Source organism: Magnolia sinica, chromosome 6, assembly GCF_029962835.1.
Source record: "Magnolia sinica isolate HGM2019 chromosome 6, MsV1, whole genome shotgun sequence".
In the NCBI taxonomy this organism is placed as follows: Eukaryota; Viridiplantae; Streptophyta; class Magnoliopsida; order Magnoliales; family Magnoliaceae; genus Magnolia; species Magnolia sinica.
The window spans coordinates 36,212,976-36,501,333 of record NC_080578.1 but is presented as its reverse complement, the minus strand read 5'-3'; the positions used below and the strand labels follow the sequence as shown (position 1 = coordinate 36,501,333).

At 39.5% G+C, this 288,358-nt stretch overlaps 1 protein-coding gene across 6 annotated transcripts; it reads left to right on the top strand.

Moving 5' to 3' along the window:
• The first annotated feature begins 71,439 nt into the window (after positions 1–71,439).
• Positions 71,440–271,033, top strand: LOC131248653 (intermembrane lipid transfer protein VPS13). 6 transcript variants are annotated; one of them, XM_058249031.1, is made up of 47 exons: positions 71,440–71,702; positions 72,788–72,865; positions 85,636–85,748; positions 85,918–86,011; positions 89,451–89,494; positions 89,724–89,792; positions 98,129–98,205; positions 108,837–109,044; positions 129,577–129,645; positions 129,757–129,836; positions 145,809–145,958; positions 148,351–148,414; positions 157,218–157,319; positions 158,662–158,853; positions 158,925–159,052; positions 161,748–161,898; positions 161,999–162,097; positions 162,245–162,346; positions 162,472–162,530; positions 162,642–162,744; positions 166,852–167,040; positions 167,129–167,245; positions 205,295–205,578; positions 205,677–207,283; positions 207,420–208,618; positions 214,784–214,912; positions 214,985–215,140; positions 215,423–216,040; positions 216,115–216,186; positions 216,255–216,671; positions 216,791–216,977; positions 217,062–217,851; positions 229,651–229,767; positions 230,004–230,277; positions 230,928–231,041; positions 231,139–231,222; positions 237,600–237,650; positions 237,752–237,931; positions 238,039–238,313; positions 238,396–238,761; positions 239,702–239,786; positions 248,134–248,280; positions 263,735–263,839; positions 263,933–264,043; positions 264,127–264,231; positions 269,803–269,872; positions 269,997–271,033. In XM_058249031.1, exons 1-47 carry the CDS (start codon positions 71,606–71,608, stop codon positions 270,671–270,673), a joined length of 10,605 nt encoding a protein of 3,534 aa, XP_058105014.1. In that variant the 5' UTR covers positions 71,440–71,605; the 3' UTR covers positions 270,674–271,033. The 6 variants fall into 6 exon arrangements, with proteins under 6 accessions (XP_058105014.1, XP_058105015.1, XP_058105017.1 ...); XM_058249032.1 differs by lacking the exons at positions 166,852–167,040; positions 167,129–167,245; XM_058249036.1 differs by lacking the exons at positions 205,295–205,578; positions 205,677–207,283; positions 207,420–208,618 and having other exon boundaries at positions 71,442–71,702.
• The last annotated feature ends 17,325 nt before the right edge of the window (positions 271,034–288,358 follow it).

Here is a 288,358-nt window from a genome sequence, read left to right as displayed (position 1 = left end):
ATTATAGAATTTCATGTAGCTAGGAATGGGCGACTAAGGATGACGAGAATCTGAGTACTTGTCTCAAGGATGGGTTGAGTGTCTAGAACAATAAAATCTACCGGGTAGTGGAATTTAATAACCTGGATAAGGACATCCTCAATCATTCCTCACGGTACACGAACAGAACGATCGGCAAGTTGAAGTGTGGTCCTGGTGAGTTTTAATTCACCAAGGCCAAGTCATTCATACACCCAGTATAAGAGTAAGTTTACGATAGCTCCTAACTCGTGCGTGCTCGATCCAGTGGTCCCCGATAACACATGAACAAGTTAGGCTACTCGGATCCTTGTACTTTTGCTGCACATCTTATTTAGGATTGCGCTCACTTTCTTAGTCAGGAAAATTTTACTTTAAATATTTTGCCATCTTTTGGTAGTGCGTAGATCTTTTAGGAACTTGGCATATGAGGGAATCTATTTGATAGCATACAACAGAGGTATATTGACTTTCACCTATTTAAGCACCTCTAAAATATCATAAGTGTTACTCAGAGGTTTAGGTGAAATCAACCGTGGTGGAAACGGTGCAACTAGCTTGTATTGTCCCCCCGGTTCCTTCTCTTGTGGGACATTGCTAATTTCATCATCCTTCTTAGATTCTTCTAAGTCGTTAGGCTTCTCAACCTTTGTCGTGATGGTTTTGTTTATTGTTTTCCCACTTCTAAGAGTGGTGATGGATTTATCTTGTTCCACGTTTTGGTCCGAAGAGCTCGGGTCACTTATCTCACATAACGGTTTTGGACTAGGGAGAGGTTGGGTTAGAAAAGTCTCCTTCTCTCTAATCGCCAAGTGTGACTCAATCCCTTGTTTAGACTTACTAAGGTCCTGGAATGCCTGTAAGGTATTTTGATTGAAGAGTTCTTGGTGTTGGATATGTTTAAGAATCGAATCCTCTTGAGATCTTTGCTGATTTGTGTTAGCCGATTGACCACTCCTCCAACTGAAGTTGGGATGATTCTTCCAACTTGAATTGTATGTATTTGAGATGGGAGTACTAAAAGGCTTTAGTAGTTGTTCATGGAATTCGATTGTTCATGTAATAACCCTTGAAAATTAGGAATTATGGGACAATCATGTGTCAAGTGTATGTTACTAGCGTAAATGCCACATACAACTTCAACAGTCTCTTTGGGCTTGGCCGTCTCTACCTTCTTTGGTTCCATGGCCTCGATTTTTCTTATAAGGTTGGCCACCTATGCACTTATGTCGTCCTCCTCTCATAGGATGTAAATTCCTCCCTTTTCTTTTGTTTGAGAAGGCTTAGAAGTCGAGATTTTTGAGGAGGTATCCCATGACTGCGCATTCTCAGCTAGTAAATCGAAATAATCTCACGCGTCATTGGCCTCTTTGTTCATGAACTTGCCATTGCACATCATCTCTATGAATTGGTGCATGGGTGAAGTCAGTCCATCATAGAAAAAGCTTATGACCCACTAAATTTTGTGGCCATGATGTGGACAAAATTTTAGAAGATCCTTAAATCTTTCCCAGCATTGGAAGAAGGTCTCTTCCACTTTCTGGGAGAAATTCATGATCGCTCTCCTCAAAGTATTGGTCTTATGAATCAAGAAGAACTTTTTAAAGAACTCCTGTGTCATCTCAACCCATGTACCTAGAAATAGTGCTCATAGGACATGTAACCATGACTTAGCCTTCTCTTTCAACGAGAAAGGAAATAATTTAAGTCGAACGATGTCGTTAGACATATTCGGATAGTGCAACGTTGTTATAATCTCATTAAATTCCTTGAGATGTAGGTATGGACTTTTAGAATTAAGCCCATAGAACTTGGGAAGGAATTGGATCACTCCCAGTTTGAAGTCCATGTTTCCTATGTTGTGTGGAAACACAATACAGGAAGGTGTACTTTCCCTCACAGGTTGGAGATATTCTCTCAATGCTCTATGTGCAGGGGTAATATGCACCTCGTTCTCATCTTTGTGTTCCTCAATTGGTTGGTGTGGTTGATTCACAACCATAGCTCCTGACAAGTCAGGAGATCTTGGATGATGTCTAAACCAGTGAGGGATAGGCAATCCTTCAATCAAACCTCCTTCACTTAAGAGACGTTTAGTGTTGTCACAAACTCACTTGGGCATAAAACACTCAAAACTCTCAAATTCTAAAAGTATGAACTAAGAAACTACAGAAATTAAGAAATCTAAAAGAGATGAGTTCGGAAGAAGTTACCAGAGTAGGAGAACTATGTTGATTGCTACAAAACAGAAAAATAAATTAGTCCTAAAAACGTAGCAGAAAAACAAATCTTAATCCTAAACTAATTCCAAATCTAATCACTTTCAGAAAACACAACCGAAGTCCTCGGCAACGGCGCCAAAAACCTGTTCACAACCTCAAGTGCAGGGCTTTGTTGTAGTAATAACTCGGTGAGACCAAGGTCGTATCCGCTGGGACTTCACTTGTACGTATTCTAAAAACAACTAGAACTAGTACTAATATCTAAAATCTAGAATAAAGTGAGAATAATTATGTAATTGAGGAAATCAAAATAAGAGAAACTATAGCGATAAGGATCCACTTGTAGATATTAAGATGCTACTTTATTCAATAAGATCACAACTGGAATCGAAGTCCTATTCTATCCAGATGGAAGATAAAATAGTTATATCAAAGTGGTGTTGAAATTCATTGAACTAGTTCACACCTTTTTTTTTAACACATGCACACACACCCCCACACACTCACGCCGTAGTGGGATTTCACTACCGATGGATACTCGAACCCTTGACCAGGTGTTGAAACTCCTGAGAGTCTACCACCGGAGCAAGAGTAAGGATCCAACTAGTTCACACCTGAAACACCAATCTCATGATCGCTGGGAGTTCATGCATCAATCATACCCATAGGCAATGGTGGATCATGAATTCTACAGATTACTTGATTCTAAAAAGAGATGAAGATATCAACAGCTCTCATAAAGCATCTACTGTAATTTCAGTAACAATAGATCATAGAAAACTAAAAATATTCCTTTATTAAAACTAGAAATCAATGAAAGTTTAGCATTAACTTGAATCAAAGTAAAATAAACATCAAAATAAACTACAAGTTTCACCTCTTAGCTCTAGCTAAGAGATTAGTTTACCATGGACATGATTAAACTAAAACTCTTTAAAAAAACATGAAAAACTATTAAGGAAGAGGGAAAGAACTCCATGGCAACAACTCCACCCTTTGCTCTACTCCTTGAACCCTAATTCATGTATTGAATCTCTTAAATAACTCGTATATATAGCCTTTGATCGACCGACTTTGAAAACTGACTCAATTTACGCAATCTGTGTTTCTGTCGATGCCATCGAACAGGTCTTCGAAGTCATCGAAGGTACCTTTCCGAATTGAATTCGAATTCTGCACGTTCGTACTGCATATCCTATCGATGGCATTAGTAAGCTTTCAATACGATCGAGCTATCCTCGATGCTATCAAACAGATCTTCGATGTAATAAAAAGTGCTCAGAATTGTCCAACGTGTTGAGTCCAAATTTCAAAAATTATCGATGGAATCGACACTAATCTTTCGATGGGATCGAAGGGTCTTCGATGAGATCGATATTTTCCCTCCTTTATCCAGTAAGAAATTTGATTTTCCATTTAATCTCAATGTAATTGATCATCCGCTGATGGCATCAACACTTACTTTGATGGAATCGAAGTGTGCTCGCTGGCATCGACAATCTCTTTTCAGCACTTCTGGATTTCTGCACTTTACAACTTGGACTTTCTTCTTTCTCCACTTGGTTTTCTTGGATCTTGGGCCCTTGAGATCTTCAATCTTGGTCTCTAATCATTCATCCTTGCCTTGGTAATCTTCGAGCATCTAATTGTACACTTTTAGCATCCTTTTCGATTTAAGCTCTCGAAATCACCTTGCAAGAGAAACATGCATAAAATTCATCGATTAAGTATTATCATATTCATAAAACCAAGGTATAATGAGGGGTAAATATGAAATATTTAAGTCTCAACACCTACAACCTAAGGGCTGGTTTGGTTTTCTAATTACAATGGTAAATACTTATAAATGGGTAATGATTATTTACTCTTGCAATTATGTGGTGACATCATTTACATTTGACTGTAATGATGATTTTACTACATTATTTGTTTTGCCCACAAATCACTTGTAAAAATGATAGTTTTATAATGTGCAATGTAATGATTACAATTTACTTTACCTACTTTCTTTACAAGTGCATTTATGTCTCGATTTACTATCCATAATACCTACTTAAACAAATACTTGGAAATGATAATTCTAATTCATTTACTTTGCATTTCATAGAAAATTGAAATACCAAACAAGCCTTAATCCTATTTATCAAGTACAACCATATCATGCTATCTTCAAAACCCCATCACAACCTCAAGTTTACCCCAACACACTTAACACCAACATTATCACATCCTCTAATAAAATCCCACCACAAGTCTAACCCTATCACATTCCTCTGTGTGACTATATCACAAGCCCACAACCATAATCACAATTTCAAATAACCAATTCACTCACTCTAACAATCCCATCATACTTCTTAGTGAAACCTCATCACACCGCCTCACAACCCATCACATCCTATTGTGCAACCATATCACACTCTCACACAACCATATTACATCCTCAAGTGCAACCTTATCACATAGTCTACTAACCCCTTCATATCCTCAATTATAACCCTTCGCATCCTCAAGCGAAATCACATCCTACACTTTCAATCCCATATTGTTCTCAAGAGTAACCCCATTACACTAACATGAAACACCATTATATTGTTAAGTGTAATCCAATCACACTATCATCTAACCCCATCACTTGCTCAAGTGTAACCACATCCCAACACTACCGATCATTGAATCTTATAACTCTCATCACACTTGAGATGGTTTGTGAAAAGACGAGCTATAGATGTCCTAGAGGGGGGGGGGGGGGGGGGGGGGGGGGAATAGGACAATACAAAATATTTTGATATAATGCGGAATAATAAAACAAATATACTCAATTGCTTAGACTATTGAATTCTTAATTTCAAATAGTTCGTAGGACAACCTTCACCTAAAAGATTTAGGGATGAAAACATTAATTTACGACGTCTTTGAAATCAAAATATCAAATTTAGCAAGAGAATCAATCACAAGAATAGCATATAAAGGATAAATCAATCACCACAATGCACAAGGAGTTATAGTGGTTCGGTGCTTAAACATCACACCTACTCCACTCCCAAAATTACTACCCTCATAATTTTGGCTTTCACTATTCAAGGTTTTCACAGGTTCACCTTAACAACCTTATACAGTCATTATGATTTTCACGGGCTATCACAGCAAAATCCACTGTGTGATTTTCACAAGTTCACCACAACAAAACCCACTGTGTGATTTTCACGGGCTCACCACAACAAAACCCACTTTATGATTTTCATGGGATCACCACAAAACAACCTTGCTGAGATTTATAGGCTATCTCAGAAAAACTCAAACTGAAATCGAAGTAAAACAGAACTTATGTTCAATTGGTGAGTCAAAGACGTAACTGTAGCTTGAATGCAGCGATCTTCTTTCTTGGGATATAGATGAAGTCGTATGTGTTCAACCTAAAAAGAATGTAGGGATCTAATATATTTTCAATGTAATGAACGATACCCTAATTGTAACGTCCCAACTTTTCAGGACCCGAGTATATGGCTCGTGTCCCAAAAACCCGAGTGTTAACCTTAAAGGATGATCAAATTCGAGTGTATATTTTTTTCTTTCATCAGAGTAAGCAAATGAGCATAGCGTAGACAAATCGACATAAAGAAAAATTTCATTATTATTCAAATATACAAGAAGCTGCCCATAATGACTTATATAAACCAATGTCTCTGAATTTAACATGTACAAGATTTACAAGAATTTAATACATGAAGAATAGCAGAAAGCATATAAATATAAGCCGCAAGATCACGCAGCTCCTCCAGGCAAATACAGCCATGCATCCCTGTGATCATACCCTGCTCCTCATCAAGTCTGAACATACATATTACTAAAGCCACCTGTACAGTTGTATATTTGATGGATGAGTGGCTAACTCAGTGTGAATTCCCCTCAAGATTACACACCACCGCATTAGGTTAGCATAATTATAAAATAAAGCATACAAAACAATATATGATGCAGGTCTTGTTAGATGCATAGATGCGTGAATGCAATCATCGCCCTGGGGATGCTCATCCGTGCAGACAGTGGGCCGTCACCCATTCAATCATCGAACCTGGGAAACATCATCCAATCGGAACAATACATGCCATGTATGTATGATTAGCCAAGTCATTATTAGTTCATTTACAACTAGCTAATTTAAATAAGCTCAAAGGTCACTACGGGGAGCACGTGGCCCAGCGTAGGCCGACGACTCGAGCATAGTGTCCCATTACCACCATCCCCGGCCCATGAGGCTATCATCTTAGAATGTTTAATGGAAACTTGTTGACTAGTGGCCAATCATATTACAGTATATAGGGCTTACCATCACATGTTTGCACGATATAAAACATCGAACCCACATAGGAAAAATACTAGAACAAAGCCATATAGGGCGATATCAAAATAGCTATGTAGGGCAATTATCAAAATAGGTCACATAGGGCGAGTGTCAAAACCATGCGATAAAAGACCATTCTTGAAAACCATTGGACACAACAACCCTGGATGGTAGGCCCACATCAATGGTCAATTTAAGCCACCCTTTAATAACCTCTAAGCCGAAGGTCCATTTCAATCACAACCAGCCGGGTTACATCCCAAGTATGGGTGTACATTTATAGGTGGGGGTTTCCCACTAATGTACCAGTTTGAAGTCCATAAGCAATCCACCAATAATCCACAAGCATGAATAAATATACAGGATGAACGTTAGGCATGAAATATAGCAATTCAATTTCAACAATTAACACATGTGCTTATAGAATAGAGATATCATTCATAAATTAAGACAAAACTAAAACTTAAGCTAATGAGAAGATGGAAAGCTCAAGGGGAAGAATCATCACCTGACTAGTCGAATCGCCAATGCCAGCTAAGGCTGCTAGGAAATGCATGCACCCTTAGAATCGGATCCTATCATGAATTATGAAGTTGTACATGAGATCAATGTTCTACAAAGTGTCCAAGGTCAAGGTTTAAATAACCTGGGGTTTGGATTCGTTATTCTTAGGGTTTCATCCTAGGGTTTAGTTCTAGGAGTTGTACTATGATGTGCGTGTGGTTTAAACACAATATAATGATATGGTTAGTTGCAATTTAACGTTAATGATGTATTTTGACTTTTTGCGACCCTGGTAATGATAAGTGTTACAGTGGTAGTAAAATAGTGAAATCTATTATTATGGATAATATTTTCAAGTGATGGATACCATACTAATAACATTAATAATTTAATATTAGTTAATAGGACACTAATAATCATTATAATGAGAGCAAATAGTGTGCTTTACTACTAAGGATGATTTTTAAGAATGAGGAATAAAACACTTTTATTTAACCATTGCAATCTGTATGTAATAACCGATATTAGTATAGGTAATTCACTAATGGCTATTAATAGTCCTAGTAAATGCTAATTTAATAGTTATAAGATATTTATTAACCTCAATGTTATGATTAATGTTAGCTAATGTAGCAATAATAATCATCATGATGAGTACAATCTACTATCCAAAATAATTATTTAGGATGATAAATAAAATACTATCGTTTAATAATTGAAATTTGTTTATAATAACTAATTCTAGCATAATGATCTACTAATGGCTAATTACCTTAAATAATTGAATGTTTATAGGAACAAAAACGATAATACTAAATCAAACCATTTGTTTTGGGAGAGAAAACTTACTCACCTAGTTGACTCGGTTTGAAACCGAGTTGACTCGGCAGTGATTCAGGGCTCAACTCTCTCTCTTCTTCTTTCTTTCTCTTCCCTTCCTTGTTTTCTCCTACTCTCCTGCTGGAATCTCAGCAATAGTAGGACCAAACCCATCAACTCTTTGACTTAGTAGTGAGTCGAGACAGTCCAACTCAACAGTGAGTTGGCTCACTTCCTTACCCTTTCCTTTTTCCTCTCTATTCTTCCTCTCCCTGGTTCCTCTTCTATTTATTTTCTTCTCCTTTCTCAGCTGTTGCTTGGGGTCCATGATGACAGCTGAATGTTCAGGGACAGTCCAACTAGCACAACTCGACTCGGCAGCGAGTCGCGATGTGGGGTGGCATCAGCTCCATTCCACCTCCTTCATTTTCACTTCTCCCTTCTCCCATTTCTTTTCTTTCACTCCTTTTCCCGTTTTCTCTCTCTGTCTGCTAGAAACATCCAGCAATGGGTGTTGAGTTTGGCCTGACTCAGCCCAACTCGGCTCAGTTGAGCACAACCCGGCAGCCACTCTCTCTCTCTCTCTCTGTCAGCTTCTTCCCTTCCTTTCTTCCCTTTGCTGCTGCTGGAAGCACCCAGCAACACCCGAACCAGGCCCATCCCGGCTGGAACAGGCTCAGCTCGAACCGAACTCGGCGGTTCGAGTGGGGTGACTCAGCTCGACTCGGCACTAGTGCCAGCTCGGTCACCATCTCTGGCTGCTTCTCCCTTTCTTTCTCCTTTCATTTTCCTTCTCTCCACTGAAATTCCAGCAGCGGTAACCGACCTAGGGTCGATCCGACCCGCACTGCTCGACTCGGTGCAGCAGCAGGTAGCCGCACCAGCCTGCCTCTCTTTTTCTCCCTCATTTCTCCTCCTCCTCCACCATCCTCTCCTTTCTCTACATTTCTCCTGTCATCTACAGCACCAAGAACAACTCCTACACGTCCAAACCTCACCCCCACTGAGTCTGACACAGCTTTGAGCGGTCGGGAAGATGATCGCTGTTAATGGCGGATTTGGAAACACCACTCCTCCCTTCAATCTGCTCCATTCAGACACCACATATGGGTCCTAAGAAGCTTGTGGAAGGGTTCTTTCGAAACTTGGGAGAGACTTGGGTGGCAGGTTTGGAAGGAGAAGGAAACGGTCGGTTTCCACTCGAGCTACAGTAAGAGGTGGAGAGCAGCTGCGGCTACTCGATCCTCCTTATTTATGAAAAATCCCAAACTCTCTAAGGCCGTTGGATGAGAACTGGATGGGCCAGATTGAATACAGTCGTTCGGTTTTCTTAAAACCGTGGGAGGGAACCAAAACCAGATGTGGTTTTGTTTGGAGAGCCCTAAGCAACTGGACGGCTGAGATATTCTCTATATGGACGATCCAGATCACGCCAAACGCACCTCACGCGGATCGCCAGCGTGGCGCAGGGAGACAGTTTCTGTTTTTGGGAAGAATGTGCTACTAGGACCTGTTTGCACCGGCATTTGTGTACGCCCGCCTTCACGTCTTCCTGCGAGGCCTCTGTTGTGCATCAGATGGACGGCTCGGATTATCCACGGAATCATCCAGGTGGGCCACGGATCAAACTCACGGACGGTGTCCGTTTCAAACAAAACCGAGCGGGAGAGAGAGATTTCTCCCTATATATGGAAACCACGGGTCAGCGTTGGTCAAACCAGCTACCCGGTTCTGTGCACTTCGTGCACAGCGCATTCAGTGCACTCGCACTTCATGTGGGGGCCCACTGTGATGTTTGTGGTTTGTGATAAATCCAGTCCGTTCATCCCATAAGGTGGGCCCTGCTATAGCTTCTGACCAAAGATGGGGCGGATCTAAATCTTAAGTGGGCCATACCTTAAACTTCTAATCCCAACGGTGAATTTCTGTCAATCTAATGGTTGGATCATTTTGAAATTGGACGTCAATGGTTAAAAGAGTCTTACTGGGTCACGTGTACATTCGAGACCTTCATAGTATACCACTATACCAATTACTAATATTAATATAAAATTTATTACTATGGTTATTATCATAAATTATTTCACTTTATTATTTATTATTATTATTTTCACATATACATGAATCTTCTGTCGTGGGTCCCGCTCTGTAGGTTATTAGGACTATCTATCTCATGATTTTATGTTATTATTATTATCATTGTTACCACCTATACACATGGTTATTTATTTATTTATTTTTTATTTAATTATTTATTTTTGTGGGACTTGTCTTTAAATCAGAGTCATCAATGGTTTGACTCTGTTGGTCCGATTTAGGTTAATACCATCAGATCGAGTTAGATTCATATTCATATTAATCTAGGTCTTTGTAATAACACCCGAGTACTAGAAAATACGAGGTGTTACACTAATACTGCAAATTCGATTCTCTAATTCTCAAGTAGTGTATGAATTACTCTATTAAAACAGTTTAAATTAACTTAAGAAAGAGAAAAGAATTAGCTAAATTAAATATAAGAATTACCGCACAAATAGCTTAAGGAGGCTTGGACTTTCACTCTTTTCTTGAGAAGATGGATCTGTATTTTTTCGTGTCTTGAATGAGTGAGAGAAAGCATGTATTTATAGCCAAAGCTATTGGAAATTCGGCTGGCCTGATTTTAGGTTCGACTGATCGAATTCTAATGATTACGTTCCAATGGATCTTCAGATTTCGCGTGATGAAATCTTTTAAAAATTCAGTTGGCTGAACCTCCAGTTCGGTTGGCCGAATCTCTATGAGATATGAAATCTTATCTTGGTGGAAACTTGACCGAACATCCTTTGGGCTAGCCGAGGGGATAGGTTCGGCTGGCCGAACCCAAGGTTAGGCTCACCAAACTTGCTCCCAAAAAAATCTACCATATTGTATACTTGCCCGAATAATGTTGGGTTGGCCAAAGGTAGTTAGGCTGGCCGAACTTGAGGTCGGGCTAGCCTAACTCTAGTGTATCTTACTTAGAATTATATGTTATCGTGATATTATGTGAAATACACGTAACCTAGAGTCAATCTAAGGTAATACTACCTGATGGTTGATACATACGAAGTGTTCCGATCTTCGAACCATGTAGCGCTTTAAAGGCTTGAGATGTTGAGTCTTCCTTGAGATGTTGATCGAGTCTTTACAAGTTTTTCCTGAGTTGTCAAAGCGTGTCTTCATGAGTGCTTGTGCTCTTTTCAGGACTACGAAATTTGACAATTTTAATTGTGCTTAAGTATAAGCACTTACAGTTTGATACTCACCTTACACACAACATTCTAGGGTAAGAACCCAATTTTTAACAAGTAATTCACTATGACAACCTCAACACATTTCTTAGTGAAACCCTATCCCATCCTTTTGTGCAAACATATCACATTATCCCACAACCCTATCATGTCCTTTAGTCCAACCTCATTATCACACCATCCATCAATACCATCACATTCTCAAGTATTATCCCAATTATACTACCTATCAACTCCATTACATTCTCTTATATAACTTCATCATACAATTCATCAACCCCATTACGTCCACAAGTGTAACCACATCCCACACACCAACATCACCCATCGCTACATCTTGTAGCTCTCATCACGCTTGAGATTTTATGATACGCATCTTACTCTAATACATTATAATTTGAAACCTCATCACAAATTTGAACAACCAATTCACCCTAACAAATCTATCACACTTTTTAGTGCAACCACATCACAAGGTGCCACGACCCTGTGACATCCTATTATGAAATCACATCACACCGTGGGAGGAACCTATTATATCCTAAAGTGCAACCTCATTACAAAGTCCATCAATCCCTTTATATCCTTAAGCGTATCCCTTTACACACTTTCAAACTCATTATATTCTCACGTGCAACCCCATCTTAATATCTTAAAACCGCATCACATCCTCAAATATAACCCAATCATATTATCATCCAAGCCCATCATCACATACACAAGTGTAACCCCATCACACACTATTTCACCCACATCACGTACTATGGCCCTGACACAATTCACACCAGCACCATCACAAGCTCTAATCAAACCCCATCACAAGCCCAACCCCATCACATTCCTCAATGCCACCTTATCACGAGTCCATTAACATTATCACAATTTCAAACAACCAATTCACTCACCCTAACAACCCCACCACATATCTCAGTGCAACCTCATCACACTGGCTTGCAAACCCACATCATAGCATGTAACCACGTTACACTATCCCATAACTCTATCACATTTCCAATGCAACCTCATCATCACATTGTCCATCAAACCTATCAACTATCTAAGTGCAACCACATCACATCATCCCACATATAATAATGAAACCCCATCACACTCTCCACAACCCCACCACACTACCAAGCAAACCCATCACATTTCTTAATGTTATCCGATCACCCTACCCACCAACCTAAAGCACATTCCTTATGTATCACCATCACACTCAACATGAACCTAGCGTTTGGCACTCCACCAAACCAATTTACATTCTCAAGTGTGACCCCAACATGCATTCCATCATCCCCATCACACTCTCCAATACAACCCAAATAAGCCATTCACCAAAAACATCACATTCTCAAGTGTAATCCCAACAAACACTCAATCATCCCCCCATTCTCAACTAGTATAGTAGCCCATCACTCTTTTTTTAAACCACTTCACTTTTAACCAACTACATCACATTCTCAATTGCAAACACATCACATATTCCATAATTCACATCACACTCGCAAATAAACCACATTACATAGTCTTAAAACCCCCTCACATTCTCAAGTGTAAGTTACACTTTTTACCAACCAATTCACATTCTCATGTGTAACCCCATCACACAAGTGGTCCAAAGATTTTAAACAAAATCACCTATTGCATTCTATGTAAGCCATAAGTTTAGAGAGTAAAGCTTTAAAAAAATCAATTCTTCATTAAAAATCCAAATTGAGAATTTAATTTTATTTTTTTTAAAGATTTTTTCAAACAATCTGAACGAGAAAAAATAACTAAAAATGGTATGTATCAATGATAAGTGCTAAAAATAGTTTTACCAAATAGGCCCTTATTATTTATCAGCTTATTGATGTTGAAAGAAACCATTTATCGATCATCATAAGTAAGATTATTTTTTTTTAATGGTGGGTGCATACCATTTGTAACTTTGTTGATCATTGAATATAAAATTTACATGCAATTCATGCGAACGCCACAAAAAAAAAAAAATGCCTTACCTATAAGATACACATCTAATGGCCCCCACGAAATAAAATCACAAAAAGAAGTCATGTGGCAACATAAAAATTTTCCACGCTGATATTCAAAGTGGCTCAGCATTGCACCACAAACCTACTGTGTTAGAAATCATTTATACCATGGTAGACAAGTGGATTAAAATGCATAAAGACATTATGCTATTACATCTGTAAGTGAAATTTCAATATGTAATTTCATTGATTTTGTAAAATTGTTATACATGAATTCAGACAGACCCCACAAAAAGAAACAGGCCTCACCTATCATCTAATACACGTAAACAACACAAAATGTACATGTATTACGGTAGGTCCCACAAAAAATGGACCTCACCTAATATATAAAGCACTTTTATAATACAAAATGTATATTTGATATAAATAGATAAAAAAATATCCATTCTAAGCTCTTAAGCAAGGCAAAAATCTAAGCACCATTCGACTTGAACAATAATCCTCATTGTATGGTCCAACCATCCAGCAACAGTCAAAGCAGATCAATAGCTCATTCCAATATCCAACTAGCAGCCTCATTTCCACACCAATTAGCTCCAACTGTTAGCCTCATTCCAAACCCCAACTACCAACAACACATACTTGAAAATAGGGTTGGAGACAAGCTCAATTGTTGCAACTTCAAGCAAACAACGCCTATCTTAAGAGGAATATTATAACACCCCAAACTTTGTAATACTAGAGTATTAAAAGTTCTCAAGTGTTACCATGAAATTTAATTTAGTATTTACATGTGTATATCACCAATTTAGCCTATTCTAACCTTACATCTATTCTCCAACCGTTGCAAATAATCTTCATCTTTAGATCAAGTCATCCGACCATTAATTTTTAGGACAAGATCATCATATATCTAAATATTTCCACTTGTTCATCATAACCAACCGTTCAATTAACTATCTATCACTAAAAAAAGATATCTGACCATCAACTTTGAGTTTGCACCACCCGATCAGAGTAAACTAACTACCTAATATCTACATCCGCTTGTACACATATCGAATCGAGATGTTGATCCATTCATCTTGTTCACCACTTATGAATATACTTAACCAACCATCAGAACTACAATCTGAGGAACTTACACATGTGAACATGTCATGCCCCAAACCCGGTAATCGGATTCACAGGAATCACGATCACCGAGTCCGGTGCCGATAGCCTCCGTAGTACCCCATTCTCGACTCCTAACGTCCATACGCCAGATTCCAATCTTGGGATGCTACAAGGATGATTTTTTTTTATTTATTTAACTCATAATAAGCATAACCACAAGATTACCCAATTCACAAAGGCAACATCATCATCACATATCCACTAATATAATCATTTGAGTACAATGCTAAAAGGAAAATACATATATCGAAATCAAAGCTCCAGAAGACAACTGCACGCTCCAAGCTCAACGCTGCTGCAACCTAATAACACCTGCACACATCTATCGTGCATAAGCTTATAGAAAGCTTAGAGGGTAGTGAAAGTGTGTGTACAATGTAAGTGTCAAGTATGAATACAATGCCATGAATCAGACAATGGAATAAATAGAAATACTGACAAGATACGATATTAGAGTAATGCGAAAACCTACTGATAGGGCCATAAATACCATCAGCCTTATCCAGACTATACGATACAGAAATATAATCAAAACAATATCATATACTGATGAAACAATGCAGATCAGCTATGCAATGCGGAGATAGCAAGCCAAATATCAGATGCCGATGATGCAAATGCAATATACAAATCCTGATGAGTCCACGAATACTGTCAGTCGTATCTAGGCCGTATAAATGCATAAACATAGTAACCCCAGTTACCATATGTTGCGAATGTAATGTGATATGCGGTGCGAATGGAATGACCATGCTGGAGTGTGAAGTCGGGATGATAGTACGTAGTATCGCAGACTACGGGGTCCACCACAAGGGACTTCTATCCAAACCAGTCCCATACCTAAATTTGGATAGTCAGACTCAATGTGATAAACTCCTAATCTCAGGTTAGTCGCGCGCCCAACCGAAATCCTGGTCATGCGAAGGTACACGTAACAAATAGTTATGCACCACCAGCCCAAATGGATAGTGAAGGAATGAATAAATGAATATGCAATTCCTGCTCAATAAGTCCACATATCAGTATGGTTACTCTCTGAAAAATTACCGGGGTCTATTACACTCCAAACCAGATTGTCGCCCCATCGCGCGCAACAAGGTGAGTGGAAGAGACCTCACTATCCGCCTGCGAATATCGGGCTCAGCTCATCGATAGCGGACCCATTCCTCGAGCTGGTCAGACTCAGCCTAGCATTACCCCCTCCTCTCGGGCAGGTAAGGCCGTACCCCTTTCCAACCGACCACGACATAGTGGGAGACGCGGCCTAACGGTATGCGGCCCTCATGCGCTCATGCATCTACTCGGTCTAGACGTTGGAGCAACCTCTGGAACCAAGAGGGTTTAGGGACTTTCACCCAGGGATATCTATAGCACCCCATGTAGAACAGATTTTCGGTGTCCCATCTGGCCATCCAAGAAGTACCTGTGGAGGCTACGACCCTGATGCCGCTAGGGTGTACAGTAATCACAACATGCAATGCAAGATGCATGAGTCATACAATCCAGTCATGCATCAATCCTATGCAAACCGTGTACTCATGTGGGACAATCTCTGCCTATCAAGGAGTCTCATAACACATGTCCAATAACATATACAATGGTTAACCACATCTCATAACAAACATGCAGATGATGCGTATGGGCATGTATCGTGATGCTATGCTGTCACATACTCATAATCGGTATCAACAATCAGCCTTGACAATGTGGGCATTTAACCAACATTGCCCCCATGGAATGGCTTGCATAGAGCCTACCATATAGTGGACTCATGGCCTCACACAAGGGCCTAATATATAACATCATAGGCCTCACTTAATAGCTTAATACATCATAATGGGCCTTTCACATGGGCCTCGCATATATTACATAGGTCTCAAATGCATCAGGCCGAAGCCGAATGCTCATTAGAATGGGCCTCAATAGTAGGAATCGGCGATCGGAATCAGCCTCGGTGATTGACCTCAATAATCGACCATAACAATTGGAATTGATCAATAATCGGCCTCGATGATCAGAATCGGCAATCGGCCATAACAATCAGAGTTGGTCGATAATCAGAATCGGCAAATCGGTCATGTCAATCAGATCGATCGACAATCAGAATCGGTAAATCGGTCATGTCAATCAGATCGATCGATAATCAGAATCGACAAATCAGTCACGAGAATCGGATCGATCGATAATCAGAATCGACAAATCGGTCACGAGAGTCGAATCGATCGATAGTCAGAGTCGGCAAATCGGTCACATCAATCATATTGATCGGTAATTAGAATCGGTAAATCGGTCACAAGAATCGGATCGATCGATAATCAGAATCGACAAATCGGTCACGAGAGTCGAATAATCGATAGTCAGAGTCGACAAATCGGTCACGTCAATCAGATTGATCGGCAATCAAAATCGGTAAATCAGTCACGAGAATCGGATCGATCGATAATCAGAATCGACAAATCGGTCACGAGAGTCGAATCGATCGATAGTCAGAGTCGGCAAATCGGTCACGTCAATCAGATCGATCAGCAATCAGAATCGGTAAATCGGTCACGAGAATCGGATCGATCGATAATCAGAATCGACAAATCGGTCACGAGAGTCGAATCGATCGATAGTCAGAGTCGGCAAATCGGTCACGTCAATCAGATCGATCGGCAATCAGAATCGGTAAATCGGTCACGACAATCAAAATCGGTAATCAGCGTCGATAATCGGCACCGATAATCAGGGTTGATAATCGGCGTCGGCCTCGATAACTGGCACCGGTAATCAGTAGATAAATAAAGCAGGGTCCATAAATAATCAGCCGATCAACCATAGTATAAAGATCGACACTCAACCGTGGTTATATCAAATCCGATAGCACGGAGTCATCCGTCTATGGTGAATGGGGCCCACTGATTAGGGTTAACACACTAAAAGAATGATGAGAATGGACCTAAGAAAACCTAAGGAAATGTCACAATGTGGACATCCAACCATCATTGCTCATCAATGTGGATATCTAACCAACATTGCTCCCAAGGAGTGGCCCACATAGAGCCATACGCATAGTGGCCCTTGGCATTACGTACAATCACGATGGGCCTCATTTACGTCACATAGGCCTCGTCATATGGGCCAACATACATCTCATCGGGCCTCGAATACACAACAGGTGGACCTCGCACCTGGGCCTCAAATATATCATAACGGGCCTCGCACCTGGGCCTCATATGTTAAGTGGGCCACCTCACATGGGCCGCATTATATGGGTCACACCATCGGCTTCATGTATATCAAATAGGTCACATCGGTGGGCCTCATATATATCAAGTCGGGCCCGCCCTTATGTATTTTAAGACCCGACCTATTCATAAGATAACATAGGGATAAATGGAGTGAAAACAATATCAGCTTAATTGGAAACTACCATGGCCCTTAAAAGTTTGATGTCACTATCTACTATTTAAATGGTAGGGTCCACTTGAACTTTAGATCTGACTCACCACTATCTTCCCATGCTGTAAAATGATCTCACAATTGGTTGGACAGCATGGATACAACACTTACATCATGGTGGGCCCCACCGTTTAAATAGTAGGCAGTGTCGATATACATAATGTTGGGCTTGCTGCCAATAAAGGAGCAGCTAGATGGCTGCTACGCCACAACTAGCTGCACTAGGAGGGCAAAGGTGGGTCCGACGTAGGGCCCACCACCGTATACATATTATAAAATATATAATATAAAATATATATGGTATATAATATATAATATATACTATAATATATATAGTGGTGGGACCCACAGAATTCGCTGTAGCCAGATGACAGTGGCCCCCACCAACGAAACAGATGGACGGCGTGCCAAAACACATACATCATGTGCGGCCTACAGCCCAGTAAAGTTCAAAGAGAGAGAAAGAGAGAGAGAGAGAGAGCAGCACGTGGCTGCCTCTCCTCTTTTCTTTCCTTGTTGTTTTCTTTTTCTTTTTTTTTTCTTTTTTTTTTCCTTCTCTGACACAGCCAGAGACACAACAGAGGTGGGTTCCATGCAGGGCCCACCATATATATATATATGGGAAAAGGTGCAGCGTGCTCGTCGAGCTGTATGGGCCCCACCGTTGATGTTTGCCAAACATCTAACCCATCGGTCAGATGCACCATTCTAGCATGGGCCTAGGTCTCAAAAATCAAGTCAGTCTGTGACTTGTGTGGGCCGCACCAGATATAACAGTTAAGAGGGCTACCCTCCATTGAAAACATTCATAATCATTATTAGGCCCACCGAGATGGGGTTTACAAATCCAGCCCACCCATTGCGGGTGTCCCACTTGAATGAAGGGTCCAGACCAAGTTTCAGCCATATCCAAATTTCAGGTAGGCCCCCACCAGGTGTTTTTATATGTTTTAGGCTTGTCTTCACATGATTTTAGATTCTGTGGCCCACCTGAGTTCCGTATACGGCTGATTTTTGGGTTATCCCATAATTTAAAGGGGACGTGCCAAATGCACGGTGTTGATGTCCGAAACGCTTCACAGTGGGGCCCACAGCTGGGCCATGAGGTCCAACCTGTTCTTCACGCCAGCGCAGCAGTGCCTGCGTACGCTGCTGACAGCAGCCTCCCTTCTTTTCTTTTTTTTTCTTTTTGATCGTTTTCTTAAGGTTTTTCACATCCGGGACCCACGTTAGGGAAATCCGTCCCAGCTGTTAGATCCCATGGATCAAGACAGACCCATCAAGCCCAATATTCATGATATTTTGGTGTATAAGAACATCAGATTAGTTTTTAATGGTAAAACCACTGTTTTTCCTATGGCATGGCCCGCCCAATAATCGGATTGGCCTCATATTTTGGCTCAACGTCTAAATTGAGCTAGGGAACGGAATGGACAGTGTGGATTAGACCGATACATCAAGGTGGGGCCTACATGAGGGGTCCACCCAATTTATTTTTTTATCAAACTGATATCCTTGCTTTGACGGACAGGACACCAAACTGTCCGTTCACCCTTCACTGAAGACGCTGGATGGGTTTTGAATACAACATATATCTAGGTGGGCCTTGCTCAAGTGGGCCACCAAATGTATGGGATGGTGTGAATAAGACATACATCAAGGTGGGGTCCATCCAAGTGGGCCACACGGCCACACCATTACAAAGAAATAAGGAAAGAGAGAGAGGGAGAAAGAAGCACCTACCTCAAGGCTCTAGATCTCCTTCTCCTTCCACCTTCAGTCTTCTCAGCTTCAAGGGAGGGATTTTAACGGTGGAGATGGGGTTTGGAGGGTTGGATTAGGAGGGGCTAAAGTTAGAAGTTGTTGGATTTGGGAGCTTTCATGGCCGGTTGGAGATTGCAAGGAATAGAAATGGAGAAGGAGAGAGAGGGATAAGAGAGAGATATGTAATGATGGCTTTGTAAGGCCATCATTAATTGTAAGGAGGCATGTCATAATGAGATGTAAGACAATCAATGCTTGACTAAAAAGTAATGATGACTTTGGGTGATGTCACCCCAGTTGAGAATGGTGCCATATGATAAGTGGGTCCCGCAACATGCGGTCCATGACCTTTATAGTGCGCGGGCCACAACTTATGATCTAGACGTCGGATTGGCGCACGAGACGCGACGTCGGAATCACGGCGACGACGCGGTCGCAATGGCGTAGGTTTAGGGCTAAATCGCTTCAGGTTTACAGGATGAAACTCAAGGTCGTGCGCAAATGAAATTTAAGGGTCGCAAGTTGCTGAGATTTGATCGGAAGGACCGCAGGATCCTACGGAACGAAATGGACACTAGAACACAGGCTTGACAGAACAGGTCACTTGAATCTAACAGTATACATGTTCTATGTCTTGACTACTCTAAAAACCCACTTGTGTTCATCCATTTATAAAACTGATCGTAGGCCACCTACATACATGATTACAGTACTAACTATCAAGCTTTTATATTTTTAACATGTTATCTAACCATCCATTATATTTGGGTCCGCCAAACGGGCCAACCTAATATCGGAACAAACTGCTTAGTTAGAAGATTGTAAGGTATATGTCACAACTACCAACTAACTTCTCTATTAGATGTATGAAAGAATTGATTTAAACCTTGAGGGGTATAGCTCATTAAAAAGTCATTTTGGTCATTTATAAGCAATCAAGGTCCAAACTGGGGTGATGGAAAGAGTATAAAAATAAAGAATGTCTGTCAAATTTTGATGCATTCAGATGGTGTAGTTCGATGTTATAGATGACAAAAGTTAGAGAAATAAAATATGACAAAATTATAAATACTTAATACCATTAACATATACCATTGAATTCTATATCACATGGTTCACATGATCAATTTCATGTGAAATTTTATACCATGCTATTTATCACAAATTAACCATCCACGTGGAATTTCAACCCTTAGATCATTGTAAAAGTGACCCAATTGAAAAATCAGCCACCTAACCGTTGATTTTAGTGTCCATCGAGTGAAGAAAGCTCGTGGGAAGTCATAGTATGATATTTCACTTCATATGAATGATTTGGATTTTTCATCATCTAGACCAAGTGTGAAATATAAGAACCCCACCTAAGCTTTTCCTCAGGTACGAAGTTATCCATTTTATGCCTACCAACTCTTTCTAAATCTGAAACTTTTCAATTGACCCACTTTACACCATCAATCACAATTCAAATTTGGACCACACTTTGGCTCATATGATTACGATATTATACAAAATTTATGTCACGCCCCAAACTCGGAAAACGGGCTCACAAAATTCTCAATCATCGAATCTAGCGCCAACAGCCTCCGTAGTGCCCCATTCTCGGATCTCGACACCACACGCCAGATTCCTATCCTGGGATCCTACAAGGAGGATTTTCAGTATGAATTTTTTTTTGTAATGGAGCATAACCACAAGCATAACCAAGTCACAAAACAATATCACCACATATCCACTATATTAAAACTTTTAAGTACAATGCGGAAAGGGAAAAACAGGATGATCAAAAAGCTCCAAAATAGACTGATACGCGCTCTTACCTCAGCGCTGCTGTGGTCCAATGCCACCTGCACGCAACGGTCATGCATAGGCTTATAAAAGCTTAGAGGGTGGTGTAAGTGTGTGCGCAAGGCAAGCGCCAAGTGTACAATATTAGAGTAATATGAAAATATACTGTAAGTCCATGAATGTTATCAACTGTACCAAAGCTATGTAATGCAAGGCATGAATGTCATCAACCATACCAAGGTCATGCAATGCGAGGCCTATGTAGCCAAATGTCATATGCGAGATGCAAAGCAAGCATGCCAGTCCTCATCAAGTACACATATCAGTACAGTTCCACTCTAGATATCACCCAGGTCTAATACACTTCACACTAATTGCCTCCTCCCTAGCTGCACAGCCAAGCAAGCGGAATAGACCTCACTATCCGCCTGATCAATAGTCTGCTAATACCTACCCGGCTCGTAGATAGCGGACTCATTTATGAGCTGGTCAAACTCAGGCTAGCTTATAGCTCCCTCACTTGGGCGGATAAGGCCACACCCCCTTCCAACTGACCACGACATAGTGGGAGACGTAGCCTACTAATATTCGGTACTCGGGAGCTCATGTATCCACTCGGTCTAGACGTTGGAGCATCTTTTGTTACTAAAAAGGTTCCGAGACTCTCACCCAAGGACATCTTAAGTGCCCACAGTGCTAGAACCAAGTATTTTCGATATCCAATACGGCCATCCACGATGTACCTATAGAGCCACGGCCCTGATGTCGCTATGGCGTACAATGATCATGTCACGCAAATGCGAGATGCGTGAATCATACCGTCAAATCATGCAGCAATCCAGCGTGTACCGCACGATCATGTGGGGCATTCCATCTCATAAGGAGTACCGTAAATGTCTCAGCCCAACTGGCTTATGCTATGGTCAAACATTCCTCATATTAAATATACATATGATGCATAGGGGCATGAGTCATGAAACTATACTAAGCATGTTATAAAGTAATGAACTATCCATACAACGCCGATGGGCCTAAACAGCCTACACACAACAAGTACGGGCCTATCAGCGGGCCCTAGGGAGAGTTATAATGCGGACATTTAACCAACATTAATCTTACAATGTGAACATCAAACCAGCATTGCTCCCAAGGCATGGCTCGCCATAAACTAGGAAGGAACCACACATTGCAATGGACCCTAAGGACATCTCGTTGGGCCTCGACCCATGGGCCTTAGATACGTCAAATGGGCTGCATCATATGGGCCTTATTTAAATCAAGTGGGCCACATCAATGGGCCTTATGTACATTGCAATAGGTCATAACCCTTGGCCTTTGAATACATCACAATGGGCCTCGTAACATGGGCCCCATATATATCAAAGTGGGCCTCAACAACGGGCCACGAATACATCAAGATGGGCTAATCACATGGGCCTTATATATATCAGATGGGCCACACCAATTGGGCCCCATATGTACATCAAATGGGCCACAACTAAATAAGAGTGGTGATAATGATTTCCACCATTTAAAGTTCCTAAGGCCCACCATAACATATGTTTCCCATCCAACCTGTTCATAGATTATCATAGTGATAGATGAAGTGGAAACAAATATCAGCTTAATAGGGAACTAATATGGCCCTTAGAAATTTTAAATGGTAGACATCATTGTCCATTACATTAAATGCTGGGGTCCACTTGAACTTTAGATCTGACTTTAGTCTCAAGCCTATTTAAGACAAGCCCGCCAAGTGGTTGGACGGTTTGGATGCAACACATGCATCAAGGGTGGGGTCCACTAAACTATGGATCTGACTCATTCTTTAGCTCATGCCATAAAATGAGCTTTCAAGTGGCTGGACAGTTTGGATGCAGCACATGCATCATGGTGGGTCCCACCATCCAGGTGTGGACGGTGTGGATAAAACACATAAATCACGGTGGTTTCCACCATCCACTGCTGTGGACGATGTAATTAAAACACATATATCATAATGGGTTCCACCGTCCACTGCTATGGATGATGAGGATAGAACACATACATCTTGGGGTCCCACGTGTGGCCCACCATAATGTTTACTTGCCGTCCAACCTGTTGATAAGGTCACGCTGACCTGGATGGAAGGAAAAACAAATTTCATATTGACCCAAAACTTTTATGAACCCAAAAATGGGTTCCAATGGCAGACGGTTCAACCCCTATGACGTGGGCCACCTGAACTTTGGATGTGGCTGATTTTTGGGTGGGGCCTGCTTTAGGAAGGGACCCACCTAATGAACGGGTTGGATGATGAACAAACATCATGGTGGGGCCCACGGCTGGGACCGTGGGTCCCTGCCCATTTTACAATAACGCCAGCAGCGTCCTGTTGCACAGCAGCAGCAGGCACTGCACCTATATATATATATATATATTTATTTATTTATTGAGGTTTTTCATGCGTGGGGCCCGCATCGGAAGAATCCACCCTGGCCATTGGATTCTATGGCTCGAGACCAACCAAATGAGTCCAATATTTAATGTGTTATGGTGTGTGGAAACCACAGGTGGCTTTCAATGGTAGAAAACATCATTTGCCATGCTATGGCCCACCAGAAATTCAGATCAGCTTCATGTTTCGTCTCAACGCCTAAAATGACCTGGAGAATGGAATGGATGGCGTGGATTAAACACATACATCAAGGTGGGGCCTACGGGGACAGAACCATTTTTTTCTTGCTGCTGCCATAGTACACCCACTGTCAGCTCACCCTTCCTTGTTTGGCAACATCCAGCGTCCCTGGATGCTGGACGGTTGGGTCACACATATATTTAAGGTGGGCCCCACCCATAGACATGCTATCAACGTGGGCCATCAAATGGTTGGATGGCGTGGGTAATCCATACATCAAGATGGGGTTCATCGGGGGGGCACGCAACTTCATCATCACAAAAAAAGAAGGGAAAGAGAGAGGGAGAGAGAGAGAGAGAGAGAGAGATGGGACACGTGTGATGGAGGGCTCCGCCACTATGAGCCCTCCCTTGCATTCAATCATACATCAAGTGGGTCCCAATACATGTGGGCCCATCAAACTGAAAATCGGAGATCCTTTCTCCACTAAATGTAAGGTCTAGATGACCCTATCTATACAAGGAAAATAAACATCATGATGGGGTCCATGGAGAATGGCCCCATCATGGAAAGATCATGAGGATCAAGGTGGACTATCGGCCACATTTTAGGGTCCAAAGTGAGATCCATACCATCGATCGGTAGGCCTCACTTGGCCCATCATAAAAACATGAAACTAGCCTATAGAAGCACCCACCATTTGATCTTCTTGGTCCGTTGGAAAGCCGGTCTCCTTGTGCTCCACTTTGATGGAGGGTGATGAGAGATGAACGGTTAGGATGAAGGATTTTGGGATGGGAAGATGGGCCACACAACTCACACTTTTTCTCTCATGGAAGAGCTTGGTCATGTGATGCTTTTTGCTTGAGAATGAGAGAGATGAGAAATGTAAGAGAGATGAGAAAGATGAGAGATGTGTGATGCATGTGAGTGATGGGTGAGGTGATGGTGTACTTGACATGTATGGGTATGTAAGAGAGAGAGTGAGAGAGAGTTGACTTGGTGGTTGCTTGACTTGGGGAGAAAGAAAGCATGGGTTGTATTTACTTGACATGAGGTGATTGACTTGGGGAGAGAGTGAGAGAGAGTTGACTTGGTGGTTGCTTGACTTGGGGAGAAAGAAAGCATGGGTTGTATTTACTTGACATGAGGTGATTGATTGATTGATTGATGAGACATGTTGTAAAAATTCTCTTGGGATTGTAAATGCACAATGTTTTTCTTCGAAATAAACGCCGGCTCACAACTCTTAGCTAGGGTATCGGATCAGTGCGCGAGACGCAGTATCGGACCCGCGATGACGGTGCAGTCGCAATGGTACAAGTCTCGGATTAAGCTGACTCAAATTTATAGGTTACGACTTAGGGTCGCATGCAAACATCAATTATAGGTCACGGATTGTCAGACTTCGACAGAAAAGATCGCGGGAGTCGACGGAACAGTACAGACTAGGATACGAGCCTTACAATTTAAACCCTGGTCTATGATCCTATACCATGGAATTATGATTACCTTGACTCCAATTCCTTCATTTTGGTGCAAAAGGTGAAATTTCATACTTAGGCTTTTTCCACCATTGATCAACCACCATATTTTGTCCGATCATTTATCTATGCTGATTACACATTTTATCCAAATTTGGGCCCTGATCAATGGGCATGAACCATTAATTAAGATCAAGACCGTTTTAGCACCCGCCAAGAGAATTTTCAAGATAGGCCAATCTAAATTTCGAATCACCAAGAAAATCATATACATCGGATCTATTCGATGACTCCGACACAATGGATGAATTAGATTTAAAGAAAGGTAGTCAGAAAAGGTCAAATTAGAGAAACCCGATCCAAGTGAGTACACCCCCTCTCACACGCCCACTCCTTTATAAAAGGGGTGTGTGTCCCCTTCTCCACTCACATGCCCATACTCCCACGACCAAGAGAGAGAGAGAGAGAGAGAGAGAGAGCATAGACGTCATCATCCTCTTCCTTCTCCACATGTATGGTGTTTCCCTCTTACTTAAGTGATGTTGTGGTTCATGTAGAAGTTTTTCTACATGAATATCTACCTAGGGTTTAGATCTAAGGCTAAGATGAGGAATTCCTTTAAGCTTACACTAATTTAAGTTGATATGATTTATCTTATTTTTGCATACTTTCATATTACTGTGATTTTTCATGCAATTGATTGATTTATTATCATCAATTATTTATCATTTTGGGAATTATAGTTATGGTAAAATTTTAATTATACGTGATTTTTATTAATTTATGTGGGATGATGGATATAAGCCTTGCCCTTTGCCAATTTTGAGAGCGACGCGTGCTTCCACTCTATATTGAGTTGGCCTTTTGCCTCCTCTCCTCTTATTTTTATTGAGTTAACCTATTTGTTACTCTTCTCTTTTATTGAATTAATTTATTACTACTCTTCTCTTTTATTAAGTTAGCCTTGTGCTACTTCCCTTTATGGCTTAGGCACATGTTGTGAAATTTCAAAACCCTCATGGTTCGACTTATTTCAATATTGATGCAAGTGATGTGTTATCGGCCTCATATATAGTGGTTCATATTATTGTGGACGTAATGCGTTTTGGGTAGCGGCCCTCTTGGTCAGCACGTAATCTCGTGGGTTAGGTAGTGGTGTACAATCGACGTAAATAAACCACCATGCATTTTACATCACCTCCAGGTGGATGTTGCAAATAGTCATTACATGAACAAATCGTGTCACGTAAATCTTTCAATCACGTGTTGTGTCACCTTGAGATGTTCGCATAAATCCACGTTAACATTGGACACGCTGACGAATCGCTGTAGTGTGAGAATAAGGGGCAAGCCGAGTTTTCTATGAACTATATTCCACATTATGATTACCACTACGTATGATGGACCGCACACACAATGCTAGGTATGCATTCATGTAGATTGGTTATGCATACCGATACCACTTGTAGTGGTGGAGTACGAGATGTATCGGAACCCTCACATTATTCTTATGAATCTCTTGAGTTATTACTAATCTTAAAGGATAACCATCACTATAACTAGGTGTAACACCCCGAATTTTTCATGGCCCGAGTATATACTCATGCCCGAGAATTCTGGGAGTTGATATCGTAAAAATTGAATGCTTCAAAATCGTACCTAGTTTTTTCTTTCTTTTTTCTTAGATAAATCACATCCAATTACATTCATGAAGGTAAACCGTTTATGAGAATAAAATCGACTGTATTTATTATTTCATTAAAATAAAAAGCATATAAATAATTCTTTAATGTCATCTCAATGGAAGCTTATTACATTATCAAAGTTTGCAACGGAAAATAAATAAAACAATTCATGGTGTTATCCTTCTTCTTTTCTTTTCGAAAGAATCTTCCATATAGTGATTATCGGCTTTATCATCAACCTGTAATTCACTTGCAATATCTGTATGGTTGGAGAAGATAAATTTCCTACTCATAGTGATGTTTATCCTATAAGATTAACATTAATTCAAGAGATTCATAGGAATAATGCGAGAGTTCTGATACGTCTCGTACTCCACCACTACGAGTGGTATCAGTATGCGTAACCAATATATATGAATGCATGCCTAGCAAAGTGTGTGTGGTCCATCATACGTAGTGATAATCACAATGTGGAATATAATTCATAAAAAATTCGGCTCGCCCCACATTCTCACACTACGGAGATTTGCCGGCGTGTCCAACGTTAACGTGGATTTATGCGAACATTTCAAGGCGACACAACAACGTGATTGAGGGATTTACATGACACGATGTGTTCATAGCATGACTACTTACAACATCCAATCCCGAGAAATGATGTAACATGCATGGCGATTTACTTACATCGATTATGCATCACTCACTAACCCACGGGATTACGTGCCGACCAAGAGGACCGCTACCTGAAACGCATTATGTCCACGATAATATACATGAACCACTATATATAAGGCCTATAACACATCACTTGCATCAATAGAGAAATAAGTCAAACCATAAGTGTTTAGAATTCCAAGACACATACTCAAGCTATAAAGGGAGGAAGCACAGGGCTTACCTAATAAAGGAGAAGAGTAGTAATAAGCTAACTCAATAAAAGAGAAGAGTAGCAAATAAGCTAACTCAACAAAAATAAGGAGAGATGAACAAAAGGCCATCTCAATATAGAGTGAAAGCATGCATCGCTTTTAAAATTGGCAAAGGGTAGGGCTTGTATTCATCACCCCACATAAATTAATAAAAATCACGCATAATTAAAATTTTACCTTAACCATAATTCTCAAAAGGATAAATAATTTATTATAGTAAATCAGTCAATTGCATGAAAAATCATAGTAATATGAAAGTATGCAAAAACAAGATAAATCAGATCAACTCAAATTAGTGTAAGCTTAAATGAATCCATCACGTTAACCTTAGATTTAAACCCTAGGTAGATATCCATGTATGAAAGCTACTATATGAATCACGACATTGCTTAAGCAAGAGAGAGACACCACACATATGGAGAAGGAATGAGATGATGGTGCCTACGTTTTCTCTTTCTCTTTCTCTCTCTCTCTCTGTCTCTTTCTCTCTCTCTCTCTCTCTCTCTCTCTCTCTCTCTCTCTCTCTCTCTCTCTCTCTCTCTCTCTCTCTCTCTCTCTCTCTCTCTCTTCCTTGGGCATTGGGAAGATTGGGCGTGTAAGTGGAGAAGGGACGCACACCCCTTTTAAAAAGGAGTGGGCATGTGAGAGGGGTGTGTTTCACATCCCACTTGGATTGGGTTTCTCCAATTTTTCTTTTCTGATGATTTTTTTTTAAATCTAATTTATCTATTATGTTAGGGCTGTCGAATAGAGCCAGGGGTGTATTATTTTCTTGGTGATCTGAAATTTAGATTGGCCTATCTTAAAAATTCTCCTAACAGGTATCAAAACAAACTTGATCTCAATTAACGGTCCACACTTAATGATCAGCGCTCAATTTTAGGAGAAATTTGTATTCAGGATAGGTAAACAGTTGGACAAAATTTGGTGGTTGATTGATGGTGAAAAAAGCCTAAATCTAAAATTTCACCTTTTGTACCAAAAGGAATGAACTAGCTTCAACATTCAACGGTGTAGGATCATAGTTGGAGGTATAAATTTTGTATAATCTTGTAGTCATATGAGACCAAAGTTTAGTCTAAATTTAAGTTGAGATGGATGACAGAAAGTGGTTAAATCGGAAGATCCAGATTTATAAGAAGTTAGTAAGCCTTGAAAGGATAACTTCACGCCTAAGAAAAAGTCTACCAAAGTGGGGTCTTCATATTTCACAATTGGTACATATGATGGGCAATCTAAGTCATATATATGAAGAAAAATATCCTACTACGACTACTCACGAAATTTCTTCACTCGATGGACACCAAAATTAACGGTTAAGGGGATGATTTGTCAATTAGGTCACTTTTACAACAATCTAAGGGCCGAAATTTAACATGTATGGTTAATTTATGATACATAGATATAGTATAAAATTTCACATCAAACAGAACATGGGAACCATGTGATCTAGAATTCAGGGGTCTAGGTTAATGGCATTTTCATAATTATTTCTAATATGAGAGTTTTGGGAAATTTAATAGTTTTACATGGTTATAGGCACATTTCTAAGTAATTCTTACGAAATAACTTATATCTAAATCATTATGAATAAGGAATTATTCACTAAACTAATTAAGGAAATATACATATATCAACCAACATAATGGATGGTCAGATGCATGTTAAAAATAGAAAAACTTGATGGTTAGTACTCTGATCATGTATGTAAGTAGGTGTGCGGTCAATTTTGTAAACGGATGATCACAAGTGAGTTTTTGGAGTGATCAAGAGGTAGAACATGTATACCGTTAGATTCAAGTGACTTATTCACATGTGTAAGTTTCTCGGATTGTAGTTTTGATGGTGGGTTGAGCATATTCATAGGTGGTGAACAAGATGAATAGATCAGAATCTCAATTCGATATGTGTACGAGTGGATGTTGAGACCAAGTAGCTAGTTTACTATGATTATGTGGTCCAAACTCAGAGTGGACGGTCAGATATCTTTACCTAGCGGTGAATAGTTGATTAAATGGTTGGTTATGATGGACAAGTGAAAATACTTGGGTATATGATGATCCTATCTCAAAATCAATGGTCAGATGGCTTGATCTATGAATGGAGATTATTCCCAACAATAAGATTCGTATTGGAGAATAGAAGTAAGGTTAGGATAGCTAGATTGGTATCGTGCACATGTACATTTCATGGTAACACTCGAGAACTTTCAATACTCGAGTATTGAAAAGTTTGGGATGTTATAGTTGGGCATTAACTATCTCTAACCATACAGATCTTGCAGGTGAATTGTAGGTTGACGATACGAATGACGATCATTTTGTGGAAGATACATTTGAATAAAGAAGAAGAATGACACTGAAATTTATTTGTTTATTTGTTTTCTGTTGCTTACTTTAAGATGATGTAATAAGCTCCCATTGAGAGGGTATTTGAAGATTAGTTGGATGCTTTTTACTCTAATAATAAATATAGTTGCTTTTACTCTAGTGAATTTTTACCTTTGTGAATGTAACTGGATGTGATCTAATTTTTTTTAAAAAAAAAAAAATAAACAAACAAACAAGGTGTGATTTTGAAGCATCCAATTTTTTACATTATTAAAACCCGAAATTCTCGGGCATGAGTATATACTCAGGCCACGAAAATTTGGGGCATTACAAATATAGATAAAAAGAAACCAAGCAAGTAAGCCTTACGAAGCTAGATCGATCCCAACACAACTCACCAATCCTACTTAAAAGCAATCCTAACAAAAAAATAATAATAAATAAAAAAAAAAAAATTAAAGCAACCTACATTTAAATTCAATCACACATTTAATTCATATTTAATCCACACATTCAATCCACATCCAACACACATCTAACTACGAAGACACAAAATCCACATCATGTTCACAATTAATGTATATAACATTTAAATCAAACAAGAATGTTAGATTATAGTTTCTATAAATAATTTGAATTGAATTATCTTCTCCCAATCAGGTGCTATATATAGATACAATTACATCTCACATAAAAGAAAAAAATCATATTCTAAACGAAACTAAATATTCTTATATTTACAAGGACTAATTATAGAATCAATCACACCCCATAGAATCAATCACACCTCATAGAATCAATCACACCACATATACAACTCATGCAGACACTCCCCCTCAAGTTGGAGCATAAATATCTATCATGCCTAACTTGTCAATTATACCATGGAACACCTTTCCAGAAACTGCTTTCGTGAGTATATCCGCTAACTGGCTTTCAGACTAAACAAATGGAAACTGTATAATCTTTTGATCGAGTATCTCTTTGATGAAATGACGATCAACTTCAACATGTTTGGTGCAGTCATGTTGTATAAGATTCTGTGAAATCTTAATGGCTACCTTATTATTACAATGGAGATTCATAGGTTTTGCATATTCAATTCACAAATCTTTTAGTACACTTTTAATCCACAATAATTCGCATACACCATGAGCCATACCTCGAAATTCGGCTTCTACAATTGATCTTGCCACAACCTTCTGCTTCTTGCTTCTCTAAGTGACAAGATTACCTTCCACAAAGGTAAAATAGCTAGACGTGGACCTTCTGTTGGTTTAATCACCTGCCCAATTAGAATCCATGTATCCTTTAATGTTAGAGACACTATTTTTAGAGAACAACAAACCTTTGCCTGGTACACTCTTCAAATATCTTAAGATTCAATATACCGCATTCATATGCTCTTCACTTGGTGCATGCATGAACTGGCTTATGACACTCACTGCATAAGCTATATCCGGCCTCGTGTGAGACAAATAGATTAATTTTCCAACCAACCTCTGATAACGACCCTTGTCGGTTGGAGCTTGATCTGAAAAAACTCTGAGTTTATGATTCATTTCTATGGGCGTTTCTGCTGGTTTGCAAGCAAGCATTCCAGTTTCGGTTAAAAGATCTAGCACATATTTCCGTTGTGAAAGAAAAATCCCGTGTTTCGATCTTACAACCTCAATCCCCAAGAAATATTTAAGTTGCCGGAGATCCTTCATTTCGAATTTAGCAGCCAAATACTCCTGTAATGCTTTCATTTCACATGGGTCATTTCCTGTCAAGACCATATCATCGACATACACGATTAAAACTGTTACCTTTCCTTCTTTGTGTTTTATAAACAAAGTATGGTCTGAATTACTTTGTTTATAACCGAATGCCTTCATTGTAGAAGAGAACCTCCCAAACTAAGCTCTAGGTGACTGTTTCAGCCCGTACAATGACTTCTTCAATTTACAAACTTCACTTCTACACGAGGAACTACGTTTGACTCCGGGTGGCAACTCCATGTATACCTCTTCCTCTAAATCTCCATTGAGGAAAGCATTTTTAATATAAAATTGTTGCAAGGGCCAATCCCGATTTACTGTTATAGGTATGAGAATGCGAATTGTATTGATCTTGGCTACCGATGCAAAAGTCTCTTGGTAATCCACCCCATACCTTTGTGTATACCCCTTTGCAACTAACCTTGCTTTATATCTATCAATGCTGCCATCCACTTTGAGTTTCACCGTGAACACCCATCTACATCCAATTGTCTTCTTTCTTTTGGGTAACGGAATAAGTTCCCAAGTTGCATTCTTTTGTAGAGCCTCCATCTCTTCGTTCATCACCTTTGTCCATTTCGGATCAGTCAATGCATCCTGCACACTACTAGGAATAGATACAATGGATAATTGATTAACAGTAAATGCATATGATGTAGACAATTTATGAGAGGACACATGGTTACTAATTGGGTATTTGGTCTTGGCTTTAGGATTAGGTTCATATTATTTCTTTGGAACTCCCTTAATTGATCTTTGTGGATATTTAGGAGCTATATCTTCTGCAGGAACATGTGTTTCATTAGACTTATCAAATATGGGATTCGAGATTACCTGAGGAAGAACATTCTGGGTTGATTCTTCAGTTAATGGTGTGGACATGGGCAACTCTGAGGGCATCGGTGATTCTGACATGTCGAGAATACCTGAATTATTTTGGGGAAGAACTATCAACTCACTCTCAACTTCAGGAATACTATCACAACTTTGATGAACACTTTTCTTAAAAATTTCATTCACTTTTTCTAACTCCATAAACTCATCTCCATTGCCAACTTCCACATTCTCTTCACTAGAGCTCTCCCCCTGAAGAGAAGGGCCAGAGACTTCCCCTGTGTAATAAGGTTCTACTTCACGAAAAAAAGCATCCAAAGTCACATGTAATTTTTGAGTTTGAGGGTCATAACACCTGTATCCTTTCTGAAACTCAGAATAGCCAACAAAGACACACCGTTTTGCACATGGATCAAGTTTGTTTCGTAAACTTTTGGAGATATGAACATATACCATATAACCAAAGACTCGTGATTCAAGATTTGGGAGATGAGGAACTGAAAGTAAGGATTACATCTTTTGTTAGAGAGTTTGAAAATCTATGACTCGAGAAGGTGTTCGATTAATGAGGTAAGTAGCGGATTTTACAGCCTCTCCCCAATAGAACTGAGGCATGTTCATGCCAAAGAGAGAGGCAGGAACCACCTCCAATAGTTGTCTATTCTTCCTCTCTGCCAATCCATTTTGCTGCGGAGTATAGGTGCAAGAAGTCTAATGACAAATCCCATGTTGGCTCAGAAGCTCACCGAAGGATGTATTTATATACTCAGTACCATTGTCGAATTACAAAACACGAATCCGTTTTTGGTATTGAATGCCTACCATATTATGAAATTCCTGAAATGTTGTACATACATCACTCTTTTTGTTAAGCAGAGACACCCAAGTCATTCTAGTGCATTCATCAATAAATGTAACAAAGTAGCAAGCTTTTGAAATAGAAGGGATTTTTGCAGGACCCCAAACATCAAGTGAATAACCACAAAAGGTTCTGAACTTTTATTCAAACTTGGCAAATAAGAAACAAGATGACTCTTAGCCAATTCACAAATGTCACAATGAAAATTCAAATCATTCAAAGCTGAAAAAAGATGTGGGTGTAATTTTCTAAGATAACTAAAGGACAGATGTCCTAGTCTCCGATGCCATAACCATATAGTTGCTCGAGATTTTTCTTCGCTACTAGTTTGATTTTCCTAACTGAATTTTGGTCCCCCATTTTCTATCAACTCCAAGTAGTAGAGTTTGCCCCGTCTAATACTATAATCAAGAATCTTCCGAGTTAGAATGTCCTGAAAAACACAAAATGAGGGCCAAAAAGTCATAATGCAAGCAAGAGTGGAGGTAATTTAGCTAACAGACAAGATTATACTCAAGGGATGGAACAACAAGGACAGTATCTAATGGAGAGTATTGGATAAGATGACAGATCCCTCTCCAGTAATAAGAGAGGTACTACCATTAGCTGTGGAGATAACAGATTGAGAAGAAGGGAGAACGGAATGCAATTGACCGTAGTCCCTTGTCATATGATCGGATGCACCTGTATCAATAATCCGAGTACTGTTCTTAGCAGTTGTAGAGAATACAGATGTCTTACCGACAATACCTGGATGGATAACGTTTGCTGTAGGCTGCAATTGGTCTTCTTCCGTAGATGTCACCATAGCTTTCCCACAATCTTCTTTTGAGGTTTCTTTGTGAAGTCCCACCACTCAGGATAGGCAATGACTTCATAACATCGTTGTTTCGAATGACCTGTTTCACCATAATGAGTACATACCAGGCCACCAGACTTCTCAGTTGATTGATTGTTTCGGTTTTTCGATGAGCCAGACGACGATCCTTGTCGAGTTTGGTTAGCCAGCATAGCCGAATGCTCAGAGATTGGACGAGAGCCTCTCATTGTCTGTCTCTGTTGATATTCTCTCCTGACATATGCATACGAGCTCTCCAAATCGAGTTTTGGGTCATTTCATAAGATTTCTCCACGGACCTGATCAAATTCGGAGTCGAGTCCACTTAGAAAAATATGAACTCGAAGCCTAGCCATCGCAGAATGCAACTGGACCACCCCTTCAACTGTTCCTTCCTGAGAAATAGTCCCGTGATCGATTTCCTGAAAAATAGCAATAAGTTCATTATAGTACGTTGATAATGGTTGACCATTTTGCGTGGTAGAAAAGGATCTCTAATTTAATTCAAAGATACAAGTTTCGTCCGATCCATCATAGAAGGTTTTCGATACGGCCTCCCATATTTCCTTGGCTGTGGGGAGACAAATAAATCACTGCATCAGCGACGGACTCATTGAGTCAATAAGCTAACTCTTCACTTTGTGATTTTCGGTAATCCATGTTCTAAGATTGGGATCTCCGGGTGTAGGTTTTTTCACTTCTCTGGTGAGATATCCTGCTTTGTTACGAGCGCCAATACGCATTTCCATGAGTTGAGACCATAATGAGTAATTAATCTCATCTAGTGTAATGCCGGTAGGAAACACAGAATTGTCTTGGTGGACAATAATCTGTGGTGCTGGTGTTGGAGCTGGTTCAGTTGCTGCGCCTGTGGTGATTGCCATCGCACTCACAATAGATTTACGGTGGTGACTCCGGTGTCGTACGCTCCCGATGTCACAGCCTTCGTCGAGTACCGTCAGATGAAGAAGATGATCAGCGTAAAGAGTAAGGAGAGCTTGATCGTCTTGTTGATGGAGAAAGCAACGGATACAACGTCCTTAGAGTGGCCAACAAAGCGACCAGAATACGAGCTCCTTAGAATCGAACCCGCTTTGATACCATGTCAGATTATAGTTTCTATAAATAATTTGAATTGAATTATCTTCTCCCAATCGAGTGCTATATATAGATACAATTACATCTCATATAAAAGAAAAAAATCCTATTCTAAAGGAAACTTAATATTCTTATATTTACAAGGACTAATTATAAAATCAATCACACCTCATAGAATCAATCACACCCCATAGAATCAATCACACCACATATACAACTCATGCAGACAAAGAACAATGTATTATTCTCACACACTTGTCAAGACCTTCCTATCATAGCACAAATTTCAAGGGCCTATTTGGTTTTCAAGCTTCCTATGAAATGCAAAGCAAATAAGACATATTATCATTTAAAAGTGCTTGTTTAAACAGAATTATGGCACGTATATCAAAATTTATATACACTTGTAAATAAAGTAAATTGTAATCATTGCATTTTTGAATTATAAAACTACCATCTTTATACCTTGCATCCATCTTTGTAAGATGTGAAGGGGTTTCAAGATATATTGTTGGGGTTACACTTGATAGTGTGATGAGGAAGATGGCATGTGTTGGGGGTTCAACTTTATAATGTGATGTGGACTGTGGTGAGTGTATTTATTTATACTTGAAAATGTGATATGCATTTTAAGAAAGTGTAATGCAGTTACACTTAAGGGTTGATGAATATGAAGGCATGTGTGATTTGATTACACTTAAGAATGTGATGTGGTTAGAAGAGTGTATATTTGGGTTAGAATTAAGAATGTGAATGTGTTTAAAGAAAGAGTGATGGGATTGCATTTGAAGGTATGATTGAGATGTTGGAGTGCGTGATGTGGTTACACTTGAGAATGTAAATTGATTGGTGAAGAGTGTAATTGGATTACACTTTAAGATGTGAATGGGTTCTAGGCAGAGTACAGGGTTACAATTGAGGGTGTGTGGGATGATGGAGTATGTGATGTTATTACACTTAAGAATGTGAATTGGTTGGTGAAGAGTGTAATTGGATTACCTTAAAGATGTTTAGGGGTTTCAAAGCAAAGTGACATGGTTACGCTTTAAGGTGTGGTAGGGATGATGAAGTGTAATTAGGTTACACTTGAGAATGTGAATTGGTTGGTGGAGAGTGTAAGTTGGTTAACTTTAGAATGTGAGTGGGTTTCAAGATTGAATGATGGGGTTACACATAAAGATGTCACAGGGATGATGGAGTGTCTAATGGGGTTACCTTTGAGATTTTGATATGATGGTTGAGAGTGTAATTTAATGATACTTGAGTATGTGTATAGGTTCAAGGTAGCAGGATGGTATTACACTCAAGATTATTATTGGAAATGATGGAGTGTGTGATGTGGTCACACATAAGAATTGGATTAAATTGGTCGGTGCAGATTGTAACTTGGTTACACTTGAGGATGTGAGGGGGTTTCAAGACCGAGTATGGCATTTACTTGAGGGTGTGATAGGGATGATAGAATATGTGATAGGATTACCCTTAAGACTGTGATGCAGTTGATTAAGAGTATAACTTAGTTTCACTTTATAATGTGAATGGGTTTTAAGATGGAGTGATGGGGTTATAGTAAACAGTATGATGTGTATTGTCTATTTAATTGTCCATTATATGATGCCCGCTAATTAGCCAATTACCATCATCTTTTTAGTAGATATTTGAATTACAACAAATGATAAGGCCAAGATTTATGGTTTAGTTTATGTTAATTTACATTAGGGATTCTTCTTCTTAAAAAAAAAAAAAAAACTATTGCATCGGGGGAATTTGTATTCTTTTCCATGTTAATTTAAGGTTTTCTCTCTAAATAAGCATGCCCTTATGGAAATATGAATATTAACAGGTCTTGTGGTTCATCATCATAAGTAGATCTTGCATGTTGAGAAGTAGTTTCTTGTTATATGCTGAAGTAAATAAGATTGCTAGGTGAAGTTTAATTTTTACAAGAGAGTCTCTAGAAACATTACAAATACTATGTAAGCCTTTACCCGAGGAAGAAGAGGGGATGGTGAGGGATGAACAGGAAACGGCTTTCTCTTTCTTTCTCTGTTCCTTTTTTTTCTTTTTCTTTTATTTTTATTTTTTATTTTTATTTTTTTAATAGTTGACTTTTTATTTTTTTTTATATTTTTTAATGCAGCAATGCCCATGTCATTACAGATAACATGGCCCAATAAAGTTATCACAAACAGAAAGCCCTTGTTTGCTATAAATAGAGGATCCAGATTCAATTGCAGATAACATTTTACCTTCGCCATGACTAAGGATCCAGTATATGTTGTAACCCAATGAGGCTTCGTGCTTACATGTTTAGGTGAACGAAACCGTCCATCCTTTGGACACTATGATATACGAGTATCCGTGAGAAACTTAAACTGGATGGATGGCTGTGACCATCACAATATGAAGATAGATTTAGAACAATGTAACAAAACCTTACAATGGCTCACATAAAACTCTTTAAAATTTAAGTTTAGGATTATCAATGAAGAGTTTTCCAAACATATGAACAGTTCAAGTCATCGAACCATCTCCAACCATGGGCCCCTAGTAGGTGACTACTCACCCTATTTTCTAAGTCCCGATGACAAATGAATGTTAAATCAGTTCCATTGGGAGCGGATTAGGAGCAGCCCCAAGATGGTGCATGGGGATCACCTTGATACATGTATTCTATATACATGTCGTCCATCCATTTTTCAGATCACTTTAAGGCATGAGCCCTGTGATTGCTCCCACTTGTAAGTGGTTGCTCTCACTCCTGCTTTCGATAACATGAATAGAGTATGGAATTAACTCGAATATAAAATGATGCTGTTAATTTTTAGAGTCGCCAAACTTAGAATTTATGGCTGGGTAGAAACTGTAGAATTGTTTATAGGTTAGAGAATTGCAAAATTCTCAAACTCAAGTAACTCTTGCAGTTGATATGCGATTGTCAATTCTGAGTAAAGGTATTGGTGAAAAAAGAGGAAAGGTTAGGCACCCTCTTCTACCCGCATAATATGTGGTCTCTGCTCTATAAGATTTTATGATTTTTATGAGGATTCAGTATAATGTTGGCATTATATATCTAGCTATACTTTGCATAACCCAAACAGGTTGAGCAAGTAAAAATTAAAGAGCATAGCCTTACTTCGCAAAGTCAAATGACTACGAGTGAGCGATGTAATAAAGAAAAAGAGTTGCAAAAAAATAGAAATAGAAGTGTGAGTTGATGATGCATATATATTAGGAATATGTGAACTGAAATGCGGTTTGGACTTGATTGAGATGTGAGAAAGAAAAGGGGAGATCAAACACCTTTTTTGTTTAAAAATGATGGTCAGATGTCCCCAATTCCAACCCTATTCTTAGCTTTACTATTTATTTTAGTGGATTGTTTCCCCTATAACTGGCCTTCTGAATCAGTCAAAGCCTCGGTGTTGATCAGGAATCTTTGAAGTCTTCGGAGAAGATGACCCATCCCAGCATTCCTCTCAACCTCTCACTCTCCATATCTTTCTCCCCTCGACCACTGGAATGACAGTTGTGGCGATGGATTTATAGATTGAGACTATGAGTTGTGGTGGGCCGACGGTGTGACACTTGTCCTCTCCTTGTGATTTTAACACATGGGAGAGGGGAGTGAGATCTTAGTTAGGTAAAAAAAAAACATACCAGGTGATCATCGACTTGAAGCAGGTATATGATTCACTTGACACCATTTTGTTCAATAAAATAGGTTCCTTGACAAATGTGGGAACGAAAATCGAAAGTAGGAATGATAATGTTATGATCGTCTCATTACAAGTCTGCTATTTTATTTTGTTAGTCAAGTACGTTGGTTTCTTCTAGGAGATGGCAGTGGGCCTTAATATGTGACCCGTTTGGATTCGTGATTCTTTACGAGTCGTATTGAGACAACTTTTATCAAAATAAGACATAAACAGGATTTTTAGAGAGTCTGGATGATCAACTAGGATCTGATTTGTCAGGTTCTGAATGTGTCAATCAGGTCTATCGGTTGTTCCTTAGATGTGTTAAGGGTCCTACCCTTTTAATTGAGTAGATTTTCAATTGTTCTTGAGTTGCCCAGGGATGATTTTTTTACGCTTAGTCAAAGTCTAAAAAGTAGTTTAGTCTCATCGAGTTAGGGTGTCTATAAGCCCCAAGATGAAACATATTCAAATCTTATGTAGACCATGCCATAGGAAAAAGTGGCGATTAAATGCCCCACCATTAAAAACTTTATAGGGTTCACCATAATGTTTCCATAATGTTATTTCTCATCCAACCAGTTAATAAGGTCATCAAAACTTAGATGAGGTGAAAATGTAAATATCAACTTGATCCAAAACTTTGTGGCCCATAAAAAGTATTTAATGGTCAATCATCATTGTTTCCTATAGCATGGTCCACTTGAGATTTAGATATATTTTAGTTTTAGGGCACATGACCTAAAATGATATGGAGAAACATATAAATGACATGGATATAAAATACATACATTAAGTGGGTCCTATAGTAAGGATTGCACTGCCTTCGGTGAGGTTGGGGCCAGCCCACTCACGATATGACTCAGTATCTTAAACCATTGTACATATCTGCTCATCTCGAGGGCTACCCAATCATTAGGATTTTGGTTGACAATGGGGTCATCATTAATCTTCTCCCAGTAAGATTGATGCCAAATTTGGGAAAAACTATGGTCGATCTGATTCCATCTGATGTAATTGTCAGTAACTTCGTCGAACCTGTCACAAATACCTATGGTGTGCAACTGATCGACTTAACCATAGGAAGTAAAAGAGTATTGGCCCCTTTCTTTGTGGTCGATACCTCATCCAGTTAGAACACGTTGCTCGGGAGGGACTGGATCCATTCCTTTGCATGCATCCCATTGTCCCTCTATCAGTTCATAATATTTTAGAATCAAGATAAAGTTGAATTGGTCTTGAGTGATAACAAGCCATTCTAGGCTACCTAAAATGCGAATGATGCTTATTACTATGGAGACGAAGTGGGATTGATTCACTTTACTGGAAGAAACAATCATGGACGACCAACTTGGATATTTGTCAAAGAGAACCCAGATAGCGTCGTGCAGGATATTGTCGCTATGATTCGCTCATGCGATAACCTGCCAAGGGAGATTGTACCTTCTTGGCCAGTTCCACATTTTACCATCAAAGAGGTCTCATGACCAATACACCGATAGATAGGGAGCAAATGGCATATTTCATGATTACAATAAAAAGGCTTAGAGAGAGCCTGCAAAATGTCGACGATGGTTGCTTTGTGAATTTGGCCGACATGGTTGTTTCAATATATGAGGATGAGATAGACATGGAATTAAAGGAAGCGCTTGATAAACTGAAAGGTTCTCAGGCTTTGATTCAGGATCCCTTCGTTGAGGTAAATCTAGGAACTAAGCAGGACCTGAAGCCAACTTTTATTAGTGAATTGTTGAAGCCACATGATAGAGTTGAGCTCACTGGTTTACTTAGAGAGTTTGTTGATTGCTTCGCATGGGATTATCATGAGATGCCAGGACTAGATCAAAGTTTGGTCGAGCACAGATTAGCAATAAAGGATGGTATTGACCGCATAAGTAACCACCTAGGCGGATAACAATAGAGGTCACGTAGAAAATAAAGGAAGAGATCAAATAGCTACTGAAGGCTGGTTTCATAAGGCCTATTAAGTATGTTGAGTGGATCTCAAATGTGGTCCCAGTCGTCAAGAAGGAAGTTGTGGCTGTGTATTGATTTTAGAAAATTAAATTTGGCAAAACCCAAGGACAAATACCCGATGCCTATAGGTGATCAGCTGATCGACCGAGCAGTCGGGCATCAGATGGTTTCTATTATGGATGGCCATTTTGGTTATAATCAGATATTTATCGCAATAGAAAAGTTTTGTTTATCTCTATACTTTGCAACCACCAAACTGAGACATTATTTGTTAGCCGAAAGAGTTAATATAATAAAGTTGACTGATCTAGTAAAATATATGTTGAACCAGCAGATTTTGAGCCGTCGAATTAGTAAATGGGTTTTACCCCTATCTGAATTCGATCTTAGGTACTTTCCCCAGAAGTTAGTAAAGGGTCAAGCTATCACTAACTTCCTGAGCGATCATCCGTCTGAATTAGAGAGCCAACTTTCCTCGGAAGTTTTAAAAATGCATCATGTGTCTTTGAATCTCTGAAAGCTTATTTTTTATGGTTTAAAGACCCATAAAGCCTTGGGGGCTAGGATCGTTCTAATTACATTGAATGGGAACGGGCAATAATTCACATTCTAGTTGGAATTTGAATGCACCAATAATCAGGCCATGTATGAAGCTATGATAATTAGTCTGGAATTACTAATGGAATTAGCCACACCAAATGTGATAGTGATGGATAATTACAATTAGTGATAAATCAAATAGCAGGATTGTTCAAATGCACCAGCCCAATACTATTTCCTTACTATGCCTGGCTTACACTTAAATGCTACGAATATTTTCCTGTAGACAATGATGGTTGATTGTATTCAGTATGCCAAAGGATGTGAAGCATGCCAGAAAAATTAGTTGATACAGCACGTGACCATGGCCGATATTCACCCAATTATCAAGTCATGGCCTTTCCGGGGATGGCCGATTGATTTGATAGGCCATATCTATCTCCCCTCATTGTGCATGGACTCTTTCATCATTATGGCCACAGATTATTTCACCAAAAGGGTATAGGCAAGACCTATGAAAGGAGTCGGCCATAAGGAGATTATCGATTTCATTGAGACTCATATCATCCATAGGTTTGAGATTCTTGAATCGATTATCATGGATCAAGGCGCAATATTCTCAGTGAAAGAGGTTAAAGTCATGGTCGACCTATAAAAAATTAAGATTATGCATTCAACACCATGATAGGTGAAAGCAAATGGCCAGGTCGAGGCCAACAACAAAGTTATAAAGAATATATTGAGAAAAATGATTGAAGAAAATTTCTAAGATGACATACAATATTGTCCGAGGCACTTTGGGCATATAGGAATTCACCCCATGTCAGTACATAAATGAGTCTATTTCCATTAACATACGGACACGATGTAATGGTGCCTTCGAAAATTATTGTGCCATCATTAAGGATCGCACATTAAGTCGAGTTAACCCCTTCCGAGTTCTATAAGCCATGATGGTTGAGTTCGAAAGGTTGGATGAAACTCGAATGAAGGCCTTAAATTCTATAATCACCAACAAGCCTATTGTCACTTGGGCATAAAATAAGAAGGTGAAAGGAAAATCCTTCAGAGATGGAGATAGGGTTTGGAAGGTATTATTGCCGATAAGACGCAGGGACCAAGCCTTGGGTAAGAAATGGTAGCTTAATTGGGATGGGCCCTATGTTATCATCCAAGTCCTTAAAATTGAACCTATCTCTTATGCGATAAGGATGGAAAAGTTACAAAAACTCCAATCAACGCCCAATTCTTAAAGGCCCATCATCCCTCATATATAGGAAATAATGCAAGGGCGGACCGAGTAATACAAAGGGAACCGATGAGCTCCTTACCACTGATTTTTTTAAAAATGAATTTTATTACTATGGGAAGGGACATAGGCCATTAGTTAGTACAAAATACATAAGAATAAAAAAAATGTGTGCAATAAAGAGGCGCAACCGGCCAATCAAGCAATTCAGATATAAGTCACCAGGAACTCTTGGAACTCCTTGACTGTTAACGCTTTAGCCTCCTTAGTCAGTGCCTGCTTACTCCTCCATGATGATCTCTCGACCATAAGCGGGTTGAGGAAGCTTATTACTTCATCGATGTGGCAACCGATTTTGGCAACCTCATTATCAGCTTCTTCCATATGAGTGTCACTTTCTTGCAGTTGAGCCTGATGAAGGTCGATATGAGAATCGAATAAGGCTAGGAACTCGTCAAAGTCAGGATGATCCATGTTCGGATGGAGACATGCAGTCTCAAAGAGGTTGTTGGACAGCTCATGAGCTGGGCTTTAAGCATGTAACATCTCAAATTTTTGCTATTTGGATTTCCAAAAACCCTTAAAAATTTTCGTTATAATTAGCTTATGTTATCATTTACTAACCCTTAATGCTCGAGGTGAGCCTATATGCGAGTGTTACCTGTAAAGAACCACACAAATCATATTAATTAACCATAGGAAGTTAACAAATCCGACCGATCACTTAAACATCGAGTCTATCCTCGTGATGTACTCATATGGGGCCCCAAATCTATCCGACCTATCACTGACTAATTGAAACAGCCGTATGTAAATAAATACCTACCTAAAATCGAGACAATTAGAGGTCGGATCTTAATTAGCAAATCAAACTGATCCAGTTACTCTTTTAGCCTAAGAACCAATAGTTTAGGATGATTAGGATCAGATCACCACTTCTGCTAGTTGCGAATAGGCCACACTATAAACTTAGTTAATCCAAATCCTAGTCATTACACATAAAAAATCTTGCCACCCAATTCATTCTAGAAATGCCTTGATTATCAAAACAAGCTCTAAATTGCTTGTTAGTGGGCCACTAAACCCGAGACTATAGAAAGACATTCGTCTTAATGGGCTTAACGTCCATCGCAAGACATTGAGCTAAGATTGTGTCTTGAATTGCTCAACTTGAACTCACAAGGCTAATGCATGAGATGTGTGAATATTTTTGAAATTAATCAGAAACTTAAGTTAATTGTCTGTATTTGATCTTTTTCAAAGTTATGACTTTTAGACCGTTAGATGAAGACAAATTTTAAGGCACCGATCGAGATCATTACCCTGCTCACATCCATATAGTTATAGACCTAATCGACGCTTAGTGACTGTCGATCTGAGTTAGGACCTTTTCGGATGATTGGCACATCTGATCATCATATAGTTGTGTCCAAACATAGATCGCCTATTGGGACACTTAATGGTTTAGATTGACCTACACACCTCTTGGTGGGTCCTATTGGTTGGAAATAACCCCCTTTAGGGTTAGTATAATGAAGAAAGGGTCTTTGGGGCCATTTACACATCATCTAGCACTTAAATACTATTTCACTTCACACCCCCTCTCTCTATACGAATTTACCCTATAAATTGGTGAGAAAGAGAGAAAGGAAGGGAGAGAGAGAGACGAAGAGAGAGGGGAAGAGATAAAGAGAGTGGGGTCCTTGGCATTTGCTTATAACGAAATTTCTTCAATGAAATCCAAGCTATTATCGTTTTCCTCAATCGAATCCACTACATGCGATCGAAGGTAAGAAATGATTCCTACCTCCCGATTAAACTATCTTATGTTCGATTTCATGAATCTTACCTAAGTTTCCTTTGATTTGATTAGAAATTGGTATTTTTCTTCTAAAACCCTAACCTTATAGGCGCTAAGTCGGGTGAATCATTGCAAAGGTATGGACTATTATTCATAGGTTGTCATTTATCGACCCTTGAGGGTCTTTATTAATGATTTATTATTTGTAAATAGCTTGGTGTATGCTAATATGTTTACATTTCGATTTGATCACAACATGTGTTATTGATTGTTTATGGATGCTCACATGTTTGATAAAATGCCTAAGTGATTGAATGTGTTGTTCTATTAATGCTCACATATTTGATGGAATGCCTAAGTGAATGTGTGGTTTTATTAATGCTCACATGTTTGATAAAATGCTCAAGTGAGTGTGTTGTTTCTATTGATGATCACATGTTTGATGAAATGCCTAAGTAGTAGTATCATTGAATTTATACTTCATATGAAACCTCGTTATGACTGCATAATGAATGACTAGCCCATAGTGATGTTTATAATTACTTACAATGTTGGGACAAGTCGGCTAACCACCTGAAATAAAGGGTGGCCCGAGTTAGGTCGGCCACCATAGGCTTGTTCGATTGACATAGGTCGAACACGGATGACTGACAGTAATTGGACTATGCGAGATGCTTGCACCCAATGCCGGTTGAGCCGTGATTCTCCCAAGTCAATCAAATTAGTCTGACAACCAACTGATCATGTATGTCCACAATGTATAACATGACCAAATGGAATCTAAGATACCTCATTCTCATTGAATTAGTCTACTTATAAGCATTAATGGTACAATCCACAAGACTCATGATCAAGGCATGGTGGTATGGGACACCGTGTCTAAGCTATCAACTTATGCTGGGGTGACAAGCCTCCCCGTAGTGACCAATGGGCACTCATAAAGGTTACGAGCCTACTATATCATAAATAGAATGGATGTTGGGACTACACTACAATTGCATTTGAGTGAAGACTCTTGCATCAATTGTGATCGTCCTCTACCATGTCGATGAGGTGACTAACCTTATGTCATCCCGGCTGTGTTATTCGGGTCCTTTGAGATCGGTCGAGCCGGTGTTAGTCTTGCATTGGCTGGTGAGTCATTACTTGGGTGATGAATTAAAAAATGAATCAAGGGACATATGTGAGGAGCCGCTACAGCCGCCCCGAGGCTTGTGATCCGATTAAGATCATGATTAAATGATAGTACCCTAGTTTCCCCAATATGCTCGATGAATGAGATTTAATAACTATTCGGCTAACATGCACATCAATTGCATTGCATTAGTTAGGTTGCTATGATTTTGTATTGGAGGTGATTGTGAGGGAATGTTGACATTTGCAAAATAAGCATTGGAGTCGCTTATGAGGGAGTGCTGGATTGTAAAGGCATGCATTGTATCATAATTTCGTACCTGCATTTAACAAAAGTATCTAGGAAGTTATTGTCTACTTGCTTTATCATTAGCTACGATGGTTGAATAGATAACATGTGCAACTTAGAACTAATGGAACCATTGAGTTATCTACTCACTGCCACCTGGGACAGTGTTTTAAAACACCAACCAAGCAATGTTGTTGATACAGGTGTTAATGAAATCTCTAGCGGATAGGCTTGGATCGGCTTGCACTTTCATCGTGAAGTCATAGGAGTGTCGGGCAAAAATAGAAAATCTTATATTTATTTCAATTTTGTGCATGTATATGTTGGAGTCCCCGACTGGGTGTACTCTATGTGTTGATTTTGAGTGTGTATATGTAACTTGTATAATCTTCATTTGTGTAGACACCACTCTTAGAATTGTACATTTTAAATATTAGCCATCAATTTTTTAGCTTAGTCATCACTGATTAACTTTTAATGCCACTGATTTAAAACTACTTTGATTAGTGAATGCTAACCGAACTGTGCGGGCATGTGGGAACTCGCCCACGAGCATTTTTGCTATGTTCAGACCCAAGAACTCGGGATCAGAGTCTTCATGCTCAAGTGCCGATTTTCAGGGCGTGATAGAGCATTGTAGCATGGCCTCATTGAAATAGTGATGACAAGTCCAGTGCAAGCGACAGATCTATGAAGCATCGTATCGGTCTGAGAGAGCTTTGGATTATGCGTAAATGTTAGAACAGTTCCTCATCAGACCTACATAATTTTGCATCTCTATATCTGCTTTGAAATTAGCATTCATGAGGCATTATAGTTTCATTGGAACCTTTAAAAGTTCTTTGAGAGGTTCATCATATCTAGATGCTTTTGCAGAATCTCTAATAAAAAGGTAAACATTATGAAGGATGGAAGATTGGGAGAAATGCTCAATCCCCGCAGTGAGGATTTCCTTCAGAAGGACCAACAATTACGATTGAAAGATTGAAGAAGACATGAAGGCTCGAGGTTTGTTAGTAGAAGAGGAGGAGGAGGTGTATGTGGCAAAATAAAGAAGAACGGTGATTTTATAAGTATCGTCAGAGACAATTAATGACTGAGAGTAACGAGATGAGGCAGTTGGGATAATCGAAAGGGTGCGGCGCTGATTGGTATTCCAAGGAAAGTGGAACGAGCGGTCGCAATAAATGTCGATTCCTTGGAAAACGGTGCACACGTCTCCCTACTTTCACATGCCCCGTCAGCTAGGAAATTATTACAAAAAAAAAAACACTAAGTGTTGGCTGCAACTAAACTTAGAAGGTGGCATCCATCAATATGACTGAGTGAGGAGGGCCAATGCCGTGATCAACAACATTTCTTTACATACAGTTGGCTAGTGAGGAGTTAAGTATCGATAAATTCAATGATCTGAGTCCTTTACCTTTTCATTTAATGATGCATGTAGCCAAATTTTTCTCATCGGCCAAGTATCCCGGGTTGGATACGGCCGATCGCAATAATAATGCCATTATTTGATGCCTTATATTTTAAATGTTGATATCCCGAGGAATATAATGTCGTTCTATGTGAGTGGTGTGAGAAGAATAATGAAAATTAGGTTTATTGAAAGTAAAAGCGGGCCATCAGCCGATTACAAGAAATGAGAAAAGAAGAAAAAAATGACCATAGGCCGAGAAAGGCAGTTTAGACATATGATGCTTTTATCTCCTCAATTTCTTGAATGATTTGCAGCTTCCTGGCCTCCACAGCTTCCTTATGCAATTTTCATTTAAACCTTTCCTTCATAAAGATGGGTAGGACTTCTAGAAGTTGGTCAATGTGAATGTTGGTCCAGGAGACTGCCTTCGGTTTCTCTCTTGCCAGCGAAGCTCACCCCCGACGAATTCTTATAGTCAACGATCTACGAGTCTATGAAAGAGAGAAGATCCTATGAAATAGCAAGATCTTTCGCAATGTAAGCACATTCCTTCTCATTGATGTCCTTCATGAGCTCAATACATTGTGTTTGAAGGACTCAGAGTAAGGTGCGGTTGAATTGATGCACCATGTTTCATCAGAGATGGTCGTTCCACGCCCTCTCATAAGCATCGTCCACAGGATGAGACTCTTCATGAGCAGCAGATTGTTGTCTCGGCTATTCTTCAATTCTTTAGGACTTGAATTTGAGTTGAAAATATCGGTCCCCGATATAGTGAAGCTTCTCTAGTACTTTCATAATCTCCCCTAGAGGAGCATCATTTTCAACAACATCAAAATTCTAGTTGATGAAGAAGCTGGTGTCAAACAGGAGGGACCATTGGCCATAATCGACAAAGCCATAGTCGAAGGTCCCCTTCTATAAGACCCGTATCCTAAACCGTACCGTTCTTTAGGTCTCCGCGATCATCTCGGTTGAATTTCGACGACTTGCGATTTGTTATCAGCCGTTGCGCGCGACTCTGAGTCGTATCTTGTAGATCTGAGTCAGCTTGACCTGAGACTTGTACCCTAGCGACCGCACCGTCGCCGCAATTCCGATGCCGCGTCTCGGGCGTTGAGGCAACACCCGGGCCAGGAGATGTGGGTCCGTGTTCAGTTCGAGGAAAAGCACTGCGTATTTGTAAACCCAAGAAAGATTTGAAATCATGTCTCATCAATCTCATCAATCACACTTCATATCAAATGCACATCACCCCATCCCCAAGCAACCCCTAAAGTCAACACTCTCTTACACAAAGTACACCCACCACTTACTTGACCCATCACCCCATCACTCACCCATCCCTCTCTCTCTTACAATCACTCTCTCTCATCTCTCTCTCCCTCATTCTCCAAGCAACCCACATCCAAGCTTCCATGGGAGAGAGCTTGTGTGGCCCACTTCCTACCTCTCATCTCCACCATCCAAAGAACATCTCGACCATTGAAATCGTCCCCTTGGAGCTCTAGATCGTGTTGGCGGAAGAAGGGAGAAGAGATCAAAGGTGGGTGTTCTATCATTTGATTTTTTTGTGATTTGGGGGCCCTCATGTGGTGAGACTCATCTTGATCTATGCATTGTATCATGGAGGCACTCATAGTGGTGGCGGAGCTCCTCCCGCCTCATCCGATCTCTCTCTCTCTCTCTCTTTTCCTCTCTCTCTCCTTCCTGAATTAGTGGCCCATCTACGGGCGATCCAGACCATCCAGCGGGTGGGATGGCTCTGCTGTCCACCCTGCTGGACTGGCGGTCCAGTTGGACAACCTAGATGAGGGGGAAACACAAATATCAGCTTGACAGTGGGCCACGCTGCCTTAGACCCCACCTTGCATGCCCTGTGTATCCAGACCGTCCGCCATCTGGACGTCACCGTGGAATCCACTGTGGGCAGTATATTTCATGCCAGCCATCCATCCAACTCCCTGGCCGAGGCAGATTCAACCACCGGTGGGCCACATGTGTGGGAACCCACCTTGTATATATGTATTTTTTTTTCCACACCGTCCATGCCTTGGATGAGGGGCCCACTTGACATTTTTGTTTCATCCACACCGTCCAGATGATCTGGACGGTGCTGGACTGGTTGCACGGTGCTGTAGTGGGCCACCCTGATGTATCGGTTAATCCAGCCATCCATCTGTGTGGGACCCACCCTACACGTAGGTCTGGGATGGAAGTAGATTGGCAGGAGTACCTCACACCAGCCATTAAGTGCTGTTTACGTCAGCAGTCCTATGGATTTAACATGAGATGAGGTAAGTATTATACCTACACTGTCCATCGGTGCTGGACGCACCTGTTAGCGTGCCATCCACCACCGTCCAGCAAGGGACGGTGGGGCCCTAATATGATGTATGTGCTTTGGCCAGCGTCCAACCAGACTAGACATGGGACCCACCTTGATGCGAAACCTGCACCGTCCAGCAGGTCTGGACGGTGGGACCTGCTTGATGGATGTGTAGTATTCACACCATCCGGCCATCCTGCTGCATACGTGGGGCCCACCTTAAAGATGTGCTGTACTCAGCACGTGGGACCCACTGCTACAGAAAGCAAGTTGGTTAGTGTACCTGCTGTATTGATTCCAGCAAGTTACGTGGGTTTCATCCAAACCGTCCATTCACGGCCCACCTGGATGTATTGACGCCACCAAGTTATGAGGACCACACATGTTGTATTTGTTACATCCACACCGTCCAGATGATCTGGCCGGTGCTGGAATGATTGGACGGTGTTGGTATAATATTAAATAATATATGTATATATATATCATGCACGTGAGGTGGCCCCACGTGGGACCCACCAAATGTTTGTGTTTTTTTTTAAATATATATGTGTGTGTGTGTTGTACAGCCACACCATCCATCCATTGGCAGGGTGGGCCCACCTTAATGTACGTGGTTTCTGTCCACACCGTCCATGGGTGGGACGGTGGGGTTTCACCGTGATTTACATGGCATCCACTCCAGCCGTCCATCATGTGGGGCTCCACAGTGTATCTTGCATCCACACCGTCCAAGATCAAACTGGCTAGTGTACCGCACCAGCTACATACTTGCTGCACTGGGTCAGCAAGTTCTGTAGGCCCCACGTGTGAAATGTGGGGCATATCCACACCGTCCATGTGCTAGATCGGTGGGACCCACCTTATTGTATTTATTGTATGTGCTGTCCATGCACAGCACGCGGGGCCCACCTTGATAATGTGCTGTCCATGCACAGCACATGGGGCCCACCTTGATAATGTGTTGCCTGTGCAGCAGTAGCTCAGGACCACTGTGACATATGTGTTTCATTCACATCCATCTGTTTTACGCCCAAGCCGTCCACCTTTTTTTTTTCTTTCGCACCATTCATCAAGTACAGTGGACCACCCTGATGCAAGTACTGTCTAGTACGTGGACCACCTTGATTGCATGTATTTTATATTCTCACCGTCCATCACATCAGGTGGACGCACCCTGATGTATGAGGCCTGGCTTGATAAATGTGTTGTATTCACATCGTCTGTCCATTTTGATGGACGTATGGCCCACCGTGATGTATGTATTTTAGCCACGCCATCCTTCTGTTGTTCCCACCTTGATGGATGTGAATCGTCCACACCACCTGGCCATGTGATGGGACCCACCTGTGATGTATACTTGAGGCCCACCTGTAATAGATATATTTGAGACCCACCGGATAGGATCCATTATAATGGAATTGCGGCCCAGATGGGGAGGCCCATTGTGATGTATTCGTGGCCCATGGGCAAGGCCCATTACGATGTATTTTGGCCCATGGGCGAGGCCCACCCATTTGTATTATTAGGTTCATGTAATGAGGCCCACAAAATATATGAGGCCTAGTATTGAGGCCCGTGCGATAAGGCCCATATGATGTATTTGAGGCCCAGGTGCGAGGCCCACCTATTATGTGTTCGAGGCCCGATGTGATGTATGTTTGCCATATGATGAGGCCGATGTGACGTAAATGAGGCCCATCATGATTGTACGTGAGGCCACGGGCCCACTATATGTTTGGCCCTATGTAGGCCACTCCTTGGGAGCAATGTTGGTTAAATGTCCACATTTGATGGGCAATGGTGGTTGGATGTCCACATTGTGACCTTCCCTTAGGCCTTGTTAGGCCATTCTCATCATTCTTTTAGTGGGTTAACCCTAATCAGTGGGCCCCATTCACCATAAAGGGATGGCTCCGTGCTATCGGACTTGATATAACTACGGCCGAGGGCCGATCTTTACATTATGGTTGATCGGTTGTTCATCGATGGACCCCACCTTGTTTATATGCCGATTTGTCAGGGCCGATTGTATAGGCCGATTATCGTGACCGATTGTCGATTCTGATTATCGAGGTCGATTATCGATTGATCCCGATTATCGTGGCCGTTTGCCGATTCTGATTGTCGTGGCCGATTGACCGATCAGCGATCAAGGCTGATTATTATGACCGATTGCCGATTCTGATTATCGAGGTCGATTATCGATTGATCCCGATTATTGTGGCCGTTTGTCGATTCTGATTGTCGTGGCTGATTGACCGATCAGCGATCGAGATCGATTATCGTGACCGATTGCCGATTTTGATTATCGAGGTCGATTATCGATCGATCCGGATTATCGTGGCCGTTTTCTGATTCTGATTATCGTGGCCAATTGAACGATCAGCAATTGAGGCCGATTATCATGACCAATTGCCGATTCTGATTATCGAGGTCGATTATCGATCAATCCCGATTATCGTGGCCATTTGCTAATTCTGATTGTCATGGCCGATTGACCGATCAGCAATCGAGGCCGATTATCGTGACCGATTGCCGATTCTGATTATCGAGGTCGATTATCAATCGATCCCGATTGTCATGGCCGTTTGCCAATTCTGATTGTCGTGGCTGATTGACCGATCAGCGATCGAGGCCGATTATCGTGACCGATTGCCGATTCTGATTATCGAGGTCGATTATCGATCGATCCCAATTATCGTGGCCGTTTGCCGATTCTGATTGTCGTGGCCGATTGACCGATCAGCAATCGAGGCCGATTATCGTGACCGATTGCCGATTCTGATTATCGAGGTCGATTATCGATCGATCCCGATTATCGTGGCCGTTTGCCGATTCTGATTATCGTGGCCGATTGACCGATCAGCAATCGAGGCTGATTATTGTGACCGATTGCCGATTCTGATTATCGAGGTCGATTATCGATCGATCCCGATTATCGTGGCCGTTTGCCGATTCTGATTGTCGTGGCCGATTGACCGATCAGCGATCGAGGCCGATTATCGTGACCGATTGCCGATTTTGATTATCAAGGTCGATTATCGATCAATCCCGATTATCGTGGCCGTTTGTCGATTCTGATTATCGTGGCCGATTGACCGATCAGCGATCGAGGCCGATTATCGTGACCGATTGCCGATTCTGATTATCGAGGCCGATTATCGATCGATTCCGATTGTCAAGGCCGATTGTTGAGGCCGATTCCGATTCCGATTGTCGAGGCCAGATATCGAGGCCGATTGTCAAGGCCTAATGTGATGTATATACGACCTGTATTTGAGGCCCAATGCGATGTATATGCGGCCCGTATTTGAAGCTTGTTGTGATGTGTATTAGGCCCTTATGTGAGGCCATGGGTTCGCTATATGTTAGGCTCTATGTGGGCCACTCCTTGGTGACAATGTTGGTTAAATGTTCACATTGTCGAGGCCGATTGTCGATGCCGGTTATTGATACCGATTATGAGTATGCGACAGCGTAGCATCACGATAGCATCACGATACATGCCCATACGCATCATCTGTATGTTTGTTATGAGATGTGGTTGACCATTGCATGTGTCATTAAGCATGTTATTATGAGACCTCCTGATAGGCGGAGATTGTCTCATGTGAGTACACGGTATGCGCAGGATTGATGCATGATTAGATTGTATGACTCATGCATCTTGCATTGTGTGTTGTGATTACTGTACGCCCCAGCGACATCAGGGCCATAGCCTCCACAGGTATTTCGTGGATGGCCAGATGGGACACCGAAAATTTGTTCTACATAGGGTGTTATAGATATCCCTGGGTGAAAGTCCCTAAACCCACTTGGTTCCAGAGGTTGCTCCAACGTCTAGACCGAGTGGATGCATGAGCGCATGAGGGCCGTATATCATTAGGCTACATCTCCCACTGTGTCGTGGTCGGTTGGAAGGGGGTGCGGCCTTACCTGCCCGAGAGGAGGGGGCAATGCTAGGCTGAGTCTGACCAGCTCGAGGAATGGGTCCGCTATCGACGAGCTGGGCCCGATATTGGCAGGCGGATAGTGAGGTCTCTTCCACTCACCTTATTGCGCGCGATGGGGCGGCAATCTGGTTTGGAGTGTAATAGACCCCGGTGATTTTCCAGAGAGGAACCGTACTGATATGTGGACTTATTGGGCAGGGATTGCATACTCATTCATTCATTCATTCACTATCCACTCGGGCTGGTGGTGCGCAACTAACTGTTGTGTACCTTCGCATGGCCAGGATTTCGGTTGGGCACGCGACTAACCTGAGATCAGGAGTCTACCACATTGGGTCTGACTATCTAAATTTTGGTATGGGACTAGTTTGGATAGAAGTCCTTTGTGATAGACCCCGTAGCCTACGATACTACGTACTATCATCCCGACTTCACACTCCAGCATGGTCATTCCATTCGCACCGCATATTGCATCGCATCCTCGACATCTGATATTTGACTCTTTATGACTCATTTGTATAACTGTCATATATTGCGTATTCTGATATTGATTGACTCATGCTCTTGTCAGTATTTCTGCTTACTCTGATTATTCATGATCTTGTCTGTATATTTGTTTATTTCAATATTGTACGATTTATGGATTACCAGTATTTTCAGTATTGTATGATGATGGATTGTATTGAATACTTGGCACTTATCTTGTGCACACACTTACACCACCCTTTAAGCTTTCTATAAGCTTATACACGATAGATGCGTGCAGGTGATGTTAGGTTGCAGCATTGTGAGCTTAGAGCGTGCAGTGGTCTTCTAGAGCTTGATTTTCAATAATTGTATTTTCGTTTCGGCATTGTACTCAAATGATTATGTTAGTGGATATGTGTTGATGATGTTGCCTTTGTGAATTGGGTAAACTTGTGGTTATGCTTATTACGAGTTAAATGTACAAAAAAAAATCCTCTTTATAGGATCTCAGGATTAGAATCTGGCGTATGGACACTAGGAGCCGAGAATGGGGTACTACGGAGGCTGTCGGCACTAGATTCGGCGATCGGGATTCTTGTGAATCCGATTTCCGGGTTTGGGGCGTGACACCTTCAAATAGGCCTTAGCCTGACTAAAGAAAAAGGAAGAAGGTTGGTTAAGGGCCATATTAATAGGGCATAAAAGCTGGTAAAATTGGGTTTTGGTGAGTTGAAGAGAAACCTATTGTTGTTTATATAGGAGACTATACCTCCCCCACATTTGGAGTATCCTAGGCAGTTACAGCTTGAATGACGCTTCATGTTCCTAGAAAATAGGAACGTGTAGCCATCATGACAATTATTTTGGCCAGGTAGAGCACGAGTCCTCGTTTTCTGCATGCCACATCATCAATTACTTATATGGATTGCAAGAAGCAAGAAAAAAACAAATGAAAGATGGCCGAGGAAATAAAATGACATAGTGGATGATTGTATTAATGAATAAAAAGGGGTACATGCATGGAAAAGCTAAAATTCAACAGTAAAAAAACCCTGCGAATGCAGCCTTTACTTCTCCCAGTCTCCCCTTCTTTTTAGCCAAGACGGTCTGATGTCTTAAGGCCACCAGTCTAACCTGACCGATTGCCTTTGTTTGTACCTTGGCAAAGAGAGCCAGGTCTCTGATTGCCTTCTTCTTTTGGTTATACACAACTCTCTCCTTAAAATTCCTCTTCAACGTCATTAGTTGTGCTTCCAGAGTGATGATTTGCATGCTCCTGTCCTCCAACTTTGCCTCAGATTTCTTCAACTCCTCATGTCCGGCCGAAAGTTTTGTAGCATCATTGCTAACTGTAACTTGTTGGGAAGTTGTGTTCGCGCGCATAAATTCAAGATGATCGATCATGACATAGAGCTCACAATTTTCCTTAATCAAGTCTAAAAAATCCCTGAGTGCTGGCAATTTAGTCATAAGACTCTTATCTGAATGAGAGAAAACTTGATAGCGATTGATTAGCTTGGTAAATTTCTCAAACGGTTAGGTCGATGCAGTTTCCAGTACCCCCAAGCATACATACAAGTGTTTGGATTTTCTCTTGGAGAAGTTGTAGCTTGGTAGAGGGTGTAGGAGACTCAGCCGTAAAAATGTCATTGTCGAGAGCCTATTAGAGGGAAGAGAGGATGTCTTCGATTGGAAGCACATTTTCAATAGTTATGGCAAATGCTGGAATATCATTGGCCGATATCGATGCTTGATTAGGCAGTGGTTTCAATTCAGGAATAGAGACATTGGCCACCTGAATTCATGTGGTCTCAGTCTAACCAGGGATGGTAACCTCGCATGAAACACTCGATCGAAGTGGTTCTTTGTCGTCAGGAGGAGGTTCCACGATTGGAGAGAGATGCCAAGCAAATGTTGGAGTAGATCGCAAAGATGATCCTATCCTAGAACTCTGGGGAGTCAAAATCAGAGGCATTCATCTCTCTCATCTTCATTTTCTTCATCTTCTTGGAGAATGATAATGGTCGTCATCTAGGGATGCTCGACTATGTATGTAGGTTCAGTGTCAACGATCGCAGTCTCCAAGGCAAGATGAAGAGGTTCATTGCTTATTGTCCCTTTTGAATTGTAAGCTTGCACCTTCATTGTCTCGATAATGTCAGTCGGCTCTTGAATAACTTGTTTCTCTATGACAGACACCTCTCGAGTAAACAAAATAAAAAGTGGAGTTAGAAAGGAAATGATAACGAAGATGTAAACAAGTGTGAAAATGAAAATAATATCCACCTAAATTGGAACGGAACAATGACAATAATGAATCAATTATCCACAGATTGAGGATTTCTTAAGATTTTTGTCATCACTTGAGTAGAAGTTAGGAATGTTGGCAGATTGGGGTGATATGGAGTGAGATATTTATCGTTAAAAGGGAGATTAAGATAATTCAATCTCTTCCTATCCTGCCACTATTTATTCTATCATCGATTATAATGAGCATCTTTGTTACCTTTGAGGCCTTCCTCAATTTTCTTGATGTAGTCTTGAACAAAGAGCCTTGGCCAGTATTTGATTTTGAAATATGTTTCAAAAGAAGATTTAAAGTTAGCCGAGGAAGTATCTGATTGCTTTCGATCACGTATTGTGATCGATGTTGGCTGACTCGTTATTACTAGTTATGGAGTCGAGTCAATGTAGGTGATGACTAGAGTAGGAGGTTGTGGAGCTAAACCGAGAGGAGTTCCCAAATCGAGAATCCTCTTAAGAGTGGGTAGAGATGGCCGAGGTGAAGACTTTTAGAGAACATGTCCTTTTACCGTAACTTTTTGGCATTTTTGTTTCGGAGTTGTCTCAATCAATGGAGTCGTTGCAATAGTAGCATCAGCTGGCTTATTCTTTGGTTTATTTGGTTTTTGACTGGAAGTAGTGCCCTATTGGTATGCATCTCTTTTCTTTCCTCATAACTCCACTGAGGAATAGAGCTAAGAAGTGATGAGTTTGGGAGATTTATTGACTAGTTGCTTGTAATGGCTCTCCCACTAGTCAGAGAAAGTATTCATTATTCGGGGTTGATTTGGGAAGCTAGGAAGCTCAAAGGTCATACTAGTAGACTAGAAAGCAGAATGAATGGAACAATAGATATCGATTTGATCGGCAATTGGCTAAGAGAAAGGGGGTTAATTGTAAGTCTACTGAATGAATGGCTAAGGGATGCATTCGATGAGACCAAATTGTCAAGCAAGAAAATTCGGACAATACTACTCGATCTTGGCCTTGGCATTTTTGCCAGTATCTATACTACCGTCAACAGGAAGATCCCTACAGATGAGGTAACTTTCCCAGGTGAGGAGCATTTGAGATGCTGATTATCTGTAAGACCCGACTCGAGTTCATGTGTGTGCATGTGTGTATAAGTATGCATTTCGTTTCTCTTGGTCCCGGGATCCTACCAGTCGAATCCCGGTGACTCGCGACCCTTAGATAGTGTTTGTCATCATCCTTAAGTCCGGTCATACAGACCCGACTCGGATCGAGCCGAAACCTATGCCAGCTTGTTCGCATCGTCATTGCGGTTCCTATGACGCGTCTTGTGCATCCATCCAACGTGTAGATCATAAGTTGTAAGCATTTCATTTTTTAGCCCTTGATCATGGTCATGTGGCCCACCTAGGGATGGTGTGCACAGGTTTCTAAGTTGGTCCCATCTCTTGGCACCAATTTCCAACACACACTACCTAAAACCCTATTCCTACACCACCTATCTCTAAAACACCACCCAAAGACCTAAAAAACCTACTAACCCTACAACATTGTTTCTAACTCCCTATTTCAATCATGACCTTTCTCTACCTAAGGCAAGAAAAAAATGATTGCTGGGCTTAAAACCTCCCTCCCTCTCTTCTCTCCCTCTCATTTCCTCCCTTTCTCATTCCCATTTCCTCCTTAGCAAGAGAGGGTGGGACATCCCCAGCTAGCCATCCCATTCCAGCCCCTTTCACCTCAAATTCCTCTCAATCCAACCATCCATACCCCATCTCACCCATTAATACATCATCCTTGGAGCACTAGAAGCTAGGAGACAAGTTTGGAAGAGATCTAAGGTGGGTGTACTTCTAAGATGTAGTATTTTCAATTCCATGTTCTAGATCTATTATTTCTCTCATATGAGAAGTGTAGGACCCACCAATCCATGGTGGAGATCCTACACCACCCCTTAGATGTGGCCAAATGGCCTATTTCAAGCATGTATATCCCATGCATGGGGTTTTCCCCTTATGGGCCCCATCATAGAGGACTCCTTGGATTTCATTGCATAATAGGTCATCTAGACCTTAGAATCATAGTTGGGATGACATCCCAACCATTGATCTTGATTCTAGAACATGCATGTGGTTAATCTATGTTATAACATGTGATTCAATGAAATGTGTGGTGTGATTGTTGAATGGGAGGGCCTCAATGTGGTGGAGCCCCTCCTCTTATGACCGATCCTTTATTTTTCTTTGATGTTAGCATTCTAATCATGTGTGTGTGGCCCACCTTGTGGACCAACAAAAATCCAGACCATCTATGGACATTGGACACCCATGGTAGTCCATCCTTAGATATGTGGCCCCAAAATCTACCTAAATGGGGCACATATAAGGGGTTCTTGATAATGGGGAAGGTTTGGACATTTGTGGTGCCTGCTGGGGTGGTTTACAACATGATTTTCTGGGGTTAAATCTCATTGTAAATTATGTCTCTATTTAATTCCTTTCAATTACATGTTGCTGTCCAGAACTATCTAGACAGATTTTTGGGCCAACTTGAGGCCAGAATTTGGGGCTTTTGGTGGGTATTTTTGTACTAACTAATATATGATTTTTGAATTTGTACATGTCACCTTTGAGCATGCCAAATTTCAGCCTCAACTGACCTCATTTAGGTCTCCAAAAGAGCAGGCCAATATGGGTACCTTGCTGGATTTTCTGCTGTAATTCCAGCAACATTGCAGTCTGGAAACTTGAAAATATAAAATAATTTTCAAATAAGTGGGCCACTTTGGTGGACCTTATCTTGTACTATACATATGTGAGGATGTTGAAATCAATTTTTTCCAATTTTTGAAGACCCTAGGTCCACCCCTTTTGGGTTCTCAATCAGGGTCTGTCCAGAATTCTGCACTTAGTAGATTCTCTAGATAGCGTGTATTCCTTAATTTAATTAAAATATTTCTGATTACCTAAAAATCCTAAAATTTTGCAGAGGTGTGGCCCACCCATGATAGGACCTACCTGCCAATTTTTAGTCCACTAGGCTCGGATGTCCAGGCTGGGGCGCCCAGCCTTGGTTGGTCGTCCACCCCACCTTGTGGGCCTACCTTGATGCATTTGTTTCACCCACCATCCATCTAATTGTGGTCCATGTGGGAGACGGCCTTCTCCCTCAGTGGCATCCATTTTTTGGGACCTATTTGGATGTATTTTGGGCCAATTTCTTAGGCCCATAACACTTTTCACCCTTGGGACGCCCAGGCCCATTGGACCACTGCTGGACTTTCAGTCCAACAGTATGGTCCCCCCTTATTTATGTGTGAAATTCAGTCCTTCCCTCTGGTGGGACCCACGGAGATATATGTGGGCCATCAGGGAACTCATACTTAACCCTTTATGATTATTGTTGGGCTCCAGCAGGCCCAGAATATGGGTGAGCTGGAATTTCAGCAAAAGGCCCAAACTTGCTGCCCATAAGTGCCTGTTTTGGTGCAGCATGGCCCACCAAATTTAGGGTTGTTTACACACATATCTTGCCCCATTTCCTATCATGCCTTGGGCTTAATTAATACGCATTTGAGGCCCACCCCAGTTGGGCTTAGTTGGATCAATGTACATATTTAATTGTAGGATTCTATAGGTCCAGTTGGGTTGAAACTTTCCAGATAGGCCCATTGGACCTTTGGGCCTATATTTACTATGCTATTGTGATGGGTTTATGGGCCAACATATACTAATAGTTGGGCCCTTGGTTGCCCACTATGTTAACCACATACTTAGGCCAAGATGTGAGGCCCAATTCACCTGTTTTAAACATGAGAATTTGCCCATATGGTTGGAATATCGGACTGCCCATTAGGCCCACCACACTATGTGGGTTTATAACCTTTTTGGGTGGGCCTAAAACTTACTTAGGGGTCTATAATGTTGCCTATTAATTGTGCCATGTATATTGCCCACTAGGCCTACGGATTGTTTTTGTAATGTCTCGGAAAAATCCGTACAAAGACCCGAGTATCACCTCAGGCAGAAATCACAAAGGACCCAATCCTTTATAAATTAGGCGAGAATTAATTAAGTACTAAACCGAATTAATCGGTAAATTAGCTTGAACCGTTTTCTATACAATCTGTAAGACCCAAAACAAGTAGAATCGCTAACTATACATTACCTAAAAACCTAAGATCAATCTCAAAACCCAGTTGCTCTCGCGGTTAGGCCACGCAGAGTGCTTACGCACTCCGTGTCGATCGGCTCGACGTATGCTCATACCAGTCAAACTTGTCAAGTAACCCGATTGGCCTGATGTATGTTCACTATGTATGGACGCTACTACTTGAATCTAAGGTATCAAACTCACCAATGGAAAATCCGTTTAACTTTGGTACCTCGATCCGCTAAGACTCATGAGCCAGACATGGTGGTATGAGACACCGTGGTCGAGCTGTCGGCCTACGCTGGGGCGACCAGCCTCGCCATAGTGATCAGTGAGCAACACCGCCTCGTGAGCCGAATACGGTAGTATGGGATACTGTATTCGAGCTGTCGGCCTACACTGATTAGGTGACAAGCCCTTTGTAGTGACCTCGAGCATACTCTGAGACTGCGTTGAAGCGACGAATCTTTCCGTAGCAACTAGAGTATAAACTAGGCCTACACTGATCAGGTGACAAGCCCTCTGTAGTGACCTAGAACTGCAATATCGTATGAGATTTACTAGGACTGACGACCCTAAATGGATCATTGTCTGAGAATTGATATAAGGGAGGTACCTTAGCTTCCCAACCCTGTTGTATGAATAAACCTAAGTAAGAACTTGGTTAACACGATCATAACAATGCATTGCACGGTGCTTTGGCGAGGAAGTAGCATATGTCTGGAGTGGTGCATGCCGCGACCGTGAAATGAAGTTCGCAGAAAGAGTGCAGGCAAGGGCATGCATCATATCATACCATCTTTGCATTAACAAGAGTATTTAGGGCTTAATTGTTGTACTGCTTTATCATTTCTATTTAATTGAATTGATAACATGTTAACCTTTGCCTTATAGCTCCACTGAGTTGATCACTCACTCCCACGTTCTGGGATGGTGTTTTAAATACTAACCAAATTCTGTCTTAGTTGCAGATGGCGACATGACGTATAAGGTGGAGCTTGACTTCTACAACGACGAGGAGGATTTCTCTTATATGCAGTTATCAGGCGAATTTACTTAGACCATCCTGATCGACGGGAGCTACAGGGCTTATCATTTATAGTTAGACTATCTTTGATATTTTGTATTTTAAACTAATACATGTAATTATTTAACCTAGCAATGTATTCATACTCTGGAGACCGGCAATGGTCTATACGTTCCATATATGCTTATATATATCTCTTAGTCTTGTGCTTGCGTTATTTAACTGCCTCTGGAGCATGATACACTGATTTGGTATAATCTCACTCATGTTTAATGCACTAATATAGGCAACATTCAATCATCATCATATATGTTGTATAAGTGATGTTTTGGGACTCGAGAGTTGAGCTCCTGCTCGACCCCCGATTTTCACGGCGTTACAAGTTGGTATCAGAGCATGATTTGGATTAAATTGGACCTGGGTTATGGTCACATGACGCACACTGGCGTACTTTGACTTAAGAGGGAGCGACAAAACATAGGAACGGGCAGAAGGATTCCCAGTTTCGTCAATCAGTGAAATTTACCTAAATCGACCGCTGAGATCGGCCTCGTACACACCCGTGATCACTTGAGGCGATCCCGGATCACTTCTAGACCACCAATCAACAGGTTTAGATGAAGATTTAACCCATTCCAACCTCAAACGACCTGAAAAATATGAATGTACATGAGATAGGACCCGAAATGACTCGAACGAACTCCGGGGCCAAAATTGTACAAATTGGGGGGACCCAGAGTGGACCCCGCATGTTTCTGGCATCGCGGGGACCGACGATGCCATCGCTGGCTCGGTGAGGCCTCTCCGGTCGGGCGCACCGGGCCTGTTGGGCCAGGCGGGCCAATATAGGTAAGACGTTGTGGGGCCTCTCAAATCTTCCCTCCATCTTCATATTTCCTCTTTTTCCTTCATTTCAAACACCCCTCCACCGTTTTCATCAACACCCACCTCCATCTCTCTGATTTTCTTCGATTTGAGTGCACAAACCTTCCATTTGTGACTCATATATCTTCAAGTCCTATAACCCATCTTCTTTCCCCATATTATTCCACTTCCATGTCTCTTTTCCAGCTTGTGGCGGTCATCTTCTCCATTTCCACACTTCTTTCTCTCATAGGAAAGAAGAGGACTCCTATGGAGAAGGCCGGGCCTAGTCGTCTTACTCATTCAAGGAGACCGAGAGGCGCCACCGCTAGTGCCAGCCTCGATCGAGAGATAAGGATAAAGAGGGACCTTAATCCCCAGGCTCCCCTCGAGATAGCTCTACTAGCAGATCTATCCCACGGAAGATTCCAGGGCCGTAGGGTTCTTTTTGAAGCACATGTGGATGAGAAGCTCTTTGGGGAATATCTGTTGATGGACTGCCTGGTCGAGGTCGGGTGGGGTCCCATATTTGAGGGCAAATCTCGTGCGAATGTGAACACCGTCCGAGCCTTCTACGCGCACATTCGGGAGCCAACGCTGGAGCCTTTGCAATTCAAATTCCCTGTGGGGAGACGAGATCTCACAGTCAATGCTGCCTTGATAGCCCGAGTTATGCGAATGCAGCTTGGCGAGGTCCATGCAAGTGAGAAGAATCTTCGGAGTGCACGTGAAAAAGATCGCCACACATGATTCCTTTGTGGCCAACCCACTGGAATCTAAACAATAGCCTCCTAGCGACCAATATGACTGACGACTTTCGCATGCTCTATCACATCTTCATGTACAACGTGTATCCCAGGTGGGGTAATCGCAGCGAGTGTACACGCCTGATGGTAGACTTTCTGTACCAAGCTGGGCAGGGAGAGAAGTTGTGCGTGCCTACGTATGTGCTACTACAGATAGTGCAGACTGCGTGTTCTTCCAGGACGTCCATTTCACTCCCATTCGGCTGACTTATATGCAAGCTTGCACGCGAGTTCGCTTACAGACTTGGTGCAGAAGTTCCTATGTCGAACCATTTCATCAACGACACCACTCTTAACAATATGGAGATTGGGTCACGACAGCGTCAAGCCCGACTCGACGAGAGTGAGGATGAAACAGAAAGTGAAGAGGAAGAGAGTGATGAAGAAGGTAGAGATGAAATAGAAGAAGAGCAGGCAGATGAAGAAGATGAGGCTCAAGACACTGATGAGGGCTCTCCTCCTGCTACGTAGGGCCGCGATGATGATCAGGCTGCTCTACAAGCCCGCTTGGCTCAACTTGAAGAGGGCCAAGTTGCCCTAAAATAGGAGATCACACAGACCCAAGCCAAGGTCGAAGAGACTCAGGCCTTCATGAAGTGAAAATTTAGCAAGGTGTCTCGTGCTTTAAGGGTTATCCTGTGCTGTGTGTAGGACAAGGGTGCACCTCCACCATCGCCGGATTCTGACGACTAGTCATGCATGCAGTCGTCTTTTATTTTGCTTTGTTTGCTTGTTTCTATGTGTAGCCTCGATAGGCTTAATGGTGTGGTAGTCTGGTAGTATGTTTTAGTGTTTGAAGCCTTGATTGTATTAACTCACATGCATCTTCTGTCATGATTCATGTAACGCTGTAACTCATGTATTGTGACAATTTTGTTAAATGAAATACATGAAGTTTTTTTGAGCCATAATGTGAATGCCGTGTAGTTGAGTTGTGAGTATGCTGAATCTAACCGGGATTGCACCTTATGTTGTATATAGGGAATGTCACCTAAGGCCGCTCGGAGTACGGCACGTCTCACGCTGGGCGAATCGTTTGACGGGGCTCCTCCCCTAAGCGATAGCCATATGGACCCCAGCTTGGACCTGACTCACGAGACCATGCCAGATTCTCAGCCGGCCACTGGCCCCACTAATGGGCCGACACCTGCTACACCACCGGTTCATGAGCAGAACCTTGCGTCCACCTCGACACCTCACATGCCTCAGATGGCCCCTCCTCTAGATAAGTTAGAGCAGATGATGTTGTTGATGCAGAAGTAGCAGTTTCTGGCTACCATGGTGGGGGTCTTTGCCCGGAGTATGGGTGTGGCTCCACCTGCATCACCTGTGCACCCTGCTAGGAATGTGGGTGCTAGTGGCCATTTTGAGCAAATCCAGCGCTTGCGGCCTCCTACTTTCACGGGTACTTACCGACCCGAGGAGGCCGAGTATTGGGTTGATTGCATCTCTAAGATGCTTAAGCCGCTGCACTGCACTGAGGCAAAACAGGTGGAGCTGGTCACCTTCATGATTTGAGATAGGAAGTTCTCGAGGTTGCACATAGTTCGAAATTGGCGATGCATCCTCGAAGCACGAAAATGTATCGAGATATGAAGAGATCATACTAGTGTGACAATATGAAGGCCCATATAGCAGATTGTGTGTCCCGTTGTCTCACGTGCCAGCAGGTCAAGGCTGAATATCGCTGACCTCCTGGACTGCTTCAGCCCATGCCCATAGCTGAATGGAAGTGGGATTTCATCTCTATGAATTTTATCTCAGGGCTACCAAAGACGAGGAAAGGACATGACTCTATTTGGGTAATCGTGGACTGGTAGACGAAATCGGCCCACTTCCTCCCGATTAAAGTCTCAAACTCTACAGACAAGTTGGTCAGGTTGTACATCAAGGAGATTGTGCGTCTGCATGCAGTTCCCCTGGAGATTGTATCGGACCGAGACACGCAATTCACATCTATCTTTTGGATTCATATCCAAGTAGCGATGGGTGTGAAACTGAAGTTCAGTACCGCGTTCCACACACAGACTGATGGGCAGGCGGAACGGGTGAATCAGGTGTTGGAAGATATGCTGCGAGCTGTGTACTCGATTTCAAGGACAGTTGGGATGACTGTCTCCCATATGTAGAGTTTGCTTATAACAATAGTTTCCAGGCGAGTATTGGCATGGCTCCCTATGAGGCCTTGTATGGGCGCCCCTGTCGAGCACTGCATTACTGGGCAGAGGTTGGTGAGAAGAGTCTGATTGGCCCAAAGTTAGTACAGTGACCTCAGAGAAGATCGATATCATCAGACGTCGACTTCAAGCAGTACAGAGCAAACAGAAGAGATACGCCGATATGAGACAGCGATCGCTTGAGTTTGAGGTTGGAGACCATGTGTTCCTTAGAGTTTTCCCTATGAAGGAAGTCCTTTGGTTTGACAAGATTGCGAAGCTTACGCCGAGATTCATTGGTCCATTTCAGATACTTGATCGAGTGGGTGTGGTGGCATACCATCTTGCTCTGCCCACACCACTTACGGGCGTGCATAACGTATTTCATGTATCTATGCTGAAGAAATACGTTCCCGATCCTTCCCACATTATCAGATGGGAGTAGGTACAGTTGAGTGAGGACGCTACATATGTACTGTGACCGACGCGGATCCTAGACAGGAAGGAGCAGGTATTGCATAGTAAGGTCATCCCACTTGTGAAGGTACTGTGGACGCATCACACTGAGGAAGAGGCTACTTGGGAAACTGAAGCCGAGGTCTGTAAGAACTACCCTCAGATTCTTTAGGAGTACGAGAATGTACTAATTTCGAGGGTGAAATTTTTCTTTAAGGGGGGTAGATTATAACGTCTCAAAAAAATCCGTGCAAGGACCTGAGTATCACCTCAGGCAGAAATCACTCAGGACCAAATCCTTTAGAAATTAGACGAGAATTAGCTAGTGCTACACTAGAGTACCTGAAAAATTATCACTAATCACTTTAAATATGATCTACAAGACCCAAAACATATAGAATCATTGACCCTACTTTACCCTGAAATCTAGAATCAATCTCTAAACCCGGTTGCTCTTGGGAGCACCTTGAAACTCCGTATCGGACCTGGACAGCACGTCGAAAGTCCGATGATCGCGAAACTATACGAATATGACCGCTTTACTGGCCTTGACAACCATCTCGGAAATTAAGTCCTAATAGTGTCCAGAAACGCACAACTTAAGCTTGGAGAGAAGTGTGTGAGAAATGCGAATATCTTTAGAAAACGAACCCAGATTTAAGTGAATTAAGTCATTCACTTGCAGGCCAAATCTAAAGATTCAGATCGTCAAAATCTGACCCAATTACACCCTCGGATCAGGAAAAATTTCCAACTCATGTTAGTGCACTTGTGGCCCTGATCAAGTACCGGTGATCATTGAACTAAAACTGGTCCGCCATGGTCGATCTGTAAATCCGATCGGACCGAAAACTCAGTTTGACCTAGATCCAATGTCAAGGAACTTAAGTCCGACCGCATGTTGAAGGGAGGCCACCAGAAGTGCTCCGTTGGACTAAAACAGGCGCCCTTTGGATATAACCTAAGTATACCTTGGCCCTGGGGCCATTTCCATCAGTCCTAGGCCTATATAAAGGCTTAAAACCCCCTCTCTCTCACTCCATACGAATTTGCTAACCTAGGTGAGAGAAGAGAAAAGAAAGAGAAGGAAAGAGAGAGAAAGTGTAAGGGAAGTTAGGGTTTTGCTACAGAGATCGTTCCCTGCCGCTCTAAGTATCGAAACACCACTACCGTGTCGCTATACCGGCGATTCTGGTTCAGTTCTTATGTAAGAAATCACCCTAATCTGTTTTAGGTTTCCAAAAGGTGTATTAGATGAAATAACTAACCTATTTCATGCTATAGGTTGCCGTTGTGCCGTAGACAAAGGCTTAGTGTCTAAACTGAGTTTGTTACGAGTCTACCGGCGAAAGGTGCAGACTATAAATGTTTAGGTTATGGTTTTTAAGGCTTTCAATATCAGTTAATGATTTATATGACTGACTTGAATGCTATCACATGCTTAGATACGATGTTTCCTGCGCTTTACACATATATATGAACTATGTTGAGTGTAGTGTACTCAAGTGTTTGTTGAAATGACTGAATGAATATGGGATTATGATTTGTGCCTGCCGTGTCTATGGAATGCACATACATGATTATTGTGTATATGACAACTCCTTGTTGGAAGGATCTGTCCAAGTATATGTTATAATCAATATATGTTATATATGTTGATATGTGTAGTCTAAGTGTTTGTAAAAATGTCGGTATGAGTAAGTATTTAGTGCATTGTATTTTATACGGGTGTCGAGATAAGATTCTCAACTACCTTAACTATGTGTATAAATCTCTCCATGTAATCTGCACTATATTGTCTGTTTTACTTATGGAATGCGTATGTGGGAATCCATGTTTATGTTGTATTTCATAAAATGCTAAATGGTTGTAGGAATTGAATTATTTGTTTAATACTGCATTTACTACTTCACGTGATTACTTGTTGGAATCGAGTGTGGTTGGGACTATGAAATAGTCCAGGCAATCGGTAACACGTCGTGGTTTGGCGGCCAAGGTTGTTTCGCCACACCAGACACGTTCGAGGAATCCGAGTCGTACACTGCTAGTCGACAGTGATTAGGCCATGCGGAGTGCTTACGCGCTCCATGTCGATCGGCTCGACGTATGCTCGTACCAGTCGAGCTTGTCAAGTAACTCGATTGGCCCAATATATGTTTACCATGTATGGATACTACTGCTTGAATTCAAGGTACCAAACTTACCAGTGGAAAACCCGTTTAACTTTGGTATCTCGATCCGCTTAGACTCATGAGCTGGACATGGTGGTATGGGACACCGTGGTCGAGCTGTCGGCCTACGCTGGGGCAACCAGCCTCCCCGTAGTGACCAGTGAGCAACACCGCCTCGTGAGCTGAATACGGTAGTATGGAACACTGTATTCGAGCTGTCGGCCTACACTGATCAGGTGATGAGCCCTTTGTAGTGACCTCAAGCATACTCTAAGATTGTGTTGAGGCAACGAGTCTTTCCGTAGCAACTAGAGTATAAACTAGGCGTACACTAATCAGGTAATGAGCCATTTATAGTGACCTAGAACCGCAACATCATATGAGATTTACTAGGACTGACGACCCTAGAATAGATTATTGTTTGAGAATTGATATAAGGGAGATACCTTAGCTTCCTAACCCTATTGTATGAATAAACCTAAGTAAGAACTTGGTTAACACGATCATAACATTACATTGCACGGTGCTTTGGTGAGGAAGTAGCATGTGTCTGGAGTGGTGCATGCCGCGATCGTGAGATGAAGTTCACAGAGGGAGTGCAGGCGAGGGCATGCATCATATCATACCATCTTTGCATTAACAAGAGTATTTAGGGCTTGATTGTTGTACTGCTTTATCATTTTTGCTTAATTGAATTGATAACATGTTAACGTTTGCCTTATAGCTCCACTGAGTTGATCACTCACTCCCACGTTCTGGGATGGTGTTTTAAACACCAACCATACTCTGTCTTAGTTGCAGATGGCGACGCGACGTATGAGGCGGAGCTTGACTTCTACGACGACGAGGAAGAGTTCTCTTATATGCAATTATCAAGCAAATTTACTTAGACCATCCTAATCGACGGGGGCTACAGGGCTTATCATTTGTAGTTAGATTATCTTTGATATTCTGTATTTTGAACTAATACATGTAATTATTTGACCTGACAATGTATTCATACTCTGGAGACCGGCAATGGTCTATACGTTCCATATATGCTTATATACATCTCTCAATCTTCCGCTTGCGTTATTTAACTGCCTTTGGAGTATGATATACTGATTTGGTATAATCTCACTCATGTTTAATGCACTAATACAGACAACATTCAATCATCATCATATATGTTGTATAAGTAATGTTTTGAGACTCAAGAGTTTGGCTCCTGCTCAACCCCCGATTTTCAGGGCGTTACAATCTATAGTAACACTGTGCAAATGGTTGAATAAGCGACCGATCTTATTAGAACTTGGTTATATAGGGTCTATTTCCGACGTATTTGCCTATCTTGGTGCTTGGGATCATAGTAGTTCGGTTTGAATTGAGCTACACATTCAATTCTTGCACACCTTCACTAATCACGTAATCAAATTTGAAATCAAACTACATTACTTATGAGTAGGTTGGATGGCAAATAAACATACTTGGGCTCCCAAAAAGTTTTTAATGGTAGGTACCCCAACAGTTTTTAATGGTAGGTATTCAATCACTACTTTTCCTTTGGTGTGGTTGACCTAAGATTTAGATCTACTTTATTTATGGTATCTAACCTTAAAATGAGGTATCAAAACATATGAACAATATGAATACAAGGAACATATGTTAAGGTGGGCCTCATAATTAGGGATCCATGGAGTGGGATTTACTAAAGCCATGCCCAATTTGCTTTTAGAGCCTTGGGCAACGTTAGGGTGGATCTGAGGATGCACCAAGGTTGTTGGGATCCAAACTCATTTTAAGGTATGATCCCAAAAATAAAACAATCCAAATCTCGAGCAGACCATGATACAAAAAATAGTTGTAATGGACCGTAATGCAATGGACCATAACTTCATGTGGGCATTTTTTATTTTTATTTTTAAATTTAAGCTAATATTTGTGTAGTCTCTTCACTCAGGTTTTTGTGACTCTATCGACAAGTTGGATGATGAATAAACATTCCGGTGGCTTCATAAAGCTTTTGATGGTGGCCATTCAATGGCCACTTACTCCTTTGGTATGGTACACCTAAGATTTGGACCTGCTTCATTTTGGAGACCATGCCCTAAAATGAGCTATCAAAATGGATGTACTGTGTGGATGTAAGCCACATACATCAAAGTAGGTCCCACAGCTGGGGATCCACCCAAACCGCACCCCGGGCCTCATGGATGCGGATTGGCTGCTGTACCTCACACCAACTCTATAGCTGCAGTATTGATGTCAGCAAGTTTTGTGGGTCTGATCATGAGGTATTTGTTATATTCAAACCGTCCATCCATCTGGGAGCTCGTACTAAGGCTGGGATTAAAAATAAGATAGATCTAAAGGTCAAGTGGACCACACTACAGAAACCAATAGGGATTGAACATTTACCATTGAAACTCTTTTTGGGGTCACAGAAGTTTTGGATCAATATGAAATTTGTTTTTCGTCTTCATTAAGGTCTTTGTGACCTTATGAACAGATTGGATGTAAAATAAATGTTACAGTGTGCCCTAAAAATTGTTTAACGGTAAAAACCATTATCTCTGCTGCCATTTATGGTATCGTTGAGATGACCTTCAAATATGATTCAAATTTTTTGAATAATGCTTTAAAATGATCTCTCGAAATATATGAACGGTGTAGATATAATAAATACATCCCAGTAGGGCCACGTAACTTTGATCTCCTGATATAATAAATACATCCCAGTAGGGCCACGTAACTTTGATCTCCTCTGAACTGTTCGTACAACTCGCAGATCGAGGAGCGTCAGTGTTTGTCTTCGCACGACACGTACCTACAACAGCTATATAGCTGATGTGTGTTACACCAGCCAATCCGATTCCGGGCCTCATCTATGCGTCACGTGGCACAATCAAGTTTCGCCACGTCAGTGCCTCACCGAATCCAGTTCCATCTGTTCTACCCTCGCCGCAAGGAACCAAAAAACAACAAATGCCACCCCGTTCCTCAAGCCACCGCCTCCATTTCTTTCGCTCTCTGCTACTGCGACGGACGTTCCGTCGGCCATCGACCTCTCTCCAACGTCCGTTTCAGAAGCCGTAGATGCCCTTTTCCCTCTTCGGCAATGTTCGAAGGCCTCGTTCGTCAGCTGCTGGCGGGCTATCTTGGCCGTTACATCAAAGACATCCAAAAAGATCAGCTCAAGATCGGCTTATGGAATGGTATTTCGATTTCCAACCCCCACTTTTTGATTCTTTGCAGTCCAAAATATCGGTGTGATTTTTGCCTCTGTTTCACCGTTTACAATTCGACGATGTGTTCTTTTCTACCATTTATTCGTTCATGCTATGTGACTTTTCGATCGCAGTTCATCAGAATTCTTCTGACTTGAAGGTTGAATAGATACAGATGTCACTGCTCAAAGAGATCCTCTTCCATCTCGCTTTGGCAGTGTTTGGATGCACAAGCAAATTGAATTTTGAAAATTCACTTTTGAAAAGAAATTATGTTTTCCAGTATTCATAATCAGGAAATGGTCCTCTAATTGAAAGGAATGCAATTGCAATTTGCTTATTTCCACTTCATTACATTGCTAATTGCGATTCAGTTTAATCGTGCATCCAAACACGCCATTTCCTTTCATTACAAACTGAGTTGTTCTTTATTCTTCTTCTATTCGTATTTTCATTTCCTCTTGTCCTTCACTATGGTAGCATTTGCTGTAATGCTGGTCTTTAGTTAGGAAATGGTAGCAATACTTGCTTGGGTGAGGCCGAGACTGGGTCCAGTCCCTTTCAAGCCGAGTCTTCAAGCCCAATTACTAATAAGGTTGGGCCTGGTTTGAGTCTACTGAGAGACTGAGTAGTTTGGACTGGCTGCCCTTAGCTAGCAGACTGGCATGGCTTGGACTTGGTCCCTAGTTCATTGGTCGGGATTTGACACGCCTTGGATCAGATGGCCCAACTCAGTTGTGGATCTATTTACCATGAATTTTATGAGTTCAAGTACTGTATCGTGGATAACTGTTTATGTAAAAAAGGTATACTATAAGAAGTGCTTTTGACATTGAATGTTTTTTCAGTTCTGGATGGGATAATTTGTACTAGTTGATAGGCATGTTAGGTAGAAATTTGTAATTTGAGACTGTTTCTTGGTACCTACTTTAAGTTCTCTCCAACTATGAAGCTTTAATCATCTCAATTTTTGTTTTCTCTGTGAATAATTTCGAAAAATTTAGGAGCAGGAAAATCATCTTGTTTGTCAATTCTATTTTTCAAGACTAATTTAGCTTTAATTCATCGCGCAGAAGAAGTATTACTGGAGAATGTAGAGCTGATTCTTGAAGCGTTTGAATACCTCCAATTGCCCTTTGCATTGACGCAAGGTATTGTTGTCTATCATGCATTGTTTTTATAATGCTAGTACTTTTTATCACCAATGGGATTTTGCAATAATTAAAGACTGCCTAACTATCCATAAGAAATTGAAGAATGTTCAAATGTATAAAATTTTCGATCTGAGAGAACATATTTTCATCATTAAAAGAAGGAACACATTTACTTCCACTCATCCAAACATGAAGGTAATTCCATCCATTTTAAAAGTTGGAGCTTTGGATTTCACTTTTCACATTTCAACTCATCCTTGTCAACTCAAATAACTCGATAGAGCTGTCACTTGCCTTGATTTGGTATTCAATAATCAGATAAATACTTTAAAGAATTATACGTATGTTATTATTCAATGAAAGGTACACGTATTTACAATAGATGTAAATCGTTAAAAGTGTATAAAATGCCTAAAATAAGCAATGTCACTGCTGCCTGCATGGTGGTTATTGATGTTTAGAACTGTAATGCAGGTTACAAAAGTCACACTCTACTACCTCATATATTTTATCAACAAAACAGTTGATCAGGTTTCCATTAAACTAATTGACGATTCAACTCATAAAAGTTATGTTGAGTCGACTGAGTGAGCAGGACAACCTGATGAGGCTTGTTGATTCGAGGTGATTCACACTTACATATGAGCTTACTTGTGAATCAGCTTGAAATCCCATCGAGTTGACTCTGCTGATATCTGAGTCATCGAGTTTTAGAAACTATGCTTAGACATGAGTAAAAACCCCGGCTTGTGGGATACTCTTCATAATCTTTTTCTCATTTATCCAAAAACTCATGGCATTGTGAATGCTTGAATAATATTTTCATCCTCGTCGTTATCACATTCTATGGAAAGATTGTGGTCTATCTAGAAACAATAAAACCTTTGGTAAGAAGGCAGATTTGTCTAATGAAACCTTCCAAGAGGCTAGAGGGAGTAGTTGGGCTGGGGTAGCTGAGAGGATATTGTGGTCTATTGGGTTTGGGGGAGAAGTTCATCTGTGTAACAGGAGCGAGATTTCTCATCATCATTCCCCTAAAGTTTTATTTTTGTCTTGGTTATGAAATTATCTTTCCGGAAAATGTAATTTTTCTAAAGATACAGTCAACTTGTGCTTGTGGATGATTTCTGCTTGAACATGAGGCAAGTGTTAAAAGGTAGTGGCAACTATGTGGTTCAAGATGCTCTTGTATTCTAAGAATGTCTCTGGTATTTCTTTCTTACTGTTTGGATTTTCTTTAATTCTTTAAGCCCAACTGGGTTCACTTCCTGATTTGCAGCAACAACCATGGCCTCTATGATAAGAATTTCAGAAATCACTGTGATTTTCTTTGTTTCTTAAGAACATATATCACATTTTGAGCTGGCTATGAAGCATATAGGTATGTTCGGCTTTTGTAAATGAGAACTTCTCACATACAGGAAAGGTGCTATAACTTGTGGCATGTCACTTGTGTAGGACTTCAATAGCATGAAATGGCGGGGCCTCACCATGAGGATTGCCCTACTTAAATAATCAGGATGATCTGCTCACTAGGTGAGTGCCACTTCTGTATACCGTTGGTTGTCCATTGATTACAATGTTGTGGCCCACCTAATTTGCAGAAAGGCCTGATTTTTGTCCTAGGTGATCTTCATGGTGAGGCCTAGTGTTTTCAGGGTACTGATGTGTTGGAACTTATGAAAGACGGAACTGTAATTAAAAAAAAAGAAGAGATTTTAATAATGAAATGAATGGATCCCCACCTAGATGAATTTAAATTTCCAAAAGGAAAAAATGAACATTCAAGATTATACCTTTGTGATTAATTCTAATGAAAGAGTAGAACTGGTGTTGTTTCTCCTTCCATGAAGAAAACCTCTTCTTGATTTATTGCTAGTGAAGGAGAGATGAGAGATCCACCTTCTGATCACACTGTAGGGGTGTGATCAAAAGTATTGTTCGAATTGTCTTGGTTGGAAATAGAAGGTTTTTCCGGCTGCATAAAGATTGGTGGAAAAACTTCCTTGTCGAGGGCTTCACAGGATTTTCTTCATGTCAGAAGCTTAAGCTTTTGAAAAGCAAAATTTTGGTGTGGAAAATGGACTTTTTAGGGAAGCACAATGAGGCGATGGATGAGATGCTGAAGGGAATTCACGCCTTGGATCCAAAGGCGAAAAATGAGGTCTTGTTAGAGGAGAAAAAGGCTAGTAGAAACCAGTTGGTTCAAGACCGCTGAAGTCACCTTAAGGAGGAAATAAAATGGAAGCAGCGCTTGAGGGCCACATGGTTAAAGAAGGAAGATAAAAATACCAAGTTTTTCCATAGTATTGCTAGTGTGCGGGCGAGATGCAACAAAATAGGTAGTATCATTGTTGACAACAATCGTATAAAGGAAAAAGATCAAGTGTGTAATGCAGTGGTTGACTTCTATAGATCTCTTCTTACAGATGAGGGGTGGAATATTGGATGATTTGGAGATTGGTAGCTTTTTTGACATCAATGTAGCTTTTCTGACATCAACGCAGCTTCGCTTAAGAGGCCTTTTTAGAAGAAGTCAAGGCTGCAATTGATTCTTTGGGAAGGGATAAGGCCCTCGGTCGTGATGGCTTCCCTTTAGCCTTCTATTAGGAGTTTTGGGAGATGGTAAAGAGGATGTCATGAGCTTTATGATGGAATTTTATGATAGAGGCCGCTTATTTAAGGAGTTGGGCAAGTCCTTCATTGCCATCATTCCTAAGATTACAGGAGCAGAAAGTTTGGAAGACTTTAGGCCGATAATCTTAATTGGTGGTGTAACACCCTGAACTTTTCAATACCCGAGTATTGAAAGTCCTCGAGTGTTACCATGAATTTAACCTATTATGTACACGTGTACGGTACTAGTTTAGCTAACCTAACCCTACATCCATCCTCCAACGTGAATCTGACCGATTAAGAATGATCTTCTTCCATAAATCAAGTCATCTGACCGTTGATCATGTGGTCTGATATACGTACCTTCCCTTGACTAAATCAGTGAATAACTTTTTATCCATAATGGTTTAGATGTAAGATCTTTTGTAAGAATTGTTTAGAAATGGGTATAAAACCATGTAGAACTATTAGATTTCACAGAACTTTTAGATCAACAATAATTACGAAAATGCCATTAACTTAGACCCTTGAATTCTAGATCACATAGTTCCCATGATCCGTTTCATGTAAAATTTTATACCAAGCCTAATTATCATAAATTAACCATACACATCGAATTTCATCCCTTAGATCATTTAAAGTAGCTACTTGACCTCTACATCCGTCCCTACACTTATCAGATCAAGATTCTAATCCGTTCATCTTGTTCACTCCATATGAATATGCTTAACCTACCATTAAAATTATAATCTGAGGAACTTACACATGTGAACAAGTCACTTAAATTTAATGGTATACATGTCCAACCCCTAATCACTTCAGAAACTCATCTTATGTTCATCCATTTACAAAATTGACTATACATCCACTTACGTATATAGTCAGAGTGCTAACCATCAAGTCCTTTATTTTTAGCAAGTCATCTAATCATCCGTCATAGTTGGATTCACTAAACGGGCCACATGAACATCATGGTAAACCGATCATCATGAAAATATTAGGGTTTAGGTCCAAACTACCAGGTAACTTTTTAATCAAAGGTGTACAAATGTTATTTTGAATTACGGTGTGTGTAAGTCACTAAAGGAGCGTCTTGGACATCCTTGGGAGATCGGGGGCCAAAATGGACCGAAGGAAAGAGCACGAAAAATAATGAATGCCCGCCAAATTTTAATAAAGTCGGGCGACGCACTTCGACATAATGGATGTCGGGAGCTGGTTGAGAAATGGATGGCAAGATTGTAGATATTCAATGCCATTACATACCACCATTGATGCTAAATCGTACCATGCGTACCATGCGGCCCACCCGATCAATAGATCTGTTCTATTTTTGGACCTGTATTCTAACAGGGCGTGTTCGATGCAATGAATAGAGCGGATCGTGCAACTACAAATAGTACAGTGGACTCCACACGAAAGAAATCAATTTACATGAAATTACAAATTGTCACAGAGACGTGCATGAGGTTTTAAGGGTGTGAGTAATTCACACACTTCTTGAATGTGTGGCCCACGTAGGACTCAGATCTACTTCATACTTTGACCCATGGGACAACACATTATGACAAAGGTGGTGAAGGGAGTAGATTTTCCGAAAGCCAACCACAAAGGGACCCCACCTATTTTGAACTGCAACACGGAGAAACTTTCGTCCGCACGCTATAACCGCGGACAATGAAACTGGACTTGACGGTAGCTTTCCCCTTCCGCGTCCCTACAACATGGGCCCATCTAGAACTTAGATCAGGCCCATACTTGAGGCCTAACTGATTAAGACCCTGCGAAAACAATAAACGGAATGGATCTCCCAAAGATTATCAGAAGTGGGCCCCACCATCTCCAGCAGAGAAATTAAGTTGGATTCCCTCCGCAAAACGGTTTCCAGCTGGAAACCAGCCATTCTTCAAGACTCTAGCACGACCAAAACTGGATGTGTGGCTCCGATCTGGACTGTCCAAACCCCAGCAAAGGAGATTCCGATTCTCCCCTATACGTCTGAAAAGAAGAAAGAGAAGTAAATGATACGGTAGTTCGGCGTTTCTCACGCAGGACAACCGCCCTTGTGGAGAAAAACGGACAACTTTCTTTGAAAGCTGGTGGACCACCAAGAAACGAAGAGCAGATCCACACCATTCAAAGAAACTGATCAGACAGAAAGAAATCTGGTCAAGAAACACCATCAGAAACAGGGCCATCCTTCCCAAGTGAACGTGTGACGTTAGATGCTGCCCAACCACACGACAGGTGATCATGAGCCAATCATAGACGTCCATCGGGTGGCCTTCCTTCATAGAGATATCACCCAACAACTAGATAGGGCCGAACACATCAGATGGAATGAGAGTTCCGACCCACGTGTAGGCAGCAGCGAAACACTGTGCTTAAACAGAGCTGCGTAAGGCGGAACCTGTATGGACTAAAACTCTCCTTACGCTGGATTTCGTCCGAAAGCCTATAAAGGCTCAACATGCGAGGGAAGAAACCCATCTAGCTATCCTGTCCAATAGGAAGAAAGAAATGAGCAAGAGAGAGAGAGGGTTAGTGCAGGCACCGGGTCAACTTGGCTCGATTTAGGTTAAGTCAAGCCGGGCTTAGGCGTCCATCACCAGATCTTTTTTAGCAAAGAAAGAAAGAGAGAGATCTATGGCAGCAAGAAGTGGAAGCCGGCCCTGCTCGAGTTGAGCGATTCGGTAAGAACCGAGCTGCAACTTCAAGTAGGTCCACGCCCAACTCTCTTCTTTCCTAGACTTCTTTCTTTTCCTTTTCCCTAACACATTGATCCAAATCGTGTCGAAAATCCATTAGTTCAAACAAGGCTAACCACTCGAAAGGAATTGTTAATATTAGTTGAAGTCCTTTGATGCACACCTACGTTCAAGGAAGAAATAACATCTAAGGTGAGGGTTTTATCCTTTAAGCTTACACTAATTTAAGTTGTTATATTTATCCTGCCTTTTACATGCCTTGATGTTATTTTATCTTGCTTGTTACATGCCTTCATATTACGTTGAATCTTCCCTGTTATTATATGTTTTACCATCATTTATTTGCCTTTGGCTTACAATATATTGTTGATTAGAAGTGATCCTCATGAATTTATGTGAGGCCATGGATACAAACCTTGCCCTTGCCTTATCAAATTTATTTGAGTTGGCCCTGCCACTCGTCTCTTCTTGAGTTGGCCCTTGCCACTCTTCTATTTGTTGAGTTAGCCATTGCTACTCTCCTTTTATTGAGTTGACCATTGTCACTCTCCTCTATATTATGTTGGCCATTGCCACTTTTTGAGTTGACCATTGTCACTCTTCTCTTTATTATATTGGCCTTGTGCTATTTATCTTTAAGGCTTGGGCATGTGTCTTGATATTCCAGAATCTCCATGATTTAGTTTATTTTCTTTGTAAGTGCAAGCGATGTGGTCAGATGTATCACAACTAGTGATTCAAATAATCAATCATGGACGTAATGCGCTCTGGGTAGAGACCCTCTTGGTCGTCACGTAATTCCTTGGGTTTTGGGTAGTGGCGCACAAATCGATGTGTATAATTCGCAAATGCAGTGTCACATCACTTCCGGAATTGGATGTCGCAAATAGTTGCTCCGTGAACAAATCGTGTCATGTAAATTATTCGACTCATGTGTTGTGCGCCTTGAGGTGTTCACGTAAATCCACGGTAGTGTTGGCCATGCCGGCGAATATCCGTATAGTGAGAGTACGGGTCGAGCCGGATATCTTGAAACTGTTTTTCACATTGTGATGATCATTACGTATGATGAGTTGCACATGCTTTGCTAGGCATGCATCTCATGTAGGTTGTTTGCACATGCTGATACCCTCGTGTTAGTGGAGCACGAGATGTATCAGACCTTTACTTTTATGAATCTCTTGAATTATTGTTAATCTTAAAGGATAACCATCACTATGAGTAGGGCATTGACCCTCTCCCAACCGTACAGATTATGCAGGTGATGTACAAATTAAAAACCTAGTGAACAATCTCCCTGAGGAAGATTATGTTTAAAAAATAAGAAGACAGTTTTATGATTTAGTTTTATACTTCCGCTTCGAACTTTGATATTGTAATAAGCTCCCATTGAAAGGGCATTTGATTATTCTTTTATTCTATTGAAATAATTAATATAGTTGATTTTATTCTCATGAATGTTACCTTCATTAATGTATCTAGATGTGATCCAAATGAAAAAAAAAGTGCGATTTTCACTAGCATCCAATTTATACATCATTAACATCCGGTTTTCTCGGACATGAGTATAAACTCTGGTTGTGAAAATTCGGGATGTTACAGGTGGGCCGTACAAGATCCTAGCAAAAACATTAGCTTTAATATTTCTAGTGGTTTTGGCGTCAATTATATCGAAGAATCAGGGTGCATTTATTGAGGGTAGGCAGATTATTGATAACATCCTTATTGCGCACAAATCTGTTGACTCTCATTATAGGGAGGGAGGTGGTGGTATCGTGTGCAAGTTGGACTTTGAAAAAGTGTATGATCACATGGATTGGGCATTTTTGGACTATATGCTCAGGCACATAGGATGCGGGCCGACGTGGAGAGGATGGATCAAAGAATGTGTTAGATCTCCTACCTTTTCTGTGTTGGTGAACGGTTTCCCAAAAGGTTTCTTTAAGCCCTCAAGAGGAATTAGGCAAGGAAATCCTATTTCATCCTATTTGTTTGTAGTGGTGGTTGAAGCTTTAGGTAGTATGTTGGCGAAATGTCAAGAAGTCGGCTTCTTCTGAGGGTTTAGGCCTTAGGGTGGATAGCGTGAACCCTCCTATATCTCATTTGCAGTTTGCTAATGATACTCTTCTCTTTTGCGAAGTGGACAGGGGATGAAGGAAAAACTGAGGTTGATCATCCTTTATTTTGAAGTAGTTTCGGGCCTAAATGTTTCCATGAGCATAATGTTGGCAGTGCGAGTCTCAAAGAGTTGATGGTTCGCATGGTAAGGGTGTTTGGTTGTCGAGCGGGAACCTTTCCATCAACCTACATTGGGCTTCCTTTTTATATTGGGAAGCCAACTAAGCATTTATGGAACATAGTTGTGGAGTGGTTTGAAAGGAGTCTAGCTAAATGGAAATGTCGATATTTATCACTGGGTGGCTAGATAACGCTTATCAAGTTTGCTATATCAAACTTACCCTTGTACTTTATGTCCTTCTTCCGATGTCCCAAATCTGTTCTGGCTAGAATAGAGAAGATAAGGAGAGATCTTCTGTCGCAAGGGTTGGAAGATAGGAAGAAATTTTATTTTTTGGGATGGGGTGAAGTTTGCAAACTGATAAACGAAGGAGGGGCCTGACATTAGGGATTTGGAGGTTATGAGTCGCTCTCTTCGTGGAAAATGGTTGTGGAGATTTGGGAAGAAGATAACTCGTTGTGGAGAGAGATAGTCGCAGGAAAGTATGGTTGTAATGTAGGAAGTTGGTGCATTAGAAACTCATCTCTTTGTATAGAGCCTCTGCTATATGGAAAGATACGAAAGGTATCTTGTCACTTGGGAAGGAATTTAAAGTCGGGATTGGCTTCTCCCTTGGTAATGGCACAAGGATATGATTTTGGGAAGATGCATGGACTGGCAACTTTCCTCTTTAGGATGCGTTCCCTCGAATAGCGCAACTCTAAAAAAGAAAGGATATTTGGTTTCTAACGGTTTTCCCAAGTCGAAAATTTCATTGTTTGGTCCCCTCCTAGTAGTAAAAATTTAACTTACGAGGAAATCGAGGAGCATGTGAAGTTGCTGGTTAAGCTTCTCTTGTATGGTCCGGTATGAGAAGATCAAGACAAGCTAGTTTGGCTTAAGGACAAATCTGGCCCTTTCTCAGTTCATTCTTTTTACAAGTGGTTAAGTATCACAAACAAAGATGAGTGATGTAATTACATGTCTCACATGTTGCGGCGTTCGGTTGGTTGGTTAGAAGAAAGAGATTTCTCACCTTCATAACCTCCAAAAAAGAGCTATTATTCTTCCTAATGTTTGCGCAATGTGTATGGATGATGTGGAGTCAATCAATCATCTTTTCATTTGTAGTACATTTACTTCGGATTGTGGAGCAAGGTTATTACATCTTTTGGCTTATCTTGGGTTACACCCAGCTCCATTGAGGCGTGTTACTCTCAAGCTAGCAACAGTGTGAGACTCGAGAGACAGAAGACTACTATTTGGAGTTTGACTATCCTGGCTATTTGGTGGGCTATTTGGGGAGAGATAAATGGGAGATGTTTTAGAAATGCCTCTAGCAGGGAGGAGGACATGCTTTTAAGGGTGAAATCCTTTGTATTGGAATGGGCTTTGTGTATTAAGTTTTTAAAGGATTGTAATTTTGCTTCTTTGGTTTCCTTGTAAATAGTTGTGCCTTCTTGGCGCTTTTTCAATAAAATTTATGTACCCTTAAAAAGAAGAAGATGAGAGGGCACAGTGATAGAAGATTTCACTTCTCCTTCTCTTCTCTGCCTCCCCTCCCCCATCCTTCTATCTAGACATCCAAAGGGAAGGGGGTGGTGATGCTTTATTTATGGAGTAAATTAGGGTTTCGGGGGAGCGCATTTTATGGTATTCCGCACTCCCCATGGGATTCATTATGCCCCACATCATCAAAAGCATGCAAATCCACCTGTCTCATACATTCAAATTGGCTTAGATCCTCCATTATCAGTGACGTCCACCCTTGGTCAAAATCCCATGCCAACACGTGGTGGACCACAAAACGATCAAACCATAGAATGTTCAAGTTCGATAAAACACGTATATGATAAAGCAAAAAAGATTTAATAGTTAAAACCAATCGAGAAATCTTTGGAAATGATTTAAGAGCGTTGACTAGCTGAAAAACACTTGATGGATGGTTAGTATTTTTTTATGAAAGGTTTGATGGATGGTCCGATCATCAAGATCCAATCACAACTTGGTCCTGGGAGACTAGTGAATCCCTTGTTAGTGTACACAAGGCTTCAACCGTATACTGATGTATGTGCCCAATGTACCGCATCTTGATGTGTGTGCCAATCACATTCATATGTTAGCTATAAAATGTAACAAAAAAAAGAGTCAAGGCCCACCACCGTAGGATCATGAAATTCTCGTATAACCTCAGGTCTAAGAATTCGCCAAAGCTACTGCATGATCAAGTTAATCCACACCAAGCATGATGGGTTTCTCAGTTAGAAGACTTGATGCGATCCACTGTACAATCATCCAATCATGTAAATTATTGTACATGTTATGTAATGGTGTTTGCAATCCTACGTGGCGAAAGGTGTTGGCAACTAGGTGCCTAATGGTGGAGATTAATCCATCCCAACTCGTTGTTGGTTCTACATCATGTGGGATAATCACATCAACTAGTCCCTGGGTATCCACACCTGTTGGAGTAGTTATGTCATTTCAGGTACTCAAGAACCATGTGTGATTTCTCCTTTTAAAAACATTCGGGTTGGAATGGGTAATGCCCTCCTATATAGAGCAATTGTTTAGGATGTGGCATGTGGTGTAGCTCCCTAAGGATAGGCAGATTCTATGGAGATTATCCTTGCTTGCTGTTCTGTGGAATATTTGGAGGGATCGGAATGCCCGATGCGTTTGCAACAAAGGGGGTCCTTGGGAAGAATCATTGTGGAAAATCAAGAGGCATGTTATAGAATGGGCATGACGCAGGACATGAAAATTAAATATGATATGCGAGATTTCAGGCTTAAGATCACGTTAGTTCAGAAACAATTATACAAATTCCATATCCTACATGAAAGTCCAAACATTTAATTAAGGGGAATCTATGCGGGTCTAGGCTTACACATGATAGGGCTGGATCAATAAAAATTATGAACCAAACGATACTCAAAGATAAGAAATAATCATCCACGCATGTATAGTAATCAGTCCCCAATCCAAGGGATTCAGAAATTCCAATTCGGGGAACCCTAGGGTAAGAAAATTGGTAAATAACTTAGGGAAAACGTAATCTAGGGCTAGGATTCATGAAAAACGGCTATGAGAGGATAAAAGAGGATAAAAACCTGAGCCAAAAGACGATCCCGCTTGTGGACAACAACAATGGCCCAGACGGACATGCGTGTGATCCCGGCCGCACGTGTGTGGGGCCTACTATTCAGAAAAAGGCCACCTTGGCCCTGGTCGGCCAGGGATGGTCTCCAAAACCCTCAAATCTCAGCTCGATCCGATGTACGGTTTGTGCGTGGTGCTCCGCCGAAGTTTCAGCTCGCCTGCGGGCTGAAATCTGGAAACCTGCTCTAATGAAGAAATCTGATGCAACAAAAGGACGAATTCGAAGTACGGATGGTGGGGGAAGATGAAAAAAAAAAGATGATGGAGGATGGGGGTGAATCGGGATTGATGTGGCTTCGCACCATGGTAGTTAGTCCTTCGAAAAGGGAGGGCTTCGCACCCACTTTTGAATTCTTTCACAACTCACGAAGAGAGCAGAAAAATAAAGTAGGAATTTTTTTTATTAACTTCAATAAATCAAAAGAACTACAAGGGGTGCCTATTTATAGGGAAAATCCTATACACAAAACTCGCACCATGTGCGCAACCTATTACTTGGCGATGAAGTAAACTAAAATAAAAACCAAACAGAGAAATCTAAAGCATTCACAATGTTCTAAATAATAACAATAAGCAAAACCTAAAATATGAAATCAATCCGACGAGTGGGCTACGATCATGAGATCCCATGATGGGCTTTTCTTGATTGTCGGGCCCAATCTTTTGAACCAAATTTCGTCTTCTAGGTAGGAGGCCCTCCCTGGACATCGTCATCGAGACAGATCGATGGTGGGGCCCTCCTACTCCATGCGTACGTGCGTAGGTGAGGCGGCGTGCGTGCACGTATGCGCGAGATGTCCCCATTAGGGCAGTTAGTTATTGTAAGTTGCAACATGCAAGGTGTTCCAAAATGGTAACGGTGGCCGTAACGGCCACCACCGTTACCGTTATGATCCCGCTGTAACGGTCGTTATAGGCCCCGCATCGGTCGTTTTTTATTTTTTGAAAAATGCTGTTACTGGACCATTATGGGGCCGTTACGGCCGTTTCGACCCCATAACGCGTACCGTTTTGGCCATTACTAAACCGATTTTGAATACCTTGGTAACATGGACATCTCCATAGTGCATTCTATTCTTGGGTTGTAATCTTTTTGCTGTTGTATTTTTTGCTTGTTTTTCCAAATTATTTTAATAAATCCACTCATTTCCCTTCAAAGAGAGAGAGAGAGAGAGAGAGAGAGAGAGAGAGAGAGAGAGAGAGAGAGAGAAAAAAGAAAAGAAAAAGAAAAAGAACCATGGTGCCACAACTCTTCAATGACCATCCAGGCCATTGTGTCCACTTCATTCTTTCCCCATGGGCGCACTAGAGAGAATCTATAACGAATCCCTATAACCCGTTTAAAATATATTTTGCATATTCACACAATTAATATTAAGAGAGAATATAAGCAGGTCACTAATGGCCAAGTTCCATTCATCAAAGGGGTGACTAATGATCTAGTTCCAATCAACAAATACCGATTGGCTTTAAAGGGCACATACACAACTAACATGATGTACTACAGAAGTGCCATCTTGGCAGGCATGATGGCACGGTGCCACAAGTTGTTTTCCCTTGCCTGCATCTTCTCAGTTTTCATTGTAAATAATGTAAGTTTTAATGACTTCTAGGCTTTTCTGCGTTTGTGATTTTGTTGGTGCTTGGTTAGGCCAGTCAAGTTTACTTTTTATTCCTTTTTAATTCTTTGTTTAATGATGACTTGGAGGTAATAGATTACCTTGAGAAACTGGGTAGCTGAGATCCACTATGTATTCCTAAGAGCACCATGTTTAACACTTTCTTAAAAGGCTGTGAATTATGAGTTACACTTTGCTGGTTCTAAAGGCCTCAATGATAATATTTGAGATAGGTCCTTGTGGGAGAACTATGTTCATACTATAATGGAATAAATTTGATAGTAATAGAAGCTCTCTCTCTCTCTCTCTCTCTCTCTCTCTCTCTCTCTCTCTATTTTTATGTTTTTAAGAATATACTTATTGTTCTTTCCCATTCGCCTTCTACATTTTGTGAATGCTTGTAACTGATCTTAGTCTCATCTTACTTTTGGACAACATTGTCAGGACGGGTAGGGAAATTGAGCATCAAAATTCCATGGAAAAAGCTTGGTTGGGATCCTATCATAATTGTATTGGAGGATGTCTTTGTGTGTGCTTGTCCTCGAGATGACCATGAGGTATTTTCTAACTCTTTCCGATTGAACTATTCAAAGCCAATTGTTTGATGAGAACTCCAAAAAAAAAAAAAAAAAGAAAAAAGAAAAAAGAAAAGAAAAGAAAAGACAGGCTTGCCTAAAGAAATTTGTAGATAATCTAACCTGTTAGCTTTTGTTCTTTTTCTGATAGTGGAGTTTGGAATCGGTTGAAAGAAGAGAATTTGCCGGGAAAAAGGCCAAACTAGCCGCAGCAGAGCTGGCAAAATTATCAAGACGAGTATGTGGTGAGTTTATCAATTTTCAGCTATAGTAATGTGTTTTTCCTCAAATACAATTCTGTTGTCAAGTTGTAGTAGAAGATGAAAGTATAAAATTTTAGGTAAATGGTCTTTCTTTTTGCTAGTGGTGAATGAGACTTGTGCAAATGTTAGTTATTTAACTTTATGCGCATGAATTTTAGCTGGTTACAGGAAATTGCATTTGAATTTCAGATTCTGAATTGTATAAATTGTATCACAATGACCCAATATATGTTTGCTTGGTAGATATGCACATTTGCATCATTATGTCTCTCTCTAATTGAACCCAGAATTTTATCAAACAAATCTGGGTTTTGGAAGTGCAAAGCAAATTTGTCAGCTTCAATAAGCTGAAAAATATAAAGTCAATTGTGGCCAACCTTTGGTCAAGCATATTCATGTGGGTTGGATTTGAATTCGATTCAGGCCATGGAAGAGTGCAAAAATCAAATGCATGATCAAGGAAAATTTGGGTTTGAAAGAGATCGTTGTTGTCATCCTACAAATTACATGTACCTGGCAACTTCCAGGAGGCGTCACTTTGGTGCTTGGTTGTTTGTTTTGGATGATCTATTGTACCTTTTGATTTTATTTTATTTTATATTATTTTTATTTTTATTTTTTTTAAAATTTAAAAATCAAGATGTCTAGTGTCCATTTGTACATCGTTTGCAAGATTTGTTGGCTTCAAAACTTGGAAGTGGCCCTAAAATTTAGCAACAAATTCATGATGAAATGTATAGTATTACTTTAGGGTATGTTGGACACTATGAAACTATTAATTGTTAGTGCACTGATTTGTGCACTTATTTGTCTATCATGTGAGTCCGTGTGTTAGTGAGTCGGTTGAGCCCTTGGAAGTTGAAGATCGAAGACACAAGAGGACAAGAAGCATTAAGGACCGAAGAAACAAGTAAATTGAGGTGCCTTAGTGACCCCAACGTTAGAACCAAAACAACCTAGCATTTAGATGATCCTAACCTTTATTGGTAAACCTTAATTGATCATCACATAGCCTTAGGATGTTAATTTGATCATAATTAGTTTGGCTTTAGAGGTGCAAAGCTGCTATAAAACACATGGCCCAAAAACAAAAGTTTTTGAGTGGATCTCGATCCCATCGATGGGTCTCGAGCGAACCTTTGATCAGGGTTTGATCGATCGAACTCAGGGCTTAATCGATCGAAGGTGCCCAGAAATGTCCGACAACTAAATGCCTATTTTCTTGAGTTTCTCGATACCATCGAACTGGTCGTCGATCCCATCGAAGGGGAGTTCGATCGATTAATCGAGAGAGTTGTTTTTGTCCATTTTATGACTGTTGAAACTCGGTTCTTTTATATAGGGCATTCGGTTCTTGGGCATTTTAATGGGTTTTTGGTGCAATTAGAGTTTAGGTGATTCCCCACTCATATCTCTCACCTTAAGCCTCTAAACCTATGAGATTAGATTCATCTTCTTGAACTTTACCACTCTAATGAGGATTCCAACCTCTACATTGAAGATGAACTCAATCTCCATCTTGTTCTAGAGATTAGACCAAAGTTTGTTGGTAAAACTCTTGTGTAAACCCTCTAGAACACCCATCTAGATGAATCCCCTAGAAAATCAACTATCCATCAGTTGCAGGAGATTTTACCATCCTCCCTTGCCTTGGTCACCTCATTGGAGCATGAAATGAAAGGCGTACGTTCATATGAGCTGAAGCATCAACATCAACGATCGGGAGAGCAATTGAGAAGCCGATTCATGCACGAGAGAGCATTGAAGAAGCATCTCAGGAAGGCACTACAAAGGGGGCCTTCTTGAGATGGTAAGTTATCAATGGTAAAATTCACGTACATTATTTTCTTGTTTAGGATTGAGTGTAAGACTTTGTGACTCAAACTTGAATATGTTTTAATGCGGGGGCATTTTCACACCGAGCTCGAGTGGGGTGGCCTGTGGGATGTGGGGGCACACTCGGGGTGGGCGGCTCGCGGAACCCATGGGTTTGGGGCCCGTGTGAGGCGGAACCCATGTGATTTGGGGCCCACGAGGAGGGTTTGGCCAAGGACCTAACCCATAGATGTGGGGCCTGGGCTATGAGATAAAGGGATTAAATTGCTATGCTCTATCAGTTCGAGCTTTTAGAGCAAGTGGTTAGTTGTCCTGCATCAAGTTCTTGTGTAGGACCTAGGCTCTTGTGTAGGGCCGATTCATCGGACATGAGTGCGTACATGTTAGTATCTGTGGGAGCCTCTGGCGGGAGTAAATATAGGTCCTTAGATTATAACTAAGGTTGTTGGTTAGCCGATAAAAAACCAAGTCTCCGAGGGAGCTTTCGACGGGAGCGTACATTTATGTCCTTGTGTAGGACTGTAAAGATTAGGGGTGAACCTATTGAAAACTCCTAAGATAGTGAATACCGGTACACTCGAGTAGAGTGCGTCTGCCGGGAGTGGAATAGGGAAACTGAACCACTATACATGCTTGTGTTTGCGATTGTATTTGAGCACAATTCTATTCATGCTTATTTGGTTGATTAGTTAAATTATATGTATGCTTGAATTAGATTGCCTACTAGGAACCTAACTTGCAAAATACACAAGTTCACTATCACCCTATAAACTAGTTGCTTGATTGGTATATGATTTGTAGTCTATGTGATTGGACTACTTTTGCTTGGAAGCCTTAGTGTTAATTGCCTTCGTTAAATTAGTAAATTGTTTAAGTAGGCATTTGTGGTTTTATTTGTAGAATTTTAAATTGGTCGTAATCATCCCCCTAGGATTTAGCTATAGCTTTATAGCTTCACCAAGCTTGCTAGACTATTCGATGTGCAATTTCATTAGTGGTCACGATTAAAATTTATTAAGCAGTGTAGGATTTATGGCTTCCCCCATCCCCCCCACCCCCCTTCTTTTCTCTAGGGAGGACGGAACCCCTCTCTTCCTCTTTCTTCCTTTGCATCAGTTCTTCAATAGACTCATTAGTTTTTGCATCAGTCCTAGTTTCATAATGGACACCTATTCACTCTTGGTCTTTATGTATGTTTTTGGGAGACACCTATTTACTCTCCTGCTAACTCTTCTTTTATTGTTCAGTAATTGAGGTTTGCTTAACTTGCCATAAGATTACCTCTTCATCTTCATACTTCTTTTCTTGGTTTTATCTGCAGATATTAATTGTTGAGAAATATTTACTTCCTGCATTTGGGATATTTTGTCCATATGGTGTTCGAGGAATAATTTATGTAGTTGAACTCCCTCACACAAGTTGACCTCCATTATGCTGAATCCATTGGTAATATTTATGATAAAATGACATGCTTGACATTTGAAGTATGGAACTTCCCTGTTATCTGCAGTATCATTTCATTCTCCTCTGATACTTGTCAACTTGATTTTTAAATATTTCTGACTGGAGGTTTCCTTTTCACCAGACAATCAGGCTGGTCAATCATTTCTTTCATACATTTCTGCCAAGGTAATGGGATTTGCTAAGTTAGCTTTTATGATGAATGTCTGTACAGGCTTAAAAGATCCATGGCTGCCTCTGTTTGATAACTGAATTTTCTTGATGAGCACATTTTTGTGTGTTGTTTCTATGATGCTTGAAATGGTCATCTAAGAGAGGATGAAATGCTTTTGGTTGTTTATTTGAAGTCCTCTTTGCTACCATGCTGTTTACATGGCCAGTTTATTTCTATCTGCAGATCCTTGACGGCATCCAAGTGTCCATCCGGAATGTTCATGTCATATATACTGATAACCGGAATGTTTCGGTAGGTTGCTGATTTTGGAATCCTACTTTTACAGTCTTTCTTCAGATTTTTTTTTTTCTTTACATTTTTTTTTTCATATGCACTTGTGTAAAATTTTCGTTCTCATAGGCAGCTTTTCCTGGCTGATGCCAATTAGTTGGGATGAAGATTAGATGATGATGATGTGTCGCTTTTGGTACTAAGCCTTCAAACTTGTGTGGACCATCAAATTCAGTTAGTTACAAAATTTGATTTCAACAGGGAGGGATGGAAGTTAGTCTAAAATGACTAGCTTTTATTAATATAATAGCCCTCATGACTACATATGACTATACAATGTAGCTCTCTCATCACTACATAGGACTATACATTATAGACATATAGTACTCCACATGACTATATACATATATCTCTACACTGCTCCCCCCTCTAGTTGGATCATGAATATCAAGCATGCCAACCTTCTAAAATCACTAGCTTGTATTATTAAGAATGACTGATACAGCAGTTCTCATGACTACACATGACCATACAATATAGCTCTCTGCATCACTACTCCGTATGACTACGATACTCCCCCTGAAGCTGGAGCATGAATGTCAAGCATGCCAACCTTCTAACATGTTTGATGAAGATGATGACGACCGTCTCGTTTAGTTAAAAAATCAGCAAGTTGATTTCAGATTTAAGATATGGCATGTGAATCTCCTTGAAGGATACCTTCCCTCAAATGAAATGACAATTAACTTCAATAGGATTTGCACACTCATGATACACTGTATTGTAGGAGATGTGAATTGCAACCAAATTATCGCAATGAAACTTCATCAAAAGAGTAACATGAATACCTAACTATATCAAGAAAAACTTTAACCAGAAAAGTTCGTGTTCAGCTTCAGCACCAGTCCAGGCAACGACCAATTGTGTGTTATTTTTCCATGTAACTAAATTACTTCCAACCGAGTACATGTACCAGTAGTAGATCTATCCATCTAAGTGCTAACCCGATTAGCACCTGTTTGTGTCTACACGTCAAGGTCTACGTACTTGGAATAGAGAATCCCTTTGCCTGGAGACCCTTTCAAATACCTCAAGATATGGTTAACAATGTTGAGATGACCTGAACGAGGAGCATGCATAACTGACTGATAACAGTGACTGCATATGAAATATTTGTTCTAGCGATTATTGATAGGCATATTTTTCAACCAACCGCTAATTCAAACTCACATATGGCAACAAGTTACTGCCATCTAACTGAAGACGACGATTCTGTTCAATCAAAGTTTCACTTTGTTGGGCTCCTAATTGACCAGCATCATGCAGTAAATCCAGTACATATTTCCCGGCTGATAGATAACTACTATTTCAATCTAGCCGCGTCAATAACGAAGAAGTACCACAATGGACCAAGATCTTTGACGTCAAGCTCCTGACCAAGTGATGAGGACATCCGAGCACTAGTCAGAGTATACTAGAGGAGGAGAGCTCCCATTTCTTCATGGCTAGTTGATGCATACATGGTGCCCCGTGGGCCCATTTCGAGTGCCTAGCCCGTTGAAGACCCCACATGCATGATTATGCATCTTGGAAGGCCTCACATTGGGAAGATGCATGTGGGGTACTTAGTTGGACCATTCCGACCATTGGATCATCATCATTGGACATTTTGATCATGGTTCACGAAATAGTTTAGTTTATTTAGTTGTTTATATGTTTGTTTAGCTTATTTTTGTTGAGTTTAGGGAGTTGGGAACAAATTCTATTTTATTAAGCAACTTTATGTGAAACTTTTTATTTGAGAGCGTTTTTTTTTTTTTTTTAGTCTTTCCTAAGACTATATAAGGCTTGGACATCCACACCCTAAGCGTCTTTTTGTAAAAAGTCTTTCCTAGGACTATATAAGGCTTGGATGTCCACACCCTAACCCATTATAGAGCATATCTCTTTACTTTGAGATGAAGCAAAACCTCTTGTGAATGGAGTGGTGTGAAGCCATGGAGTGATTCCACTTATCTTCCTTCTTATTCCCTTCAAGGTATTTCTTCTTCTCCATCTCTACATCCCACACTTCTTTCTTTTTCTTCTTTTTTCTTCTTTTAAACTTTCATTCTTCTTTCTACAACCCCCTCATCCATCATAACCATCATTATCAAGCTTTAACCCAACCCGACCTTGACCACACCCCTGTATGGACGCACGTATCTGTCGGTAGGATGTATAGACAGAGCTGTACTCACTCTTTGTTTCTTTGTTTCTTTTTCTTTTTTTTCCCCTTTCTCACCCAATTTCCATTTCTTCCAACCCTCACCATAAAAACACCACACACCTATAAAACCCTAATCCCAATTTCCCCCAAATCCCCTAATTTTGTAAAAACACCAATTTTTCCAAAATTCCAAAGTCCCAAAACCCTAGTTCTTAAACCTTTAAACAAACCAAGAGATTCCCTTTAGAATTAGATCAATTCCTATGTTAGATGGAGTCACACCTTCCATAGGTCCTATTTAATCATGTTTTATACGATCTAATTGACGGGTTGTCATTTAGTCTTGAATCTGAGAATAGTTAAATACTTGAATTCATTAAGCTTGTGATTGATTAGCATTATTTTGTGTTTTAAATTGTTCTAGTTAATCTATGGATGATCTCATTGCATCATTCTAGGCTAGGCCATCCGTCCTACATCACCAAGGAAATGTTTCAAATGCTGGATACCCTCCACACCACCTCCAATACCAACAGTGTCATCAACATAAACAATTGCAATTGTGATTCCAACACTTGGTTTAAAAAACAACGTATGATCTGCACAACTGTGTGTAAACAAAGTTCAATAACATTATTGAAGCTCTCCAACCATGCACAAGGACATTATTTTAATATATAAATTGCTTTTTTCAGCCTGCACATTGTACCAGAGCTAGTGGATGGAATGAACCAATGAGGGAATACTATGCACTCTTCTTTCTTTAAATCCCCATGAAGAAATGCATTCTTCACATCAAGGTGATGAAGAGGTCAAGAGTGATTGGTAGCAAGAGGCAGAAGCACATTAATAAAATTTAGTTTTGCAATTGGTACAAAGTTTTCATGAAAATAAACCCCATGGGTTTGGGTAAAACCCTTAGCCACTAATTGTGCTTTATTTCTCGCTATCGTCATGGTGTGCCGTAAAGGTCGTTAAAGGGCCGTAAAGGCAGTTACATAAAGGTAATGGTGACAACCGTTATATGTTACGGGGTCGTAACAGTCGTAATAACCGTTATGGAAAAAAATGACTCGTAATTGCCGTTAAGCACGTTACGTCCCCTATAAAGGCCATAATAGCCCTATAATTGTCTATTGTGGGGCAAATACAGGTTTTCCATACTTTTTAATCAACTTTATGGGGCAAATATATGTTTTTTAGGATTTTTTTTCAATAAAAAAAGAGATTGTAACGGCTATTACGGGGGCCGTAACCGCCGTTACGACACGTATCGTAAAGGTAACGGTGGTGGCTGTTACGACCACCGTTATTGTTACAGAACACCTTACTATTGTGTAATTGGGTTTATGCTTCAAAGTGAATACCAACTTACAGCTCAGAACATGTTACCTAGGTGGCAACATCACAACTTCCCATGTTTGCTTTTTTCCATCTCACCAAGAATTGCTTCTCTCCATTTTGGATGAGATAAAGCTTGACTAACTCTAGAAGGAATTGAAATAGAGGGAACGGTAGACAAAAAGCCTGATACCAAGGAGAATGATTTGCATGAGATAAAATTTGAGATTAGATGAGAAGTATAGGTGTGCCTTCCTTTGCCTAAAGCAATGGGAAGTTCATCATCTGAAGCGCTAGCACAAGGAACATCAGAAATAATATTTTGATCTAAAATATCAACCTAAGAGTATTGGAGAAAATTTTGGTTCTTGGTCTTTATGTCGAGCATATGTTCACATAGTTTCAGTTTATCTCGGTCCCCCCCCATTTATTAACATGATGATAGTTGATAACTGGTCGACACACTAAAAGCTCCAGAGCTGTTGGGGAGCACCAATTTATCCTTATATTCTAGCTCTCCTAGGCAAACCTAAGTGAATCCTCCTCGTGGGCAACCCTGCTTTGCGCGGGTACCTGAATTGCAAGGTCCCACAATGGCTCCCACCTTGTGGCCATCCTACATCTCACAAGCCCCACCTCATGGCCCACCCCACCCCCAGTGTGGAGGTACGTTGCATCCTTTGAGTCGCACCAAGATGCCCTCACATCATCCATCCACACGATGAGGAGACTCGATCCCTAGGTTCCCACTCTGATACCACTTTGATAGTGGATAATCGGCCAACGCATTAAAAGCTCCAGAGCTGTTGGGTGACCATCGATTTATCCCTATATTCTGACTCTCCTAGGCAAATTCAAGCGATTCCTCACCGTAGGCAACCTCGCTTCGCATGTGTCCCTGAGTCTCATGGTCCCACAATGGGTCCCACCTCGTGACCATCCTGCATCTCACAGGCCCCACATCGTGAGCCACCCTACCCTCAGTGTGGAGATACAATGCATCCTTAGAGTCGCACTAAGATGCCCTGCATCACATGGTTTTCAATCATTACAATAATGCCATTAGTAACAAAAGCAAGAATGCCCATTATGTCCTAAACATAGATGGGCCATAGAAAAACCCATATTCGATAACACTCCTCGTGTTGGAGCATATATATCATGAATGCCCAACATGACAAAGAGATGATCCAGTTGAGTTGTTGAGTTCAACTCAGAGCTTTTGTGAACTTACCTCCCACTTGATATTAGGAGTTGGGACTTGACGAATGGCTTGCAAATTTCCTTGCTAGCAACTATCTCCCAGATGAAGTTGTAGTTGACCTTGATGTGCTTGGTCCTCTTATGATTGATAGAGTCGTTGGCAATATGAGAGGCTGCTTGATGATCACAATACAATCACATGGAACCTTAATTATAAACCCAAATTCGCACATTAATGTCTTTAGCTAAATGGGTTCACATGTTGCATGGCCCATTGCCCTATTTTGCCTCACCTTTGCTTCTTGCTCTTCCAAGTAAAAAGGTTACTACTTACAAAAATACAGTTGCCATATGTAGATTGCCTATCAGACGCAGAATCAACCCAATCAACATCAGTATATCCTTCCAATGTTTTTCATATCGTTATCGACGGATGTATCAATCCCTTAGGATATAGAAACATATTGGTTATTGCATGGGAAATATTGAATGTATCGTGTGGTGTATTATTGTTTTGGGGAAACATGGGGAAACATTGGGAAACATTGGGAAATTGGTTGAATTTTTCAATAGAACTTTAGAGGGTGTTAAAAAAGACATCAATTCACACTTAAAAATCAAAAGATCACAAAAAAAACAAGTTCACATACTAAGTTTCCTTTGTATATGGTCCTAATCTATGCGTTGTTTGACTGAAGTGATGCAATTATATTGAAAATCAATACATATCATTTGTAAGTCATAAAAGATATGTATGAAAACACATCCGATTAATTATTTTTAAAATTGCACACTTGGCATACAAGTAATTAATATTAAATTATCCAAATTGTGTATCATAACCCAAAAATTAGGTTTATGTCCTCTTCCAAATGAGCTTGGTGGACATTTATTGGACAATTAAGAATGAAAAATATCCAATGGTCCTGTTTCAACAAACAACTATCTACGAATCAACAGTTAGGATCTTTCAAAGAATTTGATTTTGGGATCGTGACTTAGCGATAGTGGGTTATTAATTGTTTAATTTGAGTTATATTACGTGTACTATTTCTTAGTGCATGTGCATGTGCTGTCAAAGTATTGTACAAATCCCCTTTTTATAGGGTTGCGACTCGGTTGGGCTCCACCATGATGCTTAATGGAAATCTACCTCGACCACCAGGTAGGTCACCCAATATTTAGGCCCTAGGCCCAAAAATAAGCTCCATTTGTGATTCAAGTGGACTAGATTGGAAATAGCATACAAGGCAACGCTCACCCTCCAAACTGTTTCCCTTGGCGTGGCCCATGTGAATAATGTTTTGGCCCCATGCCTAAATTTTGTTGCCATCTAATGGTTAGAGTGGATTTCTAATAATCATCACAGTGGGCCTTGGAAAAATCAAGGATGGACATCTCTCTCCAAACAGTTTCCTTTGGTGTGGCCCACCTGAATCATAGGCCACCTTGATTTTATTTTTTTTTGGCCTTGGGCATAACGTGAGATTGCACATCTAATAGTCAGAGTGGATTTTACATAACACATCACGGTGGGCCTTGTAAAAAAATCAAGGGCGGGCCTCCCTGGTGAGAGGTTAATATAATTATTTATTTATTTATTTTAATAGAACCCTCGATTCTTTATGGGACCCACCTTGATGTGTATGTGAGATCCACTCCAACCATTTGACATGTAATCCCGTATTAGGCCTAGAGCTAAAAAATCAGGTTGACTTGTGATTAAGGTGAGCCACACCAAAGGAAATAGTCTGGAGAGAGACATCCAACCTTGATTTTTACAAGGCCCATCGTGATGGTTATATGAAATCCACTCCAACCATTAGATGACACAACAAAATTTAGGCATGAGGCCCCAAAACAGGTCCAAACGTGATTAACGTGGGCCACACCAAGGGAGACCGTTTGGAGTGTGAGTGTTGCTCTGTACACTATTTACAAACATCTGGTCCACCTGAATCATGGATGGAGGTGATTTTTGGGCCCTAGGCTTAACATTAGATGACACCACCCGGTGATCTGGGTGGATTTCCAATAAACATCATGGTGGGGCCCACCTTTTTGATGCCATTGGATGAATGGCACCCCGTCACATGCACCATTTTTATTTCCAAACGACTAGTTGAAAAGACTAGTTTGCCAGTGCAGACACAGGACAACAGGAGAGAGAGAGAGAGAGAGAGAGAGAGAGAGAGAGAGAGTGGAGCAGAAGTAGAAGCAGGAGGAGAAGTAGAAGAAGAAGACAAAGAAGAGGAGGAAGAAGAAGAAGAATCCACATTTGGAATGTCTGGAGTAAACCTGCAAAGGCTGATCCACACTTTGCACACACATCTCCCTAATTCCAGTTAGTAGTATCAGGTTCAATGTGAAGAATAGTGTTATAGAGCTCTCTTCAAATTGTAAAGACTTTCCTTCTTCAGAGAAATATGGCGTTTGTTTAAAGAATGTGAGATCAGTTGACACATAACATCCTTGGGAGAGGATTAAAAACATTTGTATCCCCTTTGGGTAACAGCCGTACAGGTGGTGTTCGAAGTGTCAGTATCGCTACAAGTTTTGCTGGCCGGGGATATAGAAACAATATCGATATCACCGATAATATCGTCGATAACCGGAAATGCGGGGAAACATGGGAAAACAATGAATTTTTTCAGTGAAACTTCAGGAGATGCTAAAATACACATTTGCATATTTAGAAATAAAAAGGTTGCAAAAAGAATGCATACTATTAAGTTTCCATTTAATGGGGGCTTAAAAGCATGTGCTAGCATAAGAAACCAGTCCAACCATCCCATCCATCCATCCGTCCAACCAACCTTTGAGTGTGAAACAACACTCAAGGAACAAAGGACGCTCGAAGAACTATCATTCTTACTATTGGTTTTATTTCCATTGCAATGGATAATGACAAATACTCACAGGATGCAAGTTTCGATGCATCAGATCTGATCCCCACTAAAGAAAAGTCAGTACATATGATGCACATGCCAACCAACATTCAAATGCCTGTCTCTTTATGTGTATGTATTGGCAAAACTACTCTACTCATACCTTCACACCAACTGTCAAAACATTCAATTCACCTGGCCACAACACATCCCATCTGATTACTAAATATAGATATAATGAAACAGCCCCCCCCAAAAAAGGCAAAAAAAGGCTTCGCAGCAAACATAAAAGAGTTAAATTGACACAAGAACTTCAAAACTTGATCTTCACGATTTCACTTTCTGAGGTTCACAATCTATCATAAGCACCTTTTAGATAACAATCAATGTCCTCAATAGCCCTATTTGATCCATACATGCTGATAATTGAAAATGAATCTGTTGGCATTTTAGGGGCTTCAGTTATTTTGCTGTTTGTAATATAGCTCTTTTGCGAGTGCCCAAAAAGAATTGCTGCAGTTTACTCCAAATGCTTTCTTTGATTGATATCTCTAGTTGGCTGTAGTGATACCCATATTATTCAATGATTACTTTCCTCATGTCTTTTAATGTTGGCATTCGCTTGAATTTTAACATGCTCTTTTGCAATGGAATCTCCATTGTTCAGCTTTCTGTGATTCTGAAATCATTGTTTGCTTTTTGTGAATACTTTACAGGCACAATTAATTTTTGGTATAAGGTTTTCCAGCCTTACGATAATGACAGATTCCCGGCCAAAGCAGAATTCTGCTGGGTGCGTCCTTGTCCATCTTTTGAAAATATGTTGTTTTAATTTGTTGAATTGTGTGCAGGGCATGAATGTTTTTTTGTATAGGGCTGCAACCTCCTTGAAGAACTGTTGCTTATGTTTTTCTTGTTTTATCATGATACACTTTTATCTCTTTAAAGACGCTCTAGTTTTTTCATTTCTTGTTGCTTGAATGTCTATTGAGCTAGCCGAATTGTTTATTCCATTGATACTTTTGTCAATCCCCAAGGATTGTTTTGTGTGTGCGCGTGCACATGTGAATCTTTCTTCTGAGTTCCATGTTATACACATTTCTTTTATGAAGTTGGCCGAAGCATTACTTCTTGGATTCTGAGTTCTTGTTGGATATTCTATTATGCCTAAAATGCTTTCACCTATAAAAGGTCTGTTTTCTCTAGGATTGAGTTCTTTGCCTTCTCTCAGTTACTCTTTTAAGCCTCGGGATAATGTGATGTATTGACTTTATTCTAGTGGAAGAATGATGCCTCACTATCAGTCTTTTTGTTCCAGTCTTATGGATCGTTCCGTCCACTCTCTCTCTCTCTCTCTCTCTCTCTCTCTCTTGAATAAATTGACATTATTCTTAAGAGTAGTAGTCTGATGTAACAAATATTCAATTAGCAAAGCATCATAAATCAAGCAATAATCATCTCAATAAATAGTAGTTTGTATGAGTGTTTCACTTCCTCTCTTAAAATTTTAGTTAACAACAAGGAAAGAATGAAAAAGTGGAAAGAGCAGTAAGTCCCTTGAATTTTTGTTTTGTGGACCATGGACCCTATAATAAAAACTGAACCAAAACCTGAGTGTGAGAGAGTGTCCTTTGGAATGGGCTATTTGATTTTGGGAGAATGGAGGCAATCTTGAGGGCAAGGATATAGAAATCTCCATGTTGACAAAGGAATTTACATGAAAACTGAAAGGGATGAAAGGAAAACTTAATGGAGAATTAGTAGAGAATGATTTGGTGATAATAATAGATGAGAATATTGAGAGAGAAGAAGAAGGAGAGCTTGGGAGAGATGTTGTGTTAGGCTTACTTGCCCTAACACATAATATTTTATTATAATAAAGCATATAGTACACCGCAGGAGAAGAGGGAAGTGTACACATGCACTTACACTAAAAGGGGCCACTAACCACATACACAATACACTAACATTCTCTATACTCCCCCTCAAGTTGGAGCATAGATGTTGATCATGCCCACCCTGTCACGAACACGATGAAGAGCATCTCGACTCAAGGACTTTGTAAAAACATCAGCAAGTCGATCCCCAGATCGAACAAAAGGAGTGACGATTTCCTTAGAAGCTACTTTCTCCCGAATAAAGTGACAGTCGACCTCAATAGGCTTGGTTCGCTCGTGGAAAACTGGGTTACAAGTAATATGGATGGCCGCTTGGTTGTCACAGTGAAGAGGAACAGGATCCGAATGAGGATAGCCAAGTTCTTCAAGAAGATTGCGAAGCCACATGAGTTCACACGTCGCATGAGCCATAGCACGATATTCTGCTTCAGCCGAGGACTGGGCAACAACTGGCTGCTTTTTGCTCTTCCAGGTTATAAGATTGCCACCTAGGAAGGTACAAAAGCCGGATGTAGAGCGGCGATCAAAAGTACTACCTGCACAATCAGCATCGGAATAGCCAGAAAGATGAAGATGACCATGCAACTGAAAGCAGAGGCCAAGACCTGCAGCTGATTTTAAATACTGAAGTATGTGGTAGACAACCGTGAGATGAGAAGTACGTGGAGCTTGCATGAATTGGCTAACAACTCCCACCGCAAATGAGAGATTTGGGGGAGTAATAGTCAGGTAAATATGCCGGCCTACAAGTTGTCAATACATCTCGGGATCAATAAGGAGAGCACCATCATCTAGTCGAAGCTTTTATGAAGTATCCATGGGAGTGGGAGCAGGATTGCACCCTAACATGCCAGTCTCCATGAGAAGATCGAGCGCATATTTTCGTTGTGACAAGACCAAGCTGGATGATGAGCGAGCAACTTCAATTCCGAGGAAGTAAGTTTGAGATCAAAGATCTTTGATCTCCAAAAAATCTTTGACCTCCCTCATTCTAGAAGAATCACTACCGGACAGAACAATATCATCCACATAAACAATGAGAATTATAATGCCCGTTGATCGACGACATATAAAGAGAATGATCGGCATGACTACGAACAAAGCCAAACTCCAAGAGAGCCAAACTAAATTTTTCGAACCATGCACGTGGGGATTGTTTGAGTCCATAAAGAGCCTTCTTCAATCGGCATACAAGTGCAGGGTTATGAGAAGCAACAAAGCCAGGAGGATGCATGTAAACTTCCTTTGCAAGATCCTCATGGAGAAATGTATTCTTAACATCAAGCTGAAACAAGGGCCATGATAAATTAACAGCCAAGGAGAGCACAACGCGAATCGAATTAAGCTTAGCCACTGGAGAGAATGTCTCGAAGTAATCTACCCCATGAGTCTGTGTAACCCTTAGCAATAAGGCGGGCTTTATAGCAATCAATTGAGCTGTCTGGAAGAAACTTGATCGTATAAACCCATCGACAGCCAACAGGTTTATGGCCTAAAAGAAGAGGCACAAGGTCCCAAGTATGATTCTTCTCAAGAGCAGACATTTCTTCTATCATCACCTTCGTCCAATTAGGACTCTGAAGAGCATGTGAGAGAGATCTAGGAATAGTTTGTGATGAAAGGGAAGCTGCAAACGACTGAAAAGACGATGAAAGATGATCATATGAAACGAAATTACTAATAGGGTGTTCAGTAGAAGATCGTGACCCTTTGAGTAAGGCAATGAGAAGATTTAAACTCGAGGTAGGAGAGTCACCTGAGCCAACGTCCAAAGTGAGCGGAAGGGTGGATGGCTGAGCGTGTGAAGATTTATCTCGACGATGATACACCAGCAGAGGCTTAGGCTCACCCATATCACCAACAGGATGCTGAATAGAGGGGAGAGGAGTTTTCCCATGATCACTAGTGGAAAGAGGATAAGAGTCATACTCCCCCTGACTCGCAAGAGGATCACAGAGGGATTGGCCTAGATTGGAGAAAAAAGAAATATCCTCAAAGAAGGTTACATCGACAGAGACATATTTCTTGCGAGTCAATAGGTCAAAGCATTTATACCCTTTCTGACTCCGAGGATATCCGAGAAAGACGCATTTAATTGCCCGGGGGCTAAGTTTATTATTACTCTCATCCAAAATTTGAACAAAGCATGTACAACCAAAAACTTTAGGTGGTAGAGGAAATGGATTATCATGAGGATACAATATACTAAATGAAGATTTGGAAGACAGGATACGTGAGGATATACGATTAATAAGAAAAGTAGTAGTTAGAAGAGCATCACCCCAAAAATGTTTAGGTAGATGCATATCAAGCAGAAGGGTGCGAGCAACTTCAAGAAGATGACGATTCTTGCGTTCTGCAATACCATTTTGTTGAGTTGTGTGAGCACATGACGTCTTAGACAAAATACCACATTCCTGCAAGAAGGACAGAAAAACAGTAGACATGTATTCCCCCTCACTATTAGAATGGAGGGATTTGATGGAACAATGAAATTGAGTACACACTTCATGATAAAACACTTTAAATGCATCAAACACTTCACTTTTAGATTTCAAAAGATAAATCCAAGTCTTGCGTGAATAATCATCAATAAAGGTAACAAAATATCTGAATCCAAAAGTGGAGGTAATCGAGCTGGTCCTCAGACATCCGAGTGAACCAGAAGAAAAGGTTGAGATTTCCTCCCAGAAGAGTTAGGAGGAAACATAGCACGATGATGTTTAGACAATTCACAATCATCACAACATAATGGTTTAGTGACAGATAAGGAGGGAAACGAAAGTCTCAATCTAGCTATGAATGGGTGGCCTAAGCGGCAATGCCACCGAGTCATGCACTCTCGATCTAGAGAATGGGTACTAGAAGTGGCAACGTGTGTATTATCGAGAAGAAAAACGCCTCCTCGCTCATGCCCCCCACCAATCACTCTCTTCGTTTGTAGGTCCTGAAACAAACAATAAGAAGGGAAGAAGGTAATGAAACAATTGAATGCTTTAGTAAGAGAGCTAACGGACAATAAGTTTAATGGAAAACAAGGCACATGTAAGACTGATGACAAAGACAAGGAAGAAGAAAAAGGGATGGAACCAATCCCAAGGATGGGAGATTGGGTTCCATCTGCGACTGTGACATACTGAGCGTGAGGAGAAAGAGAATAAGAAGAAAATAATTGAAACTTACCAGTCATATGGGAGGAAGCTCCAGAGTCGATGACCCAGGAGGTAGGAGAAGATGACGCAAGAAGGGCAATACCTGACTGGGCCGAAGCTGCGTGAGAAGGCTCAGGAATATCACGAATGTGAAGCCGCATAAGGGCATCATATGCAGCCCGAAAAATAATAAGAGACTCCTCTAAAGTAGACTGCTCAGTTGTCGGGGTGGAAGACTGTCTCAGAAGCAACTGTGGATGCAACAGAAGCAGCGGCATACGTAGGACGACCATATATCTACTAACAATAATCAATAGTGTGATTAGTTCCACCGCAATGTGAACAAATGCGGGAACCATCACGTCCTCGTCCACGTCCACCACGACCATGAAGACTACGGTCGCCACAATTGCGATCTCCTTCTCGGCCTCTACCACGACCACCAAAACTAGAAATGCGCCCTGAACTCAAGGATGGTACCGGAAGACCAAGAGAGGACTGATCGCCTGCAAGATGTGTCGAACGCTCGGGTGACACAAATGAATGAGAAGGAAGAGTAAAGACAGTAGCACGCTGACACATGACATAGACTCTCATCAATGGGGGAAGAGGATGTTGCATAACAACCTGATCTTGAACATGAAGATAATCAAAATTCAACCCAGATAGGAACTGCATGATACAAGTATTATCCTGCTGCTTATGAGCATGTTCATGATCCTCTTTACATTTGGAAGGAAGAGGCTGATACATATCCAACTCATCCCACATACCCCGAAGCGTCGAATAGTAATCTTTTAAGGATCTGGAGTTTTGTTGAAACCGATCAATTTCTTGAATCAGCTGGAACACCCGTGAAAAATTCCGAGATTCCGAGAACATATCATGAAGCATATCCCAAATGCCTTTAGCCGCGGATAAAAACATCACTGAGTGGCTAATCGAGGAATCCATACTATTTAACAACCATGCAATAACTTGATAATTCTCCATTGTCCAAGACTTGTAGGTAACATCAGTAGAGCTTGGGGGATCATCCAAAATATACGACAACTTGTTACAGGCTCCTAAAAATACTTTTATAGATTGTGCCCATTGAAGATAGTTGTCACCATTTAACTTAGTGGAGGTTATCTGCAAGGGGTTGCATTCAAGAGGCCCTATGCCAAGAGATGAGGGCCCTTTGTCAGCCATAGGAGAGTCCAAGAGAGATAAACCTATGCCAAGAGACGCCTTACGCCAAGAAGGATTGATTCAAACTACTCTATCTCACTCAATCCTTCAAAATAATAAGAGATAAACCTTAAACAAATATCAATCATTCAAAATACTATGAAACACAGTAAAAAAAAAAGGCCTAACCGAGTGAAAAACGGCCCAGCTGCATGTCCGTTTGAGGTTAAAAACCTCTCAAACATTGATCTTAAGTAAAAAATCCTCCATGGGTAGCTTGGGAGGAAGATTTTGGTCCATCTTGAGCAAAGAAACGAAAGAAAAGTAGATCGAAGAAAAACGAAAGATGGGCCTGATTTTCGAATTTCTCTATTTCGCCCAAAATACCATGAAAGGAGGTCCAATAAATTCTGAAAAAATCATGACAAATCTTCTAAAATCAAGATCTATCAAACCCCTAAACTTTTAGCTCAAACGGAGTCCATGTGTCCGTACAACGCTGACGTCAGACGTATGGCTATTGATGTCAGCAAGGTGACGTGTCGCCTCTCAATCTGTTGGATGCGGAATGCCTGGATCTAGGCTCTGATACCAAGTAGAGAATGGTTTGGTGATAATAATAGAGGAGAATATTGAGAGAGAAGAAGAAGAAGGAGAGCTTGGGAGAGATGTAGTGTTAGGCTTACTTGCCCTAACACATAATATTTTATTATAATAAAGCATATAGTACACCGCAGGAGAAGAGGGAAGTGTACACATGCACTTACACTAAAAGGGGCCACTAACCACATACACAATGCACTAACATTCTCTATAGAATTTCTGGAAAGAAAGTTTCAAACACGTGGAACTTTTGATGCGATCACTAGGATGCCTGGTCCAAAAGGACTCTGGAGGGTCGTTTCGAGGAGTGTCCAATTCTTGGTATAAAGATCCTTGTAATAATGTTTGATATTGTGTTTTTTGTCATCTGACCATACAATGCCAACTACTGTTAATCAATGTTTTAAATATCGATGATATTGGCCGATATATCCCACAATATATCTTGCATCCCACCTGTGCGATACGAAACGCACAGTTAGTGCTGATATATCCTACATGTTTGATCCGATGAGCATTTCCAATTTTCGATCCTTTTTTTTTTTAAATTGAAATTATGTTAAATTAGTGTCAAATGGTTACAAATCCATTGGCTCTTCATGTTTTGTATGAAAAATCATAGAGTTGGGGGGTTAATTTCGATGTCCATTGGTTCTTCATGTTCTCCACATTTATTTTTTTTTTTTGAAAATTTCCTTCAACTAGCTGTTAATTGATTTGAGACTAATTTCATAGTATTTAGGAGTATATGACGTGATAATCACATACATTCTAATTTTGAAATTTTAGTGCAGGTGGTCTAATGGAAAGTTCAAAATTTCCCTAATTTTTCCCAAATTGCTTGCAATTTTGCACTCCAAACATGAAATCAAGCATGTATGAGGGTTGATCTACTAATTTGTTAACTCCTCGTCAATTTTCAAAAAACAAAAATCATTTTTAATTAAAAAGTAATAAAATATTATTAAAATATTTTATTTTTCGAAATGTCCATTCAACCAACCGTCAATTGAGACTAATTTCAAAGTATTTAGGAGTGTTTGATGAAACGATCATCACATACACTCTAAATGTTATGCATTCAATTTGAATACAGTTGCATTAGTTCAGTCAGGCAACACATAGCTTAGGACTCTATACGAATGAAACCTATTATGTGCACTTATTTTTTGAGACGTTATGATTTAAAAGTGTGTGTTAGGTTCTTTTTTTAACAATCCCCGAAGTTTCATTGAAAAATTCAACTATTTTCCCAATGTTTCCCCATGTATCCCAAAAAGTGCGATAAATTACCCGTTAAAAACGATATATCCTGTGCGATAACTGATTGGTATCTGTATCCCAAGGATGCGATACGTAACGTGATACCGATATTTCGAACATTGCTGTTAAGTAATCTATTTTGAACAATCTTCCTTATTTAATTGTGATGTATGAGCTTGGCTTTAATGTCTCTCACAGTAGTGGACAATACTTTCTAAGCCTTTCACAGACCATTTTTCTTGAATGACATGATTCTTTATGATGAAAAAGAAAATCATTTTGGAAAATTTTGAAATGGAGGTCACTACAACTCCGTGAATTTCTTTGGCTCTTTTTTTTTTTTTTTTTTTTTTTGCGGTTTCAAAAATAGGATTCTTGGTCCTCTTTCCAATCTTATATACTCAAGAACACAATGGGGTTACATAGCATAATAATGGACATCCATCAGAGGTTATAGTGTGCAAGTAATTGAAAACTTTTGAGGCCTTATCTGAGCTTTCACTTTTGCATTAAAATTATGAATTGCATGGTCCCTCCTCTTATAGTGCTCAAACACCCTTTTAGAATAGTTTTGAGCAATGCAATCCCAAAGGGGATGCAAATGGATCAAATAAAGAAAAGCAAGATCACAGGGAAGAACACCTACAATCCACTAGGCAAGTGCTGCTGATTACCAAAACCTCCTCTCAAATCTTCTATTAATTCAAGCACCAAATAGAGAATAGTGTTTTTTTTTTTTTTCAAATTCCAAATATCATCATGATAATGCTTCACACATGAAGCCTAGCCTTATATTGGCTTAAAGCAAAAGAAATAAACCCTAATAAAATAGAAAGCGACCAAATGCTTTGAATTCCGTAACCACCGTAGGGCCTCATGTAAATTGGCCATAACTCACTCAAACGACATCAAAATTGCACGATGTTGGGCTTGTTTGAAGTTAACTCAATAGGCAATCAAATGGGACCAATTTCATGTCATTTTGGTATCGTTTGGTGCCCCTAAAGTGGCCCACCAAAAGAGTGATGAACATGTAAGAGGGAAATTTCCATGGCTAAATCTAACCCAAATACTATGAATTTAAGAGCCATATAGGGCCTCACATTGCAAGCTGATTGTTGATCTCATAATATTTATCATTAGACCGTTGATCCCGTCCAAATCATTAACTAAGACAATATGAGTGGTAGTATTTATTAGATCTTTGATTAACAAGCTTGTGTGGTCATTTAGTTGCAGCAAGGAACATCTTGATATATCAATCATGAACAAATTTTGGTTGTTCTCTACCATATTGACATTCTTTATTTATTTTCTTTTGACGAATTTCTTTTAGGAAATCCAAACAAAATTGGGTCTTAACCTCATTTTTTGGCTTGTCCGAAACCTAATCATTGTATTTATAGGATCAATTCTCAGTGTATCCATGGCCAAGCTTTCCAGTATTGGCAAAAAATCTTTCCATCAAGGGAAATATCAAATGTATTGCACGATATATCAATGGATTAAAAATATCTGTACCGTATTGGCCAATGCGTGTGTATTGTATCTGTATCAGCTTGATATGATACACGATGTGGGGCTGTATCTGCCCTAGCTAAGAAAATGGGCGATATCAATCTGTGTCGGGTGTATTGGCACCGATATGGCCGACATGACCATAAAGGCCCAAATTTGAAATTTTTTTTTCCAAATTCTCTCTCTCTCTCTTTGTCTCTCTCTCTCTTAAAATTTCCATTTAGACAATGGAGGAAGCTTATAAAATCATTTTAGACTAGATCTAGTGCATATTTTGGAGATCATAACGAAAGATTTTGAGTGAGATTTGACTAATCGAAGCTGAATGGACTAAAGATAGGATAGATTCTTGAATATCTCATTGTTTCCCCTTTTTTTTTTTGGTATTTTTCCTTAATTCTTACTGTCTGATATTGGCCAACACCGATATGCGACACCTATATCATATCATTTTTCAGCTAGGCTGATATGCCCTTGTATTGATATTCAGAACCATGGATATATCGTGATATTATGAATATCACGATATATTGTCAAATTCCCCATCATATATTCAGAACCATGGTTTGCTCCCCACAAACACGAGTTCGATTCCCCTCCCCATGGATTACCCGATGCATGTGGTTGGCGGGTGATTGCATGCATCCGCAGGGAATAGTCTCTCTTCAAAAGGGGGCGGGGACACCCTGTCATCATTAAAAAAAAAAAAAAAACACTATCAATCAATACATGTGATATATTTCATTTATTGAATGAGAAGTGTAAATTCAAGGGAAACTAGAAAAGAATTCCCGAAAGTTGAAAAATCCTAGCGCAGTTGTTCATAGGTATGTTTTGACAGCTCCGCTCGAGTTCTTTTGCATTAAAACACAATTTTGCTGGAGAAATGATGATGTGAGAGCAGAATCAGGCAGAAACCTATTTGGTGAAAATTGTTAGCTTTAGCTGTTTACATTCATTCTTTTTTGATAGATTGGGAAGAAAACTAGTCCAAAACCATATCTATGAATGATTTTCATGCATTGACATGGATTTGAAGCAAAAAATTTTGATTTTGAAGTGGAAAAAGAAGAAATTGGGAAAATCTGAATTTCTTCATTTTTTACCCATTAAAATTTTCAATTTAGTGTGGAAAATAATATGTTGATGAATTTATGCTGATCTGCAAACTGGCCACAACATTCCTTTTAGGAAAAAAAAAATCAATTTTAATTTCAAAATAATTAAAAATACATTTTAGAAATTTATTGGATTAGTTATAGACATTGAATAAATAAGTGAATTATTTCTATTAAATAACTGGATGTTTTTATTAAAAACAATTAGTACATTAACAACATACTAATTAAAAATATACTTTTGAATATAAATTGAAAAAAATCTTATTAATTAGTAGATAATAAATATATCACGAGGGAAAGATTCAAAAGGTTAAAAAGCTATCGCTAAATTCCATTTGCACTCTTTCTATTGTTTATTTTATTCTTTTGAGTCTTAAGGACACTTTTGTCGAATACCTAAGTTCGGGTCAGATATAGGTAAGTACTTTCTTCTTTTCCAGTATATTTGATTAACATTGACTTTTACCCTTCTTCAAACCTGTTCATTGACATAATTTGAGTTGAATTCAATGATTGCCTTCTTGATGTTTTATCTGCATGGGCAACCTTGTCCTCAAATTGTGCTATTAGACAGCACTTTATGATCATTTGAAGTGTTTTCATGAACATACCCTTCTATCGTAATCACATTACAGACAGGCTTATTTTTGTAGCGTTCAATTCCAATTTAATTCTGAAATCTTTCAATATTCTCAGATCGTGTAGTGGGAAACTAAGAGGTGGTCAAGTTAACAAGATTGTGGAGATTTTGAGTTTGGGAATATATTGTAACACATTTGAAGAAGCGTCAAATTCGCTGGACATTGGCAATGCTGACGGCTCCCAGTTATGCTGCGATCCACATATTGTCATTGATAGATCTGATTATATACTGGCCCCATTTGATGTAACTGTGTCTTTGGTGGTATGTGGATTCCAATTCTATTGGTTTATGTTTACCTTTTGTTTGTACCTAAGTTTCACCTCATTTTTCAGACATCTTGCAACTGTCAACAATTATTGGGCAAAATTGTGCCTGTGACGTGATTCTGTCAGTTGTTTTATGTATCCATTTGTAAAATTTGTGTAGCAGTTGTCTCGTGTTGCCTTGACTCATGGAATTTCTTATTCTTACCATAAAATAGTGTGGTTAAGTTTCTTGTTTTGTTCAGCGACATTATACTTGTTCAAGTGCGTAGTTGTTGGTTCTTCATTGCAGTGCTTGTTAATTTAGTATGGATAATTTTTATCTGTTGCTCTGAATATGCGTTCATAAAAGCATTAGTTCAAGTTGGTCTCATAGAATATTCTCATTTCTGAACATGCTTTGATTTAATGATGCTTGATTCATTTTGTTGCTATTTTTTTGGAAACATATAGGAGTTGAGTTCATCAGTTATCTTCTGTTACGTTTCTCTTTTCTGTTTTGCGCTGAAATTTTAAAGCTGTTGGATATCCTTATTTCTCAATTAGCCAGATTTGTTTTGATTCTGTGGAGAGTCTGCTGCCATTACACCCAAACTTGGCACAATTGACAATTTGACGCAGATTGAGATTTGAGTGTTTTTCTTCTATTTATGGCTTTTAGCTTTGGGAGTTGGAATTCCTAAACAAAAATAGAGAATCTATTGTGGTACTATGCTGATGTTCGATTTGATAGAAGATCGAAGTAATCTCCAAGACTTGTCAACCCCACTGCAATTGAGCTTGCCACCTCTAGAGTGAATTGTGGATTGTTTGGCTGGTGCTGTCTCACTGAGGTTGCCTCTTCTTGTTCCCTTCTTTTGATTATTAATAAACTTCCATTATTCATCTCATGGCCTTCACTTGATATGGAAGTACCCGGTTCCCCCGAAGTTACAGGTCTTTGGATGGCTGGCAGGGAACAGGAAAATCCTAATTGTGGATAACCTTAGAAGAAAAGGAATGACCCTAACCAACGTTTGCATGTGCTGCTTAAAGGCGGAAGAAACAGTGGAGCATTTGCTTATTCACTGTACGTTTGTCTCCAGCATTTGGTCAGATATCTTTTCTTGCTTCAAAATTAGTTGGTGTTTTCCCAAAGACGTGGATCTCTTCCTGAAAGCTTGGCATGGTATCAGATTAGGCATCTCGAAAACTCAGCTATGGCGGATGGCATTCTTGCCACATGGTGGTCTGTGTGGACAGAAAGAAATAACCGATGCTTCCGAAACGAATCAAAACCGTCTCACTTAGTGGGTCCCAATGTCAAATGTCTTATTGCTGAATGGGCCTCCCATTCTGATGTTCTTAAAGATGTAGATTTACACTTTTTGGGGCCTAGTTAATTTCTGCTCCCTCAGCAGATTTTAACTTTGTTGTAGTTCCATTTCTTTCTTTAATATAATCAATTATCTTCCACCAACCCCCACACCCCCCAAAAAAAAAAAAAAAAACACTTCCATTATTCATCAGAAAGAGAATACATGGAACATTTGATCATATCTTGCTTTTCGATATTTTTCTAATTGTGTTTTTAGAGGGAAGTGGGTTGTTTGGGAATGGATATCCCCGGGATGTTTTGGAATGGGCATTTGGGGCATCTGGGCCTAGGAATGTGAAGGATTCTAAAATTTTGTCTTTGCTTAGGTTGTAATTTTGGGGTTGTATTCCCCCCCTCCCCCACTAAAATAAAAATAAAAAAAATCATCTTGCAATTTATGATTTTTGACTTGTGCTCTCATCCCCTTAGATATTGTTTGGATTCATGATGGAGGTTATTGCATCAGTTCGAGACCAGTTGGCAACTTGATGTAACCTTCCTTTATCCGGGTTTCAGACAGACAATAGGAGCACAAAACTCCCAGAGGTGCAATGTATTACATAGGTTGATTGCAATCAAGTGCTATCTAATAGTCTATTACATAGGTTGATTGCAATCAATGAGAACGAGGCATTTGCAGGAAGAGATCCCATTGTGTATGTTGTTTGTAGACAACATAGTTTTGATTGACAAGACCAGGGTGTAAATACAGAGCTAGATTTATGGAGAGGTGCTTTAGAATCTAAAGGTTTTAAAATAAGTCGGACTAAAATAGAGTATCTGGATTGCAATTTTAGCAACAATAGGAGTGGAGATGAGGAATTAGTTAAGATTGCTGACCAAGAAGTTTCCCAAAATGACCAATTTTGATATCTTTGGTTGATAATTCATGACAAGAGCGATTGGGCAAGATGTTGCCCATAGAATTCAAGCGGGTTGGAAGAAATGGAGATGTGCCTCTAGAGTTTTATGTGATCGTCGTGTACCACTCAAACCAAAAGGGAGATTTTATAGGATAACTATAAGACCAGCCATGCTATATGGGGCAAAGTGTTGGGCAATTAAGGAACAACATGTTCATAGATGTTGAGATGGATGAGTGGCAACGGGAGGAAGGATAGAATTACAAATGAACGTATTCGAGGGAACTTAGGAGTAGCATGAATAAGTAATAAGATGAGGGAACATAGATCGTTTGGTCATTTAGAACTGTGCCGGTTAGGAGTGAGTTGGTATGAGAAGGTTCTAAAAAGGCAAGGAGAAGGCCCAAAAGGACGTGGGTGAAGGTAGTAAGAAAAGACTATTGTCTAGTTGAAGGTATGACCCTTGATAGAGTGGAATGGAGGAACACAATTCATGTAGCTGACCCCAGTTAGTTGGGATAAAGCTTAGATGATGATGATCAATGACTATGGTATTGATAATATTGGCTTTCGGTATTGCACCTTGGCGATACGAAACCCCTGGGAAGTATCCTGATTTCTTGGTGTTGATGATATATCGACGATATATTGGGATGTATCAGCGATATCATTGATATGAGAGAGGGTTTTGTTTTCTTAAAAAAGAAAAAAGAGAAGAGAATGAAAAAAACATTCCTTGGTCATCCTCTCTGTGTCTCCTTCGCCTTCTCCTTCTCCTCCCCTCCTTCCACTTCTCTCTCTCTCTCTCTCTCTCTCTCTCTCTCTCTCTCTCTCTCTCTCTCTTCTTGTCATCTTGTGTCTGCCAATGCCTGCAATTGACGGACGCATCTTTCGAAATAAGAAGGGACGTGCAGCGACCATGGGGCCCACCTTGATGTATGTGTTGTATTTCCTTGTTTTCCATTTGTGTTGCTAGCTCATTTTAGGGCATGAACCCAAAAAATGAAGCGGATCCAAATCTCGGGTGGACCACACCGCATGAAATTGTGATAATTGAATGCCCACCATTAAAAATTTCTTAGGGTCCACCGTACTATTTATTTGCCATCCAACCTGTTGATAAGTTCACACGGACCTGGATGAAGGGAAAACACAAGTATTAGCTTGATCCAAAACTTGTGGCCCACAAATTTTTTAATGGTCAATAACCGCTGTTTCCTATGGTGTGGTCCACTTGAGATTTAGATTTGCTTCATTTTTGGGCCCATGCCCGTAAATGAGTAAGTAAAACAGATTGACAATGTGGATATACAACACTTGCATCAAGGTGGGCCCCATGATCACGACCTGATCACTTGACTGAATCCGCTCCTAAAAGGCTGCCAATGAAGTGTCATTCATCAATCTATTTAAAAGGTGATCCCACCATGATGCTTATTGGAAATCCACCCTGACCACTAGGTGGGTCACCCAACGCTAGGCCGGGGGCCAAATAATCAGCCCCATCCATGATTCAAGTGGACCACATGATTGGGAATAGTGTACAGGGCAATGCTCCTCCAGTCCAAACTGTTTCCCTTGGTGTGGCCCACGTGAATAATGTTTGGGCCTGATTTTTGGGCCCCATGCCCAAATTATGTTGTAGTATCTAATGGTTGGAGTGGGTTTTACATAATCATCATGGTAAGCCCTGTAAAAATCAAGGGTGGATTTCTCTCCATACTGTTTTCTTTGGTTTGGCCCACTTGAATCACAGGTCAACCTCATTTTTTGGACTGGGCCTAACTGGATGTTACACATCCAATGGTCGGAGTGGATCTCACATACACATCAATGTGGGCCTAAAAAAATAAGGGTGTCTCATAATTTTTTTAATCAATCACTACTGTTCCTGTGGCACGGTCCACCTGAGATTTGGATCTGCTTTGTTTTTGGGCCCATGCCCTAAATGTGTTGGCAAAATGGATTTGTTGAAGTAGGCCCATCTTGTATTGATGTCCCTTGAGTTTTTTTTTTTTAAAGATTGTTTGAACGTTCCTAACCATTGATTTATGGATAGTTGTTTGTTGAAACAAGACCATTGGATGTTTTTCATTCTTAGCTGCCCAATAAATGTCCACCAATCTCATTCAGACGAGGAAATAAATCTAATTTCTTAGTTATGAGACATAATGATGGGGATATCAGAGGATCTACTCAGGTGTACTAGAGACGGAGATGACCACCCACATCAGTGCAACTTTCTTAATAGATGGGAGACGAGTTTCAGATGGGGCCCGCTGGGCCATTTTGAAGACCCCACATGCATTGAACGTGCATAAAGAAGACCCCATCTTGGGATGATGCATGTGGGCTACTTAGGATACCATTTTAGTCGTAAGATTTTCATTTCGTGTCGATCCGATCGTTGGATCTTGTCGATTGGGCCATCGGGCCACCAGATCCTCCAGATCCGAGCCCTTGGACTCTGATCTTGCTTTTTTTTTTTTTCCTTAAAAAAAATTATGATTTTTGTTATTTTTAGGATTTATTTGATGGTTGAGATTGATAATAAATGTTTTAGTTTTGTTATTTTGGATGATGAGCCATTTCACTTAAGTGAGTGGCATAGTCGTAATTATTCCGAATTTTAATTATAAAAGCACATGGGGGGTGGAGGTCCAACCCTAGTGGTGTTATTGAGAAGAAAGATAAAAAGAGAAAAGCTCTTTCGTGTGAAGGAATTTTTCTCCTTGTGTTTTATGGATTGTGAGAAACCCTCCCTTCCAATTGAATTGTGGAAGGGTAGAAGCTTGTTTGGTGGTGCATTCCCCAAGGTACATCATTTATATTTCTTTTCTTCAAAATGTACTTTTCTTCTTCTCTTGTCTTCCTCTTTCCCCTTCCATTACAACCTTCTAAACCCATCAAAACCCCACTCAATCCTCCCTCTCTTTCTTCTCCTTTACCTAGCCACGTGTGGGCTCTCGTTTGGGGTTTTCTCTCTTTGATTTTCCTCCAAACCTCCCTAATTCTTAGATCGTTTAAATCCCTAAAAACCTCATTCCTATATCTCCATCCATGAATGTAAAGCCCTAATGAAAATATGATTTTTTTGTGAAACTTTTCCCAAACCAGAATTTTGCTTTCATCTTTGTCTATCCATGTGGTTGTTGCACTATCCGCACTAGATTGGAAGTCCCTACTTCCAAGTGGGCCACTCTTGAGTTATTTTATATTTTTGTGCATCGCGTATGTGATAACCTAGGATATTCATATTATAAATCTAAATTTCCGAATCTATTATGTGGATATGCTTGATTTTACTTGTTGATTGCTGACATTAATGTGTAATTGATCTCTTATCTTACATCCTAGGATATTTTCCATCATCCTACATCACATAATTTGGATAATTTAATTTCAATTACTTTATCCCACATGTGCAATTTTTAAAAATAATTAGTGGGTGTGTTTTCATACATCTTATATGATTTGTAAATCATATGGATTGATTCTAAATATAATTGCATCACTTTAGTCAGACAACGCATAGATTAGGACCCTATACAAAGGAAACCTGTTATGTGCACCTTTTTTTCTTTTTTTTTTTTTTGTTGATCTTTTGATTTCTAAGGTGTATTGATGTCTTTTTATCATCCACTGAAGTTTCATTGAAAATTCAACCAATTTCCCAATGTTTCCCAAAAACAGCGATACATCTGATATTTCCCATGTAATAACCAATATATTTCCGTATTCCAAGGGTGCGATACATCCGTGATAATAATATGGAAAACATTGATGATGATGATCTCAGCCCCTCACAATTTTACATTCTGATGCAACTTTAGAACATTGGCTTCGTAATGCGATCTGCCTTGGACAAACTTGACCTATTGTTGTTCCCTCAGCTCTTGGAAGCTCACCGCAATTCCGCACCATGTCTAGGCATAGATATGTTTTAATCAAGTTTGTTCATGTATGAGTGCATTTATGATGTGAGCCAATGTTCTAAAGATGTATTGGATTAACAAAATTGGTTTCGTTATCCACATAAAGCTCCTTTTCATGAATTCCTAAACCCAAAACCTGCTAATACTTGAGCTTCCTCACAGCCCCTCTTGCATGGTCATCACAATTCCGCACCATGTCTAGGTACAGATATTAATTGATCAGGTTTGTCACTGGATGACTGCATTTATGATGTAAGCTAATGTTCTAAAGTTTTATTGGATTGATAAAACTGGTTTTGTTATTCACATAAAGCTCCTTTACACGAGTTCCTAAACCCAAAACCTGTTAATGACTGAAAATACCTAAACTACCCAAAAAAATCTTCACAGTTAAATTTTATGCAACTGTCCTTAAACTGAGAGCTCCCTCACATCTCCTGTTGCTAGCTCCTCTTTCAAAGTCATCACAATTCCGCACCATGTCTAGGTACAGATATGAATTGATCAGGTTTGTCGATGAATGACTGCATTTATGATGTAAGCCAATGTTCTAAAGTTTTATTGGATTGATAAAACTGGTTTTATTATCCAAATAAACCTCCTTTACATGAGTTCCTAAACCCAAAAGCTGCTAATGACTAAAAATACCTAAACTACCCAATAAATTCTTCACAGTTAAATTTTATGCAACTATCCTTAAACTTCCATACTAATTGGCTAATACCCAAAAACAGAGAGCTCCCTCACATCTCCTGTTGCAAGTTCACTGGAATTCTGCACCATGTCTAGGTATAGGTATGAATTGCAATTCCGCACCATGTCTAGATCATAGATATGAATTGCTCAAGTTTGTCCATGTACGAGTGCATTTATGGTGGAAGTCAATGTTCTAAAGTTGTATTAGATTGACAAAACTGGTTTCGCAGTCCACATAAAGCTCCTTCATGTGAATTCCTAAACTCAAAACCTTTTAATGATTGAAAATACCTGAACTACCCAAAAATTTCTTCACACTTAGATTTTATGTATCAATCCTTATTCACACCAATTGGCAAATATGCAAAAATGTCTGTAAAGGGGGCTGCATGAGCCACGTGCCCTCTTTTTTGTGATCAAGTGATCGGTCGCTCCCATACAACTCTTGCAAGCTCACCACAATTCCGCACCATGTCTAGGTTCAGAAATTAAATGATCAAGTTCGTCCATGGATGTGTGCATTTATGTTGTAAACCAATTTTCTAAAGTTGTATTGGATTGACAAAGCTGGTTTTGTTATCCACATAAAGCAACTTTGCATGAGTTTCTAAACTCAAAGCCTCTAATAATTGAAAATACCTAAACTACCCAAAAATTTCTTCACAGTTAAATTTATGTAACTATCCTTAAACTTTCATACCAATTGGCTAATATCCAAAAACAGAGAGCTCCCTCACAGCTCCTCTTGCAGGCTCACCACAAATTTGCACCATGTCTAGTAGGTATGGATGTTAATTGATCAAGTTTGTCCATGAATGAATGCATTTATGATAGAAGCCAATGTTCTAAAGTTGTATTGGATTGACAAAACTGGTTTTGTTATCCCACATGAAGCTACTTTGAGTGAGTTCCTAAACCCAAAACCTACTAAAAAAGTAATGATTGAAAATACCTTGACTACCCAAAAAATTCTTCACAGTTAAATTTATATAACTATCCTTAAACTTTCATACCAATTGGCTAATACCCAAAAACAGAGCTCCCTCACATCTCCCCTTGCAAGCTCACTACAATTCTACACCCTGTCTAGGTATAAATATTAATTGGCCTTTGTCCAAGGATGAGTGCATTTATGGTGGAAGCCAATATTCTAAAGTTGTATTGGATTGACAAAACTGGTTTCATAATCCACACAATGCTCCTTCGCATGAGTTCCTAACCCAAAACCTGCTAATGCTTGAAAATACCTGAACTACCCAAAAATTTCTTGACAAAAATTGACAAGGTGAGATTTCCATTTCTTCATCAGAAGATGAGTCCCCTTTGAACCCAGAATGAAAGTCCCGACGTCCCCTAGACCCTCCGACATAAGTCAACATCATCTGAATTTATAGACAGTTAAATTTTATATAACTATCCTTAAACTTCCATACCAGTTGGCTTGTACCCAAAATATTGTCTGTAAATAAATTGAGGAATGAAATAAATTCCAAAGTGACCTTGCAGAGAAGGGGGCTGCATGACCCACTTGTTCTCTTTATTGTGATCCAATGATCTCTTTTGCATTTCGCCAAACTGATTTTTTTCTGGCCATTTTTGTGCCATTACAAATCCTGCAAGTTCCTTCAAATTCTAACTTAGCTTGCCCTTGCGTAAGAACATATGAGGGTAGAGTCGTAGACTATGTGAGTAGGAAAAGTAGTGCAGCTGGAAATCACATTGGCTTCCATTAATAGATCCCTTTGATTCAATTCTTTCAACCTTGTGCCCCGAGACAGATTTGAGTCATGAAATAAGAAGAATCCAGATCTAATTGTTTATAAATTGACTCAAAGAAGAAAAGCTTGTGGCAAATTAAGAAGGGAAGAGCTAACAACATATACTAGAAATCTAAGGAAACACATGCCTCCAAGTAACACATGCAGGAGATGAGGTTTCACTTTAAGAGAATGAAGAGACTATCGTAAACTCAAACTCTAGTTGGCATTACATGTCCATAGAAGGGTTATTGTATAGGCCTAAAATTGAAAATAAAATCCTAGTCCAAAGAAATTTACTAAATTTCCCTTAAACTTTTTTCCCTATAGTTTCAATTGTATCCCTTTATTTTAAAAGCAATTAACTAGACAGTAAACCTTCCAACATGTGTAACCATGTGGGTTCACACATGTTATCATGCAGGATCCTACGTGTGATTATTTGGGATCCGACATGTAGTGAACAGGCTCCCATGTAGAGCTGTGGCTATGCTTACTTCAGTAGTGCTTCCTATATTGGAAATAACTAGGTTCCTTCGACTGCTTCTTCTTTTGGCACTAATTGGATCTACACTGTACACAAAGGTGACACGTGATTGTGCCATTTCTTTAACTCGTTGATTGTAATCAACCTTTGTAATAGACTTTAATATAGTGTTTGATTATAATCAACCTATGTAATAGTCTATCACATCGTGCTCATGGGAGTTTTGTTCTCTCATTGCTAGTCCCTAGTATGGATGGAGGGTTGTGTTAGGTTGGTAGTTGGCATCAAACTTATGCCATACCTTTCATTCTGAATCCGAATAATATGACATCCCAAACTCACACTAGGGTGTTCTCTGTGACCGATGTGCTACATCGGAACTCGCGTATAGTGAGAAATGGACTAGGGTTCGCTAGGGCATACCACGGAAGTGATGAGCTGCAACAATGCCCGATTGCTATGAGAAGTAGGCAAGGTTCCCGTGCCATTTTGAATGCGAGCAAGTGAAGTAGCTAGTCCAGTCCAGGAGAGTAGGATTTATCTTGCCACGTGGAATATATGAACATTGATAGGTAAGAGTATGGAGTTCGTAGATATGATGAACACATGAGCGTTAACATAACCTGCGAATAGGAGATCAAGTGGAAAGGGGTTGAGACTCAAGAAATTGATGGATATAAACTTCGGAATAAAGGAAAGGATAATGATAGAAATGGGGCAGAAATAGTGGTAAATAAAGATTTAAAGGATAAAGTTATAGATGTTAGGAGAGTAAGTGATAATCTTTTATTAATAAAACTTGTGTTAGAAGAGGAGATAATCAACGTTATTAGTGCATATGCGCCGCACGTAGGATTAAAGGATAGAATCAAGAGACAATCTGTTGAACAATCCCAAGTGTAGGACTGCGCAATAGTAATAACTCGGTGAGACCAAGGTCGATCCACATGGAATTGGGTTGAGAAGACAATTAGAACTAATCGAGTGGTCTGGGTTTTTAATCCAGTGGAAGAAAAAGAGGGTTTAAATAATAATTAAAAACAACTAAGGATCCATGAATTCCCACATAACAAAGTCTGAAACTAAATTCTTCTTTTCAAGTTGATAACTCAACTAAAATCAGATTCCAATCCATTCTAATCGGAAAATAAAACCATAAATCCACCCATAAACGTTCAACAAGATATATGAATTGAGATAGATCGATCTTTCATGAAGATCTAGGCAATTGATCACAGGGAATCAAAAACATCTATTGTATCCGGAGTTAACAATAGATCAATTGATTTAGAGGCATCTATTGTACCCGGAGTTAACAATAGATCAATCGATTTTATAGATCAATTCCTTCTCCAATCTAGGACTTCAATAAAAAACAATCACAATTCAACATTCAAAACCAATAACTTGAATTAAAAATGAATTAAATATCAAAATTCATCAAGATGTTCATCTCTTAGCCTTAATTAAGAGATTAGCCTAGCATGGATAACATCTTTAAAAAAAAAGAAGGAAAGTTGAACTAGAACCGAAGGTTGAGATGGAAGAATGATGCCGGAAAAGCTTTGTCTTCCCGTTCTCTCCACCATACCCTAACTCTTAGGGACGTCTTAGAGACATTTATAGTTTTGGAGCTCCAAGTTTCGCACTGCCTTAGAAATTTCGTGAACTTATGCACTGACCGCATCTGTCAATAGGAGCTTTGATAGGATCAAGACCTGTCAAGAGTTTGTCGATATGATTGAAGATGCGCTCGATGGAATTGAAGAATGTCCAAAAGCTCTCCAGCAATGAGCTTTTAAAATTCATGATTTTCTCGATGGGATCGAAGGAACTATCTAGCAAGCTTTATGGAAAATACAGAATTTCTCAATATGTGGCTCGATCGCATCGAGTCCTATCGATGGCTTGTCGATGGGATCGATACTCCTATTGATGGGATCGATAAGTGCTGATTTTCTTCACTTCTCCTTCGATGCATTCAATCTTCAATTCTTTGCTTTGATACGTTGCTTCCTTGGATCTTTAGTCCTTCAAATCTTCATTTTCATGCTCCATTCTTTCATTCTTCAATCTCTACTTCTTTTGGGCTTTAAATCACCACTTTGTACATACATTCAACTTTAGTTCCAAAATCACCTCGCATGTAGAAAACATCTCTAATTAGATCGATTAAACACCTAAATGCATGGGAAACTAATGCATGTGAGAGGATAAATATGCAATATTTGAGTTTGAACACAATCCTGGAGGATATGGATGGACCAATGCATGGCATTCCGAATGGAGATGCGATATTTGTAGGAGGAAATTTAAATAGTCATGTATGAAAAGGAAGTATAGAATATGAGTGTACATGGAGGATATGGTTTTGGGGGAATAAATGAGATGGGGATGCTATCCATGATTTCACTACGGCGTATAATCTTAATTCTACTCTAGTGAACACATACTTAAAGAAGAGATGATATTTAATAACTTTCAAAGTGGATCATATATAAGCCATTTATTATTATTATTATTATTATTTTTTAAAGAGGTAACAACACTTAATTAGAAAGCCCCAAACGTGGACAAAGAATTCAACCCATAGGACTGAAAACAAAACTAAAATAAAAGAAGGCTGCTTGAGGCGTGCTTAACATAGGCCGCCCAACCTGACACTAAAAATTTGAATTTATAAATAACATCTTCAACACTCGTACACTATTTCCTAAAAAAATGCCCATTTCTAGCTCCTCATAAGAGCCCACAAAACAACCATTAAGTTCAATCTCCTAATAGCCTTTTCGGCTTTGCCAACTCCACCCCTATGCCAAGCCCAAAGCAACTCCCCCACATATTTCGACGTTGGTCCATCCTAGGTAGGTGACCATTTCTGAAAAGCATCGTCCCTTGACCCTAGTGTCAACACCACTTTCTAGACCATGTCTCCTTCCCTAAAAGCTTTTCCTTTAATCTTTTTGTTATAAGCTCGAGCAACCTTAGTTTTGTTGGCTATAATGGAATCCAAGGCGTTTAATTGCATTTCGTGTAATTCCTCTAACTCGACCAACATGGCCTCTGTGAACCTAGTCGAGGTTAAGCCAGTTTGATATGTAACCCTAAGGGATGGCATAATAACTTCTAGAGGTAATACTGCATCACGCTCATAGGTGAGTGCAAAAGGACTTACCCCAATACTAGACTAAGGCGAATTCTGATAAGCTCACAAGGCTTCAGATAACTTAGTATGCCATTCATGCGGGTTGTCATCGATCATCTTCCTTAAGATATTTTTATGGCTTTGTTACTAGCCTCAGCCTGGTCATTAGCCTGAGCATAGTAAGGCATCAAATGCAATATTTTGATCTTGCATTGCTCGGCCATCACATTCACTTCCTTGGTTATTTTGGTCGACATAGTTGTTCAAGAAGATGTAAGATTGAAGAAATTTCATAACGAATGGAGGAAAAGTACTGTGCTACCTATTTGTAAGAATAAAGGAGACATACAAACCTGCACTATCATGGATTAAATTTATGTGCCATATAATGAAATATTGGGAGAGAGTCATTGAGCAAAGAGTAAGGCATGTGACGAATGTATCGGAAAATTAGTTTGGTTTCATGCCTAGGAGGTCTACCATTGAAGCTATAATCCTACTTAGACATTTGATGGAGAAATATAGGGAGAGGAGGTTGGATTTCTACATGGTCTTTATGGGCATAAAGAAAGCATAAATTAAGGTCTCTAAAGAGTTAATTTGGTGGGTGTTGGGAAAGAATGGAGTTTCGAAATGATATTGATGCAGGACTGATGCATGAATTGAGTAACATGCGAGATCAAATGGCCGAATTAAGATATTTAATAAAAAAACACAAACATCGCTATAGTCATCACAAATGTCATGAAAATCAAAAGAAAACCATGCATAATCCTAGCCTAAGCTACCAACATCGTAACTCAAGATCACTAAATAAAAAGAAACTAGGATTTAATGGATGTATGAACATCCAGTTAGCATAGGATATAGTCTATTTCAAAATAAAAAACTTAATACAATCTAGGGTGAAAATTAGGATTTTGCTAATTTGAGAAAGTAGGAAATTTAGAAGATTTAGGTTTAGAGTTAGGGTTTCGAGGATGGAAGAAAGGGGTTTTGATATAATGATGGTGGGAAACCAAAAGGGGAAGGTGGGTTTCACACGTGTGGCCGTACGGTCACACGTGTGGTGTGGGAGGATGTGTTTAGGTCAGTTAGGGTTTGGATTGTAGATGAATATGGAAAAGTTGAGTTTGGGAGAAGACGAAGATTTGGGATGGGAGAATTAAGAATCTGAAGAAAATACCCGGATGTGGAAGAAAAGAGAAAATGGTGTGGGGATAGATGGAGACCTCGCACCTCTGTTGATGAAGACTAGCCTCGGACCAATCTTCCTTCCAAATTGCATGGAAGTATCTTCAAATCGCATGAAGATGGGAAAAGAAAGCAAGAGCTTCTCTCTCTCTCTCTCTCTCTCTCTCTCTTTTAATCACGAAATTCAATGAGGGAGAGGTCACACGCCCTCCTCTTTTTATAGATCTAAGAAGTTTCAAAAATTACAAAAATCCCCTATCTTGTGAACTTTAACGAAAATAGCCATAGTATAAATAAAATCAACTAAAACACTCATAATGTGTCTAAATATAAAATAATCAAAAACTAAATCCTAAAATATGATAAAGTCTAAAACTGATGTAGACGATCAACGATCAATGGCCCGATCATGTGATCCATGCGATCCAATGGCCCGATCGTTCCGTCCCTTTGATCCAACGGTCTGGATCACTCCATAAAGCAGCCCATGTGCATCTTCCCAGTTTGGGGTTTTCCAGATGTTCGCACATGCACATGGGGTCTTTATCACGATCACGGGTACTTGCCTAGCCACAGGGAAATCGGCCGAGCCCACTTCCTCCTCTGATACGTACGTAAGGGTGTACGTGATGTGATGTCCTTATCAACTATCCTCGGTTGAGAAGAGTTCGCCTCTAGCGGACTAAAACTCCTATAGCGCTCTAAAATGTCTGGATCTAAATGCTGTAGCTCGTCCTCTGTAATCCATGTACTGTTAGAGATTGGCCTGTGCTTCCACTTGACAAGGAATTTCTGAGATCCTCCGTATCGAGTGGAAACTGCTTGTGTATCCAGTATGTCTTCTATCTGTTCACTTCGAGCAGGCAAGGAAGGTAAAAGTGGTAATGGCTCGGATGATTGGTCAGGTATGGGCCGTGGATTTGGGACTAGGTCATGGTCTGTGGATGGATCAAAAGGTGAAGTAGCAGGACCCTTGAATTGTACTAGATCTTCCACATTAAAAGTAGAACTAATTACCATGGTTGGTGGAAGGTCTACTGCATACACATTAGGACCCAATTTCTGCATTATTTTGTATGGTCTTACGCTACATGCTTGTAACTTTTTAACGGACCCATGTGGGAACCGTTCAGGCCTCATGCGAACCATGACATAATCTCTTACTTGAAATTCATGAAACCTGCGATGAGAATCAACAAACTTTTTGTATTTTTCACTACTTACATTAATTCGCTTCCTTACCTCACAATGCAACTCATGTATATGCCATGCAAACTTATGTGCGGACTCAGATGGCCTATGGGACACAGACATAGGTATGAGATCTACAGGTTTCCTAGGTTTGTAGCCATGCACAACCTCAAATGGACTCATGCCTATGGACCTATTGATGGAACTATTATATGCTAACTCGGCTATAGGCAAAACGGTATCCCAAGTTCGGACGTGATCACCCACGAGACATCTAAGTAGATTTCCAAGACTCCTATTGACAACTTCAGTTTGACCGTCTGTTTGAGGGTGATAGGCAGATAAAATTGAAGCCTTGTCCCCATCATGTGTCATAGTGTCTTCTAAAACTAGCTCATAAAGCGTAGATCACGATCAAACACTATGGTCTTAGGTAGACTATGTAAACACACTACCTTCCCAAAGAAAAGCTTAGCCACATTGGAGGCATTTGACGTTTTCGAGCACGGAATGAAATGGGCCATTTTGGAAAAACGGTCTACAACCACGAATACGGAATCGTGTTTCTTGATAGTTTTCAGTAAGCCTAACACGAAACCCATACTAACATCCTGCCAAAGAGCATGGGGTACTGGCAAAGGCATATACAATCCTGCATTTTGCTTCCTCTGTTTTGCCTGTTGACAAGTCCTGCACTGCCCAACAATCTTGGCTACATCTTGCTTGAGACTTGGCCAATAAAATCTATCCTCCACAAGGGCAATGGTCTTGTCCCTTCCCAAATGACCAGCTACCCCTCCTGCATGAAGTTCCCATACTAGGAAATCACGGAGGGAGGTACGAGGAATGTAAAGTCTGTCACCTTTAAATAGGAACTCATCGATGATGACAAACCTGCGACTGTTGGTCGATTGGCTGTCTCGCAGTGATGCATACAACTCACCAAAGTCTGGGCATGTAGGATATTCTTCTCTCAGCCGATTAAACCTAGTCACTTCCACTCTCATACTTTAGAGTAGCGCCACACGACGACTAAGGGCATCAGTAGGTTTGTTCTTGACCCCAGTCTTATGTTTAAGAACGAAAGAGTATTCTTGAAGAAATTGGACCCATTTAGCGTGCCTAGGGTTTAGTTTCTTCTAGGAACTGAAGTAACGTAAGGCCTCATGCTCAGAGAACAAGATAAATTCTTGTGGTAATAAATAATGCCACCAATGGCACAAGGATTGGACGATCGCATAGAACTCTGTCATAGGTGGAATATCATTGCTTTGCCTTATTCAACTTCTCACTAAAATAAGCAACGAGGTGCCCTTCCTGACTAGCACGCCACCTATACTTACCCTGGATGCGTCACATGTGCATGACAGGCTTCGCTCATCTTGCCCTTAGTATCCTTAAAAGCTTGAGAAAGTAAGAAATTTAGAAAATTTAGGTTTAGAGTTGGGGTTTTGAGGATGGAAGAAAGGGGTTTTGATATAATGATGGTGGGAAACCAAAAAGGGTAGGTGGGTTTCATACGTGTGGCTGTACGGTCACACGTGTGGCATGAGAGGATGAGTTTATGTCGGTTAGGGTTTGGATTGTGAATGGATATGGAAAAGTTGGGTTTGGGAGAAGACGAAGATTTGTGATGGGAGAATTAAGAATCTAAAGAAAATACCTGGATGTGGAAGAAATAAGAAGATGGTGTGGGGATAGATGGAGATCTCGCACCTCCGTTGATGAAAATTAGCCTCACACCAATCTTCCTTCCAAATCACATGGAAGTATCTTCAAATCGCATTAAGATGGGAAAAGAAAGCAAGAGCTCTCTCTCTCTCTCTCTCTCTCTCTCTCTCTCTCTCTCTTTAAAAAATTTAAGTCACAAAATTCAATGAGGGAGAGGTCACACACCCTCCTCTTTTTATAGATCCAAGAAGTTTCAAAAATTACAAAAATCCCCGTTTTGTGAACTTTAACGAAAATAGCCATAGTCTAAATAAAATCAACTAAAACACTCATAATGTGTCTAAATATAAAATAATCAAAAACTAAATCCTAAAATATGATAAAGTCTAAAACTGATGTGGACGATCAACGATCAATGGCTCGGTCATGTGATCCATGCGATCCAATAGCCTGATCGTCGTGTCCCTCCGATCCAACGGTCTAGATTACTCCATAAAGCAGTCCATGTGCATCTTCCCAGTGTGGGGTCTTCCAGATGCTCACACATTCACATGGAGTCTTCAGCACGATCACGGGTACTAGCCTAGCCACAGGGAAATTGGTGCAGCTCGCTACCTCCTCTGATACATACGTAAGGGTGTATGTGACGTGATGCCCTTATCAGATATCTTGACATGATTAAAGATATGTATGAGGGTGCGGTAACAAATGCAAGGACCACTAGTGGAGAAACAAATGAGTTCCCAATTACTGTAGGCTCACTCGAGGATCATCATTGAGCCCCTGCCTTTTGGCATTAGTTATGCACGAGTTAAAGAGGCATTTGTAGGAAGAGATTCCATGGTGTATGTTGTTTGCAGATGACAGTTTTGATTGGCAATATGAGGGAGGGTGTCAACACAGCTAGATTGCTGAAGGGGCGCTTTAGAATCTAAAGGATTTGAAATTTGTCAGACTACATAAAGTATATGGAGTGTGATTTTGGTAACAATGGGAGTGAAAACAAGGAATTAGTTAAGATTGCTGACCAAGTACTTTCCCTAAATGATCACTTTCAATACCTTGGGTTAATAATTCATGACTAAAGAGATTGAGAAGGATGTTGCGCATAGAATTCAAGCTAGGTGGATGAAATGGAGGTGTTCCTCTAGACTTTTATGTGATCATCATGTACCACTCAAACTATAAGGGAAACATTATAAGACAGCTATAAGATCAGCCATGCTTTTGGTACAAAAGGTTGGGCAATTAAGGTCCTCAAGGAACAACATGTTTATAAGATGAGTGTAGCTCAAATGAGGACGTTAAGTTGGATGAGTGGCAAGATGAGGAAGGATATAATTAAAATGAATGCATTTGAGGGAACTTATGAGTAGCACCAATTGATAATAAGATGGGAAAAAGTAGACTTGCATGGTTTGGTCATATGCAACGGAGACCCAAAACCGCATAGGTTAGTAGTGAGTTGGTAAAAATTGAAGGCTCTAAAAGGGGAAGGGGAAGGTCCAAAAGGATGCGGATGGAGGTAGGAAGAAAAGACTTAATGACCTATGGTCTAACTGAAGACATGGCCCTTGATAGAGTGGAATGGTAGAACATAATTCATGTAGCCGACCCTAATTAATAGGGGTAAGGTTTAGATGATCATCATCATTCCCATCATCTAAGCCTTATCCCGACTAATTGGGGTTGGCTAGATGATTCTTTCTCCGCCATCCCACTTTGAAGGTCAATTTATGATGATGGTTATGATTGTGTCTTTTTTTTCTAGTCACAAACTAACTTCCCAGATCATTAGATGATGGTCTGGATAAAATTGTGTACTTGGAAAACTCATGATCACAAAATGGATGGGTTGATATTGTTAGAAGTATCGGTATCGCTATGAGTTTCAGTGGCCGGGATATGGAAACAATAGCTATATCACCAATTTTCTAAAATGCGGGGAAACATTAAGGAAACATGGGGAAAATGATGGAAATTTTAGTGAAACTTTAGGAGATGCTAAAATACACATATTTGCATATTTAGAAATAAAAAATTGCAAAAAGAATGTATACATACTAAATTTCCATTTAATGGGGCCTTTACTAAACAAATTTTTGGCAATATCAATAAATTGATGATATTAATTATTGAAATATCGCCAATGGTGATACATTGGTGATACAAGCGACACTTGGAATTTACACAGTTGAAAATATTGGCAATACATTGGTGATAAAAGTGACACCTGGAATTTACATAGTGAAAAATAGTGGTGATACATTGGCAATACCGATACATCGGCGATACGTAGCGATATATCGCTGATACTTGGAATTTCTGATACTCATAGTGTTATTGGTATTTCTACCAGTGTTATTAGTATCGTCGAGCTGGAGATACGTATAATATCGGGGATATTATCGTAATATCGAGGAACTTCTGAACAATGTGGGTTGGCTAGATGATTCCTTTTTTGCCATCCCACTTTGTCAAAAGCCAATTTACGATGATGATGATGATGATTATGTCTTTTCTTTCTAGTCACAAACTAACTTCCTATATCATTAGACGATGGTCTGGAAAAAAAAAGCGTATTTGGAAAAACCATGATCACAAAGTGGATGAGTTGTCAATGTCTAGGAAAAATGATTACCATGCACTATAACCATCCCAATTAAATTGATCTTGGTCATGTCTGCCCAAGAGGTCAAGTCTAGATATAAGGATGTGATTGTAGTTACACTGTAGAGTGAAAGGCCCCTACAATAAGGCTTAGAGGTCTGGTAATGCGAAAGGTGTTTGACGAGTGCATGTTTTTGGGGCAAGGTTGGTATTTACCATGCATTGTGTATGTTGACTAGTTCTTTTGTAGTGGTTCCTAAACACACATACAACTTGTTTTGACATGGCATGCTTATTTGATTTCTTCATTTTCTTCAATTTTTTTCCATAAAAAGTAATAGTTCAGCACATCTCTCTCTCTCTCTCTCTCTCTCTCTCTCCAAATTCCTCAAATTCTGTGTGAATAATGTAACAATATTAAGTATGGAACGACTATTTTTTCATCCACTCTGACTTCTAGATACACATGCTTTCTACTTTTGGTTATGCAATAGTACAACTTAATGCTATTTCATAGCCAAAAGGTGAAGGGATGGGTGAATTTAATAGTCATAGTGGGTGCCCCGGGGATTTCCCTTCCAAGTGTATACTATTTCGCAACAGTAATTTTAATAATCTGTTGCTTAGATCAATTGACAACTATCTACCATGCTTACTATCTATCTCATTTCTTCATGCATTGAAGTGTTAAATGTTGACAAATATGACTGAAGATGTTTGTATATGGTGGGTAGGTAAGTCATTTACATCATTCATTCTTATGTTATGTCCAAGGGCACTCTTGCAATTTATTTTGTGTATAGGTGGTGTCCTTTTCATCACAAAGAAATGATCATTTACCCAAGTTCATTCGTTCATTCATTCATTCATCATCATCTTAGGAATTCAGGGGGTTGGCTTTAAAAGGTAGACTGGAAAAAGGTATGATCAGATGCTCACCAGACATCGAGAACCAAAATTCCTCTTTTATCCTGGCTTTTGGAAACTGGTTATGATAGAGATTTGTGTTGACAAGACTCATGCCAGCATGGTTCTATCTAGTACTAACCACCAGCCTGGTGATTACGTCAACACCATAAAGGGCAAGCAAGCAGAGTACGGTCTTGGAAGGGTATTTGCACAGCATTACGCCTGACATTGAGTCACACACACATGGAGGGTCATGCTTAAGTACATGTTTGATTGGCTGACTGCACAATATAATCCAACTAGCCCACCAATCCATGCTTGCTAGGCATGTTTACATGCCACCATGATCACGCCCCATACTGCATGTCCAGCCAACTATTAGGTGCCGCTCACGAACAGAAATTTGCAAACAATTTAGGACTAGAGAATTTTCTAAGTTCATCATGTGTTAAATTTGATGTGTTATCAATTAAAAAAAAGTAAAGTGAATGTGTTAGTTTTTTGAATTTTTGCACATTAAATGCTTAAATTTTATAACATGAGAATCCTTCCACCTTCAAATAATAATAATAATAATAATTATTATTACTATTTTATAATATGAGAATCATGATTATTGGTTTTTGAATATTGTCTAGAATGTTTATGGGCCCTGTATATGTGATGCTTATGAGCCTTCTTTTGCTGATGCTTATGTAGAGGAACTTCCTTGCAGGTAAACAAATCTGGAAATCTTGAGAATGGTGCTGCACATTATAACATTACTGCTGAACTAACTGCCATGGTATGTTCTCTTGCAAAGGAAAAACAATTTTTAATATTGTGTTCGTTTTCTCTTTTATTGGCATCTTGTCTTAGAGAGCAACAACTTATTACATGCTTTGGTTTTCATTAGGTCGTATTGTTGAATGAGATCCAATTGCAACGAATCTTGAGTCTTTCAGATTACTTAACCATATGTTCACTCAGAGAAAAGTAAGTTCATTACAAGCTCTAACATTGATGTTAGCTTTCCTCACTTTTTGGTGAGGGGATATTTTATTTGGCTCTCACCTAAAAGCTAATGCATGTTAATGGATGCCCTGTATCTACAATGTTGATTTATTGATAATGTTTTACACAGTTTTTGCGGCACTTTATAGTTCTAATAAATTTGGACTGCTTCAAATGCTTGAATATTTCTTCTTAGAAAATTGCTTTTAACCACATATTTAGGGAAGTCAAAACCATCATCCAGTCTTGATGTATATTTGTATGCTCTTATCTTTCCAATAAAATTTTGTAAAGATAGAATACTTTGGACTGGTATGACGTAATCCAGTGTTTGAGTTGTCGGTATTGCGACAAGTTTTGTTGGCCGGGGATATTAAAATAATATCGTTATTGGCAATAATATTGCTGACAATCGGAAATGTGGGGGAAACATGGGGAAATTAGTGGAATTTTTCAGTGAAATACACATATTTGTATATTTAAGAATAAAATGATTTTATAAAATACAAATGCTGGTACCATACAATAATTTGGACATGTAAATGTAAATGAACCATTCAATGTCTCCTCCAACCATCCAATCCATCCATCCATCCACCCAACGATCCAGCCAACCACCACATCCAACCATCACATCCATCCATCACATCCATCCATCCAACCATCACATCGATCCATTCATCCAACCAGCCAATCCATCCATCCAACCATCTATCCAACCATGACATCCATCCGTCCATCCAACTATCCCATCTAATCCATCCATCCATCCAACCATCCATCCAATTATCTCATCCCTCCAATCATCCCATCCATCCATCCATGCCATCTATCCATCCATCCATCCAACCATCCCATCCATGATCCACCTTCCAACCATACATATATGATACATGATACATCATATAGTTTAAATTCAATATATATATATATATATATATATTAATTTTCAAAATTATTTAAAAAATTTTGAAAATTAAAAAAATTATTTATTTATTTATTTATTTGCCTTTAAATTGGTCCCAATGGGCCCCAATTAGGTCAGCCCATCTTCACCAGTCATCATCATTTAAAAGATGGGCCCCCTAATGGGCCCCATTTAAAGAAAAGAAATGGATTAGCTAGTTTTCTTAATATTTAATAGATTTTTTCTTTAATTTTCAATAATACTAAATAAATAAATAAATTCAAAAAATCAAGTGATTTTGGTCAATCGATAGATTGACCCGTCCTCATGATCATATAAAAAAGATGGGGCCCCAATTTTTTCTTTTTGGCAAGAAGTTGGGGAAAAATCGGATTTTCCCACATTTCCCCAAATCAGATTAAATAGATCCTTAAATCTCTCGATTTTGCACTTGAAATCCATGTTTATGCATGATTTCAAGTGAAATCAATGCTTAAATTCAAGAAAAAATGGCTGTTTTGGGGATTTTTCATTTCCTTGAAATTTCGGCCCGCAAGTGTTTCAAGAAGCGATTTCTCTGTCAAATCCTTGTTTCGATCCATAAAACTGGGTTAGTTGGTGCCGAAATCCACTCCCCTTCTTGTTACACCTCGTGTAAAGGTCGTAATAGCCCTCTAATGGTCTGTTACGGTGCAAATGCATGTTTTTCGGATTTTATTTTAATGTTACTTACAGGGTAGATACTGTTTTTTTTGGGTTTTTCATTTCAATAAAAAAAGAGGCCATAACAGTCGTTACGGGGGCTAGTGTTCGAGTTGTTGGTATCCCTACAAGTTTCTCTTGCTTGAGATAAAGATATAATATTGTTATCGCCGATAATATCACCGATAACTGGAAATGCGAGGAAAATGTGGGAAAACTGTGGAAGTTTTCAATGAAATTTCAAGAAATGCCTAAATACACATATTTGCATACTTAGGAATTAAAAAATTATAAAAAGAATGCATACATAATAAGTTTTCATCTAATTAGGGCCTAAAAGCATGTGTTGTCATAAGAAATCGGCCCAATAGTAGCACAACAATCACTCAAATCTCATTAAACTAATCAATAAGCATAATGCATTCATACATTTCACAGCCATGCATAAATAAGCATATAATTTATAAACAAAACACATATGCATGATGATCCATCCATCCAAGCATCCATCCAACAATCCAACCATCTCATCCAAACATCCATTCAACCATCCGATCTAATAATCCAAACATTCATCTATCCATCCAACCAACCAACCCATCTCATCCATCCATCCATCCCATCAAATCATCCGAACATCCATCTCATCCAATCATCCAAACATTCATCCATCCATCACTATGCATCAAACTATCCATCATCCATCCATCCAATAATCCAACCATCCATGCCATTAAATCATCCAAACATCCATACATCCATTCCATCTATTCATCCAACCACCCAATCATTCAAACATCCAGCCATCCATCGCATCAAATCATCACACATCCATCCATCCATCCATTCCATCTATCCATCCAACCATTTAATCATCCCATCCAATCATCCATCCATCCAACCATCCCATCCATCCTATCCAAACATCCATACACCCATCCCATCTATCCATCTAAACATCCATCCATTCCATCTATCCATCCAACCAACCCATCCATCTCATCCAATCATCCAAACATCTATCCATCCCATCTATCCATCCAAACATCCATCCCATCCCATTCCATTCCATCCATGCATCCAACCATCTAACCATTGGGAGTGGATTAGATGCGGCCTCGGCCTCACCTAAGATGATGACCCCCACCTTGATTTATATATTCTATATCCATATGTTTTACAAGATCCTTTTAGGGCATGAACCTAAAATGAAGTGTATCCAATTCTCAAGTGGACCTTATCATAGGAAATAATGGTGACTGATCGTAAATGGGCCACAAAAGTTTTGGATCAAGTTCATATTTCCTTTTTCCCTTCATCCGTGTTTATGTGACTTTAGTAATATGTTGGATGGCAAATAAACATTATGGAAACATTAAAGTGAGCCCTAGGAAGTTTTTAATGGTATGGCATTCAATTACATGGCATGGAACTCACACTATAAAAGTAACTTAAAAGTTACCTAAATTATTAGTTTTCTTTCGATTCAAAACAATGGTGACCCATGCTTTTAAATGGTGGAAAACTCACATTTTAGATAAACTTAAAACGTAAAATTAAATGGTGATCCATCAGTATGAACTTATCAGTAGGTTGGATGGTCAATAAACATTACAGTGGACCCTATGAAATTTTTATTGGTGATTGTTCAATGACCACTATTTCTTTTGGTGTGGTCCACTTGAGATTTGTGTCTCCTTCATTTTTGGGGCAATTCCCAAAAATAATCTGTAAATATAGATGGACGGCGTGGATATGCAATGCATACATTGAAGTGGGCCCTACAGAAGCCCACCCTCATGGTAGGTTCTGGGCATAAGGCGGGAGCCGATGGGATTAGGTGCAGCCATGGAATGGTGCAACACTTACAGTGGGGCCCACCTTGATGTATTTATTGTACACCCATGCCATCTATCCATTTTTACAATTCATTTTAGGATACGAGTCGATCTGAAGTAGATTCAAATCTTAGGTAGATCATCACATAAGAAAGAGTGGTGATTGACTATTAAAACCTTTTCATGGGCCACAAAAGTTTTGGATCAACCTCATATTTGTGCTTTTCCCTTCATCCAGGTTTATGTGACCTTATCAATAGGTTGGATGACATATAAACTTTAGAAAAACTTTACAAACCTCAGAGAAATCGGGTTCACTTTCAAATATTCTTTTTGAAGAAAAAAGAAAGGGTTTTTTTTGGGGTTTCGTATCTTGAAAAATTCGGAGCAATCAACAGCGATTGGCCCACTAAATCCAACCGAAAGCTACTTCTGCAGGTAGATCTCGAGAAAAAAAAAAAGGTAAGAGAGATTTTTTCCATATATTTTTTATATTTATTTCAATTTTTTTTCCAATAATAGGGAGGATGATCGCTATTTTTTCGATAAAATCAAAAATATTGCCGATATTTCGTCGACATTAGGAAGAGAAACGAAAATATGGGGTTTCGGTATCGTTGGTTCAGCGACACCGATAATATCGCCGATATTATCGATTTCTCATCGATAATGAAAACACTGACAGGGGCTGTAATCTGTTACGACCCATATTGTAAAGGTAACAATGGTGGACATTATGGCCACCATTACCGTTACGGAATACCCATAGGCCACATCACCATAAGTACCTACAAGGACCAATATCCACTTCCCACTGCTAGATAACTAACCCTACTACCCATTACTAGATAACTAACCCCACAACCTATGACCTATACCCAATTATATGGTAACTAACCCCACAACCCATAACCTATCTCCAAATTACATGGCACATATCACATTTATGCACCTGGTATCTCTCTTTGTATACCTGCATGCTATATTTCAGCGACATCTCCCTGTTTTATCAAGAAATCATAGGTTGTAGGTGGGGATAGTGGTATGTTGAGTATGTGGCTGATCGACATCTCGTCGATGTTTTCGGATATCAACAAATCATGAAAATTTTGCCAAGATTTCGCCGACACCAGGAAATGATTCGAAATACTATGGTTTCAGTATTGCAAGTGTGTCGACAATGACAATATTGTGATAATATCGATATTGTCGTCAACAATGCAAACACTGACGTAATCACATGTCCTCATCATGAGCTCCTTGGTGCAGAAAATTTCGAATTCTTTTGGTTTGCTGAGGTTCATGAGGGGGGGAAGGAGAGGCACATGTTGCTCACTTGTCTTCTTTTCTGAGGTTAGTGTTACTGGAAACTTCACCTGGATGATACTTCCCTGTAGGCTTTATGTGAATTATAGGTGTTCCCCACGTGGTTTAAAATATTGTTCCATACTGAGTCAACACGCTGTTGGGGGCTTGAACAAGCTGATGTTTGGGTCTGATTCCTAATATCGGTATCTGACTCATTTGTACTGAATCAGTCTTTTTTTTTTTTTTTTTTCTTTTTGGGTGGGGGACGCTCTGGGTGGGTGTTGTTCTAGATTCCCATTTTACTTGAAAAGTTTTTGCATTTCTAATGTTTCCGAGGAAGGAAGTCATGATTTCCTACATTTGTTGCAAGAAGATATGGTATTCATGTTCAGATTTGTGAACTAAAGCATGTGGGCAAAAATTGTTTTATAAACAGTTTATTTTTAAAATTTTTTTGCATGAATATTGTCCTATTGTTGTTAAAGCACTTGTAGTTCCTAGGATACTGGATTTGTCCCAGATCCATGAATTTGTGATGATTTCTATGAAAAAGAAACTAAGCTGTGAAAAGTACATCTATATTTATTTTTTAATTCTTTTAGGGCCTGTTTGGATGGTGCCCATTAGATCATTTGGTTTGATTACTACCTGCATCACGACATTGTTTGGAAAGATAACTCCCAGTTCTTGTTTGCAAAAATGATTCCACACAAGTTCCATCCAAGCCGTCCATTAGGTGTGCCATCAGATGACCATACCCTCACTAAAAAACACTTGGAGGGGCAAATTTTTCTCACTTATCTTCTTTTCAGAGGTTAGTGTTACTGGAAACTTCACTCTTTATGATACTTTCCTGTAGGCTTTAAGTGAATTATTGGCGTTCCCCACATGGTTTAAAATATTGTTCCATACTGAGTCAATGCGCTATTGGGGGCTTGAACAAGCTGATGTTTGGCTCTGATTCCTCAAAATGGTATTCAGCCTCTGACTTGTTTGTCTTGAGTCAATCTTTTTCTTCTGTTTTTTTATTTTTATTTTTATTTTTAATTTCTGTTTTGTTTATTTATTTATTTATTATTATTATTATTATTATTTTCTCTTGGGCTTTGGGTGGGGGTTCTTCTAGATTCCCGTTTTACTTGAAAGGTTTTTGCATTTCTAAGGTTTCTGAGGAAGAGAGTTATGATTTCCTACATTTGTTGCAAGAAGAGATGGTGTTCATGTTCGTATTTATGAACCAATGCACGTGGGCAAAAATTGTTTACTAAACAGTTAATTTTATTTTCTAAAATTTGCATGAATATTGTCCTACTGTTGTTAAAACACTTGTAGTTCATAGGTCGATGGATTTGTCCCAAATCAATGAATCTATGATGATTTCTATGTAAAAATACTACGTTCTGAAAACTACACACACAGATGTGTGTGTGTGTGTGTGTGTGTGTGTGTGTATTAAAATTCTTTTAGGGTCTGTTTTGGATGGTGCCCTTGAATCATTGGTTTGATTTCTACCTGCCCAATGACATTGTTTGGAAAGATAACTCCTAGTTCTTGTGTGCAAAAGTGATTCCACACATGTTCCGTCCAAGCTGTCCATTAGGTGCGCTATCCTGTGACCATACCCTCACTAAGAAAGATAACTCACAGTTATTGTGTGCAAAAATGATTCCACACGTACCATCCAAGCCATCCATTAGGTGCACCATCACATGAAGCTTGTCTTCTTTTCTGAGGTTAGTGTTACTCAAAACTTCACTTTGGATGTGTGTAATGTTTTCATTATCAACGAGAAATCGATAATATCGGCGATATTATCGGTGTCGCTAAACCGCCGATATTATCGGTGTTGCTAAACCAGTGATGCCGAAACCCTAGATTTTCGTTTCTCTTCCTAATGTCGACGAAATATCGGCAATATTTTTGATTTTATCGAAAAAATAGCGATCATTCTCCCTATTATTGGAAAAAAAATTGAAATAAATATAAAAAAATATATGGAAAAAATCTCTTACCTTTTTTTTCTCGAGATCTACCTATGGAAGTGGCTTTTGGTTGGATTTAGTGGTTCAATCGCTGTTGATTGCTCCGAATTTTTCGAGATACGAAAACCCTTAAAAAAAAACTCTCTTTTTTTAAAAAAAAAAAATAAAAATTCAAAGAGAATATTTGAAAGTGAACCCGATTTCTCTGAGGTTTACAGGGATTTGGGTTCGGATTTGACAAGGAAAAGGAGATTTCTGGAGAGATTTTCGGATTTTTTATGGAAAAAGATCAAAATCTCATCGTATTGCGGGTTTTCCGGAGAAGACAAGAGACTTTCGTAAAAACGAAAGCTCTCTCGCTCTTAACTCTTAAAATTTTAGGGAGTGGATTCCGTGCGACTCCGGCTTTACTGAAGATGGTGCAACCCTCACTGTGGGGCCAGCCTTGATGTATTCTTAATAAATCCATGCCATCCATAAGTTTTTCTAGGTCATTCTAGGATACAAGCCCAAGTAGATCTAACTCTCAGGTGGACCATATTCTAAGAAAAGGTGTTTGTTAAACCTCCACCATTAAAAACTTCCTAGGGCCCATTGTAATGTTTTTCTAATGTTTATATGTCATCTAACCTATTGATAAGGTCACATAAACCTGGATGAAGGGAAAAGCACAAATATCGGGTTGATCCAAAACTTTTGTGGCCCATGAAAAGGTTTTAACAGTCAATCGCCACTCTTTCTTATGTGATGATCTACCTAAGATTTGAATCTACTTCAGATCGACTCGTATCCTAAAATGAATTGTAAAAATGGATAGATGGCATGGATGTACAATAAATACATCAAGGTGGGCCCCACCGTAAGTGTTGCACCATTCCATGGCTGCACCTAATCCCATCGGCTCCCACCTCACGCCCAAAACCTACCGTAAGGGTGGGATTCTGTAGGGCCCACTTCAATGTATGCATTGCATATCCACGTCGTCCATCTATTTTTACAGATTATTTTAGGGAATTGCCTCAAAAATGACGGAGATACAAATCTGAAGAGGACCACACCAAAAGAAATAGTGGTCATTGAACAACCACCAATAAAAATTTCATAGGGTCCACTGTAATGTTTATTGACCATCCAACCTGTTAATAAGTTCATACTGATGGATCACCATTTAATTTTACTTTTTAAGTTTATCTAAAATATGAGTTTTCCACAATTTAAAAGCATGGGTCACCATTGTTTTGAATCGAAATAAAACTAATAATTTAGGTAACTTTTAAGTTACCTTTATAGTGTGAGTTCCACGCCATGTAATTGAATGTCGTACCATTAAAAACTTCCTAGGGCCCACCTTAATGTTTCCATAACGTTTATTTGCCATCCAACCTGTTGCTAAAGTCACATAAACACGGATGAAGGGAAAAAGGAAATATCAACTTGATCCAAAACTTTTGTGGCCCATATACAGTCAGTCACCATTATTTCCTATGATAAGGTCCACTTGAGAATTGGATACACTTCATTTTAGGTTCATGCCCTAAAAGGATCTTGTAAAACATATGGATATAGAATATATAAATCAAGGTGGGGGCCATCATCTTAGGTGAGGCCGAGGCCGCACCTAATCCACTCCCATTGGTTAGATGGTTGATGCATGGATGGAATGGAAAGGGATGGGATGGATGTTTGGATGGATAGATGTTTGGATGATTGGATGAGATGGATGGGTTGGTTGGATGGATAGATGGAATGGATGGATGTTTGGATGGATATATGGGATGGGTGTATGGATGTTTGGATGGGATGGTTGGATGGATGGATGGATGATTGGATGGGATGATTAAATGGTTGGATGGATAGATGGAATGGATGGATGGATGGATGTGTGATGATTTGATGCAATGGATGGATGGATGTTTGGATGATTGGGTGGTTGAATGGATAGATGGAATGGATGTTTGGATGATTTGATGGCATGGATGGTTGGATTATTGGATGGATGGATGATGGATAGTTTGATGGATAGGGATGAATGTTTGGATGATTGGATGAGATGGATGTTCGGATGATTTGATGGGATGGATGGGATGGGTTGGTTGGTTGGATGGATAGATGAATGCTTGGATTATTAGATGGGATGGTTGGATGGATGTTTGGATGAGATGGTTGGATTGCTGGATGGATGGTTGGATGGATAGATGGGATGGATGGATGGATCATCATGCATATGTATTTTGTTTATAAATTATATGCTTATTTATGCATGACTGTAAAATGTATGAATGCATTATGCTTATTGATTGGTTTAATGAGATTTGAGTGATTGTTGTGCTACTATTGGGCCGATTTCTTACGACAACACATGCTTTTAGGCCTTAATTAGATGAAAACTTATTATGTATGCATTATTTTTATAATTTTTGATTCCTAAGTATGCAAATATGTGTATTCAGGCATCTCTTGAAATTTCATTGAAAAATTCCACCGTTTTCCCACATTTTCCCCGCATTTCCCGTTATCGGTGATATTATCAGCGATAACGATATTATATCTTTATCTCCAGCCAGCGAAACTTGTAGCGATACCGACAACTCGAACACTGGATGTGTGGACGCTAGAGGGAGGATTTCTCGGGGAATGGATGATTGACTCTCTTTTCCATTGGTTGCCTCTCTCGAGTGCCCACAGAATGGTGACTCCGTTGGAGGTTATGGATTTTTAGGATTTTATACTTTGTTGCTTGGATTTTTGGTTGTCACAATTGGGACTGTGATTTGCTGAGGATGGTTTATTTGGTGCAAGCCTGATTAGTGGTTGTGATCAAAAATCAGATTCATTAGAGAGGATTGATCGGTTCCATCGTCTCATATGGTAATCAGACTTGATTGTTTTTGAGCTAATCCGGATCGTTGGTTTTGATCAACTGCGGCCTTTATTATGGATGGTGCAAATCTGTCCATGGCTGGCAGTCATGATTTTGATTTGCGACCAACCGAGTCCGTCGTCCTGTGCATTTGTGGTCATGATTTCGATCCATGATCGATTTCGTCATCCCACAGTTGCGGTCAGGATTTAGATTCATGATTGATTGAGTCCGTTGTCCCGCTAGTTTGCGGTCGAGATTCTGATCTATGATTGATTTTGTCGTCTCGCAGTTGCGGTCAAGCTCTCGATTCATGATCGATCGAGTCCGTTGTCCCGCTAGTTTGTGGTTAAGATTTCAATCCATGATCAATTCCGTCGTCCCACGGTTTGCGGTCAAGATTCTGATCCATGATTGATCGGGTCCGTCATCCGACGGTTTGCAGTCTAGATCTCGATCCATGATCGATTGAGTCCGTCGTCTTGCGGTTTTGCTCTTTGGGGATTTGAAAATGTTTTTGTATTTTTGAAAGATTATCTGGTCCATCGGATCACAAGTTGACGGTTGCGATCGATGTTGGTTATGCTTGAAGTATTTTTGATGATTTTAAAAATGATCTAGTCCATCGGATCTCGAATTAGCGGTCGTGATCAATGCTGGTTTTTATTGGGAGTGTTTTTGAGATTTTGAAAATGATTTGGTCTATCGCGAGTTGACAGTCGTGATCGATGTTAGTTTTTATTAGAAATGTTTTTGAAGATTTTGAAAATAATCCAGTCCATCGGATCGCGAATTGACGGTCACGATCGATGCTGGTTTTTATTGGAAATGTTTTTGAAGATTTTGAAATTGATCCAGTCCACTAGATCGCGAATTGACGGTCATGATCGATGTTGGTTTTTATTGGAATTGTTTTTAAAGATTTTGAAAATGATCCAGTCCATCAGATCGCGAATTGACAATCGCAATCGATGCTGGTTTTTATTGGAAATGTTTTTGAGGATTTTGAAAATGATCCAGTCCATCAGATGAGAATTGACGGTGGCGATCGATGCTGGTTTTTATTGGGAATTATATTTTTATTGAACTTGAAAATGCATGTTATTTTCTCTCTTACACATCATCCTTCCAATTTCTCATGAGTTGTTGGATTTTCAATTAAAATTCAAAATTTCCCACCATTTTTATCATTTACTCTCTCTCTCTCTCTCTCTCTCTCTCTCTCTCTCTCTCTCTTCCATCACCTTATTATGGACAATTTGTGCAAGATTCCTTGCAAGAGGTCTTCCCAAGGTCCCTCTCTTCCCAAGGGGAGAGAGCTAGGCCAAGTCATCTTACCAAAAGGGGGACTGGCGGCAACCTGGTTGCCCCTGGTCCCCCCTTCACCCCCTTGTTTCTTCCAAGTGTCCGGTAATAGGGTGCGGCTTCCTCTTCTATATATCTTAGCCCATAGTAGCTTGTTCAGCGTTCTACATCTTCATAGTTTCTCCGTTTTCTTTCCATTCTCCATTTCAAGCTCTCTTTCTTTCCTTCTTTTGGTTCCAATTTGGGGTTTTTCTTTTCCCCTAAAGTTTGGACAATAATGGTAGTGCTCTCTTGGTGTGAGGTGGTAAGTGTAAAGGTTGGGTCCATATATGGTTTCCCTTCCTTCCATTCATCCCCCTTTTCTTCATTTTGTCTCATGTTTTCTTTCTTTTCTCCCATTGGTGTTTCTTTGAAGTTTTGAGTATGGTGTAAAGTGGTGGACAATGAGAAATTTTCAAGGCTTAGGTAGTGCATGGAGTTGCACTTTCAAGATTTTATACGGCCTAGACAGGATGCTTGATGATGTATTAATGCTTATGATAAAACGACGACTAACTGACTAAGGTTTCTAGTAGACCTGCTCCGATTATATCGGCAAGCCACATAGCATACGCCCGCCAGTCAGATATGGGAAAACAATGGGATGTAATGTAATGCTGATGTATATGACAAAACGACTAACTGGCTAAGGTTTCTGGTGGACCTGCTCCGATTATATGAGCAAGCCTCAGAGCATACGCTCGCCAGTTAGATGCAAGGAAACAATGAAATGCAATATGATGATGATGATGATGTATATGAGGAGCAATGGGGTTGAGAAGGGAATGAATGTTGAATGATCCTAATGCTATACTTTGATGAAACTTATTAAAGCTTGATCGGTTGGATGAATGGTAGTATCGCAAGGTTAGATCGAGTGGTTCGTATGTGAACTTAGATGGCTCAGGAGGCTTGGGCTCTGGCTAGGCTAGGCCAGACCAGAGCTGGACTCTCTCTCTCTCTCTCTCTCTCTCTCTCTCTCACTTCTCCTTGGTGGAGGGATTGGTAGATGGCTAAGGTTATGGGATTTCTGGTTAAGAAGGGATGCTTCCTGAATCTACTGAATGCTTGAAATGAGAAGGGGAGGGGGCTATTTATAGCCTCCAAACCCGATTTCTTGTAATTGCTGGTAATCCTAGGCAGTGTTCGAAATATCAGTATTGCGTTACGTATCGGTTATCACATGGGATATATCGGTTGCATCGTGTAATGTGTCGCTGTTGTTGGAAACATGGGGAAACATTGGGAAATTGGTTGAATTTTTCGATGAAACTTCAGTGATTGTTAAAAAAGACATTAGTACAACTTATAAATCATTACGTTACAATAAACAAGTACACATAATAGGTTTTTTTTTGTATGGGGTCCTAATCTATGCGTTGTCTAACTGAATTGATGCAAGTGTATTCAATGTCTATTCATATAATTTATAAATGTAAAAAGATGTGTGGAAACACAAGCAATACATTCAAAAGCAAAAGAAGAATCACTAGATTAGGTTACATACGTTTTTGATATGATGTTTGAACACAAAGATTGCAAACAATTTGTGAGAAATTGATAAATTTTGATTTTTTTTTTTTTCAATTTTTCGCAACTCGGCCCATCTCCTCCAAATCTCGAAATTGAAGCTCCAAAATCACGAATTTGTAACAATTTGACACTAATTTAACCCAAATTATATAAAATAAGAGCATCAAAATTCGAAAATGCTCACTATATCGAACATGTGGGATATATCGCATTACTTGTGTGTTTCGTATCGTACTGGTGGGATACAAGATATATCGTGGGATATATCGGCCGATATCATCGATATTTAAAACAGTGATCTTAGGAGCAAAAAGTGGTTGAAGCGTCAGGATTGAAGATTGCCTCATGGCATCATCTCATGGGTTGGATGAGGTGGTAAAATGGTAATTTTAGGTAAGGATATGGGCATCAGAGTAAATACACTTCAATTGCACACTTAGGGTTTGAAAAAATGGAGATTCTACATGCTTGAGGGACGCCACCAAAGAAGGGGAGTGCCACATGGTTGGCGGCAATCTGGTTGTTGTCGGTCCCCACTTGGACCCCCTGCTTTGGTAGGCAGTCTCCTCTAAGCGTGTGGACATTCTGCTATGAAGGTTGCTGTTTTAAGGATTTGCATATTTTTCCGATTGGGATTGCTTTTGGGCTTTGGTTCGGGCTTAACTAGGTTAGTTGACTAGGTTGTTGGATTGGGTAAGCTGATCGAGTGAGTCAACTAGGTGAGTTGACTCATTGAGCTGACTCAAGGCTCTAGGTTTCTATGTTCTTAGGGTTTAGGATTAGGGTTGACTGGGTCATCTGGGTTGATTGGGCTGATTGGGTTGAGTTTAGGGTTTAGGATTGGGGTTCCTTTGGTTTAGGCTTCTAGGGTTTAAGGTTTAGGATTGGGGTTTGGTTGACCATCCATCAATTCAAACTCAATTAGTTTATCAGCCTAGGGTGAGGTGTCTACAGGATGATACTTCCCTATAGGCTTTATATGAATTATAGGTGTTCCCCACATGGTTTAAAATATTATTCCATACTGAGTTGACACAATGTTGGGGGCTTGAACAAGCTTGATGTTTGGCTTTAATCCCTCAAAGTGGTATTCAGCTTCTGACTCGTTTGTATTGAATCAATTGTTTTTTTTTTTGGCTTTGGGTGGCGGTTTTTCTAGATTCCCGTTTTACTTGAAAGGTTTTTGCATTTGTAAGGTTTCCGAGGAAGGGAGTCATGATTTCCTCCATTTGTTGCAAGAAGAGATGGTATTCATGTTCAGATTTGTGAACTAAAGCATGTGGGCAAAACTGGTTTTTATTAACAGTTACTTTATTTTTAAAAAAATTGCATGAATATTGTCTTGTTGTTGTTAAAACACTTGTAGTTCATAGGTCATTGGATGTGTCCCAGAGCCATGAATCTGTGATGATTTCTATTATGAAAAGAAATTAAGTTGTGAAAAGTGCATATTTATTTATTTATTTTTAAAATATCTTTTAGGGCCTGTTTGTATGGTGCCCTTAAATCATTTGGTTTGAGTTCTACCTGCACAAGGACATTATTTGGACATTATTTGGAAAGATACTCCCAGTTCTTGTGTGCAAAAGTGATTCCACACATGTTCCATCCAAGCCGTCCATTAGGTGCTCCAACTCATGACTATACCCTCTCTAAAAATCAGGCCCATCCATTCTTCAGGAAGGCCATAGTAGTGGTCTAAAACTCTGAACACTTGGTCGAGTTTACCAAACATGTAGACATATGTTAGTGCCTTCTGGTTAGAGAGGAGTCGGAATGGTTTTTGGTTGTCCAAACATCCGATTGTTTCTATCCTTTCTTCCCCTTTCTTTTAAACATGAAACTGCATGGATTCACAATTTGTAAGAGTCATTTTTTTTAAAAATATTTAAATATTTATTTATTTATATTCTTTTTTTTGTTTTTCCTGATTTTCTGAGTCTTAATTATGATCTTTTGATATTGATTTTTTTTTTTTCCTTCCTGCTGACTACTTTTCAACTGGTCCAAGCTGTTCCATTATTGCGTATGACTAGTCTTGGTTCCTATCAAGTAGGTCATTGAAACTGGTTCTTCAAACCATGTTTCCATACTCGGAAATGATTTGTTTTTCTTTTCTACTCTTAACTCCTACTTCTTGCTTTTTGAGTAGTCCTGTGATTGTAACTGAGTAGCTTGTTGGTGTTTTTGATGCTTCTTGTTCTCTCGTTCTTCATCAACAATGTACTTTGTTCATGGGTTTGGACTTCAGTGATATATGAATAATTGATTAACTTGTCAAATACAATGAGGCAAATTCTTGCAATGCTAAATTTATTGGCGGGGTAGAGAGAATATTCAGTGGTAGCCTTTTATTTTTTTGCACTTGTAAAGGATTTTATTTACTTTGCCCACCGCATTTGCCAATGAGAGTGACCCAGGCTTGTAAAATTGCTCATTGGGAAAACATGGATAAGTTGCCATAATCTTATGTTAGCTCCTTCACATGTCATTCAATGGATTTAGGACCTGTTTGGATAGAGAGAATCCAACATATGGACATGGAAAACCCTTTGGAATCCTCAGCAAATTGAAAACTGTTGAATCCAACAACCAATTCCATTGGTTGGTTTGGAGTGTAGTTTTACATGAAATTGTTGAAATGCCAATGGTGACTTGGTGTGAGCTCTCTCATAACCTTGGAAATCGACATTTAACACGTACTTTTAGAAGACATCGATGTCCGTGTTTTCTGAGTAAAAACCTTGGAAATGGTAATACAATCTCCAGCTACTCTTTTACATAAACAACGGTGAACTCGACTTCCATGGAAATGAAATTCATTTCCAGTGTATTCTCTCAAACAGCCTCTACAGGCAATCCCAGATAGGCTCTTTGTTGTTTATTTTTCCAGTTATAGTGCAAAGAATATCGACTATTACTTGCAAGTGTACTTTTCCTAGCATGGTTGTCTCCAATTGGAGGGAAGCCCTAGCCCTTCAGGAAGGACTTTGTTTGTAATGCTGTCAGATTCTAGTTTTTCCTCTATTGGGTGTTAGATATCGAAGAAGATTCTAGAAATGCTATGAGTTGGGTGTCTATGGTCTCCAATGAAGCCTAGGCCATGAAGTCGGTGTTTGTAATTGTGGAGATTTAACATCCTCTTTGAAGGTTGTTTCTTTGAATGCTTCAAGGCCGGCTAATGGGATTACTGAGTTTCTTGCAAAGGAGGGAGTGTTTAGTGTTTCTAATTGCGGAGATTTAACTTTCTCTTTGAAGGTTGTTCCTTTGCATGTTTGAGGCAGGTGAGTGGGATCGCTGATTTTCTTTAATAGGAGGGAGTGACAAGGAGGTTACTTGTGATTGGCTTTGTGCTCCCCTCCCCTAGTTGAATCTTTGCTTCTTTCTAATGGATTCAGTTTCCCTAAAAGAATGTAATCTCTTTTGCAAACCCTTGGTTACTGTTAAATTAAATCTGCTATATGGACCTTGATGTCGCAGATATGGACGATATCGGCCGTGGCACAGTCCCTTATCAAGAAAGCTTGATGGTTGGCAAAGAATGTGGTGGCGCTATGCCCAACAAGCAATTTTGTTAGACGTTCGAAGGAAATTGAGGAAGACTTCTTGGAGCAACCTTGCACGTCGAATGTAAGTTTATTGTTGCTCAAGCTTTTCAGTTGTATGAAATTCCACAAAAGGTTAACCAACATGTTTATTTATGTTTTTCTTCTATACAAAATGCCTTTGAATTATGCCATTTGGCCGGAAAATGTGGGAGCCCTTCCCCCCCTATATTTGATGTACAGTTGTGGTAAGTAAGCAAAATCTGGTACTAACTGGATTTCATAAAGATTTGGATTGCTGTAAGCCTGTAACATATATTTCCAACATCTTGGATCATGATTCTCAGATCCCTGCAATCTCCTTGTTTTCCTCTTTCGAAATTTATAAGGGTACAACTTCCTTCTGAAGTTAAAATTAAAGGATGATAATTACTCATATTGCCATACCTAACTTATGAACTGCCAATTAAAGGTAATTTTCCTGCTGTTTCTACATAATGCACGAATCTCATAAAGGGGACCCTTTTGCATAGCTATATTCTAATATTGAAGTAAATGATTACATTCAATATTGGTGTTGTATGCTATATTAGAGTTCTAAGAAAGAGAAAGATCCAACTTTTTCTTTTTTGTGTGTTTTCAAGGGCTATAAGAGAATATGTGTGTACTTGGGTACACCTGTGCACAATCTCTTAGAAGGATGCATAAGATTATGTTCTTAGAGGAAGATTTTTTGAAGATATTCTAAGCCATGATCCTAACGTGTTAGTATCTTATTACTGGTCAAGAAGGCATTGTTTGCTTTTGTAGTTGGAGAACTGCTTGGACGTTTGAAATTCTATTCCAAGCCTTGTTCGCAGTATCAATAGTATCGAGGCTGTCTCCCGCTTGTTAGATGAGCTGGTGGAGATAGTGTAGCGTGTGTGAGTGATCCAGGGTTTAATCCCTGGTATTGTTATCTTTCAAAAAGAAAAGAAAAAAAAAAATCAATAGTATCGAGGCTCAGCGATACGAAACAACCTGGAAGTTATAGAACTTTCAGGTATCGTGCAATATATTGGTAGATATCGCAATGTATCGTGGAAATATTGATACATTGCGATACTTTCAATATATCTCCTTTACATAATACAAAGTATCGACGGCAAAGTATTGACAATACAGTCGATATGTATCCTCGATACATTCCAGCTGACATCTCCCTTTCGAAAATTTGAAAAAAAAATCTCATAGTAAATAAATAAATAAAACACTAAATTTGCTAGTTCTCTCTCTCAGTCGATATGTATCCTCGATACATTCCAGCAAATAAATAAAACACTAAATTTGCTAGTTCTCTCTCTCTCTCTCTCTCTCTCTCTCTCTCTCTCTCTCTCTTTAAATTTTTATATATAAATTTTTTGCTTCCAATCCCTTCTTAAGCTAATTTCAACTAGCCCTCTTCAATTTTTTGGAGAGAAAAGGGGATTTGGGTACAAAAATTGAGATCAGAGAGTGGATGGGTGGGAAATTAAATTGATGAGTTCCCATCTCCCCCCCCCCCCCCCCCCCCTTTCAAATCACTTGAAATCAGTAAAATAAAGATGAAAATCCATGATTTTGCATGTTTTGTATGCTTAATCATGGATTTCAACACCTCCGATTTGCAAATTTGAGGAAAATAAAAAAATTCCGCCATATGAGGCATAGCCGCACATGTGCATTGAACACGCATCATAGGTATATTTTTACTTCTTCTTTAGGTTTTGCACGTATTGCTTGTGTTTTCATACATGTCTGCTTAGTTTTATAAATGCTATTTATGAACTGATATTGAATATAATTGCATCACTTTTGCAGACAACAAATAGTTTAGGACCCTATTCAAGGGAAACTTATTATGCGTGCTTGTTTCTTGTGATCTTTTGATTTCTAAGTGTGTAATGATGTCTTTTTTCACATCCCTTGAAATTTCATTGAAATATTCAACCAATTCCCAATGTTTCCCAAAAACAGTGATGCATCTGATATTTCCTATGTGATACCCAATATGTTTTCATATCCCAAGGGTGTGATACATACTTCGAAACCGATGCTGATAACACTGATTCCAAGTATCTTGGCTAGTAATGTTATGTGGCTCTTTTGAAATCATGTTTACTACAATTAAATTAAGCTAGAGATCTTTGTCCTTCTTGTCGGTGTTTTTGTTTCTTCGCAAGTTATAAGTAGTTTTTCTCCCTTTTGAGTTCTCTCAGTACTCAATTCTTTTTATAACATTACCATTTGTGCAGCGCAGGCATTATGCCGATTCTGCATGTTATGATGCCTAATTTAACTTTGCTTTTTTGGAAGGGAGCCACTATTTACATCCACCCTTAGTGATAGATATACCTTAATAGTACAAAGTTTTACTTTTGTACTACAAAATGGATAGAAAAGGGTATATCTATTGACATGGGTGGGTGTAGATGTCAATTCCCTTTTTGGAATTGCAGAAGTTACCGACGGAAATATGTGAACTTGTATAAGACAAAGCTGGAAGCGATCCGCCAAGAACAGGTGAGTTCTATACTTCTTTTAATTGTAGTCCATTGTTTCAAGTAAGTTCTGTTTCTGGATGCGATCCACAGTTACTAGCTGGTTTTTGCGCCTTCTTGGGCCTCTTTTTTTTTTTCCATCACTCTTCCAAAAGAAAAGGTGGATAATTATAACTTATAATGTGAATTACGGTGAAGCTAATTGTCCTTCTCCCAATCAACCAATGGGTTAGAACGACATGATAATGCCAAGTTGCATTATTCTTTTGATGTTTTAACCACTCTCTGTGGTAACCAATGTTTTGAATAATGCCTATGGCATAGCTACGACTCTACGTAGTGTTAGCAAATAGCGTAACTGCAGGGGTCGTAGCATGTGTAGCGTATGTAGCATATGCTACACTTTTTTTAAAAATTAAAATAAAAATAAATGGTAATTATATTTTGTATGTTTTTAAAGGTTATGTTTTGTATTTTGTACTTGATACTCTCAACTTGTGGGGTTTTAATTTCTTTTCATACTTGTGACTTCGGTTTCAATTAGACATTATTAATTATAGTTTGCTTAAAAAGTTGTTGACGTGATAATAATTTGTTTCTGTTTATGTATTTGATTTGGTTTATGTATGTGGTTTCAATTACACATTATGTATTAGACATTAATAATAAATGATGATTAATAACTTGTTTGAACATGCTTATACTTTAAAAAATGAATAATCTTTTAGGTATATATATAAAAAATTTTCTTACTATTTATTATATTTTTCTAGTTTTAAATTAAAAATATAGAAGTGTCGCATAGCTTAAGCTACACGCTATAGAGGGCTGGACACTACGCAACACGCTATTGCGATTTAAAACACTGATGGTAACATATAGGGTTCATGTACATTTTATTAAGGACCGTCAACACAAAGGAAGACACAAAATAATTACATTCCTAACAAAGCATAAACATTACAAACGTCCATTGATTTCATTCCAGTTGGCTCAACCCACTATGTTTATCTTGACTCTCCTCATAACCTTGCCAACTGAACCTTGAAGATTGCGGTAGCAACTAGCAATGGTTGTTCCCTTTCCCCCAAATGGCCCAAAGTATTGCCATTAGGACTAGCCGCCACACTGCCTTGCCTTCCTTTCCTACACCTCTATGCCATGCCCAAAGAAAACCTTCTATGGATTAAGGCATCTCACCCACACAATGTTGAAAAGACCTAGGAAGATGGTCCACACCTCCCGTGCGAATGTGCAATGAACGAAGAGGTGGTTGATTGACTCAACGTCTTCCATACACATTGTGCATACATTGGCGAGCATCATGGACCTTTGTTGGAGATTGTTGATGGTAAGCAGTCTCTTTCTTCCTACGAACCAAAAGAACACTGCGATCTTACAGCACTGTAAAACTAAGAGAACGATGTGTAGGCCTTTTGCTCTTGAGAGTCTGACTTTAGAAGCAACTTGTAAAAGGATTTAATTGAGAAACAGCCTGAACAACCACCTTTCCACACAATAGAATCCTTTTTCCTGGAGCAATAATGATGTAAATGTCTTAAGAGCTTCACAAGGTTGTCTGTTTCCTCCAAAAGATCCCTTTGACTCAGAAGAGGCCAAACCGTAGCATCTCCTAGCTTGGAAACACAACGAGCTACTGTAATGTTTCTAGCTGGAAAAAAAAATGGACTTAGCTTGGGAAAAGAAATTGAAGTGGGTTATCCCCACTCCATCCATCCTTCTAGAACAAAATATGATTCCTATTTCTCAATGAGAGGACCACCCCCTCTTTAAACTTCACCATCATTGAGGAAATTGCCCTGTTGAGAGCCGACATCCGATAATGCAAGGAGTCCATAATTCATCAATCCCCTTCATAGACCCCATATTTGTTAGCAATCAACTCTTTTAAAGCCTCCCTTCTTTCAATGCAAACGTTTGCTACCGTTTCCCATGAAGGGCTGAATTCATTCCATCCAGATCTCTCCTTCGGCAATCAGCTTGCATACTTCATCCCAACTTACAAGTTGAAATTTGTAGTTTTCCTCCGCGATGCTCCAAAGAAAATTGCATCTTAATCTCTCAAATGTTTGCAAAACTGACTTTGGGGATCGGAAAAGAGACATGAAGCAAATGGGAAGATTTGATAGGACTAGTGTTCGAATTATCTCCGATATCATCGAAATATCTTCGATATTATCTTTATCTCCACCTCAGCGATACCGATAACGTTGGTAGTATCAAAAATTCCAGGTATTAGCAATGTATTGCTAAGTATCACCAACTATCGATATCGCTAATGTAATCGTCAATATTTTCAACTATGTAAATTCTAGGCGTTGCTTGTATTGCCAATGCATCAATATCGCCAATGTATCGCCAATATTTTCGACTATGTGAATTCTAGGTAATGCTTGTATCATAAGTGTATCGACAATATTTCAATAATATCACCAACGTATTGATATCATCAGAATTTTGTTTATTAGAAAAAAAATTATTTCAATTTTTTTGTCATGGGTACATGGTTGTATGTAGTGTTCAATTTGTCATTGATAATATTAATAATATCTCGATATTATCAATATCGCAACATGCGCGATATTGAGATCACAATCTTTCATTTCCTTTCCAATTGTTGATGATTTTTTGGTGAAATATAATGTGTTGTTGATATTTTGAAATATCGATGGATGTTTGGATGAAAGGTTGGATGGTTAAATAGGCTGGATGGGATGGTTGGACTGATTTCTTACAACACCAAATGCTTTTAAGGCCCCATTAAATGGAAACTTGTTATGTATGCATTCTTTTTACAAAATTTTATTTTTATTTTTATTTTTCTAAATATGCAAATGTGTACATTTTAACATCTGCTGAAGTTTCGCTGAAAATTCCACCATTTTTCCCATGTTTCCCTACATTTCTGGTTATCAGTGATATCGATTTTGTTTATGTATCCCTGGCCAGCTAAACTTGTAGCAATACCGATACTTTGAACACTGGATAGGACAACCTTAATAAGTGTAATTCTTCCACCCAGAGATAGATGATGGCTTTTCCATCTCAACAATTTCCTCTCAACTTTTTCTACGACATTGTCCCGAAGGTACTTGTCCGGCTTTTTGATGCAAATAGGAAGCTCGAGGTAGTTCGATGTGAAGGAACTGGCTTCGCAACCAGCTATATTTGCAAACCTGTTCACCTTCACGGTCATTCAAATTCAAAACATGTCACTTTTATAAAGATTAATCTTTAGCCCCAAGATGATTTTAAAGCATTTTATAATTTTTTGAGTATTTTCCAATATCACTTTGTCTGCTTCGCAAAATTGGATAGTGTAGTTAGCAAACTGAAGATAGGACATATGAATACATGAGTTTGCCATCTCAAAACCTTGGGTTAGACCCACCTCCTGGCCCTTGTCAATCATTCTACCCCGGGCCTCTCTGACTACTAGGAACAGGAATGGAGAGAGTTGATCGCCTTGTCTTGTGCTCATCAAAGCCTTAAAAAAGCCTTTCGGGGACCCATTAACCAAATTGGAAAAAATTGCTGATTGAACATATTCCTGCATCCACCCCTCCATTTCTTCAAAATCCCAATCTATCCGACATTTAATCCAAGAAGTCCCACTCGAAAATGGTCATATTCCTTTTCTAGATCTAGCTTTCATACAACCCATTTCTGACCTACTTGGTGCTGAGAATCAATGAACTCATGAGCCATTAGCTTACCATCTAGAATATGCCTGCCTACCACGAGCGCACCTTGGCAAGAATTTTGGCTAACATCTTGTATGGGCTCCTGAGGATATTTATGGGTCTAAAATCTTTTTAAGTTTTCTGCTCCTTCGATATTCAGAATGATGCCTAAACATGTGGCTCCAGGCTTTGAAGACAATTGACCCCTATGAAAGAATTCCAATATGAATTCCCAAAACATGTGAAAAAAGGCGAATAGAAAGTCATCTGGGCCTGATGCTTTCCCCAAAGAATCAACTTCCTCTCTAATTTATTCCTCAGTTATAGGTTTTCAAAAACTTCACATCTGCACTAGAAATCTAGGGAAAGGCCAAGTTGTCCAACCTGGGATGCTTCCACCCTTCGCTTGAGAACATTTCCTGAAAAGCATCACGATGGTTGCATACACTTAATCCTTATCCTCCACCCTTTGGTTATCCACCTTTAAGCTTGGAATCTCATTATTCCTAGCTCTTGTGCTTTCAATACGATTGAAAAACTGTGTTTTTGTGTACTTCCTTTAGTCGAACTATCCTTGAATGTTGCCTCCATTTAATTTCTTCTTCTTTGAGGTGTTGGGGTAGCTGCCAACAGCTTCACCTAGTGCGTTTCTCCTCCTCGGTCAGCTCACCTCCTTCCTCCTTTATATCCAAGGCTTGAATGTCCTTCAGAGTGCTTTCAGTCTCAGCTTCCTGATTGCCTAGAACCTCCTGCTTCCATGTGTTAATATTGCCTTTCAAAAATTTCAGCTTCCAACTTAGAATAGACCCAGCCTACCCCTGAACATTGCAAGACTCCCAGCACTACTAATCTACTATACAGTCTTGAAACCTTCCACTTCCAACCACATAAGCTCAGATCTACAGGGTTTCGGGCACCGGTTTTCCTCTACATCTAGAAGAATAGGATGGCGATCGAAAGCAGGCCTAGGTAGGCAACTTTGATGAACCAGAGGAAAATGTTCAACCCACTCAGGAGATGGCAGAAATCTATTGAGGCACGATTTGATAACTTTCTCTTGCTCATTGGACCACATGAATTTGGCTCGCCCAGCAGGAGATCCACCAGATCATTTGAAGAAATCCACTCTTGAGAACTCCCGCATACTCGTAGTTATTCAACCACCATTAGACTTCTCATATGAGAATCTGATCACATTGAAATCGCCTCCCACATACCACGAAAACAACCATCTAGCCTGAGTAGAATTCAATTCTTCCCATAAGGAAGACCTCTCTGGCTGACACAGCCCATGGACTGCAGTGAGCGGAAGCAAACAGAAGGAACATTATTGAATCCTTTGATTTGCAATTATGCAGTTATTTTCATGTTTTTAACTTTGGATAATGGCCGTATGTCCTCCTAATTATACTTCTTGGACTAGCTGCCCTTTTATTTACCATACAACTTAGTAACCTAGTTTAATGAGTAACCTCGTCCACCTCCTACTTTAATGGAAACGGCAAGCAGCTTCACTCGAGTACATAAAACAGCAAAACTTTGTGGGGTCCACAATGTTATATTTGTAACACCACCCTGTCCATTAGGTAAGAACCCTTATTCCAAACGTACAAAAAAAGACTCTGGTGGGCCACACAAAAATGCCCCTAAAACCTCTTAAGTTCATGTGGTGTGGCCCGCTGAGCATTGGACCGTGCTGATTTGGTATCTTCACTTCATCTTGGTAGTGACACTTCATTAATGGGTTTGATGAAAGGTACACACCAAGGTGGCTCCACATAGAAACTTGTGGTTGTCATTCCATCCTCACTGTTCCCTGTCATGTAGCCCACCTAAGTTGTGGATCTGGCTGATTCCCAGCTGCTAGAATTGCGGAGGGAACCTAATGGGTAGAGTGGATTTTACATAATACAACTGCTGGGCCCCACAGAGCTTAGGTGTTTCAAGTGCCACATTAAACTGTTATTATAGAGGATTCCAGTCCAGTGGCAACAGTGATGTTAATAGACTGGAATCCTTTGCTACAACAGTTTTACACAGTGCGTGAAACATCTAACTCTGTGGGGCCCACCGTGCTGTAGATGTAAAATCCATTCGATCCATTGGGTTCTATCCTTGATGTTAGGCTCTGATATAAAAAATCAGCTAGATCCACGAATCAGATGAGCCACCGCACATAGAACTATTAGATGCTAACCGTAGGTAAGTGTGTGGCTCACTTGAGTTTGGTCCATATTCCTTAATTAAGTTTTCAACATTCTTAAAATTTTTGGCATGCTTGATGCTTCTATATTTTCTTGCTTTCCTTCACCTATATTGTCTTTCACCGTTTATTTATTTATTTATTCTTAGCTTTTCATGATTAATGATGAATTTTGTCAAAACAAAAGGTGAAATACGACACAAAGCGATTGCTGAGAAAGTTGCAAAGAGGAGCCAACCAGAGTGACCCTCTCGGTCGTGGATCTTTTGCAAGAGTATTGGCACTTTGGCAGGCCTTGTTTGCTTCCTGTGAATTATTAAAACAGAAAGGCTGTCCCATTTAATTCCAGGAAAAACCCTGCGCTAGCGCACTTCTATAAACTTGGCAGTGTTATCATGTAATATGGGCATATGAAAACTATTGCTTTCTGCTCTTTCCAGATGCTGCACAAAACTTAAGGAAGAATGATGTTATGTACATTTCATTCTTTCAACTCCTGTGAGGATTCAGTACCCTCTTGAAATTCATCTATGTTATGTGATACAAATTATCAAGTCGATGTTAAATGAGCCAAAAAGGTGGCCATGCTTATCTTGTTTGAGGTCACTATAATGATGTCTAAGGTGTGACATGTGCCTCTGTTGTTTTCTATGATCACCACATGCCTATGAAACTCAAGGGAGAACTTCATAAGATAGGTACTTGACCTAAATGACTTGGATAATGATAGTAAGGAGGGATATGAAGGCTTGCTCACTTACTGAGGGTAGGGCTTTAGATAGGAATTATTAAGGATACATGATTGTGAAGCTGGCCCAAAAGAATGGATAGAGGATCGGACAGCAGCAGCGGTGGTGTTAAATGGCCATGAAGGACACAACTGTAGGCAATAATGATGCTGGTGTGAAATGACCATGAAGGACAATTCTAGGCGAGGGTCTTTGCCATCAGGAAGGTGGACGAGTGGATTTGATCTCTACTAAATAAAATGATTACTTTAGGAGTCTACTACTGGTTCAAGGAATTATATTGCTTCCTCTTTACAGCCAGAGGGGATGAAAAATAATAATTAAAAAAAAATCTTCTAGCTCACTTTGGAGTTGAATGAATTTGCATATGGCCCCAATAAAGAGATTGTCATGGATCTTATCCCCCTGTTTAGTAAAAGAGAGCCACCACTTACAGCCATTTTATGGATAGATACATACTTTCTACTTCTGATAATGTAGTAGTACAACACACACACATACTTAAAAGGTAAGTTTATACCATATTAATCTAAGTAGAAAACAGGTATGTTTTATGAACAAGGATGGTGGTAGAATTGTAGATATCAAGTCTCTTAGTATAACTATATGGGGCTGTCTTCGGTAAATCTCTTGGCACATGAGGAGTATGTGCACACTGGAACTTTTAGACAAATGGACACTCAAGTCATTACCATTGATTAGGTTTGACCCACTTATCATGAGCCACCATTTAGGTATTCAAAAGCAGTTATGTAACGGCCGTTACATAATGGTAATGGTGGTTCTCCTTATGTGATATGGGGCCATAACACCGTTTTTTTTTTTTAATTTTTTTAATTTTTTTTTTTTTAAAGGCCCATAATGGACCTATACAGGCCTGTAACAAGCTGATATGGGCCTGATACATTGTTTCCCTTGAAAAAGCTTTCAACACTTACAGGGCTGTGACGACCATTATGGCCTGTATCATAACAGCCATAAGGCTGGCCATTATGGCCATCATTACCGTTATTGAATACCTTGGCCACCGTAAAGTTCACACCAATAAGAGGAATTTTAGCATTCATCGATGCCATACAAAATGGATGGTTTGGACTAAAGGTCCAATGATTTTTTTAAAAAATCCACATGATAGAGTTTACTTTGGATAATGTCTCCAAGGAAACATATTGCTTAGATGACCATAACCATCCTATCCATGGCTTGGGAAACTGATGGTTGTAAAAAGAGAGGCCAATATTTGGGAGGTTAGTGCCTTCCAATCACTAGGTTTTTTTTAATCGTGAACCACGAATAGTGGGGCAAACATAATGGGTGGTTGAGATCAATGATTAGAATGTCCATGTGTCGTGTGGTCCTAGAGCATCAATATGATATTACTACCAAGGTTGGTGTCAACTTTTCCCTAACTATTTTGTATGTTAATTTTTTGTGTCCCAACATTTAATATATCATGCGAATGTAATTTATGATTATATGCCATCAAGATTGCTAATATAATAATCTCCCAAGAGAAACGAGTGTGATCAAGATAAAGAAAACAACAGAAAAAGCATAAAGGCAAAGTCTATTCGATTAGAATCTTGAACAACCGAATTAGCAACCAAGCATAGAACCATAGCAGCCAACATTCTAAGAGCAGTCATCATAAATTTTCAGGTTAACACTTTCTCAAGGAGGAAATAACAATATCAAAGAAGCGATCTAAAATTTGAAGTTCAACAATAATCCTGTATATTCATATTGCTCTTACCTGATTAGAAAGTGATGGTTTTGTCCAAGATTGGAGTACCATCGCCTTCTTTGTGCTATTCCCACATCATGCCTGGATAACAGTGTTTATCTAGGTTAAATTGGTTGTTATTACCTGAATTGACCTTAATATACTTTGTGCTGCTATTAATATCTATTCAGAATAAAGTATCTTTTAAATGCAATCTCCACACTGAAGTATCCCCCTAGTGAAACTTTTATTGAATTATGCTTTTCATTTATTTTCTAATTGGCTCCGTTCAATGTCTGACAGGTACACAATGTGCACTTGCACATTTGCATGCAACTTTGCATGGACTATGAGTCTCTTTCTTCTAAAGCATACGATGTTGTAGAAAACAGTGGTATTTGCTTCGTGTGGCTGATTATATTTTACTTTTAATGGCTTATTGTTAGCCCGTGAATGAAGATATTCTTGAGGAGCTGGAACAGATGGAGAAGGAATCTGAAATAGATGATATCTTGAGCTATAGGTCTGTTGCCGAATGCGAGTTGCAGGTATTTTAGAACAACAATCTTGGTTCTTAATTTGAACATGATGGGTATTAATGACTTATTTTTCTATTTTGATATCGGCTCATGTGTACAATTTCTTCAATTGCAATGAGCTTTGTCGTTTATCTTTCAATCAATGTTAGGTTGAACTTTGAAGTCAACATGTGTCATTGAGTTCCTTTCTCTTTTTCTTTTTTCTAAGTATGGGCTTTGATTAATTTAAACAAGAAAGATTACAACAGGGGAAGGGATCCTCATTCGTGAGTGACTGGAGAAATCCCCTTCTAACTCATCTGCTAGAACTGCTATATGATTAGCTTCCCTATGGGATTGAGAAAAGTAACTACTTTTTCTTTTTTTTTCCTCTACCCATCTCAACATTCTTCCCTGGAGGTGGCCTACTTTATCGTCATCTCAGTAAGGCTGAAGCCAATTATGTCCCTTTTATTTAGTTTTTAAGCAGCCTATGTGTAAAATAGTGGATAATGAATGCACTGGCGAAAAGATAGCATTTCCTTTCCCATGATAATTTATTTGATCTTAATTTTTTTAGCATGACCTCATCTGAATGGGCACAACTGGATTTCAACTATGTTATGAGGAATATGGTTTCAAATTTCCCAAGTTATGAATTTTGCATGTGGGAAAGCTAAAAACCTCTTAGATTTGGATGTAGACATGGCCCATATAACACACATTTTTTGTGAGTGTAAGATGTGAATAGCTTCAGGACTGTTTTCCTTGTATGCTGGAGTCCACTGAGGGCTGCTTGTGATTTGGTAAATAAGAAAAGGGTTCATGAATAACTTGTTCCAGAGTAAGAGACCCGTGAAGATGATTAGAAGATTCTGTATGATGCAGAAGGCTAGAATCAGTTCAATGAGATTTCCTTGCAGATCATAATAACTGAGAAGAACTGAATCCATTTGTTATATAGCAAGATTGTAGGACATCACTGTAGGAGAGCCTGCGTGGAATGTGCTTGACAAATGCCACCTTTTGTATTGCTTTCTGTTCCGATATTTGTCCTTTATCCCTCTTTTCCCTCTCATTCCCATGATTGTGAAACTTTTTGCATGAATAATTTCTCTTTGCTGCTTTGGTCACTATGTTAAGATGTTCTTCTATGAGGAGTTGTATTGCTTTTTCCATTTGGTGATCAACCTTTATAAAATGTTGTTATCAAGTGGTGTGGAGTATTTTCCTCAAAAGTTGTCTAAATTGATTCAAGTTGGCTCCTGTGGTTTTAGCATTATCCAATCTCCGATTGTTTCTCGGACTTGGAAGCTTTCTGTTCCTTCTTGCTTCTAGATATATACATTATAGTTCTCTGTTCCATTCACAGGAGCATCTGTTGAATTCTACCTCTCCAACAACAATCTGTATCGATGCTCCTCCAGAAAATCAGCAAAACGATGAGCGCTCAGCAAGCAGGCCTAGAGGATGGTTGAATTGGCTATCCCTTGGCATGCTTGGTGCTGGTGGCACAGATGACTCAAGCCAGTTTTCTGGTGTCATTTCAGACGAAATTGTTAAGGTATTGTTGTTCTGTTAATTGCTTTTGTAAAACTGCTATGTATGGAATTTTTTATATACTATGATACACAGGATATCTATGAGGCAACAAAGTTTCAACCTGTGAATTCATCCAATGGGGTTACTGCTGTGGAGCAAAAGTTATATTTCTCTGCAATCCACCTCAGCATTCATCAAATTATCGCGACACTCAGGAGCAAGTACAGATATCTGTCTTACTAACCCCTTTTTGGTTAGTTGTCCATGTTTCTTGTGATAGTCCATCCAGTTTGATATGATGCTTGTATAATGTTTGCTGTCATTAAAGTGATGAAGTAAATGACTGCCAAATATTAGGTGGTTTCTTAGGTGCTTTATCAAGTCTAAAGTAAAATATTCAGAAAGTTGGTTTCAGGATGTCATTACAATGATCAAACTGAATGAATGGTTCCAGCATTTTTCTGGAATCTTTTGGCTGGAAGAATTTTCAAAATGTGAATTTAACTCTAGGAAAAAGAATTTTATGATCCATATCAACTCACATACCCATTACACTAATGTTAGAGTGAGTAAGAGTTTATATCAACACTTAATGTGAGAGCCTTCTTGATGCAGGATAATTAACCACTTGCTCTAAAAGCTCGAACTAATAAAGCATGGCGAATCAATCTCTTAACCTCATAGCCCAAGCCCCGCATCCCATGGGCTAGTACCTCGGCCGAACCCCCCTCGTAGGCCCCACTTTACATGGGTTCCACTTCACACGAGCCACTTGCCTCACGTCACTCACCCCAAGTGTGCCCCTACATCCCATATGCCACTCCACTCGAGCCCGCTGTGAAAATGCCCTAGCATTAATCACCCCCAGTGAGGAGTCTCGAACACGAGACCTCCCGCTCTGATACCACTTTGATGCAGGACAATTAACCATTTGCTCTAAAAGCTCAAACTGATAGAGCATAGTGAATCAATCCCTTATCTTATAGCCCAAGCCCCACATCCCTTGGGTCAGGACCTTAGCCGAACCCCCCTCATGGGTCCCACTTCACATGGGTTCTGCTTCACACGAGCCACCCGCCTCACACGAGCCGCCCACCCTGAGTGTGCCCCTTCATCCCACAGGCCACCCCACTCAAGCCCGATGTGAAAATGCCCCTTCATTACTTCCATCACTAATTAGTAGGTCTTCTGTATTTTTATTTTTTTATTGCTGGTCACTGTGCTTATGTGGGTCTTTGTTCCATTATATGACATCTCATGCCTTTTTCATTTTACCAATTTTACTTCTTCAATGTTGGGTTGTACGTTATTGCTATTTTTCACTCTTACATTGTTCATAGAAGACATTATACATATGAATGATGCATAGTGTTTGAAGTATCGGTATCACTACAATTTTCGCTGGCCAGGGATATAGAAACAATATCAATATCACCAATAATATTGTCGATAATCGGAAATGCGGGGAAACATGGGGAAAACGGTGGTATTTTTCAGTGGAACTTCAAGAGATACTAAAATACACTTATTTGCATATTTAGGAATTTAAAAAATTGCAAAAAGAATGCATACATAATAAATTTTCATTTAATGTGAACCTAAAAGCATGTGATGCTGTAAGAAATAGTCCAACGATCCCATCAATCCCATCTATCCATCCAACCTTCCATCCAAACATCCATTGATATTTTAGAATATTGATAACACAATATTTCAGCAGGAAATCGTGGACAACTGGAAAGGAAACAAAAGATAGTGGTTTCGATATGGCCCATGTTGTGATGACAATAATATCGCGATATTATTGATATTATCACTGACAATTTGATTACTGCATACGACTAGGTGCCCATAAAAAAAATTTGAAATTATTTTTTTTTTAAATAAACATATTTTTGGCAATATCGATACACTAGCGATATTGAAATATCGCTCATACATTGGCGATACAAGCAACACCTGGAATTTACACAGTTGAAAATATTGGCGATACAAGCGACACCTGAAATTTACGTAGTCGAAAATATTCGCAATACATTGGTGATACTAGCGATACATCGTCGATGCCTATAATTTCTGATACTACAGGTGTTATCAGTATCAGTACCAGTGTTATCGGTATCGCCGAGTTGGAGATATGGATCATATCAGGGAAACTCCGAACAATGATGATGGTGAATTATATTTTTTTGGTAACCTCTATAAACCTTTAAATGATAATGCACTTGTGCTGCAAGGGAATATAGCCATCCTTATTCTTTTGATTTATAGGATGATGCTTATATAAGACTTGATTCCTTATATATTGGTTGAACCTGATGACACATGACAAAAAGAAGTGAATTCCACTTATTCACTACCAACAAAGAAATGCATATTGGGAAGACATCCACTTTTCTTCAACATCTTTTGTGCTCCGTATATGTTGGGCCAATGCTTGTATACCTTTTGTTTCTCATGATTACTCATGCAATGACTCTATTTTCTGACAGAGATCCCATAAGGAGTCTGAATGTTGATATGTTTTTATTACAATTCTCTAGTGCTGGTGATTAGTTTCATGTGGATGCTGGTTATAGTGCAAAATGGTTTTTGCCTTAGTTTTTCATGTATCGTTTTGATTGATATTGATCGGTTGATTTAATTGTTGGTGAATCTATAAAATTTTTCATCAAATGCATCTTTTCGTCATGTTCTTAGAGGCGAATCTGGTAGCCTACTCTCTTGCTAGAGGAGTGGATAGAGGGTCTCTAATTGTCAGCAGTTCTTTGTCCCTTTCTTTGCTTCTTGTATATTCTTTTCTTTTTCAGTAAATTTTGTTACTTAAGAAAATTATATTGATCTGCTTAGTTTCTTGTTCTTATAATTTTCAGCAGTCCATTGCCAGTGAATTGGTTATTGTGTTTCTATTTTTAGGAAAGATGACAGGGAAACTGTTCGTGTAACATTTGATGGAGTAAGTATCGAATGCAAACTTTGGGAGGATTCTATGACCATTCTTTCCTTGATAAATTCGGTGGAGATGGTTGACGTGTGTACTGAGAATGTCATTCTGGTTACTAGAAAGGTTCTGAATTGTTTCCATATTATCTTTGTCAACCCATTTAAAACCTTCGACATGTCATATCAATGCATTTAAACTCTTCATCATTTGATATGTAATGTAGGCTGTCCTTGAGGAAAGCTCATCAAAGCTTGGACGACCTTTTATTAGTACTGAAATTAAAATGTCACCACTAAACCATGACCTTGAATTGTCAATAAAGGTACTGAAAGTATTCTTCATCTGGATTTTATAGCCAATTATGCAATGAAATATTTTTTACTTGATTATCCTTAAGCCTTTAGTCAAGATGACATTAGAGAAGCTGGAATTATGTAATTGAATTTCTTATGTTGTTGTGGGTGAGTAGGTTGTGCTCGAACCATTTGCCGTGACATATGATTCAAATTTTTTGTTGGATCTCTTGGATTTTTATCACGTTTTGAGATCCATCCAATTTCATCATGAAAGGGTGAGCATTTTTTTACTGTATGTCTTCTCCATGACATTTGTTATTAATTGTGTCGCATAATTTATCATGCGTGATGCATAGAAAGGCATGTGAATGTTCTCATATTAGTTCATGTTTAATGACAGGTCTTCTTATCACTTAATGGGTTTGAAGATTTTAAAGTTCGACTCTTATCAAAAGCTGAGTGAGTGTTCACTTAAAATGCTGCACAGCTTGTCTCTTTAATCATACACATAATCAGACTGGTGATGTTTTTATTTCAAATGTATCTGAACATCTATCTTTGAATTGGCAGGTATATTTTCTCAAATCGTATGAAAATTACCTGGGATATTTGTCTCAGCAATTTCACTGTAAAACTCCCTTGGAGAGACGAGCATTCTGAACTGTTGGTTATGGTAATGTGTTTTTCTTTTATAGTCGGTAATTCTATATAATGTTAAAGGTTTCATTTAACTTTTGTTTTTCATGTGAAGATAACATTGTTTGACATGCGTCCTATAGTGTCTCTGCACTTAATTAAGATTTGTTTCTAATTTTTGTTATGTTACTATCAAACATATCATGCATGCACATGCACACATGCTTCACTGAGCATGTATTTACACTGGCAGACCAACTCCAACATCCAAACAGTGGCACAACGATCAGTATAAACACATCCACACTGGATCAACCACTTTACTACATCTCCTTGATGTTTTGCATCATGGAACCAGTCTTTCTTCTTCACCGACTCGGATGAGAATTCCCTCTTTCTTTCTTTTAAAAAATATTCGGCTATTTCTGCATCCAAATCTCCCACATAATTGCATGTGGAACCATCATCAAAAGAACTTCCCTTGATCGTGAAAAGGCCCAGCTGAACATCACTCAGCATGTGCCCATGCGTGTTAAATAAAGCTAACTGGGAACCTGAACTGATCTCACTTGAACCAAGGTATTACATAATGGTATTGGCTAGCATGTTGTCTGATACAATATGGGCTAATGTTGGCCAATCCGGCTTTGTAACTGCTGGAAAATTTTTCTCTAGGAAAGAATCTAAAAATTTATTGGTAAATTCTAAAGAACGTGAGAATCCCAAATACTTTTGATGGTGTAATGGGCCATTCTTTGGCAAGAATGCTGCCTGTGGGGCAATGTCAGCTTGACTTGCTGAAAATCGACCAAATGGGCCCTTGTCGATCACAAATCAGGTCTGATTTGGTGGATTAGGGTCTGTTACACACACACACACACACGCAACAAATGAAGATGGAAAAATGAAAGAAGTGACACGTAACCCCTTCTTCCAACATTTCCCAAGATGGTCTATTGAGTTACAGTTCATCGAATCCCACTAAAATTTTGTGTTTTGATCTAAAAAATGGGCTAGATCTAATTTAAATTTACTTTCTAAGCTTCACTTATGGTTGATACAGGCCGATACAGATTTCCAAAAAAGATTTTCAGAATGGGGTCATTTATGGCAGCCAACCACCCCGTTTTTCATAATGTACCAAATTTGGATGTGTGCATGTAAAGAAGCTAGTCTACGAGAATATGATTTGTCTTGCCACATGGAATGTAGGACCATTGATAGGTTAGAGTATGGAGTTCGTACGTACAATGAAACAAAGGAGAGGTAGGTTGGATAGTTTGGGTTTAAGAGACCAAGTGGAGAGGGGCCAAAACGAGAGAAATTGATGGATGCGGGCTTTGGTATATAGGAAAGGATAGTGGTAGATAATGATAGAGTATAAAATTTTTGATGTTAAGAGAATAAGTGATTGGATCTTATAAATAAAAATTTGTGTTAAGTGAAGAAATAATCAATGCTATTAGCGTATATGTACCGCAGGTAGGGTTGGACCATAGAATCAAGAGATAATTATGTGAGGTTAGGGATGGACTAATTTCTTCCGAACAAAGAGGATATTTGTAGGAGAAGACTTAAATAGTCATGTATGAAAAGAAAGTAGAGGATATGGTTTTGGGAGAAGAAATGAGATGGGTGAAGCTATCCTTGATTTCACTATGGCATACAATCCAGCTTTAGCATAAGAAGAGAGATGAACATTTAATAACTTTCCAAAATGGATCATATGCACAATTTTGTTAAAATTATTATCGTATCGCAAATCGTAATAGGGGTTGTATTGTATCGAATCGCAAATCTTCTAGTAAATCATCAAATTACAATTTTCATAAAAATTGAAAAAATATAAAAAAATCAGGAAAAAAATTTAAAACTCACCAACCATCCTTTTGCCATCAATATGCACCAATTAATACAATGTCATAATAGTGTTAAAGGATTTTGATCTTCCCTTTATTTTTTTGTCTTTTAACAAAATTTCCTTAAAAACCATATAAGAATCTTTTAATAATTTATGTTCTTATTACCTTTCTTGAATGCAGAATCATGTTGGAAAAGCGGCATTGGATGCTTTACACCGATGAAAAAAGATATTTTGAATTCTAAACATTATTCCACAATACATATAAGTCGACATGATCGCAACCATCGATAAAAACATTCCAGATAAGTCATACATCAATTTGGTGTTTCGACCAATTAAGAAATCATTAAAAAAAAAGCTCCATGAATTAACATTGAAGAGAATATACATCGTTTAATCTCTTATGAAGAGCAAATAAAATAATTTATCTTTTCTAAACAATTCTTAAAGCCTTCACCAATTTGAAAACATAAAATGAAAGCCAAGTGAAGCTTAAAATAGAAGAGAGCAAGTATATTTTGAATCATAAATCGTAGGATTCAAATCGTAGAATCGTAGGATTCATAAAAAAAAAAGAAGGGATTCAAGGTGAGATTCAAATCATTTTTTCTTACGATTTGACTCAAATCGTATATCGTAAATCGTAAATTGTAAGATTTTAACAACACTGCATATACATACCAAATAGATGTCTTTCTATTTGGGAAGACAGAATGATCGATATGTAAGGACTAGAAGGTGATACAAGGAGAGAGTTTGACCGGGCAACATAGGTTAATAGTTATGGATGCTTACATTAAGAGATGGAAGAAAGGGAATGCAATTGATAGGTGTCCAAAATTTAGGTGGTGAAATTTTGAAGGAAAGAGCAATGTTATTCAGAAGTATAAATTGATGGAAGAAGGAAAGTGGAATTTCGAGGATAAGTAAGCATTATGTGAATGGGATGGTTGAGTGCATTTGGAAAGTGGTAAAAGATGTTTTAGGAGTGTTTAGAGCCTAAGGAAACTTGGTGGTGTAATGACAATGTGCAAAAAGCTATTTATGAGAAACATGCATGTTTCAAAGCCTAGCAAGGGACTAGAAAGAATGAAAATCTTAAACAATATAGAAATGCCAAAAAGATTTCCAAGAAAGTAGAGTAGCTAAACTTGAGGCTTATGATGATCTTTACAATATATTGGGGGCGTGAAAGTGAGAAAGATGTCTTCAAACTTGCAAAAATGAGGGAGAGGAAGAGTTGGGACCTAGTTCATGTTAGATGCATTATGGGTGATGTCCAGTGGGTACTAGTCAAGGATAATGAAATCAATGAAGGGTGGAGAAGTTATTTTCAGAACTTGTTAAACGACTCACGTTCAGAGCATAGAAAGAGAAGGAACCATTCACTCAAATAATGTTGGAATCCATAGATACTTCTTAGGATTAGGATATATGAAGTGGAGGAAGCCTTGAGAAAGATGAAAACAAGAAAGGCCCTTAGACCAAATGGTATACTAGCCGAGGTTTGGAAGTGTATGTGAGATGCTGGGTTATTTTGGTTGACAACGTTGTTCGATAAGATTGTATGATCAAAGAAAATGCCAAATGAATTGAGGAAAAGGGAAATTCTATTGGATGGCTGTAAGATTAGCCATGCATTATGGTATAGAATGTTGGGTAGTTAAGGAACGACATGTCCATACGATGAGTGTAGCTAAAATAAGGATGTTAGGATGAGTTGTAAGAAACGGAAGGATAGAAATGAATGCGTTTGAGGGAATTTAGAAGTAGCACTAATAGGTAACAAGATGAGGGAAAGTAGATTTAGATGGTTTGGTCATGTCCGCCAAAGACCTAGATCTGTGCTGGTCAAGCTGAAGGCTCTAAAAGGGCTAGGGGAAGGTCCAAAAGGATGTGGGTTGATGTAGTAAGAAAAGTCTTGATGACCTATGGTCTAATAGAAGTTATGGCCCTTGATAGAGTGGAATGGCAGAAAAGGATTCATGTAGCTGACCCCAATTAGCTGGGATAAGGCTTAGATGATGGTGATGATGATGGACCAATTCACTCCCATATTGAGTAATGGGGGTCACCTTTTTCATTACGTAATGGCTTATCCATATTGTGGCTGTTTTTAAATACCACGTTATGAACCCAACCTTCTTTTTTCCCCTCTCTAAATGGGTCCTAAAATTGGACCCTGACCTGTTTAGTAAGGTTGGGTACCTACAGAACCAATTCTTCCTTTTTGTCTCGAGTGCAAATTTTCTCAAATGTCTAGACCACTGTGTCTTGCAGGCTTTTGACTTGGGAGCTCTTCTCTTTAAATCTATTCCTGAAGGGGATACTCTTATATCAGGTATGGAGTACCATTATGATTATTTGGTTACAAACTTCTTGAGTTCAACTTCCACAGAAGATGCATCATTGGGCATCAAACTTCAGGATCTCTACGATCACTTCATGATTGATTTAACTGATTTTGAGGTAAGATTGCTAGTATTTTGTTGGTTCTTCTATTTGCCTTGGAACAATCCCAACTTGACGTGATTCCATTGAATCTGACATCCTACAGGTGAACATATTGGTGCCTAGTTCCTTGCGAGTTATCTCAGTCATTGAAAGATTCAATTCTTCTGTTACATTTGGGTCTTGCATGCTTCCAGATGAATCCATGTTGAAACAGTTGAAGGTATTAATCTGGAGGCATATATAATTGTTGTGATGAGAAGCTGTTTGTATTTGGTGCCTGTACATAACCTTTAAAATATCATTTTATTCTTTGCTTGTCTTGTGCAGGAGTCAATACTTGTTCTTTAAATAAGTGTCCTATTGATTTAGCAGTCGGCAAATTGTCAATATTACCTGGTAAACTCATTGGAATAAATCTTGACTTGATTGATTACACCCTATTCCATAGCTCAAGTGGTAGACTGAGTGAAAGATACCTCGTTTCACTGAGGTCATGGTTTTGATTCCCTGGTGGGGGTGGCTAACACTGAAGTGTGAACTGACAGTAGGGTGTACCAACAACCAAACCAAAAATAAAATAAAAAAAATATAAAAAAAATCTTGACTTGATTATATTGGCTCCAAAGATTAAGAATATAAAGATGAGCTAAAATGCTATCTAGGTATATAGAAAGATAATTAAAAAATAAAGTAGTTGACATGATGACATCTATCTTAAGGAAAAGCTCAAAGTCAGGTCTTTTCTAGATTGCCAAGTTTCCATTATGCTCAATTTGGCACTTACATAAGTTATCATTTTGCACATGGTCTTTTGAAACTTAGAAAGAGTTGACCTCCCATAAGTGTGTTTTCTTGTTGGACAAATACATGATTGGTTTGTAACTCGAACATGGCCATCATTTATGCATGCAACATTTGTCAGCTTAAACTGTGATAATGGTAACTTTAACTCATCATTTATATGGCATTGTTTTTAAGTTCCCAGCCACTTCCTATTCCAGATACAACAAAAAACGTACAAAGTACAACTGGGAAGGAGATACTGCAAAAGACAATATTATTGAATTATTGAGTACACAAGAAACTTTACTATGAACATGATAATGATATCACTAAAGCTAAAATTGAATAGATGATCTGAGTCCTTGGAAGCTGCACAAGCGTCCTTTATTGATAAGGCAGCCATTCCGTTGTTGTTTCGTTGGGAGTCGTGTGCTTCAACTTTTTTTCCCCCCATTGCTCTCTCCTACTGGAACCAATGTCTGGGTACAAATGCCGCTGAGAGTCCATTGTCTGTCTTACAGCTGAAAGGCTACCTATTGATGAAGCAACATGTTTGAAATGAAGATGCCCCAGCCCTATGCTTCTCTGCTCTCAACATATATTGCTCTTATGCCTTTGCATATACATATAATTATTTATGCTCTTTCTCATCTTCCTCAGTGGTTCTATATTGACCCTGTTAATGGTTATGGGTTTAGGTCTACAGCCCTATAGGATTTGGTTATAGGTCTATGGCCCATTTATTGCTTATTGTTTTTGGTCTTGGGTATGCTAGACATTATATTTATCGTATTAGGGATAGTTTCATGAAATTTGCTAAATATAATAGAGGGGGTGGGGGTGTGAAATCGTAACCCCATCTCTCTCCCTCCCTCCCTCCAATCCCTACACAAGTCTTACATGGTATTAAAGCAAGGTTTTGGGCCCCGTAATCCTTTCTATTCCACTCAAGTTGCTAGATCTAGATTTTGGGATCTTCCAAAACGTAGGGGACTGATCAGGCCTCAAGGGAAAGTACATTGTTTTTATTTTTTATTTAAAAAAAAAAAAAAAAACCCATGTTTTCTACGTCGTTCTTCTAGAAGGAAACACTCACAAAAAGCAATGTAGATGCTGGATTATGAAGGCTTGCTGATTTTTCATGAGATGTTTAAAGTCGTATGTTTATGTTGGTTGCATTGTGTAGATGCAATTTTTGGTTGAATATTCTTACTCGTAGAGTCGTGTGCGAAGTGGGAATGGTTTTGACATGGATTAAAGCTATTTTGGGCCAGAAATATCTGTGTTATGTGATTATGGACGTGTAGTTGTGTGAATCTTCCTCTAAGATCAACATTCTTCAATAGTTGTAACGCCCTGAAAATCGGGGGTCGAGTAGAAGTCCAACTCCCGAGTTCCAACGCATCACTTATGCAACATATTTAATGATGATTAAATGTTGTCTGTATTAGTGCATAAAACATGAATAAGATTAAGCCAAATCAACAATACATAATCTAGGGACAATCGTAATACGCAAGCGAAAGACTTACTCAAATATGTATAGCATTATAACTCAATATAGGTCCCCAAAGTATGTATGCATTGCCAGGTCAATAATTACATGTATTGTTTCAAATTACAAAAATATCAAAAAGGTAATCGTCCACTACAAGTATAACCCTGAAGCCCCGCCGATCAGAACGATCCATGCAAACCCGCCTGAATACTGCATATATGAGAAGGCATCCTTTTCGTCTACGAAGTCCACCTCTGCCTCATTAGTCGGGTCTCCATCTGCAGCTAAGACAGAGTCTAGTTGGTGTGTACAACACCGTCCCATAACATGGGAGTGAGTGATCAATTCAGTGGAACAATAAAGCAAAGGTTAACATGTTCTCAATTCAGTGGAACAATAAAGCAAAGGTTAACATGTTCTCAATTCAGTCAAGCAGTAATGATAAAACAATACAATCAAACATTCCTAAGTACTCTGATTAATGCAAGAATGGTATGAATAAATGATGCATGCCCTCGCCTGCACTCCCTCTGCGATCTTCATCTAACGGTCACGCATGTCAGTCACTTCCTCAGTGCTCTGCCCAACGCCAAACGGCACATGCAGTGCGGTGCATGAACGTGATTACCAAGTTCTTATTAGTCCTTTTCATACAGCAGGATTGGGAAGCTAAGGTACCTCCCTTATATCAATTCCCAAACGATGATCCAATCTAGGGTCGTCAATCCTAGTAAATCTCATACGATGTTATGGTTCTAGGTCACTGCAAAGGGCTCGTCACCTTATCAGTGCAGGCCTAGTGTACTCCTGTTGCTACGTAAGGGCTCGTCGCCTCTACGCAGTCTTAGCGTACGCTCGAGGTCACTACAAAGGGCTCGTCACCTTATCAGTGTAGGCCGACAGCTCGAATACAGTGTCCCATACCACCGTATTCGGCTCACGAGTCTGGGTTGCTCACTGGTCACTACGGGGAGGCTCGTCACCCCAGCATAAGCCGACAGCTCGGCCACGGTGTCCCATACCACCATGCCCGGCTCATGAGTCTTAGCGGATCGAGGTACCAAGGTTTAAAAGGGTCTTCACTGGTGAATTTGGTACCTTAGATTCAAGCAGTAGCGTCCATATATGGTGAACATACATCGGGTCAATCGGGTTACTTGACGAGATCGACTAGTACGAGCGCATGTTGAGTTGATCGACATAAAGTGCGTAAGCACTCCGTGTGGCCTAACCACTGCCGACATCCCAAGTAAGGCTCGGATTCATCGATCATGTCCTATGTGGCGAAACAACATTAGCCACCTATTCAGTGCCTGTTACCGATTGCCTAGACTATTCCGTAGTCCCAAACACATTCAATTATAACAGATAATCATACAAGCTAATCAGAACAGTAATGGATCAACAATTCCAATCATACTAGCATATGAGCATTTAATGGATTTCAACTTAAACATGAATTCACACATATGTAGTCTCTAAGTAATACAGACAAAGAATGTAAGTTACATGGAGGAAATCATACACATCGTTAAGATAGTTGAGAATCTCTTCTCAACGCCCATATAACATACAATTTATTACATACTTGTTCATTCAAACATTTATACAAACACTTAGACTATATATTCCAACATACATGACGTATGTTGGTGATAGCACGTATTAGGGCAAATCCTTTCACTAAGGAATTGTCACATATACTTTAACCATATGTCTACAATAGTTAATCATGGCAAATCCATATCCAGAATCCATACACACACAAACATTTCAACAAACACAAGAATACATAATATTCAACATAGTTCATATATATGTGTAAAGTGCGGGAACAACGTGTCTAAGCATGTGATAGCAATTCAAGTCAGTCATAAGTCATTAACTGGCATTGAAAGCCTTGAAAACCATAACCTAAACATTTATAGTCCGCACCTTTCGCCGGTAGACTCGTAGCGAACTCAGTTTTAAAAGTTAAGTCTTGTCTACGGCACCACAATATCCTATTACAGGGAATAGGTTAGCTAATTCATCTATTACGCTAGTCGGAAACCCTAAGACAAGTTAGGGTTAGGTTTTCTTACCTAAGTATGGAGTCGGAATCGCCTGTATAGCGATACAGGAATGACGGTTGAGTGCGTGGAGTAGCGGGATCGGATCCCAGGAAGAATCTCCAACTCTCTCTCACTTTCTCTCTTTTCCGTTTCTCTTTTCTCCTCTCTCTCCTAGGGTTTCTCAAATTCGTATGGGGTGAGAGGGAGAGGGTTTAAGGTCTCATATAGGCCCAGGTTTGATGGGAATGGCCCCAGGGCCAAGGCATACTTAGATTATATCCAAATACGGACTGTTCCAATCCAACGGAGCACTTCTGGTGGCCCCTTTTCCACGTGCGGTCGAACTTAAGCTCCCTGACCATGGATCTAGGTCAGGCTGAGTTTTCGTTCCGATCGGGTTTGTAGATCAGCCGTGGCGAACCAGTTTCAGTTCAACGGTCACGGTCACTCGATTAGGGTCACAAGTACACCGACATGTGTGAGACATTTCTCCTGATCCGAGAGTATATTTGGGTCAGAGTCTGACGGTCTGAATCCTTATATTTGGCCCGTAAATGACACGACTCAGATTACTTAAATTCGGAATTTACTTCTAAATATATTCACGTTTCTCACACACTTTGTTCCGGGTTCAAGTTGTGCATTTCTAGACACAGTTAAGACTTGATTTCCGAGGGGGTTGTCAAGTCCAGTAATGCGGTCATAACTGTATAGTTTTGCGGTTATCGGACTTTCGACGTGCGGTCCAGGTCCGATGCGAAGTTTCGGTGTGCTCTCGAGAGCAACCGGGTTTAGGGATGGATTTTAGATTTCAGGGTAATGTAGCGTCAATGATTCTGCACGTTTTGGATCTTGCAGATCATATTTAAGGTGATTAGTGCTAATTTCATAAGCACTCTAGTTTAGCACTTCCTAACATTAACCTAATTTCTAAAGGTTTTGGTCCTGGGTGATTTCTGCCTGAGGTGGTATTCGAGTCCTTGTACGGATTTTTCCGAGACGTTACAATCTACTCCCTTTAAAGAAAAATTTCGTCCTCGAAATTAGTACCTTTTCGTACTCCTCGAGAATCTGAGGGTAGTTCTTTCGAACCTCGGCTTCTGTCTCCCAAGTAGCCTCTTCTTCCATGTGATGCGTCCACAACACTTTCACAAGTGGAATAATTTTGCTGCGCAACACCTGCTCCTTCCTGTTTAGGATACGCGTCGGTCGCAGTACATAAGTAGCGTCCTCGCTCAACTAGACCTGCTCCCATTTGATAATGTGGGAATGATCGGGAACGTATTTCTTCAGCATAAAAACATGAAACTCGTTATGCACGCCCGTAAGTGGTGTGGGCAAAGCAAGGCGGTACGCTACCGCACCCACTCGTTCAAGTATCTGGAATGGGCCAATGAATCGAGGAGTGAGCTTCCCCTTCTTGCCAAACCGAAGAACTCCCTTCATAGGGAAAACTCTAAGGAACACATGGTTTCCGACCTCGAATTCTAGCAGTCGCGGCCTCGTATCGGCGTAGCTCTTCTGTCTGCTCTGCGCTGTCAGAAGTCGGCGCCTGATAATGTCGAATTTCTCTGAAGTCACCTGAACTAACTCCAGGCCAATCAAGCTATTCTCGCCAACCTCTGCCCAACAATGCAGTGCCCTACACGGACGCCCATACAGTGCCTCGTAAGGAGCCATGCCAATACTTGCCTGGAAGCTGTTGTTATAGGCGAACTCTGCATAAGGAAGACAGTCATCCCAACTGTCATTGAAATCCAGCACACAGGCTAGCAACATATCTTCTAGAATCTGATTCACCCGTTCCGTCTGCCCGTCAGTCTGTGGGTGGAACGCGGTACTGAACTTCAACTTTACACCCATCGCTTCCTGGATGCGAGTCTAGAAGATAGATGTAAATCGCGTGTCTTGGTCCGACACGATCTCCAAGAGAACTCCATGCAGACGTACAATCTCCTTGATGTACAATCTGGCCAACTCGTCTGTAGAGTTCGAAACTCTGATAGGGAGGAAATGAGCCAATTTCGTCAACCGGTCCACGATCACCCAAATGAAATCATGCCCCTTCCTCGTCTTCGGTAGCCCTGAGATGAAGTCCCACTTCCATTCTGCTATGGGCATGGGCTGAAGTAGTCCAAGAGGTCGGCGATGCTTTGCCCTGACCTGCTGGCACGTGAGACAACGGGACACGTAATCTGCTATGTGAGCCTTCATATTGTCCCACCAGTACGACCTCTTCATGTCACGATACATCTTCATACTGCCTGGATGCATAGCCATCCTTGAGTCGTGAGCGGCCTCAAGAACTTCCTTCCTCAAGTCAGGGAGGTTCGGGATGCATAGGCGGCCACAGTAACGTAAGCCCCCATCCATACCAACTCTCCACTCTGAGTCCTCATCTGCATTAACCTGCCCTCATATCTTCGCCAACAGCTCATCGTCTGCCTGAGCTGCGATAATCCTGTCATCAATGAGGGGCTATACTTGAATATGTGCGATGCCGTCATATGGCTCCTCTACCATGAGTTTCTGCTCAAAGTCTCGCACAAACTCTACCATGTCCCACTCTACTATCATCAACGGAGCCGCAAACACCAATGCCTTCTTGCGGCTCAGTGCATCGCTTACCTGGATGGTAAGAGACCTCGAACTTGAAGTCTTTCAAGGTTTCCATCCATCGCCGCTGCCTCATATTCAGGTCCCGCTGAGTGAATATGTATCTGAAGCTCTTGTGGTCGCAAAAGAGCTCGAACTCCTCTCCGTAGAGGTAATGCCTCCAGATCTTCAAGGCAAAAATCGGGTTGTGCGTAGGGTAGTTTTCTTTGTGTTTCCTCAACTGTGCATAAGCAATAACCCTGTCCTTTTGCATCAAAACACCGCCCAAAAACATGAGAAGTGTCAGTGTATATCGTATACTTGACCCCTTGCTCTGGCAATACTAGGGGCAGACGTCAACTTGTCTTTCAACTCCTGAAAGGCTGCTTCCGCCTTTTCATTCCAGGCGAACTTCAGATCCTTCCGTGTCAACTGAGACAAAGGTCTAACTATCTTCGAGAAATCCCGAATGAATCGTCGATAGTAACCTGCCAGACCAAGGAAACTCCTCACCTCAGTAACCGAACCGGGCTGCTTCTAGTCCTGAACTGCGACTACCTTGGCAAGGTCCATAGCTATCCCTTCTCTAGACACCACGTGTCCCAGAAACTTGACTTCCTCTTTCCAGAAATCGCACTTCTTGTACTGGGTGAACAATTGGTCCTTCCTCAGAGTATCCAAGACTGCTTGCAGGTATTCCTCGTGCTCTTCCCGACTCTCAGAGTATATCAGGATATCATCAATAAACACAATGACGAATCGGAATAGAAATGGCCGAAATATCCTGTTCATCAGGTCCATGAACACGGCTGGTGCGTTCGTAAGGCCGAACGACATTATGAGAAACTCATAGTGTCCAAAATTGGTCCTGAAGGCCGTCTTCTGCACGTCCTCATCCGTGACGCGCAACTGGTGATACCCCGACTGCAAATCAATCTTTGAGAAATACCTTACCCCCTTCAACTGATCGAACAGATCATCTATCCTGGGCAAAGGATACTTGTTCTTTATCGTCACTTGGTTCAATCTGCGTTAATCAATACATAATCGCACAGATCTATCCTTCTTTACAAACAACACAGGCGCTCCCCATGGAGACACGCTAGGTTGTATAAAGCCCGCATCCAACAGATCATCGATCTGTTTCTTAAGCTCCTCCATCTCACACGGAGCCATGCGATAGGTCGGAAGAGATACAGATGTCGTACCAGGCACTAGGTCGATGGTAAAATCAATTTCGTGCTGAGGGGGTAGTCCAGGTATATTCTTAAACACGTCTAAGAACTCTTGGACCACAAGAGTGTCCTCAAGTGCTGGACAATGAGCGTCCTCCAGCATGGAAGCATAACAATCAATGCGATAGGGCCAACTGACCTGTACCGGGAAAGTAAAGGTCGTGCCCTCTGGTCCATAAGCTGTCACCACTCTACAATCGCAGTCGATCTCTGCCTTCATCTCTGTGAGCCAATCCATACCGAGAATGACATCATAGTGATGTAATGGGGTGACAATCAAGTCGAGGAGCGCTGTCTCGCTCCCTACATCCATCGAACACCCCTTACAGATCTTGGTAGCGTCCGAGAAAGTCCCTGTGGCGGTAGGGATTCTCACCCCAACCATAGGACTAGTTTCCAACCCTAGCGCTTGACTGCTGCGCACGATATGATAGAAAATAGTGGACCCGGTGTCTACTAATAAAAAGTGGAGTACCTTGGGTATGTGCCGTAACATCAAAAGCCATAGGTGGCGTAGTGCTGAACTGCAAGTGAGTACACTCGAGCTTGCTGAACAGGCTGAGGTACCATAGGCCGTTGAGGCGGCCTAGATTGAGGTCAGGTGGCGGAATGATGGATGAGGGTGTCGTGCATAGAGGTTGTGCCGATAACCTGGGGAAGCGGGCGGTTGACCCTCTGGCGGTGAGAAGTCGCTATCCCTCATCCCGGTGAAGCAGTCTAGCCTGGCTGGCCTCTTGGGAGGCCTCACTCTTCAGGTCGCCTCACGGGGCAGGTGAAGCCGTTAGCCTCGGCGGTGAATCTGCCTGCCTCTTGCCGAGGAAAGGTGCACTCTGAAAGTTCGGTCGTGGCCTAGGAGCCATCGGTGCTCGCATACGGGATTTCCTGTCCCCGCACTAGCTCAGAATAGCTAGGTATGCTAGTGCAACACATCTTTGAGCGGATATCTGGTCACAAGCCCTCAGAAAAACGCCGCATACGCATCGGCTCATCTGCCAGAATCAACGGGGGGTACCTGCCCAACTCTGTAAACCTGTTCTCATACTCTGCCACTGACATCCCTCCCTGTCGAAGGCGAAGAAACTCACTCTCCTTCTCGTGACGATAGGTGATGGGATAGTACTTCTCGTGGAAGCGGGTCTCAAAATCTTCCCACTTCCATATGTGTTCGACCACAACAGTACCATAAGCTGGCCTCCTTCTCGAACATGAAGGTGACCAACTCTACCTGCTCGGGCTCTGTGCAGTGCAGCGACTTTAGCATCTTAGAGATGTGGTCAAGCCAATACTCGGCCTCTTCGGGTTTGTGAGTACCCGCAAACGTAGGGGGCCGTAAGCGCTGGAATATCTCAAAGTGGCCGCTGGCACCTGCATTCCTAGCAGGGAGTGTAAATGGAGCAGGCGAAGCCACACCCATGCTTAGGGCGAAAATCCCCGCCATGGTGGCCAAAAACTGTTGCTGCTGCTGTGCTTGCTGCTGCTGCTGTACCTGCTGTTGCTGCATCAACAACATCATCTGCTCCAACCTATTAGTAGGGAGAGCCGACTGAGGTACAGATGGCGTCGAGGAGGACGAGCGGTTCTGCTCTGGAACTGGTGGCACAATAGGTGTAGGCCCATTGGTGGGGCTAGTGGCCGGTTGAAAGTCCGGCATGGTGTTAGAGGGAGACGGGCCCGAACTAGGGTCCGTATGACTATCGCTCAGGGGAGGTTGCCCGTCAAACAAATCGCCAAGAGTGAGCCGTGCCGTACTCCGTGTGGCCTTAGGTGGCATTCCCTATATACAACATAGGGTGCAACCCAGGTCAGATTCAGCATGCCCACAACCTCAACCACGCAGCATTTAAACAGTTTAAAGAAACTTCATGCATTTCATTTACCAAAATTGTTACAATACATGAAATACATATTACATGAATCATGACAGGAAACGCATATAAGTTATTACAAAGCAAGACTACAAACGTAGAGCAACTGCCAAACACAAACACACTTCCTACCTACTATACTACTAGGTCCAACAACATTAAAACGCAAACATTCTAAGACAGCAACAAAACAAACTACTGGGCAACGGCATGGATGACTAAACATCCGAGTCTGGCGACGGAAGAGGGGCGCCCTTATCCTGCAGGCAACACAGGATAGTTTTCAAGGTGCGGGTCACCTTCTGAAACTTGTGCTTCACAAGGGCTCGGACATCAATAATCTCCTGTCGCAAGGCAACCTGACCCTCCTCAAGTCGAGCTAAGCGGGCTTCCCCAGCAGCCCGATCAGGGTCATGCCCCGTTGCCATAGGTGGGGAGTTCTCATCCGTGTCCTGAGCCTCCACTTTTTCCTCCAGTTCTTCTTCTATCTCCTCTCTGCTTTCCTCCTCGCTTTCATACTCGTCACTAGCCGTCTCGTCCTCACTTTCATCGAGGCGGGCTTGTCGCTGCCATGGCCCAATTTCCATCTGGTTGAGAGTAGTTTCGTTGATGTAATGGGTCGGCACCGGCACTTCCGCCCCAAGTCTATAGCCAAACTCACGTGCAATCTTGCATATGAGTCGGCCAAATGGAAGCGAATCAGACGCTCTAGTGGAGCGTGCGGTAAAAACTATCTGTCGCAGAACATGCGTAGGCACGCACAACTTCTCCCTGCCCCACTTGGTACAGGAAATCTACAATCGAATGGGTGCACTCGCTACGGTTGCTCCACCTAGGGTACACGTTGTACGTGAAGATGTGGTGGAGCAAGCGGAAGTCGTCTGTCATATTAGTCGCTAGGAGACTGTTGTTCGGATTCTAGCGAGCCAGTTGTCCACAAAGGAAGCGCGTGCGGCGATCCCTTTCACGTACTCTTCAAATTCTTCTCGCTTGCATTCACTTCGCTAGGTGGCCTCTTCATAAGCCGAGCTATCAACCCAGCATCAATTGTGGCCTCCTGATCTCTACCAAAAGGGATCTTGAACTGCAAGGGCTCTAACGTAGGCTCTCGAATGTGGGCGTAGAAGGCTCGGACTGTGCCCACATTTGCGCGGTACTCACCCTCGAACACAGGACCCCACCCGGCCTCAACCAGGCGGTCCATCACCAGGTACTGCCCGAAGAGCCTCTCATCCACATGAGCTTCAAAGAGGACCCTGCGACCCTGAAATCTCCCATGAGACATATCTGTCAGGAGGATCCTTTCAAGGGGAGCCCGGGGATTAAGCTCCCGCTTGGTTCGTATCTCGTGGTCGACATTAGCACTAATAGTGGCACCCCTAGGCCTCCTTGAACGAGTAGGGCGACTAGGCCCGGCCTCATCCGTAGGAGTTCTCTTCTTTCCCATAAGAGAAAGAAGCGTGGAAATCGAGAAAATGGTCGTCACAAGCTCGAACAAGGCCATGGAAAAGAGAAGATAGGTAGAAGAAGGAGGGGTTGTTGAACTTGAAGGTATGTGGGACACAAATGAGGGATTTGTGCTCTCAAATCAAAGGAAAAGAGAGAGATAGAAGAGGGTTTTGATGGAAAACGGTGGGAGGGTGTATATGTTGAAGAAAAATGATGAAATGGGTGAATGAAGGAGAGATTTGAGAGAGATACAAAAGTTTTTGAAGAAAAAGGAAAGCTTGGAGGGGTAGGTTATGAAGGGGAGGTGTGTTTGGAGGGTTTAAAATTGACCCAACACACATCAGTGGGCCACACAACACCCTAGGGGCGTCGGCCCGAACCGGCCCGCCCAGCCAGGCCCGCTAGCCGGCGAGGCCTCGCGGAACCGGTGAGGTCCTCGCCAGTCTCTAGACATTTCGGCGATGCCTGACCGGTGGGGCGAGGTCCTCCTGCCCCCTGGACTCCAAAAACGTGTGGAACCCACCCTGGGTCCCCCTGGAATTGTTTCGTTTGGGCCCCGACTCCGTTTTGAGTCGTTTCGGGTCATTTCGTGTAATTTCTGATGTAACTACGTATTTTCTTGATTGTTGAAGGCCGAGATTGGGTAAATTATGGTCTAAACCCATCGATTGACGGTCTAGGGATGATCCGGGGTCTTCTCAAGCGATCGCGGATGTGTACGGACCCGATCTCAGCGATCGTTTTCGGTAACTTTCGCCAATTGGCGAAATTGGACAACCTAAGCTTGTTTCTACACTTTTCTCGCACCCACCTATGTTTAAATGCGTCAGCGTACGTCGTGTGACCATAACCCAGGTCCGGTTTAATCCAAATCATGCTCTGATACCAACTTGTAACGCCCTGAAAATCGGGGGTCGAGTAGAAGTCCAACTCCCGAGTTCCAACGCATCACTTATGCAACATATTTAATGATGATTAAATGTTGTCTGTATTAGTGCATAAAACATGAATAAGATTAAGCCAAATCAGCAATACATAATTCAGGGACAATTGTAATACACAAGTGAAAGACTTACTCAAATATGTATAGCATTATAACTCAGTATAGGTCCCCAAAGTATGTATGCATTGCCAGGTCAATAATTACATGTATTATTTCAAATTACAAAAATGTCAAAAAGGTAATCGTCCACTACAAGTATAACCCTGAAGCCCCGCCGATTAGAACGATCCATGCAAACCCGCCTGAATACTGCATATATGAGAAGGCATCCTCATCGTCTACGAAGTCCACCTCTGCCTCATCAGTCGGGTCTCCATCTGCAGCTAAGACAGAGTCTAGTTGGTGTGTACAACACCGTCCCGTAACATGGGAGTGAGTGATCAACTCAGTGGAACAATAAAGCAAAGGTTAACATGTTCTCAATTCAGTCAAGTAGTAATGATAAAACAATACAATCAAACATTCCTAAGTACTCTGATTAATGCAAGAATGGTATGAATAAATGATGCATGCCCTCGCCTGCACTCCCTCTGCGATCTTCATCTAACGGTCGCGCATGTCAGTCACTTCCTCAGTGCTCTGCCCAACGCCAAACGGCACATGCAGTGCAATGCATGAACGTAATTACCAAATTCTTATTAGTCCTTTTCATATAGCAGGATTGGGAAGCTAAGGTATCTCCCTTATATCAATTCTCAAACGATGATCCAATCTAGGGTCGTCAATCCTAGTAAATCTCATACGATGTTATGGTTCTAGGTCGCTACAAAGGGCTCGTCACCTTATCAGTGCAGGCCTAGTGTACTCCTGTTGCTACGTAAGGGCTCGTCGCCTTTACGCAGTCTTAGCGTACGCTCGAGGTCACTACAAAGGGCTCGTCACCTTATCAGTGTAGGCCGACAGCTCGAATACAGTGTCCCATAGCACCGTATTCGACTCACGAGTCTGGGTTGCTCACTGGTCACTACGGGGAGGCTCGTCACCCCAGCGTAAGCCGACAGCTCGGCCACGGTGTCCCATACCACCATGCCTGGCTCATAAGTCTTAGCGGATCGAGGTACCAAGGTTTAAAAGGGTCTTCACTGGTGAATTTGGTACCTTAGATTCAAGCAGTAGCGTCCATATATGGTGAACATACATCGGGTCAATCGGGTTACTTGACGAGCTCGACTAGTACGAGCGCATGTTGAGTTGATCGACATGAAGTGCGTAAGCACTCCGTGTTGCCTAACCACTGCCGACATCCCAAGTAAGGCTCGGATTCATCGATCACGTCCTATGTGGCGAAATAACCTCAGCCACCTATTCAGTGCCTGTTACCGATTGCCTGGACTATTCCGTAGTCCCAAACACATTCAATTATAACAGATAATCATACAAGCTAATCAGAACAGTAATGGATCGACAATTCCAATCATACTAGCATATGAGCATTTGATGGATTTCAACTTAAACATGAATTCACACATATGTAGTCTCTAAGTAAAACAGACAAAGAATGTAAGTTACAAGGAGGAAATCATACACATCGTTAAGATAGTTGAGAATCTCTTCTCAACGCCCATATAACATACAATTTATTACATACTTGTTCATTCAGACATTTCTACAAACACTTAGACTACATATTCCAACATACATGACGTATGTTGGTGATAGCACGTATTAGGGCAAATCCTTTCACTAAGGAATTGTCACATATACTTCAACCATATGTCTACAACAGTTAATCATGGCAAATCCATATCCAGAATCTATACACATACAAACATTTCAACAAACACAAGAATACACAATATTCAACATAGTTCATATATATGTGTAAAGTGTGGGAACAACGTGTCTAAGCATGTGATAGCAATTCAAGTCAGTCATAAATCATTAACTGGCATTGAAAGCCTTGAAAACCATAACCTAAACATTTATAGTCTGCACCTTTCGCCGGTAGAGTCGTAGTGAACTCAATTTTAAAAGATCCTTATATAGGCCCAGGTTTGATGGGAATGGCCCCAGGGCCAAGGCATACGTAGGTTATATCCAAATACGGACTGTTCCGGTCCAACGGAGCACTTCTGGTGGCCCCTTTTCCACCTGCGGTCGGACTTAAGCTCCTTGACCATGGATCTAGGTCAGGCTGAGTTTTCGTTCCGATCGGATTTGTAGATTAGCCGTGGCAGACCAATTTCAGTTCAATGGTCACGGTCACTCGATCAGGGTCACAAGTACACCGACATGTGTGGGATATTTCTCCTGGTCCGAGGGTGTATTTGGGTCAAAGTTTGACGGTCTGAATCCTTATATTTGGCCCGCAAGCGACACGACTCAGATTACTTAAATTCGGAATTTACTTCTAAATATATTCACGTTTCTCACACACTTTGTTCCGGCCTCAAGTTGTGCATTTCTATACACAGTTAAGACTTGATTTCCGAGGGGGTTATCAAGTCCAGTAATGCGGTCATAACTGTATAGCTTTGCGGTTATCGGACTTTCGACGTGCGGTCCAGGTCCGATACGAAGTTTCGATGTGCTCCCGAGAGCAACCGGGTTTAGGGATGGATTCTAGATTTCGGGGTAATGTAGCGTCAATGATTCTGCACGTTTTGGATCTTGTAGATCATATTTAAAGTGATTAGTGCTAATTTCATAAGCACTCTAGTTTAGCACTTGCTAACATTAACCTAATTTCTAAAGGTTTTGGTCCTGGGTGATTTCTGCCTGAGGTGGTACTCGGGTCCTCGTATGGATTTTTCCGAGACGTTACAATAGTGTTGAAGTTAAATGGGGGAATGACTATCAAGCCCAAAAGTATAGTAGGTGTTCCTCATCTCTTGGGGAAATACAAGGACCCTCCAATTTGTCAATAACTTTTGTGAAATTGAATGGGAAGAATTATCTTCTATGGGCCAAGTTTGTCGAGGTACTCCTCTGAGCCCACGAAAAGGACCAATTCCTCACACATCTTAAATTGGAGGAATTTGATCCTAAATATAGACAATGGATGTGTGAGAATGCCTCGATTCGATCTTGGTTATGAAATAGCATGGAGTCTGAAATGAGCTCTAATCTGGTGTTCTTAAACACGACAAAAGATATCTGTGATACGGTACCAAGAAAGGATGCACTACCCGAAACTTCTCGTGTGTATCAATTATACGAGATCTTCTCTTTTTAAAAAGTGGATAAGCCCCTAATGATGACATAGACAATTAGATGTTAATGGATTGGGGTGATGTTCTTGTTGAGGACTTTTGGGATGGATTTTAGTGTGGAAAGCAAGCCAAATATCTTTCTTAATAGGCCAAATCCATATATCCATCAATGGACCATGCATTGTGGCACCCGTGGTATGATTTTGGGTCCACAAATGAGTCTTTTGGTAGTATTTTTCTTTATTTCCGAATTTTATCTTGTTTTTTGAAGAATTCGGTTTATTTTTTCTTTGCTTATGTCTCACTTAAGATGATAAGGGTATATTTTCCTTTACGATAAGATTGTAGGTCAAAGATTATAACATCTAGCTCATAATTTATGCTTAATGGAAGGCCCAGATTAGTGCTACGACTTCTCTCTTCTCTCTTCTTTTTTTAATTCTTATAAAAGTTCAATAAATTAAAAATCGAGCAGCTTTTGGAACACTTCTCTTCTCTACAAGCCTTAGGCATCAACCCTTCTATAGAGGTTGTGTAAGTGCATGTTTTCACAAATGAGGCGTATGATTTAGGCCATCAAAACTGGTGAGGGCTTTGGTTATTCATTGGTTATTGCATTGTTTTCCTTTTTTTTTTTTAAGTGAAAGAATCTCTATTCTTGAATTGGGTGTGATTTGGTTATAGGGTTTGATATAGTTACATGCGGTTGACGATTCTCATTTGTTAGTTACGACAACCTCTTGGTGAGTATTTTGCAAAATTGATTGAAATATGGGAAGAGCTTTCCATATATCATCCTATTATCCTAGATGTCACCCTTGTAAAGCAGTGAGAAGACGTGAAAGTAGTAAAACTTGTTTGAACTGCCAAAAGAGTACCGATCAGCGAAGGATAAAATTTTGGGACAAACTTTTATCCCTCGGTGGCAAAGGATTCTGCAAGGCTTCAGAGAGTCTCATTAGTAAGTGATTCGACAATGTTTATGTTAATGCATTTCATAAAACTGCATTAGCATCTTCATCTAGTTATTTTAGTTCACGTGGAGGCCATGGTGGATGTGTTGGGTATGGTACTCTTCATGGTGGCAAAGGTGGTAGATTTTCTGGGCAGATAGAGGCAGTCGTGGTAGTCTAAGGAGATTATGCTTGGACCCATTGTGGCATGGAAAATCATACTGTGGACTTTTGTTGGGATCTTTATGGAAAACTCCTAAGGACTAATCAAGCCCTTATGGTGGAGGATGCTTTTTCTGATGGTAAATCCATTGCTCCGGCTTCATCTAATTATAGCGGTGATCATATTTGTGTTTCACTATCACGGGAGGAATATCCGCGTTTTCACTATACTAATGGCTCTACATATAACAATGATCTCTCCAACCCTACAACCACTTTGGTTCAATGATGTAAATCATGTCTTTTGTCATCTTCTCTTTGATCATCGACTCTGGGGCGTTCAACCATAGCTCTAGTAACTGTAGTCTCCTTTCTTCCTTTAATTGTGTTTCATTTAAATACATCGATTATTTTAGTTGATGGTATGTTATCTAATGTCATTAGAGTTGGTATTGCTCAACCTAATGCAGCAATTTCCGTGTCGTCAGTTCTATATGCTCTTAAGCTTCCATTTACCATTTTATCTATACGTAAACTAATAAGGTCTTTGAATTGTTCTATGTGCTTTTTTCCTAATTATTTATGTCAAAACTCCAAGATGAGCAAAATGATTGGTGGTGGTCATGAAAGGAATGGTTTGTACTACCTAGAAAGAGAACAAGCAGGTGCAACGGTGCTTCCTATAGATTCGACAATTTAATGGCTTCGACATGTGTGACGTCCCCCTCTCTAGAATTTACAGATTCTCATCCCATCTCTTCCTAAGATGTCAAAGTTTGAGTGCGAAGCATGCGAGCTGAGTAAACATCATAGATTTCATTTTTCATCTAGAAGTGATTCAAGTAGTGATATTCTGTTTAAAGCAGTCCATAGTGATGTGTGGGGATTGGCTCGAGTCCCTAGTTTGTTAGGTTTTAGATACTTTATTCTCTTTATTGATGGTTACTCTACAATGACATGGTTATATCTAAGAAAGCATAAGTTGTAAGTTTTTTCATGTATTTTAGAATTTTCATAGGGAAATAAAGAATCAATTTTGTGAAGAATTGTGTGTGTTTAGGTCAAATAATACACTGTAATTCATTTTTTCAAGATTTTCAAACCTATTTACAAAAAGTCAGGGCATTATCCATCAGAACTCTTGTGCTTATACAACCTAACAAAATGAGATGGATGAGCACAAGAATAGACATCTGGTGGAAGTGACTCGAGTCTTCTTATGAGAAATGAATGTTGCGCAACTTTCTGGGGTGATGCTGTTCTTACTACCTTATGGTTCTGAAAATCGGTATCGTATCGGCTGATACGGGCGTATCGTAACCGTATCGGCTTGATATGATATTCGATACGGGGCCGTATCGGAATCAGTTGGACCGTATTGGCCTGTATCGGCTAATAAAGCCGGTACATTCACTCATGTCTCCTCTTCTTCTTTTCATTTAAATCATGGAAGAACCTTAAAAACTCATTTTAGTCTAGATCTAGACCTATTTTGGGATCAAAACAAATGATTTGTATGGGATTTGACAAATCGAAGCGAAGTGGACCATTATGGGAAAAATCAGAAAGAATGGTAAACCTTCACTTTCTTTTTTATATTTTCATCTTCTTTTCTCGTATTTCCAAAGTAATGGGCCATTGTTCACCAAATCATGTTTAATTTATGTTCAATTAGGGCCCATTTAGTTGACATTCAATTAGTCAAATCGATAGAGAACATTCTCATCAAAGAATGGTCCGATACAGCATTTGAATACATGGTCAAAACACAAAAAATGATAGATTCGTGAATATCTCATTTTCCTTAATTTTCTGATATTTTTTCATATATATATATATATATATATATATATATATATATATGCTTCAAAAAAAAATTCTGACCAATACTAGTCAATACGACCCTAATTGCGAGACGCGATGCCATATCGTATCATTTTTTCGCGGGGCCGATACAGAGGCCGATACCGTCATTCAGAACCATGACTGCCTATCATTCGATCAATAGGATGCCTTCATCAGTTTTAGATGACAAAATATCATTCTCTATGTTGTTTCCTGATCAACCAACTTTTCCTGTTCCTCCCAAAGTATTTGGTTATACTTGCTTTGCTCATATATTTGGGTCAGGTCAAGATAAACTTTTCCCTTGATCAGCTAAGTGTATTTTTTCGAGATATTCTCATACTTAAAAGGGTTATCGGTGCAATTCCCCCACTCTGGAGAAGTATTTTATAACTATTGATGCTACCTTCTTTAAAACTGTTCCATTCTATGTTAAAGATGAGCGTATTGTCGAAGTCACATCTATGGAAATTCCCTTACTAAAGTTATTTCCTTAAGAATTTAATGTTGAGATGCCGCCACCACCTCAGAAGAATTACACGCAGATATAGAAAAAAACAAGAAATGACCAAATGTTATAGATCATTCCTCTTTAGTCTACACAATTGCCTACTACAGCTACTGAGATTTTTAGTTCTTTTAAGTATTCTAAGGTTGCTAGCGATCTCCCTTTTGCGGTTTAGAAATGTAAACCTTCTTACATTACTCATCCTATCTCCAATTTTGTCACATTTACCGAATTGTCCACAAATTATCACAAGTTTACCTTTAACTTGTCTGCTATGTCCATTCCGAAGTCAATCTCAGAGGCATTGTCAAATGAAAATTGAAAATAGGTATGGTCCAATGGATTAAGAGATGGAAACCATGAGGCTGACTGTTCTTCCTGTAGGTAAGACTCCAGTCAAGTGTAGATGGGTGTATACAGTTTAAGTTCCTGCCTAATGGGTCAATTGATCATTACAAAGCCAAAGTGGTCGCTAAGTGATATACTCAGATTTACGGAGTAGATTATCTCGATACATTTTCACCAATGTTTAAGCTTAATTCAATTTGAGTTGTTATATTACTAGCTGTAAATCATGATTGACCTCTTTTTCAGCTGGATGTGAAGTACGCATTCTTGCATGGAAATCTGCACGAAGAAATCTACATGGAGTAACCTCCTAGGTATGTTACGCAGGGAATGCAGGTTAAACAAGTTTGTATATGGGTTGAAGCAATCACCACGAGCTTTGATTGAGAAGTTCAGTAGTGTGGTTGTATAATTTGGATTAAAAAGAAGTAGATCACTCTGTCTTCTCAAAGCATTCTACCTCTAGCTAAATAATACTTGTTGTTTAGGTTGATGATATTATAGTGTCTAGTGATGACTTGGGGGTATTGGAAATCTGAATCATATCTTCAAACTTAGTTTCAAATCAAAGACCTTGGTCTTCTTCGATATTTTCAAGGCATTGAAGTGGTAAGATTGAAAGTCGGAATAAATCTGTGTTAGAGTAAATGTACTTATGCTATGTTGAAAGAGACATGGATGTTGGGTGGCAAACTGGTTGATACACCAATAGAATAGTTCCTCATCTCAAACTTGAAGCTAAAGAAGAAGAATTGTTAGAAGAACTTGGTATGTACAAGAGACTTGTTGGAAAACTCATATATTTGACCATCATTCTACCTGATATTATCTTTTTAGTCAATATGGTGAGTCAGTTCATGTGAAGTCCAAGGTCTTCGCATCTAGCAACAAGTTTGAGGATTCTCGGGTATTTAAAATGTTCCCATGGGAAGGGTAGCTTATATAGAGCTCATGGTTATCTTCAGGTTATCGATTATTCAAATGCAGATTGAGCAGGGTTGAGACATGGTCGACTATAGGTTATTGCACCTTTGTAGGTAGTAATGTGGTTACTTGGAAAAGTAAGAAACATAACACGGTTGCCAAGTCAAGCTTTGAAGCCAAAAGTATTCTGTAATGGTAATAGTGGCCGTAAAGGCCACCGCCATTACCTTTTTTATATGGGCCATAATGGTCGTTACAGCCCTTGTAACGGCTGGTGCGTTCTCTTTTTTATTTTTATTTAAAAAAAAAAAAAAAAAACCTTGGAAAACTTGCATCTACCCTGTAACGGGCCATTACAAGGCCATTGTGGGGGCCGTAACGACGGTTACAAGTTATATTTTCCATAACAGCTGTTATGGCCATTACGATCCTTTAACTTGTAATGGTTACCACCTTTACCTTTATGTAACGGCTTTTACAGCCCCATAATGGCTATTATGGTACACCATAGTTGAAGTTGAATTTAGCTCAATGGTGCATACGACTTGTGAACTTATATGGTTAAAATCCCTTCCCGAAAAATTGGGATTCAAAGTTCAAGTTCCATTGTCTTTTCTTTGCGATAATCAAGTTATAATACATATCGTTGGCGATCCTATGTTTCATGAGAGAATAAAGCATATTGAAGTTAATTGCCATTTCATTTGAGATGAGATATCTCAATGATAGATACACACACATTATGATGAGGACATTCAAGCTCATAGAGTATACCAGAGGAGGAGGAGAGCCCCAACGGCTTTGTTGTGGCTAGGTGATTTTCACGTGGGACCCACAGGCAGTCCCAGATTGAGTTTCTAGCCATCATAGAACCCACCAAATGCATGTGCGGGCATCTTCGAAGGCCCCACACCGGGAAGATGCATGTGGGTTGCTTAGTTGGGAGATTTGGACCATTGGATCGCAACAACACAATGATCAGACTGTTGGATCACGTGTGATTGGAGCGTTGATCGTGGGCCATCATCGGACATCATTGGACTTTAGGATTTCATTTATCAGCTTAGATTAAGTGTTATTTGAGTTTATTTCATATTTGGTATACTTATTTTATGTTTTGAGAGGTTTGGGACATACATGGAACAAAAAAAGAACTGAGAGCAAAATTGTAATTTGGCAGACTAAAAGCCTATTTAAGGCTTAGACGCTCGGCCCTTAGGATATTATTATTATTATTATTATTATTATTATTATTTTAATGATATACTTTGTGATAAACAAAAGAGTTCTTCTCTCTTTCCCACGTGTGATTCATGGAAAAACTCTTGTGATTAGAGATCTCTTGGTGTGATTTCAAAGTGGTGTGAAGTCACAAGCTATTTGTCTCTTTTTCTTCAACAACAAGGTATTTACCCTCTTCTCTTTTCTTCTCTTTGCCTCTTCTTTTTCTTCTTATCTCATTCCATAAGCAACTCATCAACACCAAACCTAACCCATCTCACAACCCAAACTCTCTCCAACCCAAACCCACCCTAGGCTTGACCATACGGTCAACCCATATCGTATGGACCAATCCTACGGCCATCCCTCCTCCCCTTTTGTGATTCTTCCTTCCCCATCTCTCCTCATCGAATCTTTCTTGTGGAAACCCTAATTCCCTAACTTAGAACCCTAATTCCAATTTTCTCCAAAGTGAAAAAACAAGATCCCCAATTGAGCCCTATGTCCCAAATTGATCAAATCTGCATTCAATTGGTGCTAATACCTTATGCTATATGGTAGTACTAACTACCATAGGTCCTTGTTGAGCTTTATTTTATAGTTTTAAACTGCGGGATTGTCCCCGGGCCCTATATTTGAGCATAGTTACTGTTTGGGATTACTTCGATTTGTGATTGAACTGCTTTCATTTTATACTTTAATTGTTTAGATGATTAGTTCGCTAAGTTCAACAATTCATCATAGTAGATCTCGTCCTGCTTCAATTTTCGTTTCATAGCCAGGTTAGCATATGGTTTTTTTTTTTTTTTTTTTTAGTTTCTATGTTATCATGCATATCTCACATGTTAATAGGCTGTTCTCTTGCGTAGAAGTCTGATTTCGTCATATTCAAGCGTATAGAACTGATTTTTCTTGTCATAAACCTGCATATAGGCCTGCTTTTTCCCACATTCTAGCATATAAGTTTGATTTCTGTCATATTGCTATGTATTGGACAGATTTTTGTCATGTACAGCAGATTCTGGTCGTATTCAACAGATTTTTATCATATACAACAGAATTTTGCCATCTGAGACATATCATTATCACATGCAACAGATTTTGCCATATACAACAGATTTTTGCCGCATATGACTGATTTTTGTCATAGATGACAAAATTTTTATATAGGGCAGAAATTGTGTTTAGGGCAGATTTACTCATATATGAAATTCCCCCATCCTCATTAGACCACATTAAGATCTTGGGAATTAGGTTTTCCCCATCAGTTTCCTGGGTGTATGCCCACTTGTACTAGGTGTGGTTTGGTCTACACCCCACCATGAACTTAGAATAAATTGCCGAGGCTTTTATTGCTGTCAATAACCATCTTATGGCCATTGAGGCTTACAATAGGACCATCGCCACTCAAATGATTGCAACCAGCGTGCTCGTCAATCAGTTAGAAGCCTCTCTCCAGGCAAACCTCACCACTGGGGAAGATGTCTAATCCTAAGAGGTCAAGTTGAAGGACGTGGGTCCAGCCATGGCCAAGGTGTTGGCAGCGGTGGAGCACATGTGCCAAGGCATACCATTGCGGTAACGTTGGGCATAACGGTGCTTACCGTTACTGATACGGTTACGGGCCATATCGGCCATTATGGCCCTGTAATGGCCAATATGCCCATTGTATTAGTCATTTTTTTGTCAAAAAATTCTAAATATTCCAAATATGCATTAGTTTATAATTTTGAACATGTTTATGGTGGTATAACGGTTCACTCTTTGCTGAGAAAACTGTATCGGGCTATTTGATAAATTTATGAGCCTGACAACCTAGAATTGACTACAAAATCATAGATTTAATTTTTTTATCTAATACCAATGATAGATATATTGGAATGAATTTGATATCAAAATATATCAGATGTGTAGGTGTTTACTATTATTTTCTATAATTTACTCTACATTTACATGCTTGTCCTTAAAGAGTGAGGACTTTGCAATGTTTACTTAATTCTATTTAAAAGTCCTGAACATGCTAGAGACTTCTCCTCTCTTGTAATTCCTATCTTGTCATCCTTAAGATATAGGAAGAAGAATAATAATAAATAGTAGTGTCTAATTTACTCCCTTGCAACTTCATTAAGGATTACTTGATTTGTTGTCAGGGGAGTTATTTTAAGCACAAGTTCGGCAATGTCAATTGTGCTTGGTGAATGTGTGGGTAATGGGTATAAAAATAATAATTTTAAATGTAAATAATGTTTTAAAACATATACTTAATAAAACTCCCGAGTTACCACCAAAATGAAAATATGCTTTATTGTGGTTGCTCGACCTTCACATCCTCGTTATCATCAGGCTGCAGTTGTGGAATGGGTGTTGCATATTGATAATATCCCGTTCCAGAGGGAAAGATTAAGTCAACAAAACCAGAGGGTGATTTATCTTGACTTGGCAACAACTCCGACCCCGAGTAAGGATATCCACCACGTCGAATAGCCATACCGGTGCCCGTACTTGGGCTGTTGTGTATAACTTGGATTTGGATTTGGATATCTGTAATCATATGAAACATGTGGATTGGGAGGACTACTCTAATATGAATTTGACGGAATAGGCTTCGTATAACCCCATTGGCCGTAAGAATATCCATAATGCCTAGGACCATAAGCCTGCTGATATTCTGGAGCTTTTAGACCTCCTGGTGGACCACTGAAGCCAGCCTCCTCCCGCTGTCCGCATCGTGACTCAGTCGACTCATATGTCCGACCTCATGTACCCCGTCGATGATCATCGACCTCGTGATTCGTAAACGGCTGTATATCGGTGTGCCGAGCGACACCAGAAGTGGGACCAACATCACGTGCATCATCACCATCACTGCCACGACCATCCGTCTCAGTCTCACTGTTACTACTACTCATACTCTTCCGCTGAGCCAGATTTTGCATGAAATTTGCCCTTTTATGGGTCCAATACAGTTGCACGACTCTCTTGTTGTGCCGTGTGTATTATTGGGTCATCCACTTACAATTCTTCACTATCCTTTTCTATTTGTTTTTCTCTTGCTTCCAACCAAGGTAAAAGAGGGTCGCCCTCATCATAAATATTGTCCAAGTTTATTGGACTGTAGTCTATGTCACCGGCGGCTACTGCAGTAATGCTCCTATGATATCTTCACATTCTTAGCCTCATGTTATAGTGCATGAAGGCAAGTCTATCCAATGTCCTAGTCTGCAATCTATTCCTATTGTTCGAAGGAATAAGTGCAAACAACTCTAATTTCTTTCGTAGCTAGATGTAATGTTTTAAATATCGACGATATCCGTCGATATATCCCACGATATATCTTGTATACCACCTGTGTGATACGAAATGCATTTGTAGTGCCAATATATCTCACCTTTTCGGTCTGGTGAGCATTTTTTTAAATTTTCGATCCATTTTTTTTTTTTCTGTAAATCACATTAAATCAATGTCAAATGGTTACAATTTTATGATTCTTCATGTTTTCCATGACAAATCATGGATTTTAAGCTTTGATTTCGAGATTTGGGGGAGATGGGGCAAGTTACGGAAAATTGAGAAAAATCAAAATTTCTCAATTTCTCACAAATCAGTTGTTATCTTTGTATCCAATCACAAGATCAAACATCTAACCTGATCTAGTGATTCTTCTTTTGCTTTTGAATGTATAACTTGTGTTTCCATACATGTCTTTTTTACATTTATAAATTATATGAATAAAACTTTAAATATACTTGCATCATTTCAGTTGGACAATGCATGTATTAGGACCCCATACAAAGGAAACCCCTATTATGTGCATTTTTATTTTTCTTTTTGTAATGTTTTGATTTCTAAGTGTGTATTGATACCTTTTTCAACAATCCTTGAAGTTTTCTTGAAAAATCAGACCAATTTTCCAATGTTCCCATGTTTCCCAACAACAACGATACATTACATGATACAAACGATATATCCCATGCGATAACCGATATGTATCTGTATCCCAAGGGTGGAATACATTATGCGATAACGATATTTAAAACATTGGATAGAGGTAGATGTTGTCTGGCTCAAAACTTTTACTACAATTTTTTGGATAGCCTTCGCACTCTCTCCGAAATTCATCCACCATTCAGTAGGTTGCAACCTAGATACTGCATGTTGTGCAAGAGCTTATCTAAAGCTACCCTGACGATTTTCATATGTATCTAATTCATTCAACGATTTTATTTGCATATCGAAGTCAAGGTCTAATCTCTTTATCACATTCTTTGATCCAATACAAACCTCATCATCCGCAACAAGTGTTCGAAATATCGGTATCACGCAATGTATCGCACCCTTGGGATATGGATACATATCAGTTATCGCACAGGATATATCGTTTGTATCTCATAATTTATCGCACTTTTGGGAAACATTGAGAAAATGGTTGAATTTTTCAATGAAACTTCAGGGATTATTAAAAAAGACCTTAATGCACACTTTTAAATCATAAAGTCTCAAAAAAGAAGTACACATAATAGGTTTCCTTTGTATAGGGTCCTAAGATATGCGCTGTCCGATTGAACTAAGACAACTATATTCAATATCCACCCCGTCCATCTGTCTTTCCATATCATTTCAGGACATTATCCAAAAAATAAAGCAGATCCAATAAAGCAAATTCAATAGGTTGGATGGTTAATAACCATTACGGTGGACCTTAGGAAGTTTTTAATGGTGGGAGATCATTGACCACTATTTCTTGTAGTGTAGTCCACTTGAAACTTGTATCTACTTAATTTTTTGGGACCATGCCATAAAACAAGCAGCCCAAACAAATGTACAATGTGGATATGCAATACATACACCGAGGTAGGCCGAAAAGAGTTCAGTTAGCTTCCCGGAATCCACGCCTACTACACAAACTGCTTCCTTGAATAGTGGCCAACTGTGGCATTGAGTGAGACCCTGACCATAGGGCCACATTGATGTAATAAGGTGTATCTACACCGTCAATTCATTTTAGCAAATGATTTTAGGGCGTGGGCTAAAAAATGAGGCAAATTCAAAATTGAGGTGGACCACACCACACAAAACAAGGGTTGTTCAATGGCCACCATGAAAAAATTTTAGGGGCCACAAAAGTTTCGATCAAGCTGATATTTGGTTTTCTGTTCGTCCAAATCTTATGTGATAAATTAGCGGGCCCTAAAAAGTGGTTAGATAGCAAATAAGTGTTACCATTGGCCAAAGAAGTTTTTAATTTTAGCCATTAAATCACCACTTTTTTTAGTGTGCTCCACTTGAAATGTGCATCTAACTCCTTTTTCAACTCGTGCCCTAAACTGATCATCCAAAATAGATGGACGGTACGTATAAAACACATGACATCAAGGTGGAACCCTCAAAGCCCCCAACAGGACCATCCATCTATAACTAGAGACCTCGTAGGGTAAAAGGGCAGCGGATTGGCTGGTGTGCCACACACCACCACTAGCTGGTGTGTTGACGTCACCAAGTTCTGTGGGTCCCATCATGAGGTATGAGTTATATCCAAACCGTCCATCCACTTGGTGAGCTCGTACTAAGTCTTGAGCTAAAAAATAAGACTCATCAAAAAATAAAGTGGACCGCACTGTAAAAATCAGTGGGGGTTTAAACGCTAGCCATTGAAACCTTTTGAGGGTCACAGAAAATTTGGATGAATATGATATTTGTTTTTTCTCTTCATCCAGGTCCGTGTGACCTTATAAACAAATTGGATGGAAAGTAAACATCACGGTGGGCCCTACGAATGTTTTAATGGTGAGAATCATTGTCCCCACTGCTATTTGTGGTGTGGTCCACTTGAGCCTTGGAAATTACTCATTTTTGGGATCAAGATCTAAAATGATCTCCCCGAATGGATGAATGGTGTAGATATGATCAATACATCATTGTGGGGCCCATGTAACTTTGATGTCGTCTGAACCTTTCGTACAACTCAGAGCACGAGTAGCGTTAATGCTCATTTTCGCATGACACATACCCATACAAGCTAGTTTGGTGGTGGCTTCCCTGTAAAAGGGCTTCCGAAGCCATTTTTCAAATAAGTGGGTTCCGAAACCCCAAAATCTCTCGCCGAAACTCCAAAACTCCAGGATTTTTGCTGATTTGTCGCCAAAGTCACCTTCACAATTTCAATATATCATCTATTCGAAGAAAAAAAATGGGGAATTTGAGATTTTTTTGCATGGCACGCCGCTGTTGATCATGGTCCACCAAATTATACTTTCGATCACGCTATCCGGGTACCGAAATCCCCTCTCTTACATGGATTGAAAGCCTTTCTCTTTTATTATTTTATTTTTTCAATTTTTTCGGGTAATTAGGCATCAAATTTGATAAAATCCCTAAATAAAACACGAGAAAGATGATAATAACGGCAATATCGCAAAATATAGTGCGATATCATGCGATATATCGCACGATACAAATCATTCCGGAAATTTTTAGTATTTTTGAGGGGTTTCGTGTCGACGGTGGCCGATAACGATAATTTCGGTCGATATATTGGCCGATAGTATCGATATTTAAAACACTGTCCGTAACAAATGATTGGGCATATCTGTATCTAGGATTTAGATAATAACTTGTTGCATGAAGTTCGTGATTGAGCTATCTTGTCCATCTATTGTCGATCATCCTCTAGTAGACCTCCCAGTTTGAACAACCAGGTTGAATTGCCAACTTCGCCTTATCCATGGCATCGTAGAGGAAGCCCATGGTAGGTGCTTCGTTGGTTTCAATAAGGAGTACCCTCATTTGTGGCTTCGTTACCTTTAGGATTTTGTGGACCTCCTTCCAATAGTTGTTGTCCCTAACAGTCTTCACAACCTCAACCGGTGTCCCTGATGTCTTCTTCACATGTTTTGCGTTGAGCCAATCTCGGGAAGCGAACATCTCACTCAACTCTCCCCTATGTTGGTACAAACTCTCTAAGGCTATAAAGTTAGTTGCAAATCCAGTCGCCGTAAGCCTAAGCAACTCTCTTTCCTTTGCAAAACTCCTTATTATTGCAACTACTTGATTATGTTTGTAAATAAATGTCATCAGTTCTCTTGCCCTTAATTCTTCTTCCCAATATATTCCAATATAAGATGGTGACCAAAATATATGCGGTTTGTTTATCATCAACTTTTGTCCCACAAGCTTATATGTTAGTTTGTTATCTATAACAATTTACACCACATTCTCCTCTCCAATTTCATCCACCATTTTATCCATTAAGGAAAAAATATAAGTAGCATTTTTTGTTTCATCCGATGCATCAATTGACTTATAGTACACCATTCCCAAGTAGCAATACATCATAAAGTTGATTATGTTGCGTTTGTTTGGGCCAATTTAACCATCGATCATGATCGTGCATCCTCTGGCCTGCCATATGGGTTTAAAGGTAGCCACATATGCCTTCGCATCTGCATACTCTTCATCTGTCAATTTTCCCCCAATCTCCCTAGCCATGGGAGCTTTAATTCCTTCACTTGCTTCTGCTGCATAATTACCACCTGCCAATATGGAGAATTGGCTGCATTAGGGGGCACGTTGGCATGTATAAATAGCTTTACTGCTGCCCTACCGAGCTTCTCTATAGAAGTTTTACTCCACAATTGTTTTATCTTTTTCTATTTAGTTGATTCTTTCCTAAATAGGATCAGATCAATAAAGGGTCTTCTTGGCTCATTTTCTTCCACATCAATAGGAACATTATGTGAAGATGCGTCCCATCGACTACCAAACATACATCTTAATCCACCTAGCCTGCCCTCATTTGCAGATGTAGTTAAACTGCCAGCTGCGCCTGCACTCCCACTCCCTCCCCCTTGTATCACATATAGACCCATTGCCAAACATGCGTTGACATTCTTCTTCTTCACAAGCAAGGAGCATGCTCTCTCCTAGCGATAGTTACTTCCCGACCTAAATTTTCGTTAGAATCAATGATCTCTTTATCATGAACGCCCATATATTCAAGACCAAACACCTCCTGTCGGGCTGCTTCCAAAATCGCAGCTTTATTCTTCTGCACAAGAGCTTGTTTCCCCTTCGACTCATCCGAATTAGCTTGCATCAAAATTATTATCTCTTTTGGTGCTCTAGTACATCCTGCAAGTTGACCCTTTTAATATGTCAAATGTTGTTTGAGTCGCATAATTCGACCAGTTATTGGTCTATCACAATAGTTGCACTTCATTTGGTGCCTACTACGACCTACCCTCTGATAATGTTGTCATCCAATATCCTCACTTATTGGTCAGACATTTTCTTAGCTAGATATGGCCTATGTGAGAGTACTCGATTTTATATGCAGTTTGGTTCCTATATAGACTCGTTGTGGTGTGACGTTATGCCTACAGATGTAGGTCACATCATTTTGGGAAGGCCTTGACTATTTGATCGTGATGTGAGTATATATGGTCGCTCAAATGTGTGCACATTCATACATGAAGGCAAGAAGATAAAAGTTGACTGACTCCTCTCCCACTTAAAAGCTCTCCGGATAAGAGAAAGGATGTGAAGTCGGGTAACCCAAAGGATGCAAGGAATTCCCAATTTAAGTCTCTTCATGTGATAAATGCTAAAGAGTTTGAAAGAGAGACTGGGACAGATTCGATGGTGTATGCCCTTATGGCAAGAGCTACACCGGAGGTTAGCGTAGAGTGACCACCTGAAGTGATTCCGGTTTTAAAAGAGTTTTAAGATGTTTTTCTTTTTTTTCCAAAAAACTTAGCAAATGAGCTTCCACCCATGCAGGACATCCAACATACCATAGATGTTGTCCCCAAGTCAACTCTACCAAACCTTCCTCATTATCGAACGAGCCCCGTAGAGTATGCAAAATTAAGGAAGCAAGTTTATGAGCTTCTAAGAAAATGGTTCATTTAGGAAAGTTTTGAGTCCATGTGCCATGCCAACCCTCTTCACACCTAAAAAAGATAGCACTTGGTGAATGTGGGTGAATGGTCGGGCCATCAATAAAATCACGGTCAAGTATCGGTTTCTCATACAATGCCTTGACGATATGTTGGACATAATGGTCAACGCCACAATCTTCTCAAATATAGACCTCAAGAGTGGGTATCATCAAATACATATTCAGCTAGGAGACAAATGGAAGACCACCTTTAAAACAAAGAATGGTCTATACGAGTGGTTAGTCATGCCTTTTGGTTTGACTAATGCTCCGAGTACGTTCATAAGAATATTGACCCAGGTGTTGAGGCCATTTATGGGTAAGTTTCTTGTAGTGTACTTTGATGATATTCTTATTTATATTATGATGCAGGACAGAATAATTTAACCTATTATGATGCCATGAAATTAAAAGACAGATTCACTAGAGCAACGGAACAAAAAAATAAAGCTAATTTACCATAAATTCAAAAAGTTCAGATTGATGACATGTCCAAATTCAGGCCTATGACAATCCCGCAATGTGAATCTCATAAATTACTAATTAACCGGGACTTATGGGAGATAGAACCCCCATCCTAGCATAGGCTTAAATCTGGGTTCAATGGAAATCAGATGCCTTGTAAGAGTTTTCACATGTTAGGGCCGTTTAAGGGGTAGGGAATGTGGGAAAAGGGTTTGGGGCATATAGGCTTAGATGAATTAGGGGTTGGAACATTAGGGTTGAGGTATTGGGAGGTTTCGGGTTAGGATTTCAGATTTTGGGTTTCTAGAATTGGGAATATGGGTTTCACGTTATGGGAATTAGGGATTTATGATTTGGCCAATGTATTTTTAGATTTTGGGGATTGGATATCTAGGGTTTTGATAATTAAGGGGTGGAGAATTAGGATTTTGAAAATTAAGGTTTGTGGAATTTGGGAATTTTAGGGTTAGAGTTTGTTTGAGTGAAGGTTTGATTGAATGTGAGTTGTAAGGAGAAGAAAAATCAAAGAAGAGAGAGATTGGGGAAAGTAGAGAAAGAGAAAAGAAGTGAGGGAAGATAATACCCTGATGAGAAGAGGGAAAAGTAGAAAAGATGAAACTTTGCTCAATCTCAAAACAAAATGATAGATATCTCTTTCATTCATAGCATGCATAATGATTAGGGTGGGGACGTCCAACCCTTTTTAGTCTCAGAAAAGACCTTTTACAGAAAGGCGCTCTCAGATAAGATTCTCAACATAAAGGCGCTTAATGAATTAAAACTTGTTCTTAACTCCCTAATCTCAACACAAATATGAACTATGCCAAAGATATCGAAATATGTAAACAAACTAAACGACTAAACTATTTTGTAACCTATGGGGTCCATGATCAAGATGTCCGATGATGATGACCCAACAATCCGATCATTGTGTCCACTCGATCCAACGGACCAATGTGTCCATCAAGCTACTATATGCAACCCACGTGCATCTTCTTAGTGTGGGATCCTCAAAGATGCACAAACATGTATATGGGGTCTTTAACGTGGCTAGGAATGTGAATTGGGCTAAGTGGGCCCATGTAATGGTCGTCTAGCCATAAGGAGACTAGCTCAACCCTCCTTTGGTATGTTGCTCGGATGTCCTCATCATAGTACCACTAAGGAACAACATCTTCACCACTTGAAGCAAGTTTGTGGGATTCTTAGGATAGATAAATTGTATGCGGACTTGAAAAAGTGCCCCTGCATGTCTGCAGATCCCAAGAAAGTCAAGGCCATAGTAGATTGGCCTAAACTGTAGAACATCCAAGAGGTGCAAAGCTTTCACGGCTTAGCGACCTTTTATAGTTGGTTCATTACAGGATTTAGTTCCATCATGGCTCTCATCAAGGATTGCATAAAAAAAGGGGAGTTCAAGTGGAATAAAGCAGCCTCCAAAGCCTTTAAAGAGATTAAGGGCAAGATGGTTATGACTCTTATCATTCGTCTTCCTGATTTTTTTTAAAGTCTTCGAGGCGACATGTGATGCCTCTGGAGAAGGTATAGGTGGAGTGCTTAGTCAAGAAGGGCACCTCATTGCGTATTTTATAAGAAGTTGAATGAGGAAAATTAGCGGTATTCCACTTATGACATGGAGTTCTATGTGATAGTTCAGTCTTTACGACATTGGTGACATTATCTGCTACGACGAGAATTTGTCTTGTTTTTAGACCACTAGGCTTTGCGATACCTTACCTCCTAAAAGAAAATGAACCCAATGCATGCCAAGTTTGTTAAATTCCTTTAGTAGTGTACTTTTGTTTTAAAACTCAAAGACAGGGTCGAGAACAAACCTGTCGATGCCCTTAGTCGCAGAGTGACGTTACTTCAGCCCATGCGCGTAGAAGTCTCTAGGTTTAAGCATTTCAAAGAAGAGTATTCTACATTCCCAAACTTTAGAAAAGTACATGCGTCACTGTTAGATAGCCAGTCGAGGAGTGACCAGGGGTTTGTCATCATTGATGGGTATTTACTTAGAGTAGACAGACTCTGCATTCCCCGCACTTCCCTTCGAAACTTTCTAATTTGGGAGCTTCATGCTGGAGGGGTCGTTGGTCATTTTGGTCGAGACAAGACCATTGTCCTAGTCAAGGATAGATTTTATTGGCCAAGTCTCAAGTGAGATGTAGCCAAAATTATTGGCCAGTGTAGGACTTGTCAGCTAACAAAGCAAAAACGGCAGCACAAGGGTTTATATATGCCTTTGACAATGCCACGCGCTTTGTGACAAGACATTAGCATGGATTTCGTGCTTGGGCTTCCCAAGACGATTAAAAATGCCTGATTCCATCTTTGTGATGGTCGACCGTTGCTCAAAAATGGCCCATTTCATCTCGTGTTTCAAAACATCCAATGCCTCCAACATCGTGAAGCTTTTCTTTGCAAAGGTAGTTCTTCTGCATGGCTTGCCAAAGACCATTATGTCTGACAGAGGCGTTAGGTTTATGAACTATTTTTGAAAGACACTTTGGCATATAATGGGTACAAGGCTTCAGTTCTCGTCAATGTACCATCCACAGACGGATGGTCAAATAGAGGTGATCAATAGGAGTCTAGGAAATCTGTTACGGTGTCTTGTGGGTGACCATATCAGGACCTGGGATGCAGTCCTTCTAGTCACCAAGTTTGCATACAACTCATTACTTTATAGGTCCATAGGCACGAGTCCATTCGAGGTAGTGCATGGCTACAAACCTAAGAAGCATATAGATCTCATCCTCATGTCAATGTCCCATAGGCCAACAGAGTCCGTAGATGCATTTGCACGACATATTCATGACTTGCATGTTGAAATTAGACAATGAATTTATTTAAGTAATGAAAAGTATAAGATATTTGCTGACTCACTCTGCAAATTTAAGGAATTCCAAGTAAGAGACTATAATGGTTCATATAAGGCCAAAATGGTTTCTGTAAGGGGCCGTTAGGAAATTACAAGCCTGAAGTGTAGGACCCTATAAAATATTGAAACGATTAGGTCCTAATGCATATGTTGTGGATCTATCACCTTCCATGGGGATTAGTTCTACATTCAATGTGGAAGATCTTGTGCCTTGTCCTGACCCTCACATTGACCCTAGTGGTGATTCTCCTCATTCTCCCCATGACCCATGGCCTGTACCTGACCTATCTTCCCAGCCTTTACCTCCCTTACCATCCATACCTCCGAGAAGAGAAGAAATAGAGGCCATTTTGAATGAGCAAGTGGTTTCCACTAGACATGGAGGATACTAGGAGTATCTCATTAGGTGGAAGAACAAGCCAGAGTTAGACAGTACATGAATCACAGAGACATAGCTTCAGTGTTTAGAGTCGAATCTCTTCAAGTACTACCACAACTTCATTTCGCCAAAGGCGAGCTCTTCTCAGCCAAGTGGAGTCGATGAGGACATCCGAGCCCATAGAGTATACAAGAGGAAGAGGAAAGCCTGACAACTTCGTTGTGGCTAGATGATTTTCACGTGGGACCCACAGGTGGGCCTGGATTGAGTTTCTAACTATCGTAGAAGCCCCCACATGCATGTACGTGCATCTTCGAAGGCCCCACACTGGGAAGATGCATGCAAGTTGCTTAGTTGGGAGATTTGGACCGTTTGATCGCGACGACACGATGATCAGATTGTTACATCGCACGAATAGCTTGATCAGACTGTTGATCACGGGCCATCGTCATCATCGGATCTCATCTGATATTACATACTTTATGATTTCATTTTTCAGCTTAGATTAGGCGTTATTTCAATTTATTTCATATTTGGTACACTTATTTTATGTTTTGGGATGTTTGGGACATATATGGAACAAAAAAAGAACTAAGAGGGCAAAATTGTAATTTGGTAGCCCAAAAACCCTATTTAAGGCTTAGACGTCCAACCCTTGGGGATTTTTATTTTTATTTTTTAATGATATACTTTGTGTAAAAGAAAAGAATTCTTCTCTCTTTCACAAATACCAAAATTCCAAAAGGAGATCATGGATAATTCAAGCCTAGGTTACCAAGCATCCTCCTACAAGACCATTAAATAAGGGAAACTAGGATCTAATGGATGTAAGGACATCCAAATAGCATAGGGTATGCCTATTTCCAAAAGGAAAGGTTTAATACTACCTAGGGTGAAATTAGGGTTTACAGGAATTGGGGAAAAACATGGAATTATGGATAAGAGAATAAGAGAATTAGGGTTTTGGATGGAAGGAATGCATGGATTTGGGTTCAATTGAAGGTTTTGAAGAACTAGGGTTTGGTAATTTGGGGAAATAGGAAGATTTAGGATTTCTAGTTTTAGGGTTAAGTTTTGGATGTATAAGGGGTTGAAGATCGGGAGGATATTGATGGCTTGGGATGAAGGAGAACGAAAATCGGAGAACGTGGAAGAATAGCTTGCTTGTTGATGATGAGAGTGTGGGGGATGGAAGAAAGCCTCGTACTTTTGTTGATGAAGATAAGCTTCGCACCGATCTTCCTTCCAACTCGCATGGAAGTCACCCTCACATCACATGAAGATGGAAGAAGAAAACAAGTAGCTATCTCTCTCTATTTTACTTTTATTTTATTTTTTTTATTTTTTTATTTTTACTCAAAACCAAAGTAATGAGAGGTCACACGTCCCCCCTTCTTTTATAGCCTCAAGAACTTTTCAAAATTACAATTTAAACCGTCTTATGAATTTTGATCAAAATATCCCTAGTCTAATGAAAAATCAAATAAAAGCACTCAAAGGTGTCCAAAACATAAATCAATTATAAACTAAATCCTAAAAAATAATAATGTCCAATAATGATGAAAATGATCTACGATCAATGGCCCGATCATGTGATCCATGCGATCCGACGGTCCAAATCACTCTCTAAAGCAACCCATGTGCATCTTCCCAGTGTGTGGTCTTGCAGGTTGCAGCTACTCGCACATGCACATAAGGTCTTCAACATGATCACGGGTACTCGCCTAGCTACAGAGATATTGGTGCAACTCACCTCCTCTAATACATACACAAAGGTGTACGTGAAGTGATGTCCTCATCAGATGTGCTAGACATTATGTTTATTGTATTAGGAACAGTTTTGTCATATTTGCTTTTTATTACTAAAATATAATAGAGTCTAACCCCATCTTTTCTCTGCCTCTCTCTCTCTCTCTCTCTCTCTCTCTCTCTCTCTCTCTCTCTCTCTTCTTCCCTTTCTTTCTTTTTCCATCTCTATACAAGTCTACAGACCCAATTGCCCATTCTCCAAAATTTTATTAAAAGCAAGGAGAAAAAAGAAAACAAAAGGGATGATGAGAGATCATCCAATTAATACAATGGAGATTTCTCCCCCCAGGTACCCTGAAAAGCCTATAATGGGCATCCCCTGAATGCTTTCTTAGCTCTAGCCCATTTGCCCATTCTAGAGCCTCATCAAGATCTTTTGTCATGATGTTGCTTGATGATCACCAGCTCATGATTTATGCTTGATAGTTTATTAAATAAACATTTTCCCTCTCGCCTTCCTTTCAATTTAATCTCCATATAACCTTGACTTTTTCCGAAAGTGTTCTTAGATGATTTGGGGTGGCAATGGACCGGGTCAACTCGTGGGTCAATTTGCCTGAACAGATTCAAGGCGGATTCGAGCCAAGTTGAATGGGTAGAGGGTTAGGCTCGAACAAGAAAATGTGGCCCATTTAAGTAAATGGTCGAGCATGGGTTGAACCCCACCCAGCTTGACCTGTTCATATATGACACAAGAAAGAGTGAAGAGATAATAAGAAAGATCACTGTCTACCTCAAGTGTGTAAAACCTTTAATCCACAAGGTTATTATTGAATCCACAAGGGAAAAAAAAAAAAGAAAAAAAAAAAAAGAAAGATAAAACTCAAATAAATTTATTCAAATAATGTGTAATGTTTATGATTTCTCGATTACACCACTAATAATAAATAAATAAATAAATAAAAACCCTAATTCACAATTACCAAAAATAGCAAAATTCTAACCTTAATAGAAGTCCTTATTGTAGCAAGACTCTTCTATAACCAAATTTCTAAAAATAGAAATTCCAGATAAACTTTTGCTTGAGGAGTCCTATCATGATTAGAAGTAATTTCTAAAAAAGATGGAAATCTAAAACTATAAAAAAAAGGAAATATGATAAAAATCGGAATTACTAAAAATGGTATTTTTTTTAATTCTAAAATCCCATTTTTGAGCTGTAAACGTGCGTTTTCTCGCGAAACGGACGGACATGACCCACTTTGTGGGTTGGTTGACCCCGGAGGGCCTATTACGATAAAGATTGATAGGTTGTGCGTTCCATAACAATACCCGGATTAAAAATTATGGCCGATTTATGGTTCACACTTCAAACGACAATTTCTTCATATCCGGAAGAATTTCTTCAAACTGGATGCGCCTGGGGCCCAATTACGTCATGCCCTACGTAAAAATGGGCGTGGATCTGACAGACTACATCCGCTTCCGTTTGGCCTTCTTTTAGTCCAACCATGCTAAGAATGTACCCGTGCCACATCCTACATCAATATAGGTTATCAATGGGCTGGGCTGACCTGACCCAACGTAACCCAAACCTGAAACAAACTTACAAAAGATAAGCATAGACACATAGCATATGCATTCACTATTTGGTACGAGTTGGGCATACCTTTTGCCCCATATAACCTTCTTAAACATGAGTTAGGAAGTAATGGGTCGGGTTGGGTTATGATGGGCCTGTCAAGCTTGACCCAATTACAATTAAATTACTCAGGTTGGGACGGGCTTGGGCTTGATAAATTTTAGGTGGGTTGGGTCAGGGTTGGGCTTGATGGTTTAAGTGGGTCGGGTCAGGCCATAGAGTAATGGGTAGCAGGTCAGGTTCGGGCCAAATTCTTGGCAGGTTTAGTAAACTGGTCTGGCTCAGGTGGACCATGACCTGGCCCAAACTGACCCATTCCACCCCTACCTATGACAGTATTTGCGGCAGGTTCTTGTGTCATACTTATTTCTTTTCTTTCTTTCTTTTTTTCTTTTTTTTTTTAAATAATTTTTTTTTTTTTTGGTAAATTAGATGCAGAACATCATCATCTAAGCCGTATCCCTACTAATTGGGGTTGGCTACATGAATCCTGTTCCACCATTCCACTCTATCAAGGGCCACAACTCGTGACATCTTAATTTAATGAAGCTATGATTCTTTTATTGCTTAGTCCTCAACCTTATTTTATTTATTTTTAACTGAGTTCTCATCTGTTTCAGGTTCATGCCATTATTTCGTCACTTAGTGTTCACTTCTCCAAATCAATATACGATAAGCTTCTCACATTGAATGCCTTTCTTGACATTTCTACAAATGAACGCAAACTGTTTGGCAGAGGAAAGTTTGCACCGCATAACATTGGGACAGAGAATGCAAATGGTTCTAGTGTTTTTCAGTACTCTGTCGCTGTTAATCTGGAGCACGTTAGTCTTCATGTCAACCTTGAGAATGATTCAGAGAATAGTTTAATTCTGGCCTTTACTTTGGGGAAGATAGGAATTCAGTACGTTGTGAACAAATTATTTTGTATCAAGTATTGGTCTTCTTCTTCTTGATATCTACTCCATTTTTTAAAATGACTTAAGTCCGCATCTTGAACAGGTATGGTATGCAAGAGCTTGTGGAGGAGTACTGTCTATTTGTGAGGACGCTTGAAGTCAGCACATGCTCCTTGGGTGCTGAGCTCGGTGGTCATGTATTGTGTTCATCAAGGAAGAGCCCTGCTATCAGCTCCACACACCAGTATGGGGAGACTTTTGAGATTAGCATAATCAGCGAAACATGTGATGAGAAAAGTGCATCAGTTGAGGGATCCTTTCTTCTGCATCATCAAGCAAGAAGAAGCATCCACAGAGTATGTCATGAATATACAGTCGGCCTAAATGACATTGATCTTCATTTCTATCCTAGAGTATTCGGTTTGCTGCTGGAGTTTTATGATAGAATATCTGGGCATGATTCATCAGATGGTCCTGTTGATGTATCCTTTGTGTCAAATCAGGAAATTAAAGACCAAAATATGATATTGGAAGTTGAGCTCCAGAGGTATGGGTTTTCAAACTACTATGAAACTGGATCCACTTCAATGGCAAGCATTCCTTTAGATCGGTTCCCATTCGTAACAATATGCAACTCAGATTCTCTTGATAGACTTGACAAATCACTCGTTCATGGCACTTCTGACTGGAGGAGGATTTTCCATGTGAGGGACAGATGTTCTGTTGGAAGTCAGAAATTCAGTACAAGGAAGAAGTCTAAAAAGTTCAATCTGTCAAGTGTGAAACCCATACCAGGCATGGATGTGTCCACAATATGTCAGAGTTCCAATGATACTAATACATTTGTTGTTGATCTGAATCTCAATGGGATTAGGGCGCATTTACACGACTCTTCCTGCATTCTGGGAACCATCACACTTCCTGTCTCTAACTCTTCTATTTTCATACATGGGTCTGACTGTTGGGATATGTTATGCTCTGTTGAAGGATTAATACTCTCTTCACCTTGGTCCACTCCTAATGTCCATGATTTTGTATGCGGGCCAGCTTTGTCAAACATTTTTCCTATTTTGAATATACGTGTAAAAAAACGAGAAGGTGAAGCCCTATTACCTCAAGTTGAAATATGCATTGGGATTCAGCATGTATGCTGCATTTTATCAACTGAATTTCTGGCCATGATGATTGGTTACTTTTCTTTGCCTGATTGGAATTTAAACGGAAATGAGAAACATGTTACTGTAAATGATGAGCATGGGAATATCAGTAGTAAGGATATTGATCTTATCTGCAAGTTTGAGATACTTGATTCCACACTAATATTGCCCCTGGAAAGCAATACCCATCACTCTCTACGACTTGGACTGCAACAACTATATTGCAGTTTCACACCAATGAGCAACTCGGGCAATACATTAAAAGACATTCCTCCTGAATGTGTGATTCCAACATATAAAGTAGTGGATAGAGCTCACATTGTCAACGTGTTTGGACGAGGTATATCTTTATCGCTCATGTTGCTTAAGGATGATGGACAGTGTTTGTTGAAGGTTGATCAAGATACTGGTATCCGAAATATCCCCTTGATTGCATCCCTAGATGCTGATTTATGGATCAGAATACCTTGTGAAGCTAAGTGTTCTGGTGGAGAATCTGATATTCCTACATACTTCATGATCAGAGTGGACATTTGTCAATTTATTGCTGAAGGTAGGATGGAGTTGGGTATCAACTGATAGATATCTAAAGCCTTCTTGGTTCAATTCCTTTTTGTTTTGTAGAGTTTTGTTAAGTTTCAAACTATTAAAGTATATACATGAACAGATTTCTCCTTTGTGGTTTGCAGAGGACTACTTTTTATGCGGACTAGAAGCAGTTGCGTGCATCATAAACCAGCTGTCGACTGTTGGTAGAGAATCTCAAGGTTTCACTTCTGATGTCTTGCAGTTCATGCAGTTCAAGAGGAATTTAAAAGAAAAAAATACTGCTTTTCTTGATGACTCCAGCGAGACCTTTACAGAAGCTAGATGTTCTATAAATTCACTGTCAATAGAGCTACGTCGCTCAAGGAGGAGAAACTATATGTCATCAGAACTGGTTGCAAAGGCAGATATGCAACTTAAGTTTACTGCATCTTTAAGAAATGAGATACCCATTTGCACAGATGTTGATATATCTGGCCTAGTTTTGTATTCATTTCGTATTTCTTCTATCTTATTGGAATTCCCTTCTGTCAATTCAACTTCATCCTGTCTTAGCTTTCATTTCTCAAAATCAGCTAGAGGTGAGAATGAGTTTCTACTTACTATCCCGTCCCTTGATATCTGGTTACATTTGTCGGATTGGGGTGAATTTATTGAACTTCTTGGTTCCTGTTCAAGAAGTTCTTCTATGATTGCATCTAAAGGTTCAAATTCTGGAATTGAGTCACAAAGAAATCCTGAATGTCAAAAGACGTTCAGTGTTTTTCCATCTGAAAACTTCACTCAGACTTCTGTTTTGATTGTGAAATCAGAAAAGATTTCCATTTCATTTCATCTCCCTGTTTGGGTCGAGGAGGAAGCCCTGGATAAATCTAGAGAAGCTAAAGTTAAGCAGGAAATGCCTCAGAAACCTACTTTCAGTAAGATAGGAGAAAAAACCATGTTGTTTGAAGCAAAACATGGTAAATATGTAGCATTTGGTCTTCGTAGTCGGTATAGTGAGCTAGTCATCGATGGCAGATCTGCCAGGTTGAAGTCTAATATTGACAAGACAAGAGGGATGCTGGAGGTTATTGAGAAGCAGACAGTTAGCTCATTTCCATTCTTCCAGATATCTCAAATTAATGTGGAAGGCGAAGTGTGTGAAAAGCAGGAGTCCATGCATGTTTCAGCTGAGCTTCGACTTGAAACTGTAGATGTGTGGTTATCACATCAAATCTTCTTTTTCTGGCGTGGCATTGCATTCAAAATTCCTGAAGCAGCTCCTTCTCAAGTTCCCTTTTATAGCATGGTTGTTCAAGTACATTTACGGAGGGCGTCTCTGCTGTTAAATGATGGAAGGGTATGCTATCTTCTTGCACCAATTGTTTGAGGTTTCTTCCCATATTAAATATAGTTGATTCTTTGACATAAAGATCAATGAATGATTCAAAAGAGCTCCACAATTCTTAAATTGCATCTGACATTGGATTTTTGCGAGTACATTCACTTGTTTGTGATCTTTAAGAGGCCTTCTAATCTCACATGCATCTAAATGCCAGCCTTCATACATGTTCCTGCACTTGCCATTGTCACACATATGCTAGATTGTAGGGTGCATGTTTACAATGAATCTGGATTACTGCTGAACCTTTCTTACTTTAATTTTTCTTTTTCTTTTTTAACCTTGGGCAACTCTGAACTAGGCTCCCAAAAAAAAAGTGCCGGAAAAATGCCATCACTGACTTTTGTCAGAAGAAAGGAGAGCGGCACAATTGATACCTTTGGCTTGTGAATCTGCCCTCGAGTTGGCAGCTCACAGAACATGATAAAAAGATATCATAAGGCTGTGGCATAGTTCAATTGCTTCATCCACCACATTGGCGAGTATCCACGGAAAGAGTCCGGATTTGATCCATTTGACTGAGGTTTTGGATTCCCTTCAATGGTTACTGGGTTGAACTGATATGCACCTTCCAGATTGATACATTGCAGAAGAGAAATTACCTTGATGAAATCTGAGTTCTTGGTGCCTTAATGACTGCAGAATTCCAACGCCAGCATCCCTATTTGCATCCTTATGTCAGTATGAAACACACCCTATATCCCTGTGGCATTGGGTTTGCCAGAGCAACCGTCAAAATTGAGTTTGAAATGGCTAACTAGGGGATGCCATCTCTGTATGACTACAGGAGGGTGGCTACCACAGTAGTTCGACTTTCCCCAGTTCTCCCAAAAATAGATACAAAGGACAACTTTCCGCTGCTTTTCTTGCGAATTCCAAGGAACTGCTAGATCAAATTTCCGATAGCTGATAGCTTCAACTGGGCCCATCCAATGTTCGAAATATTGGTATCGCGTTACATATCACATCCTTGGGATACAAATACGCATCGGTTATCACACGGGATATATCATTTTTATTGGGTAATTTATCGCACTTTTCGGGAAACATTGGGAAAATAATTGAAGTTTTCAATGAAACTTCGGGGATTATTAAAAAAAGACCCTAATACACACTTTTAAATCATAACATCTCAAAAAAGAAATGCACATAATAGGTTTCCTTCGTATAGAGTCCTAAGCTATGTGTTGCCTGACTGAACTAATGCAACTATATTCAAATTGAATGCATAACATTTAGAGTGTATGTGATGATCATTTCATCAAACACTCCTAAATACTTTGAAATTAGTCTCAATTGACAGCTGGTTGAAGGGAAATTTCGAAATACACACACACACACACACACACACACACACACACACACACATATATATATATTAATTATTAATTTTTAATTAAAAATGATTTTTATTTTTTGAAAATTGACGAGGACTTAACAAATTAGTAGATCAACCCTCATACATGCTTGATTTCATGTTTGGAGTGCAACATTGCAAGCAATTTGGGAGAAATTAGGGAAATTTTAAATTTTCCATCGGACCACCTCAAATTTCAAAATTAAAATGTATGTGATGATCATTTCATATACTCTTAAATACTTCGTAATTAGTCTCAAATCAATTAATAGCTGGTTGAAGGAAAAATTCGGTAAAAAACGTGGAGAACATGAAGAACCAATGGATATCAAAATCAACGCTCCAACTCTATGATTTTTCATGCAAAACATGAAGAACCAATGGATTTGTAACCATTTGACCCTGATTTAACATAATTTCAATTTAAAAAAGGGATCAAAAATTGAAAATGCTCTTCGGATCAAACATGTGGGATATATCGGCACTAACTATGCGTTTCGTATTGCACAGGTGGGATACAAGATATATCGTAGGATATATCAGCCGATATCGTCGATATTTAAAACATTGGGCCCATCTTACCTCTGATATCCTTCCGTCTCTATTGAACCATGTGCCCCACAAAATAGTGAAACTGATAGCTTCCAAATGAAGTTGCCAATTCGGCCCCAGGATATGCACTGCCACCTGGTTATCAATTCACTAAACAACTAAGGAACAACCCACTCAATACTGAAGTGAGAGAACACACCTAACCATATCTTGGTAGCAAATCTACACTGCAAAAACAGATGGTGAACATTCTCCTCTGAGGTTTTATTCGTTGATCTCCTTAATACAATCAATAAAATCACAGATAAAAAATATATATATGAATGAAGTTTGACTCATGAGAGGAGCGTACTTGTATGATCTAAGGTTTTGTAAACTGCAAAGTCACACCTTATATATGTATCTGTATTTGTATCAGGCTGTCATAGCCAGCATGTCTGAACTAGATCAATCCTTGCTTAACCAGATAGTCAATGTGTTAGAAGCCTGTGTGGTCATTTTTCTTTGGCATTGGTAATTTCGACATGTATCCAAAAATGTGGATTCCAGATAAATTTGGCACCCATGTGCTTGCAGAAAGAACAGGAGGTTTGCCTGTTCTTGTAGTTATGCTGATGAGGTCTTGAACTTGAGTCTTGGTCGAAAATGATATGTAGAAGATATTTTATTTTTATTTTTATTTTTTATTTGTTAATGTCCATGATTGACTCTTTGAAGATTAAAGCATTGGTTCAGTGGAACTTTCGGATCTCAGAATGCTGGCCTAATCTCTGTAGTGGTATTTAAGTAACCTCTACTCTAGGAAAAAATTCACTTATTTATTTACTAGTATTGTGATCATATAGATTGTTATAATTATTTTTGGCTTTTCAACTTAAGCAAATAAAAAAGCAAGGAAGGTGGGGACATCCAGCCCCAATCTTCTTTTCTCTTTTCCCACTCCCTCTCAACTCTCGTTACTCACATATCTTTTCACAAACTACATGGTTTCAGAGAAGGTTTGATCAATCAAGTTTTCGTAGTATCCATATTGTAACCAGTGTTCAAATTGTCGACGAGAAATCGATAATATCAGCAATATTATCGGTGTCGCTGAACCGGCAATACTGAAACCCCAAGTTTTCGTTTCTCTTCCAAATGTCGACGAAATATCGGCGATATTTTCGATTTTATCGAAAAAATAGCTATCGTTCTCCTTATTGTTGAAAAAAATTGAAATAAATATAAAAAATATATACAAAAAAGCTCTCTTACCTTCTTTTTTTTTTCCTCTAGATCTACCTGCGGAAGTGGATTTCAGCTAGATTTAGTGGGCCAATCGCTGTTGATAGCTCTGAATTTTCCGAGATAAGAAAACCCTTTAAAAAACCCTTTTGTTTTCTTCAAAGGAAGAGATTTGAAAGAGAACTTGATTTCACCGACATTCATGGAGATTTCGGTTCAGATTTGAAAAAGAAAAAGATAAATTTCTGGAGAGATTTTTTACAGAAAAAGATGAGATTGATTGCAGATTTTTCGGAGAAGAAGAGAAACGAAATTCTCTCTCGCGTCCGCTCTGCTCTGGGCGGGGATTAGCTACTGACAGGTTGTGTAGCGAGACTAGCTACTGAAGTGACATTGGCAAGTTCCGTGGGCCCCACCATGATGTATGTTTTGTATCCACACCTTCCATCCGTTTGGAGAGATCATTTTAGGGCAATATCCAAAGAACGAGTTAAATCAAAAGCTCCAGTGGACCCCAGCACAGAAAATAGTGGGACAGTGACGCCCAACATTAAAAACTTCTAAAGGCTACGAATGTTAGATCAAGCCGATATTTGTGTTTTCCCTTATTTCATGTCTTTTTTAACTTTTGAACAGGTTGGATTTCAAATACACATTATGATGGGCCTTAGGATAGTTTCAATGGTGGCAATCACTCTCCCCACTGTTTTCTTTGGTGGGGTCCACTACAGATTTTTATTTCCTTCATTCTTTGGTTCATACCCTAAAATGATATCTAAAAATGGATGGACGGTGTGGATATAACACATACATCATAGTGGGCCACAGAACTTGGTGAGGTCACTTTAGCAGCGGACTCGCTACTCAACCTGTCAGTGTCTATCTAATCCGCATCCTCTCACACTGCAAAAATAACATAGATCTAAATATCAAGTGGACCACACTGCAAAAAGCAGTGGCAGATTGAACGTCTACCATTGAAACCTTTTTTGGGGTCACAGAAGTTTTGGATCAATATGAAATTTGTTTTTCCTCTTCATTCAGGTCTTTGTGACCTTATGAACAGATTGGATGGAAAATAAACATTATGGTGGGCCCTACAAATTTTTTAACAGTGATTTGTGGTGTGGTCCATATGATCTTTGGACATGATTCATTTTTTGGATAATGCTCTAAAATGATCTCTAAAAATAGATGAACGGTGTAGATATAATAAATACATCACTGTGGGACCCATGTAACTTTGATCTCCTTTGAACCATTCGTACAACTCGGAGCTCGAGGAGAGTCAATACTCGTCTTCGCACGACACATACATGCAGCAGCTATATAGCTGGTGTGTGGTACACCAGCCAATCCGCTTTGAGTTTAATGGTGGGATTTAATCGCTGTTGTTTCCTTTAGTGTGGTCCACTTGAGATTTGGAACTACCTCATTTTTGGGACCATGTTCTAAAATGATATGTTGAAATGGATTAATGGGGTTGATTTCTTGCATATATCATGGTGGGCCCACGAAACACTGTCCAGTAGCCAACTCGTTATTCACAGCATGATAAAACACATGCCATATGGTGGTACCACAGAGTCCTTACAGCACCAGGACTGATTTGGCTAGTGACGTTGCCACTGTCAAGATGGCTAGTGGTTGGTGCTATGTGAGCCTAATCATGATGTATTTATTTGATCCACGCTGTCCATCTATTTTTTCATATCATTTTAGATCTTGATCCAAAACATCAGGCATATATAACTCTCAGGTGGACCACACCACAAGAAATAGTAGCAATTGAATGTCCACCATTAAAAACCTCCCACGGTTCAGTGTAATGTTTATTTGACATCCAACCTGTTGATTAGGTTATACAAACTAGTTTGATACAAAATTTGTGGCCCTTGAGAAGTTTTTAATGGTGTGCATTCAATCAACGCTGTCTTGTGATGTGGTCCACTTGAGATTTGAAGCTATCTAATTTTTGGACTTATACCATAAAATGATTTGGAAAATTGGATGGATGCGTCAATATGTCAAACAAGTGTCATATCCAAGCCATCAATCACCAAGTATACTAATATATAGATTCCATGTCCCAAGAAAGGTGTACTTTTTTAGTTCATTAACTTTCACATGTCCTAATTATTATATGTTAGCTGCATTTGTATTATATGAACTCATTTTGATTACAATTGTGAGCGATTTCTTATGGCAGCGTATGCTTTTTGGGCACCATTAAATGAAAACTTATTATTTAATGCATTTTTTTTGGTAATTTTTTATTCCTAAATATGCAAATATGTGTATTTAGGCATGCCCTCAAGTTTTACTGAAAAATTCTATCGTTTTCCCCATTATTCGCTATTTTTTTTTTCACATTTCCAGTTATTAGCAATATTATCGGCGATAACGATATTATATCTTTATCTCCAGTCAGCGAAACTTGTAGCGATACCGACAACTCGAACATTGATTGTAACTATTGTTACATTTATTAGTTATCGGGGATACATAAACATGTATTGATATAACCATTAACAAGAAATGTACCACTGACTAAGCGAAACATTGGGGAAACATGGGGAGAAAGGTGGAATTTTTCAATTGAACTTCAATAGGTGCTAAAATACACATTTATATATATTTAGGAATCGAAAAATTGCAAAAGAGACGGGGAGGTCTTCAATTAGATCCTTTTATGCCCTTATTTGTGCTCTCTCTCTCTCTCTCTCTCTCTCTCTCTCTCTCTCTCTCTCTCTCCCACATCATTTCACAAACTACATAGATGATAATAATAGTAATAATAAGAAGTGGTTATTGTGATCATAAAGATAATGAAGAAGCAAAATAGTCCATACTTGAAGTCACTGCCATTTTGTTCTCTATGGATCTTGAAGAAAATTTCAAGGGTTTTCTTTTTTACGATAACTTGGCATTTTATTGTTTTGTTTCTGTTTTTGCTTTTTACTCATTTTTGTTTTCTTTTGTGCATGTAGTGGAGTAGTAATGGTCCTATCGTGGAAATCCTCCAGCGTAATTTACTTGCAGACTTCAACCAGACAGCATCCTCCACAGAAGTGTCAGTTGCAGGTGACCTTCAAGTGAACTACAACAATATTCACAAGGTATAGCGTCAATGAAAGATCACTTTCTTTTCTACTTAGTTATATATTAATGGTTGTAACCCATCATTTTAGGTTATGTGGGAGCCTTTTATGGAGCCATGGAAATTTCAGTTTAACATGGTTAGGAAGCATGAGCAGAATGCACTCCTCAACTTGTATGTTGTGACAGATATCCATCTGAAATCAACAGCCCAGCTTAATTTAAATGTTACAGAACCCCTCATTGAGGTACGTATTGAGTTATTCTTTCATGTGATTCTGGGATTTGCTTTCCTCTTGATGATTATCGGAAGGTTTTGATGATTATCGGAAGGTAACAAAAGAAATAAATACTTTGAATTTGAAGATTTCATTTCATTATGGCTGTAAAGAGTTAATACATTCAGGACACCATTCTGTGCACTTCTTTCAGAATAAAAATTCCACTATTATGACATATGATGTATTCATATTTTTGTGCTTATTCTAGCCTTTAGTAGCTCATACTTTCTTTTTCTTTTATTTTCAAAGGCTATTTTTAGGGGAACTGAGATGATTAAAGATGCTTGGAGTCAGATTGGGGTGCATCATCCTCCTGGGAGTCAGGGAACCTTAGGCTCTCTAGCCTCCGAAAATGTCTCTAGAAGAAGATACGCTCCATATATACTTCAGAATGACACCTCCATGCCTCTATTATTTTGGGTTTCTTGTGGCCCTGCCAGCGTTGATGATACTGACATTATGGCAATGAAAGAAGGAAATATTGTCCAACCAGGCTCTTCTGTTCCAATTTACATTGATGAAACTCCTGAAGAACAAATCTTCCCCCATAGGCCATCTAATTCTTCTGAAAGGCTTAATGAGAAGAAATCTAGTGGTATGGCACATCACATGATCTCTGTTCAACTTGACGGTACTTCTAGGCCCTCCATACCCATGTCAATGGACCTTGTGGGCCTTAGCTATTTTGAGGTAGATTTTTCTAAACCATCATACACCATAGAAATAGAAAAAGACGACGATGCTTCAAGGTACATTAGGAAGACTAAGGAAAGATATGGGGCAAATCCTAAGAGTGGATTTGTTGTTCCTGTGGTATTTGAGGTTTCAATGCAGCGTTACAGCAAGTTGATAAGATTGCATTCAACGGTAAGCACAAAATTGTGGTTTATTTGTTTCGTTTACAGAAGTTCATCAGTGCCCCTTATGATTGATGACTACAGGTTATACTCTTTAATGCTACTTCGATGCCCTTGGAGCTACGCTTTGATATTCCATTTGGTGTATCTCCAAAGGTATAACATTTTCTCTCTAAGTTTTAAATGCTCTCATAGGCTCTGTCTAATCATGTTGTTATTTTCAGGTCCTGGATCCCATATACCCAGGACAGGAGTTTCCACTGCCTGTGCATTTGGCTGAAGCTGGTCGCATGAGATGGCGCCCTCTTGGTACTAATTATCTGTGGAGTGAAGCACATCCGCTCTCAAATATTCTTTTACAGGAAAATAGGCTTGGGTTTCTGAGATCCTTTGTTTGCTATCCTTCCCACCCCAGCAGCGATCCATTCCGTTGTTGCATATCCATTCAAGATATCAGCCTTGTTTCATCTACTAGTGGCAGACAATCAGCTAAGAAGAGCAGCCAAATGCAGAATCCAGATAAAAGATTGATGCACATTGTGAGATTGACTACACCTTTATTGGTGAAAAGCTATATACCAAAGCAATTATCCTTGAGAATAGAAAGTGGTGGAATTACTCATTCCACGTTCCTTTCAGAGGTTTGTAGTGCCTATGGTGACTGGCTGTCACTGAGTATCTTTTTAATGCCTTTTTTCCAATTGTTCAAATTCAAGTATGACAATTTAAGCTTTGGGGCTTACTACAGTTTTTTCTTCAGGTAGATACTGCTGCTGTTTTTCACATTGATTCTACACATGACCTGGGAATAATGTTTCATATGGAAGGGTTCAAACCTACCATTTCAAAGTTTCCCCGTGCAGAAACATTCACCACAATGGCTAAGTTAAGCGAGTCCAAGTTCTCTTTATGTGAAACATTGACCTTCTATCCTGATGTATCTAATGGTAAATCCTTTTTCATGGAGCTTGCTTTAACAGGTTTCAACATTTAATTGATTAGTTACTAATTGCATTTGGTTTGTTTTGTAGGTCCAATCTGTGTTACCGTGGAAAAGGTTATGGATGCCTTCTGTGGTGCTCGGGAACTTTGCATATCCATTCCATTTCTGCTATACAATTGTACTGGTTTGCCACTTACAATTTCAGATTGTGGCAATGAGAACAAGGGAAGCGCCTACCCTATACCCTCCTGTTACAATCTAGTAGGGTTGGAAAAACTTTTAGCTAGGAAACAGGGACTTGCACTCGTGTCTTTTGATCAGGATTCATCTTCTACACTACCAAATTTCAAAAAAATTGTGAATTTGTCCTCAAAAAAACACACTATCTCTTTAAGGGAGAATTCTAGCCTGCATTCCCATGGGTTTCTTAAAAATCAAATTCCTTCATACAATTCTTCTACACATTTTTGTGGTGACCTGGAAAATCATGATCTAACTTTTGGAAAAGCTCCTTTTCGTAGTTCAATGAATGGTGGGAGTTCAGGCAGCCAATCAAATTTGTCTGAAAAGGTTGGGAATGGACTTAGTTCTCTAGAAAATGAAGAAAGCAGAAAGGCTAGAGCATTCATGTATTCTCCCTGCAATTTCCCTGCAAGCGAGCTTATGGTTAGATTGAGCACATATTTGTCTGAACATGAGAGTCAAAATATTCCAAGCTCTATGTGGTCTAGCTCATTTTTTCTCGTCCAACCGGGTGGCTCCACTAGTGTGATCATTCCTCAACCACGCACAGCTGGGGCATTCATTATATCCATAACATCAAGTCTTGTTGCTGGAGCACTTGCTGGGAAGACTAGAGCCATCACTTTTCAACCCAGGTAGGTGTCTGGATTAGAAGATAAATGCTAAAACATATAAACATCTTAATCTTTTAGTACTCTTTCTAGAAAATTTGGCTATATCTTAGCATAATTTCTAGAAATTCCTCCATTACATTGGTAACTGAAAGTGGGAACCATAAAGATCCACTGCTCCATGTTCACTTTTGAGCCCATGTAGTTGTCTGGATCAGTGATTTAAATATCGTGTCCATGCACGTATCACACCCTTGCGATATGGAAACATATTGGTATCACATGGGAAATGTATCGCTGTTTGAGGGAAACACTGGGAAAGGATGAAATTTTTCAATAAAACTTTAGGTTCCGTTGAAAGAGACATGATTACACACGTAGAACATAAAATAATAATAATAATAATAATAATAATAAAATTAAAATAAAATAAAATAAAAAATAGTATGCACAACAAGTTTTCCCTTGTGTATGGTCCTGATCTATGCATTGTTTGAATGAAATGGTGCAATTATATCCAACATGAGTTCATATAATTTATAAATCATACATTCAAGTATAAAAACAAATTCCCTAAAAAACATTTAGGTGAATTTTTATTATTATTATTATTATTAATTTTTTTTTTTTTTGTGGGACATATTTGTATCATATATATATATATATATATATATATATATATATATATATATTACAATGTATCACATATATATATATATATATATATATATATATATATATATCACAATGTGCCTGATGGGAACATCACGCGCGCACGCTGCCCCTCCTACGTACGTACGCAAGGAGGAGGGCCCCACCGTCGATCTGGATCGATGACGATGTCCAAGGAGGGCATTCTAGTTAGAAGACTGAGTTTTAGTTCGTTAGAGTGGGCCCGATAGTCAAGTAAAGCCCATCATGGGTTCTCATGATCATGGCCCACTAGTCTGATTAATCTCATATTTTAGGTCTTGCTTATTAATGTTATTTAGAATATCATGGACGGATTAGATTACTTTGATTAGTTGTTATTTTTATTTACTTCATCACCAAGTAATTGGTTACGCACATGGCGCGAGTTTTGGGGTATAGGTTTTTCTTATAAATAGGCACCCCTTGTAGGTTTTTTTTTCTCATTGAAGATTAATAAAATTTCTGCGTTTTCCCGCTCCTTTTCGCCCCCATCCTCTACCATCCCTTCTCATCTCACACAATCATCTACACTTCGAATCAGTCATCTATTGCAGCAATTCTTCTCCCCACAACAGAATTTCAAAATTTGGCCCTGCATGAGGGATGAAACTTCGGCGGAGCACAACGCACAGACCGCAGCTCGGATTGAGCTGAAAATCAAGGGTTTTGTAGTCCTCCCCTGGCCGACCAGACCTTAGAAGTTAGTTCGCATATCGGGTCCTGTTCGCACGTGCGGCCAGGCTCCTGCGCACGTGCGCCAAGCCTGACCCGTTGTCCGCATGCGCGGACTATCACATGTTCAGGTTTTCCAGTTTATTTCACCCTCTCATACCTGTTTTTTTCATAGCCCTAACCCTTAATTGTATTATTCTTAATTTGTTTGCCCCTTTTCTTACCCTAGGGTTCTCATAATTGAATTGGTGAATCCCTTGGATTAGGGACAAATTGCTATGCATGTGTGGATGAGTTTTACCTCCCTTTGAGTATCGTTTGGCCCATAATTTTTATTGATCCAGCCCTAGCATGTGTAGGCCTGGACCCACACAGATTCCCCTTGCTTGAATGTTTGAACTTTTGCGTGGGATGTGGAAATTTCATGTGAATGTTTTTGAATTAGTTTGATCTAAAGCCTGAGATCTTGCATATCATAGTTAATTTTTCATGTCCTGCATCAAATTTGGTATCAGAGCTTAGGGTTCTTAGAGGGGAATGCATTACGTGTTTAGGGTTTAATTTGTTTATGTCCATCATGCATCCAGTCTCATCATATATAGCTGTTTAGAGGTCCGTAATTCCTGATATGAGCTGCTGAAATTTCTGTTATCCCCTTATTTGAATTATTTTAGAAATTAACTTAGCTTTCTATTTCTAGGTTTAGAAACTTTCTTTTTTTGTTTTTAGAAATTAATTTACTTTCTAATTCTAAGATAAAAACTTTCCTAATTTGCTTTTAGAAACTTTCGTAATCTGTTTTTAGAAACTAATTTCCTTTCATTTTTCTTTTTTAGAAACTAGTTTACTTTCCTTTTTCTTTTTTTAGAAACTAACTTCCTATTTTTAGAAACTTTCCTTTTTCTTTTTTTAGAAACTAGGTTGCTTTCTTAGTTCTTTTTTTAGAAACTAACTCACTTTTCTTTTTCTAGGTTTAGAAACTTTCCTAATTTGTTTTTAGAAACCTTCCTTTTTCGTTTTTAGAAACTAGGTTGCTTTTTTAGAAACTTTCCTAATTTGTTTTTAGAAACTTTCCTAATTTCTTTTTAGCAACTTTTTCGTTTTTAGAAACTAGGTTGTGTTTTTAGAAACTTTCTTATAATTTGACAACTATATTGCTGGATTTTGGTAGCATTGTGTAGTTTTCCTCTTATAGAGTCTCATAAGATCATTTAGTCCCATTTAGCCGCATATAGTTGCAGTCAGTATTTAAGTTATCGGCAAAAAGTCGATAATATCAGTGTCGCCAGCGTTGCGACACTGAAAACGCTTTTTTCGTTTCTCTACCAGTTTTCGGAAAATTATTGGCAATTTTTTAGAGTTTTCGTGATAATCAGAGTTGTCGGGCGACAAATTCGTTGTAGCTACCAACTCCATTTCGCCGATAAAGAGGCAGTATTAGAAATTTTGGGGAGAGCATCGTAAATGCCAAAAAATAAAATATAAAATATAAAAAAAATTGTAAGAAGGTGATTTTGGTACATGTAGATGAGGTACGCCTGATCGGAAGAAGAATTCGGTGGGCCATGATCGACAACAATTGTGTTTCGGTCTTTCGCAGGTACAAAAAAACCTCCCCTTTTTCTTTTTTTCTTCGAATGGAAGAAAACCTTCAAAATCAACAAGAATTCCGGTGAATAATCTGCGATCTCTTGGGAATTTTGGTTCGATTTGGAGATTTGGGTTCGAAATGGAAACCCTCAGATTGGGATTTGGGTTCCAAATAGAAATGGGAAACCCTATTCCCCTTTCGAAAATGGCATCAAACCCCTTTTTTTTCAGGCGCGAATTAGCTAGTAACAGGTTTAGTAGCTAGACTTGCTACTGAAGTGACGTCACCAAGTTCCGTGGGCCCCACCATTATGTATGTTTTGTATCCACACCTTCCATGCATTTGTAGATATCATTTTAGGACAATATCCAAAGAATGAGTTAAATCCAAAGCTCCAATGGACCCCAGCACAGAAAACAGTCGGGACAACGACGCCCACCATTAAAAACTTCTGAAGGCCACAAAAGTTTTAGATCAACTGATATTTGTGTTTTCCCTTATTTCATGTTTTTTGGAACATTTGAATAGGTTGGATTTCAAGTAAACATTATGGTGGGCCTTAGGATAGTTTCAACGGTGGGAATCACTTTCCCTACTGTTTTCAGTGGTGGGGTCCACTACAGCTTTTTTATTTACCTCATTCTCTCGTTCATGCCCTAAAATGATATCTCAAAATGGATGGACAGTGTGGATACAACACATACATCATAGTGGGGCCCACAGAACTTGGTGACGTCACTTTAGTAGCCCACTCGCTACTCTAGCCTGTCAGTATCTAGTCCACGTCCTTTTTTTTTTGGGAACGCTGATGATGCTCATGTTGCAGTCGTGAGTCGTAGCTACTTACGGTATTATGGGCCCCACTATGATGTAACGTATTTTATCTGCTCCGTCCATCTATTTTGGACACTCATTTTATGGAATGAGCTAAAAAATGAGTTAGATCCACATTTCAGGTGGACCACACCACGGGAAACAATGTGATTGAACGCTTGCCATTAAAAAATTTTTAAGGCCCATTGTACTTTTTATTTGCCACCCAACCTCTTCATTAGGTTCACATAGACCTGAACGAAGGGAAAACACAAATATCAGGCTGATGATCAAAACTTTTGGGCCCCAAGAAGTTTTTAATGGTGGCCATTCAATGACCACTATTTTTCTATGGTGTGGTCCACCTTAGAATTGGATCTGACTGATTTTGTGGCCCATGCCCTAAAATAATCTGCCAAAATGAATGGACGGTGTAGATATACATCTTATATTATTGATGTAGCCCCATGGCCAGGGTCCCACCCAATAGTGGACCGTGAAGAAATCCCATCGTACTGGGTTACTCATACGATTTTAATGTACTGGGTAAACTATGTTGGGCCCACCATGAATGTATGTGCTTTATCCACAACGTCCATCCATTTTTCGGGCTCATTTTAGGGGTTGAGCCAAAAATTGAAGCATATCCAAAGCTCAATTGGACCACGCCACAGGAAATCATGAGAATGATGATATCCAACGTTGAAGCCTTTTTAGGGCCTACAGTGATGTTTATTTGTTATCCAACCTATCCATAAGATCACAAAGGCATAGATGAATGGAAAATACAAATATCAGCTTCATTTAAAACTTCTATGATCATCAAGAATGTTTCAACGATAGACATTCGATTCACACTGTTTACTATGGTGTGGTCCACTTGAGCTTTGGATATCCTTCATTTTTGGAATAAAGCCCTAAAATTGTTTCGTAAAATGGATGGACGGAGTGGATAAAATACATAAATCACAGTGGACCCCATGGAGTTTACTCAGTACATTAAGAGTTGCTCGGTTTGCAATCCACTCCTACACAGCCTTCAAAGAAGGGCTTGCCATGAATGGTAGGTGGACCCACCGTGATATTTGTGAGAAACCCACTCCGCCCATCTATTTTTCTAGATCATGTTAGGACACGGGCCAAAAAATGAGGCATATCCAAAACTCAAGTGGGTCACATGACCGGAAATAATGCAAATTAAACCTCCACCATTGAAACATTCATGGGGCCACAAAAGTTTTGGATTAGTTTTTTTTCTTTTTTCCTTTTTCTTGGTAGTGGCCCATTTGATGTTGGTTGTCGAACAACAACAATTGTACGATCCAAGCCATCCGGATGAGGGAAGTGAAAAGCAGCATTGTCTCAAAGCTATCCAGAAACTTTTTTAATTCATTTACTTTTACCTGTTTTAATTATTATATTTTAGCTATACTTATATTATATAAACTCATTTTGGTTACCATTTGAGTGATTTCTTACGACAATACATGACTTTTGGCCCCCATTAAATGGAAACTTATTATTTAATACATTCTTTTTGCAATTTTTTCATTCCTGAATATGTAAATATGTGTATTTAGGTATATCATAAAGTTTCACTGAAAAATTCCACCATTTTCTCCATATTTCCCTCTCTTTCCCTGCATTTCCGGTTATCGGCGATAACGATATTATATCTTTCTCCGGCCAGCGAAACTTGTAGCGATACCGACAACTCGAACATTGGTTGCAGTAGAAGGTCCTTAGGTTGAGTTAGTAGTTGTATGCCCACGCGTACATGTCGTGGTTTTGGTTTGCACCCTAGTTGCCCCACCTTTGGGGAAGATGTCCATTCTCAAGCAGGTGGTCATGAGGTTAGACAAGGAATGGAGGCGGCCAAGGAATTGGTCATGGGCGCACACCTGTGCACCCACACCACGAGGGACATCATGATCAAAATGACCCAGATGCACAACTCCTCAAGGGAGTTAGAGTAGATGCCCCTACGTTTGATGGCCACTTGGACCCTAAAGCCTTTTTAGATTGGTTGGCGGATATGGAGCACTATTTTGAGTGGTATGACATGTCGGATGCTCGTCGAGTCCGATTCGCCAAGATGAAGCTTGTGGGTCAAGCAAAGAGGTTTTGGACGACGGTAGAGCGAAATAAATAAAGAGCGAGGGAACTCCCAATAGTCCATTGGGGAGAAATGAAAGAAACACTTAAGGAGAAGTACCTCCCTTTCTCTTATCACTTATGGTTGATTAAGGAGTGGCAGTCTCTTCGACAGGATTCCATGACTGTTGTTGACTATATTGAGAAGTTCGAAGAGTACTTTACCCACTGCGAGGTGGATGAGGACCCCGTACTTACCCTTGCTCGTTTTAAAACGGGCCTCTGTCCTGACATTAGGAGAGAGTTGCTCGCCAGAGACAGACACTATTAAACGGTTGTATCAGGTAGTGTTAGACGTCGAGTAATATCTCAAAGCAGCTGTGGGAAGGCGATTTGACTTTCGCGATTCTGGTGCTAAGGCCAACCCCTCTGGGGCTAAACCTAACACTGGATACCAAAACAATCCTTCCAACAATTTTCAGCCCAAACCCAAGGATGATAAGGGTAAAGAAATTGTCGGGTCTAGTTCACGTGGAAGTGGAGCAACTAGGTGTTTTAGGTGGCAGGGGTTTGGCCACTTTGCCCACCAGTACGGCACGAGAGAGGGCACCAAAGTATTCATTGTTAATGGATAAGTAGAAGTAGTGCTCCCAGAGAATGACGGTGAAAAGGAAGAATACGAGCCAGTAGAAACCCCTAGTGATGAGGACGAGAGAGTGCAAGAGTCTACGACCCTCGCAATTATGCGTTACGCCTTAGCTCAAGCCAAGAACACTGATGACTGGCGCCGCAACACAATCTTCTATACTTATGCAAAGTGTGGAGAAAAGAGCTGTAAGTTGATCGTGGATAGTGGTAGTTGTGCCAACGTAGCATCGACTAGCACTGTGAGCCGTTTGGGCTTGAAGCTAGAAGCCCATCCTCAACCCTATAGAGTTTACTGGGTTGATGAAACGTCCATTCCAGTCTCGCACCGCTGTCTTGTTCTTATTCAGTTTGGATCATAGAAAAACTCTTTAATGTGATGTTGTTCCCATGGATGTTGGCCATATCATTCTGGGTAGGCCATGGCTCTATGACAGGGATGTTACCATATTTGGTCGTTTGAATGTGTGTACATTTTGGTTTAAAGGCAAGAAGGTCAAGCTAAATCAATTGCCACCCAAGAACACGACTGGAAAGGAGTCCACACTGAGTGGTGCGAGTGGCTCAAAAGAATTGAAGGAGTCGAAGTCCAAGTCCAAACCACTCCATATTCTAAATGCCAAACTGTTTTTTAGTGAGGTCGTCAAACTGCATGGGTTACCAAAAACCATAGTGTCTGATCATGACGTGCGATTCATGAGTTACTTTTGGAAGACACTATGACACACAATGAATACTAGGCTCCAATTTTCTTCTACCTACCATCCTCAGACCGATAGACTGAGGTGGTCAATAGGAGCCTAGGGAGTTTGCTCAGATGTTTAGTGGGGGAGCACACCAGGACATGGGACGCCGTACTACCCATAGCCGAGTTTACATTCAATAGTTCTGTCAATAGGTCCACATGTCTAAGTCCTTTTGAAGTCGTTACTCGTTATAAGCGTAGGAAGCCTATTGATCTTGTCCCTATGTCTTTGTCCCATAGGCCATCAAAGTCTGCAGAGTCTTTTGCGTATCACATCCATTCATTGCATCAAGAAATCAGGCGAAAGATCACTACTAGTAATGAACATTACAAATTTTCTGCAAACCAGCATAAACGTTTCAAGGAATTCAATGTAGGGGACTCTGTGATGGTCCGCATTAGGCCCGAGCGATATCCTCAGGGGGCCGTTCGTAAATTGCACGCGCATAACGCTGGACCCTTCAAAATTATAAAATGAAACGGTCTCAATGCGTATGTGGTAGATCTTCCACCTTCCATGGGAATTAGTTTCACATTTAATGTGGAGGATGTATTTGCTTTTCAGGGGACCACTGATACTTTATCCAGCCCTTCGCCCACCCATCCTGATTCCCCAAATCTGTCCCTTGATACATTGCCTCTTCCTGACTTTTCATCCCAGCCTCTACCTCCCATATCTAACCTTTCCACACCCAGAGAGGAAATAGAGGATATTCTGGACCATTAAATAGTTTCAACATCAGACGGCGGGTTTCAGAAGTACCTGGTTAAATGGAAGTAACGCCCAGCTTCAGACAACACGTGTCTCACTGAGGAGAGCTTCAGAGACTTGATCCTGACATCTTGGAGCGGTTCAGGAGTTTTGTTTCCCCAGTGGCGAAATCTTCACAGCCAGGGAGAGTTGATGGGGACATCACGCGCGAACGCCCACACACGCAACCCCCCCCCCCCCCCCCCCCCTCCCCCGGCAGTACGCAAGGAGGGCCCCACCATCGATCTGGATCGATGACAATGTCCAATGAGGGCTTTCTAGTTAGAAGACTGAGTTTTGGTTCGTTGAAGTGGGCCCAATAGTCAAGTAAAGCCCATCATGGCTTCTCATGATCGCGGCCCACTAGTCTGATTAATCTCATATTCAGGTCTTGCTTATTAATGTTATTTAGAATATCATGGACGGATTAGATTACTTTGATTAGTTGTTATTTTTGTTTACTTCATCGCCGAGTAATAGGTTGCGCACATGGCGCGACTTTTGGTGTATAGGTTTTTCTTATAAATAGGCACCCCTTGTAAGTTTTTTTTCTCATTGAAGATTAATAAAATTTCTACGTTTTCTCGCTCCTTTTTGAGTTATGAAAACCTAATTGGGTGCGAAGCCCTCCCTTCTTCGAAGGGCTAACTACTGTGGTGCGAAGCCACATCTATCCCAATTTACCCACATCCTCTATCATCCCTTCTTCTCATCTCACACAATCATCTACACTTCGAATCAGTCATCTATTGCAGCAATTCTTTTCCCCACAGCATAATTTCAGAATCTAGTCCTGTAGGAGGGCTGAAACTTCGGCGGAGCATCATGCACAAACCACATCTAGAATCGAGCTGAAAATCAAGGGTTTTGGAGTCCTCCCCTGGCCGACCAGACCCTAGAAGTTAGTCCGAGAATCGGGGCCAGCTCGCACGTGCGGTCAAGCTCCTGCGCACGAGCGTCAAGCCCGGCCCGCTGTCCGCACGCGCGGACTATCACAGGTTCAGATTTTCCAGTTTATTTCACCCTCTCATACCTGTTTTCCCTAACCCTAATTTACATTATTCTTAATTTGTTTGCCCCGTTTCTTACCCTAGGGTTCTCATAATTGAATTGGTGAATCCCTTGGATTAGGGACAAATTGTTGTGCATGTGTGGATGAGTTTTACTTCCCTTTGAGTATCGTTTGGCCCATAATTTTTATTGATCCAGCCCTAGCATTTATAGGCCTGGACCCGCACAAATTCCCCTTGCTTGAATGTTTGAACTTTTGTGTGGGATGTGGAAATTTCATGTGAATATTTTTGAATTAGTTTAATCTAAAGCCTGAGATCTTGCATATCATAGTTAATTTTTCATGTCCTACATCAGTGCCTTAATATATCGATGATATGGGGGAATTTTAGCAAAATATCACAATTTATTGATATATCACGATATACCACGATATGCATTGTTTGAATGAAATAGTGCAATTATATCCAACATGAGTTCATATAATTTATAAATCATACATTCAAGTATAAAAACAAATTCCCTAAAAAACATTTAGGCGAAATTTGATTTTTTTTTTTTTTTTGGGGGGGGAATTAGTTATTTATTTTTTGTCGAATTTCCAATAGGGAACATATTACAATGTATCACCGATATATATATATATATATATATATATCCATTAGGCACGCTCGCCCTCGGAACCGGAAATGGATTGCCAGTGGCCCCGGGAACATATATATATATATATATATATATATATATATATATATATATATATATATATATATATATAATGTATCATTAACTTTGTCAGGTTCATGAAGACATTAAAGGAAGGGTTTTTGGCAAAATTTCACAGTTTATTGATATATCACGATATACCAGTGATACAATGCGATATTTTGTTCGATGTATCAGCTAATACTATCTATAGTTAAATCAGTGGTCTAGATTGGACTATAAATACTTTAAAACATTAACTTTTTTAATGCTTTAATACTCTTTCTATAAAATGAGACTTTTAGATAGTGGTGAGACTCCATTAAACACCATTCTGTTAATTTCTTTTTTCGACCATTCCTCTCTTGTTATCAATTTGTGATATCTGAGCACGCTTGCTAGCATTTATGAAGATTACTTAATGGAATTTACATATCATGCCTAGCAAGCTTGTTTGGCGCCAGTGTTCGAAATATCAGTATCTTGTTACGTATCACACCCTTGGGATACGGATACATATCGGTTATCGCATGGGATATATCGGTTGTGTATCGCGTAATGTCTCGCTGTTGTTGGAAACATGAGGAAACATTGGAAATTGGTCGATTTTTTCAACGAAATTTCAGTAATTGTTAAAAAAGACATCAATACACATTTACAAATCAAAACATTACAAAAAACAAGTGCATATAATAGATTTTCTTCGTATGGGGTCCTAATCTATGTGTTGTCTAACAAAATTGATGCAAGTAAATTAAAAGTCTATTCATATAATTTATAAACGTAAGAAGACATGGAAACACAAGCAATACATTCAAAAGCAAAAGAAGAATCACTAGATTTAGGTTACATGCATGTTTGATTTTGATTGTTTTTCAATTTTCCACAACTCGGTCCCTCTCCTCCAAATCTCGAAATCGAAGCTCCCAATCCATGATTTTTCATACAAAACGTGAAAAATCATGAACTTGTAACAATTTGACACTGATTTAACATGATTTATAGAAAAAGGATCGAAAATATAAAAAAATCTTCACCAAGTCGAACATGGGGATATATCCCACTACTTGTGTGTTTCGTATCGCACAAGTGGGATACAAGATATATCGTGGAATATATCGGCCGATATCGTCAATATTTAAAACACTGTTTGGCGCTAGCCCACCTTGACTGCAAATTCCCTTATGTGGTTAGCAAGGTATTCCATATTGATAACGGTGGCCGTAGCAGTTACCACCGTTACTGATACGGGTATCGGCCATAACAACCGATACGAGGGCGTAACGATTGTTACGACCCCTGTAACGGTTGATTTTTTTTTACTCCAAAAATTTTGGAAAAATATTTAGAAAATCCAGAATAATGTAAATATTCTAAATATGTATTCATTTTTTGTGTTGAACATGTTTATGGTAGCGTAACAGTCCACTCTTTGGTGAGAGTGTTGTATCTGGTTGTCTGGTGAATTTATGAACATGGTTATGTCTCTAATATTTACACATTACAATGAGGCATTAGAACTAGAAATCAGAAGAAAAAAAAAAAGACATCAATACTATTTTATTTTTTTTTGAAAAAATAGCCCTAGGAGCTTGTATTCTATTGTCAGAAATTTTAAAGAAGCTGAAATGATATAATCTGGTGAAATTTGCTCTTCTGAAATGTTGCTCAAGTATATACAGCGGTCCACTACTTAAAATTGGGTTTGTGTGGGCAAGATGCCATCACATTGGCCAGGGTGTCTAATGCCATCAGAAAGCCATCTTTGCCATCATGTGGGCCAGGGTCTCCAAGATGGATATTGTAGATCATTTGATTATGATGCAACTGTATTCCCCACTAAAGCTATAAAAATGAGAAAGAAAAAGAATCCTGTGTCATTGCATAAATAGTTGAATGTGATTTTTTTTTTTCAAGTCTTCACAATAGAACCTGTCATGTATGAGTAACTTCGTCTCGAGGCCCACCTCCCGGACATTGCTTACCTTCTGGATATAAGGCCATGTTCTTTTCTATGGGAGCATTCAACTTGTGACAATTTATGTTCCTGGTTCCAATTTCTTAACTGTATCAAAAGGCCCAAGTTGCAATTTTTTTTCCCTGCAGATATGTCATAAGTAATGCTTGCAGCAAGGAATTATGTTACAAGCAGAAAGGAACCAATATCTCTTCATGCTTGGGCGTTGGACAGCATTCTCATCTTCACTGGACAGATACAACAAGGTGTTTGCGTTGGTTCTTGTTAGATTTATGCTCACTCTCTGCTACCAGTACTCAACTATCTGAAAATTTGACCATCTTGTCTCCATTGTGATGGCGTAGTTTTCCCACTAACACTTCTATATGGAAGCAGTGGTTTCAACTGCTGCGTACTTTTTTCCATGCATCTATTGATACCTTGACATGGAAACTCAAATGTTATTTCAGTTATTCAAATCTACCATCTCAACATGCTGCAGGGAGTTACTTGTTTGCCTTCGATTTAATGAACCTGGATGGCAATGGTCGGGCAGCTTCCTTCCTGATCATCTAGGAGATGCTCAGGTGAAAATGCACAATTATGTCTCAGGTGCATCAAACATGGTCCGGGTTGAAGTGCAGAATGCTGATGTGTCTGTTAAGGATGAAAAGATTGTTGGCAGCTCCAGCGGAAATTCAGGGACATACTTGATTCTTCTCTCTGATGATAACTCTGGATTCATGCCCTACAGAATTGACAACTTCTCAATGGAGGTAATAAATTTGTTATGGTTACTGGATAGAGTGCTTGGTCGTATACTCGTCATCTCATTGACCTAGAAGACCATCTATATAAAACTGTATCAGTTGGGCATACCTTCTTCAGCTAGGTATAGACCCTGTAATGTTATGTACATAGATATGTATGAGTGCATGCACATGTGTACATCTGTGCTACATACATATGAGCAATGATATTTAAGCAGTAGTCTCAGCAGAGAGAAATGGGCCTAGTCCTGATTTGTGATTCTGTGGGTTATCCAGGGTCAGTCATCTGGTTCTCACCATCTGATTACATGAAATAAAATCAGGCCTGTCAACTCATTAGATGGTCCTGCACATATAAAACAACAATGAATGGTTTAAATATTGGAACTGGTCTATATTCAATGTATACCATGGCTTGCCTTCGTCACTTGCCTGATGAGCTGCTCAGCTTGATTCCTGGGCCGAGTCATCCACATCGCAGGGCCCAACTTATTCAGGGCTCAGGCTGCATGTAGAGGTGCATGTGGGCCTTATCATAACTTTAGGAACATAGTGCTCTTTTACTGAAGTGAAATCTATGTTTTCATTTTTCATTTCATGTAAATTAAATTTATCAATTGAGAGGCTTTCCTATGGTTCTTTTTGGTACTCCGTAGAGGCTGCGGATTTACCAGCAAAAATGTGAAAGGTTTGAAACCACAGTGCATCCTTACACATGTCGCCCATATGCTTGGGATGAACCTTGCTATCCACATCGTCTTGTTTTGGAGGTATGCCAAGTCTGGCCTTTTTATTTTTATTTTTATTTGTTTCTGATCAAATCCTAGACACATCGTGATGTTTGTGTTTTTATTTGCAAATTGCTAGGTTCCTGGGGAACGTGTTATCGGATCTTACAGTCTTGATGATGTAAGGGAGCACATACCTGTGTACTTATCATCAACGTCTGAGGTATGTCACTAGTCTCCCTCCATGTTGTACTTCAAAAATTATATGTAATTGTTTGTTTGAGCAACGAACAAATTGAATAGAAATATTCATTCGACTTTTGCCCATCTCAACACTGCTTGCACATTGTTTTCCGTTTTTGTTGTTGCGAATGACTTGATCCACTTGGTAATAGAAAGGTTTGCTTTTATTCTATAATATTTGTATCAGTGTTTAAATAGCCTATGCTATGTAGCTTTTAGCTTATGCTACATAATGATTGAAAATAGCTTAAGTCGTATGTAGATGTAGTATACACTATATGCTGCATAGCATATGCTACATGCTACGCGGCGTAAACTACACCCTGCATAGCCTACGCTACATGTTATTTTTCACCAGAACAGTAAAGTCAATTAACTTTTTCTATGATTTGTTAAAATTTGCTATTTTGCACTAAAAATTAGTTAATGTTTTCAAGGATTTTAGTGAAAATTATATGAGCAGCAGATTTAAAGCAGTTTCATTGTTATTTTTATCATTATATTTAATCTTTGCCCCATTTTTTCATTATTTTAATTAGAAATCTGAAGGTAGCATGTAGCATTCATTACATCACAAACTACATAGCTTACACCTCAGGCTTCAGAGGTGTGAACGCCACACTACACACTATTTGCTACTTAGAAAACAGGTTTGTATTTGTTAATTATAGCTCTTTGCTTTAATGTTATGATTTGATTACCTTAAATTTGTTTCTTTATTGCTTATGTCTGTTTGAGTCCTCAAGACTGACAGTAATTGTAGGTATAATCCTAGTAATCAAGTTTCACCTTTTCCAACCATCTGGTAGATGAGTTGGTATGTCTCCCCACTTTAGAAAGGAGGCCAGGCTCAAGTCCAGCTAAATTTCAGGCTTTGGTCTTCCCAAACTGTCATGGAATCCGAAGTGAGGGAGTGAGGGGATGGGATGTCATGCCAACTCAGTTAGTAGACTGTTGGAAAAAGGTGAAACTTGATCACTTAGATTCTACCTATAATCTCTCTTAATCATGAGGACTCAAACAGGCAAGAAAAACAACGAAGCAAATTTACGGTAATCAAATCATAAGATTAAACCTATGATTTATGTGATCAAGTCTAGCTGATTTACGGGCTTCAGTCTGCCTGAACTGATATGGAATCCAAGGGTGAGGAAAAGTGGGAATCCTAAGATTATAGTGTTTTGAATAGCGCCCATAGCGTAGCTTAGCTACGATGCTACATAGCATAGGCAAATAGCGTAACTCCCGCTACAGGGGGCGTAGGGTATGCGTAGCATGTGTAGCGTACATGTAGCGAACGCGTAGCGTATGTAGCGTACGCTACGCCTTTTTTTAAAATAAATGGTAATTATATTTTTTATTTTTTACTTAATACTCTCAACCTATGGGATTTTAATTTCTTTTCGTACTTGTAACTTGTAGTTTCAGTTGGACATTATTAATTATAGTTTGCTTAAAAGGTTGTTGATGTGATAATAATTTAATTTGGTTTATGTATGTGAATTGGCTTTTGATAAACAATGATTAATAACTTGTTAGATCATGCTTATCCTTGAAAACAATTAATCATCTCATATATATATATATTGTTACTATCTATCATATTTTTCTTATTTTAAATTAAAAAATAAAAGTATCATGTAGCTTATGCTACACGCTATAGAGGGTTCAACGCTATGCAACACGCTACAGCTATTTAAAACACTGGATTATACCTATGGTTTAAAGTCCAGCTGATTTTGCAGGCTCCTATTTGCCTGAACTGATGGAATCCAAATTGAGGGAGTCCTAGCCTCCTCTTATAAGGCTTGATTGAGGAGTGAAACACAACCCCACCCCACCCCCCCCCAGGAAAAAAATGCAGAAAGATGATGAGCTCCTAATCACCACTCAATGGAAGGTTTCTTTGATTATTTATCTGCCACATCCAGCAAGAACTTGAACACATAAGAAACAACATGCCTTTGAGCCTAATAAGTGGGAGGGAGTCTGTCCACCTTTTTTATAAGGCTAGATGTGGACCCCCAAAGTGGTGTGTGGGTTGGAAATGGGATAAAGATGATGAGGGATCATCAATCCCCACACGAGAAAGATGATGCGGAATCATCACTCTCCCGCAAAATAGATCTCAACCAACCCCCTAAAATGATCACTCAATATTCCACATTCTGTCAACTATTTATCTGCGGCATCCAGGATCTTGAACACCTACTAACCAGGCAACAATACACCTTTTGAGTCTTATAATGGAAGACCATATCTGGAAGCTCTATTATTATTACGTTCCTTCCAAATTGACCATAACCCCACAAGAACTAAGCGCCATAAGGATCTTCTCTTAACACCTACCCCGCTTTTGGTGCTTTTATACATACATACATATGTATATATATATATATATATATATATATATATATATATATATATATATATATATATATATATATATACACACACACATACATATACATATATATATATATATATATATAGATATTTGTCTATAGTAAAATTTATGTTAACATTAAAAACAAGAAAGAAAAGTTTTGCTCTTTTTGCTTTTCTGTTCTTTTGCACAGTTCTCTAAATTTTTATGAGTGTGAGTGAATTTCGTTATATTCTCCATACAAGCTACTACTTGAGATGGTTATTGCGTGATTTTTATGTTCATTAATTCATTATTGTTAGTGTAGACTACTAGTAATTGGTTTGATTAGGACAGTGGGAAAGTTATTTTTAATTTCCATTCATTTTAGGACACTTGGACCAGTGCCACGTGCAGGTAACACTGCTCCCCAGATAATTTTAATGGGATTAAATATGCCAAGGTCAATATTTTGAACCATGGCACCAAGGAACTTTCCGGCTGCATGAAAACTATATTGTTTGATTTTACCCCTGTATGTTCTGTGAACCCATGGTAGACTGTTGCTGGATCTTTAATTGCCATTATCAGTTCCCACAGCCTTAAGCCTGCTGCAACACACTTGGGAAGCTTTTTAAGCCTCAAGCCATCCATTAAGCTACCAGACCACTTGGTCTGACCAACAGACCTGCAACCTTTGTGTGGCTGATGAACGATGTTCTTAGGCCTTATTTGGATTGGATGAATTCATCACGGTCTACAACGGTGACATCTAGCTTATAGAAAGAGGAGCATCTGAAACACAACTGACCAAGTGACACCTTTTCAAAGAATGATTTGGGACATCTTCTCAGTCGCTCTATGGGATAAGATGACAATGTATATCATGATTACTCAGGGGCTATATAATCATTCTTAAATACAGGATGGTAGTCTAGTTGCCTTTAGGGGCTGGACTTTGAAAGGCATTGATGGACACCAAACGGCTCATGCCCGCCCATTCTGTCTGGCCCTAAATGGAATGGCTCTCATCAGTTACTTTGCACCCCGACCCAAGTCCTCACGTGCGCTTTTCTCTGCCCCTCAGGCGGAACATTCCTAAAAGAAAAAAGGCTGTTATCACAGACAACCCATCGATGGATTTTGCTGCCTTCATAGCAAATATGATTGTATTCCAGAGGAAAAACTGTCATGTTTGAGATATGTAATGTAACTTCTAAAATTGTTCTCGATAGATAAGGTATTGGAACTTGATGATTCTATTTGCTCTTCTACGTAAAGTAATCAAATTGCCCATTAATAAACGGATGCGATCTATCTTGCTTCTTTTACAGTGTTCGTCCTCTACATATTTGAATATTCAACTCGTTCTATATAATCGTGGGAGATCTCTTGCTCGTTAACCCATCCTCTCTTATTTCTTGGCCCCTTGTAATGAGTATGCTTATATAATTAGAGCCTCTAATGAGTGCCACAGAAAATGACACGTGGACCCCGCATGATTGGAATTGTCATGCCCGTGGGCCCCACTTGGCCATGTGTGGACCTTGTGATAATACGGTTCATAAGAATAGTTATTCTTTTGTTTTCTTTAATTTGTGTCATTTGAAATAAAGGTAAGTGTCCAAAATAACCCACTTATGGTACATTATTGGTAAGTGATTGCAAGGGAGGGCATTTTTGTCCTTTACTGTAGTTTAGGTTTCTGCGAAAGATGGTCTTTTTTGGTGTTATCTGGAGTTTGTGGAAGGAGAGAAATGGAAGAACTTCTTAAGACAGTTACTTAAGAAACAATGCTAAAAGGAAGAATTTTATTTATGATAACAAATTGGGCCATATTGGTAGTGGCTTTTAGGGGCATGTTCTCTAGAGGATTTAATTGGGGAATTGTCAGGAGATCTTATCTTTGTGGCCAGTTTGGCTTTCCAAGCTGGGGTGGTGACTGGTGAGGCCCTTAAGAGGTCTTTTATTGCATCCTCAAGAATTTCTTGTTCCTCATGAAGGCTGCATATCGTAAGTGACGAGAGTGTCACTGGCTAGTATGCCTTTTGCCTTTTGCATTCTGTTGTTCTGATTTAATAAATTCAATCATCATTCACAAAAGGATTTTTTAAAAAAATGAAGAAGAAAGAAAGAAAGAAAGAACTGTTAGAAAGATGCTATTTTGAGGCTCTTTCTTTGACCCTGCAGTAACTCTTTGGTGAATAGTGATCCCATAGCTACATTTTCCTGTGCCTCTCATGATTTCGAAGGTTTCATATAGTCTTTTCGAGAATTTTATAGCATGCATTCTCCCATTTGCAAAATTGATCACTTGTCTTTAGAAAGCCACACTGTTAGAATATGAAAGAGACCAACAAATTTAAGTTACAAACGAAATGGTACTAGAATCTTATGTTGCACCTCACCATCTTTCACCTTTGTATTACCTAGAAAGTAAGGCCAATGTTTTCAGTATCGGTATTGATAGATGCATCGCACCCTTAGGATACGGAAACATATGGGGTGTCACATGGGAAATCTTGGATATATCGTTGTTTTTTTTTTTTTTTGGAAACATTGGGAAACATCGTGAAATTGTTTGGTTTTTTCAGTGGAACTTCAAGGGATGTTGAAAAAGACATCATTATAAAGAACTCAAAAGATTACAAAAATCAAGTACACACTAAGTTTTCTTTGTATAGGGTACCAAACTATGCACAATTAGATATAGGTATTACAACTGTATTAAAAATCAGTTCATATAAAATAATAAATATAGAAATCACTAATACGTTTATAATTCATATCACTTGTTAACACATTCAATTTACTAGTACTAAATACTGACATTTCCCTACAATATATGGTGCATTTATTTTGAAAATATTTTTTGATCATTTAGAAAAAAAAAACTAAATTAATTTTTGAAAATAAATAATCAAGTGTGGCTGATGTTAGAATTAGCATACACATGAATTAGGAACTTCATTCCACTGATTCAAAGGGATTTCAACACGAAAAAAAAACTATTCTAATTCAAAAAAACTCACCAATTTGGGTTACAGTACCGCACGCTCTCCGATCTCAATATCCACCCCCAAATACCCTTTCCTCTCCAAATAGTCGAAAAGTAGTGGTCGAAATTTCCTTAGGAATGTAATGAAAGAAAGAATATATATATATATATAGAAAGAAGATTTTTTTTTTTTTTCTTCTTCTTCTTCTTTGGGGGGGGACAGACGCAAAATTTTCAATATTTTTGCAAAGGGGACAGACGCAATTAAGTTGTCGTTGATACATTGCGATATATTGACCGATATTGGGAAGCTTCCCAACTAAAGCCTAGTATCATATCTGTACTATTCGATACCAATAATATCAACTGATATTATTGATATCGCAATCATTGGGTAAGGCAATGTTTGGAAACCATGGATACCATGCCAAACAATGGAAAAGTTTATAATTATAATAAAAAAAGGGTGTGATGATTGTGTTGTTTGGATAGCGAAGAAAATTCCACCCAACAATTACTACACTTTACATAATTTGGATTCTTGGTGCAAGAAAGTAGGTGAGTTTTGTGAGAGTATGAGTTTTCTACTTACTATCCAAACAACAACTCAAAATTGGAAACCATGTGTTAATAGCTTTCATGGAAATCATCATTAGATGGTTATTTATTTTTCCTTTCTTTTCCCTTGGACTCCACAAATCCAACCATGCCCCAAAAGTAGAAAAAATAAAATGATCTGGGGAAGGGGAAGGGGAAGTGCATAAGTTGGTACCTATCTCTTTATTTCATCCAAACCTTGCCTGAAACTTTTGGATTTTTCTTTTCTTCCCATTTTGACCAGTACATTGAATTCTCTATGAAAGCTCTTTATTACAATGCAAGATCATCTCATTTCATGGGGTTTTATTCATTTTTCACTGCATATGATTGTCTTTATATGCTGACTTTATTCTGTGTCATTCATTGTTTGGGACATTTACTTTGTTGTCGGCAGAAACCGGAAAGAAGATTATTTCTCTCTATACGTGCCGAAGGAGCGACAAAGGTATACTTTGTGAGGTTTGAGATGGGTAGCAGAGTATGAAATTTTTAGTTTACTTCTTTGGGTGCTACAAAGAATATTCGTTTTCTTATTGTGTTTTATAGGTTCTCAGCATTATAGATTCAAATTATCATATTCTGAAGGATGTGAAGGAATCTGTTTTTCCTGGCTTCAAAGAAAAGAAGAAACTTGATCAAAGGACGGAGACACATGTTGATTTTAGTGAGCGAGTTACTGTACATGTCTCCTTCATTGGAATTTCCTTGATTGATTCTTCTCCTCAGGTACATTTGAAAATTTAAAAAAAAAAAAAATTTATGAACACTGCAATGGACCATTATCAATATCATCATTATAGCAAATGACACATTATCAATATCTTTGTTTGCAGGAACTGGTATATATATGTGCAAGGGATACCCAGATTGATGTATTACAGAGTTTGGATCGGCAAAAAATTTCCTTTCAAATGTCATTGTTGCAAATCGATAATCAGTTGCGCAATACCCCATATCCTGTTATTTTATCATTCGATGAGAAGCTTAAGAGTGAAAGTGTGGGCCACACAGCTTGTAAGAGTACATGTGAACCTATTTTTTGCTTAGCTGCAGCAAAATGGAGGAATAAGGAAAGCTCGTTGGTTTCCTTTGAATATGTTAACATAAGGTATTTATCATTTCATTGTTCGGTGTTCAATGATCAAATTAATACTTCCACTAATATGTAATTTGTTATTAACTGCTTGCAGATTGGCACCTTTGCGTATTGAGCTCGAAGAGCAAGTGCTTTTGAGCTTGCTCAACTTTGTTAGAACAGTGACTTTAAGGTTGCAGAGTGGGAGCCTGCAGTCTGAAATGCAGACCATGGATGGTATGGGTGCTGTAAAAGAGAGGTTGGCATACGGTCATGATTATGATCCAATGAGAAAATCAAATTCAGGCCGACTTCATTCCCTAAAGGTGTTCAAATTCTCCGAAAACAACAAAAGCAGTCCGTCATTACCTACTGTAGTTCCAATTGGAGCTCCTTGGCAACAAATCTTCCTCTTAGCAAGAAGGCAGAAAAAGATATATGTTGAAATATTTGATTTGGCTCCTATCAAGTTGACTGTGAGGTGAATATTTTCTGGGTATTTTAGGCTGATGCCTCTCTTACCTTGCTTTGATGATAGCTGCTGAAAAAATCTTAATCACTATCGAGTGCAAGGTTTTGAATATTGGTATTGCGAAGCATATCGGCCAATAAGGCCCCATTATGGACATTTTTTTGGCTGAAAAAATTCCCCAAAAAAATTTGGCAATCTTTTAAACATGGAGAGGATCCCTATATATATATATATATATATATATATATGAGGCAGTGTTAGCTTGGCCTGTTGAGAGTCGATCAAATAGGCCCTAATCAAACACAAAACAAGCATGATTTGGTGGATTAGGGCTCATTACATGTAAATACAATAAAAAAGAAGGAAAAATGAAAGCAAAAAGTGGTGGGTTGCCCTTCTTTTGATATTTTCCCAAATGGTTTACTCTGCTTTGATTCATTGAATCCCACTCAAATCTTGTGTTTTGATCCTTTAAAAAAAATGACTAGTCAAATCCCACCCATTTTTTCATAACAGATAAGTTCACCCCCATATCACACAACAGGTTGGCCAACATGGATATTTAATGGCCAATGCATTACTCCTTCCCTCAATCCTATGAACTAGAATAACTAGATAGTTGTATATGCTTATGAACAAATCTGTACTGTACTGTTTCAATACCATTGAACTGCAGTAAGATTTAGATAAACAGTCTCTAATAGAGTTAGGTCAACTGATATTTTCAGGACTCGTAGCAATTTTCTTGTGATATTGAAATATTGGATGGGATCCTGTATCCAAATCTGTCCTAGAGTTCAGGAAATGCAAGTCGTATCTCGGTTCCCTGTATCCATATTCGGTCATCATAAGTTCATAACCACAAAAATACAATAAAGACTTGGTATTTATTCCCAATCTATTATGTTTGTTGGATCATCTTTTCTAAATGGCATTATTCACCTTACAGCTTTTCGAGTACTCCATGGATGCTTAGAAATGAAGGTCGTATGGCAGCAGAATCACTTGTTCATGTCGGTAGCACTGCTGTTCAGGTGGGAATCTTTACATATTGTTGTCTACCTGGATAGGAAGAGCTGCTTTATTCTTTTAGTGTGCTTGAACTTCTAAATTGGAGCTTTTGGATTGAATATCTCTTGGGCAGTGATTTCCTATCATAATTATTTTAGAAAAGTTTTGCCAGTTATTTGCATCGGCATGTGCATCCTATAACATGGGATGTGGAATACTGTTTTCATCTTGAAAACAAACGTCCCAGTTCTCAGAGCTTGGGTTTTTGGATCAAAGCTTTAGAATGGTATATTTTGTTGTAGCATGTATACATGTGGACTGTGGTTATAAATTTTTTGCATAACATGCACAATTCATTGATGAAACTAATCTCAACTTGCTTCAGAGTTCAGACAAAAGGTCCGTTTTTTTTTTTTTTTATGTTGATAACAAAACAGAAGAGTTTGAACAGTTAGGTCATGGGTTCAAGTACCCATTGTTGTGTGTGTGGGTGTGAGGGTGTGTGCATGTAAAAAATAAATAAATAAATAAATAAAGCATATCTTTGTATGTGTTTTACTTGTCTGGATGTCCTTTTTGTATAATAGCAGTTTCCTTTCTAGCATTGTAGTATACATTCATGGATTTGCTGGAATTGGGTAGCCTAGTGTCAACATGCTCCAACTCATTTCCATGTTGAACTTTCATGGATATCTACCACTGCAACTTTTTCTCTTTCTGGCAAGCTACCCAGGAATGTGCAAGCTTGCATCAGTGGAGCACATGATTTTGGCATAAGGCCACACATTGGGGTGCATGGTGCAAGATATGCTTCTTCAGCTGTGGCATCAATGCAGAGTTTGATTCCTGATTTGATTTCTTGGGAACACACTGCAAGCACAGAGCTGTGCATGCATGAAGTGTGCAATGTTACTTGGACTTGCATTTTGGAATCTGAACTTGTGAGTTGGTGCAAGTAATGCTTGTTGGATATCATTTTCGTCACTTTGTCCATGCGACTCAAATGTATTGATTGTCATGCTCTACATGTTGACCCATTGCAGTGAAGTGTCCTTAATTGAAACCCATGGAGATTACTACCATGCACATCATAGTATCGCACAAGCAATACACGTGATACTTTATAAGTCATCGGCTTACTGTTGGAACTTGGATCAAAACTTTAGTGCCTCTGTATTTCTTTGAACAACCAAAACACTTGGCAATTGGGAACTTTTATGCAATCTTTAATGTATCGGTAATGCACAATGTATCACACCCTTGGAATATAGAAACATTGTGGTAAATATCTAGAAATGTCACATGAATCACAATCTGCAGGAAACATTAGGAAAACTTTAGGAGAATGGTGGAATTTTTTAATGCAGTTTTGGGAGATGTTAAAAGACACATTGATTGCGCCCTTAGTACTTAAAACGTCACAAAAGCAACCAGGCATTATAGTTTTCAATTGTTTAGGGGACAAAACAATATGCTGTCAAACAAAACTATGTCCCGTAATCCATCTTCAATCACGATTCTCTACCAAGTTCGTGTTTAGATGTGAAATAACTCAATTGAAGTTGTCAAAACACAACTACAAAGAGTATCCCCAAAACAATTAGGGCAAAAAATCATTAGTTTTTATTTTTTCTGATTGTCTCCGGTTTCAGTCAAAATGTCGCAAATACTGGTATCGACAATATATCACAAATATTGCATGATATTTGTGAAATATCGTATGTGATGATATTTAGGCATACATGGAAATTTTGCAAATACATTGAGATTTTGTATTGCCCACATGTGATATCAACAATATCAATCAATATTTTGGCTGATGCCATCGATACATCAATGAGTTGTATAGAAATTATGCAGCTGAATAAAATTGAGTTCCCTCATATTTATTTTCTAGAGATTGAAAAGAACCTTAGGGTGCATTTGGTGACAATAGAGAACCATTCTAACTCATTTTTGACCGACCATGTGATAAAGCTATCAACACCTGTTGGGAGGTTAAACAATGGATGGGCCTTTATTTTGGGAGCATGGTATACTTACGAGACCTGGAACCTTGTGACAGTTTGGATCCCAATCATGTGCCATACATTTGCACATGCGTGATGGCAGTAAATAACTGCCTCCCAAACTTTGGGGAAAACAGCGTCAAGGCTCTTTTTCAAACATGTGGGTTGATTTGGCAGCAATGATACAAACGGAGATCCTGTAAATCCACTGTTCTTCATGATGATAGCATCTAAGAAGTGGAAGTCTAGGAAGATGCGGAAGAAGAGCGATAAGAAATCAAGGTGGAACTCAAGAATATCTCTACCGTGTTGGATTTGACCTTGGGGTGTAGAAAGGAAGCCTGTTTCGAGTCTCAGTCCAAAGTCAAATATCTAGAATTCAAAGGAGATCTGATATAGTGATGAATCGGATGACAGAAGAAGTGCTCAAGATTGTGTTCCTGGATGAATCTACTATTAGGTTGATTGGTGGATCTGCAGATGGATCTGATGATAGACCAAAGGTTGGATCAACCAACAAAAAGTACTGCTGGATGTGTGGTTGTGACAACTTTGGATAAGATGGACAATTCAATGGTTGGATTGGTGGATTCTAACAAGAACCACTTGTAACAACGATTAAATCCATTGACCATTGAAGCATACTTACTGGTGAACAAAAATATACACATCATGGTACACAGCCATCTGTGTGTGTAGTTTTTGCTTGGATTCTACTTTCATCATGGTATCCAAAAACGGTTATGTAATAGCTTTGTTATAAATAGTGAAAAGCGTCAAATGTAGCATTCACCTCTCTGAAGCGTGAGGCGTAAGCTACAAGTTACTTCTAGATTTATAATCAAGATTGCATGTGGTTGCACCAATTCATGATATTCTGCACCAAATTAGACTGATTAATAATGAAATTAACAAAATTTCATAATATTTGGTGCAACCAATTGCAGCCTAAAGTAATAGGAAAGGGCAATATAAAGGTAAAGAAAGAGAGATGAAATTCACATGTGTGTATCAAATGTTTTCTGGAGTAATGCAGTCTTAATTGCTTGTTACTTAATCAATAAGATGCCTTTTGGGGTCTTAGGAGATCGGTTACCTCATAAAATTTTGTTGCCTAATTCCCTATTATTTTCCTTGCCACCTAAACTTTCTGAATGCATGTGCGTTGTTCATCAGTTGGAGTCCAGCCATGATAAGTTGGATCCTCAGGCAATCAAGTGTCTTTTTGGGGCACTCTAGAACTCAGGGGCTATAAATATTTTAATCCCAGTCTTGCGCTAACAATTTATTTGTGCAGATATTACTTTCTTTGAGTCGACTTCATTTTACTCTGATAAGGGAAAAACTCATAAGTTGGAAAACTCTCAACCCTCTACCAATGTCCCCATTCCTATCCCAGTGAAGATGGATCTTCACAGTCTCTTTCTACTACCACTCAATCTACATCTATTAAGGCACTTCCACTCAAAGTTTACTCCTAAGCATGATATCAAAAAATGGTTACATAACGAGCGTTACGAGGCTGTAATAGCCGTTAACAGAAAAAATAGCTCATAACAATTTGTTATGAGGTTGATACAGCTTTTTAAAAGGCCATAACAGTCATTACAGAGGTCATAACAGTCATTATGGCCTATATCACAACTATAATGCTAGTGGCTAATGAAATTCCATGATAATGTAACACGATTCCACACCGCAGAAGCTTATAGAGCTTAAAATTATGGCTAAGTCCTTTGGGGGGGGGGCCAATGATCACAATTTAATCCACAAGGTGAATTGGGTCCCTATAATATATACTATAAAAGATACAACTAGATGTGCAAGAACTCTATGATGTGAAATAGATATATCTAGTGTGTGCAATGAATTAAGCACCTAGCATAAAATTATTCGTGCATAAGATAAGCAATTCAACTCACAAGCATAAATTGACTAGAATACACAAATCAACAATTACAAGCGCAACGATATATAGTGGTTTGGCTAAATCCCTACTCTACTACTAGACAACGAACTCAAACTTGAGTTTTTCGGATTTACTATCTCAATGGTTTTCTATAGGTTCACCATTAACCTTTACAATGGTTTTCAATAGGTTCACCACAACCCTACACATACACACCCGTGTCGGTGGCTCACACAGAAACTATGTATACTCCCGCCGGAGGCTCATACAGAGACTAACAATGGTTTTCTATGAGCTCACCAATAACTTTTACGTACGCTCCCATTGGAGGCCTACTCAGATACTTACAAAGGTTTTTTTATTTTTATAAGCTAACCAATAATCTACATGTACACACCCGTGTCGGTGGCTCATGTAAAGACTACGTACACTTCCGTTGAAGGCTCCCATAGAGATTGTACACTCCCGCCAGAGGCTCACACAGAGACTTAATCGAGTTTAGATTACAAACTTTATACTCAAACCTACACAAGATTTGAGTATACTTTGGACTCTAAAAAAAAAAACTCTTACTAGTTTGGATGAGCCTTGTTGATAGCGCCTTCTTGAGATGCTTCTTCTTGACTTAAATTAGCTTATCTTCAGCTCCCTCGATCTTTGATGCACATCTTCTTTAGCTCTAACGATCATCTACCTCATGATGGTGTACCTATGAGGATGCTAAGGTCATGGGAGAGAGGGTTGGTTGAATTTTCTACAAGTAATGGTTTAGTTGGTTCCAATTTGGGGATTTACCTAGATGGGCATTCTAGAGGATGATAGACAAAGGATTTGCTGATGGGATTAGTGTCTAACCTCTAGATAATGCAAGAAAACATGTACATCTGCAAATGAAGCTTGGAATGCTCATTAGAGTGATGAATCACAAGGAAGATGACATGAAACTCTTTAGATTGGAGCCTAGAAGTAAGAGAGAGGAGTTGTATACATCAAGGCCTCTAAATCATCCAAAAACCATCTCATTTGCAAAGGTCTGAGTGTCACCTTTATAGAGAAAAGGCTCCAATGGATCTTTAACGGCTAACTGTAGATTTGATTGATCGATCTATCGATTTGATCAACTCGAATCGACACTGTCGATTGGAGTTTCGATTCGATCGAAAAACTCCTGATTTAACTGTTTTGCTCGCTACACAATGTTAGCCTCTTTCGATTCGATCGCCACCGCTCTGATTTCTTCTGTTTTGGTTTCCAACTACCAAAACTCTGAACCTCTTACAAGCCTAGGTTTCTATTTAGAGACCAAGGCTTGGGTAGATGAATCAATTGTTTTCCTATTAAGTGTATCATCTAGAGGGAGGTAGTTTTGGAACTTAAGGAAGTCTAGGGCTAGGTTCACCAAGGCACCTCGATTTACATGTGTCTTCAAGCCTTAATGCTGCAAGCCTTTAGTTGTCTATCTTCCAATGAGGGGCTCAACCGACTCAAGACACAATAGCACACGTTATTGACAACCGAGGCACTAACAGCTAATACGGCCACTATTACCGTTATTGAATATCTTGCTCCCGATTGTAGCAAGGAGATAATGAAGTCCCTAATGTACCAACCAACTTGTTCTATGTAGCGCTTGATCTAGTTTCTCCCAGTATTTCTCCTAATTCTTCTAACCTACCAATTGCCCTCCAGAAAGGTGCACAAACTTGTATGAACATCCCATCTCAAACTTTCTTTTTCGTCATTATCTGCCTCCTGTTCTTCGTAAATTTGTCTCGTCTCTTTCTTCTCATTAAGTTGCTAAGTCTTATCAAGAAGTGTCTATGTGATAAAGGGCAAAAATAGCCAATGGAGGAAGAGATGGCTTCTCTTCACTGTAAATATACCTAGGAGTTAACCACTCTTCCTATTTGCACACATGTTGTGGGGTGTCAATGGGTGTACACCATTAAATTTCAACTGATATTATCATGGAAATGTTAAAAGCTCGGTTGCCAAGGGTTGTACTTGGACACTTGGCCTGAACTGCATGGACTTTTCTCTCTGTTGCCAAACTCAACTCCATCCATGTTATAATGTCCATGGCTATTAATCATGGTTGCCCATTATTCCATCTTAATGTTAAAAATGTTTCTACATGAAGCTCTCACGAAAGAGGGTATATGGAGCAACCACCTGGGTTTGTTGCTCAGGATTTGGATAAAGTCTATAGGTTGAAGAAGGTGATATATGGGCTTAAAAAATCTCCTTGTGTGTGGTCTAACAAGTTCGGCAATGTAGTGTTGGCACATAGGTTGCAGTGAAGTCATGTTGATCATTCCATTTTCATACACAGAGGTTTGTCTAGGCTAATTGCATTGGTTGTATATGTAGCGATATTGTGCTGACAGGCAATGACAGTTAAGGGATTGAGGACCTTAAGCGACATCTTCAAGGTTACTTTCTAATAAGGAACTTGAGCCATCGTCAATACTTCCCTAGGATAGAGGTTGTTAGATCAAAAGAAGGTTCAATCTATCTCAAAGAAAGTATGTTTTAGATCTACTTAAAGAAACAGGTTTCCTTGATTCTCATCTTTCAAAAAGAAAAAACGGTTTCCTTCTAAACCCATTGACACACCAATGGATCAAAATCACAAGCTATATAGTTGGTGACCAATGTAATTTGTTTGAAGATCCAAACAATACACAAGACTACTGGGAAAACTCATTTACTTTACTATCACTAGACCTGACATATTATATGTGATAAGCATAGTTTTGTCAGTTCAAGAGTTCTCCTAGAAAACCACATATGGATGCAATTGTTTGGATTCTTCAGTATCTCAAACGAGCGCCAGGACAAGGAATATTGTATAAGCAACACGATCATCTTCATATTACAGCTGGGTATTCTGCTGTGCATTGGGCAGGTTCTCCTATTAATGGACGTCCCACTATTGGATACTTCACATTTGTGTGAGGTAACTTAATTACCTGGAAGAGCAAGAAGAAGAGTATGTTTGCATGGTCTTACACCATGTGAGTTAGTTTTTTATTAAAGAAACATTTAAATAAAATGGGGCTTGTCGTAAATCTTCCAATGCAGTCATTCTATGATAATCAAGCGGTCACTCATATTGCAAGCAACCTGGGTTGTCATGATAGAACCAAGGATATTGAGGTCTACTATTTTTTCATACAAGAGGTCTCAAATGGTGAAATCTCTATGACGTATGTTAGATCTCAAGATCAGCCAATTGATGTATTTACTAAAGCTCTTGGGAGAAATAAGTTTGAATGTATATTTTACAAGCTGGGCTTAAATATCTTATATGCTCCAGCTTAAGGGGAAGTGTTGAAGTTGTGAATGTGTGGGCTGTATAGTAACACGTCCCACCTGGATGACAGTGATCTGGATTGTGATCTTATCACTTCTCTAGCATTGTGGCCCCTCATTTATCATATTTAAGATTCCTAGGGTGCATGTGGCAATTTGTAATGAGGGGCATTTTGGTCTTTTTCGTTTTTTACTCAAGTAAATAAAAGCAAGGGAGGTGGGTACATCCAGCCCTAATTCTCCACTTTTTCCGTCCTTTCTTTCTACTCTCACATCTTCTCATAAACAACAATGGATGTGCATGATATAATCTCTTGTGCCTCGGGGGGGACACAGTTTCATGAATGTAAAGCTGATTGCAAAGGAGAAGAGTGTCCACGTTTCTCTATGAAGCCATTTTGCAGATTTGAATCTTGCTGAGCAGTTATTGTCACATTAAAATAATAGAATCCATTATCTGCTGTCTTCATAGCCTCAACGCTTCACGGTCCATAATTGATGATTTGATCACTTCATGGTCCACAAGGGATGGCAGTTAATGTGTGGACCACTTGATGATTTGATCAACCTAGATTTTGGTATGAGGAATATCTTGACATACTTCTACACCTGTTATATTGATCTGGATATCGTGCACAATTGGGTCAGCGTTTTGGATGGTCTGAATTGCTGTACAACTATGCTGCATTTGTCATGTATAAGGTCTTGGTTTGGACAGTGCAATTGTTGGGCAATGCTTTATCCATAATTGGGTGTAGCAATTGGCAAACATTATCGTGAGCTTTGTTGGTTGAATGCAGGCCCCTTATCTAACCATTTGGCCAAGTCCAGGGCCTTATCAGCCCAATTAGGGCAAGCGTTGCTCTAGGTCCAACTCTGGCATGGCTCTAGGCCAGCCTATTGCCAGTCCGCCACTCCTACTTCTGGGATTATACCTAATTTTTGTATTTTTTTTCTGTTATGGTTGATTCAGACGATAGGAACTTTGTTATATAATTGTGCAGTCATGATCTGTTTTTCCTACCTGGGACTTAGGAGTGAATTGTTATGTGTTCATGTATATAAATATATATGTGCAATGCCTCTTCTTCCCTGTTAAATGACCTCTCAAACACTCATGACATAGTTCCATGGCAGAGAGGTCTGATGGCTCTTGTAGATGTTGAGGGAGCACCAGTCTATCTCAAGCAACTGACAATTACACATCACTTGGCAAGTTGGGAATCCATTCAAGAGATCCTTATCAAGCACTATACTCGTCAACTTCTTCATGAAATGTATAAGGTAATTCCTGAATGTTATTTCCAGCACATGGTTTTGATATAGAATTTTATTCGATGTTATCTTCATATTCATTGATTTGACCTTTTTTTCCTCCTATGGAAGTCTCACCCCCGGGGTTGACTCATCTGTTCTACCTGGCAGTCTTTTCCCTGTAACAAACTCAACGAACATGCATGTTGTTGTAAAAGTTGATAATCATTACTGTACTCATGAAGGATCATGTGCCATAGCACTTTTTATTATGTTAAGAAACTTGCAGGTTCTCTGCTAATGTTTTTATTCGAACTAATCCCTTATAGATTACCAGTTTATGGCACACATGAGGCACATGGAGAGACATGGTTAGTTCAAAGCTAATTCTTTTGGAGAGTTGGGTAACGGTAGCTTTTCAACCTCTTGTTTTGTGCTGAATTCAGAAATTTATGGGTATTTTTGTGAATTCTACAAAATAAGCTGCAAAGTTTCAATATTTCTACCAATAAATTAGGAGTGAATTTGGGGCATGGTCCATCCATTTTATAGAAGAATAATCCCTATGCAACTGAAAATAAGCCCAAGATTGGGGGCTATGATCTTCCAATCTGGATGGAAATACCATCTGCTTACCTAAGCTGCAAATGACAGTTACGAAGAGAAACACAAGCACAGTCCACAATTCAATTGAGAATAGGCCCAACACTGGGGGCTAGGATTGTCCAATCTGGAAGAGTAGGGGAAGTGGCATGGAGAGAGGAAGGAAGAGAGAATTGGGGGGAGATATTTTCAGAGGGGGAGGTGGAGAGGATGCTCACCTCACCTTTTCCAGTTTTGTGGCCTCCTGAATTTTAGATTTGCCTCTTTTTTGGGTTGACGTCCTAACATGAAACAGATGTACAGATAGCTTTTACCCAATCATCACAGTGGGCCCCACAACCTTTGTTGGAGGATTCATGCAAATGCAAGGGAGAGGGCTACTCGCACACTAAACAGACCAAAGGAGCGGAGAAAATCCAAGCCAAGCCGTCAGTTTATAAGCACGTAGATTTTCAAAATTCGATAAATATCCCTTATCTATATTGAAAATCTCAAAGGCCATGACTCTCCTAAAGCTAATTGCATGGGCAAAAATTCCCTTTTGCTTCTTGTGCTATATATATCTGGAAGATATTTAGGGCTTGACCAGTCTACAAATAAGCAATTATGAAAACACGGGATCAAATGCTCAATAAGAGGACAGCGGCACTTGGGTAAGAAGAGGTTAGATTTTTGCCTTTGGAAGGGAAGGTAGAACAAGAAGCATGATAAAATGAAATCCCTAATCAAGATCCGCTGCTACTAGAAACTCATCAGTTCACCACAAGTCATTCCCCTCTTGTAATGCCGCCCCTGCTTTTTCTAAATGTCTAAACACCATTCCTCTACTCCCTATACTTTTTGCACCAATTGACCAAGTCATTCTCTTCCCAAATAGTTAGAAGGAGAGTGTTGGTCCAAGTTGAAGGCTTTAAAACGTCAACGGAAAGACCCAAAAGGACATTGGCGGAGGTAGCAAGAAAAGACCCGAGTACCTATGGTTTAATTGAGGATGTGGTCCAAAATGGAGTGGAATGGCGAAACAAGATTTGTGTGGATGACCCCAATAAGGCTTACATGATGATGAGTTATTGATCTCCCTCACATGAAGTGAAAATCATGTTCTAATCTCCTTGTCTGTCTTTGGTTCACCAACCTCAACCAAAGCATCAATGTGATTCATAAGTTTGATCCCCTAATAGTTGTTGCAACCAATGTTTTAAAATATCAAAGATATCGGCCAATATATCCCACGATACATCTTGTATCCCACCTATGCAATACGAAAGGCACAAGTAGTGCCGATATATCCCACATGTTTGATCTGGTGAGCATTTTCAATTTCCGATCCCTTTTTTTTTGTTGAAATTATGTTAAATCGGTGCCAAATTGTTATAAATTCATTGGTTCTTCATGTTTTGCATGAAAATCATGGAGTTGGAGCTTTGATTTCGATATCCATTATTTCTTCATGTTCTCCAAATTTTTTTCGAAAATCTCCTTCAACCAGCTGTCAATTGAGGCCAATTTCATAGTATTTAGGAGTACTGAATGAAATGACCATCTCTCAAATTGCTTGCAATGTTGCACTCCAAACATGAAATCAAGCATGTATGAGGGCTAATCTACTGATTTGTTAAGTCATTGTCAATTTTCAGAAAATAAAAATCATTTTTAATTAAAAATTAATATTATTTTTTTTTCAAAATTTACCTTCAACCAAATGTCAATTGAGACTAATATCAAAGCATTTAAGAGTATTTGATGAAATAGCCATCACATACACTCTAAATGTTATGCATTCAATTTGAATATAGTTGCATTAGTCCAGTCAGACAATACATAACTTAGGACCCTATACAAAAGAAACCTATTATGTGCACTTATTTTTTGAGATGTTTGATTTAAAAGTGTGTATTAAGGTATTTTCTAACAATCTTTGAAGTTTCATTGAAAAATTCAACCATTTTCCCAATGTTTCCCCATGTATCCCAAAAGGTGTGATAAATTACTCAATACAAACAATATATCCCATGCGATAACCGATATGTATCTGTATCCCAAGGATGCGATACATAACATGATACTGATATTTCGAACACTGGGTGCAACTTTGTGCATCTACTTTTTTTCTGGAAGTATCACGATGCTTTTGCTTCACTTGGCATTTTCTTTATCAGCAAAATTTTCTTGAAAAAATTAGTTGACCTAAGTAATCATATCTTAGTATATTGGATACTTTCATTGGTATTATCATTTGTCCTTGCACTTTTCCTTTCGCCGCCCTTGCTAAGTCCCTTCACTTACCTAAGGGTGCATTTGGCAAGTTGTATTTGGTGTGAATTGGGGGAAAATGAGACAAGGGTGTGTTTGGTTTTTCAATTTCCTGTGTAATGCAACATAAATGAGCAATTATTATTTATATTAAATCAAGAGTCAAATACACATGTAAAGGAAATTGTAATCGTTACATTTTTTCCATTATATAACTACCATTTACAATGATGTCTGCGTGAAACAAACAATGTTAACAAACTCATCATTTCGGCCAAATGTAGGTGATGTCACCACGCTATTGTAATTGGAAAACCAAACATGGCCTAAGTGCATTTAGCAGCATGTAATTGAGGCAATTTAAATTCTATTGTAATCCAAATCCCTTAAAAAGGTGATTTTCGAAATCTCTTTGAAATGGTGAGAATCTGAACTGAATTCACATGGATTTCTTACCAACGGAAAAAAATGTGACTATTGCAATCCCCCTTTTTTTTAAATGACACACAACTCTCTCTCTCTCTCTCTCTCTCTCTCTCTCTCTCTCTCTCTCTCTCTCTCTCTCTCTCTCTCACTTCCAATGTTGTCAAATGGCATAAGCAATCACATAACTTAAATCGAAAAAAATTGGAAAAAAAAAAAATGGAAAGTATGTGATCGCATATGCAATTATGTGATCGCATATCGCATAAAGATATGCGATCACATACCTTCCATATGGCACATGTGATTATGTGATCACCACCATTGTTGTCACCCAACATACCCGTCTTCTCTCTCCCTACAAAAGCCCTTTCACAACTCAAAAGGTAAGCCCCTACACAGTTTTATTATTTCCCAAATCTCATGGTTTTATATGTGCAAGATCCAAGTCATTCATCTGGTGGATCCCTTCACATTTAGAAGCATTTGGGGAAGACTTGAATGGTGGGTGAATGCCAGATCATATGGTTCCTGATCAACGGCCGCAAATGCCTGCGGCATGAGTAGAGCATGGTTTGATGATAATAATGTGAAGAAAAGAGGAGAAGATTGAGAGAGGAGGAGAGTTTGGGAAAGATGTTGTGTTAGGTTTGCTTGCCCTATCACAAAATTTTATTATAATAGAGCATATAGTACACCGCAGGAAAAGAGGAAAGAGTGCACATACACTTACACTAAAGGGGGCCACTAACCACATACACAATACACTAACATTCTCTATACTCCCCCTCAAGTTGGAGCATAGATGTTGATCATGCCCAACTCGTCACAAACACGATGAAGAGCATCTCGACTCGAAGACTTTGTAAGAACATTAGCAAATTAATCCCCAGATCGAACAAAAGGAGTGACGATTTCCTTAGAAGCTACTTTCTCCCGCATAAAGTGACAGTCGACCTCAATATGCTTGGTTCGCTCGCGGAAAACCGGGATACGAGCAATATAGATGGCCGCTTGGTTGTCACAGTGAAGAGGAACGGGATCCAAAGGAGAATAACCAAGTTTTTCAAGAAGGTTGCGAAGCCACATGAGCTCACACGTCACATGAGCCATAGCACGGTATTCTACTTCAGCCGAAGACCGATCTTCTATGTTATAAGATTGCAACCTAGGAAGGTACAGAAGCCGGATATAGAGCGGTGATCATAAGTACTACCTGCACAATCAGCATCGGAATAGCCAAAAAGATGAAGATGACCATACAACTGAAAGCAGAGGCCAAGACCCGGGGCTGATTTTAGATACCAAAGTATGTGGTAGACAGCTGTGAGATAGGAGGTACAGGGAGCTTGCATGAATTGGCTAACAACGCCCACCGCAAATGAGAGATCTGGCGAGTAATAGTCAAGTAAATAAGCCGGCCTACAAGTCATTGATACATCCCGGGATCAGTAAGGAGAGCACCATCATATGGTTGAAGCTTCTGTGAAGTATCCATGGGAGTGGTAGCGAGCTTGCTCCCTGACATGCCGGTCTCCATAAGAAGAACAAGCGCATATTTTCGTTGTGACATGACCAATCTAGATGATGAGCAACCAACTTTAATTCTAAGGAAGTAGTGAAGAGGACCAAGATCCTTGATCTCAAACTTGGTCTTCAAAAATTCTTTGACCTCCCTCATTCCAACAGAATCACTACCTGACAGAACAATATCATCCACATAGACAATGAGAACCATGATGCATGTCAATCGATGACATATAAAGAGAGTGATCGCATGACTACGAACAAAGCCGAACTCCAAGAGAGCCTGACTGAATTTTCCAAGCCATGCACGTGGGGATTGTTTGAGTCCATAAAAAGTTTTCTTCAACCGACATACAAGCGCAGGGTTGTGAGAAGCAACAAAGCAAGAGGTTGATGCATGTAAACTTCCTCTACAAGGTTCCCATGGAGAAATACATTCTTAACATCAAGTTGAAACAAGGGCCATGATAAATTAACGGCCAAGGAGATCACGACGCGAATTGAATTAAGCTTAGCCACCGGAGAGAATGTCTTGAAGTAATCTACACCAGAAGTCTGTGTGTAACCCTTAGCAATAAGACAGGCTTTATAGCAATCAATGGAGCCGTCTGGAAGAAACTTGATCGTATAAACCCATCGACATCCAACAGGTTTATGACCTAAAGGAAGTGGCACGAGGTCCCAAGTATAATTCTTCTCAAGAGCAGACATTTCTTCTATCATCGCCTTTGTCCAACCAAGACTTTGAAGAGCATGTGAGAGAGACCGAGGAATAGTCTGTGATGAAAGGGAAGCTGCAAACGATTGAAAAGACGATGAAAGATGATCATATGAAACGAAATTACTAATGAAGTGTTGAGTACAAGATCGTGACTCTTTGTGCAAGGCAATGGGGAGATCTAAACTCGAGGTAGGAGAGTCACCTGAGCCAACATCCAAAGTGTGTAGAAGGGTGGATGGCTGAGTGTGTGAAAATTTATCTCGACGATGATACACTCACAGAGGCTTACGCTCACCCAAATCACCAACAGGATATTGAATGGAGGGGAGAGGAGTTTCCCTATGATCATTAGTGGAAAGAGGAAGAGGATAAGAGTCATACTCCCCCTGACTCGCAAGAGGATCACAAAGGGATCAGCCTGAAGCTGAGAAAAAAAGAAATATCCTCAAAGAAGGTTATATTGGCAGAGACATATTTCTTTCAAGTCAATGGGTCAAAACATTTATGCCCTTTTTGACTCTGAGTATACCCTAGAAAGACACATTTAATTACCCTGTGGCTAAGTTTATATTACTTCCATCCAAAACATGAACAAAGCATGTGCAACTAAAAATTTTAGGTGGTAGAGGAAATGGATTATCATGAGGATACAATATAGTAAATGAAGATTTGTAAGACAGAATACGTGAGGGTATACTATTAATAAGAAAAGTAGCAGTTAGAAGAGCATCACCCCAAAAATGTTTAGGTAGTTGCATACCAAGCATAAGGGTGCGAGCAACTTCAAGAAGATGACGATTCTTTCGTTCTGCAATACCATTTTGTTGAAGTGTGCGAGCACACGATGTCCTAGACAAAATACCATGTACCTGCAAGAAGGACAAAGGTAGTAGACATGTATTCCCCCATTATCAGAATGGAGGGTTTTGATGGAACACTGAAATTAAGTGCACACTTCATGAAAAATACTTTAAACGCATCAAACACTTCACATTTAGATTTCAAAAGATAAATCCAAGTCATGCGTGAATAATCATCAATAAAGGTAACGAAATATTTAAATCCAAAAGTGGAGGTAACCGGAGCTGGTCCCCAGACATCCGAGTGAACCAGAACAAAATGTTGAGATTTCCTCCCAGAAGAGCTAGGAGGAAATGTAGCCAGTGTTCAAATTGTCGACGAAATGTCGATATTATCGGCGATAATATCGGTGTCGCTAGTCTAGCGATACCGAAACCCCAATTTTTCGTTTCTCTCCCTATTATCGGCGAAAAATAGGGGATATTGTCGATAATTTTGGATTATCGCCGAGAATATCGACCGTAGCCACCAACCACGCAGCCAACAGCCCATTTTTTCGATAAATAGGTAAAAATAAGGGGAAAAAAATAAAAAATTCGCTTTGATTTCGCTGTTTTTGTAAATGCATGAGAGTGATAGCGTACCTGGTTAATCGAAACTCACAGCTCCGAAGAATGCCTCCTGTCGATCTTCGAAGATTGCAAAGAGGTAAGAAAAACTGCAAAATCCCCTTTCCCTTTTCCATTTGAAGCTTGAAATTTCGGCGAAAAATCAGCGATTTTAGGAATTTCCTCGCGATTTGGGAATAATATAGGGTTTCGAAACCCTCCCTCAAAAACCCCCTTTCTTCGGCAAGAATCCCTCGCGAACGACATTTCAGGGTTTTCTTCCTCTTTTTTTCTTTCTTTTTTTTTTTTTTCTTTATTTCGGGCTTGATATGAGGACGCGGATTGGCTGGTGTACCTTACACCAGCTGTATACCTGCTGTATTCACGTCAGCAAGTTAAGTGGGTCTGATGATGAGGTATGTGTTATATCCAGACCGTTAATCCATTTGGCGAGCTCGTCGTAAGGAGTTAGAAGAAAAATAAGACAGATCTAACTATCAAGTGGACCACACTGCAAAAAGCAGTGGGAAATTGAACGTCTACTATTAAAACACGTTTTTGGGTCACAGAAGTTTTGGATCAATATGAAATTTGTTTTTCCTCTTCATTCATGTCTTTGTGACATTATGAACAGATTGGATGGAAAATAAACGTTACGGTGGTCCTTATGAAGGTTTCAACGGTGTACATCAATCTTCCCGCAGTTTTGTGTGGTGGGGTCCACTAAAGCTTTGGATCTGCCTCATTCTCTAGGTAATGCCTTAAAATAATATCTCCAAATGAATGGACGTTGTGGATACAACATGTACATCCTAGTAGGGTCCACAGAACTTGATGACGTGTAGCGAGTGTCCCTACGGCAGTATCTAATCCGCGTCCGGTTTTTACGTGGAAAGCACATTGCGTACTGAGTTATATGCTCTAACCGTATAGAGTAAACTCTAGTAGGCCCACCGTGAATGCATCTAGTCCATCCATGCCGTCCATCCGTTTTTTCATATTATTTTAGGGGTTGAGACAAAAATTTAAGCATACCCAAAGATCAAGTGGACCATACCATTGGAAACAGTTGGAATAATAACTTCCACCATCGAAACATTTCTTGGGCCCACAGTGATGTTTATTTGTCATCCAACCTGTTCATGAGATCACACAGACATGGATGAAGGGAAAACACAAATACAAGCTTGATCCAAAACTTCTGTGGCCCCCAAGAAATTTTCAACAGTAGATGTTCAATTCACACTATTTCCCATTATGTGTTCCACTTGAGGTTTGGATATAGTTCATTTATACGCTCAAGCCCAAAATTTACCTATTAAAATGGTTGGACGGAGTGGATAAAATACATAAATTATGGTGGACCCACAAAGTTTACACAGCACGCTTAACCTATTGAGTTACTCGGTACGCAATCCGCTCTTCCTTTTAACATAAGTGGTGTGTGGACGTCACCAAGTTCTGTGGACCCCACCATGATGTATGTGTTATATCCACATGGTCCATCCAATTAGCGAGACCATTTTAGGTAGTGAACCCAAAAATGAGGTAGATCCAAAGCTAGGGTGGACCACACTGCCAAGGCAATGGGGACAATGATTCTTACCGTTGAAACCTTCTTAGGCGCCATGGCCCACAGTGGTGTTTATTTGTCATCCAAGTTGTTCATAAGATCACACGGGGATGGATGAAAGTAAGATACAAAAATGACATGGATCCAAAACTTTTGTGGCCCCTAATAATTTTTCAATGGTAGGCATGTTCAATTCACATTATTTCCTGTGGTGTGGTCCATTAGAGCATTGGATATGCTTCATCTTTGGGATCAAGCCTTAAAATTATCTTGTAAAATGGATGGATGGGGTGGATAAAATACATAAATCACAATGGGCCCCACACAGTGATAAGCGTACTGATTTATAGGGTGCGCACGTGTCACTTGTTTGTATCTGTGGATTGATGGGTCAATGTTATGTGGGGCCATCATAATGATAAATATTTTATCAATGTTGTCCATTTATTTTGATAGATAATTTTAAGGCATGAGTCTAAAATGAGACAGATCTGCATGACTGCATCTCCGGTGGACCACACTAAAGGAAACAGTGGCGATTAAATGCTCACCATTAAAAACTTCATAGGGCCATTGTAATGTTTTTTGTTTTTTTCTTGCCATCCAACCTCTTGATTAGGTTACACAGATCTTGATGAAGCGAAAACACTGTTTAGATTATGTTAAAATTTGCGACATGTACCATTTTCAAATGTTAGGTATCAAGCGTCATACACAACCAAAGTATCAAATACCATACTGATTGGATAATCTAATCCATCCTTGATTTGGCATCTTTGAGTTCATTTACTTTTACATGTCTTAATTACTGTATACCAGCTGCATTTGTATTATATAAACTAATTTTCGTTACTATTTAAGTGATTTTTTACGGCAACGCATACTTTTTAGCCCCTATTAAATGAAAATTTCTAATTTAATGCATTCTTTTTGCAAAATTTTCATTCCTGGATATGTAAATATGTGTATTTAGGCATGTCCTAAAGTTTCACTGAAAAATTCCATCATTTTCCCCATATTTCCCCCTTTTTCCCTGCATTTCCGATTATCGGCGATATTATCGGCGATAACGATATTATATCTTTATCTCCGGCCAGCGAAACTTGTAGCGATACCGACAACTCGAACACTGAATGTAGCACGATGATGTTTAGACAATTCACAAATATCGTAGTATAATGGTGTAGTGATAAACAAAGAGGGAAACAAAATTCTCATTCTAGCTATTAATGGGTGGCCTAAGTGGCAGTGCCACCAAGTCATGGACTCTCGATCCAGAGAAAGGGTACTAGAAGTGACAACGAGTGTATCATCGAGAAGATAAACACCTCCTCGCTCATGCCTCCCACTAATCACTCTCTTCGTCTATAGGTCCTAAAACAAATAATAAGAAGGGAAGAAGGTAATGGAACAATTTAATGATTTAGTAAGAGAGCTAACAAATAATAAGTTTAATGGAAAACAAGACACATGCAAGACTGAGGACAGAGACAAGGAAGAAGAAAGAGGGATGGAACCAATCCCAAAGACATACTGAGTGTAGGGAGAATGAGTGTGAGAGGAAGCTCTAGAGTCTATGACTCAGGAGGTAGGAGAGGATGACGCAAGAAGAGCAGTACCTTACTGGGCCAAAGCTGCGTGAGATGGCTCAGGAATATCACGAATGTGAAGCCGCATAAGGGCATCATATGCAGCCCGAGAAATGATAAGAGACTCCCCCGAAGTAGACTGTTTAGCTGTCGAGGTGGAAGATTGTATCTTAGGAGCAACTGTGGATACAACAGAAGCAGTGGCATATGTAGGACAACCATGTATCTGCCAGCAATAATCAATGGTGTGATTAGTTCCACCGCAATGTGAACAAATGCGGAAACCATCACGTCCTCGTCCACGTCCACCACGACCACGAAGATTACGACCGCCACGACTGCGATATCCCTCGCAGCCTCTACCACAACCACCAAAACTAGAAATGCACCCTGAACTCAAGGATGGTACCCGAAGGCCAAGAGAGGACTGATCCCCAGCAAGATGTGCCGAACGCTTGGGTGGCACAAATGAATGAGAAGGAAGAGTAGAAACAGTATCATGCTGGCACATGGCATAGACTGTCGTCAATGGGGGAAGAGGATCCTGCATAAAAACCTGATCTCGAACATGAAGATAATCAGAATTCGACCCATCTAGGAAATGCATGATACAAGTATCATCCCGCTGCTTATGAGCATGTTCATGATCCTATTTACATTTGGAACGAAGAGGCTGATACATATTCAACTCATCCCACATACCCTGAAGCGTCGAATAGTAATCTTTTAATGATCTTAAGTTTTTTTGGAACCGACCAATTTCTTGAATAACCTGGAATACCCATGAAAATTTCTGAGATTCCGAGAACATATTATAAAGTGTATCCCAAATGCCTTTAGCCAAGGATAAAAATATCAGTGAGTGGCTAATCGAGGAATCCATACTATTCAACAACCATCCAATAACTTGATAATTCTCCTTCGTCCAAGACTTGTAGGTAACATCTGTAGAGCTTGGGGAATCATCTAAAATATATGATAACTTCTCACGGGCTCCTAAGAACACTTTTACAAATTGTGCCCATTGAAGATAGTTGTCACCATTCAACTTAGTGGAGGTAATCTGCAAGGGGTTGGATTCGAGAGACCCTATGCCAAGAGATGAGGGCCCTTTGTCAACCATAGGAAAGTCCAAAAGAGAAACCTGTGCCAAGAGAGGCCTTACGCCAAGAAGGATTGATTCAAATAACTCTATCTCACTCAATCCTTCAGGATAATAAGAAATAAACCCCAAACAAATAGCAATCATCGAAAATAACATGAAACTCGGTCAAAAACGGACCAACCGAGTGAAAAACGGCCCAGCCACATGTCCGTTTGAGGTTAAAACCCTCTCAAACATGGATCTTAGGTTTACAAAAATCCTCATGGGTAGCTTGGGAGGAAGATTTTGGTTCATCTTAGCAAAGAAACCAAAGAACAGCTTACCAATTTGAGGTAGATCGAAGAAAAACGAAAGATGGGCCCGATTTTCAAATTTCTCTATTTCACCCAAAATACCATGAAAGGAGGTCCAAAACATTCTAAAAAAATCATGACAAATCTTCTAAAATCAAGATCTATCAAACCCCTAAACTTTTAGCTCAAACGAAGTCCATGGTGTCCATACAACGCTGACATCGACCGTACGGCTGCTGACATCAACAAGGTGACGTGTCGCCTCTCAATCTGTTGGATGCGGAATGCCTGGATTTGTGCTCTAATACCACGTCAAACAACCATTTACTCCAAAAGCTTAAGTTGTCAGAGTGGTGTATTAATGTATATCCAGGGACTTTTATCCCCCCCCCCCCTCCCCCCGCACATGCGGGGTGGGAATTTCACACGGGAACATACTAACGAGGGTGGAGGGACACTCACCCTATATAGGTCGGGCTTGATTTCCCAGTCCCTAGGCCGGACCTGATTTTCCTGACCCCCCATGGGAGAAGAATATATTAGCGAGGCATATTTACTGCTCTTGAGATTCAAACATAGGACCTTCCGCTCTAATACCAAGTAGAGAATGGTTTGATGATAATAATGTGAAGAAAAGAGGAGAAGACTAAGAGAGGAGGAGGAGGAGAGTTTGGGAAAGATGTTGCGTTAGGCTTGCTTTCCCTAACACACAATATTTTATTATAATAGAGCATATAGTACACCGCAGGAGAAGAGGAAAGTGTGCACATGCACTTACACTAAAAAGGGGTCACTAACCACATACACAATACACTAGCATTCTCTATAGCATGTGTTGGCCTAGTAGCCGCTGCCTCCCACAACCAGCACTCTGTTTTCAAGACATCTCTCTCCCCCTCATATGTGGAGATGGCAATGAGAAATGATCTTGACTAAGGGTGCATTTGGGTTTGGAGTAAGGTTTGGTGGCTCGAGGCCCGCTGGTGTAGGCCCATCCATAATTGGAGCAATGTGGTTGCATGGTCTGATGATCCATTCTTAATCTATGCTCTTTAACTAAATTCCTTTACCTAATCTATTCTTAATAAGAAAGAAACTGAAATAAATAAATAAATAAATTGGCATGACAATCCAATAATACGTGCTTGAAAAAATTAAGTTTTCAATTTTTCTAACTCAGCTACCAATATTGAACTTGAAAATCTATCAAATTTCAAATATTCTCATTAGTTTCTCAAGGTTACTAAATAATTTAATAGTGACTACATGCTTTGTTGAAAGATTAGAATAAGGAATTATGAAGATATTAATTTTGACTAAGTACTAATATATCAGCTATTCCTTGGCCTATTATAATGTTTTGGACTGGCATAGCATTGTCACCTCCCCCGGCATTAGCAGTACCAATCTAAGTCAGACAACGGTTTGTCACCTATTTCAAAGTTTGTGTTACTTGTACCCCAAATTAGTCTTATCAGACTTCCACTACCATGCAATGTTGTCAAAATCATTATTGTATCACAAATTGTAAGTTTTTTATGATTTTCTTAAGAATATGAAAAATATAAATAAATCAGAAAAATTAAAAACTTTAACATTATCATGACATGGTATTACTCAAAAATTAAATGATTCTTATCTTCTTCTTCTTTTTTTCTTTTTTTCTTTTTTTTGTCTTTCAAGAATTTTTCCTTAAAAAACATTTAACGATCCTTTAATAATTTATGTTCTTGTTACCTTTCTTGAATGTAGAATCGCATTAGAAAAGCAGCATTTGATTCCGTAGACCGATGAAAAAAGATATTTTGATTTCTAACCATCATTCCACAAAAGTCAACATGATCATAACCTAACATTCCAGACAGTGTTTGAATTATCTCTGATATTATCTTTATCTCCAGTTCAGCGGTACCGGTAACACTGGTAGCGATACCGATAATGCTGGTAGTATCAGAAACTCCAGGTATTAGCGATGTATCGCTAAGTATCATCAACATATCAATATCGTTAATGTAATCGCCAATATTTTCAACGATGTAAATTCTAAGTGTCGCTTGCATTGCCAATGCATCAATATAGCCAATGTATCACTAATATTTTCGACTATGTAAATTCTAGGTAGTGATTGTATCGTGTGTATCGACGATATTTCAATAGTAAATTTTTGTTTCAATTTTTTTTCATGGGCACATGGTTGTATGTAGTGTACAATTTGTCATTAATAATATCTTGATATTATCGATATCGCAAAATGTACAATATTGAGACCACAGTCTTTCATTTCCTTTCCAATTGTTAATGATTTTTTGGTGAAATATCACATGTTGTTGGTATTTTGCAATATCGATGGCTGTTTGGATGATTAAATAGGCCGGATGGGATGATTGGACTGATTTCTTACAACAACACATGCTTTTAAGGCCCCATTAAATGAAAACTTGTTATGTATGCATTCTTTTTTCAATTTTTTTTAATTTCTAAATATGCAAATATGTCCATTTTAACATCTCCTAAAGTTTCGCTGAAAATGCCACCATTTTTCCAATGTTTCCCCACATTTCCGGTTATCGGCGATATCGATATTGTTTCCGTATCCCTGGCCAACGAAACTTGTAGCGATACCGATACTTCAAACACTAATTCCAAATAAGTAATAAATCAATTTGGTGTTTTGAACAATTAAGAAGTAAGAAATCATTAAAAAATAATTAATTATTTAAAAAATAATTTTAAAAAAAAAATAAAATAAAATAAAATAAAATAAAATAAACTCTACAATTTAACATTGAAGAGAATACATATCATTTAATCTCCTATAAAGAACAAAATAAAATAATTTAGCTTTTCTTAATGATTCTTGTATTTTTTTAAGGTTTTTTTTAATGATTCTTAAAGCCCCCACCAATTTAAAAACATTAAATGAATGCCGAGTGAAGCTTAAAATAGAAGAAAACAAGTATAATTTGAATCATAAATCGTAAGATTCAAGTTATAAAACTGTAGGATTCATATAAAAAGGGATTCAAAGGTGGGATTCAAATCATTTTGCTTAAGATTCTACTCAAATTGTGAATCGTAAATTGTAGTATTTTGACAACACTGCTACCATGTTATTTGAAAAATGTGCCTGAACTGGTTCTTGTGATTTGTCATCCTCGTAGCTGATTCAATATCAAAACCAAATATCAAGTCCTCTAGTTCCACAATATTCACGAATGTGGCCAGGAGCACTCGGAATTACAGATGATGTTTACACTAAGCCAAACTGATAGTGATGATGATATGTGTGCCACATAATGATTCAACACCGAAGTATCTTGGATCCTGCACCTATTAGCCAACAACATCAAAACCTGATCTCTGAAGGTTGGCCTTTGATTTTGCTGTCAAGTTCCCAGAATCTCCTACTGCAATTTATTCTCCATATAATGACTGTAGTAGTTATAAGCCATTTTCCCATGTTTTCCAGTGTTACTGACCATTTGGGAACTCATCCATGGTTGCATTTTTTAATGCTAGAAGTTCCAATTGTCGGTTATGATATTCATTTAACCTTGAAAGAAACATGGGGCTGTCAACAGGACGGGCCTGGGCTTGGCTTCGGCCTGGATTTTGAACTTCTTAGGCCAGGCCTATTCAGAATTCTGATTTTACCTGGCCCGAGCCTAGCCCATTGACAGCCCTAAGGACACTTCTTGGCTTCACAATTTCCTTTTACAAATTCTCTATCAGACCAACACAACAGTTGTCGAGTTGCATAAGGAGAACGAAGAAGGTTGAAGTTCATTTTTACAATGATGTCAGAAGATCCTAGGTGGAAACATAATTTTTTATTGTATGAGTAAAATTCTTTTCCCACAAGTCAGAGAATGAAGCATCTTATGATCCACATGTTAAGTGTTTTGCAAGTATCCCTACCGCCATGCATCTTTTGAAGGAAACAAGAAAGACCTGATTCTGTGCTTTCTTTCACTTGGGTAAATTGCAGGTATTTGGTTCTGCTGGTGTGATCGGTAATCCTATGGGATTCGCAAGGAATGTTGGGCTCGGCCTCAAAGATTTTTTGTCTGTTCCTGCAAAGGGTGTTTTGCAGGTGTGTAATTCTCATGCCATTTCCATGCCTTTTAGCACTAGCAGGCTCTTAATTTGTCCATTCATCTTGACAATTAACTGTTGCATTTGGCAGAGCCCTACTGGACTAATTACAGGCATGGCACAAGGTACTAAAAGTCTTCTTAGCAACACAGTGTATGCAGTAAGCAATGCTGCTACTCAGTTCAGTAAAGCTGCCCACAAGGTATTGTGACATGTCTAATGTCATTGAGTTGTTTAACGAGTCACTCTCCCATGATTCATATCAGGAGTGATTTCTTCTTGCAGGGCATCCTTGCGTTTACATTTGATGAACAAACTGTTTCCAAAATGAAGAAACGGCAGGATGGTCTAGATTCACACAGCAAAGGTGTATTGAATGAATTCTTAGAGGTATACCATCTTATTCTATCAGTAATTGTCCTTTGGAAGCTTCCTATTCACGGTCACAAGAAACCACTTCTCAGAAAACTTCCTGAAAAATAATTTATTAAGACCATACACTTAGGGCCTGTATGGTTGCCATTTAAAAACGAGTTTGTATCATTCTGTTTTATTATGATCAATGTATTAGAGATGAAATTTTCTGACAGGGATTAAAATATAACCAAAATATTATATAAACTTTGATCCCTAATACGTAATTGATATTGACTAAAATGAGATGAACACATTTTTAAGTGGCCACCATATAGGCCCTCAGGGATCTATTTCCTGAAATATCCCACCCACTGAATGAACTGTGCTAGTTTAATGCTAAACTGATAGGGCTATAAATGGTTACCCAGACACATGGGTAGCTGGTGAACCTGACCTGATTTTTATGTGCCCAGGTCTAGGTCCAATAAACCCGTTAAGAAATTAGGTCAGGTTCAGGTCTCACCTTTGAGACCTAGTTAAAAACCCGGGCAGGTTAAGTTGGGGATAGGTCAGGTCCAGGTGATGGACCTGGTTAAAGTCAGTTTGGGTCAGGTCTAATCTGGTCTGTGTCCAGTTCAGTTAGTTTTAATATTAAAATTATATATGTTTAATACTATTTTTTGTTCTAGCAAAAGAAATGAGGTTTCTTAAGCCACACACATATAAGAGTGCCAATTTATACACCATGCACATTTCCAAGTGGCAAGTGGTAGATCTTGTTTTTGGCAATTTCTCGGCATGGATGTTTCTCGGGAGATTTTCAAATTTCAGGTTTTTCTCAGGATATTATCGGTAAAATCTCATCAAAAATAAAATATTTAAAAATATTTATTTTCAATATATATATATATAAAACAAATTAGCTTTCAAACCCGCACAGGGTTTGGGCGAACAACTTGCATCGTGGGTATGCTCCCCACAAATGTGGGTTTGATTCCCCTCCTCAGGATTACCCGATGCACATGGTTTGCGGGTGATTGCGTGCATCTGCAGGGATTAGTTTCACCTCAAAGGGGTGGGGATACCCTGTAGTCATCAAAAAAGAAAAGAAAAGAAAGGGGAAAAAAAAAAAAAAGAGCCTTCAAAAAAATATTGACACAAGTAATTCCTTAAGATTTTACAGTTTTTCGAGTTAATATCGTGTTGATATAGCAATAATATCGCGATATTCTAAAATCAGCCGAGATTTTGAAAATATCATGATAATATCGTTTAGTGTATTTTTCACAATATTATTGTGAGATTTTCAAAATCTGGGTGATTTATGTCACACTGCAAAGTGGCAGATGAGTGTGCAATCTGATCCATCCATCGGGTGGGCCCAACCATGTAAATGCTCTTATTTGTCTTGAACCAACTCAAAACCAAGATCCAAAGATCAAATGAATACCGGATCAGATCTGGGTCTGGCTCCTCAAGAACTAGATGCAGATCCAGCAAGACCCAAACGCGGTTAGCCTGGGTACAGATACTACAGTACCCAGCCCAAACCTGACCTGTTGACAACCCTATAAATTCACTGCACTATTGGATTGACTGTTAAGAACTCGGTCGAGCCACATAATGACTCATTTGAGTCAGTTTGCCCTTCAAGAAACTGGTTTGAATTGCTGAGGCACTTACAAAGTTGGCCTAAATCACAACATTCGGCTGTGGCATTTGGTAGTTCTTGAGTTATTATTATTAGTCTCTTTGTATGTGTTGTCCAGAAAGAGGAGGTTAACTGAGTTGAACACAACTGCTGAGCTGGACTTCTGCCAGCTCACAGTTCAATTTGGTCCTATGGAAAAGTGGTACCAATCTTCATATTTCAACATTTCATTCCACTTTTAGTTTTTCCAGTTGGATTAAATGAGCTTTCGCATCATCGAACATTTTGAACTTAAACTGAGAGGGGGAAAAAAACTGTTAATGCAACCAAATAATGGAAAGGTTTTCACTTATGAGATAAGATTTGCCTTCTTTCCCCAAGTAGATGCATGCTTGACCATTGTATACAGGGCTAGGATATGGTGATAGTTTACCATTTTTAGAACAGTGGCTACTTGCCCACCATACACATGGCACACACGTAATGAAATTGGGACTGTCCAAATTGTCAGCCCCATTGTGGTGCACCGGCTGAAAGTAATTCTGAATGAACAATCTAAGTATCAGATTCATCTTCGAACCTGGACTACTGCCGATTTATTAAAGCTCCCCATAGCCACCATTTGGATGGTTATGATTGTTCAATCAGTTTGATTTTATACATGCATGTTAAGGTGTTTTGTACATGTCGATGTGATGCAAATCCAGATGTCATCAGACAATGTTCTTCATGACTAGAGAGTTTCTGGCTCTTTCCCTACCGATTCAAGGACTAGTGTCGAAATAGTTATCAGCTTGTCTCGTCATAAAACCATAAAGAAAGTTGAGTTCTATTATGAACAGTGTTCGAGTTGTCGGTATCGCTACAAGTTTCGCTGGCCAGAGATAAAGATATAATATCGTTATCGCCGATAATATCGCCGATAACTGGAAATGCAGGGAAAAAGGGGGAAACATGGAGAAAATGGTGGAATTTTTCAGTGAAACTTCATGACATGTCTAAATACACATATTTACATATTTAGAAATGAAAAAATTACAAAAAGAATGCATTAAATAAGAAGTTTCCATTTAATGGGGGCCAAAAGGCACGCGTTGTCGTAAGAAATCACTCAAATAATAACCAAAATGAGTTTATGTAATACAAATGTAAGCTTATAATAATTAAGACATGCAAAAGTAAATGCATTTAAAAAAATACACATTTATAGCCACATTTCATCCCTACATAGAATGACAAGGTGACTCGTAATCATTGTTCAGATCTTATGGCCGTTGAGAGTAGTACTGTGGCCCACTATGAATGTGCGCGGGTTATCCATGCTGGCCATCCATTTTTTCAGCTCATTTTAATAGTTGTTTCGAAATTTGAAGCATGTCCAAAGCTCAAGTGGACCACACCACATGAAACATTGGTAATAATGATTTTCAGAGTTGAAACCTTGGTAGGGCCTACATTGATGTTTATTTGTCATCTAACTTGTCCATAAGGTCACAGAGACATGGATGAAGGAAAAACACAAATAATATATTGATCCAGATTTTCTTAGGCCTCATGGAATTTTAGATGTTATAATTTCAATTCACACTGTTTCCGTGGTGAGGTCCACTTGAGATTTGGATATAATTAGTTTTTGGGCTAAAGCCCTCAAATTATTTGTTAAAATGGATGGACGGAGTGGATAAAATATGTAAATCATGGTGGACCCCACATAATTTACTCAGTACGCAAACACATATGTACTCGAGTCGGTAGGGACGCGGCTCAGGTACGACAGGTTGAGCGGCAAGACTTGCCACCGTAGTGACGTGTAGCTGTTATCTGGCCCACCATGGTTTATGTTTCGTATCCACACCGTCCAACCATTGGAAGATATCATTTTAACGTAATAGATAAAGAATGAGTCAGATCCAAATCTCTAATGAACCATACCACATGAAAACAATAATGATTGGATATCCACCGTTAAAATCCTCCTATGGCCCACTGTACTATTTATTTGATATTCAATCTGTATGATTACGTCATACAGTCCTAGATGAGGGCAAAAATCAAATATTAGCTTAATCCAATACTTTTATAGGTCTCAAAAGGTTTTTAATGGTCTACATTATTCCTATAATGTGGTCCACTTGAGATTGGGATATACCTCATTTTTGATCTCATACTCTAAAATTGTCTCGAAAAATAGATGGACGGTAATGATACAATACATACATCATGGTGGGGCCTACAGAACGTTATGGTGGCCCAACGAATTGTTTAATGGTGAAAATCATTATCTCCGCTGCTATTTGTGGTGTGGTCCACATGATCTTTGGATATGATTCATTTTCTGGATAATGCCCTAAAATAATCTCTAAAAATAGATGAACGGTGTAGATATAATAAATACATCACTGTGGGGCCCACGTAACTTTAATCTCCTTTGAACCGTTCGTACAACTCGGAGCTCGAGGAGCATTAGTGCTCGTCTGCGCACGCCACGTACCTACAGCAGCTATACAGCTACTGTGTGTACACCACCCACTCCACTTCCCTTTTTTTGATAAACCGACCCCCGACCATGGCGATTTTAAAGCTCCCAAAAATCTCTCCCCAAATTTCGATTTTTTTTTTCAAATCCCCGTAAGCCTAGGTAGAATCCAGTTTCCTTTCAAAGCTATTCCATTCGAAGGAAAAAGGGGATTTTAGGTTTTTCGTTCTTCTGAAAGATCCGGCGCTGTTGACCACGTGAGTAAAAAGGTAAGAGAGCTTCTTCTTCTTCTTCTTCTTCTTCTTCTTTTTCTATATTTTTTTCCGAATAAGAGGGTCGTCGCCTAATGTCGCCGAAAACACGGCATTTATTTTATCGAAATCTATAGGGGAGTTGGCTGATTTGGCCAGTGATCCGAAAATATCGCCGATAATATCGAAAATATCGGCGACATCTAGAAGAGAAACGAAATATTGGGGTTTCGGTATCGGAGGTCTGGCGACACCGATAATATCGGCGATATTATCGATTTCTCACCGATAACTCAAACACTGATTATGAAAGTGTAAAGTTGCATATGCCATTGCATTTACTTCTTGGTATAGACCAATGTTCAAATTATCTCCGATATTATCTTTATCTCCAGCTCAGCGACACCAATAACACTAGTAGTGATACCGATAACGTTGGTAGTATCAGAAATTGCAGGTATTAGTAATATATCGCTAAGTATTGTCAACGTATCAATATCGCTAATATAATTGTCAATATTTTCAACTATGTAAATTCTAGGTGTCGCTTGTATTACCAATGCATCAATATCGCTAATGTATCGCCAATATTTTCAACTATGTAAATTGTAGGTAATACTTGTATCATAAGTGTATCGACAATATTTCAATAATATCACCAACGTATTGATATCATCAAAATTTTGTTTTTTTCAATTTTTTTTTCATGGGCACATGGTTGTATGTAGTGTTCAATTTTTTATTGATAATATCTCGATATTATCAATATCGCAGCATGTGCAATATTGAGACTACAATCTTTCGTTTCCTTTGCAATTGTTGATGATTGCTTGGTGAAATATCATGTGTTGTTGATATTTTGCAATATTGATGGATGTTTGGATGAAAGGTTGGATAGTTAAATAGGCTGGATGGGATGGTTGGACTGATTTCTTACAACAGCACATGCTTTTAAGGCCCCATTAAATGGAAACTTGTTATATATGCGTTCTTTTTGCAATTTTTTAATTTCTAAATATACAAATATGTACATTTTAACATCTCCTGAAATTTTGCTGAAAATTCACTGTTTTTCCTATGTTTCCCGGCATTTCCGGTTATCAGCGATATTATCGGCAATATCGATATTGTTTCCGTATTCCTGTCCAGTGAAACTTGTCGCAATACCAATAATTCGAACACTGGTATAGACATTAGATAATGTGTTTTAATCTCTTGCTTTCCAGGGACTCACTGGACTCCTCCAGTCACCAATCAGAGGTGCCGAGAAACATGGCCTCCCTGGAGTCCTCTCAGGTAACATCCAGCACCGTTCATCATCATCTTCAGACTAACGTGCACTGCAACCAATCATACACTGGGATGCACATGCTTGCTATCAAATGCTATCATTTTGGTTCACGGACATCCATTCCTGCAGGAATAGCACTGGGAACCGCAGGAGTTGTGGCTAGACCGATTGCCAGCATACTTGAAGTCACTGGAAAGACCGCTCAAAGCATCAGAAATCGAAGCAGCCCCCACCAATCCAATCGATTTCGTATCCGTTTCCCACGGCCACTAGCTAGAGATGTCCCCTTGTTGCCCTACTGCTGGGAAGAAGCAATAGGAACGTTGATGCTTCTAGAGGCTGATGACTCCAAACTCAAAGATGAGATATGTATCATGTGCAAAGCACTCAAACAGCCAGGAAAGTTTGTTATCATTACCGAGCGGGTTGTCTTAGTCTTTCAGTGTTCAAGTTTGGTTGGTTTTGGCTCACCTGAGTTTGCTGGGGTCTCTGATCCACAGTGGGTAATTGAAGCCCAGTTGGGTTTGGAAGGTGTTGTTCATATTGATAGAGAAGAAGAGGTGGTGAACGTTGTTGGAGGCTGCATTGAAACGCTTTCAAGACCACAGCAGCTGAAGAGAAGCAGTCAGAGGATAAGATGGTTGGGCCCTACCACTTCAGTACCCCTTATCCAGATGAGCATTGAGTTGTCAAGCCAGGAAGATGCTGAAGATGTTTCGCAAGCCTTGCGGTCCACAATCGAACGGGGCAAGGAGCAATGTTGGGGGGTGCGTGTCTTGCACCGGAGTAATCTTCGGGTGAAATGAAGAACGGCTGCTTCCAGCTTGAAACTGTCGAGTTGGTTAGGGCGCTTGCCATACTTCGGCATGATCCAGTATTGAATCCTGGTTTCACTGAGGCGGTGGCATTGAGACAAAATGTGTACCAAAAGATAACATTAAATAAAGAAAAAAAGAAAGAAAAAAGCAACAGCTTCATCAGACCTGAATCAAGTGGACTGCTGCTTGGATGCTGGTTGACCCTACAGTGCTTTTAAGACATTCTACCAATCAATTCACTCTGTAATTCACTCAGCAGTAACTAGTAGGATGCTGCTTAAGCCTGTGTATATTATATATCTCGTGTATATTAAAACTCAATTCTATAATGAAGCATTCTTCAGTGTATGTGGTTCATGGCCTCCTAATGAAGCATTCTTCAGTGTATGTGGTTCATGGCCTCCTAATGAAGCATTCTTCTGTGTTTGTGGTTCATGGCCTCCTGTTTTTGGTTTCCATCCCTTCCCCCCCCCCCCCCCCCCCTAAAGGCTCCAGAGATTTGCCTAAACTGGTTAACATTCATGCTCGGTTAGCCAACTATGAAAGTTCCAAGCCCAGCTAGACCTATTTTCGCTTCACTTCTCACACCCAAAGGCTCCCAAGATTTCCCAAACTGGTGAACATTCAGGCTTGGTTAGCCATAGATGAAAGCTCAAGCCCAACTAGACCTTTTTCTTGTTTTGCTTCTCTCGAGTCCGAAAAAAAAAAAGAGAGAGAGAGAGAGAACGAAAATAGAAGAAATAGATCCCTTCGACTTCATCTTTCCAAATATTTAAATAAAGCAATCAGTTTACAATTTGGAAGTGATTGTCTGAGGAGATTTTACAGTACAGGAAGTGACGTACGTTGGTGTATCCAGGAAGAGCATTTCATGAACGGGCAGTTGATGCTGGGCAGCCTATGAGGCTTGATATGCAGGCACTTGGAAATTACTTGCATGCCCATGCAATTTCAAAGTACTTTCTGAGTTTTTTTTTATTTTTATTTTTATTTTATTTCTTTCTTTTTCAAGGAAACAAATTTCTTTCCAATAGCGTACCAATTTGTTTCTGGGCTGGGCGTGGTGAGACTGTGCCCCAATCTCCATCTTTTGTCAGGACCAGCAAGTGTGCCCATGTTTGATTCTCCTCCAGCTGGGCCTGAATTGATGAGGCAAACTGTAAATTCTAGGCCTGCTGTTGATTTCACCTAGGCTCAGAGAGGATGGTAGGCCCACCTCGCCTAATCAGAGAAATAACAGTCTTGATGTTTGGTCGGGCCCAGCGTAGGACCTTGGAAAGTCCTCAATGCCACACTGGGCTTCTAAACAAAGTCCAATTAAGCATCTTCAGGAGCCTGGCTGAGCTTCCCCGGGCCATTTAATTAATAGACATTCTGGGCTGGTGAATCTGGGCTCTAACCGTGTCTGGGGTCAGCAAACACCTCCAAGGCTGTTTCTTCTCCAGCTGGGCTTGCCCTGGCCCGGGGAACCTCAGCAAGCACGATCAGTTAGTCCTTTAGCCAGAGGTTCAAGAGCACGGGCCAATTTATTCAAAAAGAAATTCGATTCATCTTGAGGCATGACCTGAACACTCCTCTTAAAACTTTCTTCTCTGATACAGAGGCCCAGGTTGTGAATTAAAATTATTATTATTATTATTATAAAATTTGGGCCAACTCCCTTGTGGGCTATTTTGTGGGAGAGAGCCCACATTTCTTAACAATAGAAAGCTCACTGGAAAAAGCGTGGAAAGTTAAATATGGTATTTGACTTCATTACACATGAAGACGGGTTTCATCTTTTCAAGTTTAGGGATTTTGATAAAGCCAGAATGTGCTTTGAAAACAACCCTTAATCGCTAAACGGGCAACCTCCTCATGGTGAAAAGATAGTCTACAGTCTACCTTCAAAAGGAGGATCTAGATACCATTTCGTTATGGATCTAAATTTTCAAACTTAAACTTAAACTTCCACACAACCCAAGTGCTGAGTAAGCTCTGGACTTTTATCAAAAAGTCATTATTCACCGATAAACCCACTGCCAGCCATTATTCACTGATAAAACACACTGCCTCTGGATCTACCATCTTTGGACCCCAAGGAAAAAAACAAACTGTGACCATAAAGATTCCACCATCTCTGGACCACTGTTGTTGATGTCTCAAATATGTAAATAGCAGGGTCTGTCAATGCCATTTACATATCTTTCGATGCCATCAAGTAGAGTTCGATGCTCGATGCCATTGGAAAAATCTGAAAAATTCATGTTTTATCGTTGCAACATTTTGGTGTTTTCTCAATGCCACCTAAGGAGTTCGATGCCATCAATAATCTATCGATGTCATCGAAGTCTTATCGAAGGCGCCATCGAGTGCGCGCGCAGAATTGCGTTAAGTGCGGGATTTGTTTCCGATTTCGATTGTGATATATATATATATATATGGAAATGGTTCTATGCGGTCGACCTCGACCTCATGGGAAGTTTCCCATGAGGTCAAGCTATGTGGGCCCCACCATGATGCGTGTCCAGCATCTATCTCATTAGTGCACCATTTCATGGTGGGCCTCAAGCTTAAAAATCAAGTCTATCCATGACTTGTGTGGGCCACACCACATACAAAAGTTGAGAGGGGTTATCCTCCCATTAAAACATTCATAATCATATGTTAGGCCCACTGAGCCAGCCCATCCATTATGTGTGTCCCACTTGGATGAGGGGTTAGACCAAGTTTCAGGCGCATCCAAATTTTAGGTAGGCCCCACCAAGTGCTTTTATATGTTTTAGGCATGTCTTCACGTGATTTTAGATGGTATGGCCCACCTGGGCTGATTTTTTGGATATCACATAATTTGAAGGGGACCCATCAAATGCATGGTATTGATGCTCGACACGCGTCATGGTGGGGCCCACACAGCTCGACCTCATGGGAAGTGTGCGTGTGTGTGTGTGTGAGGGGAGGAGGAATTATGGCTTGGCTTGTAAAGGAGATTCAAGGCTTGTTCGAATTGGTAATCTCTATCACTTGTAATTTCTGCTTTCATAGTGTATTATGTCACTTCGTGCTGTGGTTTTTTCCCACAAGGGTTTTTCCACGTAAAATTCGAATTGTTTGTGTTTGAACTTGATTATGCGATTGGAGTACTTTGCTTGATTCATTTTTGTGTGCTTTCACAATTCTCCAACAAGTGGTATCAAAGAATAATGTTGGAAAGAAGATTGAATCTGAATGCATAGTATCAATAGCTTCTAATCTTAAGTTCATTATTGAAAAATATTTCAAAAAAATAATTTTGAATTGTGGAAGGTCAAGATGACCGATCTCCTATTCAGCAAGGATTAGACGATGTTCTCCTTGAAAAGCGACCAAAATATATGACAAATGATGATTGGAACAAGATGGATAAGAAAGCGAGAACCTCCATCCAATTGTGCTTAATGGATGAAGTCCTTTACAATTTCATGAGAGAGAACTGCAGCAAGTACATGGGCAAGATTAGAAGACATCTACATGAAGAAATCTCTTGAGAATTGCTTGTACTTGAGGCTTCAGTTGTTCAATCTAAAGATATCATAAAGGGCTGATGTTGAGGCCCACATTAGTAACTTTAACAAATTAATTTGTAAATTATTAGATGTGGAAGAAACGATGAAAGACAAGAATCATGCATGCATCTTGTTGAATTATCTTCTGACTTCGTATAAGTCGTTCAAGGACTCGTTATCACACCCCCAAACTTGGGAACCGGGCTCAGTTGTACTCCATTCTCGAATCTTAGCTCCCATATACCATGTTCCAATCCTGGGATCCTATAATGAGAATTTTTGGGGTGGAATTTTTTATAAATGAGCATAACCAAATCACAAAATAATACTATCGCCTCATATCCACTAATATAATATTTGAGTGCAATGCTGGAAAGGTAAATACAAGATATAATCAAAACTCAAAAGAAGAGGCTCGTGCTCCGGACTCAATGCTGCTGATATGCCCTAGCATCACCTGCAGCGTAAACAAACGTGCATAAGCCTCCTACGAAGCTCAGTATAGTGCGTGTGTGCATGCACAATACATATGACAACTATTCGAAATATCGGTATCGTGTTACGCATCGCACCTTTGGGATATAAATACATATTGGTTATCGCATGAGATATATTGTTTGTATCAAGTAATTTATCACACTTTTTAAGATACATGGAAAACATTGGAAAAATGGTTGAATTTTTCAATGAAACTTCAGAAATTATTAGAAAATAACTTAATATAGACTTTTAAATCATAACATCTCATAATAAAAAGTGCACATAATAGGTTTCTTTTATATAGGGTCTTAAGTTATGCGTTGTCTGACTGAACTAATGTAACTATATTCAAATTGAATGCATAACATTTAGAGTGTATGTGATAACCATTTCATCAAATACTCATAAATACTTCGAAATTAGTCTCAATTGACATTTGGTTGAAGGTAAAATTTTAAAAAAACAATGTTTTATTAATTTTTAATTAAAAATAATTTTTATTTTTTGAAAATTGACAAGGACTTAACAAATCAATAGATTAGCCCTCATGCATGCTTGATTTCATGTTTGGAGTGCAACATTGCAAGCAATTTGAGAAAAATTGGAGAAATTTTGAAATTTTTCTAAATTTCTCCAAATCGGACCACCTCCACTCAAATTTTAAAATTAGAATGTATGTGATAATCATTTCATCAAGTACTAAATACTTCAAAATTAGTCTCAATTGACAGTTGGTTGAAGGAGATTTTCGAAAGAAAAAAAAAATGAAGAACATGAAGAACTAATGTATATCCAACTCCATAATTTTTCATACAAAACATGAAGAACCAATGGATTTATAACCATTTGGCACTGATTTAACATAATTTCAATAAAAAAAATGAATTGAAAATTGAAAATGCTCACCGGATCAAACATGTGGGATATATCAACACTACTTGTGTGTTTCGTATCGCATAAGTGGGATACAAGATATATAGTGGGATATATCGGCCAATATTGTTGATATTTAAAACATTGCATATGATAATAATACAGATATCAGAGTATGCGAAAGATAATGAATGGTTAAGGTGTCAAATCCATAAATGTTGTTAACCCTACCAAGGCTATGCAATGCAAGGCCTACGTGGGCGAATGTCATATGCTAGGGATGCAACGTAAATATGTCAATCATCAACTAGTCCACATAACGGTACAGTTTGTATTTGAAAATATCACTTGTTATCGCCTCATCTCGCACATGACCAAGTGAGTGGAATAGACATCACTATCCGCCTCATCAATGGTATGCCAATGCCCACCCGGATTGCTGATAGCGGACCTATTTACAAGATGGTCAGACTCAACCTAGCTTATAGCTCACTACCCTTGGGCGGATAAGGTCACACCCTCTTTCAACTGACCACGACACAGTAGAAGACATGGCCTACTAATATTTAGCACTCAGGCGCTCATATTATCCACTCGGTTCAAGGTCGAGCTAAAGGGAAGCCAATGTCGTTCCGATGATAATACCGATAAAGTATGCTTGTGATGTCCTTGTGATCACTGACTTCAGTAGCCCTTAGTTTCCTTCGGCGGGTTTAACAACCCTATTAAGTTGTTCTTCTGGGAAGCTCATTAAAGGTCACGCCGACCTATGGTCATGCCGACCTACATTCGTGCCGACCTATGGTTATCCTGGATCTGAGCTTAATTATACTTCGAGTGGTTTGGCCCATTGGTTTATATTGGTTGTTGGTCCGACCTTCTGTCATGGATCAGCCTATTTTTCCCATAACAGATATTATTGTCTATGTTCACAAATACCTTAATTGAGTCAAAAGAGTAGTAAGAAGCCAAAACATATGTCAAAATAATCGACTAAGTATATAAGTTTTACAATTTAAAACTTATTCAAATTTAAATTTAGATGACTCACTAGATGTATATCATTCTACATCCTACTGCGATATCGTCTTAGAATTTCGTCAATGCATATCTCTCATGATGTATTACGTTTAAAATGATGCAACTTTCATCAAGAGTTGATTTCTCTATGGGTGACGGTAACACTGACTTTGTGCCATCCTTTAATGTGACGTCGTCATCTACCAGTTCCTCGTCTCCACATGTGCAGATAAAGTTGTGCAACAAGCAACATGCGAGAACAATCTTCATTTGCATGTGGACGAGATACTGTGAAGTAGTCTTTAAGATTGAAAACATTTCTTTTACGACTCTGAAGCAACACTCTATAACATTTCACAGTTAAGCAAGTTTATAGTTAAATACTTTTTTATTTAAAGGGTTACGACCCATTCTATATTCGTTTAGATGATAGAGGACACCGCAATACAGTGCTAGAAATCTGGGACAATGAGTATATGCAGCATCAACTACGTAGAATGTATCTACAATATAAATAAGTTATTCATGATGTCAATTAGTCTCTATTTTTAATATGTCTCAAGTATCTCTGTAATGTTTGTAAGAGTTACCATTTAGAATCTTCAGTCAATCATGTGGTACAGTCAAGGCATTGTGCAAGACATGTGCATCTGAAGTGGATCATTCCCATCCTGTGAGCAAATATATGAACTTTATATCAAAATCACAAATAACAATTACATTCTGTGAGATAACCTCCTCTTTTATTTAAATAGACCCCACTCTCTAAGGCTAGAACATATGTCGATATATGTGTTCCATCTATTATATCGATACAATCATATATAGATAAATGGCTTTCATAATTTGAGTTTAAATAGAAGAAAATTATAATTTATTAGTCATTGTCTCACCTAAAAATAGTTTCTTTAGTAAAGGCTAGAGCTAATTTATGGAAGAGTTTCATATCACGATTGTTTGACGTAGTCCGAGTATAAAGTCAATATTACATTTAGAACTTTATTAAAATAGCGACTTACAGTTTGACCTAATCTCATGAAATGATGGCATATTACCCGATTACGGACACTATGGCTGATAGTAGAGGTGGGCATCGAGTCGAACCGAGTTAAGACTGGCCCGACTCAATCCGGTTTTAAAAAAGGCTTGACCCGAACTCAATCCAACTCAGTATCGAGTCCAGCATGCTTGACTCAATTTGAGTCCGGGTATGGGCTAGACTGATCCGAACCGAGTCTGACCTAGTCAGAAATACGGAGTCGGATCGAGTCACTGAGCTAAGTTATTGGGGCAAGGCCGCAAGGGCTTGGGGTCAAACATCTGACCCGAGCGCTGAGCCCAAGCTTGAAAATCTAACCTTGGGGATTGAGTTAGCACTAAGTTAGATCAGATCCTTGGGCTGGGTTACTATGGCGAGGCCATAAGGGCTTGGGATCAAACACTTGACTCGATGGTTGATCCCAAGTTTAAAATTCTAGCCTTGGGGTGTCCATACTATGTTCAAAATATAGACGTCGCTTAAAAGCACTCAGAGGGGTCTTCTTTAAAATCAAAAGTTAATAAATCATATTCATAAAACGAACAAAGTAAATAAATATCGTCAAAAATCAAAAGTAAATAAACTACGTCTATATACAAATTAATAAACATTTCGTTCATTCAATATCCTTTATGATGAATGCCTTTGTGGCGTATAACCTGAGTAATCTTGTCCATAATAGTAACCCTCTCTTCCACCTTCATCATTAGAATCATCATTTGGTTATCTTTTTTACGGCTTCAACCGCAGGAGAACTCTAGGCTGACTCCGAGCTGGAGGTGTCCAAAAGATGGTTGTTTAACTTTGCTGAATCGAATAATGAAGATACATTTTCATTGTCCTCATTCATAAATTCAACAAGTTTTTTCAGTCTCTTTTTATAATCCGATTTATATGTGATTCCCAACATCCTATAGAATGCTGCGAGACTTTTAAGAAACTTTAATGATTTATCAATTGGCTTTTGTCCCGTACTCGTGCCTGCTTCGGCATCATATTGTCTTAGAGGGGATTGATGTTGTTGTCTAGTCCTGTATGTCATTTTCAAGTTTTCTTTTATGACATCTTTATAATCTTATTCTTCTTATTTCTTTAATAGTCTTTCTTGTTCTTCTCTACTAACTGTGGAGGCAGTTCCTCTGCTTAACCCTTCTTCAATTATAATAGGCCTACTTTTATATCTTATGTGACCGGTTGTATTGGTTGCAATTGTAGGGGAAGGGGTGGAGAAAGCCTTTGTATTTGAGTCGAGATGTCTCAAAATAAATTCTGGACTTCCTGAGGATCTTTACTACATGGGGCAATGTCTTCTCCCCGACGTCATATGTAATTTCAACCGATTTATTTTGTTTACAAATTTTTTTCCACACAACTTGCATTGTAACTTTATCTTTCCATCCTGAGAGTAGACTTGGGCTCCATAATCTTAAATATATGCCGATGGATCATCTTTCGATGACATATTTATAGGTGTGTATTTTGAAAGAAAAATATTTGGTTAGGTTAAAGCAACATAAATAATTAAGAAATGAAGATAAATAAACACAATCAGACAACCATGTGAGCTTCATGTGAGTTTTAAGCAACATTAACCAATTTAATATCATATATGAAAAGAGAAAATATCCATCCACCAATCAAATATTACAATTTAAGTCCAAAAAAATAATTGTTAAAATCATGTTGTAAGCAAATGCAAGAGAAATAGAAAGCAATGTCTTATCCTGCTTCATGCAATTGTTGTAGGTACTGTCTCATCTTGCTTCTCACTCTTCTCTTCCTCGAACTCCTCATCAATAGAGTTCTCTTTCCCCTAGATCGGACGCAGCCAATCTTGTGTACAAATGAGTGCTTCAACTGATTCCAGTGTAAGTAAGCTTCAATACTTATTCACAACCCTATTCCTTATACTAAAAGTAGATTCTGACGTCATGGTTGAAATTAAAATTGATAATATGTCTCGTGTCATTAATGAGAGAACATGATACTGTGAATCACGATATTTCGACTTCCACCAATCTAAAACATCAAATTCTTCGCCTTTGTTCTTTACAAGTAGGGGTGTACATCGAGTCGAACCAAGTTAAGCTAACCTCAGCTCGACTCGGCTCGGCCACTAGCTGACCTCAGCTCGAACTTGGCTCGGCTCGGTCCTCGAGCCTGACTGGCCAGCTCAGCTCAGTTCAGTCAGCAGCTCGGGCCAGTTCGGCCCTAGTTCGAGCCGAGCTCGCCTGTGCACCATTTTCACAAACACCTAGACTGCACCTTTAAAATCTCACTGTATTTGAGATAGCAGCAATGGCTTTACAGGTTTTTTATCAAACACCTTCTAAGCAACATAAAAATCAAGAAAAAATGGGTATTGGTTTCATATACATACCTTCCTTGCCACCAGCCACACTTCGTTGAGTCATTTCATTAAACACTTGTTGAGCAACATCAATATTAAAGTAACCAAGTCACCTAACTGGTTTGATCCGAGTTCGATTCGAGCTGGGTTCAATTCGAGTTGAGTCGAGCTGGGGTCAGCTCGAACTCATTTTCGAGCTCAAAAAATTAGCTCGACTCAGCTCAAACTCAGCTTCGAATTGAGCTTTTTTGAGTCGAGTCAAGCGAGCTAACCGCGCTAGCTTGGTTCATGTACACCTCTATTTACAAGTGGCTCCTTAAGATAGTGGTCAAGTTTTGTTTAGGTTATCTGCGTTTGAATCTCAACTTGTGCTATGAAAGGCATGAAATCTTCGATCGTGTTTCATTATTCATTAATAGTAGAACTAGAACCCACTTCATGAGTTAGGCATGCGGCTGCAGTATTGTCTTTTAAGGTGTCCAAAGTTTGTGCATATAAATTGTACAAATCATCAACTGCATCACAAATCTTATCTATAAGTGCTAAGATGTTGATCACACATAAGTTGTCAAATTTCATAAAGACAAAACCACTTTATGGTAGATCTTCAAGATCGATCTATGTTCAAGAGAAGATCAAGTTCAAGATTGGCTAATGTTAAAGAAAAGATCGAGCTCAAATTCAAGATGAATCCGAGACTAAGTTCAGGTCAAAGAAGAATCAGATATTTGATATATCTCAGGTAGTATAAAACCCTAGAAAGACCTTACGATTAGGTACTTTCCAAATTGTTTAAATATGGGTTTTTTCACTTGTTTTGCCTAGAATTTGGTCAGCCTAACTTTTGGTTCGGCCAGCCCAACTTTAAGCCCGAAGTAATAACAATTTTTTGTTACAAATTCGGTTAGCTCGAATTTTGGTTCAGTTAGCCTGAGCTTGAAATTCGGCTAGCCCGAGAAAGTTCGAGTCAAATTCCAACAGCATCAACTTTTGAAATTTAAGAGAATTCAGCCAGCCGAAGGTCAAATTTGGCTAGCCTAATTGTGTTATTTGGCCAGCCAAAGTTGACCTCAGGCTAGCCGAGTTTTGGATAATTCTTATCTCGCACAATCCAAAATCTGTCAAACCAAATTCGCTGAACTTGGGCTAGTCGAAGCCTAACTCGGGCTAGACGAAGTTCTAACTTCTTTGCCTATAAATTGAGTTCATCTCTCATTCCGAATTACTCAAGTTCATTATCAGAATTCTTCTGCAAAAGAGAAAGAAGCTCAAGTTATTAGCAAGCTATTAGACGATATTTATAACTTCTTTGTCTGAGATAGCCTGTTAAAATCTCAGTTTGAGTTTTTATTATGATAGCTCGTGAAAATCACAAGGAATTGTATCAGGTTTTAAGGTGACCCTATGAAAACCTTTTCATAGTAAAAGCCAAAACTACGAGGGAAGTAATTTTGGGAGTAGAGTAGGTGTGGCTATTTTTAAAGCACCGAACCACTATAATTCTTTGTGTAATGTGGTGAATACTTTATTTCTAGTTGTGATGGATTGAATGTATTTAATTTTAGTTGAGTGATGAATGTTGTAATACTTTAATTTACTCTTGCAAGTTTGATGTTTTGATTTTAAAGAAATTCATGAAATAAGGTTGTCCTGTCTAAAACTTTAAGTAAAGGTTGTCCTACGAATTATTTGGAATCAAGGTTTCAATACTTAAACAATTGAAATCTTTGTTTTATTTACAGATTCAACACTTGTTTCGATTATTTAGCATTGTCTTATTCAACCCCCCCTCCCCCTAAGGATATTGTAAGCTTTCCTTTTCATTATCGACCTCAATGGCATTCTTCTCACCATACAACTTATTAAAGATGAATATAACCATGAATATTTTTTATCGAGGATTAAGAACATCTGTAACAGTTATTACCAAACTGCACTCTGACCAATACTTTCAAACTTTAACTGCATACCCATAATCATTAATTGTAAAAAGTCTAGTCCACTATAGCTTATGTACAAAATATCTTTTACTCTTCAATATTCTAACAGAAATATATTTGTTATTAGATACTTACTTCCTGAAAATTTCTTTGTTGTGTCGTAGAAAACTAAAAGGAACTTGCGATTGTTTCAGCTCTTCTCCAATCATCGTCACAAGGCAACCACATATACGCACTATCACTCTCCGCATAGTGAGAGAATGCATCTCTGAAAGCTATTACTAATTCCAACATTTCGTAAGTTGAATTCCAACGTGTCATGACATCTAGCTTCATCATTCTCTGATATGATAAATTCAACGGTTTCGCAATCTCATTCCATGTATTTAATCGTGAAGGTGACTCTCATATGTACTTCACACTCTCTCTTATGTTCTCGATCATTGGCTCAATTGTTTTGAGGTCATCTTATATAATCAAGTTTAGAATGTAGGCACAACACCGAACATGAAATATTTTTTCACTAAATACAAGTCACCGGTGACCCTAAACTGGTTCCGCAAATTCGTTATCATACTATTGTTTGCAGAGGCATTGTCTAAATTTATTAAAGAGATTTTATTCTCAATGCCCCACTCCACAAGACATCTGTAAATGCGATCTAAAATCATCAATATAGTGTGAGGAGGCACAAGATAATGAAATTTTATAACTCTTTTGTAGAGCCTCCTTCAACATCAATGTAGTGGGCAGGGTGATTTGGGAAACTGATTTCAACTGTCCTTTCAACTTGAGCTTCTCGCTTACATACATCTTCATGCATTCTCTCTTTATTGTTGTAGGGGAGACTTCCTCATATATAGGGTTAAAGCCTCCAGCTAATTCGACAAAAGAATAATTCTCTACCATCTGAAGTGGTCTTTTATTAGTAATAATAAATCTAGCCGTCAACTCATTCACATGGTCTCTATTATACTTATAGATGGACAATGTACCTTACAACAGACCCACTAAAGATTGGGTAAATGAAAGTGTCTATTGTCCCGAGGTTTGTATTCTCATTTTTTTATGATAGTTCAAAATGTGTTTCTTCAGAGTTGTGGTCGACCCATCTACTTGTTTAGCACATTGAGTCTTGCAGTACTTGCATTGTATTTTCACTATGCCGTTTTTCAGGATTATTTCTTCAAAATCTTCCCACACTACAATCTTTTTTTGCTTTTTCCTGAAATCTGTGACTGTAAGGTACTAATATCAATGGGCACATCTTCATCTTCTAGACCTAATCATTCATCATCCAAGATCATCGGCAATGTGACTGACAAACCGCTGAGGGTATTGGAAATTTCTTCACTAGCCATCTACTAATTGAAAGATACTAAATCAGATTAGCATTAGTACTCTAATGCCTTAAAGGTTTATACTAAACCCTAAATTAGTCACCTATCTAAGGTTGGATAGATTTTAATATTTTTGTATTCCCATTTAAACGTCCATGCCGAAAATCCGGCACCATCTTCTCATATCTCTTTAGATAAGTTGATCTTCCATTACATTTCGATGTCAAATATCTAAGCAATGTGAATATATTTGACATGAGAAATTAAAAGGAAGAAACATATCCAGAAATAAATGGAGAGATAAAGCACAGATCAGGCATGAACATTTAAACAGGTTCTAAGAAAGAATACTATCTAATCTTAAACTGTCCAAAATGGGATAATTTGAGCGATTTCTATGCCACTAAAAATACTCTATATATATATATATATATATATATATATATATATATATATATATATATATATATATATATATATATATATATATAGATATATATATATATATATATATATATATCCTCAAATGGGCAATTAATTATCTAACTCACAAGTCACAATAATAAGTTAAATAAGCTAGGCAAAAAGTAATGTAACCCATACATATTAAGCTAACTATCTAACGCACAATAATAAGATAAGTAAAAAGTAATGTAAACCATAATTCACAAAAATTAACCCCTAATTGTTTAATTCAAATAAATAAAACACATTAGCAATTTAATATTTAGGATTTAGGGTTTAGGGTTTAGGGTTTAGGTTTAGCCGTTTAGGTCTTATTGTCACACCCCAAACCCGAAAATCGGATTCATAGGAATCCCGATCGCCGAATCTGGTGCGACAGCCTCCGTAGTACCCCATTCTCGGCTCCTAGCGTTCATACGCCAGATTCCGATCCTGGGATCCTACAAGGAGGATTTTTTTATTTTTTTTTTACATTTAACTCATAATAAGCATAACCACAAGATTACCCAATTCACAAAGGCAACATCATCATCACATATCCACTAATAATCATTTGAGTACAATACTGAAAGGAAAATACATAAATAAAAAAATCAAGCTCCAGAGGACTGCTACACGCTCCAAGCTCAACACTGCTGCAACCTATCATCATCTGCACGCATCTATCATGCATAAGCTTATAGAAAGCTTAGAGGGTGGTGTAAGTGTGTGCACAAGGTAAGTGTCAAGTATTCAATACAATGCTATTATCATACAAACTGAAAATACCGATAATCCATAAATCGTACAATATCGGAATAAGCTAAGATACTAGCAAGATCATGAATTATCTGAATAAGCAGAAATACTGACAAGAGCAGGAATTATCAGAGTAAACAGAAATACTCACAAGATCATAGATCATACGATAACAGAGTAAGCGAAAATACAAATAAGTCTATGAGCCAATCAATATCAGAATACGCAATATATAACAGCTATGCAAACGAGGAGTCATAAAGAGCCAAATATCAAATGCCGAGAATGCAATGGGGTATATAATTCCTTATGTGTTCACAAATACGTCAACCATATCTAGACCATATAAATGCAGAAGCACAGTAACCCAAGATGTCGTATGCCGCGGATGTAATGCAATATGTGGTGCGAATGGAACGAACATGCTGGAGTGTGAAGTCGAGATGGTAGTACGTAGTATCGCAGGCTATGGGGTTCATCACAAGGGACTTCTATCCAAACCAGTCCCATACCTAAATTTGGATAGTCAGACTCAATGTGGTAAACTCCTGATCTCAGGTTAGTCGCGTGCCCCAACCGAAATCCTTGTCATTGCGAAGGCACACGTAACAACTAGTTGCGTACCACCAACTCGAGTAGATAGTGAATGAATGAATGCATGAATGAGTATGCAACTCCTACTCACTAAATCCACATATCAGTACAGTTCATCTCTGGGATCGTCACCGAGGTTTAGTACACTCCAAATGGCACTGCCGCTCTCCCAGCCGTACAGTCCAAGTGAGCATAAGAAACCTCACTATCCGCCTTGCCAATAGTCTGCCAATACCTATCCGGCACGTCGATAGCGGACCCATTCACGAGCTGGTCAAACTCAGCCTAGTATTGCCCCCTACCCTCGGGCGAGTAAGGCCACACCCCCTCCCAACCGACCACAACACAGTGGGAGACGCGGCCTCCTGGTATTCGGCACTCGGGCGCTCATGCATCCACTCGGTCTCGACGTTGGGGCGTCTCCTGGCCACGGAGGTTTAGGGATTTTCACCCAGGGACATCTATGGCGCCCGTATGCTAGAACAAAATATTTCTGGTGTCCCATTTGGCCATCCACGATACGCCTGTGGAGGCTACGGCCCTGGTGTCGCTAGGGCGTACAGTAATCATAATGCGAGATGCATGAGTCATACAATCCAGTCATGCATCAATCTTGTACATACTGCGTGCTCAAGTAAGATAACCTCCGCCTATCAGGGAGTCTCATAACAACATGCTCAATGACATATGCAATGATCAACCACATCTCATAACAAACATGCAGATGATGCGTATGGGCATGTATCATGATGCTATGCTGTCACATACTCATAATCGGTATCAGCAACCGGCATCGACAATCGACCCCGACAATGTGGACATTTAACCAACATTGCCCCCCAAGGAATGGCCCTCATGGATCCTAACATATAGTGGACCCATGACCTCACACAAGGGCCAAATATAGAACACCATGGGCCTTACTCAAGAGCTTAATACATAACACGATGGGCCTTTCACATGGGCCTAACATACATCACAATGGCTCCATAGCCTAGCCCTCAAACACACCACAATGGGCTTCGTACAATCATAATGGGCCGCGTCACATGGGGCTAATACGCATCACATGGGCTACATATACATCACAATGGCCCACGTCCATGGGCCTTTATACATCATAGTGGGCCTCAACCTATGGGCAAAATATACATCACAATCGGAATCCACAATCGGCCACGATGATTGGCCTTAATCGATAATCGGCCAATCAACCACAACAATCATAATCGGCAGTCGATAATCAGAATCAGCAAATCAGTCACGTTAATCAGAATCGGTCAATAATCAGCCTCGTTGATTGGTCGAACATGGCCTATGGGAAGGTCACAATATGAACATTCAACCATCATCGCCCATCAAAGTGGACATTTAACCAACATTGCTCCCAAGTAGTGGCCCATGTAGAGTCAAACATAAGGTGGGCCCAAATATCCGACAGGTGGCCTCAAATAGTCATCACAGGTGGGCCTTACACACGCAGCACGTGGGCCTACGCATCACCGTGGGTCGATACACTGGGCCGCACCATTAGCCTAATATGCACATCACGGTGGGTCGCATCATTGGGCCGCATCAATGAGCCAGAAATACATCTCGATGGGCCTCATCACATGAGTAGGAATATTTCACAATGGCCTCACTAAATGGGTCGGAAACACATCTCAATGGGCCACGACGTATGGGTCGAGTATACATCACAATGGCCCACGACCCATGGGCCGCAACCCGTGGGCCTCAAATATAAGTGGGCCACATTAATGGGGCCCATATATAAACCTCAGGTGGGCCCTGCTCATGGGCTTCAAATACATAATATGTGGGCCCTACCCATGGGTCTTATACGCATCAAATGGGTCACACGTCATGGGCCCAATACATGTCACAATAGGCCTTGCATCAATGGGCCGCACTAATGGGCCTCGTACACATCAAGTGGGTTGTATCAAATAGGCAGCACTAATGGGCCTCGACCCATGAGCCCTGATATATATCATTATGGGGTGCCTACCCTGGATGGCGTGGATAAAAATACATCAAAGTGGGCCTGACAAATGGGCCACAACATACATCAAAGTAGGCCTCATAACATGGTCATACATACATCAAATGGGCCACACCAATGGGCCCCATGTATATCAAATGGGCCACACTCAAATATAAGTGGTGATAATGATTTTCACTACTAAAATTTTCAAGGCCCGCCATAATATTTATTTCCCATCTAATCTAATCATAAGGTCTCAAGATTTCAAAGATAGCCATTCAATCCTCACCATGCACTATGGTTCACTTGATAAATAAATCTGTATTATTTTCATCATAAACCTTAAAATCATTTTCCAAAAATGGTTGGACGATTGGATGAAACACATGCATCGTGGTGAGTCCCATAGGGATGGAAGGCATAGATAAGTCACATATTCCGTTATGGAGGTCCACAATTGTGGACACAACACATACACAAATGGGTCTTAAGTAAGACCCACCAAAATGTTTATTTTCCACCCATCCTAGGGTCCAACATACTGTCCATCCAAACTGGGGCCAACATGATGTTTATTTTCCATCCAAACTGGTCTGGTGATAGGGTCACATGGGCCTAGGGCCCGCTATAATATTTATTTGCATCCAACCTGGGCCACTGTAATATTTATTTGCATCCAACCTGTTGATAAGGTCATATAGACCTGGGGCCCACTACAATATTTATTTATTTTATTATTATTATTATTATTTTAACCTGTTGATAGGGTCACACGACATTGGGACCCACTACAACATTTACTTGCATCCAATCTGTTGATAAAGTCACATGGGCCAGGGGCCCACTGCAATGTTTACTTGCCATACAACCTCTTTATAAGGTCACGTGGACTAAGCCACTGTAATGTTTATTTGTCCACCAAACTTTTGGTACGGTTATGTGGTCCTGGGGTCCACCATGATGTAGTTCACAAATCCAACCCATTCATTATGTGTGTCCCACCAATTTAAGGTTCCAAACCGAGTTTCAGGTGGATCCAAGCTGCATGTGGACCCCAGCAGTTGATTCCATGTGGCTTGACATACGACCGCATGAAAGGTGATGGTGTGAGCCATACGAGAACTTTTTATAACTGATTTTTGGAACCAACGTATCAAAAAAGGGGACCTATTAAATGAATGGCATGGATGTAGAACATACATCATGGTAGGGTCCACAATTGGGGCCAATGGGACCCTCCCTACTTAACGATTGGACGTCCAGAGAGTCTGGACGTCAAGGTACATGCATGCATATATTTTTTTTTCTTTTATCCTAGGTGGG

Coding starts and splice junctions, on each gene's coding strand:
- LOC131248653 (XM_058249031.1), top strand. CDS start 71,606: ATGTTCGAAGGCCTCGTTCGTCAGCTGCTGGCGGGCTATCTTGGCCGT. Junction 89,793..98,128: donor CTGATAACCGGAATGTTTCG/GTAGGTTGCTGA, acceptor AATACTTTACAG/GCACAATTAATTTTTGGTAT. Junction 162,347..162,471: donor TCCAATTTCATCATGAAAGG/GTGAGCATTTTT, acceptor GTTTAATGACAG/GTCTTCTTATCACTTAATGG.